The sequence below is a fragment of the Neovison vison genome, chromosome 4 (assembly GCF_020171115.1).
Source record: "Neovison vison isolate M4711 chromosome 4, ASM_NN_V1, whole genome shotgun sequence".
NCBI lineage: Eukaryota > Metazoa > Chordata > Mammalia > Carnivora > Mustelidae > Neogale > Neogale vison.
The window spans coordinates 38841465-39044144 of NC_058094.1; the positions used below are offsets into that span (position 1 = coordinate 38841465).

General features: G+C 44.9%; 3 protein-coding genes and 1 non-coding gene across 7 annotated transcripts; 2 read left to right on the forward strand and 2 right to left on the reverse strand.

The window, feature by feature from the left end:
• Window positions 1-9816: 9816 nt before the first annotated feature.
• ERICH5 (glutamate rich 5) lies at window positions 9817-32063 on the reverse strand. Its single transcript, XM_044247104.1, has 2 exons — window positions 32006-32063; window positions 9817-10620 (listed from the first exon to the last, which is right to left on the reverse strand). The coding sequence occupies exons 1-2, from the start codon at window positions 32061-32063 to the stop codon at window positions 10508-10510; spliced, it is 171 nt and encodes a 56-aa protein (XP_044103039.1). The 3' UTR covers window positions 9817-10507.
• A 9544-nt stretch (window positions 32064-41607) lies between these two features.
• RPL30 (ribosomal protein L30) lies at window positions 41608-44610 on the forward strand. Its single transcript, XM_044245231.1, has 5 exons — window positions 41608-41697; window positions 41805-41856; window positions 42120-42265; window positions 43660-43790; window positions 44511-44610. The coding sequence occupies exons 2-5, from the start codon at window positions 41836-41838 to the stop codon at window positions 44558-44560; spliced, it is 348 nt and encodes a 115-aa protein (XP_044101166.1). The 5' UTR covers window positions 41608-41697; window positions 41805-41835; the 3' UTR covers window positions 44561-44610.
• Window positions 44204-44335, forward strand: LOC122905781. Its single transcript, XR_006384456.1, has one exon. It is a non-coding gene; the product is annotated as a small nucleolar RNA SNORA72 (small nucleolar RNA).
• Window positions 44611-49308: 4698 nt separating the features above from the next.
• On the reverse strand, window positions 49309-177502 carry MATN2 (matrilin 2). 4 transcript variants are annotated; one of them, XM_044245235.1, is made up of 18 exons: window positions 177340-177502; window positions 139623-140192; window positions 132054-132176; window positions 112572-112694; window positions 99743-99865; window positions 87995-88117; window positions 81949-82071; window positions 78260-78382; window positions 77842-77964; window positions 64873-64995; window positions 63520-63642; window positions 61148-61270; window positions 56559-56972; window positions 54241-54393; window positions 53171-53242; window positions 52686-52820; window positions 52204-52302; window positions 49309-49886 (listed from the first exon to the last, which is right to left on the reverse strand). In XM_044245235.1, exons 1-18 carry the CDS (start codon window positions 177482-177484, stop codon window positions 49831-49833), a joined length of 2874 nt encoding a protein of 957 aa, XP_044101170.1. In that variant the 5' UTR covers window positions 177485-177502; the 3' UTR covers window positions 49309-49830. The 4 variants fall into 4 exon arrangements, with proteins under 4 accessions (XP_044101170.1, XP_044101169.1, XP_044101168.1 ...); XM_044245234.1 differs by having other exon boundaries at window positions 52686-52763; window positions 177340-177499; XM_044245233.1 differs by having other exon boundaries at window positions 52686-52763; window positions 61148-61303; window positions 177340-177499.
• Between the last annotated feature and the right edge of the window lie 25178 nt (window positions 177503-202680).

Genomic DNA, 202680 nt, shown 5'->3' on the forward strand with positions numbered 1-202680 from the left:
TTGAGCCAGACTACCTGAGTTCAAATCTTCCACCATTCCTATGCTTTATAACTTGGGGCAAGTTATTTTAAGTTCTCTGTTTTGTTTCTTCTCTAACATGTCTGTTTCATCTGTAAAATGGGGATAATAGCAGTACCTACTTTGTAAGCAGGTCGAACTGATGTGTACAAAGCACTTGGAATAACGCCTGGCCCGCAGCTGTGATGGTGAGGATCATCTCAGGAGCCTTGCCGTTATTCGACAACAAGAAATGAGCTGCCGGGCCATAAAAAGACATGAACTGTGACTGCACGCTGCTAAGTGAAAGAAGCCAGTGTGAAGAGGTTCCATACAGCGTGGTCCCAACTCCGACATTCTAGAAAAGGCACAACCGTGGAGACGGTCAAAGATGAGTGATTGTCACCAGTTTGGGGAGCGGTGGACGGGGTAGGGGAGGGAGAAGGAGGTGAAGCACAGGAGCTTTTTAGGGCGGTGAAACTCGTCTGTAGGGTACAGGCTTGGCGGATGCAAGCATTATGCATTTGTCACAAAGCACAGAATGAACAACACAAACAGTAAACCCCAGTGTCAACTCGAGATTTCGGTTAACAGGGTGTATCAGGGTTGGTTCATCAGTTATAACAAATGGACCACACTTGTGAAAATGTTAATAATCAGGAAGACTGAGGGCCATAGGGAGAGAGAGTATGCATGGGTCCATTCTGTACATAAAAATGCCCTAGAAAAAACAAGCTTTGTCGTGTTTTAAGGACTGTAGCAATGCAGTCTGTGGTAGGGTATTCAATAGAAAGGTTGCCTTTCAGTTAAAATGGTTGTTCATAGTTAACCAGCATTTCCTAAAAATACGAACACAGGCATTTCCTAAAAATACGAACACAGGTAAATCAGCAAGGGACAGATTCCACCCCCCACCCTGAAATGTGCTGGAGAAAATGTTGACAGGTGATGAAATTTGTCTAGGATGATGCCTGAATTTAAGTTACTCAATAAAACCAGTTTGTTTTTATGTTATCAAAGAGACTAATTTTTATGCATGGTTTAGATAAAATAAATACCAAATCCAGCTGAAGAAAGGAACATGACCAACACTTTCTGAGCCTTATATCAACCATTCTCAGTCCTATTATTGTTGCTTCCCCCAAAGACAGCTGCAGTCCCAGATTTTATGTTAATCATTCTTCTTTGGCTTTATTGTTTGGCCACATAGAAGTTAGGCATACAAATGATCATTTACTTTTGCCTGATTTTGCATTTTATATTAATATACTAAACATGTTTGACTTGCCCTTTTCACTTAATATTATGGTTCAAAATTTTTTAAACGTCTTTTAATCCTGAGTAGATACAAAGGAATATTGACCACACATGCTTCCACCACACAGTTTGAGAAAAAGAACATTCCTATTGCAGTAGACCTGACGTGATGCTCCAGTCCTGTCCACCTCCCATGCATCTCAGGAAACCAATGTCCTGAATTTTGCATTTATCATTTCTTCCTGTATACGTTTGAGTCGTTAAACAAATAATCTTCCTTTCCAATTTTCTGAAGTAAAAAGTAAAATCACTTGCATTTTTTGTTTTTAAAGGAAATGTCTTCAACATTTAACTGCTGAGTGTGATGCTACAGGATTTTTATTATATTCCTTTTACTAGATCAAGGTTTCCTTCTAGCTCTACTTCGCTAAAAGTCCTTTCTTCCCTTCTTCCTTCCCTCCCTCCTTCCTTCCATGAATATTTAATTGTCATGAGTGCTGTCAATTTTGAAATAAAGAGCCCCAAACTCTTGCCCTCGGGGAGCTTAACTTCTAGTGAACAGACAATAAGAAAATTGGTAAATTACACATTAGGCAAATTGGTAGTGACAGAATGAGTAGAGGTTACCAGGGGTGGGGTGGAGGGCAGGGGGAGCTATTGCTTCATGGGTACAGAGTTCCCGCTGCAGGTGATGAAAGAGTTTCAGAAATGTGATAGTTACATAACATTGTGAATGTATTGAATTCACTGGATTATGTATCTAAGGATAGCTAAAATGTAAATTTTGTTATGTATGTTTTCCCACAATTTTTAAAAAGTTAAACAAAAAAATTATGTTAGCTTATGGGGAGCTGTAAGGAAGAGTAAAGCAAGAGGAGTTGGAGAGTGTTGGGGATTACAAGTTGTTGTTTGTTTTAAGATTTTATTTATTTATTTGACAGAGATCACAAGTAGGCAGAGAGGCAGGCAGAGAGAGGGGGAAGCAGGGCCCCCGCTGAGCAGCTACTGGAGCCGAAGGCAGAGGCTTTAACCCAATGAGCCACCCAGGAGCCCCGGGGATTACAAGTTTTAAAAAGGTCAGTGAGGGTGCCTGGGTGGCTCAGTGGGTTAAAGCCTCTGCCTTTGGCTCAGGTCATGATCCCAGGGTCCTGCGATGGAGCCCCACATTGGGCTCTCTGCTCGGCAGGGAGCCTGCTTCCCCCTCTCTCTCTGCCTACTTGTGATCTCTGTCAGATAAATAAATAAAATCCTTTAAAAAAAAAAGTTTGGGCTTAATAGTTTTCTTTGGGGAGAATTTGTGAAATCCTGATTCGATTTCTTTCACGGTAGCAGGAACATTCAGCTTTTCTAGTTTTTCCTTCAGTCAGTTTCGGTAATTTACATTGTTGTGGAATTTGCACACTTTATCTAAATTTTCACACTTGTAGGCATTTTTGCAATCTCTTGAATCCTAATATGGCTTATTTGGGCTTCTGTTTTGTTTTTATTTTTAATCAGCCTTGTCCAGAAGCTTATCAATTTTACTAATCTTTGTACAAAATTGTTTTGAGGCTCTGTTGATCCTTTCTAGTATATCTTTTCATCATAATTCATTTCTGCTGTGATAGTTAATATTTTCTCCAGCTCATTTGTAAAACACCTCTTTCTACTTTTTTTTTTAAGATTTTATTTATTTATTTGACAGACAGAGATCACAAGTAGGCAGAGAGAGAGGAGGAAGCAGGTTCCCCGCTGAGCAGAGAGCCCAATGTGGGGCTCAATCCCAGGACACTGAGATCATGACCTGAGCAGAAGGCAGAGGATTTAACCACTTAGCCACCCAGGTGCCCCCTCTTTCTACTTTTAATATCAAGACTCTTATGTGTAAGTGACAGAAACCCAACTCAAACTAGTGTAAGTGGAAAGGAATTCATAGGCTTGTGTAGCAGAGAAGCCCAGAGTACAGCTGGCTTTATTTATGCATGCATACTCCAGAAATGTCCTGGCTCCAACTGTCTCTTAGGGGAACTAGCTGCAGGCCCAGGCATACAGACTCATAAGGTCCTAACACCTGCACTAAGACATCATTTTCTGTTATCTCTGGCAGGAGCTTCCCAGAGAAAGGTCTGATTGGTGCAGCTCTGGTTAGGGGCCCATTCTTAAACCAATCTTGGTGACTGGCCAGGAAATTAGACCAGGCCAGGCTGGGCCTAAGGGGCACAGTTATATAGGTCTTGGCTTTAAATCAAACCCTAGAAAATAAAAGCTAGAAATAAAATGCTGGTACCCAAGTTCATCAACTTGTTAGTTGTTAGTGGCTGGGTTGGGATTTTTTTTTTTTTTTTTTTTGACAGAGATCACAAGCAGGCAGAGGCAGGCAGAGAAAGAGGGGGATGCAGGCTCCCTGCTGAGTGGAGAGCCCAATACAGGGCTCAATCTCAGGACCCCGAGATCACGACCTGAGCCAAAGGCAGAGGCTTTAACCCACTGAGCCATCCAGGCGCCCCGGCTGGGTTGGGATTTTGAGTCTTCTTTCCACACCAAAGGAGAATCACTAGATTTTGCTAAACGTGAAAAAGAACAATTTATTTCCTGTTAGTCTTTCAAACATACAGAAATAGCAATCTCTTCAAAATGTGTTATCACTAATTGATCATGAGATATCTAAAAGGAGTCACCCATCTTTCTCAGCTATCGGCAGATTCCTTACCTTTCACAGAGGGTGTGATTTAAAAAATACTTTTCTTATGGAAGGATACAATGAGCCAAAGGTAATTTTGTGTGTTTCTGTAATAAAAATTCAGATAGAAAATACGCCACAAAAAACTTTCAAACATTTTATTTCTAATAAAAATTCAATCAAAATTCTAAATATTGAACCAGCAGTACAAAATAATTCTATAAAAATTTTGGCCATATTTTCCTCTACAGCCAGTTATATTCAGTTCTGAGGAAATCATCAAGATTATGTAAGAATAAAAACCATTGGTCATCAACAAATATTTACCGAGTGCCAAATTTATACTAGGCTCAGTAGGGCACTTTCCCTGCCTGCTAAAGAGCTTACAGTCTTTTCTCTAATATTGGGTTAGCAGTTAGCATTAAAAGTAATTCCGAATAAAATATTAAGTTGCAGTGTTTTTCCCTAAGATATCAAAAAATTATCATAAATTGTGGTCAGCTAAGTGCTAATATACTTGGGCACAGCTTCTCTCCCTATAGCACTAATCAATATTTACCAACATAGCAAGTATTACTGGAACATTCTCTAAAACCTATTATCCCTCATAGAATCCAATGAGGAAAATCCAGAAATCCAGCCGTTCAATAGACTTAAAGTTCTATTAATAGTTGAGCTTTGGCTAACTTTGTATTTTGTGATGCTAACAGGAAAAAGAAGCCCTCCAAAATACATCAACATGATTTTTGACTGACCCAATCATGTGAAACATTTAGATTTCATCTTTTAAAATTTATATTTTTTGAAGTTTCTACCATGAACATGTATTCATTTCATACTAAGAAAAAAGTGATTATTTTAATAATAAATCCCTCCTTGCAATTATCACCTAAATAATCATTATGTCACATTCAAGTATTTAGACAATACCAGTGTTATTTTTACCAAAGACACTTTTTAAACAAAACTCTAATATCCAGAAAACATGAAGCAAATCTGGACTGATTGACTGAATAACTACTATCTATGGTTGAATTAGTTAGTCCGTGCCCTCACTGAACTCCTGAAAGGGTGGTGATGGTCAGAAAAGTCACCTTGTGGGGCGCCTGGGTGGCTCGGTCATTGGGTGTCTGCTTTTGGCTCGGGTCAGGATCGTGGGATCAAGCCCCGTGTCAGGCTCCTTGCTCTGCGGGGAGCCTGCTTCTCCCTCTCCCATTTCTTTGCTTGTGTTCCCTCCCTAGCTGTGTCTCTCTCTGTCAAATAAATAAAATGTTAAAAAAAAAAGAAAAAAGAAACCCCTCCCAACCCAAAGCCCCCCTCAAGCAGCTCAGCTGCCATAGAAAAGCATCTGTTCTTGTCCTTGAATAATTCTTTTTTTTTAAATTTTTACTTTTTATCAACATATAATGTATTATTAGCCCCAGGGGTACAGGTCTGTGAATCGCCAGGTTTACACACTTCACAGCACTCACCATAGCACATACCTTCCCCAGCGTCCACAACCCAACCACCCTCTCCCTACCATGAATAATTCTTTTTAAATGTTTGGAATCAGGGTTGCATAAATCAACTCAATATAATATGCATTACTTTTTTCATAAATGTATATAATAGCACGATGATATTTTGCTAGTTACTTTTATTTAAAAAAATCAGAGAACCACCTATGTTCTACAGGAAAAAAAATGAGGCAGATTTCAAACCAAAGTGAGTATCCCTTTGTCAATTATACTTCAATTCTTAAAAAAAAATAGCATCCCTAACTGGTTTCTCAGAACTGTTTTTTTCTGGAAACTGGTGAGGCTTGCTGATCTCTGTTCCCAATAGTGGGTAGGAAAATCATGTTTATTCATCTCAATTTAGCACATTATTATTTTTTTTTAAAGATTTTATTTATTTATTTGACAGAGAGAGATCACAAGTAGGCAGAGAGGCAGGCAGAGAGAGAGGGGGAAGCAGGCTCCCTGCCGAGCAGAGAGCCCATTGTGGGACTCCATCCCAGGACCCTGAGATCATGACCTGAGCCGAAGGCAGCGGCTTAACCCACTGAGCCACCCAGGCACCCTCAATTTAGCACATTATTAAACTTTCTTCCACCTTCAAAAGTTATTAAAACCTGGCTTTGATGTCTGGAGACTTCTTTCATTAGTCACAGAAATAATGATATGGGTGTGAGCTTACAGTATTCCCTATACTGTCCAATAAGTCTGCTGAGTGGTATCACTGAAATGAAGCTAACGGCCTCCAATGTGATTCTACACGGGATTAGTAATGCCAGGGAGTTCCCTAACTTTTGTTGATAGTAACAGCTGGAAAGAGAAATTCCATCCCTGTGAGCTGCTGTCTAGGATTATACTGATTCTATTTCTGTAATTAAAACCTTGCGAGTGGGGTGCCTGGGTGGCTCAGTGGGTTAAAGCCTCTGCCTTCGGCTTGGGTCATGATCCCAGAGTCCTGGGATGGAGTCCCACCTCGGGCTCTCTGCTCAGCGGGGAGCCTGCTTCCCCCCACCCTGCCTGCCTCTCTGCCTACTTGTGATCTCTCTCTCTCTCTGCCAAATAAATAAATAAAATCTTTAAAAAAAAATAAGAAATAAACAAAATAAAACCTTGCAAGTATAACCAAATGCTCATTAACTTGATAAATTCTGAGGAAGAGAGGAGCTGACAAGAGTTTTAAGATTGAATGACATCTTGTGGGCAAATGCTTTGAACCTTTCAGGCACAGCCGTGCCCTGCTATTTGGTGTGGGGAGAGAAAAAGGGGAGGATTGTTCTCCCTTTACCTTATACATGGGGGTGAGTTAATGGCTTTATGATGTTCACAAGTGGTCAGCAAATCATCTTTACAAAAGTGAGATGTTTGTAATGTTAGGTGCTCAAACAAGTTTTTGTAGTTTCCTGAAGAGCATTGATACAAACCCTATCAGGGTTATTTGACCAGGACTATCCTTTGCTCTTGGATTCGTTAAATGTGGGGGGGGGGTAGGAACGGGACCGGAAGGGGACACGACACCATTTCCTTTGAAAGCCATTCTTATTCTTAATTCAAGGGCAAGTGTGGAACAAAAAAGCCTTTGTTAAGAGGGATTTGGGTGTTTTGACTGCTCCAAGCTAGGTTAAGAGCTCCTACTCCAAAGCCAAAATGGAAAAGGCAATAAAGGTCACAGGTTGGCGATGTATTCCTCTCCTGGTTCCCCCCACCCCAGAGCGGGTACCTGGCTGCACAGCTTCTGGGCTCCAGATCTGGAGGGAGACTTGGTATTTCTCAGCCTTGAGACTGGCGCCCTCTGTTGGTAAATCAAGCATTCTTTCCTTACTGGGACTGCTAGCCCGCAAATCATTTATTCACCATTTCCCTCCCACTTATTTGTAGAAAATACTGCAACTAGCTTAGTAGAACACAAATGGGGCTACAATCCTGGGGCTATATGCACCCTAGGATGAAAGAATCCACCCCCAATGATAGTTCCTCTATTAGTTCATTACAAAACAGCTCAAGCCTTTTGTCCAACTTCTATGTTTTAAATTTGGGGCAAAACTGATGACCTCTTCTCAGACTGAAGAATGCCCTGGGCTATGCTGTCGGTCTTGGCAAAAGAGAAAAATTCTAACACGGGAAAGGATAGATTAGTCGTTTTACATGTACTTTTCACAACACAAGGGCTATGTAAATTCTTATTTGCCTTTTAAAATGTGGATATAAATACACACTTATGTTTTAGCATAGGCATAAAGCATGGCATATATATCACCTTCTTGTGGAAGTATATGCAAGAGAACTTATCTTTTCATGGAAGGACTAGAGATAAGGGAGGGAGAACTTCACTGCCCATTTTATACCTTTCTGTATTGAGTTTTACTACAGGCACTTATTACTTTATTTAAAAAACTAAGTATTTAGATGAGATGTTTCAATTCTAGAATATTCACATATTATGGAACATTTTAATTTGAATTAAAAAAATACTAATATCATCTAAAAGAACAGTTTCTAAAAATGTTTAGTGGCCACATTAAAGGCCAAAGTATAAAAAGTGCCAGAAATGTATATAAATTTAGATACAAAATCTAAGAGTAAATTATTTTAGTAATTAATGGAAATTGATAATAGAATTATTAATTTTAATTTATTATTAATGGAAATTAATAAGTGGGAATTAATGGGAAATAGTAAGATTAATAAACAATTAGAAAACTCATAACTCTATAATAATGCCTTTGAGACAAAATTCTTTCAAGAACCAGTTCTGAGTAGGTCTCTTTAACACATGCTACCAGTTTAAAAAAAAACCTACACAACAGAGAATGGACCTTCATGTCTATTAAGTAAATGAAGCCTACTATTTAAGTGCTTCACACAAAGAACAATTCCACCTTTTAAGGTGATCATTCATAGTTACACTAAGTGCTATCATTTTCTCCTTAGTAGATATCTGTTTAAAAATACCTTTTGGTCAGGGAAAACCCCCTTGGATTACAAAAGGCAGCTTGAAAGATGTTATATCTGTTCTGATTTATTTCATTTCCTGGCCACGACATAGTGCCATTTTCAGAACTACACCAAATACACAGCTTGTTACTGAGCCCTCATGAAAATGTCAGTGTTACACAAACTGATCTTTAAAATCTATTCTTTTTTAATGAATTAAATGTAAATGGGAGCCCTTGGTATTCATTATTCATTTACTGATTTGACAAATATTTATTAAGCACCTTTCGTGTTCCACTGAAGGGGCTAAATGCCTGCATTAAAGATACATAAAATGTTCCTTGCCCTCAACAAAATCACAACCCAGCAACTCGGCAGAAAAGAGGATGTCACCTACTCAAGCACTTCCTCTTGCTGTCTACTTCCACTCTTTAAAGTCACAAACATAAACTAATATTAAAATCAGAATAAAGATGATAATTCTTCCCTGTAGCCTATATTCTTGAAATTACTTACAGGTCATCTTAGTAGTCATTTTAATATCAAAGCTAAAGTAAAAGAGTCTAGTTAATTCATTTGAACAGTTATCGTAAAAAATAGATATTTGCAAATAAGAAAAGACACCAAGTGTTTCCAAAATATAATTCTATCCTGATGTTCATGAACACAAGGCACTCAAGGGTAGACAAGATTGCTATCATCGTTACCATTCACCTATAATCTTTTACCAAAATCCCTTGGAAATTTTGGAAGAATTCTTAAAAAGTAACTTTCGATTTTAACATTAATGAAATATTTTAACATTAATGAAATATTATAGATGGTTTTTATTTATTTTTTCAAAGACTTTATTTGCTTATTTGGGATCGAGAGAGCACAAGCCAGGGCAGAGAGGGAGATGGAGAAGTAGGCTCCCCGCTGAGCAGGGAGCTAGAGGTGGGCCTCGATCCTGGGATGGAGCCAAAGTTTGAGATGCTCAACTGACTGAGCCACCCAGGCGCCCCATTATGATTTTTAAATTCTAATTGCTTAGCTCCTTTCTACCTCTAATGCCTAACATTAAACCACAGTAATCTAAAAACAAACAAAAATAATAGGACCCAAGGAATAAACTTCACATAGGCAACTAAACTAGGTGTTTTGCTTGTTTTTAGAAAGTGCATACACAGGCTGTGCAGGAGTTGGGGGGGGGAGGGGCAGAGAGGGAGAGAGAGAGAATCTTAAGCAGACTCTAAGCTCAGCACAGAGCCCTGTGCAGGGCTGGATTTCACAATCCTGAGATCATGACCTGAGACAAAGTCAAGAGAAGGATGCTTAACCGACTGACCCATCCAGGGTGCCCCCCAGTCTAGGTTTGAATTCTTATTGTTTGTTGCTTCTGGAATACATTTAAAAGTCCATTTATTTAAAATACCTTTAATGTCAGTCAAAAGGATAACACCAATTGAAATCCTTCACGTAAGTGCAAAATTCAAAATGGCACATGGAAAATGTGTAGCCTTTCGGTGTCGAAATGCCTGATCTTACAATAGCACCAGAGATGCGTTCCTGTGATGAGGATTTTGTTAAGAGATTTAACACACCGTGATAAATGAGAGTCGGCTGCAGTAGACAGACTTCAGGCGAGACGTAACTAGAGGGACACACTTTCCAAGGTTCCTACCAGCTTTAAATTCTGCCACAGGAAAGAAACACTAGGTATAGTTTGCCCTGACACTGTTGTTCTTTCTTATCCCAACGTAATTATAACTGTGTAACCTTATCATCATGAGCTCCCTAATATGTGCTAACTCCTTTCTCCAACCCCCTACAGCTAAGGCTTATACCTTCTTTTTAGAGTCTCATTTTCTAAACAGAATAAACCTATTACCGCAATGAAGAAAACACCCTCACCCTCCAGTAATTGTACACCCTACTTGTTATGGGCGATGGCTGTTGCAGTCTTGGATGTATTACTGTTCTAAGTGCCTAAGACAACTGTGTACTGCTTAGAAGTTTTATGGGAACAACCTAATCAAGAACATGATAACCACACTCTTTGTATAAAATACGTACACATTAAAAGATATGATAAAAGATAAGATCTATACCCACACACTTCAGTCCATTTTTTTCTCTGTTACAACACAACTGTGTCCGTTTATCCTTCTACGATCACGCCAATCTATGTGGCTGCGGAAAGATCCACGGCTTCCCCTGTTTCTTCTTCTTTTGTTCCAGGCCCTTCACTTCCTTTCTCGTTCTCCACCTCTGTTTCAACCTTTTCTCCTGTCTCACCTGGAAAAGTAACCAAAGGAGATATTAAGAGATGCTCGTTTGTCATTAACAATAAAGTTCCTGACAGTTGGTTTCCAATGGGGCAGCTTCTGTTCTCTAGTTCTAATTAGTAAGTTTCTCTGGTGGGGTCAAGAGAGGCAATTGCCTTGATTCTCTCAGATCCTCTGAATGGCCGATGCCACTTGACATCTCCTACCTTGGCATCCCCCTATATAAAATGAGACTGCAGAATTACCCAAGAAGTGAGAGTAGAACATAATATAAATAAAAAGTTCCATTTATATATATATTTTTTAAGATTTTATTTATTTATTTGACAGAGAGAAATCACAAGTAGACGGAGAGGCAGGCAGAGAGAGAGAGAGGGAAGCAGGCTCCCCACCGAGCAGAGAGCCCGATGCGGGACTCGATCCCAGGACCCTGAGATCATGACCTGAGCCGAAGGCAGCGGCTTAACCACTGAGCCACCCAGGCACCCTTCCATTTATATTTAAATGAAAAGGTGGTCTAGGCATGCCCATAAACCTATTTTGTTGGGCCATGATGGTGTTTAAAGAAAATAATTATTAATTGCAAACAGTTAAAAGTCTAAAAAATAAATAAATAAAAGTCTGGACATTGTAGATACAAATTTGTCTCCCTAAGAAGTCAGCATGGGCAACATTGGCCCTCTTGGACAGAGCCAAAAGGCAGCTGCTCTTTTAACATGTTGGTGCACCTGTTCACTACCGTGCCCACGGCTCCCCAAGATACAACACATGCCCCTCACTTGACTCACTGTCATTCTCCTAGGCCTGAACGACCCAAGTTTGCTAACCCTAGTCAGACAAATACATGTTTTTACTTGCTCCTCTCTTGTTATACCTGGAGTACTTTTATATACCTTCATTAAAGCGCTGACCTCAATAGACTGTGGTAATTTATTTAAATTCTGCCTTCTGGGGCGCCTGGGTGGCTCAGTGGGTGAGCCTCTGCCTTCGGCTCAGGTCATGATCCCAGGGTCCTGGGATCGAGCCCCGCATCGGGCTCTCTGCTCTGCAGGGAGCCTGCTTCCTCCTCTCTCTCTGCCTGCCTCTCTGCCTACTTGTGATCTCTGTCAGATAAATAAAGAAAACATCTTTAAAAATAAATAAATAAATAATAAATTCTGCCTTCTTCCCACCAGACTGTGAGCCCCTGGAGAACAGGGCCTATCTGTCACCCCTGCAGTCCCTGCACTTGGCATATGACTGGGACTCCAAAACTGCTGCTGTGGTCGTAAATGAGTTAAGAAGCAGATGAATGAATGCTTTACTCAGTTACCCAGTAGTATGCAGTTAAAACTCACTAAAATGTAGATCATGGTCTAGAAAACATTTTTTAAAAAATTATGACAGTAATAAAGAACAGCATAGATACCATCTTCTATGCAGGTCAAGGACATTTTAAAAACACATATGCCAAGAGATGATGCATTGTCTCTAGTCTTCTCATAGGGACAAGAAGCCAGCGGGAGAACAGCAGCAGACTGACAGTGATTTACTTTTTCCTAAGGATAAATTGGCAAAGATGAAAACTGCCCTGTTCTATCCATTCATTGGCATTCTTTCATTAGGTGAGTTCCCCACTAACCACCTATTCATCTCTACTTCAGATCTTCATCCCATACATGGGCCCAGTGAAAAGTAAACTTGGAAAAATTCAGAACTTTTAACACGTTGCCTTCAACATCCAATTGCATTCAACATTGACAACTCCAGGTTAAAAACTGCAGACAGACTATGCTTTAGAAAAAAATTTTTAAAGATTTTATTTATTTATTTGAGCAAGAGAGAGAGTGAGAGAGAGAGCATGAGAGGGGAGAGGGTCAGAGGGAGAAGCAGACTGCCCTCGGAGCTAGGAGCCCAATGAGGGACTGAGCTGAAGGCAGTGGTTTAACCAACTGAGCCACCCAGGTGCCCCGCTTTAGAAAATTTTTGCTGGATTGCTTCCCAGCCATTTGGCTAAGACCAAGTGTAGAAAATTTCTGCTGGAGAGCCAAAAGCCTGTTTTCCAGGTATGGAAGCCTTTTTGGTTTGGGTCAAATGAAGTCCAACCACCCGAAACAGCAATCCCCAGTGATGATCTCTCATGCAGCACATCTAAACAACCAGCATAAATTTACCTTCAATGTGTTGGTCCTCTTCATTAGTGTGCATTTTCTTGACCATTTCCATATTTGCTCCTATTTCTAGAATTCCCACTGGATGCTCCATGCTTCCAGCTATCATTCCTTCAAGTTGACTCTGCTCCATGTTTCTGGGACCTTCAGGAGTTTTATGGAGCAACTCACTGTTTACAGCTTTTCCCACAAACTGACTTCCTTCCAACACTTCCGGTGTTTCATTCTCTCTGGAAATGGTTTCTAGAGGTTGGGACTGTTCATCTTTTCCCAACGTTTCTTGAAGTTGCCGCTCTCCAGCTGTTCCCACAAACTGACTTCCTTCCGATACTTCTGGTGTTTCATTCTCTCTGGGAATTGTTTCTAGAGGTTGGGACTGCTCATCTTTCCCCAACGTTTCTTGAAGTTGCTGCTCTCCAGCTGCTTCCACAAACTGACTTTCTTCCAGTACTTCTGGAGATTCCTTCTCCTTGGGAACTGTTTCTGGGAGTTGGGTCTGTTCACCTTTGCCCATTGCTTCTTGAGGTTGTGGCTCTCTGGCTGCTTCCAGAGGAGGGATTTTATTAGATGTTCCTAGAAGTTTCATCTGTCTGGCAGTTTGTGGATTCTCAGTACCCTCCACTGCTCCTGGAGAGCCCCTCTCTCCTGTGGCCCTCAAAGGCTTGGTGTACTTGAGATCTGTTCCTCCAGATTCGGTCTCAGCATTTCCTTGTAAAGGCTGAGCCTCTGTCACTGCTCCCATGTCTTTCTTCTTTCCTCCCATACCCAGAGTATCATCTTTGCCACCTGGCTGGGGTGGCCCTGACTCCTCGGGTCTGTCTAGAGGCTGAGCCTCTTCTGTGGATGCTGGTGGATCCGCAGCACTGTTTGCCAGGGGCCGTTCATGGACAGATTTAACTCCGTTAGCTGTAGACACTGCTGAAATCTTGAGCTTCTCGAAGGGGGGAGGACTTTCCTTTTCCACCTTGCCATAAAGAGTGGATTCTTTTCCCAATGTCCGTGGTTTGGGTTGGGCAAAGCAAGACTCACTTTCTTCTGTGATTGAAAAAAATACACATTTAAAGTTATTTTTTGATCATTCTTTTGAAAGAGAAAAAGAAAAAATCAAATTGTTGGTTAGTTTCTATCCTGAGAAAGAATATCACCATCAAGAAATAATGGACATCAGGGCGCCTGGGTGGCTCAGTGGATTAAGCCTCTGCCTTTGGCTCAGGTCATGATCTCAGGATCCTGGGATCAAGTCCCGCATCGGGCTCTCTGCTCGGCAGGGAGCCTGCTTTCTCCTCTCTCTCTCTGCCTGCCTCTGACTACTTGTGATCTCTCTCTCTCTGTCAAATAAATAAATAAATAAAATCTTTAAAAAAAGAAAAAAAAGAAATAATGGACATCATTGGGGAAGGTATGTGCTATATAGTGAGTGCTGTGAAGTGTGTAAACCTGGCAATTCACAGACCTGTACCCCTGGGGCTAATAATATATTATATGTTAATTTTAAAATAAAAAAAAAATAGATGTAGGGGCGCCTAGGTGGTTCAGTTGGTTAAGCGTCTGACTTGGGTTCAGCTTGGGTCAGAGTCTCAGGGTTGTGGAATCAAACCCCGCATCGGACTCCAAGCTTAGCACAGAGTCTGCTTGAGATTCTCTGCCTCTCCCTCTGCCCCACACCCCTCTTTCAAATCAATAAATTAATCAATAAAATCTTTTTTTTTTATTTAACAGAGAGAGAGATCACAAGTAGGCAGAGCAGCAGGCAGAGAGAGAAGGGGAAGCAGGCTCCCTGCTGAGCAGAGAGTCCAATGCAGGGCTCGATCCCAGGACCCTGAGATCATGACCTGAGCCGAAGGCAGAGGCTTAACCTACTGAGCCACCCAGGCGCCCCAATCAATAAAATCTTTTAAAAAGAGTAGATTTAACATTCAAGAAAGTCCTGTGTACAACTGAACAAAGAAAGGCCATACCATGACCCTAACACTCCCTAAGTCAAACTTCTTTACTGTCCTCAGCTCAAACACCTTATCTGAAGCGTTAAGGTCCTCCAAAACCACGGTGTTTTCATGTTTGCTCCTCAGACACCTTCTCATGGTTTCTGTCCCATTTTCTAAGTAAGCATATTTCACTTTGTTTTCTCCTGTCCTTTCTGCTTCTTGCTCTTTCTCCTCCTTACCCTGATAGAAGATTTCGAGTGTGGTTTTGGGCTGCTAGAGAGGTCTTTCTTTTTCCTGAAGAAGAATGGCCCTCAGTGAAAGGAAAGGGTCCCATGACTGAGACGCTCCACTAGGTGAAGACCAAGACATCTGGGAAGGGAAAGTACAGGGACAGCTCAGCCGGGTTTCATTTCATTTTGGAGGAGGAGCAGAAATCATGAAAGAGTTGGGAACCATGCATTTTAATTCTGGCCCTTCCTCCAGTTGTGTGACCTGGAAGACTTAGCTCCTAAGTATCTCATCCATAAAATGGCAGTGACTCTCTCTCACTATTTGTCTCCAAACTGCATGAGGCATCACATTAAGCACTGAACGTGAACATGCCCTAGACAGTTTAAGACAAGCAACTTGGCAACATAATTCTACTCTATGACCCAGGAATCCTCCTTCTGGAAATTTATCCTAAAAACAAAAATGTCAGAAAAAAAATACATGTCAGGAAAAAGCTTTAAATATATCATCTCAGCATTCCTTATAAGAGCAAGAGGTGGCAAACAACTTAAAAGTCAAATAATTTGGGGGAAAGATACATATTCTGCTAGATGGAATATTCTTATTCCATGAAAAAAAATGATTATGAAGACCATATGCTAATGTAAGAACATAATTATGATAGAAGTTAAAATATCAGCATGCACAGTGGGGTTAATCAAATGAAATGGCGCATATAAAGTGTGTATTAGCACACGGTCTGCTGTGCCCCTAAGTGCTCAGTAAGTTAGCTATCAATTTTATCACAGTATGATTACAGCATTGTTAATCACTGGAAGGGAAAGAGGGGGTAAGAGAAAGACAATCACAAACAGAGGGTGAAAATAACTGGGAGGAAATAAACCAACATGTTAAAATGGGCCTCTAGGTGATATACTTCTATTTTTTTCCCCTGAAAATTGTTTTTCTTTTCATTATTTTTAATCTTTTTTCCCTAAGTTACTCCCCACCCCAGTTATATATGTGTACATACATCTCATTACCTAATGTAAGATGCACGGCTAATATTTGGATCTCCTGGGGCATCTGGGTGGCCCAGTCATTAAGTGTATGCCTTTGGCTCAGGTCATGATCCCAGGGTTGTGGGATTGAGCCCCACTTTGGGCTCCCTGCTCGGAGGGAAGCCTGCTTCTTCCTCTCCCACTCCCCCTGCTTGTGTTCCCTCTCTAGCTGTGTCTCTCTCTGTCAAATAAATGAATAAAATCTTAAAAAAAAGAAAAAAAAACTCGGATCTCTTCTCACCTCCCTAGGGGCAAGTATCTTAATTCATTTAGCTGTTTTGGGGGGATATTTTTCTTCTATATCTCTAAGCAAATTGTTACTTCATAATCTCTCAGTTTGGGCATTTCTGTTCAGTCCCACTATAGAAAATAAAGATTTGGGCTCCCTCTCCCACTTCTGTCACCCCCTACCCTCTCCCTTTACACATTCACATTTCCTTTCAATTCAGCCATTGTATATTAGCAATCATTGAAAATAGGAATTGTGTTGTTATTTGGGTAATATCCAGGTACATGTCCATAGAACAAGTATGTCTGCTAGAAGGAACTGAGCCAAACAGTAAGCTATTACTTTGCATAAATTAGTTTTCATTTCTCCCTGAGTTAATAATGTCATAGTTCTTCCCTTCCTTAGTTTGTGTATTATCATTAATTCAATTCATTGCCAATCGTTTCTCTTTTTATTTATTTTTAAAGATTTTATTTATTTATTTGAGAGAGAGTGAGTGAGAGAGAAAGTGCACAAGAGGGTTGGATCAGAGGGAGAAACAGACTCCCCACTGAGCAGGGAGCCCAATGTGGGGCTTGATCCCAGGACCCTGAGATCTTGACTTGAGTTCAAGGCAGACACGTAACTGACTGAGCTTCCCAGGTGCTCCTGTTTCTCCTTTTAATACATTTGTTCACATCAAGTCATTTCCCATCTTGCCTCTGGGACTGGGTTTGAAGCCCCAGGTGGAAAGTAATGTAAACCGAGGCTTGGAGCAACAGAGTTTGGGAAGGACTGGGGGCGATTCTAGGCCCTGGCAGTGGGTGTCCCTAGGAGTCAGATGTCAGAACAGAGAGAAGGGCTATCCTTTGGCTCTCCCTCAGGTCTCATCATGAATGAAGCTTTCAAATGAATAGCCCTTTAGACCACTTAACAAAAGGGATTTCTCAGGCTTATAAAGAAATTTCATTATGACGAGACGATTCATTTAGATCTCACAAGGGATGTTCTGGAGATGGCTGCCTTAGGGAATTAACAGGGAAATGTTAATATACTAATCACAGATGTCTGCCAAATTATATTTGCCGGTAGAATAGTTATTACAGTGATTAGTACTGTCAGTTATAGGAGACGGACAATTTCCATACAGCTGGGCCTGCTGTGGGTGCATTCCAGAGGCATCAATCTTCTGGAGCAGAAAGCCGTGGGGGATGTCACAACACACCCCAAACAAAGTCACTTAGTTGTATATTTTGAAAGACATATTATGCCATCAGACCAAGCCAAGTTTTTTCTCCAAAATCAAAAGCTTTGTGAAAAGTTCTCTATCCACAGAGAATGTCACAAGTGTCCAAGCGATCTATCAATTTGTGCCACATAACTAGAACATCTATGCCCATGATCACCGTATCAGTTTTCATTCTTAGGTATTTTCCTAATCTTACAGATAAGCTTGAAGTAGGCAAATGTCCTCAACACAGAACATTTTTATTATACAGTCTGAAAACAGCCAACCAAACTGGGAAATGTTACAGAAGAATGCCACTGTCTCTAATATTTTCCTACAGTAAGCCAAAGTAGATAAAACATCTTTAAAATGACCACCAATGGGGTGCCTGGGTGGCTCAGTGGGTTAAAGCCTCTGCCTTCAGCTCAGGTCATGATCCTGGGGTCCTGGGATCAAGCCCCGTGTCGGGCTCTCTGCTCAGCGGGGAGCCTGCTTCCCTTCCTTGCCCTCTGCCTACTTGTGATCTCTGTCTGTCAAATAAATAAATAAAATTTTTAAAAAATAAATAAAAAATAAAATGACCACGAAGTATTACCTATAGAGAATAAATGGATGATTACTGGAGGGGATGCGGTGGGTGTGTGTGTGGGGGTTAAACAGGTAATGGGTACTGAGGAGGGCACCAGTAGGGATGAGCACTGAGTGCTGTTTGTAAGTATCACTGTTACTGTTTGTAAGAATCACTGAATTCCACAACTTAAACTAATATTGCATTGTATATTAACTAGCTGGAATTTAAATAAAAACTTAGAGGAAAAAAGAAATAAAATGAACACCAAAAAAGAAAGAGAGAGAGAGAGAGAGAGAATGTTCTAAGTATAGTGACACATTCATTTTATATTTATATCGATTAATTGCATTCTGCTTGAATTTTGAAATGAATGTATTTTGGAGGTCATGGTTCTTAATGAACAGCCCAAAAGTTCTTTCTCTTATGTGACAGAAGAGGGTAATCTGTTCTCAAGGAGAGGACAGAGATCATATGACCTTAAAAACAACACCCATAAGGTAGTGGGTCTGAGTCCTGATTCCTGTCCTCACTAGCCTGATGATGGCTCTTCGTGCCTCAGTTTCACCAGCTGTAAAGCGGGAGTTGCTGTGAGGATTCCGTGTGTCGCCTTGCAGATGGAAAGCACTAGCTCGTGACTGGCATCGCTGGGGGATAACACAGAGGGTGTCCTGCCCAGGGGCGAGGGAGAGCTGAACTCCAGCCTTTGTGCACCTGCAAAGGGGTGTCAGGAGTGGGGAGGGCATCTTTTTCCAATTTCACAAAGGTCCTTTATGGCCTCCTGGTGGCCTTGCCAATAAATTACAGCTAACTTAGCAATGGAAAGAATGAACTGCAACTTAAGGAGCTGGGATAAACATGCCCCTAAACACTGGAAAATGAAGAAGGTACGACATCCTTTCTTCTAGCACGCGAACTTGGAAAGCAGTGAGATCTTTGGTCCACCCATAGGAGACATTCTCGGCCTAATCTGTATTATTATGTAATAAATACTGTGGGGAGACGCATTGTTTCCACATCCAAAGTTGTTTAAAGATGTATGTGTTGGGGTGCCTGGATGGCTCAGTGGGTTAAAGCCTCTGCCTTCGGCTCAGGTCATGATCCCGGGGTCCTGGGATCGAGCCCCGCATTGGGCTCTCTGCTTGGCAGGGAGCCTGCTTCCCTTCCTCTCTCTCTGCCTGCCTCTCTGCCTGCTTGTGATCTGTCTGTCAAATAAATTAAAAAAAAAAAAGATGTGTGTGTTTTCTGAACTCTACATTTTATCAAATCATACACTGCTCTGGGCCTAATCCTTTGGTGCTCATTATTTCTCTTGGTTCTGTTGTAAGCTGATCCGTGCACAAATTTATTGTGACAGCTGAACTAACAGAACCCTTGTTGTAAGCACCGTTGTGATAGGCACACAAAGAAATGAAATACTAGGCAACATTACAGAAGGGATTAGAACAAGAGCTAACATACCTGAAATTCACATTATGATGGAAGCTTTTCAACTCAGTTCATTACCCTGATCAGACATGAAAAGTTTCTACCCAGCAAGGAGGAAAACTTGAGGTCAATATTTCCTATCCCATGGCTGTGACATATTAGACATCCCAAAGACCTCACAGGTTTTCTAGAGAATTGGTAAAAAAGGGGCACCCTGGTATTTTCCCTCGCTGCCACCATTTCTAGGTTCTTTACTTTGGACCTTTGGGAACCAAGATGCAGCAGGCATCAGCCCCCAGGGAAGAGTCTACTCATCTTCTCCTTTTCTTACTCTGCTTTGTCCTCAATTTCATCCCACCATTTATCCAACAAACATCTGTGGGCCCACCAGTGGTGCTGCTGTAGATGTTTCTGCCCATTTCTCTTACCAAAGTGTCTACAAACATTGTCCTCACGGGCTCATCCCCAACAGTGTGTTCTGTCATGGGCAGATGTGAACTGGGCGCTCATTTTGAAGAGAGGGGAGTTATGCAAAACCCCACGTAACTGAAGTATGAAACCGTGACCAAAAAATCCTGTAAGAGAATAAATAAAGACTGGAGAAGTCATCCTTCTAACAGAACTCTCTAAGATGAGCTTTCACCACCCCAGAGTAAATTCGATCAAGTTTGAAGGTAAACCTGATGTTGCTTTAACTGTAGAGGAACAAGACCATGTCGTTGAGGAGACACTTCTGGAACACTTGAGGCAGAGATGCCGGGCCGGGGAGAGGAAAGGCTGATATTTAAGAGCTACAGGGCCAAGTAATGACAAATTGTCACCTCCTGCAGAAATCATGTTCCAATTTCATTTCCTTTGGTTATTTTTCGACCCTAGAAGAGACACTCTTATTTCAAAGAAGCTGTTGCACAAAACATCACTTTTGAAATGAGCAACAGTATTCACCACTGAGAAAGAAATTTTTTTCATTGACTGACGCTCACTACTGGCACCTGGGGATCCAGCATTTGGGCAGAAATCTAGTCTCAAAATCAAAGGCATTTCAATGAACGAGGCAGAGGAGAAAGTGAAGATCATGTCTCTGATAAGCCCACATTGTGACACTTGACCAACCTCAACAGACCTCGCCCACCCTGCTTCTCCAGGAGGTACAAAAGCAGCTCCTGTTCATTGAGGCACTTTGCCTTCAGCTTTTTTTTTTTTTTTTAAGATTTTATTTGATTTGGGGCACCTGGGTGGCTCAGTCGGTTAAGCCACTGCCTTCGGCTCAGGTCATGATCCCAGGGTCCTGGGATCGAGTCCCACATCGGGCTCTCTGCTCAGTGGGAAGCCTGCTTCCTCCTCTCTCTCTGCCTGCCTCTCTGCCTACTTTTGATCTGTGTCAAATAAATAAAATAAAATCTTTTAAAAAAAAAAGATTTTATTTTATTTATTTGACAGACACATATCAAAAGTAGGCAGAGAGGCAGGACCCTGGGATCATGACCCCAGGACTTTCAGGTGACCACTGCTGTGACTCTCTCAGGTTGCAGACCCACACTCGGTTCAGATGACTTTGCCTCCACAGTGAGGGAACAGTACAGATTCCACTGACGGAAGTGAGGGAAGTGAGGGATTTTCTTTTCCAGAATGAAAAGCCACTTGTCAGGGGCGCCTGGGTGGCTCAGTGGTTTAAAGCCTCTGCCTTTGGCTCTGGTCATGATCCCAGGGTCCTGGGATCGAGCCCCACGTCAGGCTCTCTGCTCAGCAGGGAGCCTGCTTCCTCCTCTCTCTCAGCCTCTCTCTGCCTGTCTCTCTGCCTCCTTGTGATCTCTGTCTGTCAAATAAATAAAATCTTTATTAAAAAAAAAAAAAAAAAGAAAAGCCACTTGTCTTCCCCTTACAGTCCTAAGCACCTGGGAGGCCAGCATGGGGCTCTGAAACAGACATTTGAAAATTGAATTGAATGAGCTTCTTCATAAAGCAGGGCATAAGAAAAAGCTTTGATATAGGAAGAGGTAGTTTTGACCAAGAATCACGGCAATGATTAAGCTAGAAGATTTCGGTAAGACGAGAGTATAAAATAAATTCCTACACTTACCCTTTCCCAAGCTTCAGAGTCTTCAAACAGAGGATTAGAGAAGCTTAGGGAGGCAGTAATAAGTCACACTGAGAAAGTGTACCCTTCAGATGATGTGTGAAGGGCACTTTACTTCTGTCATCTTTCTCCCAGAACCCACAACCCCAGGAGCATTGTAAGAAAAATAGCAGACAGGGGCACTTGGGTGGCTCAGTGGGTTAAAGCCTCTGCCTTCGGCTCAGGTCATGATCCCAGGTCCTGGGATAGAGCCTGCATTGGGCTCGCTGCTCAGCAAGGAGCCCGCTTCCCCCTCTCTCTGCCTACTGCTCTGCCTGCTTGTGATTTCTCTATCAAATAAATAAATAAATAAAATATTTTAAAAAAAAAAAGTATAGCAGGAAAAACACAAGAGCATGTAACCTAGCAAAATAAGACCTGATAACTGTAGAAAAACTTTGGTCATTCACATAGCACTTTTATGATTTTTAATTTTTGTACCACTTTTGTTATTACTATCTTCATATTTTTAACAGTCCCTTTTCTTTTGAAAATTTACTAAAAAGAAAAAAAGTCAGAAAGCATTCCTTTTACTAAAAAGAAAAAATAGACTAGAGGAGCATTAGCTGGGGGAGACTGAGAAGATAAGACAGATCAATCAGGGCAGTCTGCATAGTGCGTCATGTTTTCATCCTGCAGGGACCCTTTATAAAAACGTTTTAAGGGACGCCTGGGTGGCGCAGTTGGTTGGACGACTGCCTTCGGCTCGGGGCGTGATCCTGGAGTCCCGGGATGGAGTCCCACATCAGGCTCCCAGCTCCATGGGGAGTCTGCTTCGCTCTCTGACCTTCTCCTCGCTCATGCTCTCTCTCACACTCTCTCTCTCTCAAATAAATAAATAAAATCTTTAAAAAAAAAAAAGTTTTAAAAACAAGCCTCTGATGGTTCACCTCCCCTTCCAATTTACCCAAAAGCACATACCCTCCCCAATGTCCATAACCCTACCCCCCCTTTCCCAACCCCCCTCCCCCCAGCAACCCACAGTTTGTTTCGTGAGATTAAGACTCTGAAAAACAATCTGAGGGGTTTGAAGTGGCGGTGGGGGGGGGTTGGGATACCAGGTGGTGGGTATTTTAGAGGGCACGGCTTGCATGGAGCACTGGGTGTGGTGAAAAAATAATGAATACTGTTTTTCTGAAAATAAATAAATTGGAAAAAACAAAAACAAACAAACAAACAAACAAAAAAACAAGCCTCTGGGGGCACCTGGGTGGCTCAGTGGGTTAAAGCCTCTGCCTTTGGCTCAGGTCATGATTCCAGGGTCCTGGGATAGAGCCCCACATCAGGCTCCCTGCTCAGCAGGAAGCCTGCTTCCTCCTCTCTCTCTGCCTACTTGTGATCTCTGTGTATCAAATAAATAAATAAAATCTTAAAAAAAAAACAAAAACAAGCCTCTGAATAAAGCAGAAAGGTCCTTTTCACTGAATGTAAGGACAAATATATTTTAGGCTTGAGGAAATATTGTCCCCAAATGGGAAAATGCTGGTAAGAGGAACAGGCAATTAACTTTAACTCACAGACAAAAACAAAACAAAACAAAAAAACACAATAACTTGGTTTGATGGTACATCCAAAGAAGTAGATCCTGAAGACCTTTCTTTTAATGGAGAGGAGGCAGGTCAATCACTGAGAGAGAAGTTCACTCTGGGAAGCTGGGGGCTGGGCAGGGGGGGGTGCAGTTGATGGGGAAGAGGCATCTGGAATAGCTGCAAAGAAGCCAGGAAAGGGTAGAGCTCAGATCATAGGGAAGGCTTGTTGAAACATAGAGAAGTTTTAATCTTTGGCTCATGAGGTCAAGTTCATTTTATCCTAACTGATGTTAATTGGTGCTATTTTGGTGCCCACTTTAAATTACACTGTCAGGACTACAGAGTGTGCTGTTTGTAAATGAAATGTGACTTTTGGTGACCCTAAAGTAGATAGAGAGGGCAGGAATGCCATTTTGCTGTCTATGGATGCTTCTTGATCTTCTATCTTGACTTTCCTATTTAAGGCACATTTGGACACTTCACTTATGTAACCAGCCTTACATGATGTGCTCATTTCAAAGCAAGTGTTCAGAACCATACAGACTTGAATGTCAAGGAGTGTTCAGTATGAATAAAGAACATGTTATTGAGTCTTGAGGTCTTTGTCTTATTGGAGAAGCCAGCCTAGAGGAGCAGCCAAAGGGACTGCTGAGTATGTAGTCTGAGAAAAGAGGGTCATCTTCCCTAAGATCTGGGACTCTAGCCCACCCAGTGACTGCAGCCCAGCCCAGTTATCCTGGGGACCCACAGCCCCTTGGGCCCTTCCATGGGGAAGAAAGTGATGTCAGCTGAACTTGCCCCTCTGACACAGGCTGCCCTTTCTTTTCCTTGCCTATTTCCAACGACCATTCCTTGTTTCTGAGCATACAATCATCACCTGGCCTATTATGTCCACCTTCATAAAGCAATTCCCATAGACATTTAGCTATTAAAAACAATGTGGGGCACCTGCGTGGCTCAGTCGGCCTGGCCCTTGATTTCAACTCTGGTCATGATCTACGGGTCCTGGGATCGAGCCCTGTGTGGGGCTCCTCGCTTAGCAGAGAGTCTGCTTGAGGATTTCTCTCCCTCTGCCCCTCCCCCTGGCTCATGCTTTCACTCTCTCTCTCAAATACAGAATAAAACTTTTTTTTTAATGTCGGTGAGTTTTTTCCTTCAGTCCTCATCCTTAAAGGGCAAATCTCTGATATCCTTGAATATGCACAAAAGAATGAACTCTAGAGCTAGACAGCAACTCCCAGGGAGGGGATCAAGGAACATCAACAGCAACGTCTCTGGGAAAGTAGAGAGGTTTCTGAGGTTATTTTGATGCTTTCCAGACATTAACACTTACTTGGAAAACTATACTCTGGTATTTTGCTTAAAAACAAAACAAAACAAAAAAAATTACCTGGAACTACATACCCTTAAACACACCAGGTGCTGAAGCCTGGCCAACTTTGGTGCTCTTTATCAGTTTTGGTGAGCCCAGCAGGAACCCCCCACAAGTGGTAGGTTTTTATTTTAAACCCGATGTTGTAAAACATTAACACAGAAGTGAAACTGTGCACATTAGCTGGGACGTGGGGCAATCTTACAGGTGCATGATTTAAAAGAACACAGTGAAGCTTTGTTTGGCTGTGTTGACACTTGCCTGCCTGATGAGGAGACCCTCTCCACAAACCACTCTCTTCCCAAGTCCACCGTAGCCAATGTTGCCTTCCAAGTTTCTGTTATTCCCTGAGTCCCGATTCCTACTCCCCCTTGGCTTTTCTATGTGGTACCCTCATGCCCTTGAATCCCCATCTCTGTCAATCCAGCCATCCAACCATGCACCCACTGGACAAACAGGGATTGTGTTCTGCCTACAGGTCGGGCCATACAACGAGTTATGGCAGAAGAGGGGCTGGACCCCAGATGGAACTGGACTGTGAGAAGAGCAGGGGCTCCCGAGTCACATGAACTGGGCTGCAGCCCCATCCCTTGCTAGCTCTGAGATCTCGGGCAAGTGATCTCTCCTCACTAAGCTGCAGTTTCCTAGCTGTTTTTGCTGATACTGATGTTTGCTTTAGAAGGTTCTTGTGGGGATCAGAATCTTAAATACCTGGAACCAAGTGGGAACTCCTACCTGTCTCCTGCCTTCTCCTCCAAGCCCATGTTTTGATGTGGCTGCACTAATCTCGAAAATCCTTCAATTTTATTAAAAAAAAAATTACTGTATTGTTGATGAGAGAGTAAACTGGTACAAGTCTTAAGGAAGGCATTTACGCAGTTATCCATGTAAATCATAACGGCACATACCCTTTGACTTAGTAATGCCACTTTTGGGAAATGGTTCCTGCCCACATTCAAAATGATGCATATGTAAAGGAATTCACTGCAGCCTTGTTTGCAACAGGAAAAGATTGGAAACAAACCAAATGACCAGTAGGGGACTGGTCAAACAAATCACACAATAGATTAAGCAAGGGTAAAAAGGGTAAAAAAGGAGAAAGACATTCTCTATATATCAATATAGAAAGATCTCCATTTTGTTTGGTGAAAAAAACACAAGGTGAAAAATAGTGGGGATGATACATTTTATAGGGACACCTGGATGGCTCAATTGGTTAAGTGTCTGCCTTCGGCTCAGGTCCCACATCCCACATTGTGAGATCAAGTCCCACATCCGGCTCCTTGCTCAATGGGAAACCTGCTTCTCCCTCTGCTTGCTACCCGCCCTGCTTGCACTCTCTCTCATTTGCTCTGTCTCTGACAAAAAAATAAATAAAATCTTTAAAAACTACATTGTATATTGTAGATGGGAGTGGGAAATGATATTTGCAATGTATAAACAAATTTTGGAAGAGTATCCAAAAAACCTCCACTCAATAAAAGTATTTACCCGGGCGCCTGGGTGGCTCAGTGGGTTAAAGCCTCTGCCTTCGGCTCAGGTCATGATCCCAGGGTCCTGCATCGGGCTCTCTGCTCAGCAGGGAGCCTGCTTCCTCCTCTCACTCTGCCTGCCTCTCTGCCTACTTGTGATCTCTATCTGTCAAATAAATAAATAAAATCTAAAAAAAAAAAAAAATGAAGTTCTGAATGAACATCATTTTAAAAAAATAAATAAATAAAAAAATAAAAGTATTTACCCATGGGCATGATTGGAACTAAGCAGATGGTGGAAATAGGGCAGGAGGTATACTTTTCAAAGCATGCATTTTTCAAATGTTTTCAATTTTTTTTAAAAAAATATTTTATTTATTTATTTATTTATTTGACAGAGAGAGATCACAAGTAGACAGAGAGGCAGGCAGAGAGAGAGAGAGAGGGAAGCAGGCTCCCTGCTGAGCAGAGAGCCCGATGTGGGACTCGATCCCAGGACACTGAGACCATGACCTGAGCCGAAGGCAGCGGCTTAACCCACTGAGCCACCCAGGCGTCCCTGTTTTCAAATTTTTGAGCCACGTATGTGGTTCTTATATTCCATTTTAATTAGCTGTATGTAATAACCACCCAGCCACAAAGATTTGCCAAGCGCTGTGTGCCAGGCTCTAGGAGGGACACAAAGACATACTAGACTTGGTCTAGACTTCCAGCATTTTTTTTTTCTTAAAGATTTTATTTATTTATTTGACAGAGAGAGAGATCACAAGTAGGCAGAGAGGCAGACAGAGAGAGGGGGAAGCAGGCTCCCTGCTGAGCAGAAAGCCCGATGTGGGGCTCGATCCCAGGACCCTGGGATCATGACCTAAGCTGAAGGCAGAGGCTTTAACCCACTGAGCCACCAGGCTTTTTTAAAACCACCCAAATAAAAAACATTTTATTTATTTATTTGACAGAGAGATACACAGTGAGAGAGGGAACATAAGCAGGGGGAGTAGGGGAGGAAGAAGCAGACTCCCCACCAAGCAGGGAGTCCGATGAGGGGCTCGATCCCAGGACCCTGGGATTATGACCTGAGCCAAAGGCAGATGCTCAACGACTGAGCCACCCAGGCGCCCTGACTTCCAGCATTATAAAGGAATAAATCCCATTTTTATATATAATATCTGCAGCCAAGCCAATTAAAATGAGTTTTAATGTTGATGATATTTAGACTTCAATTACAAAGAAAAAACGTTTGTCTACTTAGGACTGAAATATCACTGTGTGAAAATATTGGCTGAAGGTATCTCTGCAGTACAAAGAACAATTCACATAACAGTGTGAAATTCAAGCCTCGTTCAATTGCCTTGGTAACACGGACTCCAAGCAGCTAGTGGAGAGTTGAGGGTAGAATAAACAAATGATTATAGCCAGCAGTGGAAATGTACCTATTAACCTAGCAGTGAAATTGTCAATAATGACCATCTATTTACTTCGTCCGTGCTGGTGCTGAAGCTGGAAGATTTCAGGAAGAAGTCTGCCAGAAACAGTTGGCATTTATATTAGGGAAGAGCAGGCAAGGATCACACATGGACATAGGAGGCTGGCAGCACAGGGGGGACGCTTCAGGTACGAAAACCTAGAGACCTGTGAGTCCGTTAAAGTCCATAAAATCGGGACGCCTGGGTGGCTCAGTTGGTTAAGCAGCTGCCTTCGGCTCAGGTCATGATCCCAGCGTCCTGGGATCGAGTCCCACATCGGGCTCCTTGCTCGGCAGGGATCCTGCTTCTCCCTCTGCCTCTGCCTGTGCTTGCTCTCTCTCCCTCTCTCTCTGACAAATAAATAAATAAAATCTTATAAAAAAAAAAAAAAGTCCATAAAATCAACAAAGCCTTTGTGTTCAATTCCACCGGACCCTCGGGGTGCTGAAAAGAACAGAAATTTTAAACAGAATATGGCCCCCAAATTTAGACTTGATTCCACAAATACAAGAAAGTCCACTCAATCTGTCTAATCGTCCTTTTGGAAAGAAAAGCCTCTTTCCTCCCACATTTTAGGGCGTTCAGTAAAAACCTATGTGTGACTAGCATATACCAGGCCCTGTTCAACACTGGATAGTTATCTGACTACCCACCTGTCTCCTGGTCCCCCACGTCTCTTTCCGTAGCCAGTCACCTTCAGAGGTGAGGGAAAGAAGCTCGCTGGGATTCCGTGTCTGATGGGTCTGAGCAAACCCAGCCATGTGATCAGTGGAAGAGCTTTTCCTCTTTAGCCTAACAGCTACCTAAACAAATAGCTGCTATCTGACTTAAATTTAAGCCCTGAAAATAAGTACCTTACTATTTTGATGGTACAGGATTTTAGAATCATAACTGATCTCAGAGGTAATCTAGCCCAAACCACTATTTAATGATTATTTTGCTTGTAAGCTAATATTATGTCATGTATGACAGTTCTTAAGTTACTTAACAGAAATTCAGAATTTGTCAATGCAAATCCAGTCCACAGGATAGTTCTCATATTTTAACATCAACCCATGTGGTTTTAAGGTTGATGTTGTGAATTTAAAGAATGTCTGGTAGGATATGAGGGTTTTATCTATATCCCTGTGGGGGGGCACCAGAAGTTTCTCTCCATCTATGTACTCTGCTCAAAATAGCTCTAGGGTTAAATAAATGTCTTCCAAATATTCCTAGTTTATATTTGGAAGTAAATACAAAGTTCATATTTTACTGACTTACTTGGGATAAATAAATACTTATTAAAATATGTTTATTATATATTAATATAGAACAAATGTATTTATTATATACATCACAACTGTATCATATTTATTACTATAGATCTTATCTAGGGATTATGATAAAACTATAATTATATTATTAAACTTATTAAATTATAATATTATATTATACTTAATTAGATTTCTTTTGTTGTTTGGAAAGTGGATGACATACAACTCTAATGGGGATCCAGAGTGATCTGAGGCAAAAACAGATTTAAGTCTAGTTATCAAAAAATGGTTTAAGGAGAAATAGGTCAAGCTCTGGAAGCAGAGGACCTGAATTCAAAGCCCAGCTCTGACTCTGAAGAGTAAATAATTTGTCCAAGGTCACAGGGCTCCTTATCTTTGAAATGGAGATAATCATACTTACAGTATTGTCATAAAGATTAAGTGAAGTAATTAATTCAACAACTATGTGCCAAGTATTGTTAGGCACCAGGGGTACACTTAATAAAGGTATTTACATGACATTTAATAAACTTGGATTTTTTTTTTAATCTAAAACTCACACACAGACTTAGGATTGGATTTAGGATTTAAAGAAGTTTTGAGCTGCACAAACAGGAATGAATTATTTATTGAGCCTCCAAGATCATGGAGTTGAAATGTTGATGAGCATACAATAGTATCCAATTACAAGAGAGTATTGTGTGATTGGGGATCAGAAGCAAAATACACCTGTTGACTGATTCAATATGTGCATTGAGCAATTTATGCAGCGGATTAATTTTATATATGCTAAACCTGGTTGTTGGGCATTTTAACATTTCTTTCAGAACAACATCCAGGAAAACTTAGAACAATGAGGAAAGCACGAATAAAATATGAAAGGGTGTGACTTATACTGATGGTTATTTATACTGGTGATAAAATGTTTTTTTTTTTTAAACAAGGTTATTCATTATGTTTTGAAAGGATTAAAAAGTCATTCGCCTTATTAGATACTTATGCCCTTCCCTAAGAGTAACATTCCTCAGAGTCATGTTTTTATCAGTTAAAAAAAATCTATAATGAGGGGTATCTGGGTGGTTCAGGTGGCTGAGCTCCCTCTTGATTTCAGCTCAGGTCATGATCTCAGGGTCCTGGGATCAAGCCCAGCCTCCGCACTCAGCATGGAGTCTGCTTATCCCTCTCTCCCTGTTCCTTCACATGTGTGCATGCACTTTCTCTCTTCAATTAAAAAAAAAATCTTTAAAAAGTAAAAAATAAAATCTATACTGATGATATAGTGCTCAGCCTTAAGAAAAAAGATTTATTTATATATTTTTAAAACATTTATTTATTTATTTATTTATTTATTTAAGGGGGGGGGAGAGAGAGAGAGAGAGAAAGCATGATCGAGCAGGAGGAGGGGCAGAGAGAGAGGGAGAGAGAATCCTGAAGCAGACGCTGCACTGGGCGCGGAGGCCCACACCAGGGATCCCAGGACCCTGAGATCATGACCTGAGTGGAAATCAAGAGTCTATGGCTTAACCAACTGCGCCACTCAGGTGCCCCCATTTATTTATTTGGTGGGGGGGGGAGCATGAGACAGTGTGCACATGCAAGGGGAAGTAGCAGAGGGTGAGCATCTTCAAGCCACTCCTGCTGAGTGTGGAGCCTGAGGCATGGTTCAGGATGGGACTCCATCTCACAACCCATGAGACCACTACTGTGGGATCACGACCTGAGTCAAAACCAAGAGCCAGAGGCTTAACCCACTGAGCCATCCAAGTGCCCCTAGTGTTCTGCTTCTTAAATCAGTATGCTACTCCTGGGATATCTGTGGCCACAGAAGGGGATAAGAGAAACCAAAATATGGTCAACCTTCTTGAAGCATCAATTTTCCTCAGTTTTTCATATTGAAAACAACAAGGATTTGTCATGGAACAGAATGCAAAATCTACCCGGTTTCATAAAATAAAATGAAACATCAAAGAAATTGTTCCTTGTTCTAGCCTCTTTAAAAATTTTTTAAATTTATTATTATTATTATTATTTTGCACTGGCCTCTTGAGAGCATGTTTGAGGTATGAGGCTTTCGTTTCTTTAAAAGAAAGGTTAGCGAGCATTGTACATTAATGGAATGGATTTTTCCATCACTTCACATCGTTGTCAATGATAAAGGGTTTGGAATCACTTTTATATGTATGGTTTTAATGACTTTGCCTATTTCCAAACTTTTTTATTACTTTTAGAAATAAATTTATCATACACCATGAAAATGACTGCAACACAACAAACATACTTCTGACTAGGACAGGGCATCTGAACTTTGAAACAGCATTCACGAAAATCCTATGCTCTCTACTACAGAATCAGAGGGGAAGACGTTTCTGTTATTGGAATAACACAAGGTGCTAAAAGAAGACCTCTGAAAAGGAATTAACTGGAATATAAAATTTCCCCTAGCTTTAGCCATGAGTATGCCTCCAAAATAACTTGAAGGAATTTGCTTAACCTTCGAAACTTTGTCTAAAAATGTTAGCCCTTCAAAATCTTGGAAGTGCACATAAAACCCAGTCATTCTCTAGTTAATTAATCTGCTCTTACTCTTTTCACAGCACTTCTCACTGTCAGAAACTTAATCATTGAACTTGTTTATTGCCTGTCTCTTTGATCCCTAACCCCCCAAACAGGGTCACTTATATCTCCAGCATCTAGCCAGACACCTGGCTATGACATAATAGACATCCAAAATACACTTGTTGAATTTAGGTGATAACCACTTTTTACCCCATGGATATTCGTCAGGAAATACTGAAGCCAAGGATAGGGGAAGGTGTATCTGACCTTTTTAAAAATAGAGCAAGAGCCTACTTGATGGAGTGAACGTCCGTCCACCTGTATCATCTTTGATGCTGCAAGGCTGAAGAGAAGGCAAGGTCTCAAAAGAAAAAATGGGTACCACATCTCTCCTCACGACCAGACGAATTGTTCCCAGTGAGTTTGCAGCTTTATATAATCTGAAAGTTTGTACTTTGGGGAGATAAAAGAGCACCTCTTTTAAGGGTCGGAAAACACTCATCTGTTTAAGGGAAGCCGCCGCCAACCGCGGTAGGGATTGAACGCCACCTTCCCGGTCGCCCAGCGGATAGGGCGACCCCGGGCCCGGCCCGGCGGGTAGGGCGACCCCGGGCCCGGCCCTTGGCCTCCCGCGTCGGGCAGCTTGCGCGGCGGGGCGCACGGGGACCTCCACACCGCGGGTCCAGCGGCTTTCCGGAGGGAGTCGCGAGGCGCTCAGGGCCCACTCCGGTCGTCAGCGAGCAGCCCGCCCCCTGCCGGACGGGGCGGACACGAGTCGCACCTTTCGGACCCCCGGGGAGCAAGCCGACTGGAATCCCGAGGCCCGGGCGGAGCTGGGGCCGGGTCCCCTGCTCACCTCTGCGGAGCCCGCTGCTGTCGCCGGCCTTGTTGAGGGCGCTGCTGGAGCAGCCCATCGCGGGCAGAAGGGCGGCCCTGTGGACCAGCGCAGCCACCTGTCCCGGCCCCGTGCGGGCGTCGGCCCGGAGCTCGGATCCCGCGCAGAACGCACCGGCGGCGCAGCGCTCCTGCAACTCTGCCCTCCCGGCACCGGCGGTGCGGAGCGGAAGCGCACGGCTGCGCGGCGCGGCGGCGGTGCGCACCTGGAGAGGGGAGGGTGCGCGGCAGAGGTGGAGGGGGTGGGGGAGGTGGTCTGGGAGGCTGGAGCGAAGAAGCTGGAGAGGACAGGGACAGGGAGCCAGGTGGGCAGAAGGTGGGGAGTGCAGTCGAGGAGGAGAGGGAAAAGGCTTCAGAAGCAGGGATAGGGATGGTGTCCCTAACGGCGAGGGCGAAGGGCTGGGAGGGCTCATCTGAATCATCACTAAATAGCTGGAGAGGGGAGGAGGCGATTGTGGTCAGTGGCTATTGATTGGTAGACTAGCTTCGGATGGCAGTCTTATTCTTACATAACGTCAGTACTGTTACCACGAGGAAGTTTGCTGTTGATATACTTAATCCACCTGGTAGTCAAGTTCAGTCAATTGTCCAATCTGGGACCACACATCACATTTAATTGTTGTGCCTCTCTTTAGTTTGCTTAAATCTGAAGTAGTTCCCCTGTCTTTGTCTTTCATGACCTTGACCTCTTTTAAGAGAATGGGCCATGGGTGGCTCAGTGGGTTAAGCCACTACCTTCGGCTCAGGTCATGATCTGAGGGTCCTGGGATAGAGTCCCGCATCAGGCTCTCTGCTCAGCAGGGGGCCTGCTTCCCTTCCCCTCTCTCTGCCTGCCTCTCTGCCTGCTTGTGATCTCTCTCTGTCAAATAAATGGGTAAAATCTTAAAAAAAAAAAAAAAAAAGAGAATGGGCCATTTATTTTGTAGAATATTTCTCGGTTTGGCTTTGTCCGGTGTTTCCTTATGATTGTTTTCGGCAGTGCAGTTTTGGCTGGAATGCACGATGTTACGTCGTCTGTGAATTCCCACGGAGAGCAAATGATGTCAGTTTCCTCTATTATTGGTGATGTTAACTTTGACAGGTTAGTTAAGGTAGTGTCTGCCAAGTTTGCCACCAAAAAGTTCCTATTTTACTCATTGTAATTTATTGTAATTTACTCCTTGTAATTTATTTTAAGACTAACATCCTATATCTCATCAAACTTTTATCTGCCACTGTTAGCATACATTAATATTCTTGCTGGGACCAATTATTACTATGATGGTTATCAAATAGTGGTTTTTCTAATTACATATTTCCTTCTACACTTATTACTTGGCATTCTACAGTAAAAGGGAGCACTTTCCCTTTTCCTCCATTTATTATTCATTTATTTGTAAGAAATAAAAACTCATGAATTCTTACATATTCAATGGGTCATGTTACCATTTGTGTTGGTTTTTTAGATCTGTGATACGACAGACTGATTTAAACAAGAAAAACTTTCTCATAGTTCTGAGACTAGAAATCAGAACAAGGTGTCAGTAGGGTTGGTTTCTTTTGAAGGCCTTTCCTGGGTTGGGATGGCAGTGTTCACCATATATATCTTCACATGGACTTCCCACAGTAAGCATCTCTGTCCTCATCTCTTCTTACAAGAACACCAGTCATATTGGATTAGGGCCCACCCATATGACCTCATTTTACCTTAATTAACTCTGTAAAGGCCCTGTCTCCAAAACAGCCACATTATAAACTACAGGGGTTTAGAACTTCAACATATGAATGGGGGGGCACAATTCAGATCATAACACCATCATTATTAACTTGGATGCTCAAATGGTCTAAAACTTGACAGATTTCCCTATATGAGTCATGGCGGTATACAACTATGGTCTTGACGATGTGTAGAGGTCTCCCTCCCTCCCTTCTCTACCTCACTTCTCCCCTTCCCTCCCCTTCCCTTCCCTTCTTCCCCTCTTCTCTCCCTCCCGCAGCATAGGCCTGACAAGCCTGGGCTGCCCAGCAATCAACTCACAGATCCCTTCGAATGAAGAGGAGACGGGGTATCTTTGAGCAAGTACACTTTGTAACATTACAATAGGCACTATAACTCACCTTCTAACATTATGTCCAGGGTTACTGTGCCTCAAGGAAAGAGAAGTACTTTTTGTTTTTTTTTTTAATATTTTATTTATTTGACAGGGAGAGAGAGAGATCACAAGTAGGCAGAGAGGCAGGCAGAGATAGTGAGGAGGAAGCAGGCTCCCCACTGAGCAGAGATCCCAGGACGCTGGGATCATGACCTGAGCCAAAGGCAGAGGCTTTAAACCACTGAGCCACCCACGTGCCCCAAGACAAGTACTTTGAAAGTGGCTAAGGATTTGGCTAGATTCCAAGTCCCTGGGCAAAATTACAGAATTTGTGCAAGGAAGTTTAGGGGGAGATACGTGGATGGACCTTTCAGTATAGGCCAAAATTTGGGAAATATTTATGTCTTGCTTAAATGCTATTAAAAGGACTTCATAAACTGCGCTGCCATAACAAAATGTCATTAACTGGATGGCTTAAATAACATATTTATTTCTCTTAGTTCTGGAGCCTGGGAAGTCTAAGATCAAGGTACCAGCCAATTTGGTTTCTGGTGAAAACGCTTTCTGGCTTGCAGATGGCAATCTCCTTAGCGTGTCTTCACATGGGGTTGGGGGAGGGGGGGGACTTTTGTTGTTGTTGTTAAGATTTATTTATTTATATTAGACAGAGGGCAAGTTGGGGGGGTGGGCAGAGGGAGAAAATCTTCAAGCAGATTCTCCTGCTAAGTGTTTGACTCAATGCAGGGCTGGATCCCATGACCCATGAAATAGATCAGAGCTGAAAACAAGAGTCAGACTCTCAACCAACTGAGCCATCCAGGCGTCCCTGGGACTTCCTCTTCTTCTTACAAGACCACAGTCCTAACACATTAGGGCCTCACCCTAATAACCTCATTTAATCTTAACTACCTCCTAAACCTACCTCCCTACTGAGTCACATTGGGGGTAAGGGCTTCAACATATGGATGGGGGAGGGAGGGGACACAAGTCAGTCCACAGGCAGACTTCCATTTCAGAATATGCTTTTTTTAAAGTTAAAGTCACATTTAATTTTACTTAGCTAGTGAAAGTTTTCCAAAACTCCATTCTTCCTTGAAAGAGATGCAGTAACTCACAGATTAGTTAAATATGAACACTATCTTGAAATTCTCTGAATCCTAATGCTTTCATGCTAAACCAGGGCTTACTGGGCCCAGTTATAAGTACCTACTTTCCCCCCATCAGTTATCTTTTGGGAGTTGACTGGGGTACCTTACTTTTCCTTGGCAATAATTTATCAGCCAAGGCATGGTCTCTTCCATTTTCTTCAGAGGAAGCATTTTATAATCAGGTGAACAATAATAATCTGGTATCCTGTGGATGGTAGTCTTTTTCATGAGCCCCTCAATGCTTGCTCAATGGGCTCAGGAATAGGATGGCTCTAAGAATAGAGAAAGAAGCCCTACATGAGCTCAACTGCATGTTCCTCCACTTAACATGATTTACCTGGCTGAGTGCCCAGTTTGCCAGCCGCACTAACAATGACCATAGTAAGCCTCCGACATGGTACCTATACCTTGAGCCGACCTATGACCCACTTCGTGAACGAATTATAGGACCTCTTCTGTATTTTTTTTTAAAGATTTTATTTATTTATTTGACAGAGAGAGATCACAAGTAGGCAGAGAGGCAGGCAGAGAGAGAGAGAGGAGGAAGCAGGCTCCCTGCTGAGCAGAGAGCCCGATGCGGGACTCGATTCCAGGACCCTGAGATCATGACCTGAGCCGAAGGCAGCGGCTTAACCCACTGAGCCACCCAGGCGCCCCTGTATTTTTTTTTTTAATAGACATAGGGTTAGATTTGTTTTTCCTGTACATCATTATAGTATCATCAAGACATTACACCAAGACACTACATTCATTATCTTATCAAATAACTCATTTCACTATGAGACAAGTAAGGTAATGGGTTAATTTCTATGGGATTTACCGGTCTTTTCATCTAACTCCACAGCCAGAAGCTAAACCTATAGGATGATGGAGGGGCACATTAAACACTCAGTTTTGGCACCAGCCAAGAGAAAACATCTTTGAAGGTTGGGGTATTGCCCTATGGTTTGCAGAGCATGTTTTGAACCAGTGACTAATAAAAGGGACTGCTTCTCCAATGACCAGTATACACAGATCTGGGTCTTGCTCTCCAGGCTTCTTGTTCATTTGGTAAACTACAACATATGCTTAACTTCTTATGCTTAACTAAGCTAGTTTGTTTCTGTTACTTACAACTTAATTATCTAGACTAATATACAATGCTTACCCTACCTCCCCTCTCCCTGACCACTCTCCTTCTTAGCAATTACCTGTCCTATCTTAATCCTTCAGTCTTACTGTGATAATACCTGAATATAACTTATACTGTGATTTTAAATGCTGATAGTACCTTGATGGGAATAGTTCGTAAATCTTTTCATCTCCAAGTACTCCTTTTATCATTTTTCTTCAACATACCCATGTTTTGGTGTTGTCCCAAATTTGCATTTATTATTTCGCCATTAACTGATTCTGATTAGTATTACCATATTAAGTTAATTAAGTTCTAGTTAAAAGCAAAAACATCAGTGTTTTAGCTTATGTATCACACCTTTATTAAGAAAGTACATGTACATGGCAGGCTTTTCAAATTACTGAAGATAATACGTAAAATGTCACATTATAGACAGATACATAGGAACCCCATTTATACTAAAATTTCAAAAACTGACTCTTAGAAATATAAAATAACCTAAAAACAAACATTTATAGACATCATCCTATGTTCCAAGTTTCACTCCTTCACAGTAAAATAGTGAACAAAGTACTCTGGGTTCTTCGTATCCAAGAGTATAAAAAACATACGCTCCTTGGATGGAAAAATTGTTTTTTAAAAAAAGGAGAAAGCATTTCTCTGGCCTATTTTTTTTAATCCAGTGCAGTCTGGAGCATTTGCAGTCTGGACAGAGAGCATAGAAGAAATATTTTGGATTCCTTATTATTGTCCGTTAATGGTTCAGAATTCTTGTATTGGTGTATCTGTGTTTAGTTAGTTGAAAGGTATCCAACATTCATTAGGTTTACAGGCTATTTTCACTTAGAATGCCCATCCCTCCCTCTCTTCATCAGATTTCTGAGCATGTTTAATGTCCAGGGTGATTTAAGACTGTAAAGGTTGGATTAAACAAATAGAGTTCCAAATTACAGTTGCCGCTTGAACAACACCACTTAAACATGGATTTTTTTTTCTGGTACAGTACTATAATGTACTTTCTCTTACAGTTTTCTTAGTAACATTTTCTCTTGTTTATCATAGAGTACATAATATATAGAATATAAAAAATGCATTGTTTATGTTATTAATAAGGATTTTCTGGTCAGCAGTAAGTTATTAGTAGTTAAGTCTTTGAGGAGTCAAAAATTATACATGGATTTTTGAAATGCATGGGGAGGTGAGTGCCTCTAGCCTCTGAGTTGTTCAACAGTCAACTGTACTAATGGGCCGCTTCCAAATCTGGACATTAAATAACTCATAGCTGATGATAATATAATCGTTTTAACTGCTTAACAATAAGGGGATGGGCTAGTGTACTGAACCAATGAACATCAGATGAACTTGTTAGTATTTGCTCTAAGAGGGAATGCAGCCTGTCACTTTTAATTCCAACAGCAAGTATGAACTTTTGCACAATAAAAGCAGGTGCTGCAGAGTTCTCAGAAACTTGGAGCAGCAATTTTAGTGAATGAAAACCGAAGTCTTGGGTTAATTCTGTTCTATCCCATTTACCTGTTGGTATTTTTTTAAAATCACTCTGAAATGCTACCGACTGATATCCAGAAAAACAAAAATAATATCTAGATGGCAAAATCCTTCTTAAAGCGTATATACTTCCCAATTTTTTAGTATGAAGATTTTCAAACTCAAAAACGTTGAATAGTGAAACTACCACCTATGTACCCTCCACTTTAAATTCAACAGTTAACACTTTACTGCATTTGCTCTAATGCAGTAGAGCAACCTGTTTATCTTCGTTTTAGATTTTATTTACATTTATTTCAGCGACTCAAGAAGCTGCAATCATGACACTTCACCCATACATACTTCAACAGACATCTCTTTAGAATAAGGGTATGACTTAACGCAGTTATTTTTAATAATAGTTAAGAGTAATCTTTTAATGCAGGGGTCAGCAAACGATGGCCTGCAGGCCAAATCTGGCCAGCTGCTTGATTCTGCAAACGTTTTATTGGAACACACTCACTATATATTGCCTGTGGCTACTTTTCTGCTACGGCAGAGCTGAGTCGTTGCCACAGAGAACATATGGCCCCAAAGGCGTAAAGTATTTATTCTTTGGCTCTATAGGAAAAGTTTGCCAATTCCTGCTCTAATAAGCACAAGTGTGGAAAATTTTATAAAATCTTCTTGAGTCAAAAGATATGTCATTTTTGCATGGTAAGTGCTTCTTCCCCTAGTGTATAGGTTTTGTAAAGTTGTGAAAGACTTTAGATGTGGGTGGGTGGCTATGGTAGGAAGGTTGAAGAGATGAGAGTTGGAATGACGAAGAGATCTAATATTCACTGCATATGTGTTCTGTACAAGGCCCTACGCTAGGTGCTTTATTTTTTTTAAAAATATTTTAAAAAAGATTTTGTATTTTATTTATTTGACAGAGAGAGATCACAAGTAGGCAGAGAGGCAGGTAGAGAGAGAGGAGGAAGCAGGCTCCCCGCTGAGCAGAGAGCCCGATGTGGGACTCGATCCCAGAACCCTGGAATCATGACCTGAGCCGAAGGCAGAGTCTTTAACCCACTGAGCCACCCAGGCGCCCCTGCTAGGTGCTTTAGACACCATTACGTTTACTGGGATCCTCACAATACTACAAGGTAGACACTATTTTAGTTTTCTGATGAAGAAACTGAGGCTTAGGGAGTTTAGACAATTTGCCCCAAGTCATGCAGATATTAAATAGAAAAACCAAGAACCTAAGACTGTCTCCAAAGAAATGTAGCAAAATCAGTTAAGACTCCTTAAGTAGAATTCTCAAACATTTTGTGATCATGTTTCATACATAAAGTAAGTGCTTTGGGCTTCTCTGGCTTCCAGTACAAGACCCTAGTAAGATCGCTGGGATCTTTAAAGTATATCAAGGACATATATAGTTAGGACCAGAAACTTGTTATAACGAAAAGCACCCCAGATAAGTCTTACCAAGCACTTTAGTTATTTAATCTCTAAAATGGGGGTACTAAAAAGCTTTGAAAATATAGGGCTCCATATAAAAGTATAAAGACTTATACTTAAAGAACAAATTAATATACATTAAAAAATAATTAAATTTTATTAAATAATATACGTTTTAAAAAACCAAATAATATACATTATTTCATTTTTGTCTTTACCTAAGCAAGTATGCCTCAAACTCAACTTGGTTATCTCATTCTTCAGTTTTTTTGTGTTTTTTTAAAAGTAACTTTTACCCCTAGCATGGGACTCAAACTCACCACCCCAAGATCAAGAGATGCATGCTGTACCAACTGAGCCAGCCAGGTGCTCCCTATTCTTTACTTCTCAAATTCTAATATTTATAAGAATCCCCGAAGCTGCACAGTAAATACAGATTCCTAGGCCTCATCAGGGATTTCTTCTACATACCTGGGTGGGGTCCAAGAGTCGTAATTCAAGGTATTTTTTAATCAGGTGACCTGGCTGCCATACTTTCAGATACTGCTTTCAGATATAACTGATGTTTCAAAAGACCTATTTAAAATCACCACTTTATTATTAAAAAGGAACTTTACATAGCAATTCATGCTATACAATAATTCAAGTAGTACTGAAACATGAAGGTAAAAAAATGTCCTCTCCTCATCCACTCTCCTACCTTATCCAGTGGTTAAGTTTTGATGGTTAGCTTTGCAGACTTGAATTTTCTATGCATACACAAGCACATATATTAAGAATGATAGGGGCGCCTGGGTGGCTCAGCGGGTTAAAGCCTCTGCCTTCGGCTCAGGTCATGATCCCAGAGTCCTGGGAGGGAGCCCCGCATCGAGCTCTCTGCTAGGCAGGGAGCCTGCTTCCCCCTCTCTACCTGCCTCTCTGCCTACTTGTGATCTCTCTCTGTCAAATAAATAAATAAAATCTTTAAAAATAAATATTAAAAAGAACAGCTTTTAAAAAAAAGTGCTAAAATCAGGTCGCTTGGATGGCTGTTAGGCGTCTGCCTTCTGGTGGGGTCTTGGTCCCAGGGTCCTGGGATGGAGTCCCCAGTGGTGCTAATTGCTCAGGGGGTAACCAGTTCTTCTGCCTACCTCTCCCCCTGCTTGCTTGCTGACAAATGAAGAAAATCTTAAAAAAAAAAAAAAAAAATGCTGAAATAAGGGGCACCTGGGTGGCTCAGTGGCTTAGGCCTCTGCCTTCAGCTCAGGTCATGCATGATCTCAGGGTCCTGGGATCGAGGCCGGCGCTGGGCTCTCTGCTCAGGGGGCAGCCTGCTTCTCCCGCTCTCTGCCTACTTGTGATTTCTCTGTCAAATAAGTAAATAAAATCTTTTTAAAAAAATGTTGACTGGGGGGAGGGGGGTTGGGAGAAGGGGGGTGGGGTTATGTACATTGGGGAGGGTATGTGCTTTGGTGAGTGCTGTGAAGTGTGTAAACCTGGCGATTCACAGCCCTGTACCCCTGGGGATAAAAATATATGTGTATAAAAAATAGAAAGTTAAAAAAATAATAATAAAATAAATGTTGAAATAAATATCCTTGTTCACATGACTTTGAGAAATTGTGATTGTTTCTGTAGGATATATTCCTAAAAGTTGACACACGATAACGACTTACCTACCGGTACTGGTCCGATTTTACAGTTTTTTGGTACTAGCGGAAGACGCTCTGTGCGTGCTATTTTGACCCATCCGTCACTGGACATTGATACCAAGGTCCAACGTTCACAACAAAAACATCTGTAAATTAGGTCTGTTTATTGCTCTCTCTGAAAATTCGGCTTATAAAGTTGCGCTAACACCACCACCCAAGAGGTGAGTTTGGGGAAGTCTGCGTGGGGCTCCACGGTTCTCCGAGAGGCCGGCAACTTGGGCGAGGGCAGGAGAGGGCACCCAGCTGCTTCGGCCTGAGGGGAATTGACGCAGGAGGGTAGACGCAGGAGCAGAGGCTCACCGGAGTCCTCCCCAAGAGACGCGGCTTCGGTATAGATGAGCTCAGCCGCTCTAAGACCATGGTTCAGCCGCCGCGGCCCCTTGTCACTGTCCCCTCCCGCCTCACTCTCAGTCGGCTTCTCCAACTCCCTCCTGGTTTGACGTTCCCGGTTCCTCAGTCCGCAGCTCGGAGCAACACGCTAACGCAACTTCAGGACCGGCAGGAAGAGGGAACGCGCAGCTGTACCGCCATTCTACCTAACTAAATCAACAGCAGTCAGCGCGGCCCTCGTCTTTTTGCCCCGCCCCTTCCGCCTGCGGCTCACTTCCGGTTCCGACGACTTGGCTCGGCTGTGAAGAGCTTTGCATTGTGGGAGTTCTTTCCTTTCTCTCTCCCGGCCATCTTGGCGGCTGCTCTTGGTGAGTGGGCTCCGCGGGGCCCAGGTTTCGGCAGTGTGGGGATCCCAGCGAGTTGCCGTTTGGAGCTGCTATCCTAAACTTCCTGTCCTGCCCTCTGTATGTTCTAGGTTGGGGCCGTCCCGCACCTAAGACAGGAAGATGGTGGCCGCAAAGAAGACGGTGAGTGAAACGCGCCGGGGCCGGAAGCCGATTCACGTGGAAGACTGAGTCTTGGCCCCTGGCAGGCAGATCCGAGCACTCTGGGGAGACAGCATGCCCACTGGCATGGAGGGGCCCAGGAGGAAGCCGAGTGGTTCTCTCAGTGATTTAGGACCCTAGACTTAGGAGGTTTATTAAACGGCTCGGCTTCCAGAAAGCTGGATGCTGTTTGAGATGGTTCAAAAACAAGGCCTTAAGGCCCGTGTGAAATGTTTGCTTTGTAGAAAAAGTCGCTGGAGTCCATCAACTCCAGGCTCCAGCTCGTTATGAAAAGTGGAAAATACGTGCTGGGGTACAAGCAGACTCTGAAAATGATCAGACACGGCAAAGCGAAGCTGGTCATCCTCGCCAACAACTGCCCGGCCTTGAGGTAATGGAAGGAACCTGGAGGGTGTGGGTCGCCCACTGTATATTGATCGGAGTGAATACCCAGGAGTGTTAACCATGGGCAGTCTGCGTAGTACGAACTCGGTTTTATGTAGAATTTTACAAGCGAGCACTTGGAGAATTCACGGTTTCTTAAGTGGTGTTTTGGGGCTGACCGCCATCATGTTTTCTCGTTGTGTAAGCTTATCTTCAGGGGAAAAAAAGTGTGGCAGAGGGGTAAAAACCACAGAACGTCGAAGTTTGAGGGAAGCACAGACACATGCTTGTATTTCCATGTGTTTTGTGTCCTGCCTTTTTGGTCATTTCTTGAAAAATCATTTTTTGAACTCGTTATCGTGTAGAAGAGCTAATAGGATAAAAGTTGAGGCCGGCGGTGGAGCTGCAGTGCAGGTTCCTAGTTCCCCAAGTGTTTGCTTGACTTCACTGTTTGGAAAGTGAGCTTAGTATGGAAAATAAGATAAAGAAGCTTGGACTGGGGAGTTCCGTACGGCACATTGATTTTTCTGTGGTAATGCATAATCTCACAGGATTTTAGATAGGGTGTCTGTACATAATTGGCTTTCCTGGAGTACTCCATCCTCCATCCCATCCTGTGGTTTGGTCTTCAGGCTTAACCTCCTTTTGGTCTTCAAGCTTAACCTCCTCTGTGCTTCTCAGCACAGTTACTGGTCATCTTGTTAAATGCTGGTTCTGATTTCATGGGTTTGGGATGCGACCTGACATTATGCATTTTTAACAAGCACTCCCACGACTGCTGGTCTGCGGATCCATAATCTGAGTAATGGTGCTGTTCTATTAGAACTCTTCAGATTTGTAAAACCTTCAATGTCCACCTGCTCAGTTGACACAGAAATGTTAGCTTTGTGTAAATAACATCACTCCCCATCTAAGATTCAGCACCAGAGAGTAACAGAAATAGCTTATCTTTTAAAGATAACATGTGCTTGAACTTGGAACCTTCACTTACTATTCTATGCCTGAATGTCTTCATTAGTTATAAAAAATGGGAGTACTTACTACTTAGGAGGTTGTCCTGGAATTATATGAAGTGTCTGGTGACTAGTGATTGTTAAGTAAGTACTTTTATTTCACATCTTACTCTCTTTTCCATGAGCATAATTTACAGTGTTAAATGTAGATATTCAGAAGATACTTGATGATTCTTGCTGATATTTACTGATCCCATTTCTTATAGGGGATCAAAGGAAAGGACAGTTTGTTTTGGCTAATGGATATGGTACTTTTTAAAAGAGTAACAGCTGGTTTAGTTACTGTTGGAAAGCCTTACCAACATTAAAACTAATGAAGAAAGTGGTAACATTTTATTTTTCAGTCATTTGTGACCGTATTCATTTGCTTGTCTTCTGGTTTCTGAAGGAAATCTGAAATAGAATACTATGCCATGTTGGCCAAAACTGGTGTCCATCACTACAGTGGCAATAATATTGAATTGGGCACAGCATGTGGGAAATACTACAGAGTATGCACGCTGGCTATCATTGATCCAGGTATTTTTTTTAAAGTCAGAATAATTTTTTTCCTTTATAATGTAATTACAGGTATTCTTTGCTATACCAATGTCTGATTCCTAGGTTCAGATATTGAGAATTTGTGGATAGAGCAAGTGATATCCTGTAGTTTTATTTCACAGAGAATTGATAATGAATATCAATACATTGTAATAGATCTTGTTATAAATGAAATCTTTTTACTTTGAAATGAATTTGGTTTGAAGCACTTACATAATTAGGACCTTGGTAAAGGTGAAATTATAAATGGGGAGAGTATTCAGGTGAAATAGTTAAAGAAAGGAATTCTTACTGGCTGCCTAAGAACAGATAAAATTAAGTTGAGGAAAGAAGTTCCTACAAATACAGATCATGTTATATTTTGAACTTACAAGTTTTTAATTCATAAAATACTGCGAATATTCTCGCTGTTCTGATTTTGTAATAATCAGGGCAGGCTAAACATTCGCTATATTAAGACCATGCATGTGTCCCCAGACCTAGTTCTTTCCCTAGGTCTGGTTTTATCAATGCTGGTGATAAACCACGTCCGATTGATATGATGTATCTTATATGGGAAATGCCTATGACTAGGTATCTGATCATCTTGAGAAATGATAGCAAAGCTAGTGTCAGAACTTTTAAAGATAACCATTTCTAATTTGATGATTACCAGTTGTGATTAAATGACTTGTAAAACTATTGTGTTTTATTTTCTAGGTGATTCTGATATCATTAGAAGCATGCCAGAACAGACTGGTGAAAAGTAAATCACACGGAATTTTTCTTTAATAAAACTGGCCACAGCTTGTTTTAAAAACATGGTATTCGTTGCCGTTTTTTCCTTTATATCTTTTTGTTTCCATACCCTTTCTGAAGATAGGATTTGAGAGGATAAGGCAGTTAGATGTGGTGGCAAGACTTTTGGGTTAAGAACTATATGTCCCAGTGTTTGTTTTCCTTTTTGTAAAGGGAGTGCAGAGTTCCTTTCCTCTACTAGATTTTTTTTTAAAGATTCCAGTCTTTTAAAAGTGTTGATACTATTGGCATTTTATATTTGAGTATGTTTGAGAGGCAGCAAAGATCAATATGTAGAATTTAACCGGAATTGCAGTTTTTAATCTGGCTTAAATCTACAGATTTGAGAAGCAGAGAGAATAAAATGAAATATGTACTCCCCTTCCAAAATTTTGTGTGTCTGAGAAAAGTTCTGTTGAACTTTAATGAAGAATTTTTCCTATGGGTGTGCAATGGTTGAGATAGAAGATGTGTACTTGGAGCGCTTCAGAAGAATCCCAGGTCTTCAGTAAGTGCTAAGTCCACAGTTGGCCAAAGTTTGTTTTAGATTTTATTCCTAGAAGATACATTGTGAAGTGTGTTTGGTGTGCAGATTTTGGGGAAACTGCATCTCATATCTTCCAAATATGTCGGACTGGAACCCTTTTCCCTCTTTTATTTCCTTGGGGACATTTTCAGGACTTATTTGGGAGGAAAATATATATATATATATATATATATATATTTTTTTTTTTTTTTTTTTTAAAGATTTTATTTATTTATTTGACAGAGAGAGAGCACAAGTAGGCAGAGAGGCAGGCAGAGAGAGAGAGGAGGAAGCAGGCTCCCTGCTGAGCAGAGAGCCCGATGTGGGACTCGATTCCAGAACCCTGAGATCATGACCCGAGCTGAAGGCAGCGGCTCAACCCACTGAGCCACCCAGGCGCCCTATGGGAAAAAAATATATCTTGATTTACGGAGTCAAGTGTTGGTGGTAAAGTATACTCTACATATCCATGTGCTGGGCTTTCAGGCTGCAGCTGTGTCAGAATTAACCTTGTCTTTTGGACTTAAGATCTTAAAGATCTTAGCTCGTAGGCAGTTCAAGTAGTAGATGAGTGAGACATAGGAGATGAGGATGCCATCAGTACACTGTACAGAATGTCCATGTCCCAGTATTTACTGAACTTGGAATCACAAGAGTCCTTTTTTAATAGCTGTGAAACAACCACGGGTGGATGAAATTCCCAGTTTTGTATAGGAAAGGAAATGAGTTAATACTGCATGATTTTAATTTGTGTCTGAAGTTAATCTGAGGTTGTAGATAAAATTTGAAGAATAGTTGTTACTAACTAGTTTTCTTACTGATTGTTCAGTTAACTTAGTATTTCTCAATCTGGGAGCACTACTGACATTTTTCCATGGGACAGTTCTTTGTTGTGGAGGACTGGATACTGCAGGATATTTCGCACGGTTTTCCATGTTACAATGATACCCGAAATGTTACCCCATGTTTTCAAAGTAGCATCTCCTGGTTAAGAGCCACAGAGCTGTGGAAATCTGTTAAGCGTTCTAAAGTGCTCGTATTTTCCTATCCAGAGACTAGGTGCCCAAGGTGGTTTAAGATATTTGAAGTTTGCCCTTGAAAAGAATTGCTTGGTCAGACTATTGCTGGCCTCTAGTGTTATTAGTCTGTTCAATGGTTGTGAGAACTGTTTGTCTTTGGGTTAAGTAAGTTTGTGTGCTTATTTTCTACTTGGTAAATTTTGCCTTTCAAATTGAGCTTGCAATGATTTAGATTAATTTTGGATTGTTCTTCCAGGTTGATAAGTTACAATTTAATTTATTCAGGGGTGGTTTCTGGAGGATACAATATCACAGGTACCAGTGTACCATTTCTTTGTAATGATTTTGTTGCAGGATTTTTGGCTGCAGGCATTTTAGAATGATGGCTTTTAGGAAATAATTTTGTGATTTCTTGGGGCTTCTGTATAGTGATAATACACTATAAGGTCATTGAGCTTTTGCCTTTATCTGTGTTTTTTGTGTACTCATTGTTTAGGAAGAAAGGAATTTAAAGTTTAGAGAAAAGGAGATTAAACCTCACTCATGCTGGCTTAGGACAGATGTGAAGAATTGCCATTAAAATGCTGCCAGAACTAGAGAAAATACTACTGGCCAGGAAGATCTGGGAAGGTCTAAGTTGGTATTTTTAAATGTTATTTTCTGATTATAATCAAAGTAATGTGTTTGGCTGGGAAGCTCTAGTATGCGGGAGATTGCAGGAAATTCCAGCCAACTGAATTTATCGCATACTTGTGCTGAGCTACCTGTTAGGTTTGGAGATAGAAATGTCCCAAAGAAGAGTTTGGTTATTGTGGAGTGTGTTAACTGCAATTGGTATGGTATCATGGCAGGGGCAAAACGTACTTAGAAAAGAAACCAAACTGTAGGCTGGTCTCGAATGCAGTTAGTTGGGCCTTTTGGAAGATCTGGTCCATGGAAAACAGTTCTCTTTGCTTTCATATCTTATTTCCAACTGCTGCTTCACACTTGGGCTCCCCATGTCTGCTGTGGCATCTGCTTTCCTTTCCTGTTGCCCTCCTTTTCCAGGCCTACCCGAATAGCCTCTTCCAGTCTAGACTGGGTGCCTCTGAGTTACCATAGAACCTTTTTTATGGCATTAATCACACCTGTTTCTCACTAAACTAAGGAAGGCCCTAGAGGACAGACTCAACTTTGTATCACATGAGTTCAAACACTATGACTTTTAGGGCTTAAACATTTTACTTAATTCTCTTTGATAGGCTTGTGACTTTCTAGGCCAGAATTTCATCTTCATCTTGTTTTGATAGTACGCCTTGAGCATCTATACATGTAGTGTAATTTACTACCTGCTACCTGTTTGCCTCAAAAGAGAATTAAGGAGTAGGAATCTGCCAAAGTACTTTCTTGAGCTAAGGTAAGTAAAGCATTCATTCATTGATTCAACATATACATAAATTACCATCTTTGTGTCAGACATCATGGACTGGTGAAGAGTAAAAACATAATGGCTAATAATTGAGTATATAAAATGATACTTTACTAAGTAATGTGCACATTAAGCCATTTAATTCTCTTGACAATACAGTGAGATCATACTTCATTCCATTTGACAGATGAGGAAATCAAGGCTTATAAAGGTCACCACAATAAACCTGAATGCAAAACTTTTACACCTAAGATCTGTATAGAGCCAAACAAAGAAAAAGGAGAAATACTTCAGATTTTAGACTATCTTCAAGTAAGTAACTGGGATGAATATCTAAATTTTGATTGGTTGGAGGCCTTTGTTTCCTTTGAAGGCCTTCTCCCCAACATGAAGAAACTTGAAAACTGATTAAATGTATTGAATAGCTAAACGTTAAGGGGTTTAAACGTGGGGGGTGCAGTCTAGAGCCACTAGGGGGAGCTGGGACTCAACGGAAAGTGAAGTACAGTTGAGCTAAGGAAGCAATGTCTTAACTGGGAGTACATCTCAGAAGGTAATGCCAACCCAGGTCAGTACTTACTAGCGAAAGCCTGTTCAGGACCAACTGGGTGACTCAAATACAAATACGTGATTTAATACTTTGAATTGCAGCTTTTCTATTTGGAGAAAATCAGATGATTTTTCAGATAAGATCGAAGATACACAAAGGAAATGTTCTCAGTCTACCACAGTGCCCTTTGGGAGGACATTCTGATGAAAACACTCCTCTTGAAATATTTAGACAAGCTTACTGAAAGTGTTCTGTGTAAAAAGAATCACTTGGCGTCAAATACAGTAGCTTCCATGGGAAAGATGTCATTTGGGGGATCTTCTTTTTTTTTTTTTTTTTTTTTTTTTTGGTTAGAGATTACGGGAGGGGTGTGGGGGAAAGAGGGAGAAGGAATCCCTAGGCAGACTCCCTGCTGAGCACGAAGCCACACTAACACCGATCCCAGGACTCCAAGATCATGGATCATAACCTGAGCTGAAACCGAGAGTCAGATGCCCAACTGACTGAGCCACTCAGGTGCCCCTACCTTTGGTTCTTTTTTAATTTTAAAGATTTTACTTATTTATTTGACAGAGACATTACAAGTAGGCAGAGAAGCAGGCAGAGAGGGGGAAGCAGGCTCCCCAATGAGCAGAGAGCCAGATGCGGGGCTAAGTACCAGGGCCCCAGGATCATGACCTGAGCCGAAGGCAGAGGCTTTAACCCACCGAGCCACCCAGGCGCCAGTACCTTTGGCTTTGAGTTTTACTATGTATGCATGTAGGTCTAGTGCCTTCCTTTTAAATGTTGTATGGTATTTCTGAGGTAGGGATCACATAATTTTATCAGTTCCCTTTCTGATGATGATTTCGGTTATTTTCAACTGATGATTTATAAACTCAAGTAGCGTTCTTGTATGGGTTGCCTTGTGTGTATGTGCTGAAGTCCTCTAGTTCGATGCCTGTGAGCGCAGCTGCTAGAGTGCAGGCTGGTGTGCCTTTTCAGTTTTATTAGGTATTGACAGATTATACTCCAAAGAGCATGCCTATTTGCATTTTCACTAGTGTACAAGAGCCCCATTTTCTTCATCCTTGCCAACACTGTAGTCCGACGCTAATTTTTGCCAAGCTGATTGTTTTAACTTGGGTTTTCCAGATTGCCAGTGAGAGTCGAGGTTGACCGTTTCCCACATAACCATACTTTGCATTTAAAGTGAACTAGGAATTTTACACAGAATACCATTCTCTGAAGTGGTGAATTTTAATATTGTATTAAAAAAATCCAACTTATTCAAGTACATAGGTTTTATGAATTTATGCATACATCCATATACATATATCAAGATAAAAGTCCAATACAAAAAAATAGTCTTCCTATGGCCAGTGTTCTACAGAAGTAAGACTGCAAACTAATTTAGTCAAATGAGATCACAACACTAAGGCAGGATAAGGCAAAAGCAAATCATGTCCACAGTATGTTACAGAATAGCTTGCATAGCTTATTTATTCTCACTTGATAATCTCAATTTAGGGTTCTGAAGAACTTTTTCTCAAATTTATACAAGTTAGTGTTGTACTTTTGCCTTATTGTACTTATTGTACTTGTTGTACTTTTGTTCTATAGCAAACCAGCTTTCTAAGTCCTAGTCCTGTTTTACTTTACAACTTTTTAGACTCAGTAGCCTGAGCTTTGGGGCTCAAGCTGCTTCCATTGTAACATTTGATACAATGACATACAAATACATAGCGCATTTCATATCTTCATCTGTATCTCAGGCGGTTTTCCAGGGCTTCCATCCTTTGTGTCATTTCTTCTAGTAAATCTCAAATTAAGGAAGAGGAATCTGAATTGTCCATTTTTATTTACAATCAAATACAATTTGATGTAGCTATGTAAAATTTGTCCTCAAAGATACAAACCTCTGGTTTTCCCCATTTAGAAAAATTTTTTAACTCTCATTGAAGGTTTATAGTAAGCCATTTAACACATGCTATCAAGACTATGAATCCCTTGGGGCATCTGGGTGACTCTTAACAGTTAAGTGTCTGCCTTTGGCTCAGGTCATGATCCCAGGGTCCTGGGATCATGTTCCATGTCAAGCCCGAGATTGGGTTCCCTGCTCAGTGGCAAGCCTGCTTGTCCCTCTGCCTGCTGTTCTGCCTGGTTTTGTTCTCCCTAATAAAATCTTTTTTTTTTTTTTTAAAGATTGATTTATTTATTTGACAGGCAGCGATCACAAGTAGGCAGAGAGAAATAGAGGGGGAAGCAGGCTCCCCGTGGAGCAGAGAGCCTGATGCGATGCGGGGCTCACTCCCAGGACCCTGGGATCACAACCTGAGCCAAAGGCAGAGGCTGTAACCCACTGAGCTACCTAGGCACCCCAAATAAATAAAATCTTTAAAAAAAAGAAAAAAGACTACAAATCCCCTTCAGGTTAAATACTTCAACATCAAAGCAAAGTAGTTGAGTTACCAAAAAAAAAAATTTTTTTTTAATTTTTTTATATTTTTTTGAGAGAATATGTGTGAGGGGGAATGGGGCGAGGTATGGGGAGAGGGAAAGAGAGATTCCCAAGGAGGCTCCACCCTCAACACAGAGCCTGAGGTGGGGCTCAATCTCACAACCTTCACATCATCTGAGTCAAAATCGAGTCAGAGGCTTAACCAACCGAGCCTTCCCTTTAAAAAATGTTTTTAATTTTTTTTTTTTTTTAAAGATTTTATTTATTTATTTGACAGGCAGAGGTCACAAGTAGGCAGAGAGGCAGGCAGAGAGAGAGGAGGAAGCAGGCTCCCCCCTGAGCAGACAGCCCGATGCGGGGCTCGATCCCAGAACCCTGGGATCATGACCTGAGCTGAAGGCAGAGGCTTTAACCCACTGAGCCACCCAGGCGCCCCTTTTTTTTTTTTTTAAATTTTACTCACACCTGTGTTGCTTATAAATTAGTTTGCCGTAACATACCTTTAGGAGCCAGAAGTGACAATTTGGGGAATATAGTAAAGAGAATTGGGTTTTAGTAAGAGATGATGTCACAAGAGTAAAGAGATGGGAGAGTTTTCACCCACGATGCCAGATAATGGCCAAAGGGTAGCAGCATTGAAGACTTCTGACCTATGCTCTTTTACAGATAACTTCCTTAGTCTCTCGTGAAGAAGACCCTCAGAAGTGTGGTGGGAAAGGAGAGAGGCGCGGGGCATTAGAACAAGCATTTGTTTTCATGTAAGCTCCTTAATACCCTCCACCAGTCCCCCTGGCAGAATGAAAGCCTGGATTCATCACCTACATTAACCACTGTCAGATTATTTTACTTAGGGGAACAGATTTCCAGCTTTCAGAAAGGAATCGCTACATCTGTTCCTTATTATATAAACCCATTGGCAAGGAGAGAGTTCAGAATTCAACCTTCTCCCTATAGGCTAGTTGATGCATGTTGAGATAGAGAGGAGCCAGCTTTAAGCTTACTGTAGTTTTAAGTTCAGAGCAACTGGCGATATAAAAACACTGAATCCTCATTTCTCCATTATCTCAAAGCATTCCTTTTATGTGTAATATTGGTTTAATGAATCACTGAGTCTGCTGTTCCCTTGATAAAATGTTTCATCTTAGAGTGCTGATATAAAAGATCCCAGCTGCCAAACAAACAAAAAACCCCAGTCCTCTAGAAACTACATGCTTACCCACTGTGGCTGGCTGCAGTGTGGCTTGGGGCCGAAAGAAAGGTTTGGAATTTAGATGGGAGTTTGAAACTTCATCATTCTACATTCTTTGCCGAGACTTACCATACCTTTGATGGACATCAGACCTGGTACAGATCCTTTTCCTCCCAGCAGAGAGGGAGTTAAATTTTAACTCTTGTCTTCTCTTACTTTGTGTACTGACTGGCTGGCCTCAAACGCTGAACCCTAGAATGGCAGAGAGCAACCAAGTTCTTGACCCAAGCTTGCCATGAAGCTTGGCTTGCCCTTGATGTTCAAACACCTAGCAGGTTGCTTAAGAAAAAAGCTTTTCTATGAGTTCACTACTCATGGATTTATGGAAATGACTTCATTTAATACATACCGACAGATAGTATCTGTGAAGTTTGGTGAAATTCTTCATATCACACAGACAAGCACAGTATTAGAAAAGGATATAGCGTTGTGTTAACTTTCTCACTTCTTCATTTGCAAGGTTCTGGAACATGATAAGGTTTTCACATTTGCATTGATCGTGTTTTTCTTCCAAAGGACTTCCTGAGAAAGCACATGGAAAGTGTTCACTCACCTCTAGAACCCACCAGACTTCCCAGATGCATAATAATAGGACTGAATCAGCATAGGGAAGAAACCAAAATGAAAGAAATGTTCAACTTTTTCCACACAGCCAGATCCAGTAAATTTCGGGAGAGGGCTGCATGGATTTCCAACACCGAGAGCTGCCGCTAGTGTGGACTGCAGGGAAGGCTATGCCCATTTCTTTCAGCTAATTTTTCTAGTTCTCATTTTACTCAAGCCCCTCTCTTTCCCCCTTTCCCATTTCCTACTTCCTCCTTTCCTTTCCTCCTTGCAACTGAGTCTGTTGGCAAGCTAAGGGGCTGGTATCGAGCCACTGGAAGCAATACTGTATTTGGAATTACCTGGAGATTTTGTTGAATGGAAAAGTTTTTGTGTGGACTGTGAAACACTGTCTTCTTCAAACAGATATCGATGTTGCACTGCAAAATTAGAACAGGAAAGTAGGTCTCGGATATTTATGGTGCCTGGCTCAGATTCTGTAAAGAGAAAGAAAACTGAAGTCAAACCTGCTTTACATGTTTGTGATTATAACAGCTGTCAGTGGTCAGAGTAAGGTACTTAGTATTCCTAGCTGTGGCACACAGCTCTACTTTGGGACATACTGTGGCCAAAGACTGGCAGTAGAGACATTACCAAATCTGGCTTAAAGTATAGAGTAAATGTTTCCTATCTGATCGAGGAAAAAAAGCCAAAGTTGGCATAATTCAAATCTTACTGACTCACTTTTTACGACTTTTGTCTGGGGGAAATCATGGTGGAAGCATCCACCAAAAGTTCTAGAAACACTGCTTTTTAAAATTTACCTGTTGGCTTTTTTTAATTTTACCTGTTGGCTGGTGGACCCTCTTTGGCAGTTCCTCTGCGGGGGAGTCCTGACTTCCATCAGAGTCTTCCAGAGCTGAGGGGGAAAAGATGACCAAAGGGAGTGACAGTCATCTGCGTTCGTGTGTGTTCCTTAGGAAACATCCCAGACCAGCTCCCCACCTTCCCGCTGTCACCCAGGGTGTTTCAGTTTTATTTGGTAACACCAGTTTCAAAAAGCAGTTGGTTTCCAGGGTAATCCAAGACCATGCTAGGGACATTCTCTAGTAAGAGAAACCTGGACCCCTTAAGTGCATCCTACTTAAGAATGCCCTCACAAATTCCATGCCTAGAAGTTGGGGTGGGAAAAAAGGTCACGTTGGCCAAGGACTAAAACTGTAGGGGGACCCCCTCTAAGAGGCATTTCAGTTGGAAGGAAACAGCCAAGAGGTGAAATCTCTCCTGGGCATTAAAAAGGCCCTCTCGCCCCATCCCCCTCCCTCTTGTTGCTCTTTCCTTCGGAGGCGTGAAACACATCACTTAGCTTGGGATTTGGCTAGTGACCGAACCTGGGGCAGGAGTAGCGAGCCAGGGCAGAGCTGCTGTACCTGTGCTGGCACAGAGAGATCAGCACGGAAAGCTCTGGGACAGAACAAAATGGAGGTTCTAAAGGGCTGGCTTGTGTTCTGTGAACAGAAGAACCACTCCTTGCAGCAAGGTGTTCCTTACATTTGAAAGGATTACCTTCCCTTTCCAGTCCAATTACAGGCATCTCCTAAAATGGAACCTCAGCTCTGTGCTGTGTATAATGGTTGTGTCTTAGCTCAATGTTTTTTTCTAGAGGGCTTTTGTGGGGATGAACTGTGCTCGTGTGTCAAAAGATTGATCACACTACCAAGCCCAGAGCAAGCGCTCACGCAGTGTTAGCTGTGAATCCCGTCTTCTCTCTCCTGTTCCCCTTTTTGGGCATAGTGTTTCCAGACATTACTGGCCCCAAACACCAGGGAGGTACTTTTTTGAGCACTTGGGAGGAACAGGTTGAGAATTGCTCCTCCAAGGGTTCATAGCTGCTCTCCTCGAGGTCAATTACAGTACCTTCACATATGCCCTTCTTTAGTTTTTCACTTATCTCTCCCATCGTGCTGAAATCTTCGGCGTAGAAGAGATGCTTGTCCGTGGGCTCAGAGGCAATCTCTTGTAGTTCTTCCTCAATGGCTTTTCCTACCCCGACAGCATACATAGTTATGCCTACGTTGCAGAGCAAATGAAGAAGGAGGTAGTTAGAGCTATGTTCCCAGGGTCTGGAAATTGCATGTACCATACCTAAAGCTGGGTGCATGTTACGCGGTGTGACTTGAGGGGTCCGGGTCAACCCCCCTTTATCTTTCTGCCATTTTTATTTCAGCCCTATGAACAAAAGAAGGGGTTCCAATGAGGGAAAGGTGAGGCACTAGGAGAGGTTGGGAGCTAGACCACCAGCCTGTTGCTCAGCTCTGGGCAAGGTCATTGAACAAATCTTCAACTTCTGCCTGAATTAGCCTTGGGGATAAAGTAGAAAAGAGCAGTATCTTATGGCTTATTAAATGGGAATCTCTTCTGGGAGAATTCCAAGAAGCAGGTCAATTTATGACCTTCTAACCTAGTTTCTACTTCTTAAAGGTACAGGATAGGAACCTTTAATGATGGGGCAGGGGGTGTGCAAGGGAAGCTGCATTCTACCTACTTCTCTTGAAAGGACAAAGCCTTATGAGGAGGTGCTGAGCTGAAAAGGAAAATCTGCAGACTCTTGGAAATCCTCTGTGTCAGACAGAAAGAATAACCCAAGTACCAACCCTAGATATCAACAGGGATATGAAATTGCTCCAAAACCTTTTCTAAACAACAGAAATCATTAGATTCCCTTCCTCCATATAGGCTTCACTTGAAAGCAAAACAGTAAGAACTTAAATTCTCCTTCATTTTCAACATTTTTTAGCCTTGATATCTTGTTCTGGCTAATTCATTAGGCCGGATTAAAAAAATACACGTAAAAGTGGCTCTTTAAGCCAAGGGGCAAGAGTCTATGTAGGGTCTATCAGCAAGTTCAACATATTTGTCCAGGAGCCCAGTGACTTCATGCAAACTTCCTAAAAAGGATAATTACTATTTTAAGATTATATTAGCTATGCATAATATAATTCATTTGAATTATATTGAATTCATTAATTAAATTCATCAGAGGATGTCACTTCAGATAAATTTTGTTGCTTTTAGAACCAAATAAACATCAGTTTCTCCTACCACCTGCCCTTGGGTGATTGGTGGAAATCTAAACGGGGGAAAGAGGAAGGTAGACCAGTCTCAATGAGGCAAATAAAAGGAGACAATACTGTCTTTGGAGACAAACTACTTCTCCCAGTACACTTTAGAAATGCAGACTAGAGGGGTTCATGAGTTTGATATGCGTTCTCAGGCTATTTTTACAGTTCACTCAGAGGATTCAGGACAGGACACTTTTTGGCTCCTATTCTATTGGGCTAGAGGAAAAGGTGTCAATCTGTGAGGTACACAATAACAATAAAATGGCCTCCATCACAAAGAGTGTTTGAATGTCAGTGTGAGCCAGCCTTTCTGTGAGGAGGGATGGAGTCCACTAATAAGACTGCTAGTACTTTCTCTCCTTGTTCATTTACTCTCAAGTATTAGTCACACATGGACTATGTGCCAGGCCTGGTCTAGGTACTAGGCCCATAACACCTGAGATGAAGCCCTGGTCTGCATACCTTCTCCCCCCTTACAGCAGTTGCTAAAGGAATGTATCCTCAACAAGTTCTTGAAGAAAGTGGCTTTCAAGCAAACTGCTTCAAGACCTCAAATTTTCTCATTTCCCCCAAGGAATCCAGTCACTTCGCCTTCCTCTAACTCTACCAACCATCCTAGCTTTGGGGTTTCCTTTTCCTGGGGGGTCACAGCTCCTCTGCCACACTTTGCATCTAGGCACAACTAAAGTAACTTCCAGTCCTCCCCTCCCCCACATCATCCATGAGTCTAGAAACCATCAGAGAACAGGCTTTGCTTTCCTGAGTAACAACTGAGTCATGCTCTCTCCCAACATTTTGACTCTCTTAAAAGCTAACTTTTGCCTCCTACAAACACAAGGGTGTTCGCTATCATAAGGCGTGCAGAGTCGCTCCTGTCCACTGGAGGTCCCACACTGGCCAGGAAATGGCCAGAGACTGTTCGGGTGTGGTTGGTGTAGACTACGCGGGGGTCCCATCATGGCCTCTAGGGGGCAGTGCAGGAAAGGTGTATCCAAGCTTGACGAGCAGCCTCTCCCAAAGCTCAGGGCATCTCTCACTCACCACCTGGCCACCCAGTGACTCTAAGAACCCTGATCCTGGAGTGACGTGCACCACACCTCTACCCCTTATTACCGTTGGCCTGGGCTTTACTGGCCCACTCTGAGACGTCATCCTGAGCCCGTCCATCTGTGAACACGATGGCCACTCTGGGCACCCGTGTGGAGAGAGGTCTGGCCCCTTCCACTTGGGTAAAACTTCTCTCAAACATGTGTTTCAGAGCCAGCCCCGTCATGGAGCCCTTGCCCATGTATTTCATGTGGGCCACGGCTTTCTTCATGTCCTTGGCTGACTTGAAGCTCCTCAGGGTAAACTCTGTGCGGACCTGCGTGGAATACTGGAGCAGCCCCACTCGCGCGGCTTTTGGGGACACCTCCAGAGAATCTATGATGCCGGTGACAAACTGCTTCACAATCTCAAAATTCTCTTCTCTGAGGCTCTTGGATCCATCGATCACAAAGACCAGGTCAATTGGGCCTTCAGTGCATCCTACAGGAAGGAAAGGACAGTCAAGATGGCCAAATGGTCAAAACGCACTTGGAGTAGGAGACAAGCGTGCTTCAGTGGGAGGCAGGACCCCTTTGGAAAGCCCCCTGGGTTCCTCAGATCAGACACAGGATGGACAGAAGGGGCTCGGAGAGTCACAATCCATGGTAATTTTCCCATTTGCCTTCCTGGTGGCTTGTTAATTTTTTTTTTTTAATTTTATTTATTTATTTGACAGACAGAGATCACAAATAGAGAGGAAGGCAGAGAGAGAGAGGAGGAAGCAGGCTCCCTGCTGAGCAGAGAGCCCCATGCAGGGGGGATCCCAGGACCCTAGGATCATGACCTGAGCTGAAGGCAGAGGCTTTAACCACTGAGCCACCCAGGCACCCCCTTGTTAAATTGATTAAAAGAATATTCTTCACAAGCAAAATCACACGACAGAGGTACAGACTGTCAGAGAAACCAGGCCCACACTGTACTCTGGGTCACTGACAGCCAAGTCTGGGAGGGGCTGTGGGTAGAGTACACTGTAGGGTCTGACAGCACAAAAGATTCCTACAACTTCCCTCCAGGAGGGTGACATCACCCCAGGGCTGGCATTCTGATAGACGGCCGACAAGGAAATTCTTAATTTCTTAAATCTGTCATCTCTTCCTTCCAGCGAAATTTCCTAGTCACTGAGCTGATATTTGTTACTCTGTGTCTTCCTAACAACTACTAATTTATTCGACAAAAACTGGCTTCTTGAGCACCTGCTTCACGCCAGGCAGTGGGCACGGCAGGATGGCAATAGGGACCGAGGCAAAATCCCTGACATGCCGTAGCTTCCAGCCCCGCAGAGTTGGTTAGCCCGCCGCACCGCCCACCAGCTACCTGGTTATGTGTCCTTCTCTCTGCTCTGCCAGCTTCTCCTCAGCAAGGACCATTTCTTTCCCCCCATACCTGGCACACAATAGTTGTTCAGCAAACGCTTGTGGACGGAGTAAGTGAAGGAAGTAGTGCCCTTTGGGTGCCGTACCTGTAAACACCCCATTGACCCATTCAAACTTAGAAATGAATCATCGCTGGGAATTATTTTTTTTTTTAAGATTTTTTTTTTTTTTTTAAGATTTTTAAAATGTATTTGTTTGACAGAGAGAGACACAGTGAGAGAGGGAACATAAGCAGGCGGAGCAGGAGAGGGAGAAAAAGACTCTCCACTGAGCAGGGAGCCCAGTGCGGGGCTCCATTCCAGGACCCTGGGATCATGACCTGAGCCAAAGGCAGACGCTTAACGACTGAGCCACCCAGGCGCCCTATCACTGGGAATTCTCTATACGGAAGCTCTTCAGGCAACTTGGACGACTGACAGGAAAGCCCATGTGAATACTTAGGCAATCTGGGTGTGGACAGACTTTTTGTTATTTAGGGCTGCATAAAAGAATTTACAGATCCCAGATGAATGATCTCATTTCCAACGGTCTACGGTTCGCAATATAACGTTCTCTTTTCTGTATCAAGCAGTTGTCTGATTTTGGAAAGTGGAGCACAATAATACAAGCAAGTAAGGACACACAAAAGCAAATGATATGCTAATGCATGTGTGTGTGTGTGTATGTGTTGTTGGGGGTTGAATTCTTCTCTCACCCCATTAAGTGCTTGTTCCTGTTACTCAACTTATTGATTGTTTATTAGCAAAAGAGCAAAAGGCCAAGTCTCCTCTTCATTTACATTCATAGTCTGTTCTTGAATCAAAAGAATAAAAATTTAAGACTCGGGCAACACACACATGACTCTCCAGCAGCCTGCAGAAATACTGGAATAATTTTCCAGCAGTAGGTCTGTTTCCTCTCTTCCCCCCACACTCTTTTCTTACAGAACAAAATCAGTCCTTGCAGCCTCTATGCAGAGAGAGAGGCACAAAAGGCTTCTCCAGGAAAGAAGGATGCTGGAGGGAGTGGAAGAACTTCAGGGCCAGAAGGACCAGACTTCTGCTCCCAGACCAGAAGAATGACAGCTTCCTTGCAGGCTACTTGTTTGCAGAGGGCTGTCCAACCGTACTTGGGCATTTTCTTTTCGTGGTTAAGTCAAGGAGACTGCAAGTGGGGCTGTGATTTGCCTCCGGAACTTCATTTTCAAAGAGGTCCCCCATTTCAGGGCTGGACAAGACCTTTAAAGGTCTTAAGTGCCGCCCTCCTGTTGCTTATATCTTTATAACACCCTTATGCAGTAGCCATTCAGCCTGGCCTTGAACACCTCTCCTGATGGAGAGCTCATCACCTCCCTGTTAAAGCCCTGTCTCTGGACATATCTGCTGCTGCTCGATACAAGAGCTACTGTTTGGCGAGTGGTTGGTAATGGGCCAGCATTGGGCTAAGCACCTTTAAATACACAATCTCCTTTAATCCTCATGACGATTCTGTGAGGCATTGTCCTCAGATTATAGATGAAGAAACTGAGACTCGGAGAAGGGAAATAATTTGTCCAAGGTCACACAGGTAGTATGAACAGGGGTTGAAGTCCAGGTCGGTCTGACCCAAAGTTCATGATCTTTTTTTTTTTTTTTTAAGATTTTATTTATTTATTTGACAGAGAGAGATCACAAGTAAGCAGAGAGGCAGGCAGAGAGAGAGAGAGAGAGAGAGAGGAGGAAGCAGGCTCCCTGCTGAGCAGAGAGCCCGATGCGGGGCTCGATCCCAGGACCCTGAGATCATGACCTGAGCCGAAAGCAGAGGCTTTAACCCACTGAGCCACCCAGGTGCCCCCCGAAGTTCATGATCTTAACTAACTAATCACACAGCTTCCCTGAAAGTATCTTTTGTCTTTGTCCTCATGCTGAGCTGCAGTTTCTCCCCACTGTTCTCTCCTTCCCCAGCGCTGTCCTATAAATCACCAATGAGGTGACTGTCACTTTGGTATTTGAATGGTACCTCGAGTCTTTTTCTACAAAGATCCTCAGTTTCTTCCTTTATTTTTCATTTGACATCGTGCTGAACTTCTTAAATCTTGCTTGTCATTGTCCTTTTTCTTTAAATATTTTTTTCTAAAAAATAATGCATGCACATGGAACAGAATTTAAACATTACAAAAGGATATATGTATGTGTGTGTATGTATGTATGTGTGTGTATCTATATGTTTAGATAATACAAATAGAAGTGGAATTGCCTTTAACAATTGCCAAACTGCCTTCCTCAAGGCTGTACTGATTCAGATACCTAGTAATAAATGTATTAAGTGTCTATTACAATATACCTTTGTCAACCTAAGGAATAATCAACCTTTTTGATCTCTGATAATAGGTTTTTTAAAAAGATATCATAGCTTTAATCTCCTAGTAGACATTTTCTCTTTTTTAAAAATGGTTTTTGTGGGGCATCTGGGTGGCTCAGTGGGTTAAAGCCTCTGCCTTCAGCTCAGGTCATGATCTCAGCGTCTGTGATGGAGCCCTGCATCAGGCTCTCTGCTCAGCAGGGAGCCTGCTCCCCCCCCCCCCCCCGCTCTGCCTGCCTCTCTGCCTACTTGTGATCTCTTGTCTGTCAAATAAATAATAAATAAAATCCTTTAAAAAATGGTTTTTGGGATGCCTGGGTGGCTCAGTTATTAAGCATCTGTCTTTAGCTCAGGTCATGATCCCGGGGTCCTGGGACTGAGTCCCGCATCAGGATCCTTGCTCAGTGGGGAGCCTGCTTCTCCCTCTGCCTGCCGCTCCCCGACTTGTACTCCCTCTCTAGCTGACAAATAAGTAAAATCTTAAAAACATAAAATAAAAGTAAACATGGATTTTATGTTTCATGTCATGTTTAGAAAGGTCTTCTCTACTCTAAGATTACTAAATAATTTACTTAAGATTTTTTTTCTGCTACTTTGGAAGACATTTTTTTTTTTAAGTGTTTAAACATAGATCTCTCTTTTCCTAAAATGCAATGCTCAGACTGAATGTAATTCCCCAGTACAGAGCAGAGGACAAATTTTGCCTCTCTCATTCCAGATATGCTTATTCAGTCTAAGATCACTCCAACCTTTTGGCACATAATGAACTTACTGTCAACTAAAACTAAAAGTTTTTCCACAGGTGCCTCAGTTAAGCTCCCTGAAGGGAGAAGCAGAGGTGAGGGATTTGTTTCCTGAAAGTACTCCAAAGAGCAATTGCTCCCAAGCCAAATTCAAGCAGAAAGCCCAGTTCAGATCACTTACTCTTGCACCGTCTTCCATCCTCAGCTAGAACAAATCCCTCTGAGCATTTGCAGATGTAGGAGTTGCCACGATTAACACAAATGTGTTCGCAGCCGTGGTAGGTCGACTTGCAGATATCCTTCCCTGAGGGAAACACAGGGAGATGAGCAACTCCATCTGTGCAGGAATGAGTCGGACTGAGTGGTCATGTCAGGACAGATCAAGGAATTAATCCACTTTTTAAAAAACCCTTATCTGTTTAAACTTTCTTTTATAATATGCCCTTTTTTTTTTTTCATTCTAATACTCAGGACGGGGCATGGGAAAGGAGAAACTCCTCTCAGAAAGCCCCAGCCTCCACAAGCCTGAGTGGTGAGATGGATGATTGGGTATTTTTATTAATTTCTAGAATTATTTGATGTTGCTTTGGGGTTTAATTTTCCCAAGCTACTGATTTTTTTCCCATAGATGTCCCAAACATTCCAGTTTTAATTAACAGACATTTCTCACGTGTGAGGTACTTTAAATGCTTCAGAGTAGTTACAGCCCTCCAATCTTAACAATATGCTGTAGGACGACGAAAGCAGGAATAATTATACCCAGTGTATACATGAAGAAACTCAAAACATGTCACGGAGCCACCTGAGGCCATGCAGTAAGTTGATGGCAGAGCTGAGACACGCGTCTCCCATGTGCCCCTCCCCCATCACATGAAAGCCTACGGCTCTCTTCTGTCATTAGCTCCCTCAAAGGAGAAGCTTCCTATAAAGTTGGGATTGGTAACTACAGATCCCCCTAGAAGTGGGAAGGGTGGCAATTGGTCTAGTAAACAAATTGCAGAGGTTGTGCCTGGTGTACAATAGCTCAATTTGCTGAGCAAAAAAATACGTTGTGTGGATAAATGGCACCCATGTGTACACGTGTGTTCACAGAATAAAATCATGAACATTCCGCTGGGGCAGACACAAGGGGCAGAACGGCAGGCATGACCTCCACTGAGGGAACGCTGTAGTGTGATGGGAAAACAGGGCTGTGCAGGCAGATCTGCAGCGTTAGGCCAGGGTCCCGCCAGCATCCTGGAACTCAGTTGTTCAAAGAGAACATCTCACTAAAGGTAGGAGCCTCTCGTCCTAGTGGAGGAATGAGGACAGTGAGCTCCCCTCAAGCCAGCTCTGTTGACATGTGGGATGTCCCAAGTTATCTCAAAGGAGTCTCTGAAGTAATGCCCCAAAATCAACCTGAAAAGCAAATGAACTGATTTTGCCTTAACTAAAAAAGAGCCATCCTGCCCATTAGAGCAGAGTGTCAACAAAAGCAAGTACAATTTCAACACCAACACCCCCTGCCCAACGCCCAAATAGGGACTAATAGCTCAGAATCTCCCAGTGGGGAAAAATCCTTGCCCTGGGCTCTTCTAATGCCCACTTCACCAAGCTCATGTGTCCCATCTGTCTCTTGTTTGGGGCGCTGTGATGGTTAATCTTATATATCACCTTGCCTAGGCTATGGTGCCCACCTCTTTGGTCAAACACCAATTTAGATGCTGCTGTGAAGCTATTTTTTAGATGAGTTAACATTTCAGTCATTAGACTTTGAGTGAAGGAGAGCACACTCCATAGAGCTGGCCTCATTCAACACTTGGAGGCCTTCAGAGCGGAAGACTGAATCCCCCACCACCACCCCAAGGAAGAAGGGATACTGCTTCCAGACTGCCTTTGGATGAGAACTGCCACATCAGCTCTTCCTGGATCTCCAGACTGCTGACCTGCCCTACAGATTTTCTCTCTGTCCATTTGCCTCTATTTCCATGTCTATCTCTGTATATAGACATGCACGTGCATGTGTGCACACACACACACACACACCCTATTGGTTCTGTTTCTCCAGGAAACCTAATGCACCTTCTAAGTAAACTCTCAGAATTCGCTCAGACAGACCTACAGAGGCAAACAATAGCGAAAATGGATAAATAAAACTCACAGAAAAATCCCTTAGTCCCTCTCCCACCCTCTACCCTTACTTATAAGGTCTTCCAAGAAGAAAAAGCACTATAATTATCCTTTGATCCTCATAGTAATTGCTGGCAGAGATTCTAATTCTGTCCAATGATTAGCCAGGCTCTGTGGGAGGCTCTGGGCATCCACACAATGATTGTGCAAGGGCCAGCAACTCGGAGAAAACGGAGAGACGCAAAGAGCCTGACAACTCATGACCTTGACTGAGGAAGTCCTGAAGAACTAAGGGTCTCCTGCATGGGTCACTAGCAAACACTATCAGAGCACCCAAGGCAGGAACTTATAACAATAGGTAGAAGATTTTAAATACGGAATGAAGTTTTCTAAGTGTCCGAGTCCCGCCGATGGAAGAAGTCATCTCTACTGGAGGCCACTTACTTCGGCAGCGCTTCCCATCCTCGGCAAGCCGGAATCCTTCCCGGCACTTGCAGAAGTACGACTCATTACTGTTCACACAAATGTGCTCACAGCCATGGTCTACTGCTTGGCAGACATCTTTCCCTAAGGACAGCAGAGCAAGTCAAATCAATCTCACCAACATAAATTTTCCCCCGGGCTTCCCCTTGGAGGATTCACCCATCTCAGCTGCCAGATCCCACACCCACGGGAGCTCAGTGATCCACGGGAGGAAAGTAAAATTGAGGATAAAGTTCAGTGGGTCTAATTTAGGCAAACTCTTCCAACTTCCTCACTATCATCCCCCCCATCCCTCACCAGCACCACTTCAATATCCCATTAAATGCAATCAATCATTGGCTTTCTGCAGAGGCAGTTTCTGATAGTAATAGGAAACACTGTGGGTCTGATACGGTAACTTTGAAGATTAAACCTCAATTTAGACTGGCATTGAAATCTAATTTTGGCTTTCTCCCTGACCTATAGCTTTAGAGAATCACTTAACCACTTGGACCCATACCTTTCCTGTCTGTGAACTATGAGAGTCATAATTCCAATTACCTATCTTTTCTTGAAACGAGTCAGCACAAGTTGCTCTTTGCAAGTGCTTTGAGAAGCTTGAGGAAAAGATGACTGATAGGGATGAAAATCATTTGCTCAGGGTAACGCACTCCCCTTTGATGAAACAGAGATGCATCTTGGCCCCATCTAAGAGGCTTTGCTTTCTGACACATAAATATGGACTCATCATAAGGTGGGTCTCTACAAGAGATTTGTGCTCCCAGCAACAACAACGATAATATTATTAAAGAAAAACAGAGGGTCAGAGAGGTGAAACAACTTGCCCAGCTAATAAAGGGCAGGGCTAGAAGCTGCTAGAATCTTGTTTCTGGCCACAGGGCATAAATGAGCAGCTTCAGTTGTACCTCTAGCCATGGCTTTTCTCCTCTGTCCATTTGTTTATTTTCTTTTAATAGGCTTTATTTTTTAGAAAAGTTTAAGATTTACAGAAAAATGGAGAAGATAGCACAGCGTTCCTATAAACCCCAGACCCAATTAGTAACTTACATTAATGTGATACATTTGTTATAATTAGTGGACCCATACTGATCCATTAAAACCAACTAAAGTCCATGGTTTTGGTTTTTTTTTTTTTACATTTCCTTAGTTTTTAACCTGATGTCATTTTTCTAATTCCACCCAGGACCCCACATTATATTTAATAGTCATGGGGCAGTGGCTTTTGAGGGGAACTGAATTCAGCAGAGATCAGGATGGCGGAATTCATGCAAAGGTCAGACACAGTCATGTGAGACAACCCCAGTAAAAACGTACTTCTGCAGGTTTTCCCATCTTCACGGAGTATATACCCTTCAAAGCACTGGCACACAAAAGAGTCTTCATTGCTTACACACGAATGTTCACAGCCGTGATCCCCCAAGGCACAGGAGTCCAATTCTGGGAATCCAATTGGAGTGAGAGAAACAGAAGGAAATGGTTCATACATTACTGACTTATTCAATCTTTTTTTAGTAACTTATTCCATCTTAAAAGATATTTGAGACACCTTAAATTAAAACACTGTCTTATCCCACAATGCACATTTCAAAACAGAAAATATGTCTAGGGGCGAAAAATTCTTCATATATAAAGAGTACACAAAATAAAATCATTTCTATAAAAATGCACAAAACACATGAAAGATGATTTATTAGGAGGAGAGCTATAACATGGCCTGTAAATATTAGAAAATAAGTGCATCTTTGTTGGCTATCATATAACCATGATATCAACTTATCAAATATCTACTTATGTACGCAGGTACGTGTCACACTTAGGTAATCCGTTCTTCATCTGCTCCTGCTGTCATCAACTATTTCATGCGTTCCTACTCTGAGTCAGGTACTCTTCTAGGTTCTGGTGATTTAACAATGAATAAGACACCGTTTCCACTTCTGTGAAGCTTTCCCGGCAGGTGTGGGAGGGAAGAAGGGGAAAGACAATAAAACAAATAAATATGTCAGACAGAGAAATGGCTGTGGAGAAAAGCAGGAGAAGGGAGAGAGAATGTTCCTAGGCTGGAGAGGGCTTGTATTTCACATTCTGCAGGCAGATACAGTGCCCCTGAGCAGAGCCCTGAGGAGACGAGTAAGTGTGTGGTATTTGGATGGAACAGCACCCTCAGCAAGGAACAGCATTTGCAAACTGCAGAGGTAGGAGCATATGTGGCACATTTCAGGAAGAGCAAAGAGATAGCTGGGACCCACGCAACTGAGCCTGGCAGGGGATGAGGCCAGTAAGGCCAGCAAGGGGCAGACCCTATGGGCTTCACGGGCAGCAGTGGGATCTGAGTGAGGAAGGGTCCCTGGAGGGTTTTTGAGCAGTGAGGTCACATGAACTGGCTTTGTCATAAAAGGCGTACTCAGTGTGGGTGAGATAGAGCATGGAGAGCTGGGAGAAACCTCTTCCCGGAAGCCCGGTGGCCCCGATCAGGATGGTGACAAGTGTCAGACTGTTGGCTGTATATTGAAGGTAGAGCCTACAAGCTTTGCTGATGGGTTGATTCACAGAGGCCATCTTCATATGTATAAGAGAGAAGAGGCACGGATACCCAAGGTTGCAGGACAGAGCAAAAAGAAGGGCTTTGCCTCCACAGTGCTGGGGTGGCTTCTGTTTGTGACTCTGTAAAAATCAAGCTGATATTTTAAAAGCCTGATATTGAGGCCAGGGGGAAGTGACTTCTTATAAGAACAATACACAATTCTGAGTCAACGCCATCATTTCAGATGGAGGAGAATTTGACAATGGATACACACTGAAGTTATGAAAGCAAGGCTCCAAAGTACATAATCACTTGTACAATCGGGACAGACCATACACTTATTTCTAAGGCATTTTTGCAGTATTTCTTTTTGGAGGGGAGTCCTGAGAACTGCCCTGTGGATCAGTCAAGGCAACTGTTCTTATTCTCACTCACTGCGAGACTCAGGCTGGGGAAGGCTAATGGCTTGCCAAGATCAACTGCTAATAAGTGATAGCATCAGACTCAACATGTAATCTTCTGATAATAAATCCCACGTTTTCCCCCAACTATACTGCATTGCCATATGGTAAAGTAAGCCTTCAAACATGAAGGGAATTTTGCCCATCTTCTTTTGGGCAGATGTGCTGCCAAAATCTTTGAACAATGGGAAAATATTATGTTAACTAAAATTATAACTGCAGAAGAGAGTCAAAGCAGAGCTGGCCTGTCATGTTTGCTCTGAACATGACTGACTTCTCTGGGCACAATCTAGACTCATTATTAATGCAGAATATTCCCCAGTGGCTTCGGGTCGTTCCTCACATAGTGTTGAGTGGAAATACAATTGAGTGATCCACAATACAGACAGCTGGCTGGCTGTGGAGGTGAGCATTTTTTCCCCACCATGAATTTATATTAAGAATACTCCATTTTCCAACATAATAAAACAGCTGTAACTCTTTCAGGCCAGCCTTGTCAAGCCATAATGCAGACAGATACCCTCCCCCCAGCCCCCAACCCAGGACACCCTTTCTTTCTGGAGCTTCCTCTATGCCCTGTCCTGGCTCCGTCTCAGACCGTCATGGAGAAGAGTGGCTGAGTCTTGCCACACAGACCCTGAGCCATGGTGGTCTGCACCTGCACTGGCCAGATGCATCAGGAGCCTGCCGAGCCCAAAGCCACTGTCTACGTCACCCTTGGCTACGTACAATCACAGCAGCTCCCAGCCCAGAGTTTCTGAGTTCTCCTGAGAGCTCGTTCACATTAGCAGCTGTTTGAAATTTTATTGAGTGCATGCTTTTTATTTTTTTTAAGATTTTTACATTTATTTATTTGAGAGAGAGAGAGAGAGAGAAAGAGCAAGCACAAGCTGGGGGAGGGGCAGAGGGAGAGAAAGAGAAGCAGGCTACCTACTCAGAGGGGAGCCCAACGTGGAGCTTGATCCCAGGACCCCAAGATCATGACCTGACCCAAAGGCAGCTGCTTAACCAACTGGGTCACCCAGGTGCCCCAACTGGGTGCATGCTTTGAAAGCACAGGTGGAATTTGGGTTTTTAATCTTTTCCCTCCTTGTCCCCTTAGAGCATCTAATCGGTTGACCGTAGAGCAGTGGTGAGTTCTCCACCTCATGTGAACATTAGAATCACTGGCAGAGATATTTTTAAAGGCAGAACAGGCAAATGGTTCAAAATTCAAACACATTAAAGGGATATGTCCCCTAAGGAGGGGTATCTGGCATCATCTACCAAAGTTACACAATGGACCTTTGACCCCAGAACCTCACTTCAGGAATTCTCTCCTACAAGTACCTGGCACCACAGGAAGGGATATACTTTCAAGCTATTCGTGGCAGCATTGTTTGTAATAATGACAAGTGGGAAACAACCCAAGTTTCCGGCAACAAGGAATTAAGCAGCTGTAAAAAGAATGAGAATGTTCTCTCTGTAAAGATCTGAAATCTTCAAAAAGTACCATTGAAGGAAGAAAAAAAAAGGCAGAGGATGGGGTATATAGAGTACAACATTTTTTGTGTGGGTAAGAAAAGGAGTGGGTACTCACGTAAAGAAACATGAAGGATAAATAATAAACTAATGAAAATGTATTAGTTATCTGTTGCTGTGTAACAAGTTACCCCAAAACCTAGTAGCATAAAACAACATTCATTATCTCACACAGTTTCTAGGGGTCTGGAATCCAGGAGAGGCTCAGCTGGGGAGTTCTTTCTCGGGGTCTCTCATGAGTCTGGGGTCACACTGTCAGCAGGGACTGTGGTGATCTCAAGGCTCTACTGGAGCTAAAGGATATGCTTCTGAGCTCACTCATGTTGTTTTTTTGTTGTTTTGGTTTTTTGGGTTTTTTTTTTTTTTAGATTTTATTTATTTATTTATTTGAAAGAGAGATCACAAGTAGGCAGAGAGGCAGGTAGAGAGGGGTGGGGAAGCAGGCTCCCTGCCGAGCAGGGAGCCCAATGCGGGGCTCAATCCCAGGACCCTGAGATCATGACCTGAGCTGAAGGCAGAAGCTTAACCCACTGAGCCACCCAGGCGCCCCTCACTCATATCTTTATTGGCCGACATCACTCAGTTTCTCACTGGAAGGAGGCTTCAGTTCCTCAGCATGTGGGCTTCTCCACAGGGCAACTTATAACATGGCTTCCCTGAGAGCAATGATCCAAGAAATGATCGAGAGGGCTCCAGATGGCAGCCACAGTGTCTCTTATAACTTAATTTGAGAAGTGACAAGCCATGGTTCTTTCCATATGCTATCGGTCACACAGACCAACAGTGAAGGAGGGGTCCACACAAGTGTATGACTACCATGAGATGAGGATCACTGGTGGCCATCTTGGAGGCTGGCTACCACCGCTTACTGATAGGAAGGGAGATAGGGAATAGGATGGGAGGGCAAGAGGGGGAGCAAAGCTTCTTCTTCTTGTTTTTTTGTTTTTTTTTAAGATTTTATTTATTTATTTCTTAGAGTGAGCACAGGCAGACAGAGTGGCAGGCAGAGGCAGAGGGCAAGGAGACCGATGCGGGACTTGATCCCACGATGCTGGGATCATGACCTGAGCTGAAGGCAGCCACTTAACCAACTGAGCCACCCAGGCATCCCAGGAGCAAAGCTTCTTAACATACATTTTTTCATATTGTTTTGAGTCTTAAACCATATAAACCCCTTACTTATCCCTTTTTTTTTTTTTAAGAGAGCTAGAAAGAATGTGCACATGGTGCAGGGGGACAGGAGGCGGGGCAAGGAAGAGGCAATCTCGTGACCCTGAGATCATGACCTGAGCTCAAATGAAGAGTCAGATGATTAACCGACTAAGCCACTCTGGCGCCCCAACCCCTTACCTACTTCAAAAATAGGCCAAAATTTAAATAAAAATTCTTATGGGGAGCAAAGGATTTACAATGAAAAGTTTGCCTCTCTCTCACCTTTGACCTTCTACATCATCACTTTTAAAGCCAGCACCATCATTTAACCAGTGTTTTATTCAGGCGGGCATTTAGGCGGTGCCTAGTCTCCTACTATTATAAACATTACTGTAATGGATATTCTTGCGTATATAGTTTCGCCTACAGCATGAAGACCTATCTGAAAGATAAATATCCGGAAGCAAAAATGCCCAGTTAAAAGGTATGAACATTTAAAAGCTGATAAACATTTCCAAGTTGTCCTCTAACGAGGTTACACCAGTGTAAGATAGTCCTGGCTTCTGGGGGTCTAGGGTGCTTCCTGGGCATCTGGCTGTCTTAAAATCCTCACAGGTGATTCCAATAAACTACCCGAGGAGAGATGCGGTTGCTGGACCCAGACCTTGCATCCAGACACCTTCTCAAGCATCTAGATTACTCTGCGCCTCCACCACCAAGAACCAGACACCGCTCTTTTTCTTGGGCTGCTGCATCTCCTGACTGGTTTCCACACACTCTTTTACCCCCTCCAATCCATTCCCTCCCCTTGTCCTAAGACCTCTTTCAAAATGCACATCTTCTCACATCACTTCCGCCCTCTGCCTGAGATCCTCAGAGTCTTTGGAAAAGACAGAATCCCTGAAGCGTCCTCTGGGCCACCCTCCCCCAGCTCTGAGTACTGTTGTTCAATGCGTAACTCAGTACCAAATGGAGGGCCCAGTCACCACCATGGTCGGTACAGCCACTGCTCTGCCTCTCCTTCCTCAGTCTCCCTGCACTACTGAGGTCTTCCTGGACCTCCCCACACGGGGCTTCAAAGCAGCAGGCATCCGCCCCTCCGATACCACTGCTGTCACTGAACAAACCTGCTGGTTTGGGTCTTCACCTGTGCTCTCCCTGGGCTGTGCTCGCATGGGCTCTGATCAAGAGACCACACGCTCACTCCGCCTGTCCTTTCCTCCTGCATCTCCCATTGCCCAGGGCAACGCCTGGTACACAACAGGCCCTGTAAACACCTGGTGAGTAAAAGGAAACATTTCTTCAGTTTCCCACTCTGAAAGTTAAGGGTAACCAGACCGTCCACCCAGGGGTTTTGTGCAGATGTTTTTATTTTTTATTTATTTTTTTAAGATTTTATTTATTCATCTGAGAGAGACAGAGAGAGAGCATGAGTAGGAGAGGGCCAGAGGGAGAGGGAGAAGCAGACTCCCACTGAGCAGGGAGCCCAGTGCAGGGCTCCATCCCAGGACCCAGAACACAACCTGAGCCAAAGGCAGATGCTTAACCATCTGAGCCACGCAGGCACCCTTTATTTTTCTTATTTTATTAAAGGCTTTATCTAGGGGGGGTGCACCTGGGTGGCTCAGTCAGTTAAACATCTGACTTGGCCTCAGCTTAGGTCTTGATCTCAGAGTCACGAACTCAAGCCCTGCATTGGGTGTGGAGCCTACTTTAAAAAAATATATATATTTTTAAGTAATCTCTATACCCAACATGAGACTTCAACTCATCACCCCAAGATCAATAGTCACATGCTTTACTGACTGAGCCAGCCTGGTGCCCCTAAGATTTTATTTTATCATTTTATTGAAACATTTTATTTTTAAGTAATCTCTATACCCAAAGTGGGGCTTGAACTCATGACCCCAAGATTAAGAGTTGCATGGGCAAGGGCACCTGGGTGGCTCAGTTGGTTGAGCCCCTGACTTTGGCTCAGGTCATGATTTCAGGGTCCTGGGATCAAGCCCCCTGTCAGGCTCCCTGCTCAGCAGGGGGTCTGCTTGTCCCTCTGCCCCCACCACTCCCAGCTCAGGCTTGCTCTCTTTCTCTCTCTCAAATAAGTAAATAAAATCTCACCAAAAAAAACCAGAGTTGCATGTGCAGATTTTTTTTTTTTTAAAGATTGTATTTATTTATTTGACAGAGAGAGAGAGACAGTGAGCAGGGGAACACAAGCAGGGGGAGCAGGAGAGGGAGAAGCAGGCTTCCCGCCGAGCAGGGAGCCCGATGCGGGGCTCGATCCCAGGACCCTGGGACCATGACCTTAATGACTGAGCCCCTCAGGCGCCCTGTGCAGATGTTTTAAATGAGAGCCCTGTGGAGGCTGGATGCTGGGGGGTCCTCACTCTCTCCCCCACACCAGCCTTGCAGAGCGCACACTTCACATCTGCTCAGCAAAATGTCCAGTTTCTATCAATCCCATCGAGGATGCTCTGGGTCCCTCATAAGTTAAAGAACCACATGTGGTAAGTTAGAAAACGCCCAAAGTGCACTGCAGTCAACTTCCTGACAGGTTCTAGCTGCTTCCTCTTCAAGAGGGAAACCAACTTGGAGTCAGCTTCCTCCCAGAGCCAGATGGTCCCCTATGGGAAAGTACTTCAGTGTTTCCAGAACAGGCAGAGGGAGCCACCATTCCTGAGTCATCATCATGGGGCGCCTTCAGCCCAGGGAGAACCGTCGGTACCCCAGCAAGGAGTACATCCATTCAGCAAGTGTTTCTGGAGCACTTTGCTGAGCACCCCACAGACCTTGTCTTGGGGCTGGAAGGGCCCGGGAGATTAACTGATCCAACCCTTTATTTTAGAGCTGAGGAAACGGATGGCCAGAGAGGAGAAGTGACTTTCCCAAGGTCTCTGAGTCTGCCGAGGTGAACTGTGTCAGCTGTGCTGGGGACAAAGCTGGGATTAGACCACAAATCTACCACCTTCGTGTTTTCTGGTCCAACAGCACATCAGAGCTCAGCAGAGTCTCCTCAGGCTGGGAGATTGTCAGAGAACAGAATCAGATCATTTCCTCAAAGGAGGCTGGGCCTCCAAACAGTATCATGTAACTCTAGAGGCTGTAGGTGGTCTGTCCCCCTGCTCCTCAGGTCCCGTTCTCCCCCCGCTGCCCTCGAGCACTCAGTACTCAACACTCAGCACACTCGCTCTCTGGGCTTCTGCATGCTGTTTCCTGCGCCTGGGAAGCTCTTCCTCTTCTGTCTTAGGCTGTTCTGGCTCCTATATCAAAACACCATAGACTGGGTGGCTTGTAAACAGCAGAAATTTATAGCCTCCCGTTCTGGAGGCTGGCATCTGAGATCAGAGTGCCGGCTTGGTTGGGTGAGGACCCTCTTCCAGGCTGGAGACCTCTCCCTGTACCCTCACATGGTGGAAGGGATTGGGGGAGGTACGGGGGTGGTTCTGCGGGATCTCCTCTATTAGGCCACTAATCCCATTCATGAGAGCCCCATGTTCATGACCTGATCACCCCCAAAACCCCACCTTCTGATACCATCACCTGTGGGAGTTAGGATGTCAACATATGAACTTGGGAAGACAGCAACACTCAGTCCATCATACCCTCCATCTCTGGCTAGCTCACTCCTTCAATCTCCAGATGTCAGATCGACTAGCTGAGGGTTCCTTGGCCCCACGCCCCTGGGGTGCCTCTTCTTCCCACATCACATGAAAGGTTTTTAATTTCCTTCTTCCCTGAGAAACTTTAAACTCTTGTCAGGGCAGAAACAGAACCGGCATCCACCCCAGGAAGGCAGGCTCAGTGCCCGGCACATCGTGCCCGGCACGCTGCAAGTTCAGGGTCAATATCTGTGGAGAATGAGAGCAAATAGATTGAGAGCTTAAGGAGGTGTCCAGACTCAAATCCAGAGTCGAGACTCCTAGGACAAACTACTGAGAAACATCACTTAAATAAAACAGATGAGGAGGTATGAAAATCTCAGGAGGCAGGAAGAACACATTTCCCTCCAGGAGAAGAATGCGCTTCCTTTCATCCTTAAGGAGGCAGGTCCGCACCTTCCATTCAGCTCCTGTCTTGAAGGGGATCTACAATCTGTGATCAGGATGATTACAGGTTTCAGGACAAAGCAGGGGTGTTCCGGACCCACATCCAACGAGCCTGCGCGCTGATGGAGACAGCAGCACTTCCATCCAGATTCCTCATCCGGTGAGTCACGGATGTCTGTGGCATGGCTACGGCTGGGTCATGTGTTCCGTGGTCTCGCACCTCTGTGGTGCTGACAGACTGCAATCCTGTGTCTGCAGCTCCACGTGGGAGGTTGTGAAAACCAGCCCAGCCCCGGAGGGAGAAAGCCACCGTGGCCTGCCAGGAGGGTAATGAGGCCCCGGAGATAGAATTACACCATTTGGGGGCATTTCTTATAATAAAACTAGGAACAGCTAATCGTTCTCTAACTATGTAATGGCTTTTGCTCAGACAACCCCAAAAATGGCTGAGCTGAGTCGTCCCCTTAGAGGGCACCTCACTCTGGGCACAAGGTCCCGAATCAGGGGACCCAGGTTCTGGTCCTGACTGTGCCGCTGACCCTCAGGCCCAGCTTGGAGGCACCAGTTCCCTTCCTGGGCTTGTTTCCCACCAAAGAAACGGAAGACCTCGAAGCTTCCTTCTCCTGTAATGTGAATACACTGAGGGTGAAGGTGGTCTTCTCCCCTCACTCCATGCTAAGGACTGAATTGTGTCCCCCTCCCCGCTACCAAATTCTTACTTTGCAATCCTACACCCCAGTGTGGGGGTTTTGGGAAATGAGATCTTTGGGAGGTAAGGAGGTAATGAGTTGCAGATGAGGTGGGGACCCCGTGATGGGATTAGGGTCCTTAGAGCTTGTTCCTGTCCCACCCCCCCACCCCCCACCCTCCAACTACCACCGTGAGAAGATGGAGCAAGAAGGCAGCCATCTGCAAGGCAAGAAGAGGGTTCTCATCAGAACACGACCATGCCGGCACCTTGATTTGGGACTTCCAGCTTCCCGAAGGCTCCCTGTAGTGGCTGGACAAGGACTCCCAGTGCTCTGTGGCTTGTAGCCCAGATTCCCGTCAGCACCCTGCCCTTGCCAGAGTCTGACAGCAGCCTTTGGGGCTCATGAGTCTGGCTTCTCCCAGGGTGGCCCATCTCTACGGCCCCTCCGATGGAAGCGGGCCCAGCCCTAGGAGGTAGGTCTCTTAAAGGCAAGGTGCTACCTCAGCCATTGCCTCACTGCAGGGCAGTCTAACAGTGGGAGAAAAGCTAGGGTTTAAAGCAGTTTACAAGTTCCCCAAACATTTCAAATTTGTCTCTCCCTGTGCCACTTGGCAACCCTGAGGGAGAGGCAGAAATCATCATTCCAAGTTGACAGTTGAGCAATCTGATCCAGAAAGGGTCAAGTCTTTTGGCCGGGGTGGAAGCAGCAATATTTAAACCCAGTCTCTGGGCTCTCAGTTCAGTATTCTTTTGACTCTGTCACATTATTTCTCAGATCTGTGCAAAGGGTAGCATGGGGTGAGAGGGCAGAGAAGACGCGCCCAGTGGGCTGGCAGCGGGAAGTTCTCCGTGGGGAATGTCGGCTACAGGCGGGGTTTCCACCAGCAAGGCTGCGAAGGGAAGGCGGCGCTAAATGGAGAAAGGACAGCCTGGAGGTACAGTGGCCACTCAGAGAATAATGGGAGTTACCCTCTTGAGGAACTGGGGCAATCGGGGAAGACCTGGGGTGGGGCTCGAGAGGTGGAGGAAGGGATTCTCTGACATGGCCAAGTTGAGAAATGCAACTGGAACTTTCTTTGGGGGACAGTGGGGAGCCACTGAAGGCTGCTGCACAGGGAGCGGGGCCTGTGCCCGGTACCACAGGAGAAAAAGACAGGTGGTCTCTGACCATTCACTCTCTCACTCGATGAACTTGGTTAAGCATCTCCTGTGGGCCAGACCTGGGAACTCTGACTCAGAACAAGACTCGGTGTCACCCCAGGAGCTGGCACCCTAGTGGACAGTGGGCTCTGTGCACATCCAGCCTGCGGAGTCTTTCCTGATGCTGGGACGCCCTTGCAGAAGTCTACCTCAGGGAAGTCACCAGGAGCTAGAAGGGGAGGAGGCCTCTCAGCTGCAGCTTCTGTAAGACACTACCTCATTCCCCTCCCCACCGTAGCCCCCAGTCTGCGCATCAACCCCACAATGCAAGTCTCTTGGGGAGAACCTACAATCACAGTTTGGGGGCCAAGGACAAGAAGAAGGGAGGACAGGCTTCATCCCAGGGGCTGGAGAGCCCAGGGTGCCTGCAGGTGGACGGGGGTAACAATGCCCACGTAGTTTCAGGGCCCTGGGAAGGTGTGTCTGCCCTCTATGCTTCAGAGAACCTTCTGGAAAGTGAATGAAGTGTTCTTCAGGCCACCTGCTATCGAGGCTCTAAGAGGAGGCCGCCTGTCTGAAGGGTGAAGGACACCCTCACACACTGAGCTGGGCCTGGCTGGCCCGTGGCAGGCTCCCCCCTTCCCCAGCGCAGCAGATTGTTCCAAAAAGTTGGGAGTCATGTCATCAGGCTGTTTGTCAACTGGCACAGAGCTGGGAAACATAGCCCCCAGTTAACGATGGCCACATTGAAAACAAAGGCTATTATTATAGGACAGGGTGGCTGAATCATCCTGGGGCAGACAGACAGCCTTCAATTAGGGGAAGAGTTCGATGCTGGTGGGTAAAATTCATTTCTTTATGAATGGGAACCACCATTCTCAGAGGATAAATCTTTTTATTTTTATTTTTTTTTAAAGATTTTATTTATTTATTTGACAGAGAGAAATCACAAGTAGATGAAGAGGCAGGCAGAGAGAGAGAGAGAGGGAAGCAGGCTCCCTGCTGAGCAGAGAGCCCGACTCGGGACTCGATCCCAGGACCCTGAGATCATGACCTGAGCCGAAGGCAGCGGCTTAACCCACTGAGCCACCCAGGCGCCCCTCTCAGAGGATAATTCTGACCTATCTGATCATCTCAGAAGCCTTCAGAGTCACAACCACATATAAATAGATACACATCAAAATTCACTTGTGATTGCACTGCACTTAAATGGCCAAATGTGCAACATTTAAGTGTCAGAGGCCTCACTCCTATGGACCTGGGTGAGGAGGGATGGGGCATGCGACTAAAGGGGCCGTGTTTGCTGGGAAGGGCTGTGAGAATTTCTTAGGACACCCTTCAGCCAGCTGATAGTAGGCTCTTGATAATCACAGTAAGGTGTGGGGCAGGGAGGGGGGCAGGAGTCGGGAGGGTGGGTAGACAAAGGAAGGACATGAATAATCCAAGATGGGGGCGCCTGGGTGGCTCAGTGGGTTAAGCCTCTGCCTTCAGCTCAGGTCATGATCCCAGGGTCCTGGGATCGAGCCCCACATCAGGCTCTCTGCTCAGCCGGGAGCCTGTTTCCTCCTCTCTCTCTGCCTGCCTCTCTGCCTACTTGTGATCTCTGTCTGTCAAATAAATAAATAAAATCTTAAAAAAAAAAACAAAAAACCCCAAGATGATGGAAAATTAAAGCAAACCAATAAAAAAAACCATACCTCTGGCTCTGGCATGCAGCCCCATGTAGACGCAGTTCCCCGCGCCCACCCTCCTTCTGTGCCCCAATGCCCTCCCCGTGCCAGTGGCAGTAGCCGCAGGCCAGCCACAGAGGGATGATCCATCCGCGAGAATCTATCGCTAACTAGGAAAATGTTGTCTCGCTGTCTGCAGGGAGGGGCGCACCGCAGCTCAGCCGCCCATGTGAAAGGCCACTGTGGTACCCATAGTCAGGAAAGTTAGTCCTGTCACCAGAGAGACCAGCAGGTTAGGGGGAAGGACAAATGTAGCCCTTTCCCTCCATTTCTGACACCTTCTGTCAAAATAACTATTTTTTCTGTCTTTACCTTAGTCCACTGGGAGTACAGGGCAGAACAGACAACATTCTCCAGTGAGGAGAGAGGGAGATCTAAAGGCCAATTTTTTTTTTTAATTAATGGAGCAGTGGGATGCCTGGGTGGCTCATTCATTAAGCATCTGCCTTTGGCTCAAGTCATGATCCCATGGTTCTGGGATCGAGCCCCACATCGGGCTCCCTGCTCAGCGGAAAGCCTGATTCTCCCTCTCCCGCTCCCCTCTGCTTATATTCCCTCTCTCACTGTCTCTCTCTGTCTCTGTCAAAGAAATAAATTTAAAATCTGTTTTAGATAATTAATTAATTAATTAATGGACCAGGAAGTGGAGCTAGCTGCAAGGATATATGTGCTCAGGAATCATCACTGTTAACCTCTCCATCTGCTGACAGATTATGTGGTTGGGGGAAGGAAGTTTTCTCAGGAACCTCCCCTCTCCCAAGACTGACTTCTATGGAGTCCCACAGGCCAGGGCTGGGACCCACTCCTTTAACAGAGGGAGCCTTAGACTCCTGACTCAACCTGAGCTGCGGTTTCCCCACAAGGGGGACTCCACAGTGGGGAGAAGCACTAAGGCTCAAATCACTGAACGAGGCCTTTAATGCCCACTCGCACAGGCCCAGCGAGACCCTGCCTGGCTCCACGCTCCACCCACAGCCGGCCTGTACCAAGTCCCGCTTATCACCGGACCCAGAGCACTCACTGGCACAGGTCTTCCCGTCCCCTCGGAGCACGTGTCCCTCAGGACACTGACAAGCAAAGGACCGGTCCGTGTTGATGCAGGCGTATTCACAACCGTGGTCACTCAGCAAGCAATAATCGGCCCCTGCAAAGCCAGACAGCCAGGTGAGGTGGGCAGGAAGGCTCTGGGCTCCTGAGGATGGCCATCAAGGGACCCCCGTCTTGTCTGTCTCCCCCCACTCACCCCACAAAGTCATGCAGTCTGCTCCCCCACCCCTCAAGGGCATGCAGCCCCCAGACGTCAGCCACCATCAGTCCCCAGAGCACAGAAAAGGCCAGAGGACCAGGAGGGCCCTGAACCACCCTCCTCTGAGGCGGCCATGTTTTTCACTCCCATTGCAAAGCTTTTCCACCAAAGAGAAGCATAGGGGGAGACTGACTGGAGCAGGTCTTGAGGTCCTCGTTGATGAGGAAGCCTTCCGAGCACTGGCAGACGTAGGACTCCTCCGTGTTCAGACACAGTTGCTCACAGCCGTGCTCCTGCTGTGCACAGTGATCCACTCCTGCGTTTGTCACACAGGAAAACACAAAATAACCCGACAATAAGGCTCACCAGCCACGGACATTAAAAACACCGAGGGCTGTGTGGGGGCGGAGGGGTGGGGTCCTAGGAGCTATTGACTTCATTGGCATCACAAAGAGCACTGCTGGAAGATTCCATTCCACCTGGTGCAACGGGCCTCTAGAAATTCAGCCTTGTTTGTTCGTTCTCGCAGTGAAGTGTCTACACCTCCCGTGTTGGGGTTAGTGACAGCAGCACTTTGTGCCAGGGCCTTGGCGCCCTCATCTACAGTCCCCAGGGCCACAGGCAGGTGGGAGTCCCATCTCAGAGAGGAAAGCAAGGCTCAGGGAGGCCCAGCTGCCTGCCCAAAGCCACAGAACTTAAGAATGAGGGCGGTGGCGTCACCCAAGCTGGGCTCAAATCCCACTGGTACCACTTCCTAGCCAGGCAATGCTGGGCAGTCCCTGGGCCTCTGGGCCATGGCTTCCCCACCTGACAAGTGGGGATGACGACAGCTGCTTTCTTAGAGGAACGTGGTGAGGAGAGGCCCTGACAGAGGTACGGCCCTCAGACTAGAGCTGACACACAGTAATCGCTGAGGGAAAGCTTACTAAGTATTGCTGGGAAAGAATTAATGGTAAAGTTTCATTTTTCTCTGAAAATGACACAGAAAAAGTGTTTTCATCCCCCCTACCCAGGACACCCAGATGCAGAAAACAACCCAGAGCCACAGGCTGCCTGTGTGGCCAATCCTGGCACCCGAGCCCAGCACAGCTGGCCCCGCTGGGCAGTGAGCAGTGAAGGACAGTGAACACAGACCTGTGGTGAGCGGCTCCCACAGACAGCCCCACAGGCTGCCTCCCAGATTTCCTTGATGGAGAAAACGCATACCCAGGGACTGGAGACACATTGAAGGCCTTGTTCCGGGCCTCTGGCTCCGCAGAAGGGCCCAGGATGGTGCCTTCTGGAACATTCCACTATTGGATGTGCCTACTGCAAACTCTTGCAGGATCTCAGGGGCCAGGAGCCTGGATTCACATCTTGGTTCCACCGTGAACCAGTCATGGGACACTGGGCAAGTTACTTAATCCTTTGGTGCCATAGTTTTCTTGTCTTTGAATAGGGATAAGGCTGTAGATGTCTCCTATGGCTACAGTGAGGATAGAGTGAGCGGGTGCCTGGAAAGGGCTCACCACAGCCTCAAGGAGTATGCACCTCTCCAGTATGCTTACTGTCATTAGGGCTGGGACTCCCTGAGTACTTGAGGGGAACAGGTTACCATGTCCTTCTTTGGGAACTCCTAGGAAGAAATGATTTGGTTTATACTCTCTTGAAGCAAAGTGGTGTTTCTTATTTGATCCAAGAGACAGTATGGCCCAGTCTCTTCTGGGGCTCATTCTGAGCCCTGCTAGGTTCCCTCAAGGCAGACTGGGAGAGAGGTACAGGTGTGGCCCCTAGGGCTCTAGGTGGGCTCCATCAGGTTGTGCCAGATCTGTCCTGGGGCGGTCAGCTGGCTGACCCCTCACTCTTGGAAGAAGGCAGAATGTGCCCAGATCCATCTTTACCAGGGCATCCCCTGCTCCCCTCAGGCTTCTCATCAGGACTCAGAGATTTCCAGAGGCAAGTGCAGAGCAGCACTAACTTTCTGGTTCAAAAGTTCTCTGACCTCTGAGATTAGTCCTTAGAAAGCCTACTTGAGGCACTTTGTTCCCTCTACAGACTGAAGGAGCACAAGTTTTCCGGAGGATTGCTCTATACCTAATACTTCATCTGTGAAATTTCCCCTTCTGGCAGTCTGAGGTCCAAATGTTCAACAGCTGCTCTGTTCTCATCCACAATCTCTCTCTGTCCACAAAGCCAGAGCAGATGTGCGGCCTGCCGGGTAGAGAGCCGCACAAAGGGCCCCTTCTGTGCTGGGCCATGTCACGGAGCCCCTCTCCCAGTGGAGCAGGGTCACAGGCCCCCACGGCAACGCTCATGAGCCCCCACCCCCGCTGGCCTGGACCAGTGGAGACTGTGCCTCATAAACCATGATGGAACCTTCCAGCTGGCAAAGCCTACAAGTTTCCATGCATTTACATCACCAAATGGAGATTTGTTGTGCCTCTTATACAAGAAAATTAAGAAAGGCTTCACAAAAAGTCCCATAATTCCCAGCTCTGCCCTCAGACCAGCTCTGTGGTAGCCCACGTACTTTCTGAGGTCTGTCCCTTTTGGCCCCTTGTCCTAGCCTGCAGCCACACTGGTCACTCTCCCAGGCTCCGTGGTCATAATGAATGATGATCTTTCATTGTGTTTTCCTTGTGCCAGGCCCAGGCTAAGAGACTGAAATGGTCCTGCTTATTCCCCTTAAAAATTCAAGTACATCATTACTGCTACTACTGTCACTTTTTTAAACAAATGGGAAAATCAAGGCTTAGCAAAGTTATATACCTCGCCTGGGAACACATGTCTGATAGGTAGTCATGCTTGGATTTTAGATTCCAGCAGGTCTGGCTTAATCAGTGCTCTCAACAGCGAAGACTAATATTAGCTGATATTTATTGAGCGTTCATTAATATTTAGTAGCACTGTGAAACATTTCCTCAGTTTCCTACTCTGAAAATTAAGGGTAACCAGACCCTCCAACCAGGGGTTTTGTGCAGATGTTTTAGCAGCACTTTTCTTTTTTTTAATTTAAATTCAATCAATTAACACATGGTGTATTATTGGTTTCAGAGGTGGAGTTCAGTGACTCATCAGTCTTCTATGATGCCCAGTGATCATTATATCACATGCCCTCCTTAAAGTCCATCACCCAGTTACCCCATCCCCACACCCCCCTCTTCTCCTGCAACCCTGTTTGTTTCCTATGATTAAGAGGCTGTTATGTTTTGTCTCTCTCTCTGATTTAGTCTTGTTTCATTTTTCTCTCCCTTCCTCTATGATCCTGTTTTATTTCTTAAGTTCCTTTTTTTTAAAAAAAATATTTTATTTATTTATTTATTTGACAGAGAAAGATCACAAGTAGGAAGAGAGGCAGGCAGAGAGAGAGAGAGGGAAGCAGGCTCCCCGCCGAGCGGAGAGCCCGATGCGGGACTCGATCCCAGGACCCAGAGATCATGACCTGAGCGGCTTATGAGTGAGATCTTATGATAATTGTCTTTCTCTGATTGGCTTATTTTGCTTAGCATAATACCCTCTAGTTCCATCCACACTGTTGCAAATGACAAGATTTCATTTTTTTGATGGCCGAGTAATATTCCATGGTGTATACATACCACACCTTCTTTACCCATTCATCTGTCCATGGACATCTGAGCTCTTCCCATAGTTTGGCTATTGTGGATATTTAGCAGCACTTTTCTAAGTGCTTTATATGTATTGATTCTTTTGATCCTTATAACCCGATCCTGGAGGTGGGTAGCATGAATAGTCCCATTTTATGGATGATGAAACTGAGGCAAGGAAAGGTAAGCCTGTCAGACCATCAGGCCCTTAGGAGACGTAGCAGCTTCAGAAGTGAGCCCCGGGGACTACATGTGAACCACGCCGTCCCATCCAAACCGCCCGCTCCAGCACACTCACGGCTGCAAGTCTTGCCATTAGGGTCCAGGGTGTAGCCCCGGCGGCAGCGACAGTAGTAGCCTTCCTCCGTGTTGATGCATTCATGCTCACAGCCTGGTTTGTTCAGCGCACAGTAGTTGATCCCTGAGGGGAGAAAGGGCAGACTCTCCTGAAGGTTCTGAGCTTCCACGGCTGTGCGGTCAGCCCCTCACAGCACACACCTAGTAAACAAGGCGCTCTAAAGGACAGAGAAGACAACTCTTGCTCTCTGGGAGCTGGTTTGAAGGAGAACCTGGGATCAGAAGTCTGGATTTCTCCAGCTTGGGTCTTTCTGCCTTTTGATGACCAAAGGCTGATGAAATGAGTTGAGGACCATAATCCCTAGCCTGTCCCTTCACAAGAAAGAAACACCCAGAAAATCTAGTTAGTCTTTTCTTCCAGTTAACCTGATCACTAGGGTTCAAAGCAGTGATATCTGACAATGACATTGAACAGCACAAGGCAGAGCCAACAAAAGTTCATCGTGCAAAACACATCCAGCTTCCTAGGGGAGGCAGGACAGTGCAGTTCCATTGAGAAGGGTCCAAAGGCTTAAGCTCGCTCTACGTGAGATCATGGCGGCCTCCATATCAAAAAAGTGGAGAAGACACATCTGATGCTGCTCCGGGATGTGGCAGTTGTGTCCTGTATAGACATTTGTCCCGATCCAAACTCAAGTTTCTGCCCCTAGATGGGAGTGGCATTATAACCAGGAGCCAACAAGCATTTCATTTCCTGGTAGAAAATGTTTGAATCACAGGACCTCGCAAAGAGCAGGTTATAGGGGAGATGGAGAACAGGGAAGTCAAATGACCTCATGGAGGGCCTTCATGAGACTGGTGTTGGAAGAACTGTCACATTAGTGGCTGAACTGAAGCTGTCTAACTCATTGTTCTTTCTTCTGGGGATGTGGTAGACACTGCTGGTTGCCTTGACAACAACCATTACCCTGTCTTCTTGGCACTGAACCCTGACCCCCAAGGCATGAGTCATGACTGATCTAAGCCAGCCTGGCAACCATCCCTCCAAGGGGCTATGATGCGTTCTCCCAGGTGACTGGTGGGTGGAACTTTCTAAGGGCACAGAGTCTGAGCAGAAGTGGCTGCAGACGGAGCACACAGAGAGCACTCTCTCCACACGCAAGGAATGGCCAGAGAGGAGAGACACCACCACAAGCGTCATTGACCCCTTGGCACACTCTGTAACTCATCGCTTCTGCATGAGGGGAGCTGAGCATAGTTTCAGCCCGGAACTCGTCAACAACCTTACCTGTGTGGAACAGAACTGAATGCTGGGAAACAAGCAAGGAGCTTCAGTGAGGAAAAAGGGGCCTGTAAATAAAACATTGGCCACATACAAACAGACCAAAAAACACACAAACAAACAAACAAAAAAACCCCACCACCACCACCACCACAACAACAACCAAGCAAAGAGACACAGAATACAAAGAGCCCTATAGTCTAGGACCACATAGCCGAGGGTCTGCAGGAATCACTTCCTTCCACATTCAAAGAAAGGTCAAATTGTTTTCGGTAAATGCTATTTTAAAAAGCCACCATTCAGCCACTATGGAAAGCAGTATGGAGTTTCCTCAAATAGAGAATTATTCTACTTGTGGGTATTTACCCAAAAGAATCAAAAGCAGGGACTTGAATTCAGCCTTAAAAAGGAAGGAAATTCTGAGATATGCTATATTGTGGATGATGCCTGAAAGCATTGTGGGACATGAAATAAGTCAGACACAAAAGGACAAATATTATATGATTCCACTTATGTGAGGTAACTCGAACAGGCAAATTCAGAGACACGGAAAATCGAATGGTGGTTGCCAGGAACTGGGAGGTGGAGAGAGGAATGGAGAGTCATTGTTTAATGCGTATAATTTGGAGAAACGAAAAAGTTCTGTAGTTTAAGGATGATTGCATAATAATGGGAATGTTCTTAATGCCACCGAAGTGTACACTTAAAAATGTTTAGAATGGGGCGCCTGGGTGGCTCAGTGGGTTAAGCCACTGCCTTCGGCTCAGGTCATGATCTCGGGGTCCTGGGATCGAGTCCCGCATCGGGCTCTCTGCTCAGCGGGGAGCCTGCTTCCTCCTCTCTCTGCCTGCCTCTCTGCCTGCTTGTCATCTCTCTCTGTCAAATAAATAAATAAAATCTTTAAAAAAAAAATGTTTAGGGGCGCCTGGGTGGCTCAGTGCGTTAAGCCGCTGCCTTCGGCTCAGGTCATGATCTCAGGGTCCTGGGATCGAGTTCCGCATCGGGCTCTCTGCTCAGCAGGGAGCCTGCTTCCCTCTCTCTCTGCCTGCCTCTCCATCTACTTGTGATTTCTCTCTGTCAAATAAATAAATAAAATCTTTAAAAAAAAAATGTTTAGAATGGTCGTTTTTATGGCATGTATATTTTATCACAATTTCTTAAAAACCAATCTCTCTCTCTCTCTTTTTAAGGATTTATTTACTTATTTGAGAGAGAGGCAAGACAGAGAGAGAGCACGCCCACACACAAGTGGGGGGAGGGGCCAATGGAGAGGAAGAGAATCTCAAACAGGCTCCCTGCTGAGCCATGAGAGGACCCTGAGATTCTGACCAGAGCCAAAATCAAGAGTCAGACACTCAACCGTCTGAGCTACCCAGGCACTCCCCCCAGCATTATTTTTAAGAAAGATTTACATATGAAATAACTAAACTGAAAATCATTTAGAGTCTTAAAGATGTTACCACTCAGCTATCTGGCAAACAGCAAGGCAGCTCTTCTCCAAAGGGTTCCTGACTGCAAAGGTTTAACCGTGGATCTTGGCCTTCTTTACATGCTTGAGTTACATTTCTGCACATGTGCATCACTTCATCAGTATTTACTGAGTACCTACTATGTGCCCCAGATCTGGTTCAGTCTCCTCGCTAACCGTAAGTGCTACACACAGGCCGGGCTGGAGGGTAGCTTTACCTGGTGAAGCCCACGTGAGGTCAGTTGGCAAGACCGTCAGACAAAACATTTTAAACAGAGCTTATAGGGGCCAACTCACAAGAAAGCTGGAGACGTTGCTGAGAAGGTACAACATAAACACATGAAAGAGTGGACCCCAGGCAGTGAATTATAATGCCCGTGAAGTGGCTGGCACAGAGAGCACATTTCAGAAAAATTGTACAGGCTACCAGATGTTAAAGCAGGATGTCCTTTGGTTTAGCAAATCCAGGTCCAGAGAAAGAGAGTAGTATGTTCAGGGTCGCAGGAGCAGTATGAGTGACACGGCTAAGACCAGCCCTCACATCTCCCAGCTCTGTCCAACCCGTGGACGCCATCCCAGCTCTTCAAGTAGGATGTCTCCGAGCAACGGCGAGCACAGCCTTGGTGCCAGCATGAGCCATCCTGGAGCCCAGCACACAGGTCACACCCACAAAGGATTCTACCCACAGGCCCCACCTCAACAGCCAGGCCAGTCCCAGTTTCTGCGCTTTGCACCACCGCCTTAATACTTTATGCTTTAAAATGATGACAGTACTTTCTAGAAAAAGGAATTGTGCCCAGATGAGGAGGAAGAAGAAAGCCCAGCCAAGAGAGTTTTCTTCAGTAGAATTCTGTCTTGAACAGAACTTTGTTTTCCACCTTAATTGGATGACATCAAATTCCTTGGAAAAACAGATTTCTTATTAGATTTGAAAATCACCCATATCCATCCACCGTCAATTAAATGCAAATGGCTATACCCTGAGCTCGAGGTCCATAACGCTCTTTAGATCTTCAAACTCCTAATAACAAACTGCAGATTTAAATTGAATTGCTTGTTTCCTTCTTCCACGTAATGCCCCAGAGAGACAGGGAGCGCTTACTTCCATTAACAGCTGTCTGCCATAATGGACAGAATGCAAACATTCAGTCAGGGGAGAGGCTGACCTCCCGAGCCCAGGGCTGGGTCTGCACAGACAATGGAAAATGCAGCAATGAGGGAGCATGTTGGGAGAAGGACTGGTGAGGATATGGGGTTTTAGAAACAAATTCCATTTTTCTTGGATGAAAAAGCGGGACACCTGGCTAGAGAACATGGAGCTGCAATTGCTAAACAGAAATGAACCAGCATTAGAGACTCGGGACTGGGCCACAGCTTGGAAACGGGCCCATCTGTGGGCTCCTCTGTGGTGGTCAGACTACTCCCCACGGTCACCTCCTCTCCACCCGCGCTTTTGTTCTTGACCTCCCTCCTCGCCTGATGACTATGCATGTGTCCACCACCTTAGACCCTCCTCTTACTCCAAGTCACTCTCCAGGCAGGACGTGGGGGAGTGGCAGAGGTTGAAGGAATCCTAGATGATTGATAAGAGACGAAGAGCTTCAGGGGCGCCTGGTTGGTGTAGTCAGCTAAGTGGCCAACTCTTGCTTTTAGCTTAGGTCATGATCTCAGGGTTCCATGCTCAGTGTAAATCTGCTTGAGATTCTCTCTCCCTCTCCCACTCGTGCTTGCTTGCTCTCTCTCTCTCCTCTCTCAAATAAATAAAAAAGAGATGAGAGCTTCAAGCAAACTCCTCTGTACTGATGGCCGTATCTCTAACTTGTTCCCTTTTCTCTCTATTAGTAACACACATGAAGCTGGCAACCACAACGTGTGCTTGAGTTGAACCAGATCTAATGATCCCCTACTAAGAACTTTTGATCTGCAACGGAGTCCACCCGGGACTGATCTTCCCTGGGTATAGTTAGCCACGGACACACTTATCCCTAGAAAAAGGTATAAACAGCAGAGAGGAGTGGCCTGGCCAGAAAAATTGGCCCTTCACCATAATGAACGCATGTGTGGTCTAATGGAAAATATTCCACCTAACTGTTTTCACATTCTGAATGCTTTCAGTGCAGATTCTTATATAATGCTCGAATGTTTCCAGGGCTTGCATCTAGGCAAGACCGTAGGAATTATCTTTTATGAGAGAGGCTCAGTTTCAAAACATGGGCTCTGCAACCATCTCCCACCATACAAGGTCTAACGCTTATTAGAGTGAGTGGCTAAGTACGTATGTCCTGGGAGCAGAATGGGCCCTGTCTGGATTCAGTTCTATAGCCTACAGGGCTTTTTCAAGAGAAATTCATGGTCAAACTTTTGAAAATTCAGTCCTGCCTACAATGCAGAGCCCTGCTGTATATGTCACCAGGAAGAGGCAAGGGAAGAAGTGCATGGGAACATACACCCCTAAGTGGGGCCTCCAGAAAGTTCTGTAAACGAGACTGCCAGGAGAACATGCGCAATTTAATGTCGACTGACTACGGAAATACTTCTTTAAAAAGTTCACAATCTGCACACCTTAAAAGGGCCATCTTTCTAAAGAGATCGAGTAATTCAAGTAATAGTGACAATTTCTCAGGATGATAAATCTCAAAGAGATCCGTTTACTCATTCCTTCAGTCATCTGCTCAATAAGTCTTGTGTTACACCTCCATGTGCCAAGCCCTTGGGGAGTTGAGGACTCAAGAGTGGGAGAGTGAGAAGCCACTAGAAATGCAAATAATTGCATTATTGTCCTTGTGGACCTTCCATTCTAGTGGTTTCTCAGGGACAGTCTGGTTTAAAGAGATCCCATTTGGGGAAATGCTCTAGTCCCCCTTGATGCGCCAGCTGACTTGAGCCACGCAGCATCTCATTCATTTCAGCCTGTTGACACCATGTACCTCTTGAACCCTGCAGGGATGCCCCAGAATCATAGTTTTTCCTTCCTTCACGTCAAAGAGGATAGAGCAGCCATTTCCGCCCCCTTAGCAACCATCAGATATCTCAACTGGTATAACGGGAAGAAACTAACCTCTTTTACCTCCTTGTCTCTGGGCCCAGACAAGTCCCAAATACACGTTGTGGTGCTATTCAGTCTCTAGAAGTCATCCCTATCACAGAATCAAGGATGACAAAAGGTAAACTCAAGGGCAGAAGAGTGTTCGTGAACACAAATGCTAAGTACAAGTAAATCTGCTTAAGACTTGCAAGGACAAGGAAAATTAGCAAGGTATTGAGGGAACAAGCCCTTCTACACCCAGGGCGACTTACTTCTGCAGGTCTTCTTGTCTGGATTCAGGGTAAAACCTTTTAGGCAGCGGCAGAAATAGGACTCATCTGTGTTAACACACTCGTGCTGGCATCCATGACGAGACGAGGCACAGTAGTCTATCTCTGGAGAGAAAGAAAAATCATAATAATGATGAACGAAACAATAAGTCAAACAGGAAAACCAAGGGATATTCAGTCCTCACTTTCCCTAAACAAATAAATTCCTGTAACCTCAAACACTCCTGCTATGAAGGGATCTCTCAATAAAGCTATTTCCATGTTTAGAGATACGGCCCCCCAGCGAGAACTTTCTCGGCATGTTACAAAATGTTTATGCAGCAAATGAATTTGTGAAGATGCTTTCCTTGTCCTGGTTCATGTAAGAGCCGTTAAAATAGAAGAGTGTGATGGAGAATCTGTTTGTTGTATCAAAGGCTGGGAAGAGAGAGCTTACTTAGTTCAATGCTTTATGGAATTTATGCAATTAAAACAATGAGATCTTCCCAAAGTCTAACTCCAAACCACTTAAATCCCTCAAACACTGAGCCAAACAACAGGACACCAAGCCAGATCCTGGGAAAATGGAGTGAACGGCATAGATATTCGGATAGCAAAGTACTGTTCTCATTATTTCACTGGACTCCTCTTCACTTAGATTTTTCTCAAGCCTTCCCAGTCGGAGAACATGAAGTCTTGATTAGTTCAAACCAAAAAGTCAAGAAAAAACAAGGTTACATGGAATTTTTTATAATGGGATTTTAACTGTGTAAGCATTCTTAGATAAGGAAAGTGGCTTCTATGGAAGGGTCTGATCAAAGTTTTTTGCTCTCATGGGAATTGGACCCACTGCTTAAAATTGCTCGAAATAGTTGGCCACTGACGGGGTCATAAAAGAAATATTTTTGTTGTGATGAGGATTTTTATTGCATTAAGGAATACGTGACCTAAGGATATCATTTTCATAATGAAACATTTGGTATAAATGAGCTTTCCCAGCCAGTACCATAGGAAACAAAATGAGTAAGAGAAAGGCACACAATATCCTTAAAAGGAAAGACATTGAGTGAATGCCAATTCTTCCCAATTTAAAGTCACGGCATGTTAAAGGGACAGAAGTGTATAATAAACTCACGTACATTGCACTCAGCTTCAAGAGAATCAATCTATTTCTCCTATATTAGGATTCCATGTTATTTTGAAACAAACCCCAGATGTTCTATCATTTTGTCCATAGATAGTTCATAACGTATCCTTAAAAGATTGGAACTCTTTATTTTTTTAAGATTTTATTTTTAAGTAATCTCTATACCCAATGTGGGGCTCAAACTCACGACCCTGAGATCAAGGGCCAGCCAGGCCTTCAAAAAGACTGGAAGTTTTTAAAAAATATCATAATCACATATGAGGTATTTTTTAAAAGCTTTTAATTTGGAAACAATTTTAAATTTACAAGAAGGAGCAAACATAAAAATACAAGGATATAAGTACAAGAAACACCCGTATACTCTATCCAGATTTACCTATTGTTAACATTCTACCCCATCTCCTTCATCGTTTGCTCATCTTTCTGAACTACTTGAGGTCAGTTACATACATCGTGGTCTTTTTTCATTCAATACACTGTGAGCTTCCTAAGGGAAGGGATATTCTCTTGCATAACTATAGTATAGTTATAAAATTCACAAATCTACATTGATGTAATACTTTAATCTACCATCCATATTCTAGTCATATGAGTTATCTAATTGGGCTGCTTATAGCGTTTTTACTCTTCCATTAATAGGATCCAGTATAGGGTCAGAGATATATTTAGTTTTCATTTATGCTTCGCTTCCTTTAATCTAGAACCATGTGTCGAATGTGGCCATTTAAATCAAAATGGGTTAAAATTAAATTACATTAGGGGCACCTGGGTGGCTCAGTTAAGCATCAGACTCATGATTCGGGGGTCATGAGATCTAGTCCCTTTTCGGGCTCTGTGTCTGCTTGTCCCTCCCCCTCTGCTCCTTCCCTCCCCACAAGCGTGTGCACACTCTCTCAAATAAATAAAGGAATGAATAAATAAATAAATCTTTTTAGAAAATTAAATTAAAAATCCAGTTCCTCAGTCACACCAGCCACATCTCAAGTATTCAATAGCCACAGTGGCTTCTGACGACTGTACATATGTGGTGTACATACTGGACATTTGCTTCATGATAGTAAGTTCTATTCAGTGGTGATAGTCTAGAACATTCTTACAGGCTCTCTGGGTGTTATGACATGCATGGTTCTGAGTGATACGGTCTCTCCTGTTTTGAGTTGTACTAAGAAACAACAGGCAAAAAGCACATATTTCGGATGAACAGCTTGATGAATTTTCGCATATGTATGCTTCCACGAAACCACCACCACCATCGAGATAATGAACTTACACATTTCTCTCTAAAGTTTTCCAGTGTCTCATTCTTCTCCAAATCCTCTGGCCCCATATATTGATTAATCTTTCAAAAGTTTCAGTTTGTGTTTTCTAGAATTTTATTAAAATGGAGTATTCTTGTGGATCTAGGTTCTTCTTTTTTAAGAGTTTATTTATTTGAGAGAAAGAGAGACAGAGCATGAGCAGGGGGGAGGGGCAAAGGCAGAGGGAGTGGAACAAGCAGACACCCTGCCTAGCGGGGAACCTGATGCAGGGCTTGATCCCAGGACCCTGAGGTCATGACCTGAGCTGAAGGCAAACGCTTAACTGACTGAGCCACCCAGGTGCCCCCTGTCTAGATTCTTTCACTCATCATAATTATTTTGACATTCATCCATGTTCATGTGTGTATCAGTAGCTGTTCGTTTTTATAGTATTTCATTCCATGGATATACCACAGTTTATTTATCCATTTACCTGGTGTAGGGATTTGAGTTATTTCTAGTTTGGGGCTATCACAAATAAAGTAGCCACGAACACTCATGTATATAGATCTTTACGTAGACATCACTTTTATTTTTCTTGAGTCCACATCTACGAGGAGAATGGCTGGGTCATATGGTTGACATGTGCTTATTTCTTAAACATTCTCAACAGCACTTTACGAGAGTTCCAATTGCTCCACATCCTCACCAATACTTGGCCATTTTAGCCATTCTTTTAGGCTGTAGTAATTGTCTCACTGTGGCTTTATTTTGCAAAATAAACTCAACTAACACTGTTGCATATATTTTCATATGAGTATTTGCCATCTCTATATCCTCTTTAGAGAAGTATATGTTCAAGTCTTTTGTCCATTTTTGTTGGGTTGGTTGTTCCAATATTAAGTGTCAAGAATTTTTTATATATTCTAAATATAAATTTTTTTTCTTTAAAGATTTTATTTATTTATTCGACAGAGATCATAAGTAGGCGGAGAGGTAGGCAGAGAGAGGGGAGGGAGGAAGCAGGCTCCCTACTGAGCAGAGAGCCTGATCCTGGGCTCGATCCCAGAACCCTGAGATCATGACCTGAGCCGAAGGCAGAGGCTTAATCCACTGAGCCACCCAGGCACCCTTCACATATGTTTTAGAATCAGCTTGTCAGTTTCTTCTTCTTTTTTTTTTTTAAGATTTTATTTATTTATTTATTTAACTGACAGAGAGAGAAAGAGAGAGAGACAGCGAGAGAGGGAAAACAAGCAGGGGGAGTGGGAGAGAGAGAAGCAGGCTTCCCGCTGAGCAGGGAGCCTGATGCAGGGCTTGATCCCAAGACTCTGAGATCATGACCAGAGCTGAAGGCAGACACTTAACAACTGAGCCACCCAGGCGCCTCCAGCTTGTCAATTTCTGCAAAAAAGCATGGTATGATCATGATAAATATTGCTTTGATGGGTAGATCATTTTGGAAAGAACAGGCAGTTAAATATTAAGTCTTCAGATCCATGAACACGATATATCTGTTTTGCTAAGTCTTCTTTAATTTCTCTTAGCGATGTTTTGTAGCTCTCAGTGTATAGGTCTTTCACATTTTTGGTCAAATTTATCCATAGGTAACTACATATTTTGATGCTATGGTAAATGATATTTTTTTAATCTTAATTTTGATTTTCCATTAAAAAATATAAAAAATAGTTGTGTTTTGCATATAGACCTTGTGTCCTACAACTTTGCTAAACTCTTAAAAGTTCTAGTAGCTTGTTTGGTAGATGCCACTGAATTTTCTACACAGATGATCATGTTGTCTGTTAATAAAGACGCTTTAATTCTTCCTTTCAAATCTACATTTCATTTCTTTTTTTTCTTCCTTATTACAATGGCCAAAACCTATAATACAATGCTAAAAAGAGGTGGGGAAAATGGGTATCCTGTTCTGTTTCTAATCCTGTAAGGAAACTTTCAGTCTTTTGTCATGAAGTATGATGTTACCTGACGGTATCACCACTGATGGACTTTATCAGATCGAGGCAGTTCTCATCATTCTTGGTTTGCATAGAGGTTTTTTTCTTTTGGAAAATTGTAACTGAATGTCAGGTCTTGTCCAATGTTCTTTCTGTATCTACTGAGTTGGGCTATATGGCTTCTGCTTTTTTTTGTATGTTAATATTGTGAATTACACTGATCAAGGTTTGAATGTTAAATGAACCTTGAATTCCTGGGATAAATCTCACTTGGTTGTGATGTAATCTCCTTTTTATTGACTGTAGGATTTGATTGTTAAAAATATTTAAAGAACTTCTGGGACGCCTGGGTGGCTCAGTTGGTTAGGCAGCTGCCTTTGGCTCAGGTCATGATCCCAGCGTCCTGGGATCAAGTCCCACATCAGGCTCCTTGCTCAGCAGGGAGCCTGCTTCTCCCTCTGCCTCTGCCTTGCCTCTCTGTCTGCCTGTGCTCACTCTCTCTCCCTCTCTCTCTGACAAATAAATAAGTAAAATCTTTAAAAAATATATTTAAAGAACTTTTACATGTATTTGATGAGGGATATTTGTGTGTAGTTTAATTATTATTTTTCTGAGTTTTATGTTGGGGTAATTCTAGCTTCACAGAATAAGTTGAAAAATGGTCCCTCTTCTTTGATGATTTTCTTGAAGCATTTGTGTAAAACTAGTATTAGTTCTTCTTCAAATGTTTGTTAGAATTCATCAGTTAAGCTAACTAGTCCTAGTGTCTTCTTTGTGGGATGGTTTATAATTTCTTTTAATAGATAGAGGCAGGGGCGCCTGGGTGGGTCGGTGGGTTGGGCCGCTGCCTTCGGCTCGGGTCATGGTCTCAGGGTCCTGGGATAGAGTCCCGCATCGGACTCTCTGCTCAGCAGGGAGCCTGCTTCCTCCTCTCTCTCTCTGCCTGCCTCTCTGCCTACTTGTGATCTCTCTCTGTCAGATAAATAAATAAAATTCTTAAAAAAAAATAGATAGAGGCATTATTTACATGATCTATTTCTTCTTGAGTTAATTTTAATTTGAACAGACTATTCATTAATCAAATAACAACACCAAAAACATATATATTTGTCAATTATCTCTACATATTACCATATAGTTTTATGAAAAAGGTAATTAGATACGATAATAAAGCAATGATAAAATAAATTTTCTCTTAGCAAGTTAGCAAAAAAGTTTTAAATTGCCTCCTTAAAACACTTAGAGGGGAGTATAAGTTGTTACAAACTTTTTGGAAAATAATTTTGCAATACAAATCAAAAGACTTAAAATTGGGGCGCCTGGGTGGCTCAGTCATTAAGTGCCTGCTTTTGGCTCAGCTCATGATCCCAGGGTCCTGGGATTGAGCCCCATATCAGGCTCCTTGTTCAGCAGGGATCCTGCTTCTCCATCTCCCACTCACCCTGCTTGTGTTCCCTCTCTTGCTGGGTCACACTCTGTCAAATAACTAAACAAAATCTTAAAAAAAAAAAAAAAAAAAAAAAACCTTAAAACTGTTAACAGCCTTTGACTCCATAAATTTCCTTTTATGCTTTATTCCCGGTCAGAAATGCAAAGACTCACATATGAGGATGTTTATCACAATACAATTTGAACAGCCAAATTGTTGAACAGTTTGTGATACATACTTACAATGAAACATCATGCAGAAATTAAAATGTTTTTAGATGTTTTTGATAAAATTTAAATGACACGTGAAAATGCTCATAATTTAATGTTATACCATATGACCTCAACTCTATAAAAATATATTCATATGCCTTAAAAAAACTGTAGAGAAACATAGCAAATCAGTATTAACCATGGTTGTCTCTGGGTGATGAGAGTATAGGTTGTTTAATTTGATACGATTTCATTTCTATATGATCCAGTTTTCTACAATAAGTATATATTACTTTTATAATCAAAAAAGGCATTAGAAATAAGTGTACATGCTCTTAATTGTGAAATGAGTTGCCATGGAAAAGAGCATTAAAAAAATAGAAAAAAAGAACAGTGTGGGAAGTGCCCAGTAACAGAGAAGAAAATAATCAGGGAAAATTGCTGAGGACATTATGTATAGCTTCTGACGTCTATATCCAAAACACAAAATATGGGCAACAAACAAAGCCAGTTTGGGTTTTTAGAATAGGGAAGTGACTATGACCTCAGTATCACTGGAATTTGGGGATTCAAAGATATGACTATGGAGAGCACAGGCTCTATGTTCCATGGACCATAACACAACATTGTTATGTCTCACTATGTTGTTTGCGGTCCCTCAACATTACAAAAACTCACAGTGCCTGCCTCAGGGCCTTTGCACTGGTGCTATGTTACCCCTGCTTCAAAAGTCTCCTCTCCCTCCTCCTCTCCCTCACCTCTTTCAAGTCTTTGATCAAACGCCAGTTTCTTGTGAGCCCATCTGACTCCGCTCCAATAGAATTTCCATAAGCACAGTATTTTGGTCTGTTTTACTTACCACAGCATGCTGTCTCCAGTAGTTTCTGATTACATAGTAGGTGCTCAACAAACATTTATTGAATGCATAAATGGTGATCAGGATCACTCTTAATCAGTGTTACTCTTAGATGTGTAAACGTTGCCCACTAAGAACCAACACAGGGTCACTAAGGATATAAGACAGATCTCACACCCTTCTTCAGACTTCTTTTTGCCAAGCTCCTTAAAAAGCCTCCCTCCATGAGGATCTCAGCTCAGTAGTTAACATCTTCTGGGTCCAGACACTCAGACGGTCAAAGACCCAGCCAATTATTCTTTCATCCGGCACACATTTCTCCATCTGGTCTATGGGGTACAGGGCTTTCGTCAGCAAATTGGCTGAATGTCTATGAAAGTATAGATAGTTCCTACCACATTTTCCATGCCTGACTAAATGAAAGTTATTCTGATATGACTCAGTTTTAGTGACCAAGAAAATACAAGAAGCTTAATTTGTTCTGTCAGTTTCAAAGTGCAAGGAAGTAGTTATCAGCTTAGTTTAAGGAATCATTTCCTAAGAGTCAGAGCTGCACAAAGTGGAATGCACTGTGTGGGGTGTTGTGAGTATCTTGTCAGTAGGAGTATTCAAGTGCAGGCTGGACGATGGCATGGTGGAATGTTGTAGGACAGGTGGCTGGGCTAAAACTAGGTTGAACTTTAAGACTGCCTCCAATGCAGAGTCACTGATGCACACAGGTCTCACAAAAGTGGCTTATTATAGTAGCTTAACCACGAGCTGGCCAGGAAACCCAAAGACTGATATATTTTACACACTCTGTATTTTATGTTGCTGATTCAGTATAAAATTACTCCCTTTCTCCGTGTTTCACTTTTAGTGAAAAGTATAAATATTCATGTAGTACTTTCAAAGCATTCCTCTTTGAAAAAAGAAGGATGGAAATGTCAACCAAGTTATCAGTGGAGACTAAAACACAATGAGTATAATGCTCTCAAAGTCAGTAAATAATAAAATAACAAATAGCAATGTATTATTATGTAAATCACAAATGTTTATAATTGCCTTAACTCATGAATTCCTGTCCAGTGGATGGAAGCCCTCTATCTTTCCCATGAAAAGACCCCAAACATCTGAAAATGTTCTCATGCCTGGCTCAGTAGTAATGGTTTCAAATTAGACCTCAAAAGGTCTTGCCATAATATGATCTAGCAATCTGAAAGCAGGGCTTGAACCGACACTGGAACATTCACGTTCATAGCAGCATTATTCCCTATAGTCCAAAAGTGGAAGCAAGCCAGGTGTCCAGTGACAGACGAATGGATAAACAAAGTGTGATGTCTACATATCACGGAATATTATCCAACCTTAAAAAAGAAGGAAATTCCAACACAGGCTACGACATGGAAGAGTGAATCTTGGAGACATGATACTAAGTGAAATAAGCCAGTCATCAAAGGACAAATGTTGCATGATTCCACTTGAACCGGGACCCAGAGTCAGCATATTCATATGGACAGAAAGTAGAAGGGCGGTCGCCAGGGGCTGGGGGCTGGGGAGGGAATAGGGTTACTTAATAAGGATGAGTTTTAGTTTGGGGAGATGAAAGTTCAGGAGCTGGATGGTGGAGATGGTCGTCCAACAAGGTGAATGTTCTCAGTGCCACCGAACTATACACTTCAAAATGGTCACAGTGGGAAATCTATTACATGTATTTGATTATAATGAAAAAAAGTCTTGCCAATATTTTGCAAATTAATGGTACCTGCATGTTTCTACTCTTCTCCCCTCTACAAAATATTCCAGATCGTTTTGGATGGGTTGCTTCAAGGTAAAGGATTGATATAAAAAGGGCTTTTTTTTGAGTACTTACGTATTTTAAATTATTCAGGAACGTAAAGCTCTATTATGTATATTTTGGCTTAAACATAAATTGATCATGCTTGGTAGATCACATTGACATTCTCTTATTTCCAGACAATAATTGCATACTTAGTGATTAGATGAAGCCCTCAGATATACTCTTGGTTAAAAATAGAGACGTTTAAGGGACTGAGTATCTTTTGTTTTATTTCATTTTCTGCAAGTTTATGAGAAGTGGAAAAAATGTTTTAGAAGATCTCTCAACATCACAGCGGCAGCCAGGCTGACTTGGCTGGAAGCTGACGTGATGCCTCATTAATTACTAACAGGTTGGCTGCCTAGATTCTGAATTTCTGCCCCCATCCTGTTTCTGTCTATTTATCTGGCCCCTCTTTCACGGCTCTTGCTCTTGTCCCTCACAGATGTGGGGTGCTCCCAAGGCTCTCAATTCTTCCTGCTGGATTTCACTTTATTTCCTGCTCTTGCAGCTTTCCAAGTAAGCCAGGGGGCCCCTTCCTCTTGCCAGTAACCTCCCCACGTCTGGGTCTCACCCTGCTCCTGAGCATGGGAGGAAGAGGGTCCCTTTTCTAGGGGACACATGTCCCCGATGCTGCCTGCCCAGACTCCTATAAGTGCCTAACACTTCTCTCTGCCCATTCCTGGGTCCTGACTCTACCAGGGTTCAGAGGCAGCTGGACTGCTGGGCTCCGTGCCTAATTGGAGAGGCTCCCAACTGGACCAGTCTGTCCCCTGCCTCCCAGCCAGACCTCTCCTCCCAGTGCCCCTGTGCTTCAGTATCCACTGCCAGGGTCCCCTTGCCTGCATCGTCCTGGGGCTTGTAACCCTCCACATCCCAAGAGCTTCTGGGATAGGAGACATGCTGAGCCACAGAGTGGGGGTGATGGTGAGGCACTGGGAACTGGGTACAGGGACCCCAGGCAGGGACGAAGTTCTGCAGAGGCAGGAGGGAGACAAGATGGGATGTGTGTTTGCCTCCAAGTCTCATCCCAGTGGAAGCCTGGGGCCCAGTCTTGAATTTTTTATGCACGATTAAACTTAGCTCAGGCGTGTGGTATATGCTCAATAAATACCAATTTAAAATCTTTGAAGGCAGTATCATCCCTTCAGAGAACTGGCTCAGCACTGGACAATTTGCCCAATGGTTTCTGCGGATGATTTCATTTAGTTTTCAAGACAACACTCTGAAGCGGGCAGGATTCTCATCCCTATCAGCTGAGGAAACTGAGGCGCAAATAACTCGCCCAAGACCACCCAGTGAAAGAAGAGAATTCAATCTGAGGCTGAAGGCTGCCCCTTGGTGCCACATGGCCTCCTCTCTGGCGAAGAGAACGGACCTACCAGCCCAGCAACCACGTTCCCTGCCACGACCACAGCCCAGGCTGCTGGCTTATGGTTCCGAATGTTCAGAAGGGAAGGGAGACGAGAACAGAGGAGTCTTCGCCTTCATTCTCTTCTTTTTTCAATAAGCTGCGTGGAGGTCCTGGGCCAGGCGTGGGCCTGAGCCTGTCTGGCTCATATCTTTGCATTTCTTTCCTCCTCCAGGCCCCTACCCTGTCTCAGCCTTCTTCGCCTGGTCAATAAATGAAGGCTTTGCTATCGTCCAGGAAGGACCTTGCCTTGCTCATTGCAGTTGGCCCATGGTTAGGACTCTAGAAATGTGTGTTCTGACTTAAGGTGTCCCTTGCAATTTCATGCTCTAGCCCGGCCTCCAGCTCCAGTGTTTGGAAGCTGCTGGTATTTAGGGATCAAGGGGCAAGTTCATATGTCAGGAGTTTTGTGGGGGATCATTTTAAAATACTGTGCAAGTATATCCTGCTTTACATCATCGATTTCTTTTAGAAAGGTTATGGGTACAAGAACTTTTTATGAATTGAAATCCTATTTTCTCATTGATATATGTTTCAGAGATGACTTACGCTAATCTGCTGTTGAACTTCATTTTTTAGGGGCACCGGGTAGCTCAGTCGGTTAAGCGTCTGCCTTTGGCTCAGGACTTGATCCCGGGGCCCTAGGATTGAGCCCCACATCGGACTCCCTGCTCAGCCAGAAGCCTGCTTCTACCTCTCCCTCTGCTGTTCCCCGGGCTTGTGCTCTCACCTGCTCATTCTCTCTCTCAAAAAAAAAATACATAAAATCTTTTTAAAAATGACCAAACTTCATTTTTTAAAAATGCTGGGCCCTAATACTTTACAAAACCAAGCTTCTCTCAGGTGAACTCCTCTACAGGACGACACTCCATACACAAGCTCGTAAGTTCGCTGAACACCTTCATGTGTAAAAGAACGCTCTTGCAATCCTTTTGCCAAACATCTTTAGTTTATAAATTTTTTATGGTCAGATTTCAGGAGCTCAAATTAATTCTGATTTGTGTATGTATAGTTAAAATCAAAGAGAACTAAATATGTCTAACAAAAGCATGAGCAATTCTCGGCAAACCGCCCTCTGGCCACCCCTCCCCCACCCCAAAGCAACCACATTCGACTCCTTTCGGCTCAGCGATTTCCCTGTACTCGTGTGGAGTCAGAGCTGAACCCACAAGCCACAAGGCTTCAGTGAAAGTATTCCTTAAGCTCTGTTAATACTGATGGGCACCGCCTGGCTGAGCCAGCATGAAGTAAGACGGTCCGGTTGTCAGCACACTCAGCAAATGTTGGAAGAACATTCCCATAGGGGGTCTCCAATAAAGGACAGATACCTCTGTCTAATGCCTTGAGGACTGAGGTCGAGACAGGGTGGGCTACAGTCCCAGGACAAGTGAAGATAGGCCTGACAAAGGAGGAATAGAGGCAGAAGGTCTCAGACTCCCCAGCACATAATCTTGTCTTACAATATGCTTGGGAGAGGTCCCAATGCCACAGTGCCCATAGCGAAAGCACCAAAAAAATGCCGGTGGTGTTGCTGAATGACCGTACTGTACATCTGAAACTCATATGACACTGTATGTTAATGATACTGGGATTAAAATGAATGTAAGTAAATAAATAAAATGTGAGGTCCAAAAACAGTCCCCCAAAACACAGACACACAAACTTTTTTTTAAATGTAACTTACTTGTGCAGGTTTTTCTATCTGGGTTAAGAGCAAATCCCTTAGGGCACCGGCAAAAGTAGGAGCCGTCCGCATTCACACACTCGTGTTCGCACCCGTGGTTCTCTGAGGCACAGTAGTCCACAGCTGTAAATATTCAAACACAGAGTTGAAGTAGAAACACAAACAGGAAAGCAAATAATTGGATGGAATGGAGATAGTAGCATACTTATACCACATATAAAGGAAGATTAATATCTTTGCCCCTCCCAAACAGTATGGAGAAAAGAGGGATGAACCAAGGCTTCTCCCCTCCAACATCCAAAAAATAATCAGGGATCTAGAACAGATAGTTTATAGCAGAAGACAGACTAAAGAACCCAGGACCAACTGTATTTAAATGTTAAGGAAATGCACATCAGGGGCACCTGGGTGGCTCAGCCAGTTAAGCATGTGAGGTCTCAGGTCAAGATCCCAGAGTCCCAGGATAGAGTTGGGCTTTGGGATTCCTGCTCAGCAGTGTGTCTTCCTCTCCCTCTGACCCTCCTCCCTCTTGTTCTCTCTCTCTCTCACTCTCTCTCTATAAAGAAATAAAATCTTAAACGAAAAAAAGAAATGCAAGTCAAAACCATCACAAGGCTTACAATACTTACAACTATTTTTTTTTAAAGATTTTATTTATTTATTTGACAGAGAGAAATCACAAGTAGATGGAGAGGCAGGCAGAGAGAGAGAGAAGGAAGCAGGCTCCCTGCTGAGCAGAGAGCCCGACGCGGGACTCGATCCCAGGACCCTGAGATCATGACCTGAGCCGAAGGCAGCGGCTTAACCCACTGAGCCACCCAGGCGCCCCCAATACTTACAACTATTAAAGACACAAATAAAGACAGGACAAAACTCAACAGTGGCAAGGTAGCCTGGAAAGAGAGTCAGAGCTATTCATGGTGGTGGCCATGAAGATGGAAGATCATAAATTGACAAAAGTCCTTTTGGAAGGACATTTGGCCATGTTCATTGTGGAAATGTGACCCAAAGAAATCATTAAGAAAAGGGGGAGATAAACTATATGAAATAAGCTATTTATAGCAGCATTATTTATGGTGACAAGAAAAATCTGGAAAATAAGATGAACATTTCATAATGGTAAATGCTTTAGTAAATTATGAGATGATGTTTTGTCCTAATTCTTGTTAATTCTATAAATGTTTACTGAATACCTACCTTGGGCCTGGCCCTGTTTTAGGGGCAAAGGATAGAGCAAAAAAACAAAACAGACACCGATGCCAGTCCTCATGGGGCTCACATTTGGATGATGGAGGTAGTGGTCAAAAAATAAAGTAAATAAGTAAATCAGATCGTCTCGTAGGAGGTGGAGAGTATTCTGGGAGAAAGAAATAGAGCCTCTGGGAGGCGGGAAGGATGGTGGAAGTTAATAGAAGTGGCCCGGAGAGGCCTCAGGAGAAGGAGACAGCGGGGTAGAGTCTTGAATGAGGAATGAACCAAGAAGATAACTGGGAGGGAACAAGCACCGGGGCAAAAGGAGAAGCAAGCACGAAGGTCATGAGGTGGGCATCTGCCTGGTGTACTGAAGGACCCGCAGGGCGCTCAATGTGGCTGGAGCAGAGACAGGTGGGAGGTGAGGACAAGCGCATCAGGAAGCACTGAGGCCCACTGTGATGACTTTGGTTTTTACTCTGAGTAAGCAGGGAGTCCCTGGAAGGTTCTGAACACAGGAATGGAGAACAGACCACATACAGCAAGTATGATAGTAGAAAACCAGTTAGAAGGCTACAGTCATCCCAGTGAGGAACAATGGAGGCTGGATAGGATGGCATGGGAGAGGGGTGGGTAGGGGAGACAGCGGAGGCATGTTCTGGGTCTTCTGGACTAACCATGTTTCCCAAAAAGATAGGTTGAAGTCCTCACCCTGGTACCTGTGAATGTGATCTTCTTTGGAAATAGGGTCTTTGCTGATACAATGGAGTGGCAATGAGGTCCTATGGGTGGGCCCTAACCAATATGGATGGTGTCCTTCTAGGGAGAGGAGAATGCTACAGGAAGACACGGACACACAGGCGGAACACCCCACGAGGATGGCGGCTGGAGTGATATGGCCGCAGGCTGAGGAATGCCAAGGGTCAACAGTCACTGCCAAAACCAAGGAGGATTTCCCCTCCAAGTTCCAGGGGGAGCACGGCCCTGCCAGCCCCTCGGCTTCAGGCTTCTAGCCCAGAACTAGGAGGCAATACCTTTCTGTTGAGTTCAGTCACCCAGTTTGGGGTCTGTTGTGATGGCGGCCCTAGGAAGCCAATACACCAGGTATAAGTTGAGGTGGGGACCGTGGGGGGTCCTGCTGGAATAGAAGTGGGAAGGAGCAAAAGAGAGGGAGGAAGGTTGACTTGGGGGACCTGGCATGAGGCTGCAGCTGCTGTCATCCAATGGGGGGAGGCACAGTGGGTTTTGTGGGAGAAGATCAGGAGTTCCATTTGGGGCACTAGATAGTTATCAATATTCTCATCCTAATATAATTGTAAATAGGAAGACAGATATAATTTGGTGAGAAAAGTAGATCTAAAAATGGAATATTTACAAGGATTACACCCAGGTGAAATAGAGCTTCTAGGTATGTCTAAAGTCTGGAAATCAGAAATAAAAATTCTTGCAGTGTTTACATGGTAGCATTATGGATGATTTGTTTTTCCTTTTAAAAATATTTCCTTGGGATGCCTGGGTGGCTCAGTTGGTTAAGCAGCTGCCTTCAGCTCAGGTCATGATCCCAGCGTCCTGGGATCGAGTCCCGCATCGGGCTCCCTGCTCGGCAGGGAGCCTGCTTCTCCCTCTGCCTCTGCCTCCCATTCCGTCTGCCTGTGCTCACTCGCTCTCCCTCTCTCTCTCTCTGACAAATAAATAAATAAAATCTTTTAAAAAAATAAATAAATAAAAATATTTCCTGTGGGGCCTGGGTGGCTCAGCTGGGTAAGCATCTGATTCTTGGTTTGGCTCAGGTTGTGTTCCCAGGGTCATCAGATGAAGCCCCAAGTCCAGCTCTTGCCTGCACTCAGTACAGAGTTTGCTTAAGTTTCTCTCTCTCTCTCTCCCTTGGCCCCTCCCCCGTTTTCCAAATAAATAAGTAAATAAATAAATTCTAAAAAAGCATTTCCCAAATAGTAAATTTTTGGTTTTTTAGAATGTTGCATTTTGTTTTTTTAAAAAAACTTTTGTAATGAAATTATGTATATTTAAAAAAGCATTTCCCTCTATAATATTTTAGGACATTCCAGTGTCAAAAACTTAGAAATAATAAAAAGGAAATAGGATCCACAATTACTACACGTGTGATTTGCAAACCAAAACCTCTCCCTGGGAGGATAATGGCATACTTAACATAGCAATCAAAATATGCAAAGGAAAAACCTACAGACTTTTAAAGGCTGTGTTGTGCTTATCCTTTTACTTCCAGGCTTCGTTTGTTAAGTTTCTGTCTAAAATATCATTTTTGTGACTTTGCCTCCCTAAAGAGTTCTAACAGCACCTAATATTTGAGGGTTTAATACACAAGTCATTGTGGGAACAGGACATTCACATAGTTGCAGGATCTGCGTGTCTGTCATGGGACCTAAGCCAGTTGCTGGAGTTGAGTCATACCATAAATAGTGATCTAGCACCAGATTCTTCTAAAAGTTAATGTCTCATTATTTAAGAACCATTGTAACATTGCACAAATAGTCACGGAAACAGAGGACCCTGAGACCAAGCCCTGGCATGGGTCCCAGTCTGCAGGTCACAGGAGCGCGCCATGCTGTGGCCCACACTGACCCGCGTTGGCAGTGGGCATCTCCCACCTCTGACCTCCCATGCTGGGCCTCATCTGCCTTCTTAAAAATCTCCCAACCACTGACAAGGGGCACCTGCTTGTCAGCTTGACCCACCTCAGGCCACTTTTTAGTGTCCCCACCGAAGAGAAGAGCTGCTCCTCTGATTTCCAGGTTCCAGGACGGTGACAATACCACAATGATGAATGGAATGCTATCTATATCTAAAGTCAGAAACTCAAATTCTCCCTCTCTCCTGAAACTTCCTCTTACACGCCATGCGGTATAATTTCTGAGCCCAGCCAGCTCTGTCCCTGAGAGAGACACCAGAGTATGCTGGCCCTTATTAGAGTGAGGACAAATTGGAGGTTTTGCTTAGGCCTAAAATCTAGGCCCTATACTCCAAACTTGCATTTTTCCAGAATGCTCTAGAACATTCAGTGTTGGATCAGGTGGTTAACAGAGTTGTACAGAAGAAGCTCTTTCAACTGACCTCCACTTACCCAGTGCCTGATCAATCAATGCTTTTCATTCCCTCTGGGAATATGGGACCTGATGCCCAGAGCATACAAAATGCTCCAGGCTTTTGGAACACCTGTGCTGCTGAACAGCTGTGGCTGAGCTGTGTGGTTATAAAGCAGCTGTGGTGGAACAACTGTGCTCCAGAACACCTGTGTACTTTCCTTACTGACTGACTGCATGCTTGTAAAGTTCTGGTTCTCAAACGTGGTTGTGAACCAGCTGCAAAAATCATCATTTGAGACCGTGTCAGTCATGCAAATTCTCAGATCCCACTACAGACTCAGTGAATCAGAAACTGGGTATAGGACCCAAGAATCTGTGTTTTAACAAGCCCTCCAGATGATTCTCATGCATGTTAAAATTTAAGAACCGCTGCCAAAAAGAGCCAAAATTGGTTTTGTTCCCAAACCTATATATGCCATTTATATATGTTATTGTAAATAATTATAAATACTATAAAAACCAATTAAACAGAGGCATTAAAACAAATTGAGCTTTTTAAAAAAACAACTAAATTGAAAGCTTTGGAAAGAACTAATTAAAGCAATTTGCTAACCAAAATTGCGTGGAAGCAGGCATGGATAAAGCATGTAAAAGATTGAGAAATTTTCATGAAAATTTACAAGGATTCTGCCCTTAGACTAGTTTACAGAAGTCTTCCAATTCTTGCTCCAATTTAAGGAAACCAAAGTTGAAAATCGTGGACAGTACATTACGGACATGATTTATGTAAGAAAAAAAATTTTAATCATAGATTTTAGAAATGGACTTCAAATTAGTACTTTTTAAAAGTGTAATTAAAGGTAATTTTTATTAAAAGGACATTTATGTGTTTTCAATAAAAACAAAAAGGTTAGGATAGGTTTGGATATGTGGGTTTTTTATGATTCCACTCTTTGAAAGACACTTTCCACCAATCGGCCAACCACAGGCTCAAGCTCATGGCTTCTCCTGGACTTTGATTCTCTTGCTGGTTTTGGTTTTTGTGCACTCAGCAATCTAGGGAACTGAAGGGGGGAGGGGAGGTTGGCAAGGCGGGAGTCAAGCATTCCTGGGCTTCAAGACCCTGGCCTGTAATACCCCACAGTGTCCAATCCCCGCCTTGGCTTGAGAACCACTCACTGGCTTTCTGCCAGGCTGCTGGGGGACAGCAGAAGAGGCCATTACAACATCAGATGTGGAGGAGCCCACTTCAAGAATGTGAACCTCAAAGCTTTTTAAGACCAAGAGAGTTCCAGTCCATTCAACTCTGACACCCTTTGTCACATGCTTTGGTTTCTTGGCCTAATTTCCTTCGTTGCAAAACTGTACTTGTAAAAAGAGAGGCCAAGTTCAGGGGCAGATATATGGAGGTGCTCCATGTGTGTAACTCAGAGATGCTACTTGTTCCAAGTCTTCATCTCCTTCAAAAAAATCCTTTCTCAGTTGTTTTGCCTGACATATCCATACACTCTCCTTTACCTGCAGGATGTGTCATTCCCTGATTGTAGGGAATCTGGCTCTCCAGATCACAAAGGGTTAAAATCACAGGGTTAGAAGTGGTCTCCCTACGTTCAGACTCTGTGTCCAAGGATAAATGATACTTTGGTGCAAGGTAATGGAGCCCAAGATGGAGGGTCTCCAGTTTACAACCCGGTCACATTCCAAAGATTTCTCAGGAGGCATCAGTCTGCAAGGGGATGGCATCAGTAGAAATAGGATATTTCAAAGAGGAACATTTGGGTTTTAAAGTTTGTTGACGACAGAGTAAGAAAAACCAAATTCATCGTTGGAGAAATGGTAGACGCATTTGACTTGCTGAGTATACAGGAGATACCCACGTAGAGTCAGGGTCCTAAAACCTCTCCGTTGAGGGCCCAGCTGGGTTTCTATATGCAGGAGTCTGAAACTCGGAGAGTTTCTTATTGATTTTGGAACAACAGGGAAGCATTCTGGGCTGAATAGTCTTCCCCACACTAAATACAGATGTTTAAGTCCTAAACCCAGTCAGGATATAACTATAGTTGGAGGTAGGACCTTTAAAGAAGTGATTCAATGAGGATGAGGCCATTTGGGTGAACCCTACTCCAGTCTGACGGGGGTCCTTATAAGAAGAGGATATCTGGACACTCAAAGAGGCACCAGATAAGTGTGTACCCAGAAGAAAGACCACACGCAGAGGCAGGAGGGACCGACCTTCTTTGAGTCATGGAGAAAGACCTTAAAAGAAACCAACCCTGGTGACACCTTGACCTTGGAGTCCTGGCTCCCAGAATGGTGAGAAAATGTTAAAGCCACTCACTCTGTGGCTTTGTTATGATCCTAGCAAACCAGTATGGAGAGAAATCCAATACTTAACAGGTTGGAATTGGGGGAGGTCACACATCAAACATGGGTGGTTAGCTGATGGTCTAAAAAGCTGACGTTTCCATATAAAAATGGATCGTCCCATCCCTTGTCCCCAACTCAACTACCAATCATCCCCTCCTCAATGAAAGTGATTGGTAGAGCAGAATCCAGGGGGAAAGCTCTGAAGGTAGCAGTAATGCCCCGCTAAAGCCCCATGGCTATGTGCCACCGTTGTTCTGAGTACGTGCCTCAATTTGATTCTGTAAACGTAGGATACATCTGACATGCTGTTAAATGGAAGCATTCAAAAGAAGACAAAAGTTCATAAAGGTTATAGAAATTCAGGGGTACCTGGGTGCCTCAGTCGGTTAAACATCTGACTCTTGCTTTCATCTCAGATCATGATCTCTGGGTCGTGAGTTCAATCCCTGCCTTGGGCTCATGTCAACACAGAGTCTGTTTAAGATTCTCTCTTTCCCAGAGCACCTGTTTGGCTCAGTGGGTTAAAGCCTCTGCCTTTGGCTCTGGTGATGATCCCAGGGTCCTGGGATTAAGCCCCACATCGGGCTCTCTGCTTAGCAAAAGCCTGCTTCCTCCTCTCTCTCTCTCTCTGCCTGCCTCATTGCCTACTTGGGATCTCTGTTAAATAAATAAATAAAAATCTTTTTAATAAATAAATAAAGTCTTTAAAAAAAAGATTCTCTCTCTCCCTCTCCCTCCCTCTCTGCACACCTCCCCTCCCTCACACTCATTCTCTCTTTCTCTCACTCGCTCTATAAATAAGTAAAATATTTAAATAAAGAGGATACAGAAATTCAAATTCAGCTAATGTTTATCAGTTGCCCCTGTATCAAACAATATAACGACAGTAAAATTTTAACAAATGTTTTACATATATCCACTCATTGAACCTGCACAACATTCCTTTGAGGTACAAAAGATTTGAGGTATAAATTATTGTTATCCTCAATTTACAGATGAAGTCACTAAAACAGAGACAGATTAAGAGACTTATAAAATGTGGTAACAATAGTACCTACCCCATAGAGTTGTTGCAACTATACACCAATTATGACTTTGTAACATTCAATAAATGTGCATTAGGTTTTTATCACCCTGCATCTTTATTTAGATAAAACTGAATTTGGGGGTTAAGAAATACCTTAATGCCATTCATTTGTTCCACAACCACTTACTGAGCAATGACTATACAACGGGCATTGTGTTAAACCCTGGATAGTCATGACAAGCAAATACTACACACAAGACATCTTAGAAGAAAGGCAGAAAGGAGAAGCCAAGCTTTTAGCAGAGATTACTTCCAGGAAGTGAACCTGAAGAGGAACGCCTTTCAGAGTTTGACTTTATACACATTTATTCTGACAATTTCTTTAATATGCAAAAGCTGACTTTGGAACTGCAAAAGCCATTGAAGGAACAAGGCTTTTTAAAATATATGACGGCTTGAGATTGTGATCAATCACTCAGCCTCTGTCGATGTACTGAAACACACAAGTCTACTCTGTGAAAGATGAAAATGTCACTCTTTGGCCTCTCCCCAAGAGTTTACAATCTGCTTAGGCAGATTAAGATGCAAACTGGACTAGAGTTATCCCCAAAGACAAGACAGTTGGTAAATACCAGAAGAACAAGTACAGCAGAAAAGTAGAGGGAACTCAGTTAAAGCAGAAGGAGAACCTAGGTTGGGAATCCATCCTCGATCACCTGAATGTGGAATAAATTCAGTACTGTCCAGACTGAAATGAGCAGTTAGGGACATGGGACTCCAACACTAGAATTTAATGTTCCTCTAACTCAAAAATGGAAATGCTGTCTTGAAAAGTCCTGAGGATGTCTAAGAATTGGATTTTCATGCAGGTGACAGTCATAACTCTGGGATGAGTCAAAGTGCTAGACCCACAGCTTTGAAGGTTTGGTCCTTTCACCTGTAGCTGGATGTAATGAATTTCTACCACACGTCTCTAAATAAATAATTTAGAGTCGCCGTCCCCGCTGTCTCACCACCTCCCCTCCCCCTGAAATCGGCCCTCTGTTCCACCCCTTTTGGTCATTATCAGTGGGTTTCTGGCCATCGTTGTGTCCCTAATGGCCAGCAGAGTGTCTGGCAGAGAGTTTGGAAATATTTGCTGAGATGAATCTGTGACTCAACCCAATGGCTTTTTCTCTAAGTTCTGTTCCCTTTGGCCTCGATGGAGGATGACATTGATATTGACCTGGCCTAGAAATTCTCTTTCCCATCATATTTCATGACTTCTGATTCTTTTGCCCACCTCTCCCCTCCCCCCACCCCCACCTTAGGCTGTTCCTTCACGGATATTTCTTCTGCCCAACTTGTCGCCCCGGCTCACTACATGTGGCTCAGGCCAGCAGGCTCGGGCTTTCACTCTCTCCTCACTCCATACTTCAGGATAGCCAGGAAATGATGACAATGATGATGATGATGATATACATTGTAATCATGATAATAATGGCCTTGTGTGTATTAGAAACTTGACTCCTTACCTTATTTAATCCCACTACAATATGGATGAGAAAAACAGAGGCTCAGACATGAAATGACCCATGACCAGTGAGCAGCCGAATTGGGATTGAAGCCCAGGTCTTACTGTTCTGAAGGTCAAAACAGACACACACACAAATATGCATTTAAAGTGAAAAGTAGATGGAAATTAAAATTTACAAGAGGACGCACTGCGTGGCTTCCCAGCTGTGCTGTTGGTTCTAATCTCCTCTCATGGTGAGGTAATCTTATCTCCTCCCTCTTGACATGTCCTTGTCAGGGTCCCACCTTAACTTCAGACTCACCTTGTCTAAAACTGCTCATTATCTGTCAGAATCAATGGAGGCTTAAACTCAGGAGCGACTTCAGACTTTTCCTCCGCGGCTTTCCTCACAGTGTCTCCTCACGCCTTACTCCCTCCCTCTCCATCTCTTCAGTCGTCCCTCAAACTCTGACCCTTGTCACCTCTCCTCAGGACTGCCAGAGTCTCCTGACTGGTCTTTCCATCCCTCACTGTCTTCCTTCCGGAATCTATCCTGCAGTTCACCCAGAGATTTAGTTTCCTAAAATGAGGCTTTACATTTGTCACTTCCGATGAGAAACCATTCAGTGTCTCTCTTCCAGAGATGAAGTCCAGACATTTCACCCTGATTTTCAAAGCCCTGAACGCTCTGCTTGCAGCTGGTATCTTCAATTCCTTCCTCTACTTCACACCTGCAGACGCTCTCTGCTTCAACAGAGTGGGTCTCTTTCACTGTTTAAGCCAGGCTGGCCTAACTGGGGTGACCCTGTAGTTTGTCACCCCAGACTAGAACCCTTCGAAAGCGAAAGGGAGGGCTGTTGAGAACTAAGCCAACAGGCGCAAGCAGGGATCATTCTGGATTAACTGGGATTTATGGTCCCCATATTCTTAACATTCCCATCTACACACTGGTCATCCAGACCAGCTGCTGACAGAGAGCTTCCAGAGTCCCCGCCAGCCTTTGCTTCACTAAATTTCCTGTCTCGGTCTGACACCTGGAGTCTCCATCTTTGACAAGCCCGTTTCGACTGCTGTCCTCGAGTAAGATCACCTGCTTAGCTTTCAGTCTGGCATCCCTGTGACAGTCTCCCCTCATCTACCCACTCTCAAGAGCAAGGGCTCTGCCGTGTCCACACCATTACCGCCCTTCATGTCTCCTTGGACACCTGTCCAATGGCTACCCTTCCTTCCTTTCCTAGATTTTCCCCACCCTGGCCATTAGAATGACCTTCTTCTCTGACCTTCTGTAGTTTCTCTTACTTCTGCCATTGGCTCTGCACTCAGCATAGCTCCACCAAGCAGCTCTGGACCTCTAGAGACACCAAGGTTCTCTATCACACAGGGACGATAAGGCAATTATTTGTGGCAACGCTCAGAAAACTGGGTTCCTCACCACCCTCCAGTTTCCTAAGGCCCAGGGCAGGCCTCCTGCCCTAGCCACAGCCCCTACTGCCCTTGCCCCATCTACTCCTTGTTGCCCACACAAGCTCTGGGCCTTCCCGGCTCCTTCCCTCTCGTGATTAACCAGATACACTCCCCCTTTTTCCTGAAGCTTATCCACTGGCCTTATTCCCAATGGCCCAGGTTTCCTTCTGACCCAACAGCACCCAATGTTTCCGCCCATTTAATTACCAGTAAAGGAAAAAATATGTTAGACACAGTAAACAGCATGACCTCATTTTGTTCAACATTAACAAAATGTTTGGAATTAGATATTTTTGTAAGTTTTTATTTTATTTTTTTAAAGATTTTATTTATTTATGTGACAGAGAAAGAGATCACAAGTAGGCAGAGAGGCAGGCAGAGAGAGAGGGAGAAGCAGGCTTCCCGCAGAGCAGAGAGCCCAATGCAGGGCCTCGATCCCTCCACCCTGAGATCATGACCTGAGCCAAAGGCAGAGGCTTACCCCACTGAGCCACTCAGGCGCCCTTTTGTAAGTTTTAAAAAAGATTTTATTTATTTATTTAGAGCACGTGCATGAGTGGGGGGAGGGGCAGAGGGAGAGAGAGAATCTCAAGTAGATTCTACACTGAGGGGCTCGATCTCACTGCCCTGAGATCGTGACTTGAGCCAAAATCAAGTGTCAGGTGCTGAACCCACTGAACCACCCAGGTGCTCCTTGAACTAGATATGTGTGTGGGGAAAAGTCTGGCAGAAAATACAACAAACTATTAATAGTGATTTTTCTCATCTGCTTAATCCCTTTTTTTAAAATTTAAATTCAATTAGCCAACACACAATACATCATGAGTTTCAGATGTAGTGTTCAACAGTTCATCAGATGCATAAATCACCCAGGGCTCATCTGTTTAATCTGTTTATCCTCAATGAAAGTATATTACTTGCATGATAAAAATGAGTGAAGCATGTTGACTTCTCTTTTGCTCCTATTAGTGGGTGTGGTAACTTGCTCCCTATCACTGTCACCACCCGCAGATTAAGAAATAAAATAAATAAAATCTCCAAGGCTTAGGAGACCAATTCCATTTGTGGACCTCTGATGAGGGCAGCTTTCATTCCCGTCAGTGTGTAAAAACAAGGAAACAAACCCACTCGATTCTCACCTGCGAAGAAGATGCCACTAATACTTTTGTTTTGTGGCTTTTTCCTTCTGCATCCTTAGCTAAGAATCAAAGAGTGCTGGAAAATGTAAATTCTATGTGCAATATAATAATCGTTCACTGTGGGAAGCAAGACATAAGGGGAAACAACAACATATCCCCCTGAAAACAATGGGATATGGACAAGAAAATGCAGGATTTAGAGTCAGTAGCTTCCCCCTCTGACGTCAGTCGAGTCCTTTCCCTTCCTTAGCCCCCAGATTTTTTGCCTTAGAGGTACTGAGTTCAGTTCATTGAAGACCTACTTCTTGCCAGTCACTGTTTGCTGGAGGAAGGACGAATGAGACCATGTGAGTTTAAGGACACACTGGGAGGTGGCATTAGGGACCTGCTGGTGTGCTCTCTAAGTGCTTAGGAGAACCATTATCCTTCATTGAAGAAAGAAGATGCCACCCCGAGCTCTTCTACATCCCACCAGATCATACAAGGTGGGGTTGCCCCAGTGGGAAGTCACTCAACTGATAGCAAGCGGGTACCTGAAATTCCAAGCACTGCCCTTGCAACTTCTTCCCAGGCTTGCCTTTGAGGCAACTGTTCCTTTCTTCTGACAATGGTGTCTTCTCACAGATAGCTGGGCTCTCATTCCTGGTGGTCCCTTGGGCCCATCGCTGGCAGATCCATGCTTAGCAGGAAGGCTGCCTCCATCTTTGAGGGGCCACTCAGCAACCTCACCCACAAGCAAGGGAATCTCATGAACAACACACGAGCTGTACTGAAGTCAGGCCACCCCAGACAGCCTCCGCATTTGCTGAAAATCCACCCAGTCCTTTTCAAGGGAGGCAGTATGTAAAGGGATGCTTATATTTACAAAGGTGATCAGAAATCTGCCTTTTGTTGAGGACCTCGAATGAGATCATGCTAGCCTCAGCTGTAAAGGAAGTCTTCAGAGTTCAAATTCGGACTAACAACTAGACAGAGCACTTTGTTGAAATTCAAAGGAGAGTACTTGGATCTGTGGGAGGCTCCCCAGCCCCCTCACTGTGCCCAGCTTGCCCTTCCTCATTCAACAAGGCAGGGGAATACTCACCCACACATCTTTTCCCGTCCTCGGCCAGCATGAAGCCGCTGTAGCACTGGCAGACGAAGGAGCCCAGCACATTCACACAGAGCTGCTCACAGCCGTGGTCCTCCGCCGCACACAGATCCTGGACTGGGGCAGAGTCGCACCGTGAGAACACAGCTCTGAAGGACATGACCCTCAGTACACCGCCAGGCAATGAGCACTTGTTAAAATCACTTTTAACATATTAAGCCACTGTAATCCTACCATCCGGAGGCAACCGCTGTTAACATTTTGATGCATCTCTATGTATAAATAAAAACAGAGCTTTCGAAGTGGGACTTATTCACCTCTAGGAAACGCATTGAGTAATTTCAAATTAACATCGGTTTTGTATTTGCCTCATGTTCGTGAAAGTGCTCTGAACCATTCTGGTGCCTCCTGTTAAGTCCTCACAAGCAAGCATTTGCCCTCATCTGCATCAAGTACCATTCCTGTTGTTCGAGAACAAAAATGCTTTGTCATCCTCGTCTCACCAGCATACATGAGATAGTCTGGCACAATCTTTGACACTCTGCAGACGGGGAAGCCAGAGAGAGAGCACTGTGAAAAGACCGTCTACTCTATCCACCCCAAACATGGCAGGTCCCAATTCTGCATCTGTCCCTTTGGAAAATATTTCCCCTCACTCCATTTGTCTACCCGAACGATCTTTGGAAATCCTCCTTAAGCTCTATTTCTTCACGCCACTGACAAAGGAAGAAAATGTGACGCCAAAGGAGGTTAGATCGAGGTAACAAAGATTATTAGGGAGAAACAGCTATCTGGTTCTTAGCAGAACTCTTCAAGTCGCATATTTATTACACGCTGAGCCCTGGCTATCCACGCAAATGCAATGTGAGAAGGCACTAGCAGGAATGCATCTATCGCAAGCAAACTAAAAATATATCAGAGGATGAAAAGATTAAAGGCATTTTCAATCCATCACTAAGTCTCTCTTTTGCAAGAAACAGGCTGATGTGATGACATTATTTCTCAGCAAGGAGAATGGCTTGGTATTGTACCTAGCTCTTCCAGTGACTTAACCATTAAAGCTGGAGAAAACCAAAGAACATTAAAGGGATCAAATATGTTAAAAAGAGTTTTCACTGGTTAAAAGCTATCACTAATGAAAGCTATGATAAAAACTCAATTAACTAGAAAGCTTGGTTGATCCCCGAATCCAATGGTTATGTTTAAATGTAATCTCCTGTGTCATTGAGTTTTATTGTTTATTATGCTTTTAGATAAATACAAAATATTAAATTGATAAAAAGATAAAAGCTGATTTATTCTTCACTTCTATTAAATGCACTAAATCATTTTTAAAAATAAAATCTGTCTCATTATATTAAAAAATGTTTATGTCTAAGATTGTACAAATAGGGGCTCTGGCTTTTAAGTGCTAAAAGATGTATTTTCATTCCCGAAGCAATGAAGTAGATGAAGAAAACTATAGATGCAAATTCTTCTATCTCTTACCAGTATATTTATAGCTTAGATTTCCAATTGGGAACTCCAATTGAGATTTCCAGTGGATTTAGACAGAAGAAAAACACCAATAACCAAAACAAAAAACAAAAACCACTTTAGCTCACGTAAAAATCACAGTGAATAATTAATAATAAAAACCTTCAGTTACAAGCCTAAGCCAGAGATCTAATAAAAATCTGAATCATAGGATATTCTTCATTTATTCAATAAATGAAGTACCCCCTTTGTCCCAGGCACTGGGGATATAGGGAAGAACCACAGAGACAAAGGGGTTCCTGCTGTCACCCAGCTTATATTCTAAGGGTCAGTAATGGGAAGCTCTAGGAAGAGCATTTCTGATTGAAAGCACAGCAAATGCAAAAGTCCTGAGGTAGAAAAAACGAGCCCCATAGCCAAGGGAGGATTGAAAAAGGTTGTCAGGTAAGCATGAGAGAATGCAGAAGGGACAGGCATTCTGGGCTGAGGGAATAGTGTGAGCAAATGTGCAGAAATGAGGAAAATGGGACAGGCCTGGTAGCTGAATTCCATGCTGGGACTTCCAATGGAAGTGGCAGGAGGGAAGATGGAAAGGATAACTGATGCGAGATGACAGAGGGCCAGAAGGCAGGCTGAGAAGTCAATTCCATTCAGTGGGAGACCCAGATGAAAGCGTGAGTGCTAGAGTGGAGCCCAGAGGGAGGAGGCTCCAAGCCCAGCCAACCCGAAGAGGTCTTCCTGGAAGAGGTGCCATTTGATGGAAGTCATGAGCCATGAGTGGGGGTCACCAGGGAGAGAAGGCTTGGAAGGATAACGGGAACTCAGGATTCGGTGTTTCCCCTATCTCCCATAGTTTTATGACCCTTCAGTGAAATGGATCAAAAGGAGCATCTGACGGTTTCTTTAGCTCTGGTGAAACTTATCAGACTTCTAGCTGTTAAATAAAAATCACTGCTTTGTTTGGGAACAGTGGTAGTTTTTTTGAATTCCATGCTGAAATAGCTCTGGTCTGCTGGAACAGTGATAGAGAAATTAACCTCCTGATAGGAGGACCTTCAACTGTTCTCCTGAGCCAGAGCTATCCGCCTCCCCGATCAGCAGTCACCTCTCCCCTGGGCATGTACCACAATGTCAATTACACAGGCATCCATATGCCATCTATTCACTGTGTCTCCCTTGCAAGTCTCTAAGCTCCCTCACGGGGAGGAGAAAGCGCCTGCTTGAAAGTATTGTGGCCTTGAAAGGTCATTCCAGCACAGTGGAACAAATTACATCCCCAAATCCCCAGGCCATCTCTGAAGATGGGGGGCCCGAGCTCCTCCACCTGGGTATCCCTTCTCTGCTCTGGCTGCTGCTCTGCCTCCTTTGGTGTCCAGTGGGAACCCTGCCTAATGGCGGTTACAGAGGAGTGGTGGGAGCAGAGGTGCTTTTTATTCTTACTTATAACGATCTGCTTTCAAATTTTCTAACATGGGCTCTTAACAAGAGCTTTTATAATAATGGGGAAAAAAAACCCCCAACATGTTACAAAAGAACCCCTTGGAAAGCAGCATTCTGAAAGCAATGAACCAAGACCTTGAAGCAATCCTCTTTTTGTTTTCCCCCCCACAAGACTTCTCCTCACAGGGTAGGGAAGAGAAGCAATGCCCATTCCTTTCAGGATGGGGCTGGGACCCCCACGGAACAGTCTATAAATAACCACAAGGTCTGGCTGACAGAAGCAGCAGCGCCCAACCTTAGCTACCCATTAGAACCATCTGCGGACTTTTTGAAAATCGTGATGCTCAGGGTGCCCCCCACTTACCTCAAACGGGCTTGGCCAAGGAGTGGGGGGAGGGGGTAATGCAAGCAGCGGTGTTTGTTTAAAAGCTCCCCAGAGAACTCCAGCACCCAGCCAGGATGAGAGATGTCGAACTGGATAAAAGTCCTTGCAATCATCTGGGGGGAAAGTGCCCATACCCAGGAGGCAGTCTCCCCCTTTATTAACTGAGACTGCCAGGCTCAGTTTCCTCTTTCAAATAAACCTCAGAATGACTGCTGTCTTCCATTCCCTCTCCAAGTGGCTGAGAGGACTGCAGACACTACAGGAGGGCGCAGAGCGTGGTAGGACCAGGAGGCTTATCGCTTGCATTCCAGAAGCCCGGCCCCACAAACAGTGCGTGTGCCAGCTGGCTTCCTGTGTGTTGTACTTTCAGACTGTTTTTATAATGTGGGGGATTTATGGCCCGTAGGATCTGCACTGTCCCAAGGGAAACCACTGAGGGATTAACTTAATTAAACAAAGACTAAGGAAAAAATACAGACTAGGTTCTGACAAAACAATGTTGTTTTTCTGGCAGTGCTCACTTCTATTTGAAACAAATACAGATACTTTTTGAGGATTCCTTATGCTTTTGAAAAATAGCGCTTCTTTTTCTCACAGCCCAGGAGGGTTTCCACCGAAGGGTAATAAAATGATGGGGGATGGGAGACGCACCGAATTCTGAGTTCTCATTATCCTTCCAAGCCTCCTCTACCTGGTGATCCCCATTCATGGCACATGACTTCTGTCAAATAGTACCTCTTCCAGGAAGACCTCTCCTGGGTGGCTGGGCTTAAAGACTCCTTCCTCTGGACTCCACTCCAGCACTCACAGGTTTATCCAGTGGTACTAGAAAGACCTGATCGTGTCTGCCTGCTTCACTGGAACATGAGCTGATCTTACTCACTGATTTGCCAGAGCCCGACACAATGTTCTCACACGTGTCATTGGTGTTCTGTTTAGTGTTCATCTGCTGAAAGTACAGTGACAAAGGCCCATACTCCCTGTCTCCCCACAGGGATATTCCTAGAGTCCTAAAAATCTTCTCCTCCATCAGAAATGGGATCCTGGTTGGGGTGCCTGGGTGGCTCAGTGGGTTAAAGTCTTTGCCTTCAGCTCAGGTCATGATCCCAGGGTCCTGAGATCTAGCCCCGTATTAGACTCTCTGCTCAGCAGGGAGCCTGCTTCCCCCACTCTCTCTGCCTGCCTCTCTGCCTACTTGTGATCTCTCTGTGTCAAATCAAATAAATAAATAAAATCTTTAAAAAAAAAAAAAAGAAAAGAAAGAAAGAAAAGAAAAGAAATGGGATCCTGGCAGGATGAAGGTGATGGGAACAAAATTCTTCCTGAGTCTCCTGTACCTCTCCTTGTCCACAGCCAGAAGTGTTCCCATACCAGAGGAGGGCTCAGAGTATGGTGACCTCTGGGAGCCCACCCCCAGCTGCAGACGCCAGTGCTGTCATGACAGCTAACAGACTGGCTGTCTTGCTGTTTCTGCTACATCCCTGGTACCTAGCACTGTGCCTGGCACGTTGTCAGTGCTCAGTAAGGACTTAGCTATGAGAAAATGAACCCATGTCCATGCAACACAGGGTTGTCGAGTATATCTCCCTCATCAGTCTTATCTAGGCTGGAAACTTGGAGAGGGACAGTCTTGGATCAGTCCCGGTGTCCCTCAGTAGGCCTGGACGATACCACGCATCTCACACAGCAGGTGTGCAATGGACCTCTGTTGATTGGACTTGACCGTTCCCCCACCCTAGAGTTCTCAGACAGCTCTTAGCTGACTGCTCCCCGTTAGAGGTCGAGTTCCCCCTCACCATCTGCCTTACCATAACCATAACAGAACCCTTCATTTACGATTATTGAATGTCTATTTTCCCTCCTGTAGGAGGCCAGGTTTGATTTGCTCAGTACTCCAGCTCAAATATCCAGCACTACGTGAGGCATCTTTTAATTTCTTAATTTTTAATTAAAAAAAATATTTTTAAAATATATTTGAATGACCAAATTCGTTCATTCATTCATTTGTCAAACAAAGTACTGGGAAAACAACAGTGAATAAAATAGATTTTAAAAATATATATCTATCAGGGAGAAGATATTTGCAAACGACATATCAGATAAAGGGCTAGTGTCCAAAATGCATAAAGAACTTATTAAACTCAACACCCAAAGAACAAATAATCCAATCAAGAAATGGGCAGAGGACATGGACAGACATTTCTGCAAAGAAGACATCCAGATGGCAGCAGACACATGAAAAAGTGCTCCACATCACTTGGCATCAGGGAAATACAAATCAAAACCACAATGAGATATCACCTCACACCAGTCAGAATGGCTAAAATTAACAAGTCAGGGAATGACAGATGCTGGCGAGGATGTGGAGAAAGAGGAACCCTCCTACACTGTTGGTGGGAATGCGAGCTGGTGCAACCACTCTGGAAAACAGCATGGAGGTTCCTCAAAATGTTGAAAATAGAACTACCCTATGACCCAGCAATTGCACTATTGGGTATTTACCCTAAAGATACAAATGTAGTAATCTGAAGGGGCACGTGCACCCAAATGTTTATAGCAGCAATGTCCACAATAGCCAAACTATGGAAAGAACCTAGATGTCCATCAACAGATGAATGGATAAAGAAGATGTGCTGTATATATACAGTGGAATACTATGCAGCCATAAAAAGAAATGAAATCTTGCCATTTGCGATGACGTGGATGAACTGGAGGGTATTTTGCTTAGCAAAATAAATCAGTCAGAGAAAGACAATTATCATATGATCTCCCTGATATGAGGACGTTGAGTGACAACGTGGGGAGGTTGGGGGGTAGGAAAAGAATAAATGAAACAAGATGGGATCGGGAGGGAGACAAACCATAAGAGACTCTTACTGTCACAAAACAAACTGAGGGGGCTGGGGGGAGGGGGGCAGGGAGAGAGTGGTGGGGCTATGGACATTGGGGAGGGTATGTGCTATGGAGAGTGCTGTGAAGTATGTAAGCCTGGCGATTCACAGACCTGTACCCCTGGAGCTAATAATATATTATATGTGAAATAAATAAATAAAAATTAAAAAATATATATATATCAATTGATGTCTGTCCCATGAAGATTATACTCAAGTGGGGGCTGGCTCCTACCGACCTACATGACAGACTGTGCATGTACGTCTCTGCCCTACCCTGCATTCAGCAAGGACAGGCAGGGGCGTGAAATCACCAGCACTGGCTGTATTTATCCCACAGGAACCTGAGAACCTTCCCACTCAGGGCATCTTCCCCTGGAGATCTGATTCTTAAACATTTCCCAGCACACCACGGACAGAGGCCAGACATAAAATAAAGAGGTAAACCATACGTTATGTTAGATCTCTCTCTCTTTTTAATATTTAATTAGTTTATTTATTTGACAGAGAAAGAGAGGGAATAAACAGCATGGGAACAGCAGGCAGAGGGAGAGGGAGAAGCAGGCTCCCCGCTGAGCAGGAAGCTCAACAGCCTGGATCCTAGGATTCCAGGATCTGACCTGAGCCGAAGGCAGATGCTTAATCTACTGAGTCACCCAGGCACCCCACGTTAGATCTTACAAGTGCTTCAGAAAAATATTTTCTGGACAAGGGAGTTGGGAATGTGGAAGGAAGGGAACTTGTGTTTTATATGCTGTGGTCAGAAGGTGGTCTCACTCAGAAGATTCTTTCATACAAAGACTTGAGGGAGGAAACATGGAAAAGGAAGGAGCCAGGGAACTGAACCTTGGAGAAAGGAGATAAAGGACAGTTATGTGTCTTGCGGCGCGGGGCGAGGTGGGGGAGGGGGGTGGATGGAGACAGAGTGAAAAGAAGATCGTCTTCGGAGCCAGACCTGCCTCGGGCTAGCTGGCTTGTGTGACCTCACATGAGTGATTTCTAGAAGTTAAATAATTAAGTGGAGAAAACATTGCAGGGCTGAGATAACGAGACGAGTAAAGCCCCTGGCAGATACACAGATACTCAGCAAATGCTAGCCTCCTTCTTCCTTAGACGGGTACAGAAAGGTCTTGGAGGCACAGGCTCAGTTCAGCATGCAGGAGGGGTGGGCTCCAGACAAGTTTCGCCCACAACACCATTACAATCAAGTGTCAATTACAGACACCTCTGAGAATGCCACGCATGGACGTAGCTTCAGATTTCTTTAAATAACGTCAACATATCCTTGACTAAGTTTTGCTTTGTTGAATTGCTGAATTGATCTGATACAGCAAAGCAGGCAATTTTGAATTTTATAACAAAAGATCTCACCACATGCAAGCAATGTCTTGCCAGAAGGCAATCATTAGCACAGAGCTGACAGTCAGCAGAATTTACTTGCTTTTAGTTCCTTGTGAATTGTAGGGAGGGATATTAACTGCAGCTGCTTAGTCTTCCCAGGTGAAATAAATCAGTGAGGATTTGATAACTCAGAGCCCCATTGCTGTGCTCAAATCCATCCCTAGTGTTTGCCCCGGGGCTCGAAGGCATCCTAGATTTAAATGCCTGCCTTCATTTATGATCTCGGAAACCCTGGCGCCGCGCCTCGGCCAGAGAACTTGGAAAACCTCCATCTGGTTCCGCCGGACAAGGAGCACGGGACAAGGGCTGGGGGCTGCTGTGGCTGACATCATGCCAGGCAAAATCAAAGGGGTTTTTACTGGCTTTTCAGAGCTTTTGACAAGCTACACTGCGTGCTGTTCCCACCAACTACAGTTTAATCTGTCCTTTGGAGTTAAAGCAAAATGAACACCTTTAAAGACACACTCCACTTTTTTAAACAGCTCCTGCTGTTACTCGGCCGGAGATGTAGAAATCACAAGTTATCCATCCCAGCAAGAGCAAAGAGAAATGTATTATTAGGGCTGTTACTTCACTCAAGTGGGAGACAATGGGGTTTCCGCCCACACCAGTGTGAAAGCCCTCCCAGAATCAGGCCTCCACACACCCCAGCCTGGGTTTTGGGGACCATCCCCCTTCTTTCATGGTGCCTGAAAGCACTAATCTTATTTTGACAGCTGCAGTTTGGACTTAAAAACTCTCGACAGTCAATGTGAGTCATCGGCCTTGTGCTTCTAACGCTGGAAGAAACAAAACAAACCCAATGTCACCGAGAAAAACAAACCTGTCCTTTGGGCAAATCCCAGCTGTGCCTCTCCCCAACTGTCGATTTCTTTGCCAGTCAGTTCTCCTAGTCACTCACAAGATTTTCGTTCTGAGAAGAGAAAAGGGGAAATAATCCCCCCCCCACATCTCCCTGTAAAGCCTTAAAACATAAGTAAATCTGACCCAATGAGGTGCATGGAAATAAAGAAGCATGCATGAGTAACGCCCTAGTCTTGTAGAGCGCTTTGCAATTTCCAAACAAGGGCCTTCATCTTGTTCTTAATATAAACTCCCTACTGAGTGGAGTCTTTAAGATCCGGTTTAAAAGGCCTTGGTGGTTTCCAGAGTTGGGCTTAATCAGGATTGCCTGGAGAGATTGTTCACACACACATTCCTAGGTACCACCGCAGAGTCCCCATTAGGGAACTCTAGGGTCCTCCCCCACCCCGGGTGTGTGTGTGTGTGTGTTGCCTTTCCAGCCAGTTCCCCTGCTCAGCTGCTGCTTGTCTGGGGGGCCACTTTGAGAACCACTTATCTGGGCGCTTGTGAAACCAGGAACGCAGAGAAGAAGCTGCACGAGCCTCAAACTCACTTTCCCCTGACCGGTGCTGATTCTTTTACAGCGTTCGTCTCCACTCGCACATGGGCAGGACTGCTCTCCCATGAGAACACCACCCAGCCGGGATTCCTTTCTTTCTTCTTAAAAAAAAAAAAAAAAAAATCCTGCAGCCTGGCCCAACCAAAGGGCGAGCAGGCTGCACGTTACCATATTCAGGTCCCCGGACCTGGACCCCGAGGGTGGAGAGGAGGCCCCGTGGCCACGTCACCCAGCTCAGCAGCCTCTGCTTCCGCTCAGGGCGGTCCTAGCAGCACCTGGGCCCTGCGATTCCTCGACAAGCGGCAGGCTGGTGGGCTGTGGGGGCAGCCTGCTCGCCCTTCCACCCTCTCTCCTTGCTCTCACCATGGGCAGCCCCGAAGCTCCGACCCTGACCTTCTCTTTCCACGCTCCCTCTCTCCCTCCAAGATATGATCCGTTTTCAGGGTCAATTACTACCACCAGGCATATCCAGCCTGGGGTTATCCTTGAACTCTAATGCCTCATCTCCAGCTGCATCCAACCACTTGGGTGGGCTGCTTCCCAGACTCGCTAGTTTTGCCTCAAAACCAGGTTTCCTTTCTGAAGCTAGCTGTCATTTTAAATTCTGCTACCATCCCCTGACCCCCATCCCCCAGCTTCTGTCATAAGCTCCTCCCCGGGGTGGGGCTTATTGCGGTGGTCTCCTAATAGATTCTGTCACTGAACGGACTGAGCTGATGGGAATTGTAAACTGATTGCCTCTTTCATCTTCCGCTCCATAGGTGCGGGGCATAAAGGAAACCAAGATCTGAGTGTTTCTTGGGTCGCCAACATAAAAGAGAAGCACTCCTTTTTCTCCTATTGCCCAGGAAGAGTGCCTAGAGGGAACCAGTAAGTGTTGGATGAAATGAGTGAATGGGTGGATGGTAGTTCTCCACCCACTTTCTATCAGTTTAAATCCCATGTATCCATTACTGCTAAAATCAATTTACTAAAATGTGGGTTTACCATAGACACCCCATGACCAGCTCCCTCTACCCACCAAAGACCGCTGCTGGGACTCAGCTTGAGAAACCAATTGCTCCATAATTTGTTCCAGCTTGCATTCCTTCCCTCAGCCCCCACTAATGCCCCAAACTGTTCCAGACAGGCAGGCTGGTCTAGTTAGCACCCTCAAAGACAGCAAGCCCTGCCTTTGTCTCAGACTTGTTGGAAAAAACCCTCTTCCACAACACCTTCCCTCATTGTTCCGCGATCTTTCTCCAATCTCTTGTCTTGCAGCCTCTCTCTCAGCATCACTTACCTTTCAAAACCACCTTGTTCTGACTTTCTTTCTCTATATTAGCCTGATTGAGTTGTAAATGGCATACAATAAACTGTACGTGTTCAAAGTATGCGCTTTGATAAATTTGTCTTGTCAACATGATCATCACAATCAAGATAATGAACATATCCATCACCCCCAAACCCTCAAAATGTCCTCATACCCCTCGGTAATCCCTCTGCCCGCTTCCCCGCCACTGCCCGCCTCATCCTCAGGCAACCACGAATCTGCTGTCACATAGATTACTTGTCATTTTCTAAAATTTTCTATAAATGGAATCATACACCATGTACACTGTTTTGTTTGTCTTATTTCATCCAACATGGTTATTTTGAAATTCATCTAGCGTGTTGCTTGTGTCAATAGTTCATTCTCAAAAAAAAAAAAAAAAGTTCATTCTCTTCATTGCCTTGTAGTATTACATGGTATGCAAATATCACAATTTGTTATCCATTTACCTATTGATGGACATTTGGGTTGTTTCCAGTTTGGGACTCTTACAAGTAAAGTTGCTGTGAACATTCGTGTTCAAATCTTTGTTTGGACATAGGAGCATGTGGGTGACTCAGGGCTCAGTTGGTTAAGAATCAGACTCTTAGATTAGGCTCAGGTCATGATCCCAGGGCTGTGAGATCAAGCCCCACCTCGGCTCCATGCTCAGCATGGACTCTGCCTGAGAGTCTCTCTCCCTCTCTCTCTCTCCATCCTCCTCCTACTCGAACACTCTTTCTCTCTCTCTCAAATAAGTAAATAAATATAATCTTTTAAAAAAAATCTTTGGACATAAACATTACTTTCTTTGGGGTAAATACCTAAAGCTTGCATGGCTAGGTCATACGGTGGGTATATATTTAACTTTGTAGAAAACTGCTAATCTGTTTTCCAAAGAGTGAACCATTTTTTACATTCTTACAAGGAACAATGATAGTTCCTGTTGCCAACTTTGCCACCATGTATTATGGTCAATGTTTTAAATTTTATCCAATCCAGTAGAGGTATGGTAAGAATCTCATTGTGGTTTTAATTTGTATCTTTCTAGTAATTAATAACTGAACATCTCTTCACAGGCACAGAAGCATATGTCTTCTCTGGTTTATATCTGTTCAGATCTTTGGCCCATTTTCACTGGGTTGTTTATTTCCCCATTATTGAGTTCTAAGAATTCTTTATGTATTCTAAGGTCCTTTGCTGGGTGTGTGTTTTGCAAATATTTTATCTAGTCTATGGCTCACCTTTTCATTTTGGTAGTAGTATATATTTTTTTTAAAGATTTTATTTATTTATTTGAGAGAGAGACAGTGAGAGAGAGCATGAGCGAGGAGAAGGTCAGAGAGCGAAGCAGACTCCCCATGGAGCTGGGAGCCTGATGTGGGACTCGATCCCGGGACTCCAGGACCACGCCCTGAGCCGAAGGCAGTCGTCCAACCAACTGCGCCACCCAGGCGTCCCTGGTAGTAGTATATTTTGAAGTGAAAATGTTTTGATTTTTTTTTAAAAGACTTTATTTATTTATTTTAGAGAGAGAGAGAACATGAGCAGAGGGAGAGTCAAAAGGGGAGGGAGAGGGACAAGCAGACTGCACACTAAGCATGCAGCCCATGTGGGGGGCTCAATCGCCCGACCCCCGAGATCAGGACTGGAGCAGGAATCAAGATTCAAACACTCAACCAACTGAACCACCCAGGCACCCCCAAATGTTTTAATTTTGATAAAGTTCTGTTAGTTGAGTTTTCTCTTTGGTGTTCTGTATCCTATTTTTAAAAATCCTTGCCAAATCCAAGGTCATCAAAAAATTTTCCTACATTTCCACATAGATGTTTGTTTCCACTCTTACATTTAGATTTAAAATTAGCTTTAAATTCATTTTTGTATATGGTGTGACGTGAAGGTCAAGATTCATTTTGTGCACATGGCAATCCAATTGCTGTAGCACCATTTATTGATGACATTATTCCTTCCTCATTAATTGCTTTGGCGCTTTTCTCAAAAATCAGTTCACATATGTGCGTGGGTCTATTCCTAGACTATATATGCTGGTTCATTGATGTCCACCAACACACACTGTTTTGATTGCTGTTGTTTTATAATTAGTCTTGAAATCAGATCATCTAAACCCCCCCACTTTGGTTATTTTTTTCTTGGAGTTTGCATTGATCTCATTATTTGCAGATTCCATATTTGCGAAGTCACCTACTTTCTAAAATTTACTTGTACCCCAAATCGATATTTGCCTATCTTCATGGCCATCCATGGATGTACACAGAATGGTGAAAAATTTGAATGACCTGAAGCACACATTCCCAGTGGAGGTCCAAAAAGACAATGCTTCGCCTTCCTGTTTTCTTTCTCATACTGCCAACAAACATCCTTTTTGTGTTCTATTTGGTGCCATGTTTTGTTTTGTTTTGTTTTTCCTGCCTTTTATGCATTTTGTTAGGTGATTTTACTGTTTAAAATGGCTCTTAAGGGACGCTTGGGTGGCTCAGTTGGTTAAGCCGCTGCCTTCGGCTCAGGTCATGATCCCAGGGTTCTGGAATCAAGTCTCGAATCTGGCTCCTTGCTCAGTGGGGAGCCTGCTTCCCTCTCTCTCTCTACCTGCCACTCAGCCTGCTTGTGATCTCTCTCTCTCTCTGACAAATAAATAAATAAAATCTTTAAAAAAAAAAAAAGGCTCTCAAGAGTAGCATGGAATGCTGTCCAGTGTTCCTAAATGCAAGAAGGCTGTGACGTGCCTCACGAAGAACAGGTGTATATTCGGTGATCTTCATTCAGGCCTGAGCAATAGTGCTGTCAGCTGGGAGTTCAATATTAACCAATGAACAGTATATACTCAATAAAGTGTCTTTACATAGAAACACACGTAAAACAAGGCTATGAACTCATTGACGATGTGGCCAGAAGCTCACAAGAATGTAATTCTGTATTTCTTCCAGGAGCATTGATCTAGTAATTGCTAGTTCTGTGTTCACAGAGGCTTCCAACCATCATGAATAATGAGAGTCAACTGTATTTGACTATTATGGTTTTGGGTTTTTTTTTTTGCATTTTCATATATATATTTTAGAATCAGATTGTCAGTTTCTACCTAAAAACATCCGCTGGGATTTTGATAAGGATTGCTTTGAATCTATAGATCAACTTGGAAAGAATTGACATCTTAGCCATATTAAGGCTTTCATTCCTTGATATGATATGGTCTTCTTGCCATTTATTTAGGTCTTTTTAATTTATTGCAGAAGTCTGTTATACTTTTCAGTGTACAGATCATGCACACTTTTGTCAACTTTATCCCTAAATTACATCTTTCCCATGCTATTATAAATGGCATTTCAATTTCTTTTTCTTTTCTTTTCTTCTTTTAAAAGTAGCATCTTTACCCAGCATGGAGCCCAATGCAGGGCACTGACTCACAACCCAGAGATCAAGAGCTGAGCTGAGATCAAGAGTCAGATGCTTGGGACGCCTGGGTGGCTCAGTTGGTTGGACGACTGCCTTCAGCTCAGGGCGTGATCCTGGAGTCCCGGGATCGAGTCCCGCATCAGGCTCCCAGCTCCATGGGGAGTCTGCTTCGCTCTCTGACCTTCTCCTCGCTCGTGCTCTCTCTCACTGTCTCTCTCTCTCAAATAAATAAATAAAATCTTTAAAAAAAAAAAAGAGTCAGATGCTTAACCAACTGAGCCACCCAGGCGCCTCTGGTATTTCAATTTCTGATTTTTGTTGCCAGTATGTAAAAATACAATCAAATAATTTCATATATTGACTTTGTATCCTACAACCTTGTTCATTTATTAATTTTAATAGCTATTTTTATAAGATTCCACCCACTCTCTATAGAAGCAATCACATAGTCTGTGAATAAAGACAATTTTACTTTTTTCTTTCTGACCTATATGACTTTTTAATTTCTTTTTATTTTTTTATCAGTTAGAACTTCCAGTGCAATGCTGAGAAATGGTAAGAATGAACATATTGTCTTGTGCCTTCTCTTAGGAGGAAAACATTTATCTTTCACTCTTGAGTATCATATTAACTATAGGTTTTTCCATAGATACCTTTTATCAGGTTGAGAAATTTCCTTTTATTGTTAGTTTGCTGAGAGTTTTTATCATAAATGAATGCTGGTATTTTTCAATACCTTTTCTGCATCTACTGAAATGATTATATATTTTTTCACTTTTTGATCTGTTAATGTGGTGAATTATGTTAAAGCAAACTTGCATCCCTGCAATAAAACTCATTTGGTCTTGATTAGAGGATATAAATATGGATTCTATTTGCTGAGTTTTTAAGAATCGCTACATCTAAGTTCATGAGGGATGTTGGTTATGATTTTCTTTTCTCTAACAATATGACTGTTTTTTATGGACCATGCCCCTTGATTAAACTGTAAAATAAAAGCTACTAAATCATCTGTGTAGCTTGGAAAAAATAATGTCAGGAACATATCTGACGAATGAAAGCAATAAAATGCATTTGGTATGGTTCTTGAGAAAGAGAAAAAATGAGAAAGCTGGATAAGAAAGTTTACATTTTTTTGCCAAGTGAAATTTTCTAAATGTTGCGTTTTCAATATTTTTCCAGATAGGTTAAATATTCAAGAAGGAAGGGAAAATTCCTTATCTAAAAACGTAAATAAAGAAAAGAGAGGAGATAAAGTTCTTTCTTATTAGTGGGAAAGGAATTCAAGGGAGGGGGATGGTAGGGGAAAACAGAAATGTGAAGACAGGCGTACTTCATGGGGGTTTTTCCCATTTTTTTTTAAATGGGAAAAATGGGAGAGGGAAGGACATATATGTCTTTTTTTTTTAATTTTAAAGATTTTATTTATTTATTTGACAGAAAGAGAGCACAAGCAGGGAGAGCTGCAGAGGGACAGGGAGGAGCAGGCCCCCCACTGAGCAGGGAGCACGATGCAAGACTCGGTTGCAGGACCCTGGGATCATGACCTGAGTCACAAGCAGATGCTTAACCGACTGAGCCACCCAGGTGCCCCAAGGACGTAAACTTCTTTTGAGCCCTATGGGCTAGGTACTATGCTAACATTTTTACATATATTTCATTTAATGGTATTGGATAGGGAAGACTTCCTGGAGGACAGAAGAATCCACAATGTTGACTTCCAGTACATTCCAAATTGCTCATATGGGCAGACTTTGAGGGTAATATTTAATATGCTTGATCTAGTCTTTGAATGGAAGGGTACATTTTGAGACAATGACCAACTAGTATGCAGAAGAGGATTATTTGGACAGTGAAGAGACCCCAAATCCAGCTACTTAAAGAGCTGTTTATGCTTCTCCCCAAAAAGAGAAAATTAATAAGGGATGTGGGGTAACACTCTTCAATAATCAAAGGGTTTTCTCTTTTTATTTGGAAAAGGAAATATACTTTCTGGTATAGAGCTTTAGCTAGCAAAATTGTATCAAAGGTGGGAATTACAGGGAGTAGGATTTCAGCTTTGTCCACTCTATCTGGAGGTAGGATGGAGGTGTTTTGCAACAACCTGGTATCCCAGGTAGTGAATGGACAGGCAACATCATCCATCTGGGACACTAGGAGGGAATAGAATTCTTGGGTTATGTGGAGGAAGGGAGCTAAAAGTCTAACAGCTAAGGTCCCTTTCCACTTGCAGAATCTCTGAGTTAGCTGTGTTGGCCTCCTCCCTCCACACAGACAGGTACCAATACAACAGGGTGGGTATGGGGTGTGTGTGTGTGTGTGTGTATGTGTGTGTATGCACACACGCACACACGCACATCTGAAAGCAATCACCTAAGAGGTCCTCTCAAATCATTCTGTAGGGTGACTGTCATAGCAGTTGGTAGTGGACTTGGGGGAATGATAATCATTTGAATATTAGTCTTGCTGAATTACTACTGAGCCTCCCTTGAGATCAGTGAGCCTTGGAACCTGCCTGTCCTGGGGCTAGAGGAATTTCTCTGGCTGCAGGGTTCTCCTGTCGCCATCTGGGGGCCCTCAAGGATCATGGGACAGTATCCAATGGTGGTTAAGGGCTAGGAATATGGAGTCCTGCGTTACAAGATTTGGATTCTGCTTTGGTCATAGTATTAGCCATATGACCTTGAGTAAATTGTCTGACCTTTTTGGGGGAAGGTACCTTATCTTCCTTATCTGTAAAACGAGAATGATAGAATCCACTGTGAGAGCTCATTGTCAGAATTAAATGAGATAGCACGGATAAAGCACTCGGAGGGCTCCTGACACATGGCCAACACAGTAATAAGTGAATGGGCTCTAGTTCAGCCTGACCTGTGCAGCACAACGCTGTGGAGCTGAGCACCGGCTGCAGTCAGTTTGGTGCAATCGCCAAGGGCATGGTTGCAATTACATTAGTTATTTGAATTACTCCCATGCTGGAATGTGAGCTCCAAGAAACATAGACATTGCTGTTTTATTCACTATTTTATTTCCAGTCATGTGCATGCTGCCTGGCCCATCTTACATGCTCAAAAATGGAAAGAAGTGTGTCTCATTCTTCTCCAGGCCCACTGAGTCTCTCTCCGTGTTGGCAGGGACACGTCCCTGCCAGCAGTTCCTGAACAGAGGTCGAGGAATGGCCCAGCCTTCGCTTGGCACAACTTTTAACTATCCACCAGACTACAACCACAGGCTAACAAGGACTTATCAACGAGGTAAATATGAATTTGTCACCAGCTTCCCCATTTTATGGGTGAGGAAGTTGAGTCAAGGAGTTTCAATAACCAGCTCGGGAAGAGACAGGCTGACCTGCAGCAATGCTGGGATTGAAATTGAAATCTGGTTCATGTACCATTTCAGACCAAAGAGTTACCACCTTTGTCAGAGAGAGAGAGAGAGAGCGAGCCAGGCTCTCTATGACTGTCCCAGCGCAGCTAAGTCCAGTCCTGCTAGTGCAGGTGGTTGAACTACTTCTGGGTGACCAGAGGGGCTGGGTCAGAGGGACACCAGAGTCCTGGTTCCAGCTCCTTCCCTTCCCCCCTACCTTGAAGCCCTTCCCTCCTGCTCCCTTGTTGCCTGATGCCAGTGAATCTGAGTGTGGCAACCATTCATGTCAGAAGTTCACAGGAGGGGCGCCTGGGTGGCTCAGTGGGTTAAGCCACTGCCTTTGGCTCAGGTCATGATCTCAGGGTCCTGGGATTGAGTCCCGCATCGGGCTCTCTGCTCAGCAGGGAGCCTGCTTCCTCCTCTCTCTCTCTGCCTGCCTCTCTGCCTACTTGTGATCTCTCTCTGTCAAATAAATAAATAAAAATCTTAAAAAAAAAAAAAAAGAAGTTCACAGGAAATGCAGACTCCTGGCCCACACCCCCGTCAGACCCACTGACTCTGCCTCTCTGGGGGTGACACCTGGGGCTCGGTTTCCTGAGTGGTTCTTGGTTATTGGAGCTGGAGCCCCTCTGCCCTGGACCACCTTGTTCCTCCATCTAGTCAGTCTGTCTGAAGCCCTGGGCAGTTTCTGCACCCGCAGCCCTGAACGGGAGGGAGCCCAGGCCAGACCAACACCAGGGAGGGCCCAGGGGGCCTGAGGGCTTGAGGTGGGACCAGGCAGGGCCTGACAAAACCTGGTGCAGGAAAGATTTTGCTCAGGACACTGAGGGGAGAACATTTTCTTTTTTATTTGCTAGTCTCAGAATTCCTCTGACTGGACCAAGCCAGCCCCTGGAAAGTGGCCACCAGCAGATGCCCCAACCGCAGCAGGCGACTGGGGCAGAAGACCAGGGGAGGAATTTCTTGTGCTGCTAAGAAGGGAAGGGCAAGAAGGGAGTTAGCAGGGGGCCCAAAGGCTGAGCATTCTTCAGAGAAACCCCTTGGGGGCGGGGGAGCTCCTGAAGAGGCTGGGAGAGGGGACAGGCAGACCGTGCAAAGAAGGTACAAGGATGTCCAAGAGACGTCTAGGTTGTTTGCTGAGCAGTGGGTGAGATGACCTTGCCAGAGCTGCCCCAGCTCTCCAGAGAATTCTATTAAGCCCATGAGTATTTGGTGTGGGTGATTTTTGTTGTGGAAACTGAAGAAGGGTCAGAGGTTCAAGCAGAAGATGGGAATGATTCAGGCTGCACTCAAAAAATCTGAGATTTTGCGGTCGGACAGGAGCCAAAGAACACAGAGCGCCTGAGATTCAGAGTCCGAGGTCTCGATGCTTCCATGGGCCACAGCACTGGAGGAGTCGAGCAGATGTTACCTCATCTTGGGGAACAGGAAGGCCCCTATCCAACTGCTCTCAACCCCGAAAATGAAGTGAGGAGAAAACAGGAAAATGTGGTTTGGCTCCATAAATGTGACACTAATTACAGCCGTTTGTGCAAATGCTTCCCATTAATGCTTAATTGCTTACCATGTGGTGTAATAATTATGCATTGCATGAACTGTGTGTCAGATTAGCTGAGTTTTATTTCCTCTGTAGGGGCCGGTCTTCCTCTCAAGTCTTGAATCTTGAATCCTGAGGAAGCCTGGTTTGGTGGCCCGATTGCCTATGGGCAACCAACCACGCGTGGCTTTTCTTACAACTTAAAAATATATAGACGTAAGCCCACACTCAGCATCTAAGCAATTCTCTCTAAGAGGCGGAGTGCCGCTTGCTGGCTCCAATGTCAGTACATGGTCAGTCCATTTTTGGCCAAAAAAAAGAGAATGTGAGTTCTATCTGCGTCTTATCTATTTGACCTTTTTTTATTTAAAAGACCTATAAAGTGTCCTTCACCAAAGCTACTAGATCCCTGCACACCTCTAAAACAGAACTGGAATCATCATTCCCAGCCAGTGTTAATAACTCATCCAGAGTCAATGCTTCAGAAAAGAGAATAAAATAGAGAAACAATTCCTCGAGGTACAGTTAATAGAGACAGTGGATAAAAAGTCTCCCCGGTGGGTCCCCTTAAAGAACAGCTTGGAAGTAACAGAGACCAGTGCATGAATTCAAAAAGGTTATTTCTAAGAAGGTGCCTTCAACGATTTTCCAAACTCTCTCCGCTTGCCTACTATGTGCCAGGCTCTGGTCCTGGCACTGTGATGGTGGGGGGCGGTGGAGAGGGGGGAGGCCAACCTAAAATGCACGAGTTATAAAGCCTCTTTTCTTTCCTTAGGGAGATAATGACTTGGTTGGGTGAGGGGCCACAGATGAACTCAAGAGGCCCTCGAGAGAGTTGGGGAGGACAGTACAATAACATTAGCAAAGCAATCTTACTTCTGCAAGTCTTCTGATCCGAGTTGAGGATGTACCCTTGTTTGCACCTGCAGACGTACGAGCCCGGGGTATTGATGCAGAAGTGGGCACAGCGGTGCTCCAGGATGCTGCACATGTGGACCGCTGAAAAGGAAGATACACTGAGTTAAGGTGATGATGACGCCTTCTCTGCCTTCACCCACCCACGTGTATCCAGAACCTGCTGTGAAGGAGAACGCAGGACCCAAAGGAAAGCAAAGTGTTGTCCCTACCCTCAAGGGGAAGTACAGCCTCTGGCTGGACAAGACAGTCTTAGATAATTGCCATTAGCAGATAAAGGCCCACAGAGGGTTCAAGGGAAATGATGCAAGGTTGACATATGAAACTGCTGATAAAAACAGGTCAAAAATGATCAACCAAAGAACAGACATTTCACGGTTCAATGAATAATGCTTAACTGGGGAATCAGAAAGTTTACTGATACCGGAGGGGGCTTTGGCTAATGCATAGATTTTCAGCAGCAGCAATGGGGTTGAAGGAGAAGCTGTTAGTTAAATGAGGACGTGGCAAAGAGTCAACAGTTTTTCAGGACCATAAATCCCAAAAGAAATCTTTTTTTTTTTTTTTTTTAAGATTTTATTTTATTTATTTGAGAGAGAGAGACAGTGAGAGAGAGCATGAGCGAGGAGAAGGTCAGAGGGAGAAGCAGACTCCCCATGGAGCTGGGAGCCTGATGTGGGACTCGATCCCGGGATTCCAGGATCACGCCCTGAGCCGGAGGCAGTCGTTTAACCAACTGCGCCACCCAGGCGTCCCCCAAAAGAAATCTTTTAATATGCAAAAGTGTCATACAGAATATTGTGGAGTAAAGAATGCATTCCTAAGTTCCATGTTTCCATAATCTTTTAATCTGATCTTAATTTAAAAAATCTGCATTTAGTTTCTGAAGTCCTTTGGCTTTCAGATACATCAATTCTTGCATAAGTCTATCAGGAGCTCATAAAAATGCTCACTGTGTTTTACATCTTAGTTTATTACTTTATTCAATGTAATTCAACTTGAACGTATTTAAAATTAACAAGCATCATTATCCACAGGGTACAAGTTACGCAAGTGTTCTCATAAACAAAAAAGATGCCCGCGTGTAGAAATATATTTTTATGAAGCTGAAATAAAAGAGGCTTTCAAAAGCTAAGAACAAGCCCACTAATCCAGTGCTTAGGAAAACCGAGCTACTGATGAAACTGATGGTGTACGTTACATAGATGTCTCGTTACCAGTAGGTAGGAAATAAATAAAGGGAGTAAAACTTCAAATTCTGAACAATACCATTTAGGATGATGGTTGTGAGCTTCCAAATGCAGTGTCGCCATGACTTTAGAGAACGTGATTCTGAGAATAATGGGAATTGACTGTCTATCTCAGATATGATCAGATACGTGAGATCTAGCTTATTCCCTTCCAACACTTGAGCTATCGGTCCTATGATTGATTCTTCCTCGTTGTATTTCACCATCTCCCCATCAGCCATCATTTGAGCAGTGCCCAAATTTTCACACTCACTCACGATGCTGTGACGAACGTTCTCAAACGCATCTCCTTGAGCCCCGGTGCAGCTGTTTTGCTGGGACCGGGTCCCTCCTTTGAATAGGTGTGGCCTACTCGCCTTGCAAGGTGTCCCATGCCAGCTGTGCATGAGGATAACGATGCCCACAGCCCCCAAAACTTCAGCACTGGAGATTATCAAGATGTTCAGTTTCTGACAGTCCTACAAGTGGATCATCATTCTGCTTTTAATTGGCACTTGCTCTGCACCCCGGAAGGCTCTCTTCCTACCATGGACTGCTGGAGCCCAGTAACCCACGGGCCTGGGGGCTTTCCCAAGGAACGCTCAGTGTGTCCCTCTCCTCTGTAGTGAAGGCAGTCTCACATCCGGGCAAAGAGCCACATAGCAGTTATCCACCAGTTGAAGCCCCGGTGACGAGCCTGGTGCCTGTCTTCTCACCAGGACCCTGGCAGATGAAGTAAGGGGACAGGAGATGCGACGCAGAGCAAACATCCATTGGCAGCAGGCAGCACAGGGGTGAAGAGGGAGGGGCCCAGAAGCAGATGGCCTGAATGCTCCGCCTCACCACTTACTATGACTTCGTATGAATTACTTAATTTCCCTAAACTCCACTTTCTTCACCTGTCAAATGGGGAAATTACAAGAACAACCGCAGAGGGTTTGGGAGTGACAGCTTGTTCCCAAGGCTCGTGTTGGCCGTGTGCCGTGAAAGAATGGGAAGCAGGAGACTGGAACTTGGTATACTACAAAGGGCACAGGATGAAAAGCCATATTTGTGCCCTGGTTCCCCTATGCCTGAATGAGGGAGGGGAGTTCAGGTAAGTTGGGTAGCTCTTTAGACCTGTTTTTTACCCTGTGGAATAAAGGCATGAATGGTGTCTAGGGACCCTCAGTACAGACATTTAGTTTTTTGTCTGTGTAACACCCCCCCTACCACCTTTTTCTAGAAGCTGCCCTCCCTTCTCACCTCAAATGCATGGGGACTGTTGAATCTGTCCCCATGCATTTGAGGTGAGAAGGGAAGGCATCCAGGAGGGGGCTGCCTTATACTGCACAGGGTTTGACAGAACAGAGAGGAAGGGGAGGCAGAGGGAGAAGATGGAGATAAAGGGGCACCGTCATTCATTACCCTTCTCCTGATTTCCACGAGGTAATAGAATATAATCTCCCCCACCCCCAAAGCTGGTTCAAATTGAATTTCTGTTCCTTTCAAGCAGAAGAATCCCAACAGTTTTTACTAAGATAAAATAAAAAAATTTCCATCTGTAAAATTTTATGGATGAGTGATTGGTGTTTCCAAAGAACATCAGCTATCCCCTGGGACTGGCCTCTGGGGTGGGATTGAAAGGGAGGCGATCATCTTGCCTCCTCCACTGGCCTCCAGAAGTTCTAATGGGTTGCAACTGGGTCAAGGCACTGTGTTCTGGGGAAGGAATCACTAATCAGCAAACTGGGTCATTGGCAGGATTGGATTTTTTTACACTAGGAAATAGGAATCTTATTAACAAATGTATAAATGACCAAAGGAGTGCTAGGGCTGACTAGGGGTCTAGAAAAGAACACTTATTGGGTATATAGAGTCAACTTTTGTGGAAGTCAGTCTTATCTCCCACCTAACATTAGAGGGCCAAAGGGCTGTACTAAGCGTAGACCTTTCCCAGGCTGGTTCATGAAAGGGGTGTCTTAGGAGCACTACTATAGCCTTCATCTGTGCCGGACCTGGGTGGGATCGAGCTATTAGGGGAGGAAAGGCCTGCTGATAGAGCAGGGACTGATAGAGTAGGGAGCAAGAGGTTAATTAAAATCAGCCCTACCCGGGTTACAGTGAATCACCAGGAAGCTCAGGATAGACCTGTGTTTTTCAGTCCCCAGATTCAGTGCCCCCTCTCACTGGGAGGCAAAAATGGCAGGCCCCAGGATGTGTAGGTTTTGGTCATTTTGTAGACAGGGCCCCAATTCACAGGATGCCTCGTTTCCAAGTCTCTCTGGTGCTCTCAGGGGTGGCCTGAGAATGCAACCTCAGCATTCTACCCCTTGCTGTGGCTGGTGTAGGAATTTACTGCCCAGGGACATAAAGCCACCGCTGTGCCCAAGTTCATGTCCACACAGCCAGTGAGAGCCAGATGAGGTCTCCCAATCAAGGGCAGTCTGGCTCCAGAGCCTGAACTCTTCCTAGTTTTACAATACAGTTTCCTGCTTCCATCACACAGGAAGACTGCCTATCTCCTCCCCCCAACAGATCCAGCACGTTTTTCAGCTCTGCTGGAAGTGCAGAACCCCAGCCCTTCTTCCTTCCGAAATCCTCTCCCTACCTGCACCATGGCCTCCATTGCCCTGCCTACCCCTTCGTCCGCCTTTTTCACACTGTGGGTCACATCTCCTTAGCAGGCTATAACATTAAGAAAGAATCTGGACTGGTTCTTTGCTGCTGTTGTTATTGCTTTAATGACACAGAAAATCCATCGGAAATATCATTCCTTTCCTGGCTTCTTGCCATGGTGCAACCCCACCTCCCCAAGTAGCCAAGAAACTCCTACTCATCTGTTGAGTGTGGGTAGCACACAGTGGTCAAGAGGTAGGCTCTGAACTAGAATGCCTGGGCTTACACCTCTACTCTACCACAGTGCTGTGTGACCCTGGACAAGTCATTGAACCTCTCTGGGTCTCAATTTCCTCTTCTGTAAAATAAGAGCTGTAAGAGCACTTACTTCACAGATTTGTTGTGTGAATAAAATAAGCTAATGTACGCTAATAGCTCAAATCAGAGCATTAATATTATGATATTAATAACAATAAATGGTAATGATTATTATTATCATCTCCTTTCTACAGCCCTCCTGGAGCCCCTAGAGAGACCCGGATGTTCTCTGATCAGAGGTCCCTCAGTCCAGGTGACTTTCCGAAGAGCACATTTTGGAGAGCTGACATCCCGTTTCTCTGCAGTGAGAGAGAGCATCTTCGCACAAGCCTGGAACCCTCAGGCCTGGCATGTGGAGGGTAAGAGCTTGGGCCAGAGAGCATGCAACCTGAATCTCCAACCCTGCTCTTTGAAGTTGCTTATCCTTCCTAAGCCTCAGTTTCTGCTTCTGTAAAATGGGAGTAATAACAGCACCTGCCCCATAAGCCTGTTATAAGCACTAAATGAAAAGACAAGTGGAAAGTACCTAGCCCAAGACAAAATTAGCTGTTATTCTCAGAGCGTAGCTCAACGAATGTTTAAGGAAGAAATGAGACTTCCAAACCCTCACAGAGCGCAGAAACTTGGAAGATGCTCATTCCTGCTGTCTGATAATCGGAGTGCAGATCAAAACCGAGCCCATCTGCCTAGCTTGCTGGTCCTCCGAGTATCTGACTGCAATCACACACAACACGGTGCACACTGAATGGGGCTCTACAGTTGATAACCCGCATTCCCACATCTAGTCTGGAGGTAAAATCCCCATTTTACAGATTTGCAAAGTACCCTACGGCCGGCAGGGGGCGACGCTGAGATTCGAGTCTGCTCCTCCGCCTCCCACCCTAGAAAGGCTCCCGGTCAAATTCTGAGGTGAATGCCAACCTCAAAGCTGGTTTACCTAGTGTGGCTTGAACTTGGGCGGGGGCGAGGGGGCGGTGTCAGAAAATGGCTTACCTTTATTTTAATCTATTTATTATTATTATTACTATTACTTTTTTTTTTTTTTTTTTGTCAAGAGAGAGAGGTCACAAGAAGGCAGAGAGGAGGCGGGCGGGGGGTGGGGTGGGGGTGGGAAGCAGATCCCCGCGGAGCTGGGCTCCTGATGCGGGGTTCGATCCCAAGACCTTGAGATCACAATCAGAGCCCAAGGCAGAGGCTTAACCCACTGAGCCACTCAGGTGCCCAAGGAAATGGCTTACCTTAAAAGAGGGATTTACAACCCCCGAGGTGCAGAGGAGTGGAATGAGCCAGAACTTTGGAAGCAGCACCCACCTTCGCCTGGCAGCTCTCGGGGAATTCACTCGAGCAGTTTACTAGGGTGCAAAGACGGAGGGATCCTACTGTGTTGCCTCCCCCCCCCCCCCCCGAGTTTCGTGAGGATCAAATACAAGAACAGAAGGGAAAGTGCTTTACAAATGTCGGATATTGTCATCTTAACTGCTAGGTGGATGACTAGGCCTCGGGGCCTCCTCGACCTTTGAAGACAGCTGGCGAATGGCTCCGCAGAACCGGGGATGCTGTGGGAGCAGAGCTGGTCTCCTGAGGCGGCCATGCAGAGAGACGAACAAATGGCAGAATACCGATATTTTCTTGGAGCTTCCAGATGACAACAAAGTCCGGGGTGGAGGGTCCAAACGGCCTTTTAATTTTGCTGACAGAGAAGCTCCTTCTTCAGACAAGTCAACAGCCTCCGCCTCAGCCCGCCTTTCCATTTGCTGATCAACCCAGAATGCTTCTAGAAGAATGCCTCCATTGACATTTTCCGAGACAAATGAATAAACCCATTAGAACGGTTAGGGAACCAATTTCTGTTTTAGTATTTCCAGGAAAAGGGGAACATAAATTCTGCAGAAGTCATTTAAAGTCATAAACCTTAACATGTTTGCAGCGCATTCTACTGGCTGAGGTTGACCAGGTGACCTGCGGCCAAGGCTCCCTCAGCCGGGCCCTTCAAAGGTGCCCCGCCAAATGGCACTATTGAAAATTCTCCAAGTGACACTGCAGAGAAAAAAGTTCTTTTGCCTGCAGGGCATTGATTTTTTTTCTTTTTTAAGTAAATCTTTTGATTTGGGCATCAAGACACAATGGAGTCTCTGCTTTTTGAGGTTAGTTCTCAGCCAGGGATTTTTTTTTTTTGAGGTTAGTTCTCAGCCAGGGATTTTTTTTTTTTTTTTTAAGACGCAATAAAACACAGTTTTTGCCCCCTAAGACTTCGGTGGGGGGAGTGGCAGTTCCTAGGCTCTGTCAGAGTCTGCGAACAGGGTGAGAGTCCTCAGAGCCCCCAGAGTGTCAGTGTCCTGCTCCCGGGGAGCTGGAGATGAGTCTGGTCCTTAAGCTCATTCTCCACAGCCACGCCTGGGGAACAACAGTCATCTCAAAATAGACATTTCCTTTTGCTTGCCCACCAAGGAAGCATGGCAGCTGGAGGGGACAGGGACAAATGGAGGTGGGCGAGGCAGGACTGGACACTGTTTACCAGGCCAGGAGGCAGGTTTCCAGTTTCCCGGGATTAGCAAGGAGACTGGGTGGGCCCCTTGGCACCCCCACTTGGAGGAGGAGATGACAGGAAGCCAGGGGAAGAAGAAGGAAACTAGGAGGAGGGCAAGTTGGCCCACAGGGAAACACTGAGTCAGAAGTTCCAGGTGAGGGTCCCTGAGAGCCATCCGGTAAGGAAGGGAGAGCAAAGCCTTGTGGAGACTAGGGTCAGAAAGCAAGAGAGAGTGGAAGAGCCTTGCAGCAGATGCAGCTCAAGGACATGGGGAGGCATCCCCCTTGCAGGAGGAGGGGACCTCAGCTCCGTCCTCCCCATGCACCGGGCCTCTTCGAGGAGAAAACCTCCACCACTTGCATCGCCATGGGCCAACACTGCTTGGTATTCGACCCCATCCAAGGAGATGTTGTGGTTTCTTTTTTTTTTTTTTTTTTTTTCTCCCCTCCTGATCCCATCTCTACTCCAACTCATGAAGTTTAACTTAGGGAATGCCGGAGCAATCCAATGTGCTGGAGAAAAACTTTGCCTATCTGTTCCTCTTCACTCAGCAGTTTGGGTTTGAACATCCCTTCTCCAGGGAATTTTCCCTGAGCACCCTGGCCGGGATGAGGTCCTGGCCTGAATTCTTCCTCCATGCCTCTGTCACAGCTGCAGGTACTTCCCTGTGTCATTATAGCCTTACTCTCTGACCCCTCAGCTAGCATGCAACCCCAAGACACGCTGTGTCTATCCTGGCCTTTACCCAACACCCTTGCCAGCGCAGTACCTGGGACAAGGTTAGCCCACTCTATGCTAGAAGATGAAAGAAGAAATCCTAATGATCCCCTGAAAGAGTCCCAGAGGAGCAGGACTTACTGCACAGCTTGTTCTGGAACACGGAGGTCAGTGACTCCATCTGGCTGAAGTTGGCCACCAGAAAGACGTGGTCCTCATGGGGCTCACTCCCGATGGCCTTCAGTGTATTGAGGTCCACCTGGCCCACACCGATGGCAAAGATCAGGATGCCCGTGTCCCGTGCCTTTGCAGCCACCTCGGCCACGGAGTCCTGTGGCCTCCCGTCGGTCACAATCATTATGACCCGCAGCACATTCTCCCTCAGGGGGCGGGCCCCCTCAGCTTCCGAGAATGCGATGTTCAGGGCATACTGGATGGCCAGCCCTGTCATGGTGCCAGTGGACAGGTGCCTCATCCTCTTGACCGCACGCTCCACTTCGGACTTCCTCTTGAAGGTCTTGAGGGAGAACTCATTCTTGACGGTGCTGCCATACTGCAGGAGGCCCACCCGGGTGACATCCGGGCCTATGTCCAAGAACTGCAAGATGTCCACAATGAACTCCTTGACCTTGGCATAGTCATGGGTGTTGACACTGCGGGAGCTGTCAATGATGAAGACCAAGTCTGCCCGCTTATTCTCACAGGAGCTCTCTGGGGAGAGAGGAGAGGTCAAACTCATTAGAGAAGCACTGAGGGCCCCTGAAGGCTGGCTGTTACTGGAAAGCCCAGGGGTCCGGAATCACCTTGCAGAACTCTGATTTTCTTTGGTTTTTCTTCCCCCCTCGGGAAAGCATGAAAGGTGTAATATGCATGACTGGGAGATCATGAGTATTGGCTACAAGGAGAAACTATTTGTGCAGGATAAACAAACACTTCAGTTCCTAGAAAGTCATCCATACAGTTTTTAGGTGGGACAAATACCTGATCGGGGTCAAGATGATTTGATGATTGACTGACTGTCCCATAAGCGTGGCTGGATACTGCAGGGAATACACCACAAGCCAATGGCCCATGTCAAGGAGCTTACAATCCACCTTGGGAACTTAACTAATGGACCAAATGAAAGAATAATTACATGAAGCAGTGTGGTGCTTACACTAGATGTTCCAGGAACAGGAATGTTAGTGGGCTGGGATCAAGGAGATAGGACATGAACTAGGTTTATGCAGTGTTTGGATCGAGAGAAGGAACACATGGAGAGAGGCACATGAACAGAAGCCCAAGATGGCAGGAATATGGTGGAAATGGAAACTACTAGGAGGTGCAGAGAGGAATGGAGCTGGAGGGTAACCTGAAGCCAGCCATGAAGGGCCTGAGAATACGTGAGTGTCACATTATGTCACTGAGCTGAGCTGTAGGGAGCTCGCATAATAAGTCAAATGAAGAGGTTGCAGACAATTACTGCCCCAATCTTGCTGAGAGAGGGACTCAACCTTAACTGGAGGGGGTGGGGGAGCATAGGGGAACTGGAAAAGGGACCAACCAAAAAACATTTCTATCTTTTTTTTCCTTTTTTTTAAAGATTTTATTTATTCGGGGTGGCTGGGTGGCTCAGTGGGTTAAAGCCTCTGCCTTCGGCTCAGGTCATGATCCCAGGGTCCTGGGATCAAGCCCCACATCAGGCTCTCTGCTCAGCAGGGAGCCTGTTTCCCCCTCTCTCTCTGCCTGCCTTTCTGCCTGCTTGTGATCTCTGTCTTTCAAATAAATAAATTAAAAAAAAAAAACCTAGTCTGTTTAAAAAAAAAGATTTTATTTATTCATTTGACAGATTTATTTATTTGACAGATTTATTTGACAGAGAGGCAGGTGGGGGCCAGAGGGATATGTGGAAGCAGGCTCTCTACTGAGCAGAGAGCCCAATGCGGGGCTCGATCCCAGGACCCTAGGATCATGACCTGAGCCGAAGGCAGAGGCTTTAATCCACTGAGCCACCCAGGTGCCCCCCAAAAACATTTCAACCAAAGACACCATTAAATGGGAAAAAGGCCAATGTCAAGTCTCTCCCCCACTCCCGCCACCCTTATTCCTTCAGCCCCCAAGCAAGAAGGCTAGAAGAGGTTTGAGTCTGTGGCTAAAACTCATCACATTCTAGGAAGAGGCTGATATGGGATGAGATGAGAGGCCTCCTGCCTCAGAGGGTGGAGGCTGGGTCTCCCTGCTGGAGTTCTCAGATGTTCTGAGCTACTGCCTCCAGCCAGCAGGGAGTCCCTCCTCCCCTTCCCAGACTCTGTAGCTAAATCCAGATTTGACAGGGATTAGAGAAGGGATCCCAAATGCTTGTCCTAAATCCCAGTCACCACAGCTGCGAGAAAGAGAGAGAAAGCCAAATATGAAACAGTGAGCCCAGTCATCAAAATGAAAAGTGGGAAATGCCATGAAGTCATCCTGTCCACCCCGGCTTGCCAGGCTGTGACTCGCCCCGAGCGAGTCACACACCTCATCCACTTATGGCCTCATAAGTCTTCCGATTTGGGGATAAGGAAGCACCCCTGAACAGCAGCATCCTGGCAAGGAGACCAAGCTTGTGCTGCACCCACATCTAACACTGGGGCTATGTGAATTCAAAGTGAGTTTCTCAAACCAGAGGCCCCAGACGCCACCTTTGAGGATTCTGGGAGAAAGATCAATATAAAACCTGCCATTTGTGTGATGTTTTCAAAATCCTTTCTCCAGAGCGCATTCATCACTATGGTCTCATCTGAGTTTCAGAATAAACTCTTAAGAGGAAAGTACAGTGTCATATCCATTGGATACATAGAGGTACCAAGAATTGGAAAATCTCTTCTAATATAGAAAAAAGCCTATATGGAGACACACCAACACCCACCACATTAGGGGTTAGTGAGAATTCAAGGCAAAGAGGGTGGCCTTGGGCCCCATGTGTGGGAACCCTCTTGTCTGCCCACACTGCCCGTCACTTCTCTCCAGGGGAGAAGGCTTCTACTCCTGGCCACGTAGTCCGGGTTGCCCATAGACACCTGCCTTATGAGGCAAATGGCTGAAATCCAGTCCAGCGCTGGGCCCCCAGGGCTGCATCCATCCTGAGATGTACCTAGAAGGGGTGCCTCTTTTTATTTTCACAAAAGTGCCCATGGTCTAGCATATAGCCCTTGATCGGAGCCATGGAGGACAGACCCACAGGTCTCAGGAGCCAGGCTGGCCCCCGTCCAGGAGCCACAGGCCCTCCACCACTGATGTGTGAACTTACTGCAAGGAGAATGTGGCCCAATGTTCTCTGCCTGGGAGGGGGAACGGAAACCAGGCTCAGACCCTGCCACGGTGGGAAATATAAAGGAAAGTCTGCTTGGAAGGAGAGGAGACAGCCGAATGGCCCCCTAAGAATGCTTCCTCTGGAGAAGTTTGGAAGCAGGAGGTCGTCTGGGGTTGGGATTCCTGCTGTGGGTCTTAGTCACCATATCAACATCCCATCAAACATCACAGTCACTTTAAAGGGAAGCCTGGAGGTTCCACGGGGAATGGTGTGCTAAACTAGGTTAGTTTCCGTCAAAACAAGTATATCATTTTCACAACGCCTGGGCATTGACCGAAACACCACAAAGGTTCGAAATGGTGTTGGAGTTCCACAGGAGCCGTGACTGTGAGTGGAAAGTGAGTCTTGGCAGCCCAAGTGAGTGAGTTTTCTTCAAGACAATTTCTCAGGTCTCTTAAGGGCTAAGAACCACAGTCTTGCAGCTTGTCCCTGAGAGGACCAGTTCAGTGGTTCTCAGACTGCAGGTGCCTCCCAAGCCCCCAGAGAAGCATTAAACACTGAGATTGTGGGCCACACTTCCAGAGTTTCTGACCTTGTAGATTTAGGGTGGCACCAGAAAAATCTGCATTTCTAGCAAGTTCCCAGGTGAAGTTGATGACGCTGGTTAAGGAACCACACTTGGAGAACTATTAGTTTTAGGTACTAGAGAGATTGCTGGAGGAAAGACGTTCTGGCAAGTTTGTTTGTTTGTTTGTTTGTTTAAGATTTTATTTATTTGACAGATAGAAATCACAAGTAGGCAGAGAGGCAGGCAGAGAGAGAGGAGGAAGCAGGCTCCCTGGTGAGCAGAGAGTCCGATGCGGGGCTCGATCCCAGGACTCTGGGATCATGACCTGAGCCGAAGGCAGGAAACTTTAACCCACTGAGCCACCCAGGCACCCCGTTCTGGCAAGTCTTGACCTCACTATCTCACTGTGAATTCCCCAAAGTGGGAAACTAGTCTCATTCATCTTTCCAACCATGCAGCTGGGAACAGAGTTAAGTCTTCCGTCAACATTTATGGAATTAAATGGAATTCTGGGTGGCAGAGCAAGGTTCTAGGTGGAAGGAATTGAACCAGAGCAGTCATTTCAAGGAAGTGGATGAAAACCACAAAGTCAACGTGCTCTAGAGCAGGTGTGGCTCTAGAGTCAGATTCTAGTCACAGATTCTAGACCCCAATATTCACCATTTTATGAGGAAGTATGGCCACTTTTGAACTTTGGTTCACAGACTCACAGGCTAATAAATTGTTAGAGCTGGAGGGGTCTAAACAAAGTCAAGTCACTCAGTGTACACAAGGGGAAACTGAGGCTCAGAGACGGCTCATTGGTGTCAGACCTGGGATGATAAAGAGTCCCCATAGCTTTTCCACATGGGGACTGCTAAGAGGTGTTTCCAGAAAATGGACTCTCCTCTGTGTGTATTCCTTTCACAGACTGGTTCTGATTAACAGCATCCCCGTCTCCCAAGCCTGGGAGAAGAGCACACAATCATCCTTCTGGCCCCTCATGACAGACTTTCAACAGCACTGGATGAGGTTTTGTGGGAAGATCATAAAATGTCATCCCTTGAACCACAAAGTGACAGTCTGGACCTTGTCAACTGCACTTCAGTACTGTCAACTTGCCCTCAAAGCCCACAAGTTGGGCAAACAAGTGTCTCTTACTGTTGAACTTGAGCCAGGACAATTTTAAGAAACATTCCAATCCAGCAGGATTCCAGTGTGCAACCTTGGAGTGATTTCCATTGCTCAGGGTTGCAGACTTGTCACTAATCAGCCTCCCTTGCTCTGGCTAAATTCAGTCATGGCCGTGGAATTGGACAACAAATATTTGGTACCATCTGCCTGGGATCAAAGCATGCTTGGAGAAGGAAAGTATGTGAATATCTATAACATGCAGAGAATCAAAGGGGGCTCAGAAACACTTAGTGAAGTGACGTATAGTTCTACGACCTCAGTGTAAGTCACCTTTTGTCCACATGATCTTTGAGCCTCTCCTTGACCTCTCTGACCTTAGTTTCTTCTTCTGCAAAATGGTGATAATAATACCTCCCAGAGATGTGGTGAAACTCAAAAGAATAAAATAATAATTTATAGCTATTCTTTATTGAGCACCTAATATGTACTGGGCCTTGTTCTGAACACTTTCCAAGTGTTGGCTTATTTATTCTAGACACTGTTACTATTGCCATTTTACAGATGAGGACAGTAAGCCTCAAAAGACCAAATAATTAGCCCAGGATCTCATACTTAGGAAGCAGAGGAGCCAGGATCTGACCCCATCTTGTCTGCCTCTGTAGCCCACACTCTTAACTGCCAAGCAATACTCAGAAAGGATTTTGTCCTTTTCAACCCACCATCGTCAGCATACTCAAGGTGCCCCAGAACTGCACCGGCCTTTGGGGGTCAGTTCTTTCCTTCCCTGGAATCCAGGCCTGAAAGCTATGGCTCCAACTTGCCTGCATCTTGCCAAGCGCTTCTCCCTGCAAGATGCCTATCTGCATTTTAAAAAATGTAATAGAATGATAAAACAGATGCTTGCCTCCCTGAATAGCAGCAGCGCTTCTGTCAGGCTGCTGGTCACCCCCATTCCCACTCACTCCCATTCTCACTCACCTGACAAGTGCTTGTTGAGAGAGGAGTAGGAGTAGGAGCAAGGCCGGGGAGGGCAGGGTGAGGCGCTGCGGGATGGGGCAGGTGTGAGGGAGAGCTGAGGGAACTCGCATCCCAGAAGCATTTGGTGTCTGTGAATTGAGGTGTATAGGCTGGTCAAAGACAGCCAGCCAGAGAGACGAACAGACTGAGAGAAAGAGACTGCCAAGTAGAAGGGCACCACAGGCTGACCCAGTTCCGTGCTCAGGGAGGCCTCAGAGGTGCCCACAGGAGCCTGAGATGTGGCCCCCAAGTCCACTTCATGTAGCTTTGTTGCCATGGGCCTCCAGACCATGACTAGTGGTTGGGACTTACAGGTGATTTCATGGACATTTCAGAGGCGATTTAGCCTATTTTTTACTTTTGTCCCTGATGTGACTTCACCTGAAACTCCCCTGTATTTAGGGCAATTGACTGGGGCCTGTGATTCTTGGCCTGTGCTGGAAAGACCGTGGTCCTTCCCTCCCTCTCCAATTCCCTTATTAGTCAGTCGCCAGCTGCTGCAGGACCTTCCGCCAGACACTCGGCAGGGCTATTGATGAGCTATGGCCTTCTTTGAAAGCGTTATGCTTTACTCACATCTTCCTAAAGAACCACTGGGGAATACCCTGCAAACTTGATTACCTTCTATTAGGGAAACACCCTGGACTGCTTCGTGGTATCTAAAACATACCTTGGCCCCATTAGCAAATCATTCCCCACTTGCTAAGATTTTCCAAACGTGTTTCCAAATTCTGGGGCACTTATGGTTCTATATACACCATTACATACAATTCTGGGAGCAGTGGCTAATAAACCGAACAACAGAGTCAGGAGCAGAAAGGATTTCTGGGCACTGGAATAATGAGTCAAAGCTGACAAGATGAAACCTAACTGGTATAAATGTCAAGCCCTGCACATAAGGCTCAAAAACCCAAGTGTATAAGCCATAGGAAATGAACGTCTGGATTGATAGCAAGTCACATGATAAAGTCTCAAGGCAAGGCAGCAGATCCCAAGCTTTACACATTGTCCCCCAGTCTTCCGGTGCTGGCACCTGTGAGACTCCCTAATTGATCCCAGGCTAAGAATCAAAGTTCAGCCACAGAGTAGCTCCTAACACAGCTCCCCCGAGTTCCCTCCACCTGGCGCCTGGAGGGGGCTTAGGAGTGAAAACTATTTGCCAACCAGACACTTTGCAATGAAGCCCATTAGATCCCCCCCATACTCCCCCATCTCCACCCACCAACCTTAATGCCCCAACCATCTCATCAATGGCTTCCCTTGCCTGAGAGAATAGAGAGACTCTCCGAACCAATGGAACGCACACTTCCTCTCTTTACATCAGAAATTTCCTATATGTAAATATTTTGGTGAGTTTCATTGATCAGAGTCACCGTAGCTGAAGGTGGCAGCTATAAGTTCTCAGGATGTTGTTTCATCAAAGCAATTTCTCCAAAAGCCACCACCCTAAGGTTCACGGACAGCAAAGTCAATAATGTTCATGGGAGAATGAACTAATGAACTCTTTGGCCCAGAACTCCCCACCCTCTACCCTATACCCCAGTGATATCAAATGGTCTGTAGTTCCCTACATCCTCTCTGAGCTGCCTCCTCAGCTTAAGACAACCCTGTGGCCACCTATTTTTTTAAAAACCCTTCTTAGATGCCCAGCCCCCAAACACTGGCCTAAATGAGGCCTTTCTCTGAGCCCCCTGGTACCTGCCCCATTTATCTCTATCTGAGCATGTTCCTCCCTGCGTCTCATGCGTGGAGCCACCCAGCCACAAGTGGTATCTCCTGTGAATCCCTGGTTCCCACACAGTGTCAGGCATGACGCGCCATCATTCCTTTGATGTACATGTGACTGGGAGGGGTGGGAAGGTGGGGAAGAGAGAAGGTGCAAATCCCTCTCCATGAGCTGGGAAAACTGGTCAGTTTTCCAGTATCCTCAATGTCTTGAAGACATCTTGAAGACATCAGAGACTCCTCAGTTGTGTATATGAAATGCTAAGCACTAGGCAGCACCCTTGACCCAGTGAATACGAATCTCTGGGGCCAGTGCCCAGTAATCTGCACCTGTGACTCCTTCGGGTGATTCTTGGACACAACACATCTGAGAACTCTATCCCGAGGGGTATGTGAGCCAGGGAGACTCTGGCCACACACCCAAGAGACCAGAGAAGGCGATATCAGGGGACCCCTTCCCAAGACCAGAAGAGACCTTGTAAACATGACAACCGTACATCCTGGGTTTTCTCACATGCTCTGACCCACATTCTGCACCGATGTTGGACCATGTACATGTCAGATATGTCCTGGCTTTCAATTAGGTTCATAAAATAAATAAGGCAGACACCACTGTTACCCCAATTCTGAGGTTTAGAGCTTGAGTAACCAGTCTACTGGTATGGAGCAAATGAGTGGGGGCAGAATGTCACACCCACATCAGTATGACACTAGCACCTGTACTTTGTACCTGTAAGGGTCTGCCCCTCCCAGAGGAACTTGCTTGTGGGGCAGACTGAGTGGAGACATCCAATCAGTAAGCCGTATGTATATCCACTGGGAAAATTGGAATTCAATTGGCCACCTGTGTAGGGGCGGGGCTTAACCACCCCCATAAAGGTTGCTCTGCCAGGCTGTCAAAGGGGGGGCTGCTGCAGGAGAGCAGCGGCTGCTACAGGAGCGGTGAAGTCGGTGGAGAGCGGTGAAGCGGTGCGGAGAGCGGTGGAAGTCGGCGGAGAGCAGGGGAGTCAACGGTGAATAGAAGAGCTGTAACAGCTCTTGTAAGAGCTACAACCATGTTTGCAGTCTCCAGTCTCCCCCGGGCCCCAAGCCCCCGCCTGCAGCCTCGAGCCGCCTGCAGCTTCCAGCTTCCGGCGGTCTAGCCTCCGGCGGCGGCCCCGAGTGCCGCCGCCTGCAGCCTCCGGCGGCGGCCCCGAGCGCCGCCGCCTGCAGCCTCCAGCGTCCGGCGGCGGCCCCGAGCGCCGCCGCCTCCAGCGTCCGGCGGCGGCCCCGAGCGCTGCCGCCTCCAGCCTCCAGCCTCCGGCGGCGGCCCCGAGCGCCGCCGCCTCCAGCCTCCAGTTTCCGGCGGTCTAGCCTCCGGCGGCGGCCCCGAGCGCCGCCGCCTCCAGCCTCTGGCGGCGGCCCCGAGCGCCGCCGCCTGCAGCCTCTGGCGGCGGCCCCGAGCGCCGCGGCCTGCAGCTTCCAGCCTCGGGCGGCGGCCCCGAGCGCCGCCGCCTCCAGCCTGCAGCCGCCGCCTGCAGCCTGCAGCCTCCGGCGGCCGCCCCGAGCGCCGCCGCCTGCAGCCTGCAGCCTCCGGCGGCGGCCCCGAGCGCCGCCGCCTCCAGCCTCCAGCCTCTGGCGGCGGCCCCGAGCGCCGCCGCCTGCAGCCTCTGGCGGCGGCCCCGAGCGCCGCTGCCTGCAGCTTCCAGCCTCCGGCGGCGGCCCCGAGCGCCGCCGCCTGCAGCCTGCAGCCTCCGGCGGCGGCCCCGAGCGCCGCCGCCTCCATTCTCCAGCCTCCGGCGGCGGCCCCGAGCGCCGCCGCCTGCAGCCTGCTGCCTCCGGCGGCGGCCCCGAGCGCCACCACCTGCCGCCTCCAGCCTCCAGCCTCCAGCGGCGGCCCAGCAGTCCAGTTGTCAGCGGTCCCTCGACGCCTGCGGTCCTGATGCCTACAGACCCTAGATGCCAGCAGTCGGTCCTGACACCTGCAGCCCCTAGATGCCAGCTGTCTGGAGGCGTGAGCAGCCCTGAGATGCCAACGGCCCCTAGACACCAGCAGCCTCGCTGCAAAATGCCTCGCCACCCCGAACCACAAGTGGCCTTGTCCGCAGTGGTGGCTTCCTCCGGGTGGAAGCCTGGTCAGAGTAGCATCGTGGGGAGCAGAGTCTGTGTCATCTGGGTTGTCCTCCTTGTCATTGTTGCTTCTTCGTCATTGGGAGTGGCCTCATCCAGGAAATGGTCTTGTCCAGAACAGCCTCTTCTTGGGAGCGGCCTTGTCCGGGGAGCAACTTCATTGAGCAGTGGCCTTGTCTTGGGAGCGGCCTCTTCTTGGGAACGGCTCCAATCATGGAGCGGCCTCATCTGCGGAGCAGCAGCATCATCTAGAGCGGCCTCGTCCAGAGTGGCCTTCTTGGAAGTGACCTTGTTGGGTTCATCGTCCCCGCCTTTTCGTAAGAGGTAGCTCTGACTGGTTGTTTGATTCCTGATGCTTGGCGCGAAATAAAGTTTTGCTTGACCTTCGCTTTGTATCAGTCTCGTTCCTTTGATCACGGACCCTAACAGTACCCTGTTTCCCGGTCGGTGACCTAAAGTAAAGAGTCTCCTCTGAACAGGAAAAAACAGAGAAGAGTCTTACCCAGTGGCCCTCCTCATTGCCAGTTAACACATTTTTCCCTGGACAGAATCTGGGGAGGACTGGCAGCAGAGACTGGATGAGCCCCAGGAGTTAAAGGTCAACTCAAGGGGCACCTGGGTGGCTCAGTGGGTTAAGCCTATCCCTTCGGTTCACGTCATGGTCTCAGGGTCCTGGGATCGAGCCCCGAATTGGGCTCTCTGCTCAGCAGGGAGCCTGCTTCCCTCTCTGCCTGCCTCTCTGCCCACTTGTAATCTCTTTCTCTCTTTCTCTGCCAAATTAATAAATAAAATCTATTAAAAAAAAGAAAAAGGTCAACTCGAGACACACCCTTCTCATGCACATGTCCCCTTTACCCTCTGCCCTGAACCAGTGCCCTGGGAGTCCCCACTGTGCCTCAGCCACCCAGATTCACCTGCTGCGCTTATCCGTGCAGAAGTGTCTTCTGCATCACCAGGCAGTGGGGACAGTAAGCACTATTAATGGCAATGTACAACGATGTCATCCCACAAACACCATACCTATTGGCCCACAAGCCCACAAAACAATAGGACAGACCTCTGAGGTCACAACTGGCTTTATTCAATTTCATTTCATCCTGCCTGGCTCACAGCTGGTACCCAGAAGGTAGTGAAGCAAATGAAGACACTATGGGCAAAATACAGTGCTGGAGGTGTGGGGAGGGGACAAGGAGAAGATGCGGCAGTCCCTGCCCTCAGAGGCCTACCATCCAGGGGTTCGGTGAGACAAGCAAACAGAAGCTTGCAGAATGAGTCAGGGGAAGGGGAGCCATTGTTCGGTAATCCTATTCATAACAGACACGTGGCCAGAAGAGCCTAACAAGTAGTTACCAGAGACAGGAACTCCGAACGAGGACGCATGAACAGCCAAAATACAGAGCGAACACATGCTCTACCCCTTGGCCAGCTCCTGAAGAGAAGAATACCCAGTACTTCCAGATGGAGGGCATTTCCATGGACTTCCTCCTCTGCCCCCATTTACCCTGCTTTGAATGCCTGGTTGAGGAAGAAAGAAGGTAGAAGACAGCTAGGGGAAAGGAAAGAGTGGCTTTGGAGCCCCTCTGGTTTTCTCCTCCCTTCTGTGTGGTCTTTACCACGGACTTGCTTGTCCCAATGAGCTGTGCAGAAAGCAGTGGATACCACTCAAGATGCCACGTACCACATGCTTCTCTCAAGAACACATGACATAGGGTCAGGATGTCAACCCTTCTTCTAATAAGTTCTTTCCAACAGCCTCAGAGCAGAACCAAAGTTCAAGGGCAGCAGCTGAAATTTCAGTACCGTCAGGTTTGCTCTGCGGACACTTTCCCAAGCTGTTACCAAGGAGAACATTGGCAGGGCAGACAGATGAGTGTGGCTGGGGGAGATGGATGTTATCTGGCTGTGGAAAAACATACCGGGAAGCTTTTATGCAAAAATATACTCTCCAGTGTCACAGTGAGATTTTTGTTGTTGTCGTTCTTTTTTAAAGAAGGTTCTGGTGAATGATCTTGCATCTTTTGGGTCACAAGGAGGGATTCTGGATTGACACCAGCTCAAATTTCAGTTGTCCCTGCTGACTGTCATAAATTCCTTGAGGAACACAGCTCTCTAAGGCTCTCAGGGAGTGTGCACCAATGTGCCAGCAAAATGGAAAAGAAAAAAAAAAAGGAAAGAAAGAAAAAAACATGCCACATCACACCGAGTCTCCCTTCGTAACTGTTAACATGAGCTGAAAGAAAAGACATCATATGAGGTTCAACAATCGTGGTTTCCAGAACCCTGGACAATTTTCTTTGCAAAGAGCCAAAGAGAAAGCTGCCCCAGTTTAGCCCTGGAGAAAACAGTTTCCAAAGAACTGAATTTCCTTGCAAGGTAGCAGTATGCTAGAGTTTCACTGAAAAAAAAAAAAAAATGCTCCTCACATCTCTGAGTTTGTCGTACAAACAGGCTTTCTCCCAATTTCTAAAAAGATGTATAAAGAAGCCCAGAAATAATCCATGGTTTTAAAACTCATTGGGCTAAATTTGGTTCAGAGTGAATTTGGTAATCTCCACCAAAACCCCTCTCACTGTCTTTCTTTCTTTCTGAAACTGAGAAATGCCTCATATCTTAAAATCATAAACTAGGGGCGCCTGAGTGGCTCAGTGGGTTGGGCCTCTGCCTTCAGCTCAGGTCATGATCCCAGGGTCCTGGGATTGAGCCCCGCATCGGGCTCTCTGCTCAGCAGGGAGCCTGCATCTCCTCCTCACCCCTCTCTCTGCCTGCCTCTCTGCCTACTTGTGATCTCTATCAAATAAATTAATTAATTAAATATTTTTTTTAAAAAATCATAACCTACACACACACACACACACACACACACACACACTCAAAACCGGCCCGTCCCCCAGTACAAGACAGTACAGAAAATACTGGGGAACAGGTGATTTGTCCTCTCTGCAAAGTGAAAAACAGCATAGGCAGCTTGAAAAAAGCAACTGGCACTTAGCTCACAGGAGCGTTTTAACTTAATAAATTGAGCAAAGGCCTCCTCTGCTTTCTGGGCGTTCGGCTCACGGAAGTCGGGAGCGAGCAGAGAGACCTGTGAGGAGCAATGCAGGGTCAGGCTGGGAGAGACACTAGCTAGGAGAAGGAGGCCCTTGGGGCAGAGTGTGGCACGCCTTTCCCTGGAAGGGAAGAGGAAGGTGCGCACGGAGGCAAGGGGTTGAAGGTTTCCAGGGCCCTGTACCAGCAAAGACAAAGTTGCTCCTTGGAGTCACCTCTCTCATCATTTTGGTTTGGCTGAGTTATGCCAAGGGCCCCCTTTCTTTATGCTAGGTGCTGGGGATATGGTACGAGAACCCACCTTGGTCTGGGAGGAGCTTACAACCTTGGAAAGAAGACAGATTCATGAAAAACATAAGCAACAAGAACAAAAAGGAGGACACTGGCTCCCAAGATGGTGGACAGGGAGACTGCTGGAGAAGCTGATGGGTGCTATATTATTTTATGGTATTATTCTATTATTATCAGATGAGCAGGGTTGGCCAGGCAGAGTTGGGGGTGGGTGCTGTAGGCAAGGGGTTCAGTGTAAGCAAAGACCAGGAGGCCGGAAAGGAGTAGGGGGCACGTGTGCATGGGTAACTGCAGCGGGCGAGGCTTGGCTGGATCTTAAAGGACAGGATGGGGATGACAGGGCCACAGGATGGGGATGAAGGTCACATGTGCCTCCTATTAAGAGGTTTGGACTTCATGGGGTGCCTCCCTGACTCAGTTGGTAGAGCACACGACTCTTGATCTTGGGGCTGTGAGTTCAAGACCCCATTGGGTGTAGAGCTTACTTTAAAAAAGAAAGAAGTTTGGACTTCATTAAGGAGCCAGCGGGAATCCCCTGAAGGGTCTTACATGGGCTATCATCCTCCTTCAGGACATATCCGAAGGGCTCCTGCCTCAACCCAGACTTCACTCTTCTTCATCCCTGACCCAACCCAAAACCCGTCCCTCCAGGCCCGCACCCCTTGAATGGAACCCAGTCTGGTCTCAGACATGAATTAGTATCTTCCATGTATAAAGTAATAGAGAAGGCATCAGAGAGGATTTGAAGACAACTGCTTCATCTTTAGGAGCTGAGTTTCTACCCCTTTGCTACCTAATCCTGGAGTGAGTCTACCCGAAGGACTTTCAGTGATGGAGCAGAGAACTTAGGTCAGCAGCTGGGCCCTCCCAACTCAACTCATCTCTCCTTGGGTCCCCACTCCTTCTCCTCACCCTGGTTAATTCAGAAAGAACTATTGATTGAATGTCAGTTGGGCCTCGGCGTCGACTCCCACCTCTTTCATGAGTCTTCCTTTATGCAGGAACAAGAAAGACAAGAAACCCACTTCCCAGACCCCCTTGCAGCTAGGGTTCTGGGTAACTGTGAGGCGCCACCAATTAAATATACCCACAAAGCAGGAAACAAAGTGAAGGCTGTTTCTACTGGCAAGCAAGGCTGTAGAACGACAGGTTTCGTGTTCTAGTATCTGCTCACCAGCTTCACAGATCCAGTTATAGTGGCTGCAGCACCCTGATCCCGGCAGACTCCCTATGGAGCAAGGAGCCTGAAGCAGGACCCCATCCCAGGACCCTGGGATCATGACCTAAGCCGAAGGCAGATGCTTCACCAGCTGAGCCACCCAGGCGTCCTCCAGCAACCAATTCTCAAGTGATGGTTCCAACTCCCACTTCTCTGATCTTTCCAACAATTATGTAAATACCTTGTTCGCAGAACGAAATCGTTTTCTGTTTAAAATGCCTAGAGCGCTTTGCTTCCTGCACTGGTCCCAGTGGTCCCCGCCACTTGTCAACACGTCTGCCTTCTTGCCACCTCCCTCATTCACAGCGGGTTCCAGCTGAGTGTTGGAAACACACCAGAACAAAGGAAAACACAAGTGGGCATGCTCGGTCCTCTTCACAAAACTCATCTGAAGGGCTAGTGGCCCCAAGCTTTGTGGAAGCAGGGCCAATTCTCTTGCCCTCCCCTGAAACCTGTCATCCTTCTCTCCATGGGGACTCCCCCAGGCACCTAGACTGCTGGCATTCTTCAGTTCCTTTGGAACCTGTAGCCTCTCCACTTGATCTGATGCGTCATCTCCTCCATCCTTCCTGAACTTGGCCTAGTCCTTCGTTCCCTCAAATACACTGAGATGGTGTATTAGACAAAAGGAGAACGATTGAGTCAGCTCTTTGTTTCCTCATCACTCAGAGCGCTTGGGTGAACACGCAACTCCAGCTGGTGCACTCGACTCCGTGAAGCTCAACGCCCTATGTTAGGGTTGCCATGGAAGCCAGAAATAACATTTCAAGCATCCCTCACAGCCTTGGTGACTTTGGTTTCTAGGCTGTTCTACAAATAGTCTTTCTTGCAGCTGCTCATTAAAATGAAAATCGGTTAATAAGACAGCGTGTTTAACAAAGGAAAATGGTATTTGTTACAGATCTGATAATCACAAAGTACTTAGGGTATACATACTTTGAAACTGAAAAGGGGGGCCCCTGGGTGATTCAGTCGGTTAAGTGTCTGGCTCTCGATTTCAGCTCAGGTCATGATCTCATGGGTTGTGAGATCCAGCCCTGGCATCGGGCTCCGTACTTGAAGATGCTCTCTCTCTGCCCCTCTCCCCATACACATGCATGCTCATTCTTTCTCTCCGTAAAGTAAATAAATAAATCTTAAAAAAAAAAAAGAGAGAGAGAGAGAGAAACAACAGAAAAGGGATCTTCGACTGAATTCAATTTCCCTATTCCAGAAATGGAGAGGATAGATCACGTAGTATAATGGTAAGGTAGCCTCCTGACTCTCGGGCCACCCTCGTTCCCCTACCAACATGCACTCACCATCCTGGGCAAGTGACCTGCGCTCTAACTTCAGTTTCCTCTCCTATCAGATGGGGACAAGGACCTGGCTTATAGAGTTGTCATGAGGATTAAGTAAATTAATGTGTGTAACATACTTAGAATGGTACCTGGCACAAAGAGTCAAAAACTCACTTATTGTTGTTATGATGATGATGATTATTATTACCACCTGGTATTATGTTGAATGTTGTCCAGAAGCAACATGGAGTAATGCAGAAATCACTGGACTGGGAGTCCAGAGATTCGTGCTCTGATCCCTGTTCTGCCATCAGCTAGATGACATTAACCACATAACCACTTTCTTCTTCTTCTTCTTCTTCTTTTTTTCTTTTTTTTGACCATGTCACTTTGATCTCTAGGGTTGGACTAAATGACACCTCAGTTCCTTTCCAGTTCTAGCTGGGTCTAGTTTACACCAGGGTGTTAAATAAGTTACATGGAACTGTTCCTTGACCTTTATAAACAGTTATATCCATATCTATAATGATGGCTAATATTTATTGAGCAATGGTTATCTATCAATACAATGCTAAATGTTGTACATGTATTAACTCCTTATTTTTCACAACCTGTTGTCCCCATTTAACAGGTGGGAAAACTGAGGCACAGAGAGTTTTGAGTAATTTGCCCAAGGTCACATGGTTGGTAATTGGTAGGGCCAGGATTTAAATCCGGGAATCTGAGGCTAGAACTCATGCTATTCATGATTAATCTACAGGAAACAACAAAATCAGATACCACAAGTAGACAATGGTGCAAGCTGCATGACTTTATAGGACATTGACGCTCTCTAGTTGTAACTGTAGGGTACTCTACCGGCTGTATCCATAAATTCCCAGCAACTGGTACTGTTCAAAAAGGTTTCAGGAAACTTGCCACAAAATAAAATAGTTCTTAGTTCTTCGTGACACTCCAGAGATGCTCACCTCCACCAACATCCCTTACCTCCATATTGGCATTAACTTCCCACCTGGCATTTCTTTGTCCCTCTAAAGACTGTTCTCAATCCAGCAGCCACAGTGATTCTGTGGCAAGTGAAATCACCTCACTCCTTTGTTTAAGACCTTCCCATGGTTCCCATCTTTCTCAGAGAAAAGCCAAAGTCCTAGACATGGCCCCCCAAAAGCCGGCTTGTTTCTTCTCAAAGCCATACTACACTGGCATTGCAACTCTGAACACTTAAGAGTTGTTCCCTCAGCCTGGAACATTCTGGATTCCGTGACTGATCCCCTCACCTGCCTTCGGGTGCCTGTAGAAAGCACCACCCTCTGGGTGAGGCCTCCCCTCCCCGGGTCATGATCTAAAACTCCCTCGCCCACGCCCAGCACATCTATCCCTCTTTCTGGCTTTTCTCCAAAGCATTTATCAACTTCTCTCTTATGCATTTTACTCGTTTATTTTTTATTATCTGTTTCTATTGGAATACATGACCTGAGGTTGAGGATTTTTGCCTGTTTTGTTCCCTGCAATGTTCCCAAGACTTATACTGCTAGGTGACACAACTCTTTTTGTGAGATGAATGAATGAAAGGATGACTGAATAGGTACATATCGAGGCATCTGTGATGCGAGAAACCAGCATCGGACTCCGACTTGAAGACTTCTCGGAACTCTCCTCTTACCTCTCAAAGGTTAGTCCTGGGAAAAAAGACCTGAGGCATGCCTGGATATTTACATTCCTAAAATTATACAGAAATAGGATTAAATCTACTCTTGCAGGGAGAAACCTCCGAGAATCCAACAGACGACAAGGCAAAAATAAGCACATATTACTTTCATAACAGAAAATGTTTTTAAAAATGTTTAAAAGTTGGGGATGGATGTTTACTCTATCTAACTCTTGAGGCCAGACCAGAACTAAAGGATGGAGGTTATAGGACCAATCTCAGCCTGCTACAGAATAAGGAGAGTATGTATGGATTTCAGTCAGCTATGTTTCAAGACGTCTAGAAAAATTCATGAAGCATTTACTACACAAGTTTTAAATTGCATTAAATACATTTAAATTGCATTTAATGCATTTCTATTTATCATACAATCCTTAAACTGCAAATAAAACATACAAACAAACAAACAAACAAAAAACCCCAGTAATAAAATCTACAGCTTTGACATTCTTTTTTAGTTTTTTTAATGTGCACCAACCATTTGGGTAATTCTTTTTCTTGTCCTCTCATCTTTCAACTTAATTATCACTGCCCTCTTCCCATTTTGTGTACTTTCAAGACAATGGCTTAACACAGTACAGCAGACAACCCTAGTGGTTGACTACTTAAAATTCATTTCTCTCCCCGACTCCTTTCTGCTCCATTTGCCTAAGATTTCAAGCAACTAAGAGGTAGCCATGGGCGCCATAAGGGCAGGTCCCTCCCCACCAGGAAGGAATCCTTACTGAACAAAGCCGGTCATGGTTATCCCACTGTCCAGACTCAGTAGCTGGAGTGAGCACTCGATTCAGTTTTGGCCAGTGGGGAGTAAGGGAAACTCTCCTGAAATTTCCAGGAAAGATTCTGGTCTCTGATGAAAGGAACAAACCAAGGGATGAAAAAGTCCTCTTTCTTCTCTTTGTTCTCTTCCTCACTTGACCATGGTCATGGAACAAAGTGATATTTGGAGCTGCAGCAGTCATCTTGGGACTATAAGGCAAAAGCCTAAGGAAGGAAAGCCAATCTCCTGGGATGACACAGCTAAAAGCTAGAAGGAGCTCTGGTCTCAATGACAAAGCTGAGCCACAGCCACGAACTAGGGATCACTGACCTCCAGACTTCTTGTGAGGTATTCAAATCTTTTCATAAAACCACTGTTAGCTTAAGCCAACTGCAATCTACCTATTACCCAGAGATTTCTCAGGTGATACCAAGCTTGCTGCAGAATAGCTCCTTAATGAAAATGTATGCCATGTATGGAGGAATGGATCTGATGGTACAGATTTTGACATTTTAAAAAATAAAATGTATTAAACTCTTCTGCTAAGTGTGCATATTTTCTAAAATGCTCATGTTATCAACTCAGTAGAGGTTCTTCTCTAAGACCAATATCTGATTTAAGCCTCAAAGAAAAAAATGCTCTTTTATAGCTAAATCAGTAGATGCTCAGATAGATAAATACAAGTTAATAATACCAATAATAGCAATAAATGTCACCTCACAATTCATTCAGTATACATGTATTTTTTTAAAAGAAACGTTTTTTTTTGTTTTTTTTTTTAATATTTTATGGGGCGCCTGGGTGGCTCAGTTAAGCCTCTGCCTTCGGCTCAGGTCATGATCTCAGGGTCCTGGGATCGAGTCCCGCATTGGGCTCTCTGCTCAGCGGGGACCCTGCTTCCTCCTCTCTCTCTGCCTGCCTCTGTCTGACTACTCGTGATCTCTGTCAAATAAACAAACAAAATCTTTACATATATATATTTTTTTATTTATGTATTTGACAGTCAGAGATCACAAGTAGGCAGAGAAGCAGGCAGAGAGAGAGAGGGAAGCAGGCTCCCCGCTGAGCAGAGAGCCCGATACGAGGCTCAATCCCAGGACCCTGAGATCATGACCTGAGCTGAAGGCAGAGGCTTTAACCCACTGAGCCACCCAGGTACCCTAGTATACATGTATTGAGAGGTTACAATGCCAGATGCTTTAGACCCAGAGATGAAAAGACCTAATTCCTAGATTTAAAGATGTCACAGTAGAGTGGGCTCTGTTAATTCCACTTTGCAATGTACAAAGTGTTTTTTAAGAATAGATTTTAAAATAGACAATAACAACAACAGGCGTTTATTGAAGGCTTACTCTGTGCCAGACTCCATGCCAAACTTTTATCTGCGTGGTCTCCTTGTGTCCTCTTTCCCACTGATTATCATCCCTGTTTTACAAGGGAGACAAGGTGTTGAGGGTGATTGTGTTACTTATTCATGGTCACACAGTGGAAACCCAGAATTCACACTTATTAAAAGGCAGCGACTGTTATTTGTAAACCAAGCTGACAAGTGCAGTGGCAGGTGCGGGAAGATTCAAGAGCCACAGTTGATTAGAAGCTTGTAGGAAAACAGGACGAGGAGATCATTAGGAAAAAGGAAGCCATCTTGGGCTCTCTGAAGAGCTGGAGGCTCCCAATCAAGAAATGGCATTTCAGGACACCATTCTGTATTTAAAGGAAACATAGGCAAGGTTCTTTTCCCTTCTTGAACTTTAACCCGTAAACCAAACTATCAGTCGAGCATCTCCAAGGAGTGTCCCTGTGGATAACCCCTAGACACTGAAACTAAACATGGAGTTTGAGCTCACACAAGGCACTCAGTGTTTGCTGAGTGAATAAGGATTTAGCTGCTGTGGTTACGTGTGGTAGTTTTATGTGACAGCGGTTTGCGGACAGGGATTGTGTCTGTCTCGTCTGTGTTTGTGGCTCGCCTCAGCTTCAGTGGCTGGTTGGTTGATGGCTTTGTTCCAGCCCTGACTCAGTCTGACCACTGGCTGGGGCAAATGTCTACATGAGAAGACACTATGTAGTAGGAGGAGAAAAGGGCTCCTTTGAGCCCCAGGTGACTTGGTCCTAAGCCGTAGGTACTGCTGGTGAATCACTTCACCTTGAACAAGGAACAGTATCTCTGGGCCGTGGTTCCTTCTTCCTCATTTCTTAAAATTTATTTGTACCAAGGATATCCACGGCAGTGTGGGGAAGCCCATGACCCCTCCTCCGAATAAACTTGTTAAATGCCTGACATAAATTGCAACACCCACTAGGATGGCTACTATTTAAAAAATGGAGAATAACAAGTGTTGGAAAAATACAGAAAACTTGGAACCCTTGTGCATGGCTGGTGGGAATGTAAAATGGTGCAACCACTGTGGAATTTGGTTGGGCAGTTCTTCAAAAAGTTAAATGTAGATGGGGCACCTGGGTGGCTCAGTCAGTTAAGCATCCGACTCCTGATTTCGGCTCAGGTCATGATCTCAGGGTTGTAAGCTCCGGGTCAGCCTCCATACTAGGTCTGGAGCCTGCTTCAGATTCTCTTTGCCTCTCCCTCTGCCCTTCTGCCTTTCTTCCCACCTTCTGCCCCCACTCACACACTTGTGTTCCTTCTCTCTCTCTCTCAAAAAAAGTTAAACATAGAATTTCCATATTTCTCAGCAATTTCATCCTTGATATATAGCCAAGAAAAATTGAAAGCAAGGACTCAAACAGACACTTGCCCATGTTCATGGCAGCATTATTCACAATAGCCAAAATGTAGAAACAACCTGTGTCCATCAGTAGATGAATGGAGACACAAAATATGGTATACACATATAATGGACTATTATTCGGCCATAAAGAAAAAGTTCTGACACCTGCTATAACATGGATGAACTGTGAAAACATTATACTAAGGGAAAAAAGACACAAAAGCGCCACTATTCTATCACTCCACGTATAAGAAGTATCAAGAATAGGCAAATCCATAGGGACAGGAAGTAGAAAAGAAGTTCCTGGGGAAGGGAAGATGGGGAGTTCCTTCCTAACAGGTAGTTTCAGTTTGGGATGATGAAAAGTTCTGGAAATAGACAGTGATGATGGCTGCACAACGACGTGAGTGTTCCTGATGCTGCTGAATTGTACGCTTCAAAATGTTCGAGATGGTTCATCTTATGCTTTGCATCTCAATTACCACAATAAATAGACAAGTAAATGCAAAGGGTAAGAAAGGAGGCCAAGTATTTGAGTTTCAGTTATCAAGTTATTTAAAAGTTGGGGATGTAGTAATGTATGGACTTTAAAAAATAATATTGAGTAACAAGGTCAGTGGGGCACCTGGGTGATTCAGTCAGTCAAGCGTCAGCCTTTGGCTCAGGTCATGATCCCAGGGTCCTGGAATCGAGGCCCGTGTCGGGCCCCCTGCTTCTCCCTCTCCTCCCCGTTCATGTTCTTTCTCACTACCTCTGCGTCTCTCTCAAATAAATAAAATCTTAAAAAAATAAATAACAAGGTAAAAAGGGGGGGTGATCTAACTAGTGTAATTTCAAAGTAGCGTTGCATGTCAACGGTATTTTTAAATATCTCTGCTGAGTCCATGATGCACCATGGAGACATCTGCAGTTTCCTTTGGTGACACGGTGCTGCTGTTTCTCCTGTGGTTTGTGGTTTACAATCATAATAGATGGAAATGTTCAGCTGCAGTTAGAGGTTAGTGAAAAAGTATGCGATTTTTTTTTCCCATCCAAATTACAGGCCCAATGAAGTCTGTCCACGGACTCTGTTGGTCCATGGCCCCTGGGGTTAAAAACCTCTCAGCTCTCTTCTAGGTAAACCGATGTGATCTAGGAATGGCTTCATTTCTACATCATCAATAAATTAACATCTCTGATCAGATCTTTTCTTATCTGTAGCAAGACTGTCATCAAATTTACCTCTCAAGGGCTCTGTGAAGAAAAGGGAGATAAGGCAAGCAAAAGATGCTTTCAAAACCTGTAGAACTCTCTTAACAAATGCTAGGTATTACCAGAGAAACCTAATACTCAATGGAGACTTCTTCCCCCCATACCTGGCACATCAGCCCCCAGATCTCAGTGTTCCCTCAGAATTTTGGTAGGAGCTTTGAGAGCTATGGGAACAGAACGCTGAGCACTTATTGTTAAATACCATGCCCTGTGTTAAATGGTGATATGACCTGTATTTTGTATGTATGCCGATAGATTTGAAAATACAAATTAAGGAAAATGCCAATTACCAAAATAGACTCGAGAAGAAATAGGAAACCCCAATAAGACTCATGACTGTTAAAAAAAAAAAAAATTGAATTAGATGTCAGAAATACCCTCTCTACAGAAGGCATCAGGCCCAGATGGTTTTATGAGTGAGTTCCACTGGCCCTAGAGGCCATCTCTCATGGATCCCATACCAATTTTTCCCCAAAAGACCTGTGCTGCCTGCAACCAGGGAATTTGCCTCAACCCCAAAGCATGACAGGTCCCGAAAGGGGTCCAGAAAGGACTCTGCCATACCAACAGTGCCCGAAACAATCCTGGCCTTACCCACTGTAGATCCTCAAGCTATATCTGCTCAATGAGTGGATGAATGATAAAACTGAGGCAAATCATGAAACTAAAATAACGTATTAGAGCTAAACAATTTGGGTACAGAAAAATAGCTAGGTAAAATTGATGGCTTTTCTAGTCCTCTTCATTTTGGAGATGAATTCAAGTTTGCCTGGACCAAGAGGGTGAAGGAGCCTGCTTCCTTCAGTAGACGGGACCATCACACAGGACAGCCGTAGGAACACTGGCCCTCTGGGCACTTGTGGATAAATAGTACCTCTAAGGGGAGGGCATGCTTCCCTGGCTACCCCAGCAGTGAGTCCTAAACACTGAAGGATTCTGCATCTTTCACTTGGCCCAGCACAGCTCTTGTAATGTGGGGATTCTCAGGTCATACTCCTTCAGTGAATGGATCCCATCAACTGGAACAAGCCTTAGGGTCAGGGCGGGGGAATTAAGAGCTAGAGATGGAAAGCAGCCTCTCACGGTCTTTGCCAGCTCTGAGCCCCTCTGGACTGGATTCCTCCACAGTTACATTATGGGCCAACCTGACTTTAAAGACCTTTGAGGTTCATTCTCCCCAGGATTCTCATGGCCCAAATGCCCCACATGGCACGTAATGCATCCTGCCTTTCCAAAGGTCCCTCCTGGCCCTGAGCCCATGTCATCAGATGCCTACATTCCTCGTTTCTCCCCTGCATCAGCTCCTTGTACATCTGGCCATCAGCTCCCTCTTTGATGTTCTCACTCCTTGGCTGGGCTGCGGCCTTATGATAACTTCTCCCTCCTCCCCCTTTCCCGGCCCCACCGTCCTCTGTGAAGCCAAAATACACACATGGCTCTCCTTTCATCTTTCCCTATAAATCAGCCTCCTCTGGATATACTGAAAGAAGGCTGTTCTGAGCCGGTGGTTCTCATTCTTGGCTCTTGAAAAGTCTTACTTGGACTTGGCTTCACATCCTGGCTATGCTGTACTCGTTTCCCATCTCCAGCCCTAGGAAGTCGGCTGCCCAATCCACCATGTTCGTCCGACCTGCTCTAAGGACTCAGAAACCTCCACATCTCTGGAGTCTCTTTGAGCATGCTTCCCCGGCATGTGTCTGCAACATTCTATCACCTTGAAATGGGAATACATGGTGAGTCAGAAAGGAGAAAGAAGCTCTTTAGGAATGTGTCACAGAAGACGTATTGTCATCCACTGATGACAGTGAAGAGCAGGGCAACTTGTTTGGACCTGCATCACATCCCCCACAATTCATACGTTGAGGTCTTAAACCCTAGTACCTCAGAATGTGAGTGTATTTGGAGATGGGGTCTTTAAAGAGGTCATTAAAGTCAAATGACGTCATTAGGGTGGGCTCTAATCTGATCTGACTGGTGTCCTCATAAGAGGAGGGAACAGAGGGCACCTGGGTGGCTCAGTGGGTTAAAGCCTCTGCCTTCAGCTCAGGTCATGATCAGGTCCTGGGATTGAGCCCTACATCGGGCTCTCTGCTAGGCAGGGAGCCTGCTTCCCTGCCTCTCCCTGTCTCTCTCTGCCTACTTGTGATCTCTCTGTCAAATAAATAAAAAAAATCTTTTAAAAAAAAAAAAAAAGAAGAGGGAACAGGTAGACAGGTCCAGAGGTAGACAGGTCCAGAAGGAAGGCCACGTGAGGACACACAGGGCAACGGCAGCCCTTTGGAAGGCAGCAAAAAAGGCCTCAGAAAAACCCACACCATGCCAACACCTTGATCGTGGACTGCTAGTCTCCAGAAAGGTGAGAAAACAAATGTCTGGAGGTTAAGCCTCCCAGCGTATGGTGCTTTGTTATGCCGGCCCTAAGAAACAAATAGACAACTCAGGTCTCTGTATTTCCTCTTGAGAATACATGAAAAATGTATGGGTTGATCACTCAGGCGACTTTCTGAAATAGCTCCTCTTGTATTTCCAGTATCTAGGGGTCATGAAATATTTAAACATGAACTTCTTAAAATAAAGATGATTATTCTTTCTAATCATTTCGAAAGAATATAAAATGTTCTTTTAATATTTTCAGGGGAGACATGAAGAAAGATATAAGAAAGCATTATATCAAATTTGTAGAGGATTCTGAATTGCTATGTTAAGGAAGAAAAAGATTTTAATCAAGAATGAACAACTTAAATGAAGAAGATAAAATTTAATGCAAAAAAAACCCTCAAAATGTCCTACTTAAGTTAAAAACACCTGCTCTATGATGGCTATTAAGCCACTCAAGTAAAGGTCTAGTCACATTCACAACTGCAAGCTGTACATGAATTAATCAAAAAAGCAAAAACAATTAACCTGTAATCATTCTCTTCATTCATTCAATTAACATTGCCAGAAATGAAGCCCAGGGATTCAACAAATTATATGTTGCCAGTCACTAAAAATTTCTCAGTTTCTCTCTTGCTTAAAACTTGTTACTGGAAAGGCTCCTATGGCAGATTGTTCCTGGAAAGAAAATACTTAGCTTTTTTTTCCTTTGGTAGGAGAGAAAGTTCTTATCTCCTAGTTCAGTTCCTAATTCTGTAGGCAACTCCATAGAATCCTAGACCATGAGGGTTCACAGATTAGAGGCTTATTTTAAAACCACACAAGAGGGGTGCCTGGGTGGCTCAGTGGGTTAAGCCTCTGCCTCCGACTCAGGTTATGATCTCAGGGTCCTGGAATCGAGCTCTGCATTGGGCTCTCTGCTCAGCTGGGAGCCTACTTCCCCCTTTCTCTCTGCCTGCTGCTCTGCCGAGCTGTGATCTCTCTCTCTCTCTCTTTCTCTACTTTAAATAAATAAATAAAATCTTTTAAAAAAATAAAATAGGGGCGCCTGGGTGGCTCAGTGGGTTAAGCCACTGCCTTCGGCTCAGGTCATGATCTCGGGGTCCTGGGATCGAGTCCTGCATCGGGCTCTCTGCTCGGCAGGGAGCCTGCTTCCCTCTCTCTCTCTCTCTCTGCCTGCCTCTCCATCTGCTTGTGATTTCTGTCTAATAAATTAAAAAAAAAAAAAAAAGTTTAAAAATAAATAAATAAATAAATAAATAAATAAAATAAAATACAAAAACCACAGAAGTCTTTCCGCATCCCCAAAGCCAGAGGAGGCAAACTGTTTTCCTTCTTGGGCTACAGAATTTCGCATGGAAGGAAAACCTGTTCCCTTGAAAGCACGGGTGTTTGGCTCTCCCTTGCCTCTGTGAGGTCTTGACGACAAGCCTGGACCCCTCTGTAACACAGCCTTCAGAGACCCCCTCGACCTTTACAAGCTAAACATCCTGAGGTCTTTCACATCTTTTGCACATGCCCTGGCTTCAGAAACCTTCGCCACCCTGGCGGCTCCTCTCTAGATACTCCTCTTTGCTCATTTGTTCGTTCATTTACTCCTCCAGGTGTTAAGAGAGTCCCCGCTGTGGACCTGGCATGTTACCGGTCACTGCAGATTCCGCACAGACGATGAAACAGCCAATCGTGGCACAGCCTAGAAGTGCCGCACTGGGACATAGAGCCTGCTGGAGGAAGGCACTGTTGGGGCATTAAATCCTGACCTAAGAAGATTAGGAGTGCTTCCGTTGAGCCCTGAAAGATGAGTCCAGTTGGGTTAGACAGAACAGAAGAGGTAGGGTCGTGGAAAAGGATTTGAACCGAGGAAAAAGCCTGTTGCATTCCCATATCCCTCCTCCACTGCTCAATGGTGACTGACCTTGGGCAAGACATTTCACCTCTCTATGCTTCAGTTTCTTCATCTGTAAATTGGGGACAATAATACAGAGTGACGTGTGAAGTGCTAGCACAGTGCCTGACACATAGAGATGCTTCCCCCCACCAAAAAAAAAGACAGCCCTCATTATCATCACTTTAATTATTATCATCAATCAGCCACAGCAACTTCTTTCAAGATACGTCTCCAAAGGCAAAGGAAACAAAAGCGAAAATAAACTTCTGGGACTTCATCAAAATCAAAAGCTTCTGCACAGCAAAGGAAACAGTCAAAAAAACAAAGAGGCAACCCACGGAATGGGAGAAGATATTTGCAAATGACAGTACAGACAAAAGATTGATATCCAGGATCTATAATGAACTCCTCAAACTCAACCCACACGAAACAGACAAACACATCAAAAAATGGGCAGAAGATATGAACAGACACTTCTCCAATCAAGACATACAAATGGCTATCAGACACATGAAAAAATGCTCATCATCATTAGCCCTCAGGGAGATTCAAATTAAAACCACATTGAGATATCACCTTACACCAGTTAGAATGGCCAAAATTAACAAAACAGGAAACAACATGTGTTGGAGAGGATGTGGAGAAAGGGGAACCCTCTTACACTGTTGGTGGGAATGCAAGTTGGTGCAGCCTCTTTGGAGAACAGTGTGGAGATTCCTCAAGAAATTAAAAATAGAGCTTCCCTATGACCCTGCAATTGCACTCCTGGGTATTTACCCCAAAGACACAGATGTCGTGAAAAGAAGGGCCATCTGTACCCCAATGTTTATAGCAGCAATGGCCACGGTTGCCAAACTATGGAAAGACCCAAGATGCCCTTCAACGGATGAATGGATAAGGAAGATGTGGTCCATATACACTATGGAGTATTATGCCTCCATCAGAAAGGATGAATACCCAACTTTTGTAGCAACATGGACCGGACTGGAAGAGATTATGCTGAGTGAAATAAGTCAAGCAGAGAGAGTCAATTATCATATGGTTTCACTTATTTGTGGAGCATAACAAATAGCATGGAGGACAAGGGGCGTTAGAGAGGAGTAGGGAATTTGGGTAAATTGGAAGGGGAGGTGAACCATGAGAGACTATGGACTCTGAAAAACAGTCTGAGGGGTTTGAAGTGGCGGGGTGGGAGGTTGGGGTACCAGGTGGTGGGTATTATAGAGGGCACGGCTTGCATGGAGCACTGGGTGTGGTGAAAAAATAATGAATACTGTTTTTCTGAAAATAAATAAATTGGAAAATAAATAAATAAATAAATAAAAAATAAAAAAATAATTATTATCATCAGTTAGGGAGACCTCGGATGTGATTGGCCAGAGGGGTAAGATCGGGTGCCCGCCCTCAGACAGGACAAGCCATCAAGGGAAAGAAAAGACGAGAGGCTATGTCACCCACAGGGAGGGTGCTCCCCACTGCCACCCCCTTACAGACGGCACTGCACGGGCCAAACACATGGGCAAGCTGAGGATAAAACATCCTGGAACTGAAGAAGGAAGTAAGGGAGGGAGGGAGAGATTTAAGAGGGAGAGAGAAAGGAGAGTTACAGAAAAGGAGGGGGATAAAGGGTTTAAGAGAGAAGAGAAAGGAAGAAAGAAGAGGAGACAGGAGAATCTGTAGGACAAAAAAAGGTCAAGTTACTTATTCACTGACTAGGAAGGCGCTTTTTTTTTTTTTTTAAGATTTTATTTATTTATTTGAGAAAGAGAATGAGCAGCGGGGGAGAGAGAGAGAAGCAGACTCACCACCAGCAGACTCACTGCCCGGCAGGAAGCCCGATGCAGGGCTCGATCCCCAGACTCAGAAATCATGACCTGAGCCAAAGGCAGATGCTTAACCTTAACCAACTGAGCCACCCCGGTGGGGGCCCTGGCTAGGAAGGCTTTGTAACTTATTGGAAGTCAGATAGTAGGCTTTTTTTTTTTTTTTTTTTAATTCTTCCAGTACAATTACAAGATAGGAATTCGGAATTTGGTTTATACAGTTTATTCATCGTGAATGCCTACAGAGACACTGGTTTGTACAAGAAGCAGCGAGCACAGGCAGGGAGAGATGCTTTTTATGCATCTGGGCTGAACAGCAGCCATGCCAGCCCCTCCCCCCAAACCTGAGTCCTTGTTTCTAGCTGCCATTGAATAGCCCGGATGCCCAGTGGAGGGCTGAAGATGGGGTGTGATGGCACTTCAAAGGACTTGACTTTTGAAAAGCCTCTGCTATAGAGAAAACAACCTGATAAGCTCTACCCTTCATTTTTATAATCAGATCTGATAACAAAGACACACACCAGCCACTGGATTGTTTAGCTGTGTGTTAATCCGTCTGCTAGAAGAGGCTGGCTCCCTGCATGGCGGGGAGGACCCCTTCACCAACTCCCCATGGAGAGAAAACTGCCAGCAGCTTATTTTCAAAGCTTCAAAAGGAGTGGACCCAGCCTCCAGTCGGTTAGTTGATACTCTATGACTACAGCGTTCTTACAGATGTTACTCACCCCTGCATTGTGTTTCTGGCTCGTGCCCCACAGCATCTCCTCCTAAAATCCTTTCCTCCTGCCCATCCCCCTGACCTCACTTTCTAGATTTCTCTTCTACAGTGATTTTCCAATAGAGAGCTCCAGAAAGGCAACCTGAGTTCCCAACTCAGACCTACTGAATCAAACCCCCTGTGCTCCTACTGTCCCCTCTACCTCCCTTTCTGATCCTGCTATTCCACCCCACCCGTTGTCCTGCCCCCTCTCCCCTACTTGGTCCTACTGCCCAGCCTCCTACCTGATTCTACTGCTCCACCTCTTCTGTTTCAAAACCCTCCTAAGCCTCCAGATTATGGTTCCCCCTTGGCTCTCCCACCTGGAGAAAGTGAAAGAAAGCCAAGGATTGCACTGGGAGGTTCAACCACAGAAGCCAGGTAAGGGACATCAGGTAGGCACTGGAATTAGTTCTGTCATCACATCCTAGATGAGACCTGAAGATCACTGACTTCAACCACCTCCTTTGGTAGATGAACAAACCAGAGGACCCAGCGACTTGCCCAACATCACCTGCTAAGCGTAAGTGGAATCAAAACTACAACCGTCCACATAGGGATGAAATCAGCCACCTGTATGTCTCATCCACTCAGTCATTCAACAAGCACCGAGCTTTACTGTGGACTGGACCCAACACCAGGACTTGAGGTCCACAGACCCCAAGGGAACCAGCATCTCCAAGTACGGATGGGCATTTCATGGTTTGCTCAGAAACTCCTGGTCAGGGAGCAAGCTCGAGTGTGAGGTGCCTTTTCCTTTGTTCAAACACACCTTCCCTAAGCCATGCAACTTCTCCCTAAGAGGGGTGGGGTGGGAATGGGCACCTTTTCTTCCTGGGTTTGCAGAAGTTTTGACAAGCTTGCCAAATTGCTTAGCTTCTCTGAGCGTGGGCTTCCTCTCCTGAAAATGAGATAAACCAATAACCACCTTGCAGTGTTTCATCTTTTTTCTCTCAGATTCAATGAGCTAGCAGGGTCCTACTCCCAGCAGGCGCTCTGAAATTTAGAGCAGCCTCCCAGAGGTGCTCTGAGACCAGAAAAACCGTCTTGATCTTCAAAGGTTTATAGTCTGGTGGTAAAAACAAGGCAAGTAAAAAAATATCCAGAGTAGGAATCCATCTTGGGTAGGCGTCGCTCTGACCCCTTGGAAGATAAGGCAGACAGGGTCGACCACTTAGCAGAGGACCCGCAGAGGGTGTGGCCCATCCCAGGAGGGTCCTGCCTGGCTGCGAGAGGGACAAGTGGCATTTGGACTGGCCCTGACTGATCACTGGCCTTGGATAAGGAAAGAAATTCCATGTAGAAGAAAGAGGCTGAACAAAGCCCCTGAAAACTCAGGGAAGGAGACAAAAGTTCAAATCTTGATAAAGTGGCTCCAGGGCATATAAAGCCTGTGGCCTTAAGGGGTCTGTCTCTCCAGGAGCCAGAAACTCTCATGGCCTGTGGCATCTGCTGTTCCTCCCTCACTGAGGATGCCAACGTGTGTCAATTAGGAGGATTGTTTTAGGATGCTGAAATTCATTTACTGGCAGCCAACCCTTGAAAACGTTCATTATTTTCAACTTAGGCGAAAACCTCCATTGGCAAGAGAGTAGGACATTCTTACACTCAATTCTCTTGGCTGGCCCCTTCCTTCGGGCACGTTGCTAATTTCGCAGGCTTCAGGTCCTTATATGAAACACATTGCATTCTCACTAATATTTTGATGTCAGATTTCATTAGAAATGTATGTAGGAATGGAAATAAGTCCCTCATAAGTGCTGTGATTTCCAAGGAACAGAACCTGGAGCTGTATATGGTGAGTTTTTGGAGTGTCTCCATTAGCTTTATTTTTAAGTAGTAAATTAACTGTTGTGAAGAAATTTCACTGAATTCTGTAGCCCTGATCTCTGGAATTTTCCCTGGAGAGTATATGTTGGCGGGGGAAGAGGGGGTGCATCGGGGAGAAGGGGTTCAGCTCCCCCCAATCCCTTAACCGTATTATGGGGCTAGCCTCCTTGAAAACCTCTATCTTCCACTTAAAACACTCTCTCTTAAATCACAAACACGAACTCTGTGTGGGTACTATTGCTCCAAAGGTGTATCTGTTACAGGGAAGGGAAGAGGTTTCGAGGTTAGCAGAAATAAAATGAGCGAGGTTGGTGAATTTAGAAAAGAACGTGCACGTCAACAAGACCTTGTAGAAGGCAAACAAAACAGGGAGAGCCAGCCCACAGAAGCGGAGACGCTTTGTGGACTGTCGTTCTAGGAGGGAGGAGGAGTCCAGTAGAGTGGGAGTTTGGGCAAAGGGTTAAGGTTTCCAAAAGGCTGATAAGAATCCTGCGGTTCCCCTGGCAACAGCTCTGCCCCCATAAGGCAGTGATAGAGTAAAGAGAAAAACTGTGCACAAGCAAAGCAGACAGTAATTGAGGTGGAGACAACATGACTTCTGGTGCACCCCACCTTGAAGGGAGCCTAAGGAGGAGTTGGGAGTTTGGGAGGGGAAGGGCGCCACTGATAAAGAATGAGGACAGAGGGATGAATCTGGAAGCTTTCACTGGCTTACACTCTCTGGGTACAGTCCATCCTGCAGCCCCGACTCCACTCGCTAGCTTGGACGCCTGGAAGGGACTTGGAGCTGGAGAATGGGCTCCTGCATTCTCCTGGTGGCCTGTGCATAGAAGCTCTCCCTGCCCTTTGCCACAGCCCAGGAAGGCTGAGGCTGTCCAGACGGCACAGAGAATGGAAAGAGGGTCAGCAGTGATCACTACCGGTGCCCAAACTCTTTTTTGGAGCCCCGGAGACCCCGGCCCTCAGTGATTTGGTTCCCTCCTCCAGGCTTGTCTCCAGTTCACACCACCCACCTCATGGTGTGGCAGTGCCCCCAGGGCCTGACCGGGTTCCACCTGATGCTCGGGCCTCAGTGCTCCCGCCCGCTCGTCCCTCAGTGGGGAGCTCTGCTTTCACCAGGAACGCTGCCCTAAACCAGCTGTTTTCCAAGGGTGGTTTAGGGGTCCCTAAGAGTCCCTGAGATCCCTTCAAAGGGCCCATGAGGTCAGAACTATACCCATAATAGCACAAATATTTGCTTTTTATATTACTATTTTCCAATGAGTACACAGAGCATGAAAAGTTTACTGATGTGGTTTTCATTTCCACATTGCAGCTAACCTTTAAGAAACCACCATTTGCCAAGTTTGGGTGTCATCTCAAAGAAGAATATCCACAATTACATGAAAAGGAAATTTAAAATGCTTTTCCTTTTTCAGACTACGTATCTGCAAGAGGCCATAATTTCTTCAGGTAGTCCGACCAAAACATTTCATGACACACTCAATGGACAAGGTAAGAATCCAGCTGTCTTCCTTTAAGCCAGACTCGGAAGAGATTTGCAAAAATGTAGAAGAGTGCCATTCTTTTTTAACTAAGAAAAGGTTGCTTTTTATGCAAGTATTTATATGTACGTTAGGGGTTATGTTGTGGGTCTCTTATTGCTATTTTTTAATTAATTAACTCATTAAGGAATTTTTTTTTTAAGTTCTCCACTTTAGCTTATGACCCAGTAAATGTCAATAGGTCTTCAGGGTCCTCAATAATTTTTTACTGAAAAGGGATCCTGAGACCAAAACATTTGAGACCCACTGCCTTACATCTAGTAAACGGCAGGCAGTGTGGAGCTGTAGGCTAGCTAAGGTCACTTCTGCTGCACATCAATGCACCAAATTAACGATCTTTGTCCATGTCTGTCTCCCCCACTACATCTGTGATTCCTGAACCCACAATGTCTGCCACACAGCAGAACTCGATGAATGAGGGACGTAGAAGATAAGCCCACAGAACACACATCACCCCGGACTACCGCCTGGGCTGCCTGCAAACATTCGTAAGTGGGGCACATACATACATGCATTATTTTTTTTAATTGGCTCAAGTTGTTACTGGAACTCTGATTTGACTTTAGATATACAGTATAATTTTTTTAATCAAAAAATTCAAATGAGGAATTAACCTAAGAAGCAATTCTGTTTCTCTGTTAAAACATTTGGAGATCCCAAAACCAGACAAGGATCCCATCAAAAAAGAGAGCTATAGACCAATATCCTTGATGAACACAGATGCGAAAATTCTCACCAAAATACTAGCCAATAGGATTCAACAGTACATTAAAAGGATTATTCACCACGACCAAGTGGGATTTATCCCAGGGCTGCAAGGTTGGTTCAACATCCGCAAATCAGTCAATGTGATACAACACATCAATAAAAGAAAGAACAAGAACCATATGATACTCTCAATAGATGCTGAAAAAGCATTTGACAAAGTACAGCATCCCTTCCTGATCAAAACCCTTCAAAGTGTAGGGATAGAGGGCACATACCTCAATATCATCAAAGCCATCTATGAAAAACCCACTGCAAATATCATTCTCAATGGAGAAAAACTGAAAGCTTTTCCACTAAGGTCAGGAACACGGCAGGGATGTCCATTATCACCACTGCTATTCAACATAGTACTAGAAGTCCTAGCCTCAGCAATCAGACAACAAAAGGAAATTAAAGGCATCCAAATCGGCAAAGAAGAAGTCAAATTATCACTCTTCGCAGATGATATGATACTCTATGTGGAAAACCCAAAAGACTCCACTCCAAAACTGCTAGAACTTATACAGGAATTCAGTCAAGTGTCAGGATATAAGATCAATGCACAGAAATCAGTTGCATTTCTCTACACCAACAACAAGACAGAAGACAGAGAAATTAAGGAGTCAATCCCATTTACAATTGCACCCGAAACCATAAGATACCTAGGAATAAACCTAACCAAAGAGGCTAAGAATCTATACTCAGAAAACTATAAAGTACTCATGAAAGAAGTGAGGAAGACACAAAGAAATGGAAAAATGTTCCATGCTCCTGGATTGGAAGAATAAATATTGTGAAAATGTCTATGCTACCTAAAGCAATCTACACATTTAATGCAATTCCTATCAAAGTACCATCCATCTTTTTCAAAGAAATGGAACAAATAATTTTAAAATTTATATGGAACCAGAAAAGACCTCGAATAGCCAAAGGGATATTGAAAAACAAAGCCAAAGTTGGTGGCATCACAATTCCGGACTTCAAGCTTTATTACAAAGCTGTCATCATCAAGACAGCATGGTACTGGCACAAAAACAGACACATAGACCAATGGAACAGAATAGAGAGCCCAGAAATAGACCCTCAACTCTATGGTCAACTAATCTTCGACAAAGCAGGAAAGAATGTCCAATGGAAAAAAGACAGCCTCTTCAATAAATGGTGTTGGGAAAATTGGACAGCCACGTGCGGAAAAATGAAATTGGACCATTTCCTTACACCACACACAAAAATAGATTCAAAATGGATTAAGGACCTCAATGTGAGAAAGGAATCCATCAAAATCCTTGAGGAGAACACAGGCAGCAACCTCTTCGACCTCAGCCACAGCAACATCTTCCTAGGAACATCGCCAAAGGCAAGGGAAGCAAAGGCAAAAATGAACTTTTGGGATTTCATCAAAATCAAAAGCTTTTGCACAGCAAAGGAAACAGTGAACAAAACCAAAAGACAACTGACAGAATGGGAGAAGATATTTGCAAACGACATATCAGATAAAGGACTAGTGTCCAAAATCTATAAAGAACTTAACAAACTCGGGCGCCTGGGTGGCTCAGTGGGTTGAGCCACTGCCTTCGGCTCGGGTCATGATCTCAGGGTCCTGGGATCGAGTCCCGCATCGGGCTCTCTGCTCAGCAGGGAGCCTGCTTCCCTCTCTCTCTCTCTGCCTGCCTCTCAGTCTACTTGTGATTTCTCTCTGTCAAATAAATAAATAAAAATCTTTAAAAAAAAAAAAAAAGAACTTAACAAACTCAACACCCAAAGAACAAATAATCCAATCAAGAAATGGGCAGAGGACATGAACAGACGTTTCTGCAAAGAAGACATCCAGATGGCCAACAGACACATGAAAAAGTGCTCCATATCACTCGGCATCAGGGAAATACAAATCAAAACCACAATGAGATATCACCTCACACCAGTCAGAATGGCTAAAATCAACAAGTCAGGAAATGACAGATGCTGGCGAGGATGCGGAGAAAGGGGAACCCTCCTACACTGTTGGTGGGAATGCAAGCTGGTGCAACCACTCTGGAAAACAGCATGGAGGTTCCTCAAAATGTTGAAAATAGAACTGCCCTATGACCCAGCAATTGCACTACTGGGAATTTACCCTAAAGATACAAACGTAGTGATCCAAAGGGGCACATGCACCCGAATGTTTATAGCAGCAATGTCCACAATAGCCAAACTATGGAAAGAACCTAGATGTCCATCAACAGATAAATGGATCAAGAAGATGTGGTATATATACACAATGGAATACTATGCAGCCATCAAAAGAAATGAAATCCTGCCATTTGCGACAACATGGATGGAACTAGAGCATATCATGCTTAGCGAAATAAGTCAAGCGGAGAAAGACACCTATCATATGATCTCCCTGATATGAGGAAGTGGTGATGCAACATGGGGGCTTAAGTGGGTAAGAGAAGAATCCATGAAACAAGATGGGATAGGGAGGGAGACAAACCATAAGTGACTCTTAATCTCACGAAACAAACTGTGGGTTGCTGGGGGGAGGGGGGTTGGGAGAAGGGGGGTAGGGTTATGGACATTGGGGAGGGTATGTGCTTTTGGGTAAATTGGAAGGGGAGATGAACCATGAGAGACTATGGACTCTGAAAAACAATCTGAGGGGTTTGAAGTGGCGGGGGGGGTGGGAAGTTGGGGGTACCAGGTGGTGGGTATTATAGAGGGCACGGCTTGCATGGAGCACTGGGTGTGGTGAAAAAATAATGAATACTGTTTTTCTGAAAATAAATAAATTGGAAAAAAAAAAAAAACATTTGGAGACATCCTTGCAAGTAAGTAACTAGTGAAATAAGTCACCCAGGGTATGCGTTCAATACAGACACAATGATTTGCCATAAAAGTGAAATGTGTCTGGGCAATGTTTAGAACATCGAAAACAAAAAGCTGAGAAAAGCAAACGCCCATAACAGGGAAGATACAATATCCTGAGAATGAAGAGGAAATCAAGTATTGGGGCAAGGACTCCAGTGAATGTGGCTTCTGCATCTTTGTTCCCTGTCAAAGGAAGACCAAAAGCAGATGACACTTGAGAATCCAGGCCAAAGCTGTGGTTTTTGCCTTCCAGTTTCATGATTCTCACTCAATCACATTCACAGGTCTAGCAGCCCTCCAAGCACACCTGGGAGTGGCCACTGGCCACTCTCTGGAGTAAGAAGAGGCGCCCTGTTCCATCCTTCTTGTCTCTGGCACATTCTCCAGCAAAATGAGGAATAGGAGGCAATACTGGACGTGGGGCTGATTTCAGACGACAAGGGGTTTCTACTTCAAAGCCTGAGCTTGGGGTGACAGAGAGGACAGTGAATGCTGACAGCTAGCTAGGGAAGATGCAGTATGTGTGGGTCAGGGGGAGGAGGAATTTGGGGCCAAGAGGAGTATGTTTTTCCAGCTAAGTGTGTGGTGGCTCATTCTGAAAGCCCCATCAGAAACCCAACTGCGGGGGTAGGGGGGCCCTGGTTGCTCAGTGGATTAAAGCCTCTGCCTTCGGCTCAGGTCAGAGAGAGTCAATTATCATATGGTTTCACTTATTTGTGGAGCATAACAAATAACATGGAGGACAAGGGGAGATGGAGAAGGGAGTTGAGAGAAATTGGAAGGGGAGATGACCCATGAGAGACTATGGACTCTGAAAAACAATCTGAGGGTTTTGAAGGGGTTGGGGGTGGGAGGTTGGGGGAACCAGGTGGTGGGTATTAGGGAGGGCACAGATTGCATGGAGCACTGGATGTGGTGCAAAAACAATGAATACTGTTATGCTGAAAAGAAATTTAAAAAAATAAAAAATAAAAGAGTGTTTGGGGGTTCCCCTGGTCTCTGATTGTAATTTTGAATGCTGAGGCGAGCAGGCAGTAGGGCGCTTCTCTCAATAGCCTTCAGAGGGGGTCAGGTTCTGCCAGCTGGCCACCAAGCTATAAAACACACCTTCCGAGAACTTCATAGAACAACAGTTGTCATAAAGCTATCACTCATTGCCTCCCTAGAGTTTATATTTAACTTATTTTCTCCTCACAAAAATATTCCAAGGTCAGCATTAACATTCCCATTTTTATGGATGGCAAACTGACCTCAGAGGGACTACACCGCCTAAGTATACACACGTAGTAAGTACCAGATCTATGCCAAAACCCATTCTCTTTCCACTGGCCAACCTTCCTATTACCTCCACATCTGGGCTTGCCAGAGCCTGTACTTACAACCAGCTCCATTTATCCACACTCTATATTTTTAGGATCTCTCCTTTCTCTTGCAGAAAGAGAAAAATTCACCTGAAGAAAACATGTCCATAAGAGAACCCCGATATTTTCTACTCCAAATATCTTGATTCCATTCAGTGTCCCCACCTCTCTTCTGAGTGCTCCCACCTTCCATGAACCCACCTACTCGTTTTCCCACGCTACCATGCAGGGGAGCATTATTAACATGGATTAGCTGGACAAATCCAATTAAAAACTCTCCTAACACCTTTGTTCAGAGAAATACCACCAGGACCTTCTCAGATCTTTTCCTTGACCTTTTCAAATCTTTTCCTTGCATACTGGAGAAAAGTCATGAGCCTCAGATTAAACGGAAGGGTCTGAAATAGAAGACTTTCTATTTCATTTTGAGAACCCCATGCCCTCATTGCTGATGAGATCTACTCCCTCTGCCACCCCACCCCCTCCCCCAAAACCCAGGGATAAGAGCCCTTCCCTACTGACATGTGTCCATCCCCGGTCAGGAGGTCCACCCATAAGCCCCTCTTCCTGCTTGCTTCAGAGGCAGAGCCCCGATCACTCACCCAGGAGGGCCGTCTGGGGGTGGGTCCGAGCGTGTCTCCCTCTGGAGATGGACCTCAAGGGGGGCCGCTCCCTGGCCTCAGCGGGGAGGAGAAGAAGGGTCTGTCCGAGCACCAACAGAAAGCAGCCCACCAGCATCTTTTCCATCTTCGAGAAGAGGAGGAGGGGAAGGCTGTGACAGACACAACAGAAGGGAGCAGGGTGAGATTTCCAGGTCTCCTTGAACTCTAGACGCTGCAGACCCGCTGTGCCACCTTTTCAGTATCAAACGTGCCCCTTGTCCTTAACATGTCATTTATGTGTTTGATCCTTAAGAACCCAAGGAACTTCCATTGGGAGGTTCTTGAATACTCTGAGCAGGGCAAGCGTATGAAAATTTTTCATCATTTTGTTCTCTCTGAGACTGAAAGGAAAACTTGACAGGGGAAAAAAAATCTAACCTCAGGTTTCTCTTTAGTTATTTATTATCATTTGTTTATAATCATATTCTGTATCTTGGATTTGAAAAAGAAAAAAGTATATCTGAAGATTCCAAGTACCATTACTCCCTCAGTCTGATAATAGTGTATCCTACAAATTAATATATATAAATTCCCAAGGCATTCAGGTCCGCCGGACACAAGGTAGCATCCCAGAGCGAGCCTCCCAGCCTCCCTGCCTCCCTGCCTCCCCCACACGAAAATGAAGAGGCAGCATGGTACACAGTAGGCAAGGGCCTGGACTCCGGCACCAAACTTCCTGGCTTTGAATCCCAACTCTGACACTCACCAACTGTTTAAGACCCTGGCCAAGCTACTCAACCACCCGAGCCTTGTGGGAATATGGGATACTATTAGTTAATTGAGTGAGTTAATACATGTAACTGAAGCATTTAGCATAGTGCCTGGCACACATGGGGAGGTGGGGACAAGCAAATGAGCAAAGGAGCTGGGGGACCAGAAAATAGGATCAAACCCAGTGTTGAGCAGGAAGCTCTCAGGTGTATAAAGAACTCTAACTCTGAGTTGAGCTCCAGGTACCCCCAGGAGCAAGGGGACTTAGAACCAAAGGAACCCTATCTACCAGGACAGCACTGCCTTTACCCATTTTCTGTATTGGCATAGGTGGTATAGAGGCTCAGAAGGATTCTAAGCAGGGAAGTGACAGGGTCAGAACCAGGTCTTTCCAGGATAGCCAGTCTCAACGCTTCACATGGGACGAGAAAGGAACTTGGCCACATGGTGAGTGACATCAAGACTATTCTGTCTGGGGGCACTTGGGTGGCTCAGTGAGTTAAGTACCTTGACTCTTGATTTTGGCTCAGGTCATGATCTCATCGTCGTGAGACCGAGCCCCGTGTCAGGCTCCATGCCCAGCATGGAGCCTGCTTGAGATTCTCTCTCTCCCTCTGCCCCTGCCCCCCATCTACTAGCCACCGCCTCCCCCTGCTTGCACTCTTTCTCTCTCTCTCAGGTAAATAAATAAATCCTAAAAGAAAAGACTGTCCTGCTTGGCAAAGCCTCATGAAGAAGGCAATGTCCTGAGACTAGGTTTAAATGTCCCACTTTCTACACATATAACGTGTGTCATTGCAATTTATTAATTTACATAAATTAGGTGGGGAGGAGGGAAGACTTAAGGTGGAACAACATTTAAGTAACATCACATGCATATAAAATCTTTACTGAGTTCTTATCTCGTGCTTGGCAATTTCACCCAACTGACTTCATTTTATCCTCATGCCTAACTTGCAGAAATCAGAATGATTACCTCTGCTTTTTAGAGATGAGGAAACAGAGGCTCAGAGCAGCTAGCTCAATCACTTGATCAAGGTCAAACAGCTAAAGTAAGTAGCAAAGCAGGGATTCAAACCTAGGGTAAGCAGGCCAATTTACCAAGTTAGTGATTAGCAGAAAACCCAATGAGCTGCTGGTAAAATCTGCAGAAGACAATTCACAAAAGGGCATGGCTGTTTCGTTGTCAGAGGCAGGAACAAGGCAGGGCCAGGGCAAAGACCATTTCCCAAAACTTAAAAAAAAAAAAAAAAAAACGACCTCGGTAATAAGTGAATAGTTTGTTCAGCAGATTGCTTTCAGGAGTTGACCTGGCAATAAATCCAGGCTGTCAACCTTCAAAGTCCACAGTTTTGCACACTTGCTGTATACAGCTAAATCACTTTTCCCCTATGCATTAAAATTATATTAAAAATAGCAAATGGGGGCACCTGGGTGGCTCAGTGGGTTAAAGCCTCTGCTTTCGGCTCAGGTCATGATCCCAGAGTCCTGGGATCGAGCCCTGCATTGGGCTCTCTGCTCAGCAGGGAGCCTGCTTCCTCCTCTCTCTGCCCACCTCTCTGCCTACTTGTGACCTCTGTCTGTCAAATAAATAAATAAAATCTTAAAAAAAAAAGGAGGAAATACTGTATTTTAAAAAAATAGCAAATGTTTGGGGGTGTCTGAGTTGTTCAGTCGGCGGGGTATCTGCCTTCGGCTCAGGTCATGATCACGGGGTCCTGGGATCTAGCCCAGCATCACAAGGAGACTCATTCTCCCTCTCCCACTCGCCCTGCTTGTGCTCGCTCTCTCTCTCTCTCTCTCTCGCTCTCTTTCTCTCTCAAATAAATACAAAAAATCTTTTAAAAAAATAAATAAATAAAAACAGCAAGTGTTTGTACAGCACTTACTATGTGCCAGGCACTGGGCCAAATACTTAATTTAAGTGTATTAAGTCATTTAATTCTAGCCGTGACTCAGAGAAGGTAGGTGATTTACCTAAGGTTATGCAGCTGATAAAGCTGAGGCTCGGGGGCATACGGGCTCATTCCTGAGAACTACAGCCCCCAGCTTTTTAAACAGATTAAATTCTTCACTAATTAGATTGGCCCCTTTTCATAGCTTTAACTGTGAGATTCTTTCCAAGAAAAGGAACACTTAGAAGATTGTGCCTCTTTCTCTAGTCTTAAACCTACTATTTACTTTCCAGCTTCCTGGGTATTCATCACATTTTATATGACTTTATAAGTGTGTTATGTCATTTATATGTGATTTATTATTTTATGCTTTCTCCCTCCTCCAAACTGAGAAAATACTAAGGCCCCCTTTATTTATTTTCAAACGTATACAACATGTTCTCTAGGCCCACTTCCAACCTGACATATTTGCATTTAAATCCAAACATTTGGAACATGATGTGGTGGGTGATTAGCATTTTCCAAAAACAATTTCATGTGGTTGGGGTTCCTGCTGATTTCAAGAGGTATTTATATTTTCCGATCACCATCACTAACCAGAAGGCACTAAGGGTAGGGGAAGGGTAGGGAATGAAAAATAAACAGAGGTTGGGGCCCCTGGCTGGCTCAGTCACTAGAGCCTGAGACCCTTGATCTCGGGGTGGTGAGTTCAAGCCCTGTGTTGGGCGTGGAACTTGCTTAAAAAAAGAAAACACAGAACTAAGCACTTCTAGGTATCGAACACCAAACAGGTTACTCTTATCTTCTTTGTGCCTCAGTCTCCTCATCTTTTTTTTTTTTAATTTATTTATTTGACAGAGAGAGATCACAAGTAGGCAGAGAGGCAGGCAGAGAGAGAGAGGAGGAAGCAGGCTCCCTGCTGAGCAGAGCTCAATCCCAGGACCCTGAGATCATGACCTGAGCCGAAGGCAGAGACTTTAACCCACTGAGCCACCCAGGTGCCCAGTCTCTGCGTCTTTAAAGTGGGGATAAGAAATAGACCTGGTTGTTGTATGGATTAAATCAATCCATATATATAAAGCACATAGAACAGTGAATGGCACATAGTCAGTGCTCAGTAAGCTACTTGTTGTTCTTATCATTATGCAATCAAACCAATTAATATAAAGTACACAATGGTCGTTTTGTCATATTAAGCCATTTAACACACATGAAATTAACATTTATGCTTATTTATTTATGACCAGTATAATAGAACGATGACATACAAATACATAACTTAAAAATAACACTAGTATCTGAAAGTATTTAAAACATTTCTTTTTCAAACTGCAGCGGCACGGCCAGTCACAAGCTGGTTGAAAAGATTTGCCCAACATTTCTGATCTGTTATTTGTATCTGACTGTATAAAGTCTTATAAACCCACTAAGAAGAAGACAAAAAAACCCATCTGAAAATATGTGAAATATTCACACCAGCACAGGTGACCAACTGTCCTAGTTTACCCAGAACCGTCCATGTTTTAGCGTCAGACGTCCTGCATCCTGATAAACTCCTCGGTCCTGGCGAGACTGAGATGTTTCCTCTTGCTACCAGCAACCTCGCTCCTCGGAATTCACCCAAAAGATACAAAAACTCATCCACACAAAGACTTATACTCAGATGGCCCTAGGAGCTTTATTTATAAAAACTAAAAACAGGATACCACCCAAACGTCCACGTGTCGATGAGCGGATTAATTAACTGCGGTACCTTCGTACAATGGAATGCTACTCGGCAACTAACGGTTGGATTTTAAAATAATTATACTGAGTGCAAGCAGCCAGACACAACAGATCACATTTGGAATGATTCTGTCCATGTGACATTCAGTAAAAAGCAACACTACAGGACAGAAAGCAGATCCATGGTTCCAGGGTCCTGCAGGTCGGAAGAGAAGATCAGCTACAAAGGGACATGAGGGAAATTGGGGGGGGGGGTGGAAATTAAGTGTTTACATCATGATTATGGTGGAGGATACATAGATCTATGCATTTGTCAGAACTCCTCAACCGTCCCCTAAAAATGATGAAATTTATCGGTAAGTTATACTTCAAAAATGCTGTTTAAAAGAAACTAAAGGGATGTGGGAAAAAATATTGTACACACGCCCACATAAAGCCAGTAGGACAATATTAATATAGACAAGATAGACCTTTTTTAAAAAATCAAGTGACGGGATGCCTGGGTGGCTCAGTAGGTTGAGCCTCTGCCTTCGGCTCGGGTCATGATCTCAGGGTCCTGGGATGGAGCCCTGCATCGGGCTGTCTGCTCAGCAGGGAGCCTGCTTCCTCCTCTCTCTCTCTCTGCCTGCCTCTCTTTCCACTTGGGATCGCTGTCTGTCAAATAAATAAATAAAATCTTTTTTTTAAAAAAAGATTTTATTTATTTAACAGAGAGAGAGCCACCCAGGCGCCCCCCATAAATAAAATCTTTAAAAAAAAAATGAAGTGACAGTGAAACAAGAGAAAAGAAGTCAGGGCATGGAACCGTTACTCATAATGTTGCTCAGCTGGGCACTTAGAGCTGAGAGCATTTGAAGGACGGGCACCAGTTCTAGCTGGGAAATGGGCTGAAGCTTGAGAAACGGGTCTTTTCATGTAGGGGCATAGGAGGATGATTGTGCTGGGAAACAGAGGTTAATTCAATCTGAACAGATTCCATGAAGCATTTAGGGGCACGGAAAGAATATTTTTTTAAAAATACAACAGCTTTGACTTTTGTTTTAACCGTGTTTCTCCTCTCCATGGGACAATGAGTCTTTTCATTATGCTTTAACAAGGGGGTGGGGGAAAAGGGAGAGGAGACTGCTCTGACCCTCTTAGCCTTGGGTTCTTCTAAGTGTCCCCATTCCAAATAAACTGTCCGGCGAGTAGAATCGCAGCAGAGCCATCAGGATGTGCTGTGGGCCTTGAGAGGAGAGGCCCGGCCTGTTAGAACACCCTGCGGGATCTCAGTGCGATGACTTCTCTCTCTGGGTTTTAGTCAGCTGTAAGAGAGGCGTGGCGGGAGAGCCCTGTTTCTCAAGCCAAACCAGGCCACAGGCCAGCACAGTCCTGCAATCTAAAGAAGGCTGGGCATGACTTTCTACAAGGTGGTAAACTCTGTCTCCGGACAGGAAGAGAACCCGGGGGGGGGGGGGTGGTAAGCCGTTACTATTTTTTAAGTGCCTACTATGTGCCAGGGAATGACCTTGGGCATTCTGGGTATTATCAGCTCACTGGATCCCTACAATCCTTCTGCGAAGTGGACGAGTTCCCAATTTTATGCTACTCTCCAAGACACTCTCCCAGCCCTGAGAGCTAGCTAAGGGACAAAGCCAACCTTCTATCCCTGCCATCTCCCCAGCCGGAGGAACTCAGATTCTTGTCATAGCTGGTGCCTCCCTCCACGCTGGTCCCCTTGGCCTGGGAGCCCTACGTTAACCAAAACTGCGTTCATTCCTCAAAGCTCAGCTCATCGTGTTACCCACTCTCTAAAATGTTCTCCAGTTTTCCAAAGAAGGATTGACGTCTCTGTGAGACCCGAACAATGGGTCGGTTGTCCGCCCTAGCCCTCGGTTTCTTTTTCTTGCTACCAGATCTGTCTCCCTGGCTCATCTGTGAGCTGACCGTACCTGGTCATTGCTGTATCACCCACATGCTGGGGGCCGAATTTAATAAATAAGTCTTTAGAATATAGACAAATGTTGAACAAAAGCACTTATTGAACAGCAAAAGATCAATAAATGTTGAATCGAATAGGCCCAGTTCTGCAACTGACGACTGCCAAAGTCTCAGCTCATGTCTTTCTCTACATAGGATATTTGTCTAAATACAGGTGACCCCAATGGCTATCTCCTGTGACAGGAGGACCCCCTCCCTCAAATTTCTTGGCCAAGTTAAATACATAATTTTAAAAGGATATAGACAAAATATCAGCTATCGAGTCACAATAAATAATGCATCAACGTAGTCACAAATGCCTATTCAAAATGCTTTAAATTACAAAATAATATATCACTTTAGAATTAAGGCTTTTCTCCTTAAAAACGTTCCATAAAACAATGTTTGAAAATGCTTGCCTTTCGAACATCACTATTTTGTCAACACTGAAGATATGTTTTGAGTCTTCTAACCTCTCCACCTGTGTCTAAGTTATCTGAGCTACAGAACTTTCCAGACCGTATATGATGCTGTCCTTGGACATTTTATCTCAGGCCAGCAGCTGTCACTTACCCACGTAATATGAAGACACCATATCTCCACCACTTGCTCCCTCATGGTTTTTTTCTTTAAAGGATTGTATCCAGCATCACCCAATCCTTGCTACTGGGAAATTGTGCCCTCGAGCATAATTACAAAATCTGCGTCGATTTGTTTATTTTTGCGTCAATTTGCTTATTGTTTTGGTGTGTATCTAGATGTATACAAAGCTAGCACATTGACTGAGAACATTTTGAACTAGTGTGTCTTCCCCAAACAGCACTTTGTTTAAAATATTTGCTAGATTCCCTGTACTTTGAGAAACTTTGCAAGGACTCATAGGGCAACTTCCTCTTTCCTAAGGAGTAATTTTGGCGGGGCGGGGGGCCTCCCCTCATATTTTGGTATATATGGTCATTCCTTCCATATCTTATTTTCCCTTCCATGCACTTAAGCACCAAGTCCTGCCATTTTTTTTTCCCTCAGTGATGTCTTCTCACTCATGTCTTCTTCCCTTTCCATCCATACTGAAGTCACAGCCATAGACCTTATTCCCATCAGAGAGACCACTGGTGGTTATCCCCCAAAATCTTCCTATCTCTCCTTCTTTGGTAATACCCCCACTTTTGAGCTGGATGTGTGATGGGCTGGAGTAAAGACCATGACTCCCGGGCGCCTGGGTGGCTCAGTGGGTTAAGCCGCTGCCTTCGGCTCAGGTCATGATCTCAGGGTCCTGGGACTGAGTCCCGCATCGGGCTCTCTGCTCAGCAGAGAGCCTGCTTCCTCCTCTCTCCCTCTGCCTGCCTCTCTGCCTGCTTGTGATCCCTCTCTCTGTCAAATAAATAAATAAAATCTTTAAAAAAAAAAAAAAAGACCATGACTCCCAGGCCTCCCTTCTTGCCAGCGTGACAACATGCTGGCCAGTGGATGACCACAGTCATGGTATGTACAACTTCTGGAAAGTGTCCTAAAGGAGGGATGTGGGATTGACCTCCTTGCTTTTTGCCTTCCTGCTGGCTGGAATAAGAACATCCTGGCTGGATGCCCAGTAGTCATATTGAACCATGACCCACGACAGACATGGAAGCCACGCTCTGTGGTAAAGCGAGGCACAGGAGTATTGGTCCCTGACCCCACTCACACTTTGGACTCACCGCCTCCGGGCTTCTAGAATGCAAGACAGAAATAAACTTCTTTCTCTAAACTGCCATTATTTCAGTTTTTTCTGTAAGTTGGAATGGAACGTCAGTCCTAATTAATAGACTATTTCCAAGTCTCGCCTAGTGAATCCATTTAGCACCAGTGCTGAATTCAATCTCCCCAAAACACAATCATGCTTATCGTGTTCCGGCCCAAAAACAGCCGGTAGCTTCCAACTTCCACATGCCTATAGAATAAAATCTGGAGTCCTTAGTTTAGCATTCAAAGCCATGTTATCTGGCCCTGGGTTATAATGCTGACCTCTGCAAGTCCCCCCACCTACCCCACCAACACACACACACACACACACACTGTCTCTCTCTCTCTCTCTCATTAACCCTTCAGCCGCATAACCTCATACAATGTTTCTTACTCTCTGCTGGTTGGATTGAGTTCTTAACAACAGACACATGGGTAGGTGGTCACTCCCTTTCAAAATGAACTATGAATGGAAAGAACCCAAATGCTCCTTAACAGCAGAACAGATACACTGAGGTAAAGTCATACATGGGATATTATACAGCAAGAGAAAAGAATGAATTACCACTTCATGCCTTAACGTCATAAATTTACAAACAAAATACTGAACAAAATAAAATTCAAAGTGGGCAAAGCTAATCTTCCATCGTAGGAATCAGGGTAGTGGTTACACTCTGGTGTCCGTGTGCAGAAGGAGGCATGAGGGGGGTTTGGGGTGCTGACGAAGTTCTACTGATTCATCAGAATGCTGGTTACACAGTCATGAAAAGTAATCCTGCTGTATCCCTAATTGTGGCTTCCAAAGTCCCCATTCTGGCCCTCAGGTGCCCAGATCAGTGTGCGTTCTGGGCTGTGCCTGTGCTACCCCTCACCACTGACATCATCACTGTCGCCAACTTCTGACAACGGCCCAAGCCTCTGGAATCTAACCCAGCCCTGCCTTTCTCTCTAAGTCCCTTTCAGGGTCCTGCCAGGTAAGGCAATGACGGCCGTCTGCCAAGCCACATGGCAGGGTTCAAAGATGACCTCACAGTCTGGAGCTCCAAGTGGCAACTGGTCCCTTGGAAGGGCCTCTCTGGCGCTGTTTACTAGCAACAGTGACGACATGCTCCATGCTCCTTAGTGCTTCAGCCTCCCCCCTCCTTCCTCCCACGACCCTCCCGAGCTACCTCATAGGCGTGTGAAATAGGGCAGCCCTCCTGAGCGTCCCTAAAGACAGGGAATCCCAGGAAAGCGTTCTCTTGAATACGGTGCCACAAACCAGAGGGCTGGAGGTCCTGGGGGAAAGCACTAGAGACTCTGACCCACATGACTGGTCTTGAACTCCACCACTCACCCCTGAGTCTTAGCATGTCTTCTGTCACTGCATGCCCGGCTTCACACCCACCACCTGGTGCCCGCCGGCGTTGGCACCCATCACACCTTATGGCCTGCTTTTCCTGAGACCCGAGCCTGTCTCTACTCCCCTCACCAGCCGCACCCCGGCCTTACTCCTGGCCTTCTTTTAGGCTCCTGTCAGAGCTCTTTCCAGGAAAATTGTGGGATCCCTTTCTAGAATCTCCAAAGACCCTCTTATTTCTTTGCTATCTTTCAAAAAGCAATCATCTGTTTTCCTTTTCTTTAAATCTTGGGCCTCATCACAACTACTTCTTGCGGAACAGAGATACCTGGTGCTTGCTGTTGAGAGCTTAGGGCATGACTAAGAGGAGGGAGACCCAACAGGGCTGAACTCTGCTACGGCATCTCCAGTGAGCGAACCCAGGCCACACTGGCTCCAGTTTGCCTGGGTCTGGATGCTAGGAGCAAGGAACTCTGGAACCCTGATTTATTTTTTAAAAAGAGAGAGAGAGAGAGAGAATCCTGGCAACTGGGAGGCCTAAGGTGGAATTCTCATGGCAGGAATAAAAGTATGGACAAGCAGTGAAAAGCCATAGATCTCTGCATTCTTAAGTGGATTCTCCTCTTTTTCTTCTTCTTCTTTTTTTTTCTTTAAAGGTTTTATTATTTGACACACAGAGAGAAAGAAGAGCACAAGTAGGCAGAGCAGCAGCCAGAGGGAGAGGGAAAACCAGGCTTCCCCCTGAGCAGGGAGCCCGATGTGGGGCTCAAACCCAGGACCTGAATGGAAGGCAGGCATTTAACTGACTGAGCCACCCAGTTGCCCCTCGTAAATGGATTCCAAGGGACCAAGCTTCAGGGGCTAAGAGGAAGCTTTCCAGGGCGCCTGGGTGGCTCAGTGGGTTAAGTAGCTGCCTTCGGCTCAGGTCAGGATCTCAGGGTCCTGGGATCGAGTCCCGCATCGGGCTCTCTGCTCTGCAGGGAGCCTGCTTCCTCCTCTCCCTCTCTCTCCCTGCCTGTCTGCCTGCTTGTGATCTCTGTCTGTCAAATAAATAAATAAAATCTTAAAAAAAAAAAAAAAAAAGAGGAAGCTTTCCAGTCCACTGTCCCTAAACCCTTGGTATCTTGACATGGTTTTATGAAGCTGTCCCTTAGAAAGCAGGAAGGGAGAGCTGTGGAGGAGTTGTCTCGGGACTGGAAAACCCCATTTAACCACGTGTGGATTATCTGTCCCCCTCATGTTTCTGTGGAGAGGCTATATTCCTGAGTTGGGGAGGAGGTGACTGTTCATAAGAACTCCTTGCTTTTTCTGGAAAGAGAGGTAATAGAACTCACTACCTAGCTTTAGGACACGTCTAGAACTGTTCTAAGGACCTTAATCCTCACCCTGAAGGTGAGGATTTAATCCTGCCCTGAAGTATTAACATCTCCACTACACAGATGAGGAAACTGAGGCATAGAATAGTTGGGTTACTCCAAGGTTAACAACCTGTGAGCTTCCCAGCCAGGGTTTGGACCTAGGCAGGCTAATCCCAGATTCTATGACCTTGACCACCGACCCCTACAGACTCCCCTCTCCTGGAAGGCCCATTCAATGCACTTGGTGGAGATGCTTCCTGGCCCCCTGATTCATGACAATTTGGAACTTGGTCAGTTGGGTTAGTCCGGGGGGAGGGGGGCGGTGTCTGTTCCCGAGAAGCTGCCTCCCTGGGCGTCCAGTCCTGGCCACCTTGTCTCCTCCCCAAACTGTCCGGGGTTTCTACCAACTACCACAAAATGCCCTCCGCTTTTTCTCCCTTCTCCACATGAAGAAAGAAGGGAGGACCAAGAACAAAATCCAGATAACAGGGCATGAAAATACCAGCCGACCGAGGGGAGGAATCCGATTAGATCCGGCCTGCCAGTAAGAAAGAAATCTCACTGGATGCCCGCTCAACAAGTCTCAGCCTCCCCGTCCCCGCGGCCGTGGGAGCCCAGGTCCGGAATGCGCGCCGCGGGGCACAGCGCCCCCACGGGGCACTGCGGGTGCGCCCGGGGCAGGGAGCGCGCCTCGCTCGCCCGGCCAGAGTGGCCAGTCTTCTCCCCGTCTGGGGGGTCCGGGCAGCGCCGCCCGCCGCTCGCGCGCGCCCAGCAGGGTCGGGAGCCACAAGCCCCCGGGCGGAGGGGGCGCCCGGCCGGAGGGGCCGCGCCAAGCCGCAGGCAGGGGCCGGGGCTAGGCGGGCAGGCAGGCCTTGGGCAGCGCCCGCGTGCGCCCGTCCGCCCGCGCTCTGCGGGTCTGGATGTCGGTCTGTCCGCGCCTCGGGGCGGCGGGGCCGCGCGGAGATCCCCGGGGAAAGCGCGCCCCGCTCACCTGCAGCCGCCGCCGCCGCGGGCGCCTGAGCAGCGAGACGGGAGCAGCCACCCGGGTCTTCGTCGCCGGCTTCCTCGCCGCTCGGGGAGGCGCCGTTCTCCTCGGGGGTCGATCGCGGGAGCCGCGGAAGAAGCCCGAGCCTCGGCCGCTGTCTCCTCCTTCGCCGCTTCCTCCAAGTCCCATCCCAGAGCGCTCCCCTCGCTCGCTGGCTGCCTGCGAGGCTCGGGGCCAGCGCGGGAGGGCGGCGGGGAGGCGGCGCCGCGGCGAGGGTGGGGAGCGGGCCGGGCGGAAGGAGGGGTGTCGTCTTCGGGGATGGGGAAGGCGCGGGAAGGGAGCGGCGCCCACTGCGGCCCCACCCTGCGGGCAGTGGTGGAGCCGGGCACCCTGGCCGTGCGCCCTGCCTGCTGCCACCCCGCTCCGCTCGGTCCCCTCCGCCAGCCCAGGCGGGCTTCGGACTCCAGGGGTCCGGACCGCAGACTCTGAACAACAGAGGCTCTGGGGGACTTGGCGGGGTGGAGGGACAGCATCTCCTGAGGGAAGGGGGGCATGGCAGGGGTACTGTGTCCTGAACTTGGGGTCACGATCTGCAGGAGGCATCCATCGATGATGGTGATGAAGAAAAAGTGGTGAGAATGGGGATAACTGGTGACAAGTGCCAGGAGCTGTCTTGGCAGTGCCCAGAACATCCCACCAGTGCCAGTTCTTATTCACAGAACGTCCACTGGCCGGGGACCAGACCAGGCCAGGGTGGGGTAGGGGGGGGGAGTAAGGATGCCAGGACAGAGAGGAAACAAAGTTCCTACTCTGAAGGAGCAGAGAAAATCTAGTTCAGACAAGACTTTTGTAATTATGCGGGAAGATATTTCCAACTTTATAAGGTGGGGGAACATGACCTTAGAGGTCCCCAAAGAACTTCAGAGGGATGCAGATGAAAGGATCGGACCCCGGCATGGAAAGGGCCTGGTGTGCCGCTCCACACCCTACATGCGTCTCCTGACCAGCCCCATGAGTGGGCAATGTACACCAGGCCAGCACATCTCCTAAGGATGGCTCCAAAATTCTATCCCCAAACCACTAACCCAACACACCCAGGTCAGGTTTTAACAAGCTATGGGGGAGAGGCAGCAGAACTAATGAGTTTCAAAACCTTTGGAGGTGCCAGAGTCTGATAATTTAAGTGCTCTTGGCTGCCTTTATTCCTAACCATCCCTTCTATTTTATGATCGAGTTGGTTTCTGGAATATAAATGAGCACCATATACAAAATCAATTCCTTAGAAAAGCTCCAGGAGCGGGGAGTAAAAATTCCAGTCATAAAGCGACAGGTTAACATACTCAAACCACCAGGCAACTTCGTTGTGCCATATTGCAGAGAAAGACTCTTGGATTCATGTTCCTTTGTTCCCCTAACCTGCACCTTAGGCCCCCGGGGCACTCTTGAGTGCCTGCGCAGGTCAGAAATCCTTTCTTTCTTTGTCTCTGGGAGGAGGTAGGTAGAAGTCAGAAAGCAGAGGAAAGTCTTCAGGAAATGTTTGGTCTCTGAGGTCTTGGATCCCACAGAAGAAAATTCTTCCTGAGTCTGGGCCAGTGAAAATCCCTTAGGAGCTGGGGAAGTTGAGTTACAGTTTCTGGAAACTTGCATATAAAATGCGTTGCCTTATTCCAAGACACCAGTATGTCCAGTAATTTATCAAGAAAACAATGGCTATTCCGAAATCCTTCCAAATTTTAAGGAATTCTAAGTAAGTAACTGATTCCAGGGACTCTAGGATATGCCAACTAAAATGGGTGTTTTTCTCCAGGGAATTCTGTCAGAATTCTTCGGAATAGGAAATTTCTGTACAAAGCACTCCTGGGGCCAAGTCAAATAGGTCAATGAGTTGTTCTACCTTGTGGAATGATCCTCAGGTCTGCCAGAAAAAATGAAGCATAAGTGAGCTCAGTGTCCTGAAATATCAAGTCGGAAAATATAGTGCCTTCACTTCCTGGTCACCTTCTAGGTGAATGCAAGTTGATAACACGTGAGGCTCTCGGGGAGAAGCCAGATTTACCTTTTCTGCCAAAGGCCTTGCTACCAGCTTAATGTACAGAGAATCTTATTCAGAAGAAGTGTGGGTTTAAGATTTTCAGTTCTCATGCAGGCAATCCTATGCCCACAGATAAGAATGAGGGTATGTAGTATCTGAAAGTTCAAGAGTTAGTTGGAATGGACAGCCATCCAGATTCATTATACCTGGTAGCTCTACCAGGTTCCAACCTCAGCTCTCTATCTCCACCTGTGGTCTATGGTGGCGTAAGGACTGGGGTGAAGGGGACACCATTTGACCCAGGACTCACAATCATGACTAACCTCATAGAGAATTTTGATGTAGGAATTCATCTGTTCCTTATAAACATTAAGAGTTTCTGTTTTGTTTTGCTGGGACTGGAAGTTAAGAGAGGAGCATTGTGAGGCGGTGGCTGGGTTTGTACTCCAGCCCAAGGCAGTGCTTCCTCTGGGGTATCCCATCAGCATGGACAGTCAGTTCCATGTCCAGAAGATCCTCCTTGAGGACAGGCTTGCTGATGGTACTCTTGACCCAGGTGAAATGATTTCTATAAAAAAAAACAAAAACAAAAACAAACTACTACCCCACCTTGGAAAGACAAGATGAAAGTGATCAGGAAAAAACTATAGCCGGTCAAAATTTTATTTAGGAAAACAATATATTATGTATTGAAGAGGACTCATATGTTTATATGTGATTTTGAACTTGGGCCATTTGCTCCTGAGGGCAGGGACCAGGCCTTCTGCTTGTTTTTGGATATTGCCCTATGCCACACAGTGGAGGGGAATGGGCTGCTATGGCCTGAACCTGGAGTTTAGAGCCTTGTAATGTTTGTGAAATCAGGTTGATGAGTCTCCCTGTCAAAAACCAGAGATAATAGCAGGACGTGGGGAGTTTCAATGCATAGGCAAGAGCTAGTGGAAATCTGACTTGTTTTCCTGGATACTGGCACAGCTAAAACACTGCCTATCTTCCTGGAGCCTAGTTTCCCCTTTAGAGTGGAGGGTATGGACTTGCTATGGATGGAAGCATCACTCCGCTACTTCTTTCATCCTTAAACCTAGGAATTGCACAAAATAGTTTGCTGTTAGAAGCCAATAGAATAGCCTCGGGGTGCATGGGTTACTGAGTCGGTTAAGCATTAAGTGTCTGCCGTCAGCTCAGGTCATGATCCCAGTGTCCTAGCACGGAGCCCAATATCTGGCCCCTTGCTCAGAGGGAATCTGCTTCTCCCTCTTACCCTACTTGTGTGCTATCTCTCTCTCTCAAATAAATAAAAATCTGAAAAAAAAAAAAAAAGCCAATAGCCTCATTCCTGTGACACTCAATTGACTACTTTCTCTCAATGCCACTAATAAACCAGTGTCTACGTTGGTTGTCCAGTGTGAGATCAGATTGCAAGATCCTCAGGCGAGGACTCTGTGTGTCTGTCCTACTGAATCCTCTAGGATGCTAACAGAACTCAAAAATGACTCAAGAATAACAAAAGTAGGGGCGCCTGGGTGGCTCAGTGGGTTAAGCCTTTGCCTTCGGCTCAGGTCATGATCCCAGGGTCCTGGAATCAAGCCCTGCATCAGGTTCTCTGCTCCGCGGGGAGCCTGCTTCCCTTCCTGTTTCTGCCTGCCTCTCTGCCTACTTGGGATTTCTACTGTCAAATAAATAAATAAATAATTTTTTTTTTAAAAAAAGGAATAACAAAAGTATCAGAAGTCAGGACTTTTCCATGTTCTCTCTCGCTGAAGAAAATAACTGGGATGTGGTTATTACTGGGGTTCAACAGAAGGGGAAACACTACAAATAGTCCAGTGGAAAGAATAAGGCAAAGCACCGGGGAGAGCTGTAATAAGTCATAAGATGGGGAAAAATCAGAGGTAGTGAAACAAAGTGACCAATTCTGTTGGGAAAGCAGTCTTTGAAAAGATGCAATGGAAATGTCTTGACTCATTTAAAAGTAAGAATGGACAAAGCAATTCCCAAGTACAGAAAGTGCCAGAACATTACTGGCTACGTGTATACTCTATGAGAAGGAAAGAGGTTGAGAAGAGGATGGAATAACCAAAGTTTTAAAGAGTTGAAAATTTCTTTCAGTTAGAGCAAAATGTCTAAGACAGCTCAGCATCCCTGGGCAGGACTAATGAGAGAACCCTGCCTAGCACTGCTTCACCGTTAGCGCCAGCCTTTGCATGCGGGCAGAAGAATACTGTCAGAACCATTGCTGAAGATCAATTACAGGCATACTCAGAGATACTGTGAGTGTGATTCCAGGTCGCTGCGGTAAAGCAAGTAGCACAATAAAGGGAGTCGAGCAAATTTTTTGCTTTCCCAGTGCATATAAAAATATTTTTATATATTTTTTAACCCACTGAGTCACCGGGGTGCCCCCCAAATTATATATTTTAAAATGTTTAGTTAGGGGTACCTGAGTGGCTCAGAGGGTTAAGCCTCTGCCTTCAGCTCAGGTCATGATCTGAGGGTCCTGGGATCAAGCCCCATATCAGGCTCTCTGCTTAGCAGGGAGCCTGCTTCCCCCTCTCTGCCTGCCTCTCTGCTTACTTGTGATCTCTCTGTCGAATAAATAAATAAAATCTTCTTAAAAATAAATAAAAATGTTTATTTAAATTCAATTTAATGAACATATACTGTATTATTAGTTTTTAAGGGGCAGAATTCAGAGATTCGCCAGTTGCATGTAACACCCAGTGCTCATTATTTCAACTGACATTGTTAATGCCCATCACCCAGTTACCCCATCTCCCATGCATCTCCCCTCCAGCGACCCTCACTTTGTTCCCTATAGTTAAGAGTCTCTTATCATTTACCTCCCTCTCTGTTTTTGTCATATTTTATTTTCCTTCCCTTCCCCTATGTTCGTCTGTTTTCTTTAATTTCAAATATGAGTGAAATCATATGGTATATTTCTTTCTCTGACTTATTTCGCTTAGCGTAATACCCTCTATGACTATCCACGTGATTCCAAATAGCAAGATTTCATTCTTTTGATGGCTGAGTAATATTCCATTGCATATTTATACCACATCATCTTTATCCATTAAAGATGGATATCTTTATCCATCTGTCAATGGACATCTGGGCCCTTTGCACACTTTGGCTATTGTGGACACTACTGCTATAAACATCAGGGTTCATGTGCCCCTTCCAATCACTATATTTGTATCCTTTGGATAAATTCTTAGTTGTACAATTGCTGGGTCACAGCTCTATTTTTTAACTTTTTGAGGAACCTCCATACTGTTTTCCAGAGTGGCTGCACCAGCTTGTCTTCCCACCAACAGTGCAAGGGGCTTCCCCTTTCTCTGCATCCTTGCCAACATCTGTCGTTTCCTGACTTGCTAATCTACACTATAGTCTATGAAGTGTGCAGAAGCATTATGTCTAAAAAATGTACATAACTTAATTTAAAAAGATTTTATTACTAAAAAATGCTAACCATCATCTGAGCTCTCAGCGAGTTATCATCACTGATCACAGAACTCCAAAAGCATAAATGAGAAAAGAAAAAATAGATAAATTGGAATTCATCAAAATTAAAAGCTTTTGTGCTTCAGTGGACACGATGAAGAAAAGACAACCCATAGAATGGGGAAGATCTTTTCCAAACCATAGACCAATAAGAGATTTGTACCTAGACAATATAAAGGACCATACAATTTAATAATAAAAATGCAGCCCAATTTATAAATGGCCAAAGTTTTTGAATAGACATTATGTCAAAGAAGGTATCCAAATGGTCAATATGAGAGTGAAAAGATGCTCAACATAATTTACCATTAGAGAGATTCAAATCAAAACCACAAGACATCACTTCACACCCACTAGAATGACTGTAATAAAAAAGTCTGGCGAGCGGTTCTACCAAAACCTGCAGGCCAGCATCTGCCCCAGCACCAGCCCCATCCTATGGCCCTGTCACGAAACAATGAGAGAGACAGTTCTTGGCAGGCTACTACCCCAGGGCACTGCACGCCTGGGTGGCTCAGTGGGTTAAGCCGCTGCCTTCGGCTCAGGTCATGATCTCAGGGTCCTGGGATCGAGTCCCGCATCGGACTCTCTGCTCAGCAGGGAGCCTGCTTCCCTCTCTCTCTCTCTGCCTGCCTCTCCATCTACTTGTGATTTCTCTCTGTCAAGTAAATAAATAAAATCTTTAAAAAAAAAAAAAAAAAAAGAAAGCAGATTTAAACACACCCCATTCTTCCTGTGAAAAAGACCTATTTACTTGTCCTGGAACGTCCACCCACGAACCGGGCTTCAGTTTTACCACACATCTAGAGGCTTTGGAAATGCTCTCAGGGAATGCAGGTTGGAAGGACACTCTCCCTTGGCCTTACTATAACTCGTCAGTACCACCCAGCAAGCAGCTTATACACTTGTCTGGAAACCCAGTTTTTGCAACTGTCACCAAAGGAGCACCTCCAGATCACCTGATCCGGAGGCCAGCAGCGTTAACAATTCTGGTCTCATAAGTCTGCATATATTTGCAAACCTTAAAAGCTGCCACCTGAAGGACCAGCTTCCAGTCAACCTGAAATGAGGTGCTGAGTGAGATCCTTCTCTGGAACAGTTACAGGTCTTGGCATTCTCTTAACAACTGGGACCTATCAAGAATAAATCAGGGGGCACCTGGGTGGCTCAGTGGGTTAAAGCCTCTGCCTTCGGCTCAGGTCGTGATCCTAGGGTCCTGGGATCGAGCCCCATGTCGGGCTCTCTGCTTGGCAGGGAGCCTGCTTCCTCCTTCTCTCTCTCTGCCTGCCTCTCAGCCTACTTGTAATCTCTGTCTGTCAAATAAATAAATAAAATCTTTAAAAAAAAAAAAAAAGAATAAATCAGGCTGCTCAGACAATCACAAAGTTTCAAGGGACAACCAAAAGCTAGGGCAAGTTTCAACAACCAGTTTCACCTCCTAGACAAGACCATGCCTTCAAGATGGAGAGATGACTGTTTCATCAATACACAAAAACAAACACAGAGAGTCAAGCACAATGAGGAAACAGAGGAATGTGTTCTAAATGAAAGAACAAGATAATAAAACTTCAGGAAAACACCTTAATGAAGCAGAAATAAGTAATTTACCTGATAAAGAGTTCAAAGTAATGGTCAAAAAGATGCTCACCACGCCTGGGAGAAGAATGTGGGAACACAATGAGAACTTCAACAAGGAGAAAATATAAGAAAATACAGAACAGAAGTCACAGGGCAGAAAAATATAATAACCAAACTGAAAATACATGAGAGGCTTTCAGCGGCAGACTGGATGAAGAAAGGATCCACAATCTAGAAGACAGGGCAGTGTAACTCACCCAAACAGAGCAGCAAAAAGAAGAGAATTTGAAAAACTGAAGATCATTTAAGGGAACTGTGGAATGATGTTGAGTGGAATAACATAATAGGGGTCCCAGAAGGAGAAGAGAGAGAGAAATGAGCACAAAACCCAAGTGAAGGCATAATGGCTGAATTCACATTCTTCTCAAATGTCCATGAAAAAAGACCGGAAATAACAAGTGTTGTTGAGGCTGTGGAGAAACTGGAACCCTTGTACATTGCCTGTGGGAACAGAAAGTGGGGCAGCCACTGTGGAAAACATCTGGGCAGCTTCTTAGAAAGTTAAACATATAGTTATCACATAGCCTGACCATTCTACTTAGGTATATACCAAAAAGAAATGAAAACAGACGCCCACACAGAATCTTATACACAAATATTCATAGCAGAATAATCCATTAATAGGCAAAAAGTGGAAACAACCCACACGTTCACCAAGTGATGGATGGATAAGTAAAATGAAATGTCATCTGCAGTCTAAAGGAATGAGAGACTGATATATGCTGCAAAATGAATAAACCTGGAAAACATGCCAAGGGTAAGAGCCCGTCACCAAAGACCACTTGTTGTATGATTCTATGTCCAGAACAGGCAAAGCCCGTAGAGAGAAATAAATTGCCTTGTGCTGGGAAGGTTGGGGGTGGGGATGGGGAGTGACCATTTGTGAGTATGGAGTTTCTTTTGGGGGTAACGAAAATGTTTAAAAATTGTGGGGATGATTGTACAACTCTGAATAATATTAACCATTATGTTGCAGCCTTTGGATTGGTGAATTGTATGGCATGTGAGTTACATATTAATAACGTTTTAGTTTTTAGGACTCATTTCAATTCTGAATCTCCATGCAAACATTTCGGTTTCTTCTGGAACCAGACTGCTCCTCTTCTTCATTTGCACACCCTGTTTTGAATGCTCTTTTTCCTGCAACCATGTCTCTCTCGCATCTCTCGTATGAAGGCAGGAATGGCTTCCTGCTCCATTCCTCAGCTTCCTCGCCTGTTTTTTTCTGATTATTCTGTGGCTCTTGCTTTCCACTGCTGGACTCGCCTGCTGGTGGGGACTTTTGTACCTGTGTACTACAGTCCCCCTCACAGATACCCCTCACACACCTTTACTAGAAGACTTGTGATATTCTTGTAAAGGATGAAAGGCAAACGTGCTTTATCACAAGTAGACTTCCAGGGGCTTTGTTTAAATCCCAAGAGTCCAGGAAGTGGATGAACACATCAACCGTACTTCGGTGGCACAGCCGCTGTTCAGATTTTTGCCACGTACACCCAACGCCTCAGAGTTCCATAGGGTCTCATATTTGGTCACTGAGTGCTTTAACAATACACTGATCTACTGGGAAGGGAAAAGAAGTTCTGAGGGAGAGGCACATCGAGCGATTTACCTTTTCATTCAGAGCCCTACTGAATTAAGCTCACATGTAAAAGGAAACTGATCACAAGAATAGCGTGACCTAAGAATGCTGTTTTCTTTTTATTTCAAACAGAAGTAGAGCATTAGCTAGCCTCTCATCTTAGCTGCTCTTTAATCTTTCCTTAGAGATCAATCCTTTGATTATTGTGTTGTTTTTAACTGATCACCTTTACAGCTTTTACAGCTAGACGTCAGGATGCCCACTCCCCAAATTACACACGACAGCAGCTGCTGCGTTGGTAGACTTTTCTGGAAGAGGGACCCTCTCTGTTCCCTTGCATGGTCAATAGGAATGACATATTTTCGGGGTGCCTGGGTGGCTCAGTGGGTTACAGCCTCTGCCTTTGGCTCAGTTCATGGTCCCAGCGTCCTGGGATCAAGCCCCACAACGGGCTCTCTGCTCAGAGGGGAGCCTGCTTCCCTCTCTCTCTCTCTGCCTGCCTCTGCCTACTTGTGATCTCTGTCAAATAAATAAATAAACTCTTAAAAAAAAAAAAAAAGGAAGGAATGACATATTTTCCCAGCAGGCCCTTCTGTGAGAAGAGAGCTCTGTGGAGCCTGAGCCCCACTGAGCTGTTCTTCAGAATTTGTCACAATTGGAGCACTGCATGCCTCAGTCAGTTAAGCGTCTGACTTTGGCTCAGGTAGTGATCTTGGGGTCCTAGGATTGAGCCCCACATCAGGCTCTGTGCTCAGCAGAGAGTCTGCTTGTCTCTCTCTCTGCTTCTCCCCTCTCTTGCTCTCTCTCACAAATAAATACAATCCTTAAAAAAAGAGAGTGGGAGGCGCCTGGGTGGCTCAGTCAGTTAAGCGTCTGCGTTTAGCTCAGGTCATGATCTAGGTTCCTTGCTCAGCAGGGAGCCTGTTTCTCCCTCCCCCTCTGCCTGCCCCTCCCCCTGCTTGTGCTCTCTTGCTCTAACAAATACATAAAATATATTATTTTTAAATTGCCATGGGTGGTATCATAGGTGCTTTTAATTTCTCTCGTGTGCTTATTTTATTCTTATTCTAGTAACTATTTGTGAGTTTCTTCCGTTTGCCAGACAAATACCAGGCAGTGAAGACAGAACCCTAAGGAAGAAAGACACAGACGCGAGTTTTCTTGCCAACTGGACAAGGAAAGCAAGATTAGGGACGCCTGGGTGGCTCAGTCTTTTAAGCAGCCAACTCTCCATCTCTGTGAATCGAGACCCTTGTCAGGTTTCATGCTCAGTGTGGATTTTTTTTTTTTAAGATTTTATTTATTCAGTTGACAGATCACAAGTAGGCAGAAGCAGGCAGACAGGAGGGGAAGCAGCCTCCCTGCTGAGCAGAGAGCCCGATGCGGGGCTTGATCCCAGGACCCTGGGATCATGACCTGAGCCAAAGGCAGAGGCTTTAACCCACTGAGTCACCCAGGCGTCCCTCAGTGTGGATTCTGTTGAGATTTTCTCCCTCTTCCTCCGCCTCTCTCCTCCCCACCCCCACAGATCATGCACATGTGCTCTTTCTTGCTTTCTCCCTAAAATAAACAAAATCTTTTAAGAGGCTGATTCATTTAGGCCTTAAAAAAAGAAGAATAGCAAAAAAAAAAAAAAAGAAGAAGAATAGCAACAGGAGTCAGTGTTAAGACCTGCATTGGCTGGTCACTGGATATGCTATGGAAGATTATAAAGTGAATCACTTCCAGACTAGTGGGTCGTAAAAGCTTCCAGAAGGGGGTTTCTCAAGTTGAGATCCGAAGGATAGATTGTTGGCTTTATTTTATTTTCTTACAATACATGACTTACGTTACTTTTTTTTTTTTTTTAAAGATTTTATTTATTTGACAGAGAGAGATTACAAGTAGGCAGAGAGGCAGGCAGAGAGAGAGAGGAGGAAGCAGGCTCCCTGCTGAGCAGAGAGCCCGATGCGGGACTCGATCCCAGGACCCTGAGATCATGACCTGAGCCGAAGGCAGCGGCTTAACCCACTGAGCCACCCAGGCGCCCACTTACGTTACTTTTTAAATGCCCACAAGTTTACAATGTTTCCTGGTGCCGGAATCATACCTGGATTCACTGTGAAGTTGCTTAAGGAAGATGGCTCTCAGGGATGCAGAAGACAGAGCACATGAAGTCCGTAAGACAGAAGAAAGCCCACAGCCCCAAGGGAAAGGACTGCTCTATTCTGTCTCCTTCTCCTTAGACGGGCAGGAAAAGCTTGTTGACACAAGCTTCCTGGGGCAGGGGCAGGGAAGGAAGGTGAGTCTCCAGGCCTCCAACTATTACCCCAAGATGGTACAACAATTACAACACTGTTCTACTCACTCACATACTAGTCTGAGTTAGAATGCCGGAAATCTTTTTTTATTTTTTCTCAGATGTATTTGTTTTAAGGAGGGGGGGGGTGGCAGAGGGTGAGGGAGAGAATCTCAGGCAGATTCCACAGAGCGTGGAACCTGATCTGGGGCTCCAACTCATGACCCTGAGACCACCACCTGAGCTGGAACCAAGAATCAGACACTTGACCGACTGCCACCCAGGTGCCCCTTCCTGGAATCTTAATATGTTATTTTCCTCAACAAAGATAAATCAGTGCAGTTTTAAAATGGTGTCTAATTTCCTCAAAAGCAATTGCTCACTTTAAACGATGAACTGCTCTGAAAGGTCCACTGTATCTGATCTTTCTTCCTGCCTGAATCAATTGGGTTTTTTTAAAGATTTTTTTAATTTTTTTGGGGGGGTGGTCAGAGAGAGTGAGCACAGGCAGACAGAATGACAGGCAGAGGCAGAAGAAGCAGGCTTCCTGCTGAGCAAGGAGCCCGATGTGGGACTTGATCCCAGGACGCTCTGATCATGACCTGAGCCGAAGGCAGCTGCTTAACCAACTGAGCCACCCAGGCATCCCTAAACTTTTTTTTTTAAGATTTTATTTATTTATTTGACAGATAGAGATCACAAGTAGGCAGAGAGGGAGGCAGAGAGAGGGAAGGGGAAGCAGGCTCCCTGCTGTGCCAAGAGCCCAGTGCGGGGCTCGATCCCAGGACCCCGAGATCACGACCTGAGCCAAAGGCAGAGTCTTAACCAACTGAGCCACCCAGGTGCCCCTGAATCAATTCTTTATAGTAAGAATTAAAAGGTGGTATTTGCAGAACACTTTCCAGTCCAGTTAAATAGGAAACTGACAGCTTTACTTGCATAATGCAAACCTCAAGACAAAGGTCCACCCCAAGTTTACAGAGCTCACATGGCTTTGCATGACACGCTTGCCTTCTTGGAATGCGTTCATTTTAATAACTGGAAGTCAGCCTTTGTTAGTAAGAAGTGAGAGGCATATACAGGATTCTGGGATTCTAGATGTCTTAAATACCAACACCCACTCACATGGCCTTAATTGGCATTTTAAACCCTGGCTCTGCCAGTAACTGGTATGACTTTGGACCAGTTTCCTTCCTTGAAAAGTGTCCTTCCCTCGTCTGTACTATGCAGATGAAGTTTGTACATGCGCAGTGCTCAGCAGAACGGAAGGCACACTGGAGGGCTCCGTAAATGGTAAACGTGGTTTCACCTGATCTAAAGGTGGAAGCCACAGGGCTGGAGACTGATCAGATATGAGGAAAGGGAAAAAGAAGAACAAGACGGAGGACCAGTGATTTCTCTCCAGGCAGCATGACTGGAAGGATGACTGGGATGATGGGGAGGCCACCAGCTGAAACGCCAAGTCAACAGGAACAGATCTGAGGCGAGAGAGGCCAATTTTCTATTTGGGGTACAATGAACAGGACATGTCAATAAGCCACCGAGATCGAGAAGACAGAGCAGGACAAAAGCAGGGCTAGAGCTGAGCCCATTATTTATTAAAGGGAGCTCTATGTAGGAAAGATGTTAATTTTTTTTTTTTTTAAGATTTATTTATTTGACAGAGAGAGAGAGTTCACAAGTAGGCAGAGATGCAGGCAGAGAGAGGGAGGAAGGGAAGCAGGCTCCCTGCTGAGCAGAGAGCCCCATGTGGGACTCGATCCCAGGACCCTGAGATCATGACCTGAGAACCCAATGAGCCACCCAGGCACCCCGGAAAGATGTTAATTTTAAAAGGACTTAATTTGGGGTGCCTGGGTGGCTCAGTCGTTAAGCATCTGCCTTCGGCTCAGATCATGATCCGAGTCCTGGGATCGAGCCCCATGTTGGGCTCCCTGTTAGGCGATAAGCCTGCTTCTCCCTCTCCCACTTCCCATGCTTGTGTTCCCTCTCTCTCTTTCTCTGTCAAATAAATAAAATCTTTCTTAAAAATAAATAAATAAAAGGACTTAATTTAAACTAAAGAAACATCCGGTATAAGTAAAACAGTGACAAAGAATAATTACAAATACATTCCTTTGGCTAAAATGAATTACTGGGTGCAAAGCCACATCTCACACAGGCACCACACAGAGCAGAGTCCTTTGTGCTGGGGCTGGTGGCATGGAGAGCAGATCCATTTGTTCCCTTTGTTCTTACCACAGCTGGGGGCTCCTGCAGGTGGAGGCCACAGGTGGAAGCATTATGGGCTCTTCAGGTTGGATGTCCCCTATCTAGGATTCCAGCAATCAGGGAACTTAGGACTTTCCAAGTTCTGAGTAGGGACAGGGGTTGCTGAGATGCCACACTACATGTGGGACTAGTAAGGGGCAGACAAGATGAAGACACGTCTAGTCTGGGCCTTTTCTGGGAAGAACTGTGGCTCAAAGTCACCACGCTGGCGAGCCATGCCCAGTCCACTGGGCTCACCCTGTGCTCTTCCAAACTCGCTTTGCTCTGTTGGAGAAACAGACCCCGGGT

Coding starts and splice junctions, on each gene's coding strand:
- ERICH5 (XM_044247104.1), bottom strand. CDS start 32,063: ATGGGCTGCTCCAGCAGCGCCCTCAACAAGGCCGGCGACAGCAGCGGG. Junction 10,621..32,005: donor CAGCAGCGGGCTCCGCAGAG/GTGAGCAGGGGA, acceptor TTACTTTTCCAG/GTGAGACAGGAGAAAAGGTT.
- RPL30 (XM_044245231.1), top strand. CDS start 41,836: ATGGTGGCCGCAAAGAAGACG. Junction 41,857..42,119: donor TGGTGGCCGCAAAGAAGACG/GTGAGTGAAACG, acceptor TTTGCTTTGTAG/AAAAAGTCGCTGGAGTCCAT. Junction 42,266..43,659: donor AACAACTGCCCGGCCTTGAG/GTAATGGAAGGA, acceptor TGGTTTCTGAAG/GAAATCTGAAATAGAATACT.
- MATN2 (XM_044245232.1), bottom strand. CDS start 177,484: ATGGAAAAGATGCTGGTGGGCTGCTTTCTGTTGGTGCTCGGACAGACC. Junction 132,177..139,622: donor GTTCCAGAACAAGCTGTGCA/GTAAGTCCTGCT, acceptor CTTCCTTTTCAG/CGGTCCACATGTGCAGCATC. Junction 56,973..61,147: donor GGATGGAAGACGGTGCAAGA/GTAAGTGATCTG, acceptor TCCTTCCTGTAG/GATGCACTGAAGGCCCAATT.